We start from the raw sequence: 273,289 nt of genomic DNA on the forward strand, positions 1-273,289 counted from the left end.
ACTTTTTTACACTGAGAATTACACATTGTTTCTCAGTAGCCTCAATCTCATTACTGAAAGTTCACTCTTGTGTTCTACTGCTATATGTTGACACACATGATTTGGATCTCTCACATTACATTCACAGAAGCATACCTTGTTTTATTTTATTTTATGTATATTTTCATTATTATTTATTCATGCTTTGCTCTCGAACTGGTACACTCAGCGGCCTTTAAACTTAAAAGAACAGTTCACCAAAAATGAAAATTTGTTAATGATTTACTCACCCTCAGGCCATCCAAGATGTATCTGAGTTTCTTTCTTCATCAAAACAGAATTTAAGATTTTTAGGATTTCATTTCAGGCCTCCTCCTTTAAACAATGCAAGTGAATGTCCTCCATTTTTTGACGGTCCAAAATGCATATTTAGGGTGCATCAAAATAATCCACACGACTCCAGTCGACAAATAAAGTTCTTCTGAACCAAAACGATTGATTATTTTTAGAAACAAAACAATACTTATATACTTTTTAACTACAAATGTTCACTTCTGTACGTCTCTGTGATGTGCGCTCATGAGAGGGATGACGTAAGCTCGTTGGTAAGGACACGCGTCACGTGGAGGAGGAGTCAGGAAGCGCGTCATTGTTTACAAGAGAAACTTGCACAGACCAAGCGCAATTCACCAACCAAAACAGTCACAATAAAAAACATTACTGCAGTAAATAACCATCCTTTTATTTCGGAGCAATGCCGTTGCGTTATCTACTTGTGCTTTTTCTTTAGCAGAAATATATAGGCTATATGACTGTCAGGAATTCAAGCCACACAAGTTGTAGTTAGTGAAACCAAGTGTGAGAGCATTTACTGAGATTCACAGGATTTACAGGGTTTACACAGCGAGATCAATGGTACAGGTGATATCACAGAAGAGAAGCTTCACAAACTTATTTATACAGGCAGTGATGAGCGAGTGAATTGAGTGCAGGTGCAGTGAATTAGAAATCGGGTGATGACATACCTGAGTTCGCTGGAAAAACAGCACGGGTACAGCCGATGAATTCAGATATCGACCCTTTGTTTCTTTCGATGGTCTGAAATCCTTAGGGGTAAAATGTTCACTGCACACCCTCCAACATTTGAGAGAATGTAGGGGTGTACTGATATCCAGGTTCTGCGTGATAAGCCAGAGCTTCAATCGCTCATGATCATGTATAAGCAATCGATGAAAAGTTAATATTTTTTCTGCCGTGCATTTTCTTTGGGGTTTCTGAAGGTTGAAGCATCCAGGATACACACACCAAATGACCATTTTGAACAATACACTTATACAAACACAAATCTACAGCAAAGACAATTAAACTTTTGTACAGCACTGCCCCTCTTGTAAACAATGACACGCTTCCTACCTACTCCTCCACGCGTGTCCTTACCAACGAGTTTACATCATCCCTCTAATGAGCGTGCGTCTCAGAGATGTATGGAAGTGAACATTTGTAGTTAAAAAGTATATAAGTATTGTTTTTAAAAATAATCAATCATTTGTGTTCAGAAGAACTTTATTTGTCGACTGGAGTCGTGAGGATTATTTTAATGCACCCTAAATATGCATTTTGGACCGTTAAAAAATGGAGGACATTCACTTGCATTGTTTAAAGGAGGAGGCCTGAAATGAAATCCTAAAAATCTTACATTTTGTTTTCATGAAGAAAGAAACAGATACATCTTGGATGGCCTGAGGGTGAGTAAATTATCAGCCAATGTTCATTTTTGGGTGAACTATTCCTTTAAGAAGAAGAACGGGTATGCTAGCTGCACCCCAACCCAGTAGGCGGCGCTATGCAATCAACTCTCGAAAGCGAACCAGAGAAGAGAAGGAACTGGCATTGCCTTTCAAATAATCACAGTCGCCCGCCCACTGTCCGATGCTGTTTGCATCGAAAATATTGTCGAATGCATGAAAAAGAACATCTTTGCTGTTTCCCAAGCGCTTTACGAGCAAGGTGCGTTGTGTTTCGAATATTTGCCACTCTCGAATATCATAAGAACGGAAGCAGTGTGTTTTTCCATTGAAAAGTTAATCTTAGTCGGGTTAGCAGGCAGCTAATAAAAAAATTGCCAGTGCCTTACATTTTACCTGGAACTACAAAAGCTCGCGGTATTCACTGCACATGATGGCAGCCAGTCGTCAAGACTCGCTCTGTTATGCGGGTCATATTGCATGCAATAATGTGTGTTTTTAATGCATTTTACAAAATGGTGCTCCATAAAATCTTTTATGCTTAAATTTTGCAATAATGCAAATGCAACAAACGTTAATAGTCTAGGATTCATAAGATCTCGCGGTGGAAAATGGTGCATTTTTTTTATGCTGTTATAATTATGCCCAGTTGCATCCGTTAGGCATGCACAAACAAGCTAGCAACGTGTTTGAACTTCTGTAGCTGATGCTTCCACTGTTGTCTTTAATATATAAAGTTAATATACTTCGTCCTGCAGCTGAATAAAACATCTTCAAACAGCCCTTGAATTGAGCAGAATTCGACCTATCCTATTTTTTAAATAAACTACTTTGCAGATTTTAAGGAAACAGTAATGCCCCTCTGTTTTTGTGAAAAGAAGGGTTTGTTTTAAAAAAAATTTTTTTTGTTTTTTTTGGGTGGGGGTGATTAACTTTAATAAATATAATAATTCTATTGATAATTCGATATTATATTTGATATTTAAATGAATTAATTATAACAATTATCCACTTATACTTTGTGAATGGTTTCTATTAATTTTAAATTAATTAAATTATTAATTAAATTAATTTCTTTTACACTCACAACCAGTCCAGCAAAATGTTTTTGTTTGTGTCCATAATTATTATCAATGACCAAATAACTTTATTTTAAATTTTTATAATATAAATATAGATATGTTGTTGTTCCATATTAGGTTCGTCTTTGTTAATATGTTAGCATTTGGATGTGCTTGACAGTTAAGATGCACTCTTTTGTCTTTTGAACTGCAAAGCTAATAGTGCTTAAATATTATTTAATTGTATAGATCAGCGCCAATTCACCTTAACAGAAATTCATTTTTTCCCCCCCTTTCATCGTAGAATTTTTCAGTTTACTGCAGCATTTCCTTTGTAAACATATTTTTTGTTAATATTACATCAAATAGAAAATAAGATCAGTGCAGTAGTTTACGAACAGACTTCTCACAGGAAAGTTTTTCAAACAATTACCTATTTAAAGCAGTTTTATACATACAGTTGAGGTCAGAAGTTTACATGCACCTTAGCCAAATGTATTTCAGCTCAGTTTTTCACGATTCCTGACATTTAATCAAAGAAAACTTTCCCTGTCTTAGATCAGTCAGGATCACTATTTTATTTTAAGAATTATTTTTTTGGAACAGTGGCTTCTTCTTTGCTGAGCAGCCTTTCAGGTTATGTTGATATAGGACTCGTTTTACTGTGGATATAGATACTTGTCTACCTGTTTCCTCCAGAATCTTCACAAGGTCCTTTGCTGTTGTTCTGGGATTGATTTGCACTTTTCGCACCAAACTGTGTTCATCTCTAGGAGACAGAATGCATCTCCTTCCTGAGCGGTATGATCGCTGCGTGGTCTCATGGTGTTTATACTTGCATACTGTTATTTATACAGATAAATGTGGTACCTTCTGGCATTTGGAAACTGCTCCCAAGGATGAACCAAATTTGTGGAGGTCCACAATTTTTTTTCTGAGGTCTTGGCTGATTTCTTTTGATTTTCCCATGATGTCAGGCAAAGAGGCACTGAGCTTGAAAGTAGGCCTTAAAATACATCCTCAGGTACACCTCCAATTCAGTACACCACCTATCAGAAGCTAATTGTCTAAAGGCTTGACATAATTTTCTGGAATTTTCCAAGCTGCTTAAAGGCACAGTTAACTTAGTGTATGTAAACTTCTGACCCACTGGAATTGTGATATAGTTAATTAAAAGTGAAACAATCTGTCTGTAAACAATTGTTGGATAAATTACTTGTGCTATGCACAAAGTAGATGTCATAAACGACTTGCCAATCTATAGTTTGCTAATATTAAATCTGTGGAGTGGTTAAAAAATTAGTTTTAATGACTTCAGCCTAAGTGTATGTAAACTTCTGACTTCAACTGTAGCAAGCCTATATCAGATAGATGTATCAGTCTGGAATCAATCGAAAAAGCAACTCAGAAAAGCGTTTAAAATATATATATTCAAATAAATATTTAAAAATATCTCTGCTACATTTTGAAAATTGTATGTTGTCTCGATAATAACTCTTTTTCTTAATTTTCTCCTCCAAGACAATACAAGATATTCAAACGGCTTTGGTTTGAGTTAATAGAGGTAAAAATAGGCACAGAAATAGGCCTGATTTAAATATTTTGTTTTATCACCATCTTTTATGTTTCATAATTTTGTATCAAGAAATTTTTTGTGCTTGTCATAACGTGACCTAAATCTTTCATCTCTCTGTTTGCAGAATTTCAGCATCAAACAGACAAGCAAGAGTGGTATTGATAAGACTGAAGTTGTGAGCTTGAAGCAACAACGTGATGGAGGTTGAGAATACAGATGGATCTGAAAACACTGTGTCCAATGGCAGTACCCATCCACCCAAACGTGGCAGAGGCAGACCGCGAGGGTCACTCAATAAGAAATTCACTTATGAAAAAGTGGCAACACAAAATGCCAGGCCATCCAGAAAGGTGGAATTCTTTTCTCCCGAAATAATCATAAGGAAAGTGAAGAAACGTGGTCGCCCAAAGAAAATCAAAATGCGTGGCAGGCCAAGAAAGATCCCGCTTACACCTGAGGAAGTGTCCGAGAAACTTCATAGGTTGAGTACACAGCGGAAACGAAAGCTGTGGAAGCCCCTTGGAAGGCCACGCATTCATCCTATCAAAGAGGGTCCCAAGATCAAAAGGGCAAGAGGAAGACCTCGCAAAAATAAAACCATGACAGAATCGTCAAAAAACGATACACACCAACCTAGTGTTGAAATAAGCCTTGCTGCTGCTGATGGCCCCCCTCCAAAGAGAGGGAGGCCATTGGGCTCATTAAAGAAGAAGAGGGGTCGGCCTGCAGGTTCTACCAAGACTTCACCCACCAAGGTCTCAGATTGGACCCCAAGAAAGAGGGGCCGTCCTCCAGGCTCTGCAAACAAAGTAAAGATTGTAAAACAAGTTGACGGAACACCAAAAAAGAGGGGGCGACCCCCAGGCTCCCAGAACAAAGTGAAGATCATGAAACACGACGACGGAACTCCTAAAAAGAGGGGGCGACCCCCAGGTTCTGGAAAAAAGGTAACGGCAAATAGGGTCGGAGAAGGTGCTCGAAAGAGAGGCCGCCCGCCAGGCTCTGGTAAAACCAAAGTTCATGTATCAGATTCGGCAGATTGTGATCAGGGTAGCTACGCCGCCACCAACGCCAGTGGTCAGCATCGTAAGAGGGGCCGTCCAAGAAAAGCCATGCTAAATGTAGTGACTGAAAAACTCCCCTCTGCGATCACAGAGGAAGACGAGATGGAGAATGATGAACCCTCTCCCAAACAATCCCGTAACTCGGATTCCTCATCACAAATTCCAAATGAGACCGCAGGAGAGGAAAATGGGGCAAGTGAGAACAATGAAGACCCAGAGTATGAAGAAGATGAAGAGGATGACAACAGTGATTCTCCAAAAGTGAACAGCATAAGTGAGAAAGAGATGGGAGAGGCAGCCTCTTTTAGGGTGCAGTCAGGTAAATCAAAAAAAATTAAATAAGATAAGGGGCATCATTGAAATTTGGTGGGTATATTTTTGGATGGGTTTTAATAGGGTACGTCAATATGTGCACTATCTTTTATGCCAGACTGTGCCGAGTGCATTTTATTCTTCTCACTTTGAAATCTAGTGTTAAAGGAGTAGATTACCCAAAATAAAAATTCTGTCATTGAATCACGCTCATGTTGTTCCAAACTTGTATGACTTTCTTTCTTGCATGGAACACAAGAGGAGATGTTGGGAAGAATTAAAGTCGCACAGGTTTGGATCATCATGAGGGTAAGTAAATGACAAAATTTTCATTTTTGGGTGAACTATCCCTTTAACTGATAATTCTGAGTGAGCACAATGATTGGCTTGTAAGGTTGTTTTTTATTTTTTTTGCATGGGAAAAGTATTTTGTCTGCATAAACATTTGTAGCATGCAAAATAGAAGGTCAACTAGGTAGCCAGTTATCATCATGGGATCCAAAAAAACAAACAAACAAAAAATGGTTAGCATTTGTTAACAATGGCTTGTGCCAATCATTTCAAAGCAACTACCAAACAAGACTGTTTCAACTGGAGTAACTTCCTGTGCAGTAGTCCATTTGCACAGGATTTCAGTATGTTGGCTGATTTACATTTTTGTTTGCCCAAATTGGACTGGTAAAGGATTTTAATTGACACAGTAGTTGCTTGGGGTGGGGGGTGGTTGGGTTCAGTGCATCTTTGTAGTAGTTTTAACTATTTTTTTAAACAAACCTTTTATCATTGTCAGTTCATTCATTCTCTGTAAGATTACAAAATGAAGTCAGTCCTGTTGAGTTCAGTGTTTTATAGTGAAAAAGTCCTGTTTTATGCTTTGCATCATTAAATCTTTGTCTGATAAATTGGTCATTTATAGATGTTCATTTGGCTGAAATATTGTGATTGCTTCGTTTTTTTAGACATGCTGTTGTTTGTGAATACACTCAAATTCTGCTTCAACAATAGTCTTGTTGATCCATTTTTTTTTTTTTTTTAACAAATTTTTATTCAAAACAGTTATGGCTTTTTGTATACATTTCTTGTTGTTCTGTCTTTTGTACCTTTTTCATTTAACCAATTTTTTTCTTCATTTGCTTAGGTTGTGTTAAAAAACAGATAGACATGATATGAACGGTACATCTTGATTATTTTGTTCATGTGTTTAATTTTTAATCTGTATTTACCAATAGATGCTAATAACAGGCTGTTTTAGGTGAGATCTTACATTTAGAAATAAAAAAATAAAATAAAAAACACTCTTACGGTTTAGCCATAATGTATTAATTTACGTTAAGTACATGTACACATGCTTTCTAAATTAGGTTCCTCGTGCTGTAGTACAAAACATTTCTCTATCGCTTTGTATAATTCATTTCACTTTGTGATTTTGATAAACAGTGTTGCTGATTAATAACCAAGTAAATCATGACATACTTACCAAGCCTTAGTGTATCATTTTTGTACTTTTTTGTTTGATTGTAAATCGTTATAAACATCTTTAACAGAAGATTTTCTTTAGCAAAAAAAAAAAAAAAAAAAACTGCGTAAGTATTCAAGTAATTGTTATTTGTATAGCGCTTTTCACATTACACATTGTTTTAAAGTAGCTTTACAGAAAATGATGCAGTAATAGAAAATGATGCCGTAATGTCTTGAGTCATAATTGGGTGCTTTAAATGAACAATGTGATTGAAAATCGTGCCCTAAAAAGGATTGTCTTTAGGCCCCCAACGAGCAAGCCAAAGGCGACTGTGGCAAGGAACCCAGAACTCCATAAGTTAATTTATGGAGAAAAAGAACCTGAAAGAAACCAGGCTCAGCTGGGGGTGTATTAAAATTTTGCCTCCCTGAGTGTATTTTCTAATCTCAGTTAGGAAAAATAAATGACTTGATTTCAGAGCGTATACAGTATCTTGAATTATTTTTTTTATTTTTTTTATCTTACTGCCAAATAGTATATTTCAAGTATTAATCTAACAAAAAATAGTTTTGTTTATGCTTAAAATCAGCGGCGTGAGAAAAAATATTACATAAGTAAATGCTTTTTTTTTTTTTTTTCTCTCAAAGGAAGGCTTAGATAAATCTACTGGAAAACAAGAAAAGGTATTTAAAATCTTGATTCAAATGTATTGTTTTTTTTTCCAGCACAAATCTGCATCTGTTCCCCCACCCACTCCCAAATTAAAATACAGAGGGGGGAGTAACAGCATCAGCACTTTATTAGAATCAGCACATGGTGTGCAAGCAGACATGCTTTAAATGAACCACACAAGTTAGCAGCTTGGCTTCAAAATGCTTAGGGACAGGATCTGTTATTTTATGCATCTCTGAAGCACATATTTACACAAGTTGCATAAAATACGATGTATTAAGGAATCTATGTGGGGAAATTACATTCACTGCTCTGCATTAGATTTGCAATTTGAATTAATCCTTAATGTTTGATTCACACATGATGATCTTGCATTAAATTCCAAGTGAAATACATATCAACAGAGCAAATTTTCTCATAGATGCTGGACAATATGTCCTTAACACTCAAAAAAATGCTAACATTTGTCATCTGTCAAATTTATATTCACTATAATGATGATGGTTAAAGTGCCCATTTAATGTATATTAAACAAACACATGCAGAGGTGCATCCCTGAACATTGTCGTCTCCACTTCTGATTAGGAATCTGCTCCCATAGTAATCCCAAATACATTACTCGAACACATTTAAATTAATCACATTTCCATTTTTCTGTCAAATACATGTTCGGTCAATCCAAAGACATTTCATGGTGCCGGTGAAGTCGGTTGGTGCAAGTGTTTAATTCACTTAGGATAACTGAATTTTGAAATAATAATAATAATAAACATTTTGCCATTTATTTGACCCAATTCCCGCTTGTAGTTCATTATGTTTTGCATTATGTATATAGCAACTGCAAAGCAGTCATTTAAACATTAGTTCATTTATAGCCTAACTAATATAACAAAATTTTTCATTTACCATTAAATAAATCCACAACATATGGAATTGTAATTTGTGTGACCACAGTGTTACAATAAGCATCAGGGAAAAATAGTGAAGACATTGGAAAAAAACACATATGCACACACACACAAATAATACCATAAGTAGCTGTATTACCTCATATTTAATTGTGGTCACTGCTTGAATATTTAAATGTATCTTTATTTTAGACCATGCGTTGCGATCTTAATTTTATACCATGTTATGCAATTTATTTCAATCCTAGTTTTTCATCTATGATCTTTTGCACACTGATCTTTTGGCTGACATTAACAATGCATAAAAGCACGAGAGTGCCAATCTATGATCAGATATTCCCCTCTATGTGGACTGCTGACTCCAAGTACAAAGAACATCATCCAACCTTTCCCCTAAACATTTGGATTCTTTGAAATATTTTTTAGCCCTAAGAATTAAATTAGCGTTACTAGTCCCACATCCATGAAATGTTTTTCATTATGATATGGAAGGAAATGACCGATACTAAATTTGCACTGTCACTCTAAGACATTTAATACTCATGGTGACAGATCTCTACCTCTGTCTAAAATCATTCAGTGTTTTTGAGGTCGCTCCGGTATAAGGGGAAATTAAAGGAAAACTAAGCTCATCTTTGAACGCAATCAAATCAAAAAAAAATCTATGAAGTCAATTTCATTCAAATTACACTAATATCTCTTATTGCAGTTTCACTTTGTTAACCCATGAAATTGTAAAAATAAGACCACAATGGCCATTTCTAGGTAAAGTGGTGGCATTTGGCATCTGTGCATAAATGTGTTACTTGACCTATTCTTAAACTCAAACTTAATGATCTTTGTTTTTCTTTTTCCTCTCTAGTTAATCATTGATTCATTTGGACTACAAAAACATTACAAATCTATGTTATTGCATCACTAATTTTTGGCCCGAAAAAGACCAAAGACATTCTCAAATCTAAAACCATAGATATTCCTAACCGAAGGAGTTTTTGAGTAAGCTCGGGCACTGTTGCAAAAGCACTCAAGAGGTACAAAGAAATGCAGTGACAGACAAAGGGAGGGAGAGGCACTGCGTCAATGACTGCACACACACTGTGGATTCAATGAAAGGCATTGGTGGGGAGAAAAGGAGGGGTGGAGTTCACACAAAGCTCGGGCCCTGCTGCCAGAGTCTCCTGTCCTTGTGTGTCCCCAGAGAGGCTCAGTAGTAGAAGTACACTGTTGAAAAAGACGACATGTGATTAAATGACTGGTTGGTCTTGCGTGTTTCAGGAAATAATTGAGCTTTTATATTTAAAGAATGAATTGTCTATATCTCGGCTTATCTATACAATCAGTGATGGACCTCAGTCAGGGTAGATGCAATATTTAATTTAACACTCGTGAAAATAAAGCTGTGAGTTACAGGCGTACAGTACATTCAATAGGTTGGACTTAATGCACTTGTCTAACCTAATTTTTACAACCTACTTTTTCCAGATATTGTTTCTACTGGAAATTCTTTGGAAAGACATATTTGTAACGTTTTGTTGCTTGAATGATCGCTAACAAGTTACAAAGTGGTACAACACATAGAATGGACTATACTTTTATCCCTCACAGTCTTGTTTTCATTTGCATTTAATTAAATACGGCATTTACCCCAATAAAGGTCTATGGGCTTGAATTTTTAAGTATTTGATTGTGAATATGGCAACACAGTATATGTTTTTCAGTTTAGCATCATAATAAGCACACAATTTTTTATTTTTTTTTTACATTTTAGAATAATAGTAAAGTCATTAAAACTATGGAATAACATAAATGGAACTATGGGAATTATGTTGTGACTAAACAAAATCCAAGATAAATCAAAACTGTGTTATATTTTAGACATGTACTCTTGACATTTTCTCAACCAACTTCTTGAGGTATCACCCTGGGATGCTTTTTAAACAGTATTGAAGTAGTTCCCATCTATGTTGGGCACTTATTGGCTGATTTTCTTTATTATTTGGTCCAAGTAATCAATTTCAAAAACTTTTTTTTTATTTTTATAAAATTTTAGTTTTATAATGAAATAATTATAATATTTTGGCACAATTATATTTTTGTCTACAAAACTAATTTCAAACAGTTAAGCATACGCCTTCAGATCAAAAGATTTTTAAGATCATGAGAAACATTTCAGTCATGTGTTTCAAAACTATTGACCGGTAGTGTATCTATACACTGGCGGCCAAAAGTTTGGAATAATGTACAGATTTTGCTCTTATGGAAAGAAGTTAGTGCTTTTATTCACCAAAGTGGCATTCAACTGATCACAATGTATAGTCAGGACATTAATAACATGAAAAATTACTATTACAATTTGAAAAAAGTAATTTTTGATCAAATCTAGACTTGGTTTCCAGCATATATATATATATATATATATATATATAAACATTATAGATATATACAGTGTATGTATTTATAAATGACTTACTAACAATGAAATAGTGACAATCATTTGTGTTTGTGTAATAACATTACAGTGAGTGTCTACTTACTGAAAACAATACCCATTAAGATGACGCCAATAATGCCCATCATGATCATCATCTATAAAGGAAAAAGAAAAAAAATTTATCCAACACCCTGTACAGTAAAATAAAGCTTTACGAAATACATATTTCACATAAAAATGACAGGATGAACATTAATGTCTATACCTTTGTGTTCATGTAAAACAATCTGTTTAGATTTTTTATGAATTATTATTTTTTTCACAGTAATCTATTTCAATCAACGTTTCAGCTCCATTTCAAGCAAGTGTAGCACTATGTCACAAAGGCTTGGAAAGTATAAAAATAGAACGTCATAAATATGTGAAATGAACCATACATATTTAGTTACTATATGATTTATTCAAACCTATTGTAATTGGAATATTATGATTCCTATTATAAAATATTCTTAGATAAGAACATTTGAGTTGTAAGCAATTTTTTCATGGAAAGTATGCAAAATATTTTCCTACTCCCTTAAAGATATTAATGAAATAAGTGCCCTGAGATATCTCACTGGTCTCTGTGACAGATGTAAACTTTGCAAACAGCAAACAAAAATTTGTCCGCGGACACTGACACTTTTCACCTTTCAATAATTTTGCTCATTCTCATAGTGCTGTATTTGAGGCTGTGATTTATAATGTTTGTCAGTTGAGGGCGCTATTGTGCCACTGTTGAATTTGACAGCCACAGGAACAAACAATGCTGCTCTTTTGCTCGGTTTTGGTCTCAAAATTATCTTTGGCGGGCGTGGTTTTGGAAATGCCTGGCTAATTCAACGGCTCAGTCACGTGAAAGCTTCAAACGCTAAAATCGCTTACAGCACCTTTGATGATATACTGTAGGTGTTGCAATTAATTAGATTGTTCTAATCTTAAACATACTTTAACTTCTCTACCTGTTTATGTCTGCACTTCAATACGGCAATGGAGAACAGTATTTGAGACATAAAATGTATACACCTCCTTGATTGATGCCTTAATTAGTTTCATTTAAAAATAATTAAAAAAAAGACTCTTACATGTGCACTGCTTTAAAGCTGAATTATGTAACTTTTTCAGTGTTAAAATACTTCCTTCTATCCCAGCTTAATGTGCAGAGACAACAAAAAAGTCATTCAGAGGTTAATTTTCTCAAAAACTGTAAGTGCTTTGTCTCTGTGGCATTATAAAATTTGTGTGTTTGTTTAGAGCTACCCGCTTAGTCCCGCCCCAACAACGCTACTCAACCAATGGTGTCAGTTGGGGGGCGGAATTATCTGATGGTTCGAACAACAGCAGACGAGGGGCGTATCTGGAAAGCTGCAATTCCGTTTGGTGGCGCTAGTTTAGCAGAAATTACATACTTCAGCTTTAAGAACCATTGCTGATTTCCGTATATGCTTACTTCCTGTATACATTTCTTACTGACTCTATATCTTGTTGGGGAACAAAACATTTAGGTAACACTTTACAATAAGGTTCTATTCATTAACATTAGTAAATGCATTAGGTATCATGAACAAACAATTAACTATATATATATATATATATATATATATATATATATATATAAAATTGTTTTTACAGCATTTATAAATCTTTGCTAATGTTAGTTAATAAAAATTAAATTGTTCACTGTTAGTTCATGTTAGTTCATAGTGCATTATCTAATGTTAACAAATACAACTTTTGATTTAAAAAATGTATTAATATGTGTTTAACATTAAGATTAGTATATGCTGTAAACGTTTTGTTCATTGTTAGTTCATGATAAATAATATTCTTAACTAATGGAACCTTATTGTAATGTGTTACCAACAATCTTTTGTTCTCCGACAAAGATGCTTCACTTGAAATACAGACAAAAACTGCAGAAAAGAAAGGCTTTGAAGAACTGCAATAAGAGAGGCATAAAGAAGAGAAAATAAGATGTGGAGAGGCGGGACAAAATGAGTGAGATTAAAGGTGGGACGTTTCTATGAAAGAAGGGGGAGCTGTCAAAGGATACGGAATATGAAATGGATATGGAAAAAGTGTATGTCACCGAGCGCATGTGTCAGAGAGTGAGAGATGAAAGGGAATGAATAGAGAGGATTACATCAGAAGTCACATCTGGGTTTTAATCCAGCAATGCTGTAATCCAGATTGGGGCTAGAAGCCCCCTCACCCCACCTCCGCACTGAGATTCGATTGAACGGGCAGCTGTTCAGCTATCTGGGGCGGGCTGTGGGGGGTTGGTGGAAAGGAGTAATACATTTATGCTGTGCAGAGGGGAGGAGAATGAGGGGGGCTTACAAATGTATGCTGAGGGATAGATTGACAGATACTGTAGCTGGATGGAGGGATAAAAATGTAGTATTTAAAGTGAGGTTGTCAGGCGTGTACTAGATAAACACAACACATCTGAAATGTCTCTCACTTAGAACAAGGCAGAGATTTTATGAGTGAAAAAAGTAAGTTAAATTACAATAAAAATTCTCTATCAATAGTCTAAAAATATTTAATTTATAAATCATTAAAAATACAAAAATATCCAAATCCATGGTTCACGGATATAAACACGGAGACAGTGCACAACAGCGAAAGTCGCCGGGGCAGTGCGCGTTGATGGAAGAACTGTCAGACAGCTAACTGGAGGGGGGGGCCAGCTGAATCCGTTTAGTACTGGGCCCAAGAATTTCTAACTGCAGCCCTGATTAAGGCTTAAAAAAAAAAAATCATTGCGAGTTCTCAATAATTAATGCACAAACAAATGTTAATGAATAGAACCTTTTTGTAAAGTGTTACCATTTTATCGGTATGTATTGTTCCCTGGGATATTGAACCCATTCTCTACCAGTTGAGCTACAGGAACCAGTAACTTACTTTTTAACTCCTGCTAAATTTCTAATGTTGGAAAATAAACATGTAACCCAATAGATTTTATGAGCTATGGAAATTGGTACTTGAGGCCAAGGATTCCAGCTACGTATGAAGAATACACAACAATCACCTCAAACGACTGTTTTTGACAAGGAGAAGTCCCGGGATCAACATTGCAAGGAACCAGACAGGTATTATGGTTAGGTTTGGGATTTGGGCTAGGGTTAAAGGCATGAACAAAAATGTTCTCAAATTATAATTTTAGGAATAGTTATGGTTTTGAATGGTTATGTTCTTTGAATGTTTTCAATCTGGTTTCCGTCCTCTACACAGCACTGAGACTGCACTCATCAAAGTTGTTAACGATCTACTGATGGCTGCAGACTCTGGAGCCATCACTTTCCTGGTCTTTTTAGACATCAGTTCTGCTTTTGACACTATCTCTCATAGCATACTCATCGCTAGGCTCTCTGCAATTGGCATCTCAGGCACTGCTCTGTCCTGGTTCATCTCTTACCTCTCTTGCCACCAACACTACATTTCTATTTGTCCGTATAAATCAAATTCTGTTCCTGTTTCTCAAGGTGCAGGGTTCTGTACTTGGTCCTTTGCTCTTCATCACCTATATGCTTCCTCTAGGTCACATTATTTGCCATCATGGCCTCAACTTTCAATGCTATGCTGATAACACTCAACTTTATATCAGCTCTAAGCACACTGCCCCATTCCCCACAAGTTCCCTCTCTGAATGTATTAAAGACATCAACTCATGGATGATCAGTAACTTTCTAAAACTCAACACTGATAAAACTGACATACTGATAGTTGGGTCTCCAAGTGTTTTATCACGTCTCCCTGATCAGTTGGTCGGTATTAATGGTGTCCTGGTCAGACCCTCTGCTATTGTTCATAATCTTGCCATTATCATTGACCCCACACTCTTTCCACACTCACATCTCCTCTCTCACAAAAACTGCTTTCTATCATCTACGTAACATTGCGCGACTCCGCCCCATTGATGCAGAAACTCTTGTTCACGCATTTATTAATTCTAGACTTGACTATTGTAATGCCCTCTTTTCTGGCCTCCTGACTAAAACAATAAACAAACTTCAATACATCCAGAATTCAGCAGCTAGGGTTCTCACCTACTCAAAGAAATCCTCTCACATCACTCCCATACTTTGTAGGCTACACTGGTTACCTGTCTCCTATCGTATCCAATACAAAATTCTCCTTACAACATTCAAAGCTTTACATGTTCTTGCCCCCTCATACTTCACTGACCTCGTATGCTGCTATACCCCACTACGCTCACTCAGGTCATCTGATTTGGGCCTATTATTAATTCCACATTGCAAGCTGACCTTACTAGGTGGTAGGACTTTTTGCACACTTGCCCCTTCGCTTTGGAACTCTATCCCTCAGTCTCTCCGTGATCACACCTCCATACATGATTTCAAATATTTTTGTTTTTTTTAACTCTCATCCTGTAAAGCGACCTTGAGTTTGAAGAAAGGCGCTATATAAAATAAATGTATTATTATTATTATGGTTAGAGTTAGGAGTAAGAACAGCGTTTGGCCTTTGACGGGTTGATAGGAATGTTGTTCCAGGGCAGATAAAGGATGCTGATCAGGAACATATAATATTTTGAAAAACATCTATAACCAGATTGCATATTTCTCAGAGCGCACCTTAGCATTCTTCCACCAGTACTTGTTTTTCAGTTTGGCTGCACTGCTCTCAAACTGTGATGCTCCGGCCTGCAGCGCATCTGCCCGGTCATCGAGCTCTGACAGCTTCTGATCTCTCTCCAGAACCTTGTCCACATTCACACGCATGATATCCACCACCTGACCACATTGATAGAAGATACAGTACAGATTTAGCATAGTTTGAAAAATCAGCAATATGACATCATCACAATTCATCAAAGAGGGATGACTAATTGAAAGTCTAACATAAGGCTGAGATTATTTAGCAGAGACGGGCCACTTCTATTAAAATGAATGGGAGAAATTGGAACATTCAACCAAGGAGCTCTGAGTACCCAACGGTCAATGGATGTAGAAAGGAAGACACGCCTTACAGTTAAAAGAGGCAATCACCTTTTAGATACAGACATCACCTGTCAATCAACTCTAGAACGCGCATGCGCATTAGCAATACAAGCCGGAAAAATATAGTTTTTTAAAATAATATGAGGTAAAGAATCACAATTTATGATGTTAGTATTGTCAGATTTTATAGCTGAATTGAAATATGTTCTTTGATTGTAATCTTGTCAGTTTTTTGGGATTTTGGTCTTTCTCAATTCAAGTAGATGGGAGCTGCACTGTCATGACTGGAAATAGCCTCCCTAGAGCGTTCCGAAGATGGCCGGCAGTGGACTGACTTGCTAGAAAGACTTTGCTGAAGGTCACTTATACTGGAAATTTCTGAACGTCTCTATAGATGCTCAACAGGGATAGGACTGTCTGCAAATATCAGGCAAATACTGAATATTTTATGACACCCTAGTGGATATCTCAATATCTCAAAGATTGAAGTTAACCTCCTTGTGGTAATCTGTAAGTAGATGTTTCATTTTACATAACCCTTTATCACTGTTTATGTCATCTGACTGACTCCCCCATTGCAATGCATAATGGGTACCTATTACTACTACTACATAACTTTCATGTAAAACTTGAGCGGTATATACAATATACTGATTATTTTGAATATAACAAATATCAGATGTTAAAATAATTTAAACTTGAAACGTATTGATGTGCATTATTATGTAGCTTGGCCTTCTCTTCAACTTCTGTATTTGTCTTTTGTGCAAAATATCTTTGTGTTCTGTCTAATTTACTATGAACAATAACCATTTGTATTTTGTCATTTCTACATTTTACTTTTGTTGTTTTAAGTCTTGTTGGAACACAGAAAGCTCAAGATTCACTTAGTCCAAATGTTTTTTTTTTATTTTACTTATTTATTATTATTTTTATATCTCAAACACAGAATTAACACTATTAGTTACCTCATCCACTTGGGCCTGTGTCTGTTGCAGACGACGGTTGCTGGTGAGGTTGGGGGGTGCATTGGGTGCACCCCCCTCGCCCTCTGGGGCCCCTGGGGCTCCAGGGCTCGCAGCAGCATCCGAGGCAGACCTGAAGGAAGAGGGGACGTGCGTTGATTTGACCATGATGTGTCAAGGCCTCAGTTTTTAGGGCCTTTCGATTTTACTTTGCACCACAGAAACAGATTCGATCAAATTTGAGTCTTGTCAAATGCTCAGTACATCTAAAAATGTAACATTCTTATGCATAATGTTAGATTAGATTTCAGTGGCCTTTCATTTCTAAAAGTAGTATTCTGATCTATGTTGAGGGGGAGAGATTTTAATTAGTCAAGTCATTTTTATTTGTATAGCGCTTTTCACAACAGACGTCATTTCCAAGCAGCTGTACAGGAACTTATGCTATAACAAGAAAAAAAGGCAAAAGACAATAATGTGTCATTGTGCTGTTTGATAAAAATAATATTTGTTTTTAGGCCCCCCAGTGATTAGGTCTGCTCATCCTAATGCAGTAGGCCATGACGAAGTCAAAGCTCATTAAAAATCTTGGTGTAAGACATTATAAAAAATACAAATTACAATAGAAAAGTTAGTTTTCAAGAAAACAAATAATGGTATTAATAAACCTGCACTTGAACCGCTTTCAATGAAGTAACAGGTCTGCAGTATGAAGTTTTCTGGACGCTGGAGCTCGATGCAATTTCATCTAAATTCCGGTAGATGGAGCCCAACTCAAATCTACGCAATTTATTTATGTTGTATAAAAATAAATTATGTTTAACTTAAAAAAACAAACGCAGAAATTAACTTTACATTTGGTAAATATAGCGTTTTACAAACCCAGCTCGTCAAATAAAAATACAATTACAGGGTAAAAAAAAATTATTGAAAAACACCAACTTAAAAATACTGACTAAACAGAAAAAGCTTAAGTTTTTAAAGCTTTAAAGCAGGCAATTATTTTAAACAGTAGTTATACAATGTACTCACATCTCGTTGGCAGGTGCTTTATAAAACAGATCGTCGTCACCCGAGGAGGCAGAGAGAGATAGACAGAGAGAGAGAGAGATAGTGAGTGAGTGAGAGAGAGAGAGAGAGATAGTGAGTGAGTGAGAGAGAGAGATAGACAGAGAGAGAGATAGAGAGAGAGAGAGAGAGAGAGATAGATTAGTAGTCAAAAGCCAAATTTATATTGTACAAAAACGTACGCAGATAACAAAAAACACGCGTTCCTCGTAATAAAAACGACTTTAAATTAATGCAGTGTAATATTCCCTTGAGGATGCTGGCATGAACTGATGTCTGTACCGCGTCATCACAAAAAGTGCTGCATTACCGAAAGAGCCTCACGCGACAAAAGCCTCCTCGAGACACAAATCCAACCCGCTGCTTTCCGTAGGAAGAGCTTCTGTCCTTTTATCACGCTGGGTGCGTTTATTTTATACTCCTGTGAAAATGCGTTTAAATATATACGCTGTGAAGTGACGGCTTAATAAAAATGACACTCTTCAACTTTTGTTAGGCTGTTAGAAATAGCAGTAAACCGAAAGACAGGAGCATGACTGTACGCTTTATACGGAGCAGATTAAAACGACCAGAATTTAGCGGGACTGAAAAAAATAGTAGTCCGCATGAAAATGTGTATATGCCTGAGTGAGAGAGAGACAATGGGAGGGGAAGTGAGAGAGATCACGACCACTTTCAGTCAGTGACACTCTTCTCTCTCTCTCTCTCTCTCTCTCTCTCTCTCTCTCTCTCACACACACACACACACACACACACACACACCCACCTCCCGCCCCTCACAGTAACGTTAACGGGACAGCACTGCGGTGGTTGTGCACAATGTGGCTACACTTCCAAACCCCCTCACAGTTCTTGGATTTAACCAACTGATTTTGACGAAAGAAAAGTCGGTCCACTCGTTCCGATTTCACTGTGAGATAGGCTGATTTAACTAGGAAACAGAGGAGAAAAACAGTAAAAGCCCTATTGTACGTAGATCAGCATCATCTCAGAAGTGACGCATATAACAATTCCTCTGGTACACAATATATTCTGTCAACTAGAAAAAACTTTTAAAACATTGCAATGCCTAAAACAGCAAGAATTATTTCTAGCTGTGATTAATGCTGACACCACTGTCATCGGCCTCATCCGAGATGACGATGAGTCTGCATACAGAAGGGCGGTTGAACAGCTGACTGTCTGGTGCAGTCAAAACAACCTTGAGCTGAACACACTCAAAACAGTGGAGATGATTGTGGACTTTAGGAGAAACACCCCATCACTGACCCCCCTCACCATTTTAAACAGCACTGTGGCAGCAGTGGAGTCATTCAGGTTCCTGGGCACTACCATCTCACAGGACCTGAAGTGGGAGACCCACATTGACTCCATTGCGAAAAAGGCCCAGCAGAGGTTGTACTTCCTTCACCAGCTGAGGAAGTTCAACCTGCCACAGGCGCTGCTGATACAGTTCTACTCAGCAGTCACTGAGTCTGTCCTCTGCACTTCAATAACTGTCTGGTTTGGTTCAGCTACGAAATCAGACATCAGAAGACTACAAAGGACAGTTTGGACTGCTGAGAGGATTATTGGTTGCCCCCTGCCCCCCCTTCAAGAACTATACACTTCCAGAGTGAGGAAAAAGGCTGGAAAAATCACTCTGGACCCCACTCACCCTGCCCACTACCTTTTTGAACTGTTGCCTTCTGGCCGACACTTCAGAGCTCTGAGTACCAGAACCATCAGGCACAGGAACAGTTTTTTCCCCCAGGCTATCCATCTCATGAACAGTTAAAACTGCCCCATTGAGCAATAATTAATGTGCAATACACAGCTTAGTCTTTTTATATTATCCAACACATCCTACCTCTTCTGCCATTACATTCCCTTGCACTGTATATAACCAATTTGTATTTAGTTTGTATTTAGTATGTGTATGTATGTGTGTATTATATATGTACACTACCGTTCATAAGTTTAGGGTCACTTTAGAATAATAGTAAAGTCATCAAAACTATGGAATAATAGAAATGGAACTATGGGAATTATCTTGTGACTAAAAAAATCCCAAATATATCAAAACTGTGTTATATTTTAGCATCTTCAAAGTAGTCTCCCTTTACCTAGAATTTGCAGAAATGTACTCTTGACATTTTCTCAACCAACTTCTTGAAGTATCACCCTGGGATGCTTTTTAAACAGTATTGAAGGAGTTCCCATTTATGTTGGGCACTTAGTGGCTGCTTTTCTTAATTATTCGGTCCAAGTCATCAATTTAAAAATTATTCTTATTTTTTTTAAAATACAATGTCATTTAGTAATGAAATAAATTAATATTTTGGCACAATTATATTTTTGTCTAGAAAACTAATTTCAAACATTTAAGCATACGCCTTCAGATCAAAAGATTTTAAGATCATGAGAAATATTTCAGTCAAGTGACCCCAAACTTTTGAACAGTAGTGTATGTATGTATATGTATATATATATTGTCTTATTGTGTATTTTATGTATACTTTATTTTCTATTCAATTTTCATTAATTATTTTTTTATTCAATTTTTTAAAATTCTTTTTTATTATTGTCTATGTCTTGTTGCTGTTTTGTATTGTTGTGCACTGAAAGCTCCTGTCACCAAGACAAATTCTTTGTATGTGTAAGAATACATGGCAATAAAGCTCATTCTGATTCTGTTTTATCTTATCAGTGCAATGCAAAAACCTCCTAATGCGCACAGATTTTGCACAAGTCCTAAATACATTATAAATAATCCTGCAGCATTTTGTTAAATTGAAAGACCCTACCCTTTTCAGGCAGACATACAGGTTTGCATTAGTGTTATTTTTGGCTGCATATGCGCTGGCATAAGCAGCAAATGAAAGGCAATGCAGCCAAAAGCAAAGCTTAGCAAAGTGCTACAGACAGTTTGGTCGCTGTGGTAACTGCATCACCGTAATGACTGCTGGGCTCAGAGCACCAATCAATAAGAGAAATATTCAGCCCTGTGCCCAAATGATGGCCAGAGAGCTGACCACTAATGGCAAAATGGTGCCTCAGACAATCAACAAAATGAATGATATGGAAACATATTCTAGGACCATTATGAAAATACTGGGTTGTTTCCCTTGTGCGCATGAACAGTTCTGGCATAAAATGTAAACTTTCTCATAGGTTAAACACTTTTTAGTTTTAGTAGTTACTGATGTACTAATTTAAATCAGGATGCATAAGTAGTTATTAAGCGTGAGGAATGCAGAAATGTTGCAATTACAATGAAACATACTTGGCAAATGATAGTTTGCAAATTTTCCATTCATATTTTTACTGAATCACATTTCAACCCTTTAAAATGCTTAACTGAGAATAATTACAGTGAGATAAATTACTTGATGCAAATAAGACCAACGAATATGCATCGTTTTCAATAAAATAATTTATTTTCAGTTAGTCCTTCTTAGCATCTCTGTACACAAGTTTTTCATTTTCTAGTTTCTGACATCTTTACAATGTAATTTTTCAAATATCTGATAATGGCTCCAACAGTTTTATTTATGATTTGTTTAGTACTATTAGTAAATAGTGGTCTATTACACAATAACATTAATCCATCCGCACAGTCTAGAAGTCTTTACCAGTGGCATCAAACATTTGATCAACAAATTTGTTCCAGTGCAACAGGGTAATGCAATTTCATTCCCTTGTCATTTCATTGTAAAATGACTACTGTAAATTACACATTTTTTCTCTTTTGCATTTACCAGCTGTTAACTGCTCATTTTTGTAACACCAGATATTACAAAGGAAGACCATGACCTCAGATTGTTAGTTTTTGTACACTGCAGTTCATATAAAACATTCACGTAAACAAAAAGAACATTGCTGCATGAGTTAGCATGGATTAACTGTATGATGATTTTTATAGAAGAAGCTCTTTTGTTTCCATGGTTTACATCTGCAAGAACTATCACAACTATTAACTGTTGCTAGTGATATTAAAGAGTTTTAAGCAGACAGATAGTCATTATTAATGACTAAAGATGAGTGTTGTAAATGTGAAACTCAGACGTGAACCTTAGCAATAGTTTTCAAGTATCAATGCAACAGATTTTCCTGCAACTCTAAATCCAAATTTAGGCCTCTAAATTCTGTCAGGCACCTTGATATATACATTTGTTTATAACTGAGATTTTCATTGGTTTGTTTTTGCAGTAATTGTGAATAATACACAGATAATTTTCTTAATATAGAAACTAAATAGGGTATATACAGGTAAAGTGGGACACTTTCTGATAATTTGTCATTGGTTTGGTTTTATCATGCCAAATGGCTTAGACCCACACAATATCATTATTACCAGAGGAAAATTAAAAGAAATTTTAAATACTAAAAAATGTTCCACACTACCTCTTTAACTGTATAAAACTTTATGCACCTTACACAAGATAAAGCAAAACTAAAGACAATATAGGTTTGTGCCTTTGTTAAAACATTACTATCCTATCATAAATCAGGAAATTGACTCAATTTGCTTTTATTGAAATAAATTTCATCAGTGTTTATTTTTTCTTTGGGATTACCCTGGGATTAATGTCTGTTATTTATGGTTAATTTGAAACACATTTTGTTTTTGAAAGATTTCTTTTTTCGTTAATCCACGTCCACACTAATCAGTTTTCGTTTAATGTTTTCAGTTTTCTAACGTCATCTTTTTCCAAAGTATGTGATACTAGAGAGCATTTTCAAAAGTGTCCATTTTCGGTCGAGAGATGTCAGGTGTGGATGAGAGGCGTAAATGCAGCAAAATCAATGGATTTTTTTAAACAAAAATGTATTCGTGTGAAAGTGGCCTAAAACTGTTCAAAAGTGTAGAACTCTTTGGCTAAAATAGTGAAGATGCTATTGAGAATTCCTTTTTTTTAATCAATAAAAACAAATCTCCTAACAGTTTCCCCTCTGTATATTCCAAAACAATACACAATGAATGAATGGTCACTTTAGAGAGCTTAGCAGAACATCAGTGCAGAGGAGTGAAATAGTTTGGAATGCATTGCTCTCAGCAGCACTTAACATGATCGGTCATCACTTATGCATAAGTGCATAATGACTCACTGCATATTGACTTGTTTGACCTAACCAATCAATTTGATTTGGGTGTTTTTTTTATACTGACTTTTGAGCCAAATGCAAACTACCAATGACCATTGTTAACTGTTTTTGTAACCCTGGCCCTCACAGAGTTAATCTCCTGAACTTCATTTGAGCAACTTAATTTACTAATTTAAAAGAATTGCTAAAGGGATTCACTGCAGGAACAAGAAATACATTTTTCAATGTATAATGAAGCAATGCTAAATATTAAGACAATTCAAACTGACGCTGACTACCACCCCTGGAGTCACGAGTTCGAATCCAGAGCATGCTGAGTGACTCCATCCAGGTCTCCTAAGCAACCAAATTGGCCCGGTTGCTAGGGAGGGTAGAGTCACATGGGGTGAGTTGTGCGTGGATGCCGTGGAGAATAGTGTGAAGCCTCCACACGCGCTATGTCTCCACGGTAACGTGCTCAACAAGCCACGTGATAATATGCGCGGATTGACAGTCTCAGATGTGGAGGCAACTGAGATTCGTCCTACGCCACCTGGATTGAGGCGAGTCACTACGCCACCACGAGGACTTAGAGCAAATTGGGAATTGGGCATTCCAAATTGGGGAGAAAAAGGGAAGAAAAAACAAAATTCAAACTAGAAACACTAGTTAACAATCAATTAACAAGACCAATGTCAAGTAATCTGCAGCCAGTTGCAACAAACCCCTAAAGAAAACCTTGTAATCAGGTAAAAATACCCTTACAATTATTACTAAGGTATTCATAACTAAAGGAGGAACTTAAGTCAACTTGTTGCAACTTGGCACTGGCCTTTATCCGCAACACCAATTTCAACATAGATCAATAAAATAAGTAAATAAAAGCAAAAATGTCCTGTTAAAGTGCTTAGTCAAAGTATTATATACCTACTGGTCCCAAAATGAACCCCATTAAATTCTGGAATTGAGTAAACTTTTAATGAAATTATGTTTTGGACCCCATATTCACTTAGTATTAAGATGCGTTTCAGGTCATCCAACCACGAGTGGTCAGCGTTAAATACAGGCATAAACGGTGTGTAAAACATTTTGTGATCGTATCACAAAAAACATATGAGGGTAGTCAAAAACTCTCGTGACCACAATGAATTTTAGGTGTAAATGCTAATCCGTCCTGTATGCGTCCCAGACAGCAGTGAAGCACCACCCCCGACCTGTCAATCAACCACTGCTCTTAAACAAGATTTTAATCTTTAACAGTTGCAAGCAGCAGTAAAAAAAAAATTACCGTCCGAAAGGAAAATTTGAAATAGTGAATAGATACACAAGCACGAGAACTTCACGGATCTTCTTTAGTGTAACTGATATCAACATGCAGGGACACAAATGAGAATGATGAACATCTGAAGTGCTTTTAATACAGGTACTCCATTAAAATAACAGAGAATTCTGCTTGTAATGTTGCGTTTGTGCTTAGATTAAATTTAGCTGCATCTGGGAGAAACAGCACCGGTTTTATTCATGCTTTCTTTGTCTTTTATGACTGTTTGTGGTTTATTATCATGCAGTAACACACTGACATAGTGACTGATGTATGTCATCATGAAATCAGAGACCCTCCCCTCAAAATCCGGACACAATGGGTCACAGGTGATGCATTTAAGCGACCAGGTGTAAACAGTGATGTGTCTCGTATGACCATGCAGACACATCTTAATACCAGGTGTAAATGGGGTCTTGAAATTTTGATGCCACATCAGCCGTTATGTTTTTGGTCCAAATTTTATAATGTTCTATGTAGAGAAAGTGCAAAATTAGCTTTTGTTTAAAAGGAATATTTCACCCAAATCATCATTACTTACTCTCATGTCATTCTCATTAGTCGTAATGAATCATCATTACTCACTTTCATGTCGTTTACTAATGATGACTACTCAGAAGGGAACTATCCCTTTAAGGTACAGTACTGTGCAAAAGTTTTAGGCACTTCTGAAAAATGTAGCATAGTAAGGATGTCTTCAAAAATAATGCCATAAATAGTTTTCATTCATCAATTAACGTCATAAAAAGTCCAGTAAACATAAAAAAAGCTAAATCAATATTCGGTGACCAACTTTGCCTTCAAAACAGCACCAATTCTCCTAGGTACACCTGGACACCTTTTTCTTGGTTGTTGACAGACAGGATGTTCAAAGCTTCTTGGTGAATTCGACACAGTTCTTCTATCTGTTTAGGCTGTCTCAATTGCTTCTGTCTTTTCATGAAATCCCAGACTAACTCGATGTTCAGTGGTGGGCACTGTGGGGGTCATGCCATCTGTTGCAGGGCTCCCTGTTCTTCTATTCTATTCTATTTGCAAAATTAATGTTTGGGAGCCTAAAATTGATATTTCCTAATGACACACTAAAGCTGAAGATATAAATAACTATTTTAAGACAAATGGTTTTTTTTTTTTTAAACATCTTATGTGTCTAAGACTTTTGCACAGTACTGTATATTAATGATGTATTCCAAAAGAGGGCACTAGTGAAACCACACAAGATTACTTGCCTTTCACAGGCTAACTATAATCTCCATAATGTGGAGGCTTGTAGCAGTATCACATTCTCAATTATGAAATTATAACGGCCATATCTTTAAATTTTACAGCTATTACTGCAAGGCTAGAAGGATAAAAAGGCTCTCAAGACGTTTTCAATTTTTGGTCCGGGACAGCAGACTTTGATTGCATGTCATAATACGGTTCAGTGCTGTCAGAATTTGCCACAGAAGTTGCTTTCTTCTTCTCCCTCTCTGCATTCTCTCCCTCCTCCACAGCAACCGAAATGAGAAGAGGGGACTTTCTGTATAAGAAATTAGGAATATAGACGTAATGAGTGAAAACATTGTGACATTACACCATGCTTTGAGGACTGTGCTGTGTGTGTGTGTACCTGTCTCCACTGTGAGTAATTAACTGTCTGCAGGTCTCCATCTGAACATCCAGCCCTCTTTTCATGCTGCACATTTCCATATACTCACGTAAATGCCTGTTCATATCTGACTTAGCTGTCGCCAACTCCAGCTACAGAAACAGACAAATACCGAATGCCCAATGAAAGACAGAGGGAGTGTTTGGGAAACCTGAACATTTTAGTCTGCAGATGCTTTTATCTAAGCTCACTTTATAGCAAGCCATTTTATTCTTTAGCAGAGGCATCTTTTTAAAGATCATGCAGTATATCATATCAAACCTCTCAATGTTTTTGGCTCTTCTTGCTAAAATGCTATAACATCCTTGGCAGAGTTAAAACCAGCTTAAAGGAATATTCAGGGTTAAATACCAGTTAAATTCAATCAACAGCATTTGTGTGGCATAATGTTGATTACCACAAAAAATAATTTCACCTCCTTTTCTTTAAAAAGTGCTAAAATTTAGGTTACAGTGAGACCAATTGTTGGAGGGATTAAAGACAGAAATGTAAAGTTTACAAAACTTACATGAATTCTTCTTTATTATTTGAGCTGTACATTTGTATAAACTGTCGTTTTACGGTCATTTTAGGATTAACAGCGTTATGTTGTCATGACAAAGACATTTTAAAATTGGATATAGCTTTACACAGAAAAGGTTATGGCCCAGGTATACTTAGTTTTTGCATGTTCCAGAGAGGCTTGCACCTAGCTGACCACGTGTATGTGAGTCTAGAAAATCTGGCTGGCATGGAGTCAATCCACACGGACTAGATTATGACAACATTTACGTCATGCATACTGTGCGTGGAGTGATCAGCAATGCGGACGCAGCAAGTATACTTTGGCCTTTAGTAAGCAATTTTATCACACTAAAATCATGTTAAGATGCATATTGTTTATGTCTTGTGTCAATACTTTTGAAACAGCGAGTATTTTAACGTTTATGGATTGGCCCTAATTCACTTGTTTTCAATTCAATTGTTTTTGCAAGTGTCTTTTTTATAGAAAAGGAGGGATGAGTCAAAATTAATTTTGTGGTAATCAACATTATGCAACAAATGCTCTCGATTGAGCTTCATTTGTACTGAACTCAAAATATTCATTAAATGCAGAAGTGTATACACAACACACACTTTACCTCGATTTGGTCTATGGTGTCTTGATATTCCTTCTCACGGGACTTGAAAAGAGACTCCGTGTCCTTTATCACTTTCTCTATGGACTCCTCTTGCTGTGTGAGGGACTGTGAATTAACAAAAGCGAAAAAAAAAAAACTTATTTTTTATATGGATTCTTTCTCAAAATGATGAAAATATTTCACAGCAAAACATCTAGATGAAACATTAATTCAGTTCAAAATGGCAACACAGCATTTTTCATTTGCCTTTTTAACCAGAACTGATGAGCTCAAAAACCTCCAACCCATGTTAGTTTTAGTATCAGCACTTTATCACGCTTGTATGACCCCATTTAAAAACACCTCGGTATGGTCAGGTGTTTAAATGGGTATTTGTCTCTCTTTCAGCATTAATTGGATCCTCTAAATGTACAAATTTATCAAATAAATTTCATTTCCCATGGGAGCAAAAATGATTTAAATAGGGATGTACCTCCCCTTGAGTCTCAATGCTGAAGGTACATCCTGGAAAATCCTCCCAGAGTAACAGAGTTTCCTCAGTCTCTTCCCATGCAAGACTATCACAGTCATCTTCAAACTCACTCTCACGCCTGTGACACAAACATCAAAGAACAAACACATTATCATGACTGAATGAGTTCTGAATTTATTTGAAAGCCCAGAGTCTGCATTATAATCAAATTGTACGATTGCAATATTTATTTCGTTGTTTTGCATGTTATCAAACTCCTTAAGAATTCATTTATTATGTTTGAGTAAACAACAATCATATCTCAAGTTTATTATTTGGCAGAAGCTAGTGCAAATAGCAACATCAAAAAATATATTTTTTGCACCAATTCACTGCAGTGTGTTTCTTGCGTTTATTTAGAGTCCCACAGACATCCCGCACCAACCCCTACCCCTAAACAAAACCCTAACAGTACCTTAAAAATAACAATTAACCATGATTTTACTACCATAGTGTCACCATATTGATATTTTGAATTAAAATTATAGTAACCACAAAATTAAACATGGTAACTATATTAATACTACATTACTGTAGTAACACAATGGTTATTTGCAATTTATTAAAAGTAGTAAAGGAAATTTGAATAGTGGAGACAGGACACAGGATGGGAAAAAGTGGGACAAAAGGCAGTGTCGTCCGCACGAAAAAAGCACATCTACACCATTTTTACACCCCATGCTACTGCAGCAACATTAGAAATGCAGTTTTTTATTTTTTATTTCTGTGTTTCCACCAGACTATTGAAGTGCAAAAAGCCACGCTGTGTGGCAGGTGCTATTGACACCTAGTGCAAATACTCACTACTTTATTATCTTCTATGGCATTCTATTAAATTTCAAATGTTCAGTTTTGGCACTTACAACTGGTTGAGCATCCTCTGCATTTCCTCATTGATCTGACTGGCTGCCGAGCCACACAGCTCTGCCTCCTTATTTCTGCTCTCCTCGCTCTCGGAGATGCTTATTGGTTCATCACTCTCGTTCCCTCTGGTTGTCTGTGGTGCTGGTATTCGAGAACAGCGAGTCAAGGTTGAGGGAGGTGTGGCTACTTGCTATTAGAGAACACAAGGAAGATGATGTAGAGTTGGAAGTCAGAAGTTTACATACACCTTAGCCAAATACATTTAAACTCAGTTTTTCACAATTCCTGACATTTAATCGTAGAAAACATTCCTTGTCTTAGCTCAGTTTGGATCACTACTTAATTTTAAGAATGTGTAATGTCAGAATAATAGTAGAGAGAATGATTTATTTCAGCTTTTATTTATTTTATCACATTCCCAGTGGGTCAGAAGTTTACATACACTTTGTTAGTGTTTGGTAGCATTGCCTTTAAATTGTTTAACTTGGGTCAAACATTTTGGGTAGCATTCCACAAGCTTCTCACAATAAGTTGCTGGAATTTTGGCCCATTCCTCCAGACAGAACTGGTGTAACGGAGTCAGGTTTGTAGGCCTCCTTGCTCGCACACAGTTCTGCCCACAAATTTTCTATCGGATTGAGGTCAGGGCTTTGTGATGGCCACTCCAATACCTGAACTTTGTTGTCCTTAAGCAATTTTGCCACAACTTTGGAGGTTTGCTTGGGGTCGTTGTCTATATGGAAGACCCATTTGCGACCGATCTTTAACTTCTTGGCTGATGTCTTGAGAATTTGCTTCAATATATCCACATAATTTTCCTTCCTCATGATGCCATCTATTTTGTGAAGTGCACCAGTCCCTCCTGCAGCAAAGCACCCCCACAACATGACGCTGCCAACCCCATGCTTCATGGTTGGGATGGTGTTCTTCGGCTTGCAAGCCTCACCCTTTTTCCTCCAAACATAATGATGGTCATTATGGCCAAACAATTAAATATTTGTTTTTTCAGACCAGAGGACATTTCTCCAAAAAGTAAGATCTTTGTCCCCATGTGCACTTGCAAACTATAGTATGGCATGTTTATTGCAGTTTTGGAGCAGTGGCTTCTTCCTTGCTGAGCAGCCTTTCAGGTTATATCAATATAGGACACGTTTTACTGTGGATATAGATACTTGTCTACCTGTTTCCTCCAGCATCTTCACAAGGTCCTTTGATGTTGTTCTGTGATTGATTTGCACTTTTTGCACTACGTTCATCTCTAGGAGACAGAATGCGTCTCCTTCCTGAGCGGTATAATGGCTGCGTGGTCCCATGGTGTTTATACTTGCGTACAGTTGTTTATACAGATGAACGTGGTACCTTCCGGCATTTGGAAATTGCTCCCAAGGATGAACCATACCTGTGGAGGTCCACAATTTGTTTTTCTGAGGTCTTGGCTGATTTCTTTTGATTTTCCCATGATGACAAGCAAAGAGGCACTGAGTTTAAAATACATTCGCAGGTACACCTCCAACTGACTCCAATTAGCCTATCAGAAGCTAATTGGCTAATTACCTAAAGGCTTGACATCATTTTCTGGAATTTTCCAATCTGCTTAAAGCACAGTTAACTTAGTGTATATAAACTTCTGACCCACTGGAATTGATATATAGTCAATTACAAGTGAAACAATCTGTCTGTAAACAATTGTTGGAAAAATTACTTGTGTCATCCACAAAGTAGATGTCCTAAACGACTTGCCAAAACTATAGTTTGCTAATATGAAATCTGTGGAGTGGTTAAAAAATGAGTTTTCATGACTTCAACCTAAGTGTATGTAAACTTCTAACTTCAACTGTATGTCTATGTATTAAAAAAATGTGCTTGCTCCCCTACAAGGTTGAATTTCTATCTCTGCGTTACTATATAAATCAAACTTTCTGCTACTAATTCATTGAAATAAATGGTTGAGATGGATACATTTAAAGACTGCAATCTATTCTTTTATTCGTCTTTACCCAAAAAAAAAAAAAAAAAGAAAGTTCCGTCATCATTTACTCACCTTCATATTGTTCCAAACCTGTATGACTCTTTTTTCCATGGAACTCAAATGGAGATGTTAGGCAGAATGTTAGGGACTGACAGACTCAGCCCCCATTTACTTTCACTGTATGAAAAAGATGCAATGAATGTAAATGATGACTGAGGATGTCAGTCTTTAAAATTCTGCCTAATATCTGGATGAACTATCACTACTAGCTTCAGCTTGCAACTTCTGTGTAATCTGCTTAAACAGCAGAGCGAGAGCAGCTGTCTCTGAAACACCACTGATTTCTACAATGAGGGTGTTCAGAAAATTTTACATTTAAACCTTCTTAAAAGACTATGGTAAAGTGCTCTAAAGCTTGAGAGGAACATGCAAGAGCTAAAGGATTTTAAATAAATGCCCATAAAATTGAAGGGGAAAAAAAATAAATAAGAAGACTAACTGATGTAACTGCAGACAAATAACAACACTGCAAGACCTGGAAGATTTGAATCATATCCTCGCAGTTTCTCTGCTGAGCTACATCACACAGGCGGGCTGTGATGTCGATCCTGCGACAGATGTCCATGTCCACTTTCATGGCCTTCTCCTGGATCTTACTGTCCAAATCTGAGTGATTCTAGAGGAGAGAGGACATGCAAAACAGACAAGATATATTTAAACAAAGTGGATAAGCAAGAAGGATAAATTACTCGCATAGACATTTGTCAGTGTGGCAAAAGGGTGAATTCAGCATTAATTGTGCTCCGCAATGGTTCTAGTGCAATAACCATTCGCAGTGTGTTTAATATTGACTATCTATTAAAGTTCAAAAAAGGTCAAATGAACATTGTCATTAACTCACATTACTCATGAGACCTTTGAAAAGAACCAGCTCTGCTTTAAGCTGCTTAACCCTGAGAGACAGCTCATCCTGACACACCTCGCTCTCCTGCAGGTCCTGTAATACACACACAAATGTGTTATCAAATGTAGTACGTGAAAACAGTGGAAAAGGCAACAATAATGTGATAGCATAGTTATTTTTGTTTTACCTCTTCAAGCTCTGCAATCTTTTCCTGTAGATCCACCCTCATTGTGTATTCTTCTTCCCATCTACAAAATAAGGATTTGTTCATTAAGACCAGAGAGTTGTCTGAACCATGAAACGGAATCATATACACCCTGATTTAGCAAGTCTCCTTTGTCCAAAGCTGCAAACATCATCTGGTACCTTTTAAACTTAATGGATTGAAAATACACTTACAGTTAAATATAAAGCGTGTAATTTCTGTGGCATAACCAAATGTAATTGAATCAAATTATGACTGTTTCCAAACAAGTTTCCAAAACACTCTCACAAACTATGTTTCCATATAAGGATTTTTTGCTAAAAAAAGTTTTAGCGCATCAAAATAAAGCTGATGGAAATGCAAACTATCGCTAAAATTTCACAAGCGTCGACATAATATTTTTCCATTTAACTCTAGCGCATAAACTATGTCGATACTTCAAATGTCGCGAAAACCTGGTTTGGAAACACTTTTTGTCGAGAAAATTGACATTAACGCAAAAATATAATGTCACGTGACAGAATTTACCCCAATCGTTAGCCTGTGTTAATCATGATGACAAGGAATACATCCACAAAAGCCAATTCATTGTACGTGATTATGGATTGACCTTAACGGCATATAGATCCGATGCTGCAAGCATGACACTTCCAGAAGTGCCAACACAAATATCTCGTATCATGAACATCGACAAGTGCACTTAATTTAATTGTGGTAGCCATCCGTTTATTTATTAAACTTGCTTTTACACACCATTCAAAATAATAGACAGCAGTCTTGGAATTAGCCCACAATACAAAAAACATATTTCTATGCACAAAGATGTTTTAAATTAAAAAATAAATACACAATACTAAGAGAAAAACATCAGTGTGCTTTGTTGGAACACTAACATATAGGCCAACTATATTAAATTATTGTTTAGCTTTTGAACAAATGCCAGCAACATTCCCTGTATTAAATTAAATATATCACCAAACTAAAAAAGCATTAAATTAAAAAAAGTAATTACCAAACGAAAAAATATATATTTTTAGACCTATGTATGCCTTTTCTTACACAAACTTAAATTAGCTTTACCTTGTTCTGTAGACGAAAAAAGTCGGCTGAATGACATTCTCAGAATGTTCTGCACTTTTTTCAAGACTAGATAAAACTATTTGTCCAATGTGTTCACTTTCAGAAAACGAGCTTTTGAACATTTTAAAACTTTTAAATATTTTAAATCTAACCCTCTTTACCTTGGATCGCATTTGCTGAGCTTCTTCAGAAAATGTAAATTGCATTATGACACTAAAATTAATTTTAGATACAATCAAATTCAGTTGGTCGTTAAAAGTTGAGGGACATAATGCAGTTGTGATGGCAATGCTTTAGATTAGATGATTGTTCAAAATAGCCTATTCAATATCAGGAATGTATCAAATATAAACCCTGATATTACACCACATCATTTTTTCTTTAATAGCTGTGCACACAGCATATACGACAAAGTGTTTTTTTTAGGCATGACGTCATCATGCACACCATTTTTATCGATAAAAGGCCATTTGAATGGAAACAGGCAGAAGACGGCAAATTTCCCAAACTTTTTTTTTTTACGCATTTTCACTTTGTCGATAACAAAATAGTGCGCAAAGTGGATGGAAACTAGGCTACAGTCTGCCATTGGTCAGAAAACATTATCTAGCCCCAAATTCACACCATTGTTTGAGCCAAAGTTGTTTTGGACTTGTAGGGATGCTCAAAAAAAATGATCAATGTTTTGATTGCACCACGGAGCCAAGGTGTTACACTTTTGGGGGGAATCAACAAACAAATGGCTTAATTACAGTTATCTCTGCATATTAAAGGAACAGTTCACCCAAAAATGAAAATTCTCTCATCATTTACTCCTCCTTATGCCATCCCAGATGTGTATGACTTTGTCATCTGCTGAACTCAAGTTAAGATTTTTAAAAGAATTTCTCAGCTCTGATCCATATAATGCAAGTGAATGGGTGCCAAAAATGTTAAGCTCCAAAAATCACACAAATCAGCATAAAAGTAATCCATAAGACTCCAGTGGTTAAATCAATGTCTTCTGAAGTGATATGATAGTTGTGGGTAAGAAACAGATCAATATTTAAGTCCTTTTTTAACTATAATTCTCCTCCCTGTTCAGTCAATCTCCACTTTAACTTTCACATTCTTCTTCTTGTGTTTTTGGTGATTCACATTCCTCATGCATATCGCCCCCTACTGGACAGGGAGAAGAATTTCTAGCAAAAAAGGCCTTAAATATTGATCTGTTTCTCACCCACACCTGTCATATCACTTCGGAAGATATGGATTCATACTGATTACTTTTAAGCTGCCTTATGTGCTTTTTGGAGCGTCAAAATGTTGGCACCCATTCACTTGCATTGTGTGGACCTACAGAGCTGAAATATTCTTCTAAAAATTGTAATTTACGTTCTGCAGAATAAAGAAAGTCATGGCATGAGGGTGAGTAAATGATGAGAGAATAGTCATTTTTGGGTGAACTATCCCTTTAAGCTGGGATAGAAGAAAGTATTTTAACAATGAAAAAATTACACGCGTCACCTTCAAGAATGCAAGCATCGACTTTATGGTTCAATTCCAAAAATTGTTAATCGTTATTCTTTTTCTGAACAATCAAATCAACAATCACATAAAAAAAATGTCTTTGTGTCAATTAAAAAGACAAAAAGCAAGAATCTAATTCAGAAATCCCACTCATAACCTTACATTTTTATGAAAGCAAAGTTTAAACATGAAACTCAACACTTTCTTATGTGTTTCCCGACATAAGAATGCTACCCTTAGCCCAAAGTAAGTAAATCTCAGCTAAAGATATCAAATCTCATGTAAGATGACCCTAGAGTTTGGGTTGATAGCAGTCTGCTATTGTAGTATATCTGTTTTCTGTGCAGAAACCATTACATAACGTGTCCCACGCTGTACGCCCAGGGAATGCATGCTACTGCTTAAGACGGAGTGCAGGACAGTTCACCTACTTGCTCCTTTCATTGTAGTCCATTACTGCAGTACTACTGCAGCTGTAAGTTCAGGTGTTATTTTAATGTCCACATTTTCTGTAACACTCAAATAACATTCACACCACTTTCCTCCAAGCTCACCAATGTACTGTACTTCCAGACAGCTGATTCAGCACTTTCAGAGCACAATTCACTAATGCAATACATTTGACACTAAAACAGAGAGGAAAATATACAATAAAAGAACAAAAAATGTAAACATGGGGTTTGAATGTTGAGCTTAATTGTGGATTCGGCAGCTGGTTGCAGTCTGGAGGAGCAGAACAGGAGGGTAAGAGAGAGAATGTTGAATTATACTCTAGTGGCATCACTGGCAGTAGCAGTACTCAGTATATAGCACTGCATTGCAGATGCTGGGGCGCAGAGGGGAGGTGGCTGAAGTTGGAAAGAAAGTGATGGAGAATGAGAGAGGGAGTTGAGGGAAAGAGGGGTTACACAAGGTATTAACTGTAACACCTCCAGGTTATTTTACTCAGTAGTCTTGTATCATTTTAAAACTGTGCCTAAATTATAATTATATAGTAAACCAATAAGAATTATTCATATTGTATAGTATTAATACATTAATCCACATCTGTTCTTTAATATCCTAATATGTAATATGATATTGAGCCTTAGATACATTTTTCATATCTACATCACTGTGAAAGAGAAAGAGACAGTGTATCAGACTACAAACTTATTTAAAGTATTTAAAGCAATAGTTTGTCCCAAAATGAAAATTCTCTACTCATTTACTCACCCTCATGCCATCCCAGATGTGTATGACTTTCTTTCTTCTGCTGGACACAAATTAAGATTTTTAGAAGAATATCTCAGCTCTGTTGGTCCATAAAATGCAAGTGAATGGGCACCAAAATTTTGAAGCTTCAAAATCATATCAAATCAGCATAAAAGTATTGCATAAGACTCCTGTGGTTAAATCCATATATTCAGAAGCGATATGATAGGTGAGGGTGAGAAACAGATCAATATGTAAGTCCATTTTTACTTTAAATTGCTTCTTTCACTTTTCACATTCTTTTTCTTTTGTTTTTGGCGATTCGCACTCTTTGCGCATGTCACCACCTACTGGGCAGGGAGGAGAATTTAAAGTAAAAAAGGAATTAAATATCAATCTGTTTCTCATGCACATCTATCATATCACTTCTGAAGACAGATTTAACCACTGGAGTCGTATGGATTACTTTTATGCCACTTTATGTGCATTTTGGAGCTTCAAAAATGTTTGGTACCCATTCACTTGTATTGTATGGACCTACAGAGCTGAGAAATTCTTAAAATCTTTGTTTGTGTTCAGCAGAAAAAAGAAAGTCGTATACATCTGGGATGGAACGAGGGTGAGAAAATGATGAGAGAATTTTCTTTTTGGGATGAACTATTTCTTTAAGTAATTAAATTAATAATGAACTAGCTTCAAAAATTATAGAAAGGGGAGTAGAATCACTCAGACTCAAAACACTTAGTTTTAATAATTGAACAATTACAAAACACTACTCCCTCAAAGGATGATAAGCCTAATCCTACAGCACTTCCATGAACATTAGTGGACTGTGTATTTTCCACAATGTTTATGCACTTGAGTGAATAAAAAATCTGTTTTATTGGCTTGCAAACAGAAACAAATTTACACCTCAGACTTATCCAATGCAACCCCATCCATCATAAAAAATCTAAAAATGGCTCATTTATATGACATTTAACTCTTGTGCCAGCCTTTTATGAGGCCTGCAGGTTTCAAAATCTTGATTACAGTACTATATATTCCCTTACAGCTAACTCAGAGGTTATACACTGATGTTAATCTGCCTAATCTCACCTCTCAGATAAGAAGACACAATATAAATATGCAGTTTGGTCCAAGTCACTTTTTTTTATATAATTTATTTTCTCTTAAAAACGTAGTCTAAATGCAATTTTGAAAATGATTTGCCTTATAAAATTATATCTTAACGACCCATTACACAGACTTATACTGAGATAAATTGAAAGGAAGCCTTGTGTCTGGCTATGGGAGTATAGTGCGTGCGTAAAAGTCACTTTGCATAAAAATTGCTGTTTGAAATGTTTTAAACCTAATTTACAAAAATATGAGGTTGAAAATATACTAACCGTCGTTTGTATTCGTCTCTCTCCCTCTTCACTTTGGCAAGCACATTGTACAAGGCCCGGATCTCTGGAGTGATTGTGTCAATTTGGACACCCACCCCGTCTGGAGGAGGCACCCGTGATGACACACCTGTACCCGCGACGCGCGTCTCACGCCCGGTGCTGAACCTCTGGGTGTTCTTATAGTACCAGAGCGACCCAGGATGAAATCTAGATGGGGGATTGGTGGTACAGCCAATCCCAGTGTTGACAAATTTGCCGTTAATATTGCTGATTGTTTTTGGTGCTGGATCAATAGGTGACACCGGGCTGATGGGGAAGTTTGGGGTGAGATTGGAATTGCAGTCCGTCAGACTTGTTGGAGTTAGGTTTCTTAGGGTTGTTTTGCTATAGGACTCGGGAGGCAGGATGGTGCTATTTAATATAGGTGACAGCAAGCCTCCGGACAGACATGCGGTGTCATTTGCGTTCTGAACGGGTATCAGGTCTGGCCTTATAGGAATTAACCCAACAAAGTCGGTTTGAACTCCAACATCTCGAGTTAAAGGCTTCTTATTGTGCTCACACTCCCGACTGTCGTTGCTGTCATCCAAAGCTAGTTGCAGTTGCTTCTCCAACACTTTATTCCGGCGTTCCAGTTCATGCACTTTGGCTAAAAAGCAGCGGAAGCGCAAATTCAGAGTCTTGAGGACGCTTATATTGGAGCCCAGGTCGTTTCGCAGGGCCGTGGCGACTGGAGGTGACGGAGACCGCCGGTGCAAATAGTTACCCAAGTGCAGATACGATGTACCTGAAGGAGGCAAAGCACCCAGGTCCAACCCAGTGACGCCTTCTTGCCCGATACCACCCGTGTGTTCGCCGAAGAAAAGGCCCGTGTCAGGTGCGCCATACACCGAATCTGTCCAATAGCCCGAGGACGCAGAGTCCGATAAGCCCGTCACCTGGTTCTGCTGGAACGGGTACACATGCTCCCCCAATACAGGATTCATTCTGGAGTGAGAAAATCTGAAATGCTCAAAATCCGGCATGAACACTGATTTAACTGTGTGCCTTAAACGCCGTTACTTATTTCTGAAGTTGGTAAACTGAAGGAACACTTGTCCGATTCAATGGGACCGAATGAATGAATCCGATCAAGCTAAAGCGCTTGCCACAGAATGACTATGACGGTCTATATTTCAACACCAACGATGCGTTACGCGTATTTGCACACCACTGTTATGATGGTACCTTAACAGATGCGATTTATTTTCTTAGAAAGGATTAAACACGTCTTGAGATGTAACAGAACAGCCGAGCCCCAGAGCAGAAATAAACATGAAACGAGCAACTGCGGCTCCGTCATACCGACGGTTCTGTAGTATAAACCCTTGACTCGAGCGCCTCACGACAGTTATTTTCCAGTTTTGCCGATTTAAAACGTAATAAATGTAATATATATCGTAAATTAGGAAACCCAGAAGTAAAATAAGATTAGTTATATTTTACTGTGAAATATTTAAGCTTATATATTTGAATGTGCGTATATATTTCTATGACTTACGGTAGCGACTGTTAAACCTTACGTCACGGACTGTGATAAGCAGCAACAGCGCGCGAACTTGATACAGCGCGCGGATGAGAGCGCGCGACATGTGATCTCCAACCACGTCATAGCGAATGCGATGGTTTAACCCTTGTGCTACCTTCGGGACATTTTTGTCTGTTTCATTTTTGTTTTTTCGATCATTTTGGCCGTGTTAATGCCAACGGCATACATTTTGCCAAAGGTGTGTATTTTTGGGGGAATTCTGATATTTTAACCTCAGTTCCTATAATACATCTATAATACACCGTGTACACAAAATAGTTACACTTAGGAACTTAAGGACAAAAATGTCCCCATTGAAACCCATTAAATCTGCAATATTTGATCCCAGTATCATTAAAGCATAAAATCATGAATTCTATTATATTATGCTTTCATTCCAGAGCCCTGGCTTCAAAATTGAATGTTTTTTATATTTTCCACCAGATGGTGCCATTTTTCTCATGTTTCTATGGAGCAAATACATGCTTTTTTCCCTATTTTCTGTTTGCTGCATTATAGAGCACTGCAGGCCAACTGAATAAATGATGCAGCTAAAATTGTGTGGGTGTGTTGTTATGTATGTCAGAGTTTTGTATGTGTGTATTGAGAAATTAGTGTGTGTGTGTGTGTGTGTGTGTGTGTAAAAAAACAACAACAGTGGCAATATGTAAACAAACTGACATTTAAAGAGTTAAAATCCTGAAAATGAATGAATATTTGGTAGTTATGATCAGGACTGATGTTGGTTAAAAAATCTAAGTCACTGAAAGTGGAAAATAATATTAATATATAATATTTTTATGGCAGTTTGTTACACAGATAATTTTGTCCTCTAAGGTCCTGAATGCGATTTTTTTTTTTTTTTTAAATCTGACACTGCACAAAAAATAATAGTGCATCAAAATCAGTGTTGTTGCTAATCACTGACATATCCCAGACTGTGATAATCCCCCCCAAAAATTTCCCCCTCAGCATTTAGTATATGGAAAATAATAAATTTTTGTGTTTTTTTTCTTCATATAAAACAACAGTGGCATTATATAAACAAACTGGCATTTAAAGGGTTAAAATCCTGAAAATGAATGAATATTTGGTAGTTATGATCAGGACTGATGTTGGTTAAAAAAAGTAACTAATTGAAAGTGGAAAATAATATTAATATATAATATTATTTATGGCAGTTTTTTGACACAGACATTTTTGTCCTCTAAGGACATCTGAGTAACTTTTTTTTATTGATGCACAAAGGTTAATATTATTTGAGCGATATGTACAGTATAATTGAAAGCAAATTTATGTAATCATAATATCTTGGCTTTGTAGTGCCGTAAGACATTTTCCAAATGTAATTGTACATAAAGACGGAATATTAAGAATCATATCATATGTTACATATCACATCAGTTGTATGAGGAGCACATTGTCTATTTTTAAGATGAACACATTTTAATTGTATGATACATTTCCATTAAACTGAACTGAGTAATGTTTAAATAGTGTAAATACTGTGAAATAGTGTTTTATAGATTCATAATAAATGTTGTTTTAAAAGTGAAATATATATATATATATATATATGTGTGTGTGTGTGTGTGTGTGTGTGTGTGTGTGTATAAAAATAAAAGTATTTAAATAAAAGCATTTAAATAAACTTGAGCAGAATGAACTTAGAAAACAAAATTCTAAAGTTTTAAACGATATTTATAGTTTATAAAGGCCAAACAACTACATTTGCTTTAGCATTAATTGAACTTATTTTACACTTAGCAAAATTAAGCATATTTAAATTCATATAATTTAAGACATTTGATTTTGACAAAAAAACGTGTCACTGCATGCTCACCCTCATTATCACTCAAATCTTATATGCATAACATCACAATAAACAGCAAACAGAGTTTTATTTAAAGACATATTACCAATATAGGGACAGACTGGTATAAAAAACTACCCTGGACATTGACCCAGACTAGTCCTCCGGTGGATACTCCACTACATAATTCACTCAAAAAAAAAAAAAAAAGTGATTAAGTTGTACTCAGTAATGCTTCCCACCAGCATGTATTTAGCATGCTAACTTGTCCTGTCACTAGCTAGCATATAACTAAAATATTAAAATTTGAGATATTTTGACTTGATTTTGTTGGGTTTACTTGATTCAGTTAGTTATTACATGTTAATTTTAAGAAAACTATTTTCTAACATGTGGAACCACTGCCTGTGTTTGAATCAAGTTCAGCTAGTTTTTATTTTTATTTTAATTGCTGACCAAAACATCACAAATGGATGAATAGGTGAAATTCAGTCACACTCCTGTCCCTTCAACAAATCATTTGGCCAAAGTCAAATGGCTGGAGTGGGAATTAAATGTGTAAACACTTGGTTTTATTCATATATATTTATTCAATACATCGTTTTATTCATTGAGGTTGTAGTTTACAGGTGGATCGGTCTACTAGGAATTCTAATTCTTTTAGCACTCCAGATGGCCAGTCTGCTACTGACTTCATGGGGTGACAGCTGGTTTTCCCTACCTTCTCCTCACATTGAGGAGTGTAGAGAGATATAGAGTGCAGAGATCAGTAAATGAATGCATGTTACAACAAAACAATTCATACTGAAATACTGGCTTCACATGTTTTGAAATTATGGCCTGTAATGCTGTTAGATACACAGTAGATCTATTCAGACCCTAATACTCTTAGCATAAAAGGAAAGAAATGAAATTACATTCGGTGGGCTCCATGATAAAAATACTGTATGTAGTTCAGATACAGTTACTTATCAATGACTCAATAACACCGCAGCTAGTCTTTACACATAATGACATAGAAAGAAAGAAGTGTAAGTGAGCTTAAACTACTGTACCAGAGCACAGACAGAGGGGAGATGAAGGGCTGATTATAGGCTTCGACAGATGCATTGTGTACTGGGATGTGGATGGCCTTATAAGTGGGTTTGCTATTATGTGGAATACCGAGAGTCTTCATTGATAATGAATAGCTCTTATAATAATATTTACTGTATAATATAATTTTGCTAAACACATGCGAAACCTTTCGACATTTTCAAATAATGTCTTTTGGTTGACCAGAGTGACTTTGCAAATATATCCATATACATGAGTAAGAAATATAGGCTAGTTCTCAGTGGATGACTCAGTGGATGTATTACATCAATTGTAATATATCTTAATGCCTATGAGGTGTGTTAGCAGCAGTATACAGAGTCATTAACATCCCTCTAGTGTCTGTAGATGGTTCCTCCACAAAACTGTGCTGATTACATTATAAATTACTCAGCATTTGTGATAGCGGTGGCAGCATATATCCGCTCTGGGATGACTTTGCCAACAGCTTTGGCAGTCCCAGTAGAGTCGACTTGAATAATGTTCTGGCTGTCACCTCACCTTTTCGCACAGCTTAAGAAATTATAAATGCACAGTTTTGTCTGTCTGCTGCAATGACACTCATACCGCACTGAAAGTCTGCATATTTAGAATGAAGAGACCAACTGCATCTGTGACAGCCTAAAGTAAAGTCAGTTTATGACTTAATTACAAAGTTTCTAAATGCAATCAGGAACTCTCAGCATATAATCAACATTTATAAAGGGCTGACTAACAGCCATGATCTTTTTATTCTTCCCCCAGTTAAGGTGATTTGATGCATAGAAATGGTGCAGGTCAAATTTGCAACTCCCCTGAGAGCCACTAGACGACAGCAACTGCTAAGGATTTCACATAAATCATGCAGCCACGCCCCTGTACAGATACATTCATTAGCCCCACAGGTAATCAAGATCACTGTTTATATAAGGTATTTTCGGCTAGCTATTCATGTCGTCTTTTCTGCTCTTTTAAAAATTTCCAAATGCATAAAAATGTTTTAGTCAGCAGTGTAGCAGCATCAGGACCATAATGGGTTATGGGAGGGAATTGTCAGACTGCAGCACAACAAAAACAGAATCTCTTACGAGCGTATGATGCACCTAGTGGTTTGTCAGAGAACTGCAATGCCGTTTTAACATGATTACTTTTATAGAAATGTGGACTTACAATGCTTATAAAGCTACTGGACAGGCTATCCCACCCCATATATATTTGAAAGAAAGAAAAACTGTTGAAATACAATATAAACAGGTAGGTCTTCTTCTTTGGTAGATTCAATGATCACAAGTTCTTGGTGCTATACATTTCACTGCACTTGAAATATTTAGACTATACTTACAGCAACCTCCAAAAATATTTGTCTGTGTCTAGAAGATAAACTCCAGGCTGCCAGGTCATTTGTTGTTACTAAGGTTAGGGTTACATTTAGGGGTAGGATTAAAGGGATAGTTCATTCAAAAATGATCATGCCAACCCAGATGTGTTAGACTCTTTTTCTTCTGCTGAACACACACACAAAAAGATTTTTAGAAGAATATCTCAGCTCTGTTGTTCCATACAGTACAAGTGAAATGTTGCCAGAACTTTGAAGCTCCAAAAAGAACAAAGGCAGCATATAGGTAATCCATAAGACTCCAGTGGTTTTATCCATGTATTCTGAAGAAATATGATAGGTGTGCGTGAGAGCCATATCAATATTTAAGTCCTTTTTTTTACTATAAATTCTCCTCTGGGCCCAGTAGGTGGTGATATGCATGAACCATGCAAATTGCCAAAAACAAAAGAAGAATGTGGAAGTGAAAATGGAGATTTATAGTAAAAAAAAAGGTCTTAAATATCGACCAGTTTCTCACCCACTTATCATATCACTTCAGAAGTCATGGCTTAAACCACTGGAGTCTTATGAATCTGTGTATCATTTGTTCTTTTAATGTTCAATTTAGAATCCAAAATTGGAAAAACAACTTATTTCATTAAAGGTGCTGTAAGCAATTTTTTTTCATGGAAAAGTATGCAAAAAATGTTCCTACTCCCTTAAAGATATTAATAAAATAAGTGTCCTGAGATATCTCACCGGTCTCTGTGACAGCTGTAGACTTTGTAAAAAGAAAACAAAAAAGTGACCGTGGATCGCGGACATCGGCGCTTTTCATCTGTCAATCATTTTGCTCGTTCTCATTTGAAGCGAATCATGTTTGTCAGTCGAGGGCGCTATAGAGCGTAACAGTGCCCCGCCCACTTATTCAGCGTCTGGGTTCCCATTAATTTCTTCCATAGACTTTTCAAAAAACCCTCCATTAAATAGTTGTAAATCATGAACCAAACCAACCAGCTAAGGGGTAAATTGCAACATTACAGACTTTATTTTAAGGCAAAAAAGTATTTGAAAATCTGACAAAAAGTCAAAGGTGGAAGTCTGTGTACTTACCGTCTTTCACGTGGGCACGAACTACAATCCCATGAAGCACTGCGAATGATATGATCGAATATAAAATTATGGAAATATATAAAACTATTAATTTTGGTTGTTGATTATAATTATAGAAACAATATAGTTTGTTTATTGCTAAATATTCCGATATACACAAATATATACTGGAAGTGCAGGGAAACCGACTCGTTTGCATCATTCAGAGTTGGCGGTCACTTCCGGTCTTATTTCGCGGGCTTTCTTGGCCACGGTTCTCTGATTGGTGGAACTTTCAGTGCTGTACCGTAGGTACCAGGAATTCCGCTATTAAATGCGATTTTTAAACAATGAAGTTGAAATAACACGGATGGCTTCAACAGAAGCATATACCACAGACTAACAACCTCGGAGCTCACGGTAGGTCTGTCTTTAAAGGTTTACAAGTTATTGTTAAAAATCAATTCACCTATGGAAAAAATTAATGTGATTTTTACTTCCGTAACCTGACTGTTGCGCTCTATTGTGACTGTTGAATTTGACAGCCACAGGAACAAACAGTGCTGCTCTTTTGCTCTGTTTTTGTCTCAAAATTATCTTTGGAGGGCGGGGTTTTGGAATGAGGGGCGTGGCTAATTCAACAGCTCATTCATGTGAAAGCTTCAGAATGCCAAAATCTCTTACAGCACCTTTAATAATCAAAACCAACATATATATAAAAAAACAAATAACGAGTTGTTTTTCGTACTTTATTGATTTAGATTTTTGATTTTAAACACTGTGTTTTGATACTTTTACTATTAGAAATCAAAGATGGCACTAGCGTGAATAAGGTCTATGCCATGAGACACAATGAATAACAATTCACTGCTATTAAATTGTTCAGATGAATTCATCTAAATTAATATTCAATTTTTTTATCATTTATTCTCCAAAACACGCCATGTTTATTGTACTTGTACTCTCTCAAAAAGTACCCGGACAACACAATGCCTATGATTCATAACACTATATGCATTCACCGATGACATTGTGCTCAAGCATGCGATGTGAAGCGAGTGTTAGGAGCGAGAGAGTTGATTGTTAAATATTAGGTCTGCAAAGGTACACAAAATTCACGGTTCGGTACGTTCCTCGGTTTTGGGGTCACGGTTCGGTACAATTGTGGTACAGCAGGAAAAACAAAGAATCTTTCTTTAAATTTTTTTTTTTTTTTTAAAAAACACTGGCTGATGAGCAACAATTCTTATAGTGTAGGCTCATTTATAAATGACTGCACTATTTCTTCAACTAAATTACAATACAAAACTTAAAAGCCTCTTATATGTATACTGTATAAAAACAAAATAATAAAAGTAAAAAAAATGTGCAATTATAATACCTGTAACAAAATTAAGACATTAGCAGTGCAGATTTCTATGTCTTTTGCCTTTCAGCTCACCACTTGTTCTTTTCACTTAATTTTCAAGTTTTTTATATCCACACATTATCAGAGGAGAGGGTGGATCTGTTAGCATTGACAATATCCCCTGTAGGACAATTTACAGCATGTGCTTGTTTATATAGAGCAGACACTACAGAATTGCTGAAATGTGTTCTTGCAGGAACTTTATAACGGGGCACAAGCACGTTAAGCAGATGCTTAAATCATGTGTTCCCGTCTTCTTGATGACTGAGTATGGTCACCTATCTGATAGGCGACCATACTCAGTCATCGAGAAATCAAGAACATGATGACTAATTAGTGGCGAAAGGGTTAAAGCGATAACAAATGCCACAGGAGTCTCCTATGCCATTCGTTATCACTTTAGCTCTGTCTGAGCTTGCAGCGAGAGGCTGCTTGAATGCTGTGGCGAGACTAACTTGCACAGGCTGTTTATGATTTGCTCCCGTAAGCTCAAGAAACACATGTGGATGATTTTGCCGCTAATTAGTCATCATGTTAGATGTGTTTCCTAAGATATACCTGACTTGAAACAGAGCCGACACACAGCCTTTGTCATGTTCATTACTCGTTGCCCAATATTACTGTAGTTTACTGCAAAACCAATGCAACAGATTTTAGAGGCGGTGGTGGGTCCTCAATCTCTGGCTTAAGTCTGACATATTTATATTTTGTTTAGTTCCATCACAGTTGGGAAAAATAGTGAGCTAGCTATTATAAACTTCACATGCATTTATCTGACCAGCAGTTTCCAGAGTGCCATGTAGCGCTCTGTTCTGTTAAGATCCCATTTCACTCTGCAATCTTTTTCCATTTTAGTTCTACGCGGTTTGTATTGATTGTTATATGTTGTTTTAATTTCGGTTTCATGCATGCTAAGTAATAACTCGTGTGACTGTGTGTACTGTACAAAAGCCCTGTATCCGTTCAGTTTGCCGTGGATACATGTGCCATTGCAGCCTTATTAAATATAGATCTACACGTTATATAGCAATGCTGTTAACATTAACACTTTTGGGAGTAGCAAGTCAACCTCCCTTTAAATGGTGAATGTCCCTAAAGTACAGCTCTATGAACACTATGAACCTCGTAATATTAAATGAATGCTTGTCATTGGCAGGATCATACACAGCGCCTCCATTGTCTTCACTGATCCTGGAAACTTTCATCTCAACCCCAACAGAGGAATTTGTCAAAATGAAACTTTAAAAATGCACATCCGATGAATTAAGCAGTGATTGTAAAAAAAGAAATACTGTAGATCATTCTGCACAAAATTTTTCTCAATTCCTATTTTTAACTTCAGAATAAGTTATTATTTGTTTTTTAATATTGCTTTTGTAAATGATTAAATATGTCATTTTTCGTTTTTCCGATTTTGGATTCTTAATTGAATATGAAAAGAACCAACGATACATGGATTCTTATGGTTAACTTTTATGCTGCCTTTATGTGCTTTTTGGACCCTCAAATTTCTTGCCACAATTCACTTGCATTGTATCGACCTACAAAGCTGAGATATTCTTCTAAAAATCTTTGTTTGTGTTCTGCAGAAGAAAGAAAGTCATACACATCTGGGATGGCATGAGGGTGAGTAAATGATGAGAAAATTTTCATTTTTGGGTGACCTATCCCTAAGGTTAAGCTTAGGTTTAGAGATAGGGGGAAGGTGTAGGGTTACTGTGGGACTCCAAATAAATACAAAAACAGAGCCAGACAATTACTTTCTAGACACAAACACAAAACATCCCCAGAATGAGCAAAGTAAAAACCAAAAGACCCCAAAATGCTTTCAGACGTAAGGCTTTGTTCATTCAGCATGGAAGTCACCAAACCCAAAATCTGACATTAGTACAGTACTTTAGAATATCTGGACAAATCAAATCACAATGTTACATGACAATAGCAAAGAACACGTGACACAAAGCCTTCATCATAGACCAGACAATATTATCGTTTAAAACTAACCAGTAAGAAGCACTGCGTAGCACCAGGTTATGAAAAAAATGTTAACAGCATAGTCTGACCACCAAATCTTAAAGCCTTAAAATCTAAAACCTTTTTTTTCTGTCATCTTGGACTTACAGTGACACCTAGCGGCATGGATGCAGCATCATTCGAAATCAAGTTTTCAGTTACAGATGCCATTGCAGAAATTCACTATTCACAGTCAGCCATGATTATTTTAATCCAAGAGTGAAAGTGTCCAAAAACAGGGCAATTACTGAGATTAAGCGAGCAGTATTCGACTAGTCATGTAATTTTAACATGTCAGCCCCCATGAGGGGGCCCTCTCTATTTGAAAACAAAAAAACAGCTTTTATAAGATTACTGATATGACTGGAATCTTCTTATGTGAATGGTCATGATTTCATACATATGTTTCAGAATTACAATTAATTTCTTTAGGAGTAAAACATTTTTGTTTTTAAATTAGGAAACAAATTACTGTGTGCACCTTTAAAAACAGGTTGATATCACCATATTCGATTCTGAAATCTTTCAAAATGTCTCATACTGCTTTAACAATGTCAACACATGTAACCATGTCAAACACTTTACAGTTAATATATTCAAAAGCACCAAAACCCAGTCATAAAGAACAATTCTGTTCAGAGGTTACAATGAAAAGCGCTAAATGCATTAATGACTGGGCGTCAGTTTGATTAAAACAACTGAGGTAAATGCTGTCTTAATGCTTTTCGACAGTCTATCAGAGTAGAGTGGAATGCGACCTATTCAATGTGATCAAAGTAGTGTGTGATAAGCACCAAAACATGTTTGCATTGAAAACTACAGTTGTGGAATGAACCTGAAGTGAAGAGGTGGTCTTCAAGTGCATTGTTTCTATACAATATTTTTGAATGTGCATAAGTCAAAGGTAGCAGAACTAAAAGGGCTCTGTACTGTGTCAATGTCAAGCTTAAAGCTAGGGTGTGCAATCTTTTCCAGAAACATTTTTTGTTATACTGGTTGAAAGTCTCTTCACATCCTGATAGCAATCAATAATTTAAGTGGTCTAAATGTAAATAAATAGATATATATCTTCTGTGGAAGGAACAGGACTAAAAAAAATGATCGACCAAACATTGCATTTGGTCCGAATGTAATGATAGGATGTCCTTCCTGTCTGTCAATCTATATTTGTATACTGCCGCGCAACTTGTTCGCGCAGACAATCACATGTCATCAGCGCGGGTTCCTTGACGCTGTGCAGAGCGAGTGCGAGAATGGAAGGCGAACCGCAGCTACCTTATGTTCCTCCTTAACCACCAGTAAAAGGAAACAAGAAAAGAAAGACCATGTTAGAAACTTCTACAATGAAAAAACATCTGGATCAAGAGCGTGCTAAAAGCAGAATGAACTCTGCTCTGTGTGTTCATGTGTGATAGAGGAGGCGTGGCTTTGGAGACACCTCTGAAGCGAGGGCGGGCTCTATGCTTTCAAAGCTAGCTTGCTAACTGCTAGCCTCTCTGGATTACACACCCTAGCTTTAATGCAGTTTCAGATCAGCAGTTCCTAGTGAGCAGCTATGTCCTGTTAATGCTGGTTTATCAAAACAAAAGTCTGTTCAGGTACATTGATGTAGCTACTGCCCTTTTATGAATATTGAAATGAGAAAAGTAGTTAAGTAAGGGATCGGGTTAGGGGAGGCTTTATCAATCTGCTGAACTGAGACTTGTTTTTTTGTCTTGTAAATGCGAAAACTGAGATAAATTAGAAACTGTCGCAGATTATCCTCTGAGAGGGATATTGTTTGCAAATATCCAGTCTGAGACCACCTGGAATTACAACTGTAAATGAGAACTGTAAGTAAGTATTAAAAATCCTGATATGTTCCCTGATTGATTTGACTACTGAGTTTATGTGCTGACTTACAGAATAATAATAATGCATAATAAAGAACCAAATAAACAAACTGAAAATATAAGAATATAAAAACGCAGAACCAAAACAAAATAAAAATACTCAATAACAAAAGTAATCTTCATTACTGAACACATAAATAAAGCTACTGTTATAACTACACCTCCTTCATCTTCACCCATCATCCCTTCTTTTTTATCAGACTGAAAGAGGGATGTGAAGATGGAAGAAAGGAGGACAAGCACCAGATTAAGTGGAGAGTGGATCTATATTAGTGTCTATGGAGGGCCTTTAAAACACGTTTAACACACACTCCCGCTAACTCCCTCTCTGTGAATCATTGTTTTTAAATTGCATGTTCATTTTTTCTTTCGCTCCTGTGAACATCTTGGGCAATACCTGGTGTAAAAGGAAAGAAATAACATAAATGAGGCACATTTTGAAATATTCAATTGAACTCATTGTGTTTGAAAGCTCTTGACTGCCAACGCCTCGAATCTGAACAAGCAACCGTTTCAAGGGCAAAAATCACATGTTTACCATTTCCCCCTGGGCTTGGTGGTCAGTCCCACACAGGCAAAGTGGAACCACTCAATCGAGCACTAAAGAGAAAAAAACACACACATTTACCATGAATATACTCTGAATATAACAGGTAAAACAATCTTTAATGATGACATATTTTTTAATCATAAATTTGGGGCAAGTAAACTACTATAATCAAGGAATAACGTTTACTTGCACAGAGACAGTAGATATTATGTGTGCGCAACAGTAGATTTTTACACTCCATCTAATTTTTAATTCTAAATAAATGCCTCAACATGCTGTCCAATGCTATACTGTGAATATACATCCACAGGGCATTATTATAAACATCACACTGCAGAGTGCCTGCAAGCCCTTCAGTTATAATAAATTCACAATTCAGTATGAACTTGAGTGCCTTATTGCATTAATAAAACTGTTAAAACATACACAAATTTCTATTAATGAATTTTCATGAGGAATAGTTCACCCAAAAATGAATATTCTCTCAACATTTACTCACCTTCATGTCATCTCAGATGTGTATGAATGAACGATGACTTGTTCATATTCAGCAGAACACGAAAGGAATGGTTCTCACCCAAAACCAATTAGAACACTTCAGAAGACATGGATTAAACCACTAGAGTTGTATGGAGTACCTTTATGCTGCCTTTTATGTGCTTTTTGGAGCTTTGAAGTTTTGGTCACCATTCACTTGCATTGTATGGACTTACAGAGCTGAGATATTCTTCTAAAAACCTTTGTTTGTGTTCAGCTGGAGAAAAAAAAGTCATACACATCTGGGATGGCATGAGGGTGAGAAAATTACAAGAGAATTTTCATCTTTGGGTGAACTATTCCTTTAAGTTCAATAAGTATTATAATTTCGTTAGAAAATATAGTCTGTAACATGTAAACTAAGGTTCATAGTTGGCCTTAATGAGTGCTAAACATTGATATAAACTCTGGCTAGGTGAACAAGTGTTTCACATCACAGCAGTTACAAGGGATGTTCCGATACCATTTTTTGGAGAACGAGTACCGATACCTTTTTTTTAGTACTCGCCGATACGTGTTTGTAAATTGTGTTTAAATAGATAAATGAATTAAAACTTTTATCAAATGAAAGTATAACAATTAATTAATTTTCAACATAATATTGTATTATTTATTTTTTTATCAAATGAAGTGCTAATATACAGAACCTCACAGCACAATCCTAAATACAACATTGGAGTTATTTTTGTCAAATAAAGTGCTGCATTGCAGAGCATCACAGATGTGAGATATTGCTTAAATATAATACAGTTACTATTGATTTATTATTATTATTGGTAGTAGTATTAGTTAGTGTTGTCACGGTACCAAAATTTCAGTAGTCGGTACCGATACCAGTGAAATTTCACAGTTTTCGATACCACAAAAACCGTAAATATGCTAATATGAAAATGTGCTATTGAACACACCCGTTTAGTCTATTTAAAAAGTTACATTTCAATGTAAATAATAAATTTAAAAAATGCATTTTTGCATGTCAAGTGTTTCTCTATCAAGAATGCATTGCTTAAGTGTTTTTAAGTAGCGCCCTACTGAAATCTGTTTTATTCTTTACCAAATCATGTTTTCCTTTTTGTTATTATTATTACTATTTTCCAGAACTCCAGGTTTTAGAGTTTAATTTAATTTCATCATCAAAATGGTGTCTAATCAATTCATTCTTAAAACTTTTAACAAGTGAAAATAGAACTTTTCAACATGTCATTGCATTGTTTGCCAAACTTTTATTCAACAGCAGTCTTGCTTGTGATATATTGCTTAATTATTACTATTATTACTATAATTACTTATTATTATAATAACAGTGAATATAACATTTAACTATACAGTTGTAATATTTTTCTGTCACAATTTCTTCAATTTCAGGGCTCTAGCTTATATTTGAAATGTGCTTTTATTATCACATGTATATTTTCCTGGAATCTTCACTTTCCGGATAAACAGTTTGCGACATGGAGACTTTTAAGTCATGTCTGAAACCTCATCGCTTTACACTGACAATGAAATGTAGGACACAGTTTTGGAGTGTTTGTATGTTTGTGTATGTGGTACATTTTAAACGTTATGTTTTAAATGTTATTACTGTGAAGCACTTTGGTGAACTCTGTTGTTTTAAATGCTATATAAATAAAGTTGAGATTAAAGCGCAAATGCTGTGATTTAATTATATAAATATGTAGTTTACATGTGCTGTGTGGTTCACAGTAGATTAGTGCTCTGCTTCGTCATCAAATACAACATGTCGTGAATGATTCTCAATGTCTGTGGAGTTTCCAGTGGATGAGCGGTCGGATTTATACATTCATTCAAAGTACGCAGCTCTTCCACACTAAGATTGCAGCCTTTAGCGGTTTAATTAATCATGCTAGGACATGTCACGATTTTAATTTGATAAACTGCCCATTTCAGTGTATGGAGTAACAGAGCACGCACTCGAAATGAAATATCAAAATTCTGTCATACTTTTTTCATTTAAATTGGGCTTTTATTTTGGCGGAGCTTTTATTTTGAAGTTTTTCTGTGTTGTTAGACCAAGGAGCTCTGACGTAATGACGGCAGACTCCCAATCCGGAAAAGCAGGTCGCTACGTGAATCACAGTAATAATTAAAACACAAAAGGCTGCTATAAATAAATAAATATGTAGTCTCTTTATGACTCGTGCTAAAAAGTGAATTAGCGCTCTGCTTGCTGTCATCTGCTACAAACACAGCATGCGATGCTCATAATAGTGTTTTACGTGTATGATCCAAGGATCTCAAAAGGTATGAGCAGTTTGTGTCTCTATGCCTGCACAACACCGCTCCACACATTCAAAAGCACTCACATTTAAAACGCTGCACATGCAAACGATCTATTTATCTCATTAAATCGCAGCTTTTGCTGTTAAATAATCTCACTGTGCGCTGAATGTTTACGTAATGACAATCGTACGTCAGATGGTATCCGTTATTGGTATCGTAGCATTTTTACGAGTACAAGTACATGAGCGCGGTATCAGACCCGATTCCGATACCAGTATCGGTGCATCCCTATCAGTTACTTATTTATTTCAGGATTGCTGGAACACTGTAATGCCCAATCAGAATCCAGGACTGAAACAATATTTTACCATTTTAACTGGAGAAAAAATGCAGCTCTTAAATATGACATTCTGGGTTCTGTTAATCGTGTACTATACAGTATAAAGAAGAGCACTCACATCTGTATTGTCACAGCCAATCATCTCCCCATATGAGACCTGGTGGCAGAGGCAATAGGTGGGTTCGTTGGGATCGACTGGCATGTCCAGCACATCCGAGGGGTGCACGTTTCCAAAGTTCACAGCCGGCGAAGAAAACTCAGAACTGGAGGGTGAAAGGAATGGGAAGTAAATGGGAATTCAAATTTTTTGATAACTCTTCATTTTCACTTTATTTTGGGGATTTTTTTTTTTTTTTTTTTATTTGACTTATAATGACAGATTGTAGAAAGAGGACAGGAATTTAAGGAGAGAGAAGGGGAATTGGACACAATGCAAACTGGACTCTCTGACTAACCACTAAGCCCTTGGTATTTCTAAACATTAAAAATGTATTTCAGAACAACTTCTTAAATATTTATGTACATGCTGGGAGGCTTCACATACCCTCCCCTTTGAAATCCATTTGGCATAAAAAATAAAAAAAACAAACAAACAAAAAAATTCCATGACATATATGAAAAATTCTATATCTATTCACAGGGGTATATTCCAGTTTTAATGTCCAGTTTGCTTACATTTGATATGAAAGAAATTCTCTCTCAAATAATGCTGTTAATTATACAGGGGATCTTCTAACTTGGTACGTTACAAAAATATACATTTTACAAATGATATTATATCATTAGTTTTTCATCATATTGGTCATATTTGAGCTTTTTTTTTTTTTTTATGTATTCCATCAATTAATATGATGTCTTGAAATTGCATATATTGTAAGTAGGGGTGGGCAATATGACCAAAATTCTATATCACGGTATAAGCAATTTTATATCACGTTAACGGTATATATCACAATATAGTTTTTTTTTTCCTTTCGGAAAATCAAAATTTTTTTGTATTAAATATCCACGTGATGGGGTGGGTGATAAGCAAAAAATGATCAATATTCTTAAAAGTTTTGGTTGATAAAGATATGCATGAAAATAGGCCTATAGCCTACATTAACTTCTATTTTGATGGAAAGTGATTCAAAAACTCCTTTACAAATAATGAAAGTTTCTTTTTTATTTAAAACAATGTCCAAAGTAGCCTAATGGCACACCTGTCATGTACACTGCAATGAAAAAAAAACTCTCTCAATCAATAAAATATTAGAATAAAATTTGATCTGTTTTATTTTCTATGCATCGTTTTTAATCCAAGAAAAAAAAAAAAAAAAAAGGCTTTGCTGTAATTGAACATCAGCATTTTTTATTTTTATTCTGGAGCAAACCCCTCCATCAGGTATTTGTTTTGAATTAAGCCTTCCACTGGACACTGAAAAACTTTTTGGCAATTATATAGCCTACTACATATAAATATATGGTTGAATACAGTGTCATTTATTTAATCAATCCTGAGGGAATTTACTCAGTGCGATCACTCCTCTTTACATGTTTGTGGAGGTACAGATGCGGGTAGGAAAGCTTGACGACGTCAGCAACACTACAAAAAGCAGCGGGGCTTTTAGTGGAGGGCCCTTTTCAAAGATTTGGAGTCGTACCGCATTCTGTGTTCATCATTCTCCGTGTTTGTCTCTCGCTATCAGTCATGTGCAGCCAGGAGGAGCATCGCGCACACAGATATTTACATGCCGTGATATAGACGGTATAGAAAAATCTCTACCGCTCAGCCCTAATTGTATGCAATGTTTGTTGTTTATATACATAATCTGTACTATTTACAAATATTTACATTGATGTGTAGTGCACAATCGGTGCGATCTCTTTAAGAATGGCGGCAGCATCTCACAGGAGTGTTTGTTTTGGTTAAGTGAACATAACGAGAGCGCACAGCTTCTGTAGCGCATCTGGGCTATTTGTGATTAGAATTAAACTGATCTTTAATCTAATCTGATATAATGATTACAAAATATTACATTAATATTATTATGAATAATATATAGTAAAATAATAATTATTATAATATAATATATAAATATTATAAATATAAAAACATATATGATGGTCATAACAGGTCAATATGATGACCAATAACTATATATGAAGGCTAATTTATGTAAGTGATTCTATCACCTTTGCGTGAGTTTGACCTTCTTCTGTCCGCTCTTTGAGCTGCAGTCATCATCTGAGTTTTTGACCTTTGACCTTGTGCGAGCCACCTCCTTCTTCTTGGGCACTCGCTGGTCACCTTCAAATGAAAATAAACCAAATATTAAAGACTGTTGATGCACAGAGATCTGCATGTAAACAGTGCTGTTAGCCATTAAATGCATTTGAAGCTCAACTCACTCTTGTTGCCCTTGCTGGATGTAGAGTCATAATCGGTACTCTCTATCTGTTTCTCCTTGAGGTCGGCCTCGAAGCGAGCCAGGTCTGTATCCAACCTCCGAATATGCTTATCCACCTGAAATGCAAACAAACAATTATGGATTATCCATCAAAAGCAAAACTAACATAAATATATCTTTGGGGGCCAAAAAGAATTTCATAAAAATGGGGATTTTATAACAAAAACTGGAGGAAACAATGTTGCTGATCTCATAATAAAATTTAAGGAATATTCTCATCAATCACCCTCATGCCATCCCAGATGTGTATGACTTACTTTCTTCTGCAGAACACAAATGGAGATTTTTAGAAGAAGATTTCTCTTTTATAAGATTTAGATAATATAACTTCTTTTTCACTGTACATCTTGCCAATGCAGTCTCTAGGCACCATCATGATTTCAAGCTCGATTACACTTCCTAGTGCTTGACCCATGCGCAGAGTGCTAGATGGCGCTAAAAAGTGTAATCGAGCTTGAAATCATGATCGTCAAGGAGACTGCTGATGTCAAGATTTACAATGAAAAAGGAGTTATATTTTGGTCTGTTCTCACCCAAAACCGATTGGATCACTTCAGAAGACATGGATTAAACCACTGGAGTAGTTTGGATTACTTTTATGCTGCCTTTATTTGCTTTCTGAGCTTTTAAGTTTTAATGACCATTTACTTACATTGTATGGACCTACAGAGTTGAGATATTTCTTTCAAAAATATTTGTTTGTGTTCTGCAGAAGAAAACAAGTCATACACTGGGATGGCATTAGGCTGAGTAAATGATGAGAGAAGTTGTTGAAAAAAAAAATATATATTTTAATCATCTTTTTTTTCATATAATAAAAGTTTTAGTTTAGCAATTCTAAAGGCTTATATTCAGTGTTACCAAAAATACAATTTACACTAACCATTTCATAAGTTTGCATGGCGAGTTGGACCTTGTCATCTCCAAACTCTTTACACTTCCCATAAGACTGCTGGATTTGTCTTAACAGCGAGAGCTTCTGTTCAGAGGACAGTGTCCGAGCATTAGCCGTGTATTCACGAGCCAGAGAATCAATCTGCCCTTTCAGATCTAGAGAAAGAAATGTACACAAACAACCATTTAACTTCACTATTTCACACATAAGCAGTCCTCAAATGTAGCAGTAAACGTTTACAGTGTAATCTTAGCAAAACCACTGCATTCAAATGTAATTGATTTGATTTAGAGATGGATCTGCAGTTGGGACTCACCCTCTGTCCTCTGGTCCAGATCTCGCATCAGTTGGAAGTTCCTCTGCAGTTCAAAGGGAAGATTCTCTATGCCTATGAAGATGTGTCAAATTAATTTCCTTACACTCTTACATTCATTCCACCCGTAAAGGCATGTAATAAATAGGTATATAAAACCCACATTAGTGTACACGTAATACCCAAGCCATTGAGTAAACACTTCACATGCTAAGCTTGCCATGCCGCTTTAGTATTCCCACGTATTTCTTTACTTAGGATTTACAGACACGATTGGCACCAAACCCATCAAACAACGCGAGAAAACCATCACCCAGATCACAACAGTTAGCTCCAGAGCCCAATAACGTTACATACGTTTCTATTTGCGCTGCTTTTGTCATTCGTTGGCCGTTTGATTGTAAATTGTATGTATATGTAAAACTAGCAGACATAATGATTAATCTAAACTCCGAAGACGTATATTCAGGCGTGTGAATATCAAAATATAGACAAAAGTCTTACTGTCCAGATAGTGCTCTAGATACATTCCAGCCGCCATCTTGACAAACACAAACAAAGGTTTTTCCGGTCTCACCGGAAGTCAAGAGGGGGAGGGTTTTGTGGAAGGGGTATTTTGACCCCTTTTATGTCCTCGGTTGGTACTTTAAAAATATTTTGAAACAGAATGATGAAACTGTTCTTTGTATGGCATGGTTCATGTGCCTTGGTGCTGGGGACAAATAAATTTTTGAGTAGTTTTATGAAATCTGGGACAACAGATTCGATATAGACTATTTTAATATGAAAGATGCCAAAAATGTCAAAATTACACAGTGCCTGAGGCCTTTAAAATCATTTTGAAGAGTTCTGAGAGTATGATATATGTTTTTGTGTGAGGCAAAAATAAAATAAAATAAAATAACCCTTTTCACGGTAAAACCAAAGTAATTATGTTTTTCTTTCCAACATTTACCAAAATCAATGGATTATGGATTGTTTGGTGTTGTTTTGGAACTTAGTGCCATAGTATTACCATGTTTTTTTGGAAATGGCACCATGGTAATGCTTGGACATGTACAATAGATTCATCGGTTTAAGGAAGTGACATCTTTGTCCCTTGAACATTTCCTGCTTGTTATCAAACTCATTCAAAACAACGGTGGCAGGCGCTTCATTCATAGTGACTTTAACATGATTTATATTACTAACGTCAATACGATTGTCATAAAATATAATTATTAAAATGTGGACCATGTTGTTCGGTGACTGGATGCTCTTTGGATGCCTGGAACTAGCGGAAATTATTAGTGTTTAGATTACTGAAAAAGCAACCATAAATGGACTCATGAACCACTGCAGTGAAGCAAGACGGCTGGACACGTGCAGTACAAACAACTGTAGAACACACCTTATCTCTGGCAGGTGAATGATCATGCCAGCTAATTGTAAGTCTAAGAAGTAAAAGTCAAAAAGAGACTATAGATCGCAAATCATTTACTATTACATTTAGCAATTTAGCAGTCACTTTTATCCTAAACGACTTACAAATGAGGAACATAACAAGCTATTTGTCACACAAAAGTCAACAATATCTGCAGTATCGAACTGCTAAGTTCTCAGAGTAGCTGGAGTAGTATAGAAGCTAGCACAGGAGAAAGAGACAAGAAATGTATTTTAATAATTAAAAAATAAATCTTTACCGGGGGCCTGGGTAGCTCAGTGGTAAAATACGCTGGGTACCACCCCTGGAGTTCGCTAGTTCGTTAGTTCAAATCCAGGATGTGCTGAGTGACTCCAGCCAGGTCTCCTAAGCAACCAAATTGGCCCGGTTGTTAGGGAGGGTAGAGTCACATGGGGTAACCTCCTCGTGGTCGCTATAATGTGGTTCGTTCTCGGTGGGGCGCGTGGTGAGTTGAGCGTGGTTGCCGCAGTGGATGGCATGAAGCCTCCACACGCGCTATGTCTCCGTGGCAACGCGCTCAACAAGCCACATGATAAGATGCGCGGGTTGACTGTCTCAGACACAGAGGCAACTGGGATTCGTCCTCCGCCACCCGGACTGAGGCGAATCACTACGCGACCACAAGGACTTAGAGTGCATTGGGAATTGGGCATTCCAAATTGGGAGAAAAAGGGAAAAAAAATAATAAATAAATCCTTACCTGTCCGCAGGTCATTCAGAAAACTTCATTGAATGGCTTCATTGATTATAACAGGAGTGATTTCATATTTAAGATTTTTCAGCTGAGGAAATACAGTAATTGTGAGCATCTAAACTATGATACAGCTTTATCGCCTCTCTCAGGTAGACACGCTCAGTATCAACAACACGTCTGGATAAGTCACTTCAGGGAAACGTTTGATGTTCTTTGAGAAAATTTGTAAACTCAGAGCCTTATTTAAAGGATCCGGTAATGATACCGGAAATTCCTCAGGGTCAGTAGCATTCTAATTCCTTTGTTATTGTTCACATCCTTGAAATGGTTTAAAGTTGTACCATGATTTATTTTTTCAATTCCTTGGTATCCTTTTTCACACTCGAAGTAAACGATTGCAGGGTAAACTTCGACAGTGGTGAATGGGAGTGAATGGGAGATCACAGCAAATATTATTTTCACTTATCCATTTGCTCCAAGAGCAAAAGAAAAAATCCACTATTATGTTAGGATGACTTTCCAGAAGAGAGAGAGAAAAAAAAATAAAAAATAGAGAGCGGAGGATTAAAGGAATAGCTTACCCAAAAATGAAAATTTGCTGATAATTTACTCACCCTTAGGCCATCCAAGATGTATCTGTGTTTCTTTCTTCATCAAAACAGAATTTAAGATTTTTAGGATTTTATTTCAGGCCTCCTCCTTTAAACAATGCAAGTGAATGTCCTCCATTTTTTGACGGTCCAAAATGCATATTTAGGGTGCATCAAAATAATCCACACGACTCCAGTCGACAAATAAAGGTCTTCTGAACCCAAACGATTGATTCTTTTTAGAAACAAAGCAATACTTATATACTTTAAACTACAAATGTTCACTTCTGTACATCACTGTGACGCACTCATGAGAGGGATGACGTAAGCTCGTTGGTAAGGTCACGCGTCACGTGGAGGAGGAGGCAGGAGAGCGTCATTGTTCAAATTGTTTATTATTATTATTATTTGGGAATTATTTTGTATTTTATTTTATATTGTTTTGAAATTGTTTTGGACTGTTCTGGTTTGTGAACAGCAAATGTTTCTCTTATAAACAATGACGCGCTTCCTGACTCCTCCTCCACGTGACCTTACCAATGAGCTTATGTCATCCCTCTCATGAGCTCACATCACAGGGATGTACAGAAGCGAACATTTGTAGTTAAAAAGTATATAAGTATTGTTTTGTTTCTAAAAATAATCAATCGTTTGTGTTCAGAAGAACTTTATTTGTCGACTGGAGTCGTGTGGATTATTTTGATGCACCCTAAATATGCATTTTGGACCGTCAAAAAATGGAGGACATTCACTTGCATTGTTTAAAGGAGGAGGCCTGAAATGAAATCCTAAAAGTCTTAAATTCTGTTTTGATGAAGAAAGAAACTCAGATACATCTTGGATGGCCTGAGGGTGAGTAAATTATCAGCAAATTTTCATTTTTGGGTGAACTATTCCTTTAAGTACCAAGGTATATTTAAGAAAAAAAGTGCCACGGTATTACCAACAACACCACAATACTGCTATAGTGCCTTTTATTTGTAAATATAGAAAATATAGTCTCAATAAAACAAATGAGGGTTTCAAAGGTCTGTTCTCTATGAAGACTCCAAGAATGAATTCCAACTAGGTAGCCTACAGTATAGCAAAGCTAGCTAAAGGGGGCGGAGTTACTCAGGAAGGGGGTTTGCCCAGCTCCACACATGTTTAGGGTTAGGGAAAGGGTTAGGATTATGGCCCGGGTATACTTCATTTTTGCGTGTTCCGGATGGTCTCGCGCCTGGTTGGCCGTGTTGCCTTGTGAGTATACTTTTCTGAGCTTGAACGATTAGGAATGCGTCCGACGCATGTGCACTACAACTGCTTTGTGACTCTTTTAGGACAGCCAATGGCCGGCGCATGTGCAAACGACACGCACAGCTGAGGACCGCGCACGCGAGTCATGAAAATCTAAGCGGCGCAGCTTTTCTGATGATGCAATTTGCGTCACACATACTGTTCATGCAGCATTGTGCAATGTGCACACCCGAAGTATACTTTGACCTTTATGCGCAAGAAATCACGTAGGTATAGCTGCAGAACGGAGATCTCCAAATGGGGGGCGGGGGCGGGGTATGAGTTACCCCAGAGGGGGGTGGGGTTACTCCAATAGGGGGGTTACACCAACTCCAAAAGGGGGTGTCACTTCCAGGCATGATGAGGGTTAGGGGAAAGATTAGGGGCTCTCTATATCTTTGCTGGCTGTTTGGAGCTTCCGCCCCTTTTTGGTGCTTTTCCTATGGCTATATTCTTCACATTTTTGGTGATATGTTGAGACAGCTTTACTTGATGTGTACTCTGTATTTCTCACCAGCAGAGGGCAATAGTCAATAGTCTTTAGAATGTTTTGCAATAGACCTGTAGATTGAAATCCATTGAGTGCCAGTCTTCAGCCAGTCTCTCTCCCTCTACAATAAAAACTTTACTGAAGTAGATATGAAAGCCAGACAGATAATAATAGAGCAGTTAAAATGTGAGAGGCTGGTGCAGCGTGGAAAAGAAGCTCAATCTCATTTAGGCAAGAGCAGGCTCAATGTCACCCAGCAGGACTGCCAAAAGAATATAATTTCTGCTGCTTTCCCAACTGAGACGCATGTCTAAACAGGCTTTGTCCTCATTTTAAAATCGTCTGGCCCTGTGGTTTACTCGCATATGTATTCAGGGTTACATAGTCTGGTAAGCATGCAACTTTGAATCAGCCATACTGCTGAATCATATTTTCTAAAATGGCAGTAGATGAGCATAATTAAGATCTTGTGAGATGATTACTTGCAAAGTACACTATATTGCCAAAAGTATTCACTCATCTGCCTTTAGATGCATATGAACTTAAGTGACATCCCATTCTTAATCCATAGGGTTTAATATGACGTCGGCCCACCCTTTGCAGCTATAACAGCTTCAACTCTTCTGGGAAGGCTTTCCACAAGGTTTAGGAGTGTGTTTATGGGAATTTTTGACCATTCTTCCAGAAGCGCATTTGTGAGGTCAGACACTGATGTTGGACGAGAAGGCCTGGCTCGCAGTCTTCGCTCTAATTCATCCCAAAGGTGCTCTATCGGGTTGAGGTCAGGACTCTGTGCAGGCCAGTCAAGTTCTTCCACACCAAACTCGCTCACCCATGTCTTTATGGACCTTGCTTTGTGCACTGGTGCGCAGTCATGTTGGAACAGGAAGGGGCCAACCCCAAACTGTTCCCACAAAGTTGGGAGCATGGAATTGTCCAAAATCTCTTGGTATGCTGAAGCATTCAGAGTTCCTTTCACTGGAACTAAGGGGCCAAGCCCAGCTCCTGAAAAACAACCCCACACCATAATCCCCCCTCCACCAAACTTCACAGCTGGCACAATGCAGTCAGACAAGTACCGTTCTCCTGGCAACCGCCAAACCCAGACTCGTCCATTAGATTGCCAGATGGAGAAGCGTGATTCGTCACTCCAGAGAACGCGTCTCCACTGCTCTAGAGTCCAGTGGCAGCGTGCTTTACACCACTGTATCCGACGCTTTGTATTGCACTTGGTGATGTATGGCTTGGATGCAGCTGCTCGGCCATGGAAACCCATTCCATGAAGCTCTCTACGCACTGTTCTTGAGCTAATCTGAAGGCCACATGAACTTTGGAGGTCTGTAGCGATTGACTCTGCAGAAAGTTGGCGACCTCTGCGCACTATGCGCCTCAGCATCCGCTGGCCCCGCTCTGTCATTTTACGTGGCCTACCACTTCGTGGCTGAGTTGCTGTCATTCCCAATCGCTTCCACTTTGTTATAATACCACTGACAGTTGACTGTGGAATATTTAGTAGCGAGGAAATTTCACGACTGGACTTGTTGCACAGGTGGCATCCTATCACAGTACCACGCTGGAATTCACTGAGCTCCTGAGAGCGGCCCATTCTTTCACAAATGTTTGTAGAAGCAGTCTGCATGCCTAGGTGCTTCATTTTATACACCTGTGGCCATGGAAGTGATTGGAACACCTGAATTCAATTATTTGGATGGGTGAGCGAATACTTTTGGCAATATAGTGTACATTTTAAAGGGTTAGCTCGACCAAAAACAACTTCCTTTCTTCCATAGAGCACAAAAGGAGATGTTAGACTCAGTCATCATTCACTTGCATTGCACTTTGTTCCATAAGATGAAAGTGAATGGTGACTGAGATTAACATTCTGCCTAACATCTCCTTTTGTGCTCCATGGAAGAAAGAAAGCAAAAGATGTGTAGAACAACATGAAGGTGAGTAAAAGATGACAGAGTTCTCATTTTTGGGTGAATTATCCCTTTGAGACAGTTAAATTCATGCATTTTTCAAAAAGAAATGTTAGTAGAAGAAATTTTTTTTTTTTTTTTTTTTTTTCAAACCATTAGAACAAATGTCGGTTCAGTTAAAACAGCTCACAAACTTTCCTCTAACTGTTACTGGTATAATTTTGTCCTTGCTAACACCCACGTATCATATGAAGTATTAAGGGAGCGCTCCCTGTTTAGGGAATGTTGTCAGTGGTCTCCCTCAAAGAGAAATTACTGTGGCAATGCTAATAAGCATTTATGCTCCCTTGAGCAAATTAAGAAAGGAGAAGACAAGCACTCTTTCCTAGACAGAGCAGTAATCTGAATGCCCACGGCGCTCATTAAGGGTAGCATACCATCATATTATTTGAGTGACTTGGTTGACACTGTTATTATTGCTTGAGACTACCAACGGATGTCATTTATGAGAAATACATGTTATTTTCTTAAAATCTTCCTCTTGACAAATTAAGAATTCATGCTACCAGACAATCAGCAAACTGAATTGAGCTTAGCTATAAAGGGTCTTAAAGGCATAGTTCACCCATAAATCTGTCATCATTTACTCTCCCTGTTGTTTCAAACCCATATGACTTACTTTCTTCCATGGAAAACAAAAGGAGATGTTATGAAACATTTCAGTCAATTTTCACTTCTATTGAATCCCTTTTCCATATAATGAAAAAGAATGGCTGTCATTTTGCCTCGTTTTGTGTTCCACGGAAGAAAGAAAGTCATATTGGAACAATAGTTAAGCATGAGTAAATGATGACAGAATTTTCATTTTTAGGTGAGCAGTCTCTATAAGGAACTAAACGCTCCAATTAAAAACACCCCAAGAAGTCAAAAATTACATGAGCAGGCCATATTTGTTTTAAAAAAGCCTCAAGATTTAGCCATTTTGCTCACATACTGCTGAATTATTATATTATATTGTAAAAGTCCAATCGCTGTGTAACAGGATGAATGCATGAATTTTGGACCAATATACTAAACTAAATAGGTAAAGCTGTCATGAAAAATTTGATTTTGGCTTGACAAAGCCTGCCCTGAATGTTTAAAACAGTTTTAAAAGCTTAGGGTTTGAAGATTTTACAGACCTTAAAATGAGGCAAACAGCAAAACTGGATTTGGCTTTTTTTTCTTCGAGTTTTTATTGTCTGCTGTGCGAAACCCGTAAGTCTGATCAGTTAGAAAAGACAGCACACTAAGTCAGAACATTCTAAAGGTCTGCACCAAGTTTGGTGGATGTAGCTTGAAAGCTGTAGGAGAAGTTGTCACATTTTCCTTTTTACAGCAAAATTCTGCGAGCGGAGATAGCTTGGGCGGACGTTGAGTGCATGTGAAACCAGCAAAAATCGAATTGCCAAGCAGCCTCTTTTTAATGCTGCACTTTATACTCTCTGAAGTTGAAAAGAAACTCGCCACTAAAATTATATCCTTGTCCACTGGGAATATTCTGTGTAGTACGAAGCACTGCCCACTTATTGATTTCACTAAATCATTTAGCTTTTGTCTTTCTTTCATTTTAATTATTCTATTTATTCTTTTTATTTTATTTCTCAATGTATTACTTTTTATTCTTATCTCATGTTCATGGTTTTTATTTTTTTTTTTTATGTATCTTGTATTTTCTTTAAAAATGTATATGTAAAGCACTTTGAATAGCCATTGTGTATGAAATGTGCCATATAAATAAACTTGTCATGCCTTGCCTTGGCTTGCCTACACAGAGGTCACTACCACATAATTTTTTTCCCACCCGTATTCCGGTGTCATGAGAAATCGAAAAAGTCTCCCTCTGATGTCACAGCAATTCCATTGGCTGAGGGACCTATTGGGTACTATTTTCACTGCCTGAGTAGAAATCCTTTAAAATCGTTTTATGATGTATGACGATATAAATTTGTAAATATGACATTTACTGACTTTTAAACCATAAGTTACACTTAATAGTGTATAACTGATGTTATAGAGTGTGAAATTAAAGAAGTGTCATTGTTTGTGTTTTTCAGTTAGCCTAGACTTCAATTAAATGCTATCACGATAACATGATAGGTTTTTGCTCAGGCATTACAAATGGTTACCCCCATGGGGACTCGATTTACTGGGCGGATTCAGTTTACCATGACACCTGTCAACTCCCGCTATTGATATAATTAGACATCAAATGATTGGATGAAAGTTATCTATAGGTCACCAGCTTGACGACGCCTTCTGATTGGATGGTTATCTTATGTGGTTAAGAACGAAACAGTTGGAAGAAGATGCAGTGGAAAGACGGACAAAACAGGTAAATCTCTTTGTTGGTAATTTCATAATTGATAGCTCCATACAGAAAAAAGTAGCCACCTTCAAGATACAGCAAGTCATTAGGGTGATTCTAAAACTTCTGACACTTTGCTGTTGTGACAGTAGAAAAACTTTGTGTATTTCTTTTTATTAATAGTAAATGTCTGATAAAAGGTTAGAAAAAAAAATTAGTAATATGTGACATCACTTTGTCCTGAAGAATAATGAGTGAGACTACATGTATGGAAATTTGTATTTCTTTTTCATTGAAAAATAAAATAATGTGTATGTATATATATATATATATATATATATATATATATATACATACACTAGCGGCCAAAAGTTTGGAATAATGTACAGATTTTCTGTTTCGGAAGGAAATTGTTACTTTAAGTCACCAAAGTGGCATTCAACTGATCACAAAGTATAGTCAGGACATTACTGATGTACTGATGAAAAAACAGCACCATCATTATTTGAAAAAAGTCATTTCTGATCAAATCTAGACAGGCCCCATTTCCAGCAGCCATCACTCCAACTCCTTATCCTTGAGTAATCATGTTAAATTGCTCATTTGGTACTAGAAAATCACTTGCCATTATATTAAATAAGTTTAAAGCAATTTGGTTCATTAAATGAAGCATAAAATTGTCTTTGTTTTTGAGTTGCCACAGTATGCAATAGACTGGCATGTCTTAAGGTCAATATTAGGTCAAAAAAAGCTTTCTCTAGAAACTCATCAGTCAATCGTTGTTTTGAGGAATGAAGGCTATACAATGCTTGAAATTGCCAAAAAACTGAAGATTTCATACAAAGTTGTACACTACAGTCTTCAAAGACAATGTACAACTGGCTCTAACAAGGACAGAAAGAGATGTGGAAGGCCAGATGTACAACTAAACAAGAGGATAAGTACATCAGAGTCTCTAGTTTGAGAAATAGACGCCTCACATGTCCTCAGCTGACAGCTTCATTGAATTGTGCCTGCTCAACACCAGTTTCATGTACAACAGTAAAGAGAAGACTCAGGGGTGCAGGCCTTATGGGAAGAACTGCAAAGAAAAAGCCACTTTTGAAACAGAAAAACAAAAAGAAAAGGACAGAGTGGGCAAAGAAGCAGACATTGGACAACAGATAATTAGAAAAGAGTGTTATGGATCTTAACCCCACTGAGCATTTGTGGGATCAGCTAGACTGTAAGGTGCGTGAGAAGATCCTGACAAGACAGCCACATCTATGACAAGTGCTACAGGAAGTGTGGGGTCAAATGTCACCTGAGTATCTGGACAAATGGACAGCTAGAATGCCAAGGATCTGCAAAGCTGTCATTGCTGCACGTGGAGGATTTTTTGATGAGAAATCTTTGAAGTAGTTTAAGTAGTAATTTTTTTCAAATTGTAATAGTAATTTTTCATATTATTAATGTCCTGACTATACATTGTGATCAGTTGAATGCCACTTTGGTGAATAAAAGCACCAATTTCTTTCCATAAGAGCAAAATCTGTACATTATTCCAAACTTTTGGCCACCTGTGTATTATATATATATATATATATATATATATATATATATATATATATATATATATATATATATATATATATATATACAAATTTCCAAATATACAGTATATATGTATATATATACCGATCAACCACAACATTAAAACCACCTGCCTAATATTGTGTAGGTCCCCCTCGTGCCGCCAAAACAGCATCTACCCGCATCTCAGAATAGCATTCTGAGATGCTGTTCTTCTCACCACAATTGTACAGTGTGGTTATCTGAGTTACCGTAGACTTTGTCATTTTGAACCAGTCTGGCCATTCTCTGTTGACCTCTCTCATCAACAAGGCATTTCCATATGCAGAACTGCCACTCACTGGATGTTTTATGTTTTTGGCACCATTCTGAGTAAATTCTGGAGACTGTTGTGTGTGAAAATCCCAGGAGATCAGCAGTTACAGAAATACTCAAACCAGCCCATCTGGCACTAACAATCATCTGCCAATCATATGGCGGCAGTGCAGTGCATAAAATCATGCAGATACATGTCAAGAGCTTCAGTTAATGTTCACATGAATCATCAGAATGGGGGGAAAAAATGTGATCTCAGTGATTTGGACCATTGCATGATTGTTGGTGCCAGACGCCAACCCAAGTTGAATACAAAGTCCTTCCACATGGTATTAAGAGTTCTATTCTGTTGCTTTGGGTGATTCACGTTCTCAAAGGGTCAAATAAATGTTCAGAGTGAATAAAACTTTGGTGAATTACTTTGCTCTAACATGGAGTTATTGATCATGGCCAAGGGCAGCAGAGTTGGGCCAGAGCCGAGCTCTCTGTCTGAATTAGAGCTCTGTCGGTGCCGCACAGTGCTGATGTACTCACACTGTGCAAATGTAGAGAGAAGAAATCGGATTTGCAGCGGCCGGACTACAGTTTGCTATGGGGATTGTTCAGAGCATTTCCCCCCATCATCATGCCTTCTATAGCACATTAGGAGGTCAGTACATGTTCAGTGTTATTTATAGTTATGCAATTAACATAATAGTATTTGGTAAAGGCAAGTTATATCACCACTGAATGTAGCATTAAAAGTGTGTAACTATATTGTTTTATGAAATAACAGCATTTGACTTTATTTAATTTGATAAATAGATAGATAGTTAGATGATAGATGATAGATAGATTACTGTTTTATAAGTTTATACTATTTATATATACTGTATTAACAAAATTAGCAATTGAACACTTTAATTACATATACACACCATTCAGTTTGTCAACAATAAGTGTTACAAAGGACAAGTTTCATGAAAAATTGCTAGCTAAACACAGCAAAACCAATATTTTAAAATGAATAAAAAGTTTTGTTAGTTTGCGCAACCTTCAGTAACACAACCTGAGTGCACATGCAGACACAAATACTAAATGTCTACAGTAAATATGCAAGGGAGACATTGGAACTCCCATCCTCAAAGTGAATTTGATGTAGCTGCTTAGAAAAAGAGAAAGAGGGTGGAGAGAAGGAGGGTGATAGAGAAAGAGAGAGTGAGAAAAGGATGACTCACCCTTTGAGAGAGCATCCTGTAACTTCAGGCAAGCTGTTGGGTGCATAAATAAATGATGATATGGTGTCCAAATATTGGTTTTGTGATGTCAGGATAAGCCTTCACTCTCCCTCTTCCTCTCTATTTATCTCCATCAGGGTCAAGTATTTGCCTCCTGACTTATGCTAGGGAAAATCTAGTAATTTATTTGTGTACAGTAATTAAAATTTAATTAAAAAAATTACTGTTACCTTGAATGTACAATGGTATCAATATCACTTACAATAAAGTACCAAAAAAAGTACCATGGTACTACCATGGCTTTTTGGACATGGTACCTTGGTATAATCATGATTGTTTAGACATGTACTATGGTACAAGTTTAACCATGTTTTTTTTGGTATTACCATGGCATTCTTCAAAGTACTATGGAATATCATGTAAATCAGGGGTGAGGAACTTTTTTTCCATTAAAGGTCATTTGAGTATTTACTAAATTATTCACAGACCATACGATTGCTTGCAATTTCTGATTGTGGGTTGAAATTAAAATACGCATTCCGTTAAGTGCTCTTGTACCAAGAAAAAACACTAAAAGGTCTGTCTATTATACAATATTTTGCCTTGTTATCATTTAAAATTATTTTCAAACATTGAAAATTTTTTTTTTTTTTTTTTACAGTTAATTGAATCAAAGCCTTTTTTTGCTTTTCAAATTATTTCTCAAATGGCCTCACGGGCTGGGTAAAATGGACTTGTGGGCCTTACACGGCCCTGAGGCCTGACGTTCCACACACCTGATGTAAATAGTGCAAACCATCTGATGCCATCACAGTACCATGGTGCTGCCACAGTATTTTATATATTTATTTGTATTTTTTTTATTTATTTTTTTTTGTAGGGGATGGCACTACAATGGTTTATATACAGAAAAACATGTATGATACTTTTTAGGATTTTTGTTTTTAATACATTTTATGTTTCAAATTTATAAAGCTGTCAGTATTGTATGTGCAAATACCGATGTTTGAAATATTCAGTTGAGAAACTCAATCCTTGCCAGACTGATCACACTGTGAATTAGGCAACATTAGGTCAAAAGTTCTGCTGCTGAAATCATTTTGTGCTAACCGAAATTCGAATCACTGCCCCGAATGTTGTTGATCGTATGGGCACGTTTCAACTTGTGAACTGAAGTTGTGAACTGTGAAATGTCCAGAGAGTGGTGCCAAAAGCGAGTTTTTAGTTGTAAATTATGAAATTCAGTCAACAAGAATGCATATCTTATTAACTCTACCCCCTAACCCAAACCCCAACTCTAAACTTATCCGTCAGTGGAATAAAAATGTAACTTTAGAGTGAAACTGCTATCTCAGAATCATGCTTACAATTGTTTATGTAAAAAAATAAATAAATCTATACTGGTTCTCACAGGACAAGTACCCGTGTCTCAGTGGTTGCTCATGCAACGTGCTATCATTAGCATTAGAGGGAAAGTTAAGCACGGTGGAAATGATGCAAAAATTCTGATGGTAGGGGATGGCGCCAGTCAGAAATTCGGCAGCATGGGTTCGATTTCAGAGTACATGAACTTTCAGAAGCAAAATGTCGATTTCTCGTGATAATTTTGCCTTTTTTGCTGATGAACTTGCTTATTAAATAAACCTTACTGAGACAATTTTAGAAATTGTGTATGCATTTTAAGATTGAGTAGTGTTTATGAGGTTAAATAAAGGCATCCGACTAAAAATATTTATTATTAACACAGGTAGCCTTAAGCCTAGAATTTTTTGTAAACCATTATATTGTAGTTTTCATGTGAATCATGACAATACTAAGTGAGAAGCGTTAAATTAGATGCTTGGGGGATTGCAGTAGAAATATAAACATGCCTTCGAAGGGGAAAACAGTCAACCCTGGCATTGTTTGGACATCTTCGCTGTAATATTACCACACACACACTTCATACATTCTTTCCTCCCATCCCTGTCATCCCTTCTTTCCTTTCTTCATTGCTCCTGTTCTCTCCCTCCCTCTCTTTCTATTCCACCAGAATACTAATATTGAGCTGTTGAGCTTCACACTCCTTAATATGTTTCGACGCACTCCTCCTGGGTTAGCCCTCTGTATTTCTCTTCAAAAATACTTCTAGAATGCAGTGACAGAATGTATTTGAAAAAGAAAGAAAGAAACCTTTTCTGGCTTGCTTGAGGCAGGGAGAGTGCGCATGTATGATAAGAACAGTGTGTTGTTATTTTCAAGGTTATGGATCTCAACAGACTCCACTGGACATGAAAAGCAAACAAGATGAGCCAGTGCAGGTTTTTTCAGATCTCTGAACTCTTCGATTTTAGTATTAGGGGGTAAGAAAGGAAGGATAAAAAGAGGTAGAGAGATGGCAAGAAAGATTAGGAGGGATAAACAGATGTTTGTGCATGGTTTGAAGTGTGGAAGCGCAACAGGAAAAATTGGAGAGAGGGAGGGGCGACAGAGTTGGGTGGGGAGATAAATTTGCTGCACTGTCTAAAATAATGGAGAGAAAGAGAAAATGTCCCCACGCAATTAAAATACATTGATTCTAAGTGTCCTGGAACTCAGGGAATTGCATTTACATATATTACATTTAGCCTACAACCTGGTCTCATTGCAAGTCGTAATAATTGTCAGAAATGGCAAAACTGTAAGAAATCGTACGAGTTGGCCCGTACAAAACCATACAACTTTTACTCCCATAGTAAAAAATAAATAATTAAACAAACCAATGAACAATGGGCCTTATGCATGAAACATGAGCAGAACAAATTTGTCTGGTAATTGCTCATGAATTCATTGTAATGTTAATTGTCCCATTGAAAACAATGGGCAAGTTTACGCAAGAATGGTGCTACTAGCAATTTACGAACAAATTTGTTCTGCTCATATTTCATGAATAAGGCCCATTATTATTACAAGATTGTAAGTTTAACCCCTAACCCAAACCTAACCATGATTTTAATAGGAGAACCATTGTTGTTTACCATGGAAAAAAAGAGTGTTATATGCTGCAACCAAACCTCATAGAATGAATGTTACTATTACAAAATTTTTGCAAACTGACTTTTACGTGCCGGGTGCTACATTTTGTCGCAGTTTCCTGGTGAAATTAACCATAGAAGCTCAACAACAACTGTGCGTTTTATTCACTTTAACACAAATCACAACTACAACAGCTGATTATGACTATATAAACACTTATTTTTTTGCACTATTACTCAAACATGGTTAAGTCATGATATCTAAACACTTTTACTATAACGCATAATTTGAAAAACAATAAATTTTAACGCTTGAATGACAGACTCAACTACATTTACACACTAATTCCAACGTGATGAGCTTACACGGTAGCTCACCTCATAGAGTGGATTTTGGATTTGGAAGATCGTGGTTGAAGCCCAGCCAAACACGCAAGCAGACACGTGAGCCCAAAGTGTCATAGAAGCTACATGAAATGATGTGCTTGCTTCAGAAAATGTGCTTTTCATTTCGCTTTTTGTTTTGGAACACTATAGGTTTGGTTTAGGGTAAGTATGTCTGGTTTGTTTAACTATCATTTGCTTTTAAAACACTATTGGTTAGGTTTAGGTAAAAGTCTTAGGATAGGGAGGTACATTTTACTCATTAAAGCCTCCATCTGATATTTACTTTTTAAACCTTGTCTGATTACGACACCGTTTCAATCGCTTTTGGGGACCATTTCAATCATTTCATTACGTTTTGCAAAAATGTTGCCATGTTCACGTTATGTTCACGAGTTCGAGCTGAACGTAAGTGTTTTGAACTGACGTTCTTAAAAGTTTTCCTAAGTTTAAACCCTATCCCAAACCTAAACCTAACCATAAAGACTAAAGCCACCTTTCACTGCATCCGACAATGACAGACGGTAGACCGGAAGTCATTCATTTCCAAAGGTGAGTCACACTTTGAATATGAGGTTCCGACCATCTCCGGTTGCGACATTTTCGAATCCAATTTGAGACTCGGCTGTGTTAAAATATTTCAACTCATGCGACTAGACCGTATGCGACCGTCTGACCGGAAGTGATGTATTCATGCAAAACTATCAGCGCAAAGTGATAAATATCAGTAGATTTTGGCATAAACTTTTTTCTAAATGCCTGCTACTTCTGTCTTTTGGCCAATTAATTATGTAGAAGTCAGAAATGATTTTGGAATTACAGTAAACGTGTGATTAAATGTGTACAGGTGTAATTTATTTCTGCACACGCAAAACCTACATATTTAAAATCACAACTATGAATTTCTGATTCATACGGTATTTGCTGAATTAGGATTGTTATTGCTGTTAATTATCATAATATTAACTATAAAAACAGTAATAATTATAAATAATACTATCAATAATAAATAATGAGTGAATATTAATCCTGAATTTTATTTAATTCATTCATCTGCTCAACAAAATCACACACATTAATGTCATTCTGAAGTAAACCTCTGGTAGCTTCTCCTTCAATGAACAAAATCCATTGCGAGCAAAACGACAATTCATCACAACTGCCACCAGGGAGAGAAATATGACTGTTGGAGACAGTGAAAAGGCGGCTTAACCAAACCAAGTCTAAGATATTTTACGATTTCACCATCTTGTACAAATTATTTTGAATCATGAGACTATGACCAACATTTGCATTCGGCAGATGCTGATTTCCGATGCGACCTTCAGTGCAATCAAGGTTTAAATAGTATCAGTAAGTGATTTCCCTGGGAATCAAACCAATAACTTCAACCCATCTACCAGTTGAGCTACAGGATCATTAAATACTACAAATGCATCTAACTTCTTATCTCATGCAATATGAACGCCTCGCTTTACATGGTCCTTATTGTTGTCATTGATATTTTCAATGTCAGGATCAGCTATGTGATACCATTACCCATAGTTTTGATTCTAATGACTTGCATGATGGCAGAAGTGGCCAGTAAAGAAATTTCGCACACACAATCACGCCGTTTTACAGACACACTGACTTAGTGACTGACTAACTCTGATATCTCTCTGGTGAGAGTATGTGGAGTGGAGGGAGGGTTTGTGAGGCAAGGAGGAAGGGAGGGTGGATGACGGCGGCACACACACACTTGCACGCAGCCTTACGGAGACAGGAGGGGAGAGAATCAGAGAAGCGGAGAAGAGGAATAAGAGTGAGAAAGAGAGAGAGAGAAGGAGAGAATGTCTGCTGAGAGGGTGGCTCTTCCTTGTTCACAAACCGGCCCTCATTGAGACATCATGGGCTGTATCGGCTCCCGGACCATCAGTAAGACCCCCTTCATTTGATTTCCTTTCTTTTGCAGGTTGAAAGGAAAGGAGCCAGGGTTAGGGGAGCAATAGCCAATGCTCGCACACATCCCCCCTCTCGGGGAAAATGTGTGTTTCTATGGAAACCTTTTGGTTAAAGGCCGTTTGTCCTCCAGGCTTTGACAGTGATTTGGCATACTATTGCGGGAAGCCGGGAAAGAGGTGGCGGCTTTTGCATGCTGTGTGCATTTACAACATAGTGTTTCTGGAATGGATGTCCACATATGCATCCAAATGCATGCAGTAGGTGCAGACAGACAGGCTGTTGACACAAAAAAGAATGGAATCTTTAGACATAAAGTGGATTTTTATGATGAGTGCGCATGTGGTCTAGAATTTGGAGAGAGAACACAGTGCATATGAAAAATTGATGGCTTTGCATGCATTGTCTCAAAGTCCCGCCATATCTGACACCGTGCTAAGGTCATGGCAGGAGCTGTTTGTGTGAAAATAGCAGCAGTTCACAGGTCTGCGCACGCAGTGTGTGTGAGCCAGTGCGCACTTGCTGCCTTGCACGCATGCATGAATTACTTTAATTACTGGAGTAAACTAAAGTAGGTGTTTTTCAAAATAAGTAAAATATTACATGAAATATGGACCACACAAATGCTCAGATGTGTCATGAGGCTGGCGGATGCGCCTCATATGTAGGTCAAATTCTGCAAAGTCAACGGTGCCGGTGGGTACTCGAAGTGTTCGGTAACTCGCGTGGCTCTCATCTGTTCCCACCAAACGCGCTGGATATGCTTTAACACAATGAGCAGCAACCGCTGATGAAAAATTGCATGTGTTTTGGCACAATATATAGCAGGCTGCCTACTTTGGAGAGAGGATGCAAAATTGTTCCTCTTAAATGAGTTTTAGCATGATCTGTATAAACTAATAAGACAACCATTTCACCAGGGCGCAGAATCAAAACAAACAGAGACAGCTCGTGGAGCCTGTGATAAATAAATAAATGCTGCTGTGTTTGACCTTTGATTGTCATTGAGCTATAATGTCACATAAACTGTGATACCCTGTGCAGAAAACTGAGATTTATTTCCCTAAAAAGCTATTGAAACATGTCAGCAGAAAGACAAAGTGGTATATATTGATTAATTAGGGAAGCCCATATATCCTCCTGAAAGAACCAAATTCACCTCAGAAATGGATGGTATTGAATTATTTTAGAAAGAAAAGACAAATATCTTTAAGTTGTTAGGCTGAAACTGGTGGGATACCTGATATGTGCTTTGTAGGGGAGCGTGGATGACATATTTAGTGTGTTTGGCTATAAATAGAGTCTAATCTGACCGAAGAGGAGAAGAGAGAGGACAAGATGCATACTAATAATATGGGTCAAAAGCCTCGTTTGGGCCTGCAATAGTTCACCCCTTTATTAAGAGTGAAGGAAACACTTTTTAGGCAGGATGAAGACATTTATGCTATGTCGTTATGTTGCACTGATGCTCATAATGGCTTCATTCAATGCCCTGATATCGATTTTTGTTATTCTTGACTCCTTGGTCTCACAAAGAGAATTGTTGCTATTTCCAGAAATAGGAACATTCTTAGACCTACTACATTGATCATCGCAACAAAGCCTTTACAAATATCAAATGCTGATGGATAAATACATACAGTATATTGCATTTGATTATACTTGCATGGTCATGTATTTTGCATTGTCAAAGACTACTACAAGTGTCTGGGTATGTGGGCTCTTTAAGAGTGCTTCACGCCCTTTTGAAGTAATTATACAGCTATCATTCCTCTTACAGAATTGTATAATATCACTATTTAATGAATCAACCCCAGCCTTAAAGGGCACTTCTAAAATACCTGAATCTGGTGACAGCTTGTAAAGGGCGATTGCAATTAACTAATCCAAGTATTAAAACAGAAATACCCTCTTGCAGTTTGGTAACCGGGCATAAAATTACACTTCACTGGCTTTCTTCATTAAAGTTGGTAAATTTTGTAAGTCGCTCTGATTTGTGGGTCTCCTCTAGCTATGTTATTGGTGAGGATGTATCATTGTCATTGTGGCCTAATAATAAATGATGTGGCTGCAAGTACACTGGTTGCAGGTTTAATCCCAAGTAGGAGCATCTCAGGAGTGTGTATAAGTGTGTATAATGAAATAACTTGAGAGAGGTGTATGTGCGTGCATGCAAGCTTGAAAGTGCAGTCACTCACTTCTTTTTAATAAAAGGAAATTCTTAAAACAACAACAACTTCTTTTTTTACTGCAATTTCACTTTTACTCAAGTGGAGCACTATTCTTGTCTACAGTTGAAATTCAGTACTATCGCACTTCTAATATAGTTGGCTCCTTGAACATAAATTGCTGTTTTTTTTTTGTTGTTGTTTTTTTTGTTTTTTCAATTTGTCAGTTGTTCTGGAAGAAAGTGTGTGCTAAATTAATTAAGTTAAACGAATAGTTAATGCATAGCATGTCCATTTACTTTTTTATTTTTATTTATATGAATGTGTAAAGAAAAGAATATATAGGTCCTGTGACTGGTCACCATTTCTAAAAATAGTTTTCACTGTTTTTAATCACCTATTTGCCTTCTAGTTCATTTAAATGGTTGTGTGACCAATACATGTTTAAAAGTACAAATATTCCATGTAGTCTCTCGATAAAAATCGCAAGGCTATTTAAATGTAATTAAAAATAGTTTTATGATTACAAATCACTGCAGGACCTGTCTACTACCAAAAGTATTTAAAGTCAACTATCCAAATGCAAATGTAAATTTTTTAGCATGCATTTATTTGTCACAGGACTTTGTGTGAGTAATTTTGTGTGGGTGTGTTTGGAAGGGCATCAGTTGGATGGCTCAGCTCTTGGCATGAATACCAGTGTTTGCACTGGGTCGCTCTCTGTATGTGTTTGTTCTGTTCTGAGCTATTGTGTTACTCAGGGATGCCTCTTTGTATTGATTTAATTTCAAGCTCCGAAAGAGGGACAGATGAGCTGACATAAAGATGGTCTCGTTCTACCTTTCTCACACATACATACTGAACACATTCAATCAAATGCTTCCCTCTGAGCCCAGACCGACGGCGAGCACCTAGGGAGGGGAACCTCCAAAAGGTAGCCCCTTACCTTATAGAATGCTAGCAACACCCCTGGTAAGAGACAAGATGAATCACAGAAAAAGAAAGAGAGATAGAGAGAGAGGCACTGCAAAAGAATGAGTCAGACAAGAGAAGGGAAGGAGGGAGGGATGGAGAGAAAGTGGGTGATGGAGGCACAGGGAGTGACAGACTAAAAGTTCTCAAATGACTTCTGGTGAATTTTTACCTTTAATCCCCTTTCAACACGTGGTGTCCTTATGGAAAACCGATGCTTGGGCCAGTTTTATGTGTCATTTCAATCGCGACTGCTTGCAGAGGCGTCATGCCAATTCAGATTGAGGGAGCACGTCCCCACTTTTGAGCAAAGAGGATTTTGAATGGATTATTTGAACTTTAAAATACTTATTTGTACCTTTGATAAAATTAAATACAATTATTATTGCATGTAGATCCATTAGAGTCACATATACTGTATATTACAGGTGTGTTATGGTAATACAAACTTATTAATTGCATCAACGTCAGTGCAGTTAATGTTTGCCAGCTATGTTTGATCTCTGGTGAACAGTCAATACATTTTTGTTCATGCCTAATATAGATTATCTTTATGTTTTTGTTTGATCGGTTGCTGTTTATTTACTTTGGTGCTGAAATACATTTGACAGGTTTTGTGACATCTTAATACTCTTTTTGTCATGTTTAAAGAAAGCAGTGGCTTATTGTTTTATTTCAGTGTGAATAATCTCATTCCTAGTGATTATAAAAACAAAATGTAAAAAATAAACAATGAAATAAGTATCTATTATAAGCAACAAAATGCAGTTTTACATGGTTCCTAAGTAGCACAGTGGTGGCTCAGCCTGATCTCACATAAAATTCGGCAAGTCGGAATCTGTATACGTTGACCGAATTTGAAAACACTGCCTCCAGAGGCTAAAGCGGTAAGTGTTTCAGAGCATATAAACAAGTGTGACATCCATTTATATCCAGGAGAGGTTGCCAGAAGCCAGTTGTAAAAATAATTGTTTTCAGCTGAACAGGGTGCAAAACAGTGAAGATAAATTTTTATTTTATTTAATCTACCCCCCAACCAAAACCCATATCTAACCATAACCATTAGTAGAGACAAAATGCAACGTTAGGGATAAAAATGCAACCTCCTTATCACGCTTGTGATTGTTTATACAAATGTGATTACTTCCTTGTTTGAATGGGGATTGAACTGTGGTCTCCCATGCAACTGACACAACACGCTAACAGTCGTGTCATGAGGGAAAGTAATTGTTGTTGAGCCATTCCAAATATGTTCGAAGGGAGATAGGGCATATCAGTGAGTCGGCATACTGTTGCCGATTCTAGGGTACCGGAACTTTCGGAAACAGCATGCCGACTTCCCGTGTGATCATGTTGGGTGGCTTCAGAACTTTTTTAATTGGGTAGTCATGATGAGTCCTTATACATTTTCAGCATGGCACACAGTTTTTGAAGGTGTTGTAAATATGCACATTTAAAGTATAAAATTGTTATGTTATATGAATGTTTAATGACATAAATTCGAAAACATGAATTAAATAAAAAAACAACAAATACGGCTGGTATTAAATTCAAATGAAAATTGTATTTATTTATTTATAACTAAATCAGCTTTGGTTATTCTCAAATCAAGCTGAATAACATTCAGGTTATGTCAAGTACATACTTTGAATATTAATAAATCCTCAAATTCATATTAATTTTTCAATTCAACTTTTCACTCAAATTATACTGTTAATATAATTTCAGCCATGACAACACTTTGGAAAGATTTAGCATTTTAATGTGGGTATGACATATTTATAGGAAATTGGTCTTGGCGGACTAGATCTACTATGCTGCTGCTGCTGCTGCAGAGCAAGTACTGAGACTTGCTACTGTTAGGAAATACACAGACATACTGAGTTAAGCATGTGCACATGTTGCTGCAGCTGCACAATTATACAGAACACAAGACATGCTCCCTTCCTGGATCGGGGCTGTGTCGTGACAGAAGGGCTTGCATGATCTAGGGATCTCCAGAGCTATATCATCGGGAGCAGTATGCTCCTGGAAGGGTCTCCCATAGCGAACAAGTCTGGGGTGAAGATCCAGACTAACACAAAAAAAACCTCCCCCCCAAAAAAAAAAAAAAAAAAAACATCCAAAAACCCCCAGTGGAAGATGGCAAAAAGAGAACGTTTACCCTGCCTGGAAGAGGGTCACCGGGACCTACCCCTGGAGCCAGGCCTGGGGGGTAGTGTTCCCAGGCGAGCGCCTGGTGACCGGACAGCCCATGTAACCCGGCCGGGAAAACGTAACCATTGCCCGAAAAGGCAATCTGGGGGGGCCATGTGGTCCCACCACCCGCAAGGTCCAACATGGGGGTCAGGTGCAATGCCTTTTAGACAGCAGGAAGGAGTGGGGTGGCCCGTGGCATCACGGACCCTTGCGGCAGAAACTGGCTCTTGGCATGTGGAACGTAAATTCACTGGGGGGAAAGGAGCCGGAGCTGGTGCGTGAGGTTGGAAGATACCAACTAGATATAGTTGGGCTCACCTCCACTCACAGTGTTGGCTCTGGAACCCAACTCCTTGATAAGGGGTGGTCCCTCTCCTACTCAGGAGTTGCACAGGGTGAGAGGTGCCGGGCAGGTGTGGGGATACTCACAATTCCCTGGCTGGCTGCCTCACAGTTGGAGTTTGACCCTGTGGATGAGAGGATCGCCTCAGTGCGACTTAAAGTCACAGAGAGGAAAACTTTGACTGTTGTGTGTGCTTATGCACCAAACAGCAATTCAGAGTATTCAACATTCTTGGAGAGAGTGGGTGGGGTTCTGGATAGGGCCCCACCTACAGGTTCCATAGTCCTGCTGGGGGACTTCAACGCTCACTTTGGTAATGACTTGGAAATCTGTAGCGGGGTGATTTGGAAGAACGGCCTACCTGATCTAAACCCGAAATGTTATTGGGCTTCTGTGCTAGTCATGGCTTGTCCATAACAAACACCATGTTCGAGCACAAGGATGCTCATAAGTGTACTTGGTACCAGAGCTCCTTGGGTCAAAGGTCAGTGATTGACTTTGTAGTCGTTTCATCTGACTTGAGGCCACATGTTCTGGACACTTTGTAGTCGTTTCATCTGACTTGAGGCCACATGTTCTGGACACTCGGGTGAAGAGAGGTGCTGAGCTGTCAACCGATCACCATCTGGTGGTGAGCTGGATCAGATGGTGGGGAAAACTGACAGACAGACCTGGTAGACCCAAGCGCATAGTGAGGGTGTGCTGGAAAAGCATGGCAGAGGACCCTGTCCGGAATGATTTTAACTCCCACCTCCGTGAGAACTTCTCCCATGTCCCAGCGAAGGTGGGAATTTACCCTGTTCAAAATGTTGCAGCTGTGGCCAAAAGCTTGTTGGTGCCAGTCACGGCGGCAACCCAAGAACTTGCTGGTGGACACCGGTGGTGAGGGAAGCCGTCAAGCTAAAATAGGAGGCATTTAGAGCCTGGCTGGCTCTGGGGACTCCTGACTCAGGCAAAAAAGGCACAGCGGCTGCGGTTGCATAAGCAAATTCCGGAGCATGGGATGAGTTTGGGGAGGCCATGGAAAAAGACTTTTGGTTGGCCTTAAAGATGTTCTGGAGAACCATCTGGCAGCTCAGGAGGGGTCGGTGGAGCCTCGTTCAAGCTGTGTTCAGCAAAGGTGGAGAAGCTCTGACCTCAAATGAGGACATTGTCAAGAGGTAGAAGGAACACTTAGAGAAACTCCTAAACCCAAGAGATGTACCTCCCTTACAGGAGGCAGGGCCAGAGGCTTCCACGCTTCTCAGCCTCCCCATGAAAGTCTATGCCAGGGTGCTGGAAAGGAGATGCCAGCCAATAGTTGAACCTCAGATTGAGGAGGAACAATGTGGAATCCGTCCTGGTCGTGGAACAGTGGACCAGCTTTTCACCCTCTCACAGATAAGAGGGGGCATGGGAGTTTGCCAATCCAGTCTACATGTGTTTTGTGGACTTGGAGAAGACCTACGACCATGTTCCCTGAGAAATTCTGTGGGAGGCGCTTCGGGAGTGTGGGGTGCCGTGGCCACTACTGGGGGCCATTTGGCCATACACGTGGAGCGAAAGTTGTGTTCGCATACTCGGTATTAAGTCAAGCTCGTTCAATAATCATTGGGTGCTGGACTCTGCCAATGTTGTGCCTTGTCTCCACTCCTGTTTGTGATTTTCATGGACAGGATATTGAGGTGCAGCTGAGGTCAGGAGGGCATTCTATGTAGGGGTTGGAAGGTGATGTCTCTACTTTTTGTGGATGATGTTGTCCTTTTGGCACCGTCACATGGATGACTCCAGTATGCGCTGGAATGGTTTGCAGTCGAGTGCGAAGCAGTTGGTATGAGGATCAGCACCTCCAAGTCTGAGTCCATGGTTCTCTCACGGAAAAGGATGACATGCCCCCTTCAGGTAAGGGGAGAACATTTACTCCATGTGGAGGAGTCTAAGTATATTGGGCCTTATTCATGAGTGAGGGGAGAAGGGAGCATGAGATCGGCTGCAGGCTGGGAACAGTGGCAGCAATAATGCGGTCGCTGTACCGGACTGTAGTGGTGAAGGGGGAGCTGAGCCATAAGGCAAAGCTCTCTATTTACTGGTCGGTCTACATCCCTACCCTCACCAATGGTCATGAAATCTGGGTAATGACCGAAAGAATAAGATCACAGATACAAGTGGCTGAAATAAATTGTCTCCGTATGGGGGCTGGACTCATACTCCGTGACAGGTTGAGGAGTTCGGCCATCTAGGAAGAACTCAGAGTAGAGCCAGTTGAAGTGGTTCAGGCATCTGGTAAGGATGCCCCCTGGGTGCCTCCCGTTGGAGGTGCAAACTGGGACGAGACCCTGAGGTCGGCCCAGGACCCGCTGGAGAGATTATATCTCCCAGTTGGCCTGGGAGCGGCTGGGGAGGAAGGGGAAGTTGCAGGGGAAAGGGATGTCTGGGCCTCTCTGCTCTCCCTATTGCCACTGCGACCCCAATGGACTAAATTGTAAAGAAAATAGATGGACAAGACATGCTTCATTGAGCATTTAAGACATGATGCTGCACAAATAGAAAATCCTCATGTAGCAGATAGACCATTGGAGCTGTGGTGAGGGTGGGTTTCAGAGAAAAACTTGCAGCACACTGCAGTGAAACTGGCTTATCTGCAAAATTTAGCAAATTAAATGTTTGACAATTAGAGACACAAGTTAATTGGCTACTGGATTACATGTCAAGGACCAATTAACTTACACTATGTGAGCCGATTAGCTTAACATTGACTGTCCTGTTTAGATGAGATCAGATCTGACTGATCAGATCCGATTTGTGTGTCCCATGGCTCACTTTCTTGCATATCTGCATTGGTTGCTATAGCAATGACACTGTATCAGTACATAAAAAAAAACAATGTGGAGGGGAATGGAATAGAGATTTTAGCTTATATCATGGCAATGTGTAGCTGCGGCGCTGGACTACGCCTTATGAGGCAGCGGCAGACACAGAGGAGGCTGGCATGCTCCACTTTATTTCGTGCTGCCCTCTCCGCCGGTATCATAGTTCAAAGTGGTGTGTGGTCCAGACAGACTAACAGTGACTGGTGGGCTCGTGTGATAGCCACCTTTGATGAAACAATGTGGCTGTCGAACTTCAGAATGCGCACAGAAGTTTACATTAATAATATTCTCAGATAGACCTACACTCCGCCACCACACAGCTTATTTCTGCCACCACTGCCAGCATGTTTCCTGCAACAATGTGTGTCGTATAACGTCTTTACACAGCGTGAAATAGTGACATATGGCAAAAGCCACTTGAGAACTGATCAGACACATTTAAAAAAAAAAACACTGGGTGGAGTAAGTGATTGGGGTTGCGGTGTCTCACCTTGGTGCCCCCTCAAAAAAAAAAAAGTGTATTACTGCTGACCAAGGTGTATTACCACTGACCGGTCAGCGACCTTTACCATGAACATGACCCTGACTGCTGGTATCCATTTTCACCTGTTTATTCATTCAGAACTTGTTTGGGACAGTAGGAACAGTTTAAGGTGTGTCTTCCTTTACAGTTTTCCATTTATATTGGACTAAAGGTCATTTCATAAACTAATCATTTGCTGGAGAGTTTTAAAGCTAAGTGTTAAATGTTTTGATTCTAAAAACTCTTAAATTCTTTTAAAATCTTAGAAAAGTTATAGAAAAGTTTGAAAAGTAATGCATAAGAAACATGGCACAACTGGCATCACAATGTGTATATATAAATCCAACATGATCACATGGGAAGTAAACATGTTGCTACCAAATTTTCCAGTACCCTGACATCGACCCGATTCTGCCAAGTTACTATCTAAGCGGCATCTCCCATCAAACATTTTTGCATCAGTTCAAGTGTGTTTACATTCTCCTGTGGCACAAATAATAGTGTGTTGCATCAGCAGCCTGAGAGACCTGGGTTCTCGTCATGTTTTGAAACCAGGAAGTAATCGTGTTCACATAATCGATGATGAGCACGATTCGGGGGATCCATTTTTTCCCGACTGAGATTACAGTTTTACTCCACTAATGGTTAGGTTTAGGGTAAACGTACTGTGTGACTGTGCTTTCTCTCAAGTCAAGTCAATTACTTTTTATTTGTATAGCGCTCTTCACAGTACATATTGTTCCAAAGTAGCTTTAAATAATATCATGCTGTAACGTCTAATGTTTTAAATGTCTTGAAGTCTTTGTGACTCTGTTCCCTCTCTGAGCCTGTGCTCTCTTTCTGGATCTCTTTCTGTCTTTTCAGTCTATTAATGTCTTGCTTCTTTTGTCTTCCATTTTTATGTTATACCACTTTGCATAGATCTCTTTCCTTCATTCATGCATTCAGTCTTTCTCATCCTCTTTGTCAACATCTTCCTTTTCCCTTCCCCCTCCTTCCTGTATGTTTTTGGCTCAGTACTGGAGGTGAGTCAGCCTCTTAGACTTCTCTCCTAATCATCATTCTTTTTCACTTTCTTTTACTTACTCTTTCACTGTCCCTCTCTTTTGCTGCTGAATGAAATTTCAAAGATGGATGATGGTTGCTAAAGGTTCTAGGCCACAAGATCTGTCAAGCCTGATTGTGCCATGGTCCGGTGGTTGGTTTTTGGCAATGCAGATCCTTGTGATGTGATCAGACACCATCAGCCTAGGAATCTTCTTCCTATTCCTATTCCTTGACCTAACCTAAGCATTGTGCATTGACATTAGCTTTTATCCTCATCACATGCATATTGTTTATCCTTTATTGTCTCTCTCGCTCTCTTTCCTTTACCTCAGGCTCCAGGCCTCATAATGCTCAGTGTCACACTCAGATATAAATGTAGTTGGGCAGGATAAACAGTGCAGTGGCCATGGGGCGTTTAGTGACCTTGGATGTGATGGTTTATCTTTCACGTCTCTTGGGATTTTCTCAATGTGTTTTCCTGCATGAGTGAAAGCATTTTGTCTGTAACAACATCAGGGTTATGCAACAGTTATGGTTCCTGACAGCTGGATAAGATCTTTTTCATCTCTCTGTCTGTCTGTCCATCTATCTATCTACAGTTGAAGTCAGAAGTTTACATATACTTAGCCAAATACATTTAAACTCAGTTTTTCACAATTCCTGACATTTAATTGTAGAAAACCTTCCCTGTCTTAGGTCAGTTAGGATCAGTACTTTATTTTAAGAATGTGAAATGTCAGAATAATAGTAGAGAGAATGAATTATTTCATTCATCACATTCCCAGTGAGTCAGAAGTTTACATACACTTTACATACACTTTGTTAGTATTTGGTAGCATTGCCTTTAAATTGTTTATCTTGAGTCAAAAGTTTTGGTTAGCCTTCCACAAGCTTCTCACAATAAGTTGCTGGAATTTTGTCCCATTCCTCCAAACAGAACTGGTGTAACGGAGTCAGGTTTGTACGCCTCCTTACTCACACATGCTTTTTCAGTTCTGCCCGCAAATGTTCTATCGGACTGAGGTCAGGGCTTTATGATGGCCACTCCAATACCTTGACTTTGTTGTCCTTAAGCCATTTAGCCACAACTTTGGAGGTATGCTTGGGGTCATTGTCCATTTGGAAGACCCATTTGTGACAGAGCTTTAACTTCCTGGCTGATGTCTTGAGATGTTGCTTCAATATCTCCACATAATTTTCCTTCCTCATGATCCCATCTATTTTGTGAAGTGCACCAGTCTCTCCTGCAGTAAAGCACCCCCACAACATGATGCTGCCACCCCCATGCTTCACGGTTGGGATGGTGTTCTTCCGCTTGCAAACCTCACCCTTTTTCCTCCAAACATAACGATGGTCATTAAGGCCAAACAGTCAAATATTTGTTTCATCAGACCAGAGGACATTTCTCGAAAAAGTAAGATCTTTGTCCCCATGTTCACTTGCAAACTGTAGTCTGGCTTTTTATGGCAGTTGTGGAGCAGTGGCTTCTTCCTTACTGAGTAGCCTTTCAGGTTATGTCGATATAGGACTAGTTTTTACTGTGGATATAGATACTTGTCTACCTGTTTCCTCAAGCATCTTCACAAGGTCCTTTGATGTTGTTCTGGGATTGATTTGCACTTTTCGCACCAAACTATGTTCATCTCTAGGAGACAGAATGCGTCTCCTTCCTGAGTGGTATGATGGCTGCGTGGTCCCATGGTGTTTATACTTGCATACTATTGTTTGTACAGATGAACGTGGTACCTTCAGGCATTTGGAAATTGCTCCTAAGGATGAACCAGATTTGTGGAAGTCCACAATTTTTGTGGACTTCCTGATTTCTTTTGATTTTCCCATGATGTCAAGCAAAGAGGCACTGAGTTTGAAGGTAGGCCTTAAAATACTTCCACAGGTACACCTCCAGTTGACTCCAATTAGCCAATTAGCCTATCAGAAGCTAATTGGCTAATTGCGTAAAGGCTTGACATCATTTACTGGAATTTTCCAAGTTGCTTAAAGGCACAGTTAACTTAGTATATGTAAACTTCTATCTATCTATCTATCTGTCTGTCTGTCTGTCTGTCATTTATTAATGCAAAAAGCAAAAATTGCAGTGAGAGTAAAGCACTTATAATGGAAGTGAATGGGGCCAATCCATTAACGCTAAAATACACATTAAAAAGTATAGCCACAAGATGTAAACATTATACATGTAAACATGATTTTGGTGGGATAAAATGTAAACATGATTTTTCTGTGATAAAATCACTTACTAACCTGTGTAAAGTTCTATACAATATTAGAACTTTGTTGTCATGATAATGAAACCTTCTAATCCCAGAATTTAATAAAGTTTACACAGATAAGGTTAGTAAGCAATTTTATTACGCTAAAATCAAGCTAACAAATATAATGCTTTGTGGCAATATTTTTTCATCCATTCATCCATCCATCGGATGGTTTGGTTCTCATCCTCTGTCCTGTACTTCTGGCTGTCTCCGTAATTGATTATGAGTAGATCTGTTTTACCTTAACTCACTTTATCTGTCTTTCTCTGTTACTCCTCACTCTCCCTCATTGCTCTCCTATGAGCTCTGTATGGCTCTATCTGTCTCTCCAGAGTGGGTTAGGTTGATTGAGGAAATGGCCCTGAGGCCCAAAGGTTCTGCTGTACTTACAGAGAGATAGATAGAGAGAGAGAGAGACCAGCAATTAAAAGACACACACTCGCACACACACACACACACACACACATACCATATGCATTGGATGCAATTAATGCATCCTAAGATCCAAATGAGTTTTGAGTGAGAAAAAAAAAAACAAAACAAAAAAACAAGAGCTGCAGGTAGAACAAGGACTGGTACACTCTGTTTTGATGTGATTAGCCCGATTACAATATTGTTATTGTATTGCGTCAACATTTTATGATTGCTGTAAATGAGTTTAATGAATCAAGCCTTAGCTCGACTCAATTTCAATGATACTGAGCTGAATTAAATAAAGCTAAATTGAATCAAGAGAGACAAGGGAGTGAGAGAGCGCATGCACTTCAGCTAGACATCATCCGTGGTTGAATTTGGTAATGAACATTGAAGGAATAGTTCAACCAAAAAAAAAATTCAGTCACCATTTACTCACCCTCATGTTGTTCTAAAATCATTTCTTTCCTATTGCAGAAAACAAAAGAAGATGTTAGGCAGAATGACCGCCTCAGTCAGCATTCACTTTCATTGTATGAAAAAGAGATGCAATGAAAGTGAATGGTGACTGAGGCTGCTATTTTTGAGTTAGTTGTCCCAGTGTGATGAGATTGATGGGTCACAAGTCTTGTCATAGACAGCAGGAGAAAAACAATGCAAATGTTTAAATGCAACTGACCATAAAATGCATAGTTACTGTAAAGTAAATAAAAAATAAATAAATAAATAAAAGGAGAAAACGCTTTCCATATCTTTTGTTGTTGATGTTCAGTCAAATTCTGTGGCATTCTGTTCATCATAATATGAAGAATTAATGTTGAATTTTAAGCACATTTCTGTTTACTTTTGTATGATAATCAATACTGGCACTGTTTTGGCTCACCATTTGATGTCCAATGTAATATTTGGGTCCTGAAGCAAAACCAGTTGAGAATCAATGTGCTTGATGATTGTTTCTATTTGATATAGTTAATTGATTGCTTGGTGCTTGGTTTTGAGTAATGTTCGAGTCTTGTCATGAAACAGTAATGATTCATTTATTGCCGTGTCTTAAAAACACTGTCATTATGGCACAATATTATAACTTGTTCAGGTCTGTGTTTGTGCAGCCTCTAATGTTACAGGGCATTTTTTCCAGGCACATCATTCAAAATGTTATTGCGAACTGGGTTATGTGTCATTTCTAGTTTGTCATGTGGAATGAGTCATTGTAAACACAAACAACATCAACATTTATTTCATAATCAAAATGATGTCGAAGTCATGCAGATGATCACAAATATCGAGGAAGCACAAGCACACAAAATAGAACATGAGCTTAATAAATAAGATTTTAATATTTAAAGATTTCTCTTTGCTTCTTAATAGCCCAATTTCTTCAAAGCCCTTTATTCTTCTAGCATGTGCTTCTTTGAATGCTATTAAATTCAGAATCTCCTGGAAGCCTATTCTTGAAATACAAATGTACAATTATTAGCATAACTGCATCATACTGTGCAATCACTAAATGTTTTTATAAGTTTATTGGAGTGATGAGATCTAAAAGAGTGATGAAACAAATCTCTTTCTCCACAGAGTGCTGGCAGTTTTGAATGGATAATTAATCTAATTTTAGGTCTTTGTGTGAATGTCAGCAGAAAATATAGTGAAGAGCTGTCAGTTTGACTTATTCAGTAAAGCTTGCATAAGCCACATGCCTATTCCCGCATCTCTCTGTTTCTGTATCCCTGCAGCGGCGGATGCAGTTCCCGTACGAAAAGATGGGGAGCAGGTAAGTTAAACTACAGTGCTTTGCATATTTAAGATTTGCTTTGAAACCGTCCCATTTTGTTGGCTTAAGACCTGATGGCTTTAAGTATCACATTTAATTGACGTCCTTGTGCTGCATTTCTGTCTAAAACTGTTACATACACCATTTTATTGGCTTCAGTGCTGACTTTTGTGTTTAATGGCACTTTAAAGACCCCATGATATCAAAATTAGAGTTATGTGGCTTTTAGTGCATGTCTATTAGCTTTGAAGCTAACTCATATGCTAGTGTACTCCTAAAGTTGACAAAATGAACTTTTAACAGATATATGCATTTCAAATTTGTAGGCTTTTGGTGCGTTTAAGTCATGTCGGAGCATATTTATGAGATAAGGGAAACTCTGGATTTTCTTTGAACCCCATCTTTCCAAGTTTGGGGGTTTGTCAATTAAAGAATCATGGTGGGAGCAAATTGGTTTCGGACATAATTCTGATTTACTTGTGAATTTTGACTGTATAGTTTAATTTGTTTGCATTTTTGAACTGTTGCTTAAGAATTGCGATAAAGCTTGCTAAAAAATATGACTTATTTAGCTGGTTTATGAGGCGACATGCTCGTGCAACAAAACTACATATCCCATAATTATACGTCACCGCATAAGAATGATAAAATAGATAGATAAAGCATCAATTACTCACCAAATACACAGCTTTGCTCTTCATTTTGTTTTTAGCATTGTGCTAAAAATGCTTCCTGTCTTTGTCTTTTAGTGAGCAAGATAAAGAAATATGAAATTGCAAAACAGGTCTATGACAGGTTTTGACTAAAATAATTTTAATGCACAGCATATTGCATCGTAATTACGAATTCTGACATTGTAAGTACAAAATTCCCAGGAGGACTTGAACGCAGCATTTCTCTTCAGGAAGAATATAACCGAAATATTCATGACTCATCTTGCACTACACAGATTTTAGTCCAATCATATGCTCTCTAGAATGAGAATGTCCCTTCCCTTAATACCACCTGAAACAGACTAGCAAGCAGCAAATCATGTAGGCCTATAGCTGTAATGTAACTAAATCTATTGGCTGTTTTACAAATGTCCAATTCAATTGGTAATACATCAACAAAGGAAAGAAAACTGTGCTTGTCAAGCCATTTCATGGGGTCTTTAAGTATCTAAATGAAGTCCATCCAACAGTGTTACATCCACCATTTTATTTTGCTTAAGCGCTGACATTTGTGCCTCATGGCACTTTAATGAAGTCTTTAGCTTCCATGAAGACCTCCTACACTTGACGCATGTCATACCACCCCGTAGTGCTAAATGTGGGAGAATCCATTCAGTCCAGAGCCTTGATGATGAGTTTGAGAAGACTCTATATTAGATGTCTCACCAAGGCCACAAGAGCTGGAACCCAGAGCCCGGCTATTACCGAACAGTATTGCAGTATAACAGGTCTCTCTCCTGGGAAGACATTGCCTCATTCGTCTTCTCCATTTGCTACCCGTGTTCCTGTCCTACTCAAGGGCAGCAACTCCTGGCTTGCTGCTTTACTCATACACGGATGAATTTGGCTCATAATCTACCATTTTGGATTCTGGGATCCTTCCAAGCCAAATGGAGTGCTTTATATCTCAATGCTGCATAATAAAGCCAAGCCAAGGGGGTGATGTCATCCACGGCGTAGCAGTAATTTTAAAAGTGTGGGGGACACAGATGTAAGTAGGTGGCTCACACAAACCCAACACTTACAGTGCAGTATTAATATTTTATAGTATATATTAATATATAGCTATAAGTATTATATTAATATATAAGAGTTATATACTTGTATTTTAAAGATTCAAGTATTGCAAATTAATTGCAAAATTTTGTAAAATTAGCTGCAAAAATAAAGGGCATGAATAAATGAATTAATCAATAATGACAATTGTGTATGTGCACAATTTTATTTTCTACTCTGTGCTTGTACATTGTGGGATTTAAATTTAATACAAGTGGCTCGAGTGTTTTGACTACATTAACCAAATTCGTTCAGATCCATTTAATGATTCAGTGACCATTTCTGGTGATGCCAGAAGGTGATGGTAACAGATGAGTGTCTTGTGTGAAATGAGTTAGTCACAGAATCAACATTCATAAGAAAATTGTAATCCTTTAAAATTTGTATGTCTACAGACCTACAAAGAGACTTCAGTAGAGGTTTTAAGCATTATAAGAACAAAAAAAAATCTATACATTTTGTGAGCTGCTGAGCATGACTTTTATCAAAAGACAACAATAATAGTCTTATAATAATTATGAGTTTCAAAAACGTCAGTACGTTTTCATGTATAAAACACGTGTCTACAGTATATATTGACTTCAGTAAAATGCATGTGTTCTAAGAACACTGGAGATCGGTCTTTTTTCCTACAGTTTGTCGACTGCACACCATCACAGAGGTAAAAAACAGGAGCTAATATCAAAAATAGCTTTACATATTTAACACAGATCAGATCTGCTTAAATTGGCATAAAAGAACCAATCAAAATATTACCTCTCAAGCATAATGTGTCCCCCATGTCCCCCGTGGCTGCTACGCCCTTGATGTCATCTCACTGAAGCTGTTGTACTTGAAATAATATCTGTGCATGCATGCTTTTGTGTTAGTGTGCATGTGTAAAAGAGCTGCACTTGAGGGCAGTTGCCAGTTACCAAAATGACAATGGGACTAATAAATGAAACATTTTATGTTCCCTAGCAATGGAAAGCACTCAGATATGTGTTGGTAGTTGCTATGTAGCAGCTAAAGGGCTGGAACATCTTAACATCAGCCCTAAATGGTTTGAATCAGGTCTTGGCTGGTCTAAACTGGTCTCCCAGCCTGGCCAAGCCAATGTTCAGCTGGTTTAGCTGGTCAGAAGGCAGTACCTCAAAAACCCAGTTAACTAAATCCTCACCATGATTAGTAAAAGTTGTCATTATATGCAACCAGTTACTCAAAAATAGTAATCCACTGCAAATTACTAATCACATCTTAAAATTTTAATCAGAAAACTCTACTTATAAGTAACTTTCTGGATAATTTTCATAGAAAATTAATATCTACATTTCCCCCTTGTTAATTTTCACTGTTCCCAATTAGACACAATCAGACATACATATGAAAATAATTCAAGTTTTAAATGTATTCTACATAAATAATATCATTCTAGAAATATGCATAACCTACGTAATGTACTGAAAAGCAATTAACTTAAATGAAAGTCAGTAACTGTAATCTGATTACAATAATTTAAACGATACTTTTTACTAAAAGTAATCAGATTACAGAAACTAATTACTTTATAATCAGATTACACCCAATACTGATTGCAACAAGGAAAACACAATTGTTTTACACAATGTCCTCTTTAAAGTGTGTGTCAAAGGTTTTAATTACTTCATTGCTAGGTGTAGAATAAAATTAATTATATGTTGTTAATTTACACCTTTCAGCAGAAAAATCGTGGGTGGCTTTCATAATTATAAGTCAAATAATTTGAAAAAAGGGCCCAACGGAAAGGTTTATACAACAGAGGTCATAGAGACTAAGATGGTAAACAAATCTATCGACCCTGAAGAACCTCCCCAACTTTTCCAGTAGCCTGTAGAGCATTTCCTGGGTGCAGACTTTTGCCCCACACCAACCCCATTCTGACACTGACCTCCATTTGACCTTTAATATTGATCATCCTCTTAATGAACGGCTCTTGCTGTTCGCTCAGACACACACTGTGCGGGGTGCAATGTAAATGCGATCGATCGCTCGCTGTGAGTATGTTTGGGTTGGCTAGGATTACTTATTCTAGTGCTACTCATCAAAGTTGCCCTCGTCTCTTTTAGCTATTGTTGTTCTAGTCAAGTACAAAGACTCCTGATTCAGACATTAACACTAAGTAGTGCTTCATTTGTGAGTATTTGACACCATTGTCTTCATATTAGCAATTTGGCTGTTAAGAAGTAACAAAACCAACATATCATGACAAGGGGGCTTACAAAGAAATGGGTGGGTGTTTCTAGAACTTTGGGCACTTTTATGTCCCATGGGTTGATTTGTATTAAAACAAACATAATTTTGCAACCTGGTCTCCAAGAATGACATTACTACACCTAAATTTGTTCAAAATTATTTTTACGTTGCTCATTGTATGTAACGTGGCACTTTCCTTGTAAAATAAACTTGAAAGGCACTACAGCAGTGACTTTTATTCACTTTCACACAAATCACGGATAAAACAGCAGAATATCAGTTCATAAACACTTGCTTTTCACTCTATTCCTCACACGATACTATCTTATGACATCAAAACACTAACTATAGTGCATGACTTGTTAGGCGACACAGTTGGATTACATAACTACATTTACAAGTTTATTCGAATGTGATCAAGTTGTGGGGTAGCTCAAACTTGCAATGCAAAGGACCGGAGATGAATCCTGGAGAGCATGCAAGTCGACACGTGAGCCTAAAGTGTCATAGAAGCACCACAATGTCATGACATTTCACCTCGTAACTGCTGAGATATGAGTAAAGAACCATACAATGTCATTTTGCAAATACTGTATGTCGCCACTGTCACATAACTTTCATTAAATCAGGCGGTGACTTTTATTAAAACCTTCTTTTGTTCAATGAAGATCACATTAAAACTCTTGGAAACTTTTTCCACGCTTTCATTATTTATTTTAGTTTCTTTGTAAATGCTTTATATGTATAACTTTTATTGTTTTGTCCCAGACCAAAGCTTTTAATCAGAAAATATGAAAATCCATCATAAAAATATTATTACATTTTTGAAAACTATGACAATCTAAACAAAGAGTGAAATAATCATAACCATTTTCAATATTTAAAGCTGAAGTGTGTAATTTCTCTGCAACAACAAACAGATAGTCCCACCCCAAATCTCACACCATTGGTTTGTGTCAATATTGTTGTCGGGCTGGACCGGTCGATCAAAACAAATTACATTCCTACGTTTCGAATCAAGGTGCAATTTTGTCAAATTATGCAAAAAGTGTGAAACTATTATTTCATTGTGTGTATTTAGGATACATGAGATGCAAGCTATAAAATTAGCCTTAGTTAATTCCAAAAAAGTAATTTCCATCACAGAATGCTATTAAAAACAATACATAATAATTGACCCTTTGCTAAGCTCCACCCCCTTTAGTTACGGTTGCTCCTTCTGACAAGCTCTGTAGAACTCCCCATTGGAATGAATGGGAGAATGCCATGAACGACGTGGTTTCTGCCAAAATATGATCATATATGGAATGGATAATATTTTTATGTGGGCTGGTATGAAGAGTGACATTGTAAAGCATACTTATCTGAAGTTTTTTGTAAAAGAAATTGTTAAATTACATAGTAATTTGATTAAAAACTGTAGAGACTGTGAATCAGAATCAAGGCAAATGATTATTACAGTCACTTGAAAAGAGAAAAACTTCATTTAATATCAATTACACATCTAATAACATTAGCGTAAATGAACAGAGCTGTTTATAACATCTCATAACACACTCATTTTGATGCTGTTTATTTACTATCGCTTTTACTATGACTTGAATCAACACATAAATGAATTAATGTTCAGTTATTAGCTTTAATTTACCTTGGAGCAAATGTAGGTGTCGTTGCAGATGTTATATGTTCATTTTGGAATGAGGGTTTTCACAGTTAAATCCATAACATGCTCTTCTCCAGATTTTTTTAAAGATTCTTTTTAAAAAAGAAAGAAAAACACTGCGGCTATCCTCTCTGGGTAACTCGTGACACTATTACAAATGACCCGGCAACAACGTGTTGTACATTTTTTTAATATTTTGATAAAATCCTGCTTAAAAGTACTCATGCACACGTAGGCCCTCGTTGGAAAATAGCAAATGTGTGTCAGAGTAATGGAGGCAGGGCAACCGTTGCTAAGACAGGATTGGTCAGATGCGCTTTTAAGGCGGGGCTTAGCGAAGGGTCAGTTTGAGTTGAGGTGGAAATAATGTGATAGAAATGTTCATGACACTACATATTCACCTTTTTCCTGAATGCGGAAGTGTTCCACGATTCGACTGTTTTCAGTTTCCGGTCTCCAGTGTTTTCGCTCACAACGGCTTATATTCTTAGTGGGTAATGTAATGTTTAAGGTATTACATTTGTAAAATTTGTAAAAAAAAAAAAAAAAACATGCTGATACTACACAGAATCGAGATGACCATTTTTTTTTAGACAGTGCCTCACCTGAGTGTGTAGTTGACATGAAGCGATGGTCCGAGGTTAGTTACGTTGATATCATTAATTAATGCATGTAGTGGTATATACACTGTTAGAGTTTATATACGCTCAGGGGTTAAATTGGGATTTCGGAGAATGGGGGAACCCTAAAATCAGATTCCCCACACACACAAAACCCCACACACAATAAATAAATAAATACATTTTCATTTTTTAAAGAATAGTTTTAACAAAATACATGAGTGTCTAAATATGGATTTATTAAAAGGCCTGTATGGTATGTAATTCATAGAAGAAGCCTGCTCTTTCAGATTAATCCGTTTTACTAGGATTCTGTTTTACTGGGATAAGATTTGTCATGTCATTATTCAACTGAATTGTAAAAATAATTACATGGAATATTCGGTTTAGTATTTTTCACTAGATGACAGCTGGGACAAGTTACCTTCTTCTTGCCCTAGGTAGGGGGCCAACATGCTAAACTTAGGGTAAGATGGGGGACACCCATCTGGCACTAAATCTCATTTCATTACCTTTATTGAATAATCTAATTTGTTTTCAATGGAAAATAGTGATCTGTGACATTCTGAATTAAGATGGCCCCTTTTCATAATTCTTAATTTTGTGCTATGACAACAAAATTAGCAAATGTTTCTATTTATTACCCTTGATAATATGTTAGATGATATGTTGTTTAAATTGTATATATGTTACAATTTAAAAGTAAATGAACATTGTTCTTAAGGGGGGCATCTTACCCCATCTTACCCTATATCTAATTAGCCTATGATACAATTTAAATACTCATTGTTCTTAACGGGGAAAAACACTTTCTACACAACAACTTTTTACTCAACATATTGTAATATAATTTTTAATGAAAACATTTGCATTAAAATTATAAAAGAGTTTAAAATAGATACATTTCCACTTGCTACCACTTTGTATTTGCTAGAAAACATTTAGTTAAAGACAAAAACAAACAAAAATAAAAACTGAATCAATAAAAATGGAGGACACACATAAAGATACACATAACAGTGAAACCTTTTACAGTGTGTTGGTCGAGTGGTTTTTTTGATCTTGAGTTGTATGGTATTTTTATCTATGTTGATGTCGCTTTTGATGCGACTGAATCAGGTTTCAAATGGAACAGAATGTGTCAAATGGATCAAACAAAAAACGCATAGGAGAACACAAGAAATGGAATGGACTGACAAACAAGCATTTTTTGTATGGAATCGAAGGTGCCCAATTTAACCCCTGTAACACTTTATAACACTGTTGTGGACAAATTAACTAGTGAAAGTGTGAAAATGATATTCCAAATTAGTTCGAATTTCTAAATGTATACATGGTCAAAATTGCCCGTAGCTGAAGAAACAAAAATTAACGGTGTCTTGGTTTGTGAAAAAGTTCATAACAGATGTACAGTGTCTTGCCTTCTTCCTCTGTTCTCTGTTGGTTTCGCTTGTTGTTTTTTCAGATCTAGTGTTCTGTACTTGGCTTGATATTCGCCTTCTGTTGTTTACGGCTAACTCAAATCATTCTTTCACTCTTTTCTTCTCTGTTCTCTTCCCTTTCACTGTATCGCCACCACCTATTCCCCAATTGTTATCTGCTTTGCCTGTAGCATGGACGTGCCGAGTTTTCCTGGGAAGGAATCAATGTAAGTCTGGTATTGACCTTTCCCTGTCATACCTTCTCTCTCAGCTGTTCTCTTCTCATTTTTTTGTTTTTTTGTTTTTTGTTTATTTGTGGGATTATGAGATGTTTTTAATCGATATGAACATCTGTTCTCTCTATCATTTCACTAACTTTGTAACTCACTGGGCATATCTAGCAAATGTCTTAAATGGAAAAAACAAAAACAAAGCCAGCAGATTATGACAGGTACAAAACTGATATTATGAAGATAAATGTCACAACTCCATGATGGTTAAAAAGAAAATGAAACAGCCAGATGGTAAATATGGGAGGAAAAAAAATGGCTGAAAATAGACTTTAAGATAAGGAAAGGTTTACATTAATATTAACTGGAAATCACACAGGCCTACTTAAAGCTGACGTGTGTAATATTTTGATGCCAAAATACTTTCTTCTACCCCAGCTTAATATGCTGAGAAAACTAAGCAATTTGAAGGTTGATTTCCCATAAAAGTGTAACACTATGGCTGTGTGAATGATGCTATTTAAAACATTCCTTTGTTTGTATGGACATCCCAACCAGAAAACATTGCAACACTGGCTCAGCCAGTGGTGGGAGTTTGGGGCGGGACTATCTGTTTTAACTGACCAATGGAAAACAAAGGGAGTGTTTGAAACAATCATTATTTTGCTATTCCTTTTGGTGATGCTAGTGGCAAAGAAATGACACACTTAAAATCTCTGCAGTGACTCGACCATTTATCATCCTTTTCTCTTGGGGTTTGCGCTGTGCGTCAGCTGTCTTTGGTGGGACACGTCATGTTATCTGATATTTGGACAGTTTTAGTGACTTGTAGGTAAAGAAGTGATGATAACACAAAGTGGTTCACACGGTGTTAGTTACATCAGTTCACTTAAAAAAAAGAAGAAAATGACAGGTAACACCACCTTAAGAGCTGAATCAGGTGAAGTGGATTTTACAGATACAACTTTGTCACTGCTTTTGTCACTTCAAAAGTTGACATTCTCCAAATAAGTTCTGCCTGAATGAATCAATATTTATAAAATGTAATGTTTGTGCTCTAAATTCTGATTGGTGCACCATATTTTAAGTAACTGATATACTGTATGCACTCAATCGCAACAGTAAACTACCTACAGTCAGGCTAATGAATCGTACTTGGCAAAATAATTATTGAATGTCTACTGCAAGAAAATGTTTGTCATGTTTTCCTGTAAAAACGTCTGAACATCATTAAATCAAGATAAATTCACATGAAAAGCAAAACTGCAAAAGATATTAGGGCTTGTTTTCAGAGAATCTATCTTGAATATAAATGTATTGGTAACAATTTACAGTAAGGTTGTATTCATTAACATTAACTAACAGTTAACATGAACTAACACTGAACAATACTTTTTCAGCACTTATTAATCTTGGTTCATTTCAGTCATAAACCAATGCATTTTTAAAAGTTAAGTTGTAGGTTATATATAGTAACATTGCAACATTTCAGCTTCAATACAAGTTTAGCTCAATCAACATCATTTGTGGCAAAATTACAAATTTAGACTCGTCCCTCCTTCTTTGAAAATAAAATAAACAAATAGGCTTGGACATGGGGCAATCCGCAAACGCTAAAATTAAAAGAAAAAAGTATAGCCACTAGACACAAACAATATGCTTGTTAACATGATGTTAGAGTTAAAACATTGATTACTAACCTTTTCTGTGTAAAATTATATCCAGTTTTACAACTTTGTTGCCATGACAATGTATCGCTGTAAACCCTAAAACCTTACAATGATGATTTAAACAACTTTACAGCTCAAATTATACACAAGTTTTAACAGAAGAATTAATGTAAGGGCTTTTATAAAGTTATAAGCTTCACATTTCTGCCTTTAAACACTCCAGAGATTGGCCCCACTCACTTCCATTGTAAGTGCCTCAATGTAACTAGATTTTTGCTTGCTTTAAAGAAAAGGAGGGACGATTATAAATTAATTTTTGTTGAAATCACTAATAAGTAATTAAAAGTAATAAGCCTGTTAAAGGATTTTTGTTGTTTTTACAGTATTATTACTGTATTTCCAGCTGCAATTCACTGTAGATACCATTTACAGTATGTTGCCATCAATTTGGTTGTTTTTACAGTATTATTGCTGTATTTTCCACCGTGCCTTACTGTAGAAACTGTTTACAGTATGTTAATGTCAAACTGCGCTTTATTCTTTAGGAAAAAATGAGCGGGAAAATAATTACAGTAATTTACTTTTAAATTGCATGAGAACCTGTACATACACAATTTAGAGGAGAAATTTGTGTTATTATTCAGTGATCTGTTATCAAAAAGACGAAAACCCGGAGATGTCTTCTCTGCATTGGACTTATTCATACAATCGCATATAAAAGTAGAACTGTTACTGTATGGGAATACACCTGGCAACCTATGGATGTTAAGCCTGAACTCGACTCCTCGTCACTTCAGCCTTGAGAGGAGCAGAAGCAAAGTGATCCCTTTACGACAGAACCAGGTGAGCACCAAAAATCGCACAAAACATCTTTTAGCAGTGTATAATATATATATATATTATGTGCGCAATTCGTTGAATGCCCCATTTTTTACATTTGATGTGCTTCAGAGTTAATCCGGCCACTTTATTTGACCCTTCCATCTAAAATAAATGTATGTTATGTACAAATATAACATGTGTAAATGTTTTGCTCTGAATTTTATTCAATATGTATGTAAGTAACTTCTATCTCTGTCCTTTCTGAATGATGCACAACCTTGGTTGTTGAGAGTGTATTCTCTCCCTTGTAGCTTAAATGTCATGTTGATATAAAAACAAGAGTCAAGTCATTTTTATTTGTATAGCACCTTTCACAACACACATCGTTTCAAAGCAGCTTTACAGAAAATCATGCATTAACAGAAAATGAAACCGTAATATATATAAAGTCTTAGAGTCATCATTGTGTAGTTTGATTAAAAACAATTATGAAGTGTGTATAAAAATAAGTAATTAGATAATAATTGTATTTAGAAACCCAGTGAGCAAGCCAAAGGTGACTGTGGCAAGGAACACAAAACTCCATAAGATGTTGGTTAATGGAGAAAAATAACATTGGGAGAAACCAGGCTCACTGTGGGGGCCAGTTCCCCTCTGGCTAACAGCATGAATATAATGCCAATATTACTTATTTATGTGCAGTGCAAGTCATGGTTTAAAATGATTAAACTAAGTAAGTGTTAAGGACCAGTGTTTATACAAAGATTTGGTAAGAACTGTAAGATTAATGATTAATTTCTTTGAAGTTCATCCTGGAATAACTGCAGAAGTTCATATAGATGCATTATCCTTTGTAAGTTGGCTGATGAAGGCTTTTGTTTGCAATTTATTGATAGTCTATGTATTCCATTTCAAGAGTGTAGTCCATCATTAGACCAAGGTGATGCAGGCCGAGATCAGTGAGGTGCTTCCAGTGGCGGGCCATGCGTTTAAAGTCTAGGCCTTCAGTGCGATTCATGCCATTAAGAAGACACAGTTTCACAATGAATGACACCCTGTGCCTTTGGGCATCATACATTATGTCGCAGCTAACTAATAATACCAATTGACATTTTAAAAACACGTCCACGCACGAAAGCCAGAACTTGAAACGACATTTAATGCTCAAGCAAGCCTAATCTTAACTGCAGCATGACTGTTTTGTGAAATGAACGTCTTCTAAACAGACATTCAAAAATCATCATTTTTCATATGAATCTACCAAGGAAGTCTATAATACCTGGAAAAATCTATCTAATAATATTTGCGATTTAAATGTTCCTTGCAATAAATTTCGTTTTGTCAGGGTACACGGTTATGCTGCATTCCATTCAAGTTGGATGTGGGATATTCCTACTTGATATCTCTGACCATAAATGTATTCCATTCCCTGATATTCGGAACTGCAAAGCTCCTGTTAGCTTAGCAGGGGTTTGACTCTCAGTAGAGATAAACCCAACTGATAAACAATGCTGCAGCGCTAGCATTTGTGCTTCATGTGTACGATTATCAAAAGAGATTATAATGTTTTATACACCTGTTTCTGCAGGCGTTTGTTAAACAAGCTTTATTATCATGTAATGTGGAAACAAACTCATTTATCGATATTACTTAATAAAGTGAATGTTTATCACTTTGTATATCTCCCTGAGTATCGACGTTTGTGTGAAATCATGCCCTGCATCTCGGCGAAATCGGAGTTCAGAATTTCTGCATGAGCCTACAAGTTGTAATTCTGACTTCAAGATGCATTCCATTGCACTTTTCCTAGTAGGAAGTTGTCAAATCCGACTTTCCGAGTTGAATGGAACGCAGCACTACTTTTCAAAACTTGATCCGACACTGAATGCTCAAGCAGCCTAATTTACACTTTAATTTAAATTCCTGCTGTTGCTATAACAATGCAAAACGCACTTACCAATTCACTTGAAGTAAAAATCAGTCCTCCTTTCCTGTTTAATAAATTAAGTAATCACACGGTCATGCAGAACATCTCCTGTTTTTAAATCCATAAGGATCTCTTTCTCAATGGCAATAACAGCAGTGATGACAGCCGACTCATCAGACAGCTTGATCTTACTGTTTTCGCTCTTGAATTACGTCACTTAAAGTGTGATTGTGTCACTCAGGCCAGCTAGAAGGCCTCGACCGGGAATATCCTAAAGATCACACCCACCAAGAAAAAATAAATCAATCTGATTGGCTGATGAATCTGACAATCTGACTTTAGTTGCCCATTCATTTGCACTGTTGAGGGATTCTGAAGAAATTCTGAAGTCCTGACGCAGTGGAGCTCAAACTCACGTGCAGCTCTGGGCATGAGATTTGTGAAACAGTTGTCACACTTTGCTTGTAAGCATCAAGGAATAAATTCTGACTGGATAAACTTTTAAATTTTCTCTATTTGTTTGTAGATTAATTAAGAGTGGAAAGCAATTAAAAATACATAGGCAAAAAGGTGACTGAGAAAGGATGAAAAATATTTTATTTAATAATTTATGATTTTATAATAAAAAAAGTATTATAATAAAAAATGTTTTTTAATATAATAAAAATAAATATTATGTTTATATTTATAGGTTCACTGACCTCCACTAGCGTTCAGATGTGGGTGTCTAACTCATTAACCTTCTCCATCAGCCTGACTAATTCCTTAAACTTATCACATGTGAATCCCTCATTGCTGATGGAAGAAGCTATAGTAAACATGCGACATGCAATGTAGGAAGAAATAACATGAGCAGATACCATAACTTACCGCAATTGTTTGTTTGTTGTTGTTGTTCCTGAGCAGCGAGGGTTTGAGATCAATGTGAATCCCTCACACAATTGTTTGTTGTTATGGTTGTTCTTGATAAGTGGTGCTTTGAGATCGATGCAAGCTGAAGTTACATGATTTTAATTGATTTTTTGTATTTTTGTTCTCTAGGTCTGGACAAGCAAAGAATTAGAGAGTGTTCTTTCAGTCATTTGGACATCTGGTGAACTTAATATTGAAGTTTTTGAATGGACTTTTATGTGTGTTGTCATAATTTACATTTATGAGTAACATTTATGTGATATTTGAGTTATCACTGTGTAATAAATGTGTTTGCAAAAAGGCCTCAATTGTTTCATTCTTTTTTAACTTGTAATAGATAGAAGTTAGTTACTTTAACTCTGTAAGCTAAAACTGTGCTTTACTGTGGTTAGTTCTACGGTATGGACACTGCAATTTAATATACAACAATTACCGTAATTAATTTTAATGTACAGCTAATATACTGTATTTTAATATACATCATACAAACAACTACCGTAATTCATTTTACAGTACAGCACATATTGTAAATCATTATACAGCTTGCTGTAAACTACTGTAGATAGTTTTGCAGTAATTTTAATGTTGTATGGATAACAGCAGCTTGCTGACTATTTGTTGACAGTAAGTTACTGTTCATTTTATGTCAGATTTTTTAAAGTGTGTGTTACAATCATTTCCAAGGCTTTCATTGATTTTTATTCCCTTCATTTTGCTGCTTTTCTGATCTGTCTTTCTTTCACCTTTTCTCTTTCTTTTTGCTTTCTCTTTCTTTTTCTTTCTTTCTCTCTTTTCTTTCTTTCTATCATTTTTCTTTCTTTCTTTCAGCTGTCCATGGAGGACACCACCTCCATCTTGCCAGGTCTGAAGCGGAACTCCAACGCCTATGGGATTGGAGCTCTGGCTAAGTCCTCTCTGACAGGTGTGTCAGGTGTGTGTTTGTCCCGGTAGCTGGTAACCGACCCCCATGTTGGCTCCAGTGGAGGAGATGTTGATTGGAGCCAACATGGCTGCCCCTGTGGGTCCCCCTCCCTTTCCAGTTTCACCACCTGCCTCCATTAATTAGTGCTTGTCAATGGCCTCTTTGGCCATTGATGAAATCCCCCAGTCAGATCCAACAAGAGTTCCCAAAACAGCTGATGTAAGTGCACTATCCATCTTCACTAGCTTGCAGCTGGGAACTGTCTTTCGGTGCAAATCCAGTGAACTGTGTATTGTAGTGTGTTTTGAGGTTATGTTCAGTGTATTTACCGGTGTTCTTTTGTGCCGTTGTTGGTCGATACTGTGTTGTGCTGTTATTTTTGTGGACACTTATGGATGCTGCTCATTATCACAGCAGGTTGCCGGAGATGTAGGTATCTGAATATCTTTCAGCTTCATGCAGGGTCAGGCATTAAGGCGGGCTCAGGGCAATAATTCCACCAAAAGTGACAAAAATGCTCTTGAAATACTAAATAAAGGGAATAAAAAGTGGGCCAGTTATTAATTTCTCTGTTTTGCATTTATTACATCTGATAGTTAATGCTTGATGTTCTGTTCTATACTTACTTAATATTCTATTCTAGGCCTAGACATACATATTAGCATGTAAAATATGAGTTGATGTTGATTTATTTTTATTGGTAAGAGGAGTCACGGTCCTGTCATTCTGTCAGTCTGGGTTTTTGTTTGGCAGGACCGTGACATCATCGATCTATGCCTGTCTTGTATTTCGTTTTTTGTCTTTGTGTGAGCGCACGGCTTCAGTTGTTATTTCCCTGCCGTGCGCTTCTCGGTTGGTCTCATGTTTCATGTTCAGAGCATGGTGTCTGGATCCTGACTTCCCTGTCTGGTTTGGTTTTGGTTGGTATTGGGATCCGGACAGGCATGCTCCATGTTCTGTCTGTTATTGGCGTGAGTACATAGCACTTATGTAATTTTGGCAGCATGCACTCACGTCAATCGTTTATGTGTGTCTCTCACAACCACGGACGTGGTTCTTGATGCGTTTGCATTGCGCTGCACGCCCAGGTCTTGAGCTGTCTTCACGTTGTGCTGAGATTCAGTCACTTCAGTCTGAGATGTCGGGTTTGTGTGTGGCCGAAAACACACACACACACCGTACATGCTACCACAGCAAAATAACCATATAAACAAAGACATTGGTTAAAGTAAATCGGTTAAGAACGTCAAACGATGTCTATAATATTCTACATTTATTTAAATTTCAGTTGAAAAGCTCCCTCGTCTCCACTGCACTTACACATGCTCACACACATACATATGCATGCGTATACACACACACACACACACATACATACACAGACTCGTTTCGTGACCAACAAATACTGACCACCCCCTGCGACTTGATCAATACAACAGTTTCTATTATCCGAAATAACTTTTAATATGTGAAACTTTTTATGTTTCAATGTCTTTTGCCCTAATCAGCCTCACATAGCTATAATGGAAAGCACTGCGCTGCCCCTCCCTCTCTCTTTCGCTTGTGCACGCACACACACACATGCAGGCACACACACACACACACACGCATGCACTACCTTGTTACTCCTATGCCGAAAAGCAGCACATTCTCCGTTGCTAGTTCTAACGTGACGTTTACGAACTAGCAATGAAGGCTTGAGCTATATCAACGTTAGATACACTTGATCAATACAATAGTTTCTATATTATCTGCGGGAAACACCCTCGTGCTCTCCCTCCCCCTCTCTTAAGTGATCACACATGTGGACACACATACATAGTATATGCATTAAGCACACACTTACTCGAGATCAAGAAATAGAGCCATCATGTCAGTCACTAGCGTCTCAGTAGGGTTAAAAACAGTTGTTAAGGTTTACATCGCAAATATGGCAACACTTGCTGCTGAAAAATCCTCCGTTGCTAGTTCTGAATTGACGTTTTCGAACTAGCAACAAAGGCTTGAGCTGTATCAGAGCAAGACGCTGAATCCATGGCGGAAGAAAGTAGTTCCACTCACAAGAGTGTTTTAGGTACGAAAACCAGAAAATGTCTTGAGATAAAACCCTGAACGATGTATTAAGGTGTGATAACCATGGTATAAGCGGAATAATTGACTCTGGCCCGTTGAATTATTGAAAAATAATACACACCTGAGGTGGTAATGCGGTCACGATGCACAGTGGAGCTGAACCTTGGGTGTGCATTATTTTTCAATATTTCATCGGGCCGGAGTCAATTATTCCTTACTGATTTCCTTCCCTATTTTAGTCTCCTCATGTGTGCTGTCCAGTGCCAGTTCATCTTGTTTCTTGTCCATTTCGGTGTTGTTCGTGTCTCTGTTCCTAGTCTATTCTGGTTGGTTCTGTATCCAGCCCGTCTACCCCAGCCTTCCGCCCCAGCCAAGCTTCAGTGGGCTCCAAGCCTGGATTGTGTTTTTCCCCTATGGGGTAGTTTTTGTTTGGTTTTGTTTATTTTTGTAAAAATAATTCCTTTTGTTTTTTCACTGTGCATTTGGGTCCTGCCTCTGATTGTGACAAGAGGTACCAGTTTTCAATTTAACTACCCTGCTGAAAAAGGCCTCTTAGAGAAGTGTAAGCTGGTTTGCTGGTCTTAGCTGATTTAAGATGGTCTTAACTGGTTTAAGATAGTCTCCAGCCTTGTCAAATTGGTGCTCAGCAAGTTTGGCTTGGAAAAAGTGTCCAAAACCCTTCTTAAAACAGCATGATCTGGCTGGGAGACCAGCTAAGACCATCAAACCAGCTTAGGTTGGTTTAAGATTTTTTTTTTTCAGCAGGGCATTCAGATGAGAATTTGTTAATGAAATGCTTGAAGTTAAGTTTTTGACAAATGATGACAGTATATTTTTATATGGTGAGAATAAAATGCCCTCATAAAAGTGAAAAATGCCCCTGAAAATCCAGGGGGCAAATATAGGGATATTTCACTCCAAAATGAGAATTCTCTCATCATTTACTCACCCTCAGCCTTCCCAGATGTGCATGACTGTCTTTCTTCAGCAGAACACAAAGATTTTTAGAAGAATATCTCAGCTCTGTAGGTCCATACAATGCAAGTGAATGGGTGCCAAATTTTGAAGCTCCAAAAAGCACATAAAGCCATCATAAAAGTAATCCATAAAACTCTAGTGGATTAATTAATGTCTTCTGAAACAAAACGCTAGGTGTGTGTAAAGAACAGATCAATATTTAAAACATTATATATTAATTATTTATTATTATTATTTTTTTAACTAAAAATTCATGAGGGTAAAGTCACATAGCCTCTTGTAACTTAAGCATGTTGGCAAGTTCACGCGAGAACTGGCATGTGAATTACAAAAAATATGGAAGCGCAGTGTTATTTATAACAGAGGAACATAGATATTCATACATAGATGCCTCATTCGGCTGGTTTGGATATGTCAACTGCGGAGCCAACTTGGAACATTAAACAAGGAGAGCTGTTTGAATGCAAGTGAATGGAGGAGATGCCTCATACTGAGCTCCTTGCTCAGACCGCTGAATAAATTGCTTTTGTGTGGAAACAGTATAGCGGTTCATAGGAACAACTGCTAATAAGGGATCTGCGTATGAATATCTATGCAGAGGAGGCTTTCATGCTAATGTCATGCTAGAGGCAGTTTGAACTACACCCTTGTCAATGAGCTGGCTGGAAAGGAATATTAAAAGTAAAAAAAGTTAAAAATATTACTCTATTTCTTACACACACTGTGTCCACTGGAGTTGTATGGATTAATTTTATGATGGTTATATTTGCTTTTATAGCTTAAAAAATTTGGCACTCATTCACTTGCATTTTATTGACCTACATAGGGTCTTCTAATATTCTTCTAAAAATCTTCATTTGTGTTCTGCTGAAGACAGACAGTCATACACATCTGAGATGGCATGAGGTTGAGTAAATGATGAGAGAATTTTCCTTTTTGGGTGAACACTCATAAAAGCTAATGAATCTCCTGTAATTTATTACTTTTCTGAATAATGTGTTTGAATTCTAAAGATGGCCAGCCAATCAGTTCTCCCTCACTGCTTATATGGAAATCGATCAAATCAACAGGTCGTGACAGACTCTGGTAGCTTTCAAAGTCTCCCTCATTCATAAATCACTCATTCAGTCGCTATCATCCAAAGTGGCTGGCACTAGTTTTAGAATGTGACCTGTGTGCATATATAAGTCACAAGTTTAACTTTGTCCTGAAAGAGGCAAAACAAAAGACACACATCCCATAATGCACGGCCTGGCTGCATTCATTTCGCCCCTTTCTGCAGCTTCATAGAGGCCCTATAGAACTCCATATACAGACAGTAACTTGTATTTGTTTCACTTTAGGGGTTACAAGATCGATGAAGGACAAAGTGACCAAGCCCACTGCCATGGCTCAGGGCCGTGTGGCCCATATGATTGAGTGGCAGAGCTGGGGCAAACCATCAGCAGGGCCGGAGGGGGGAGCGGGTCGCTCCAATCTTAATCGCGAGAGGGAGAGACGGCTTGAAAATGATGCCTATAGTGACTTGAGTGATGGGGAAAAAGAGGCACGAATGGCAGCAGGTGGGATGATTGATTTAAAATGTTGAAATTAATAAAACTGTACATGGGTAAGCAAGTGTGGTCCATCAGATGCATTAAAATCACATACAATTTATTAGAATTGCCAATAAGAAGTATTCATTCCCTTTTGACTTTTGTAGAGCGCAACAGTCTGGTTCCAGAAGTAGAAATCACACTCTCTTTTTTTTTAATTGTTGAAATAATTATTAAAGCTAACTTACAAACCTTTAAAAAAGAGCTACCATGAGCTCCAAGGTTGTTAATCAGTAGTTTTTGCTTCTATTAAAGCCATCAGTATGCATTATTTTAGCTTACAAATCATGTTTAATAGCGGAATGGTGGAATGGGGTAGGTGTTTTCCATTGCCCGTTGGGCTCTCTGATGTATTTATATTTCCCTTTTGGTAGGTCATCACGGGTACTCTCTCACCTCGGCTCCAAGGGTGGCTGCCCACGCTGCCCTCCCTGTAGTTACGCCACTGTTTCATGGGATTTTAGTTTATTCCCTTGTTTAAGATGTTATGTACACAGTCTTTGTTGTTTTGACTGATTTTCAAATACATTTTTGCTTCAAATCAAAGTTTTTACTTTTATGAATTATGAAGCTGGTTATTTTGGTTTAAGGCTTAAAACTCCTTGATGAAACACTTTATGAAATCCCTATGGAAAAAAATAAATGTGAAAAATCCTTTCAGAAACAGGATGGTTTAAAAAAGTGTCAGTGTTGTGCTCTGTTGTGGTACACCATTGAATCAATGAATGTAATTAACTCATTATGGTTCCAAATTTTAAAACAACACAATGTAGGCCAAATTTAAAAAGGAGGCACATTTTATTAAATTGAATGAACTACAATGAATATCTTTGTTTTAACTTGTTGTAAGCATAAAACTAACTATTTAGTTAGATTTATTCTTAAAACCAGTAAAACCATTTTGCTAATGATGTGAGAAAAATACATTTATTTTCAGGAGACATTCTCTAAAGTCTTAATATCTTAAGCATATGTGCTTTTCAGGTAAATTTACTTTGTCAAGATAGTCGTTGTTATATAATAGAAGATAGAGGTTGTTATATAGTTTAAGTTTAAAAATATTCCAAATGTCATAAGTTTAAATATATCCAAATTGTAAACAATGCAAAGAGAAATGTTTTTTTATTTTTGCAGTAACTTAACTGCATTGAACTTTTTGATCAGTCCGAAGAGATTTTTTTTTCCTTTTCAGGCCATTTCAATCCTATTTCTTTGCAGGAATTATGCAGCAGCTTGTCATCTCTGAGGCTGCACTTTTAGGCTGGAACTTTATGGATGGAGAGAGCCTCTGTGCTGACTCCAACCAAGGCAGTGTAGCTCACCTCAGTGAGGTCAACCAGGAGAGCATCACCAGCAGAGGTGAAGACTACAAACATGGCTTTCATTCAAAACCACTTAACCAACAACAGGACTCAAGACATTGTTTGATGAGATTTTGAGAAGGCAATGTATATCGTAATTATGTTAAAAACGTTTTTCTATTTTCTATTATGGTTCACCTGTGCATTCAAGGGCTTAGAGCTTTGAGTCCAGTTTGGTTGACTTTAGATGACTAGAACAGTCTTTCATTAAGCCATAGCCCAACTGTTACAAGTACACAGTTCTTAATTCACCCAAAAATTCTATCATCATTTACTCACCGTCCTGTTGTTAGCAACGGTCGGTCAACAGTTTCACTAAATAATACATAATATTTCAGTTTGTTTCTCACCAAACCTCATTGTATGCTTTCATAACAATCATGAGTCTCATGGAATAATTTATTAGACTTCTGAATTATTATTTTGTGTCCTTTTGAAGCTTGAAGAGGTGGTCACTATAAACTGCCATTGTATGGCATCAGTTTTTTTTCTTCACAATTTCTCCCTTTGAGTTAAGAAAAAGAAAGAAGTTCAAATGGTGTTATAACAACACATCAGTCACAAACAATGACTGAATTTTTTAAAATTTTTCATTTAATTTAATTTTTTGTGGTGAACTATCCCTTTAAATGGTTAAAAAAGCCTTGAGACTGCTGTTTTTGTTCTTTGCGCTGTGTCTAGCTTTTTTGCAGTGCAAGGGTGTGTTTGGTGTGAACAGCCCCTTTCTCTGATCCTCTTTGATTCGATGATAAAGATGGGTGCATGAAGCATTCGGGAATTAAGCATTATGTATAATTAAGCATTATTTTATATAATTCTAATATATTGTACAGCAATAATGTAATATTTTAAATTAGATTAATGTGATTAATTTTGGCTTTTTAAAATGTTTATAAATATACTGTATACCTGTATATACTGCATAGTATATATATTATATAGTAGTATGCATATTATATATATATATATATATATATATATATATATATATATATATATATATATATATATATATATATATATTGAAAAGTCCCGACCCTGTGCATGAGTCTGTAGACTACCTTTGTAATATTTTTATGCTGCTTTTGTGTCCTTTTTGAAGCTTGAAAACTCCATTTCCCATTCTTTATATTCAAATGAGAAAAATGACCTGTCCATTCTTCAAAATGTCTTCTTTTGTGTTCCATGCAAGGAGTAAAGTCATACGGGTTTAAAACAACCTGAGGGTGATTTATTCACACAGAAATGATATTTTTGGTGAACTAATCATTTAAGCGGGTGCTTCCATGTGTGATTATTACAGTATGGTCTCAACACCTCCTGAATATTCAGCTGCTCCGGCAATAAGAACTGATTAGCCAACATATTGTGACAACAACCTCATAACCACATTTCTGTATTTCACTGATGTGTGCACTTGGATTTTCTGTGGTTTTGATTTATACTGTTTACCAAGCTTTGACAGATGTGCCGTCCAGTCCATATGACAGGTCTTAAACACATTGCCACCTCTTTATTTGGTGTGTGGAAATGTGTTGTAGATGCCACAATGACAGCTGCAGGCCCAAAGGCAATGGGGAAGAATTGTGGAGCAGTGGTTTTCCTGAGGTTGAGTCAGAGATTAAACAAACTGTGGGTTGATGCGAGGTTCTACTATTGTTATAGCATCACACCAAATGGATCTCAATGAAATTTGTGGCCTGATTATGTCAATATGATGAGAGTGCACTTGTGAGACAATGATTGTAAAGGTAAAGCAGGCATTCTTTCATTCTGTTTATAATTAAATTAGAGACCACCTTAAAGGGATTGTTCACCCAAAAGTTTTTTTAAACCTGTATAATTTTCCGTGGAACACAAAAAGAGGTCATACAGGTTTGGAACAATATGCGGGTGAGTAAATGATGACAGAATTTTTATTTTGTGTGAACTATCCCTAATTCTAGAGCATTTGACTTCCCCACTTACTCTTTTAACATTCTGTCTGTCTTACTGTCTGTCTATTCACCTTTTCTTTTCTTTTTTTCTCTCATTTCTCTGTCTCTGTCCTTCAGACCAGCCACTGCATCATTCCTCTGCGGATGTGTGGCCTCACACCTATGTCTCCCAAGGCCTTTACTGCCTCTCCTCCTCTGATGCATGGGAGCCAGTCAGCAACGAGCCCTCTGGCATGGCCTCTCCTGCTGCTAGCTCATATATCATGGCAGGCGGGGCATCGGGAGAGGGTTACGATGACTCCACCCACTATTTGACACAGCAGCAGATGACGTTGCAACAGCAGAACCAATTACAGCAGTTCCAGCAGTATCAACAGTACCAGCAGCAACAGCTCCTGCAGTACCAACAGGTAGCAAACAAAAACACACTATTTGACAAGCTGCCATGTTAACTTTCTCAGCAGCAACATTATGGAGTTGCATAAGCAGTCAACACAATGCAGCAGTTCTATCTACTGTGTTATATAAAGGCTAATCTATACTTCCTGGGCACACAGGCTTCTTTTAGTTTGCCTAAAAATTATGAAGAAATACACTGATGTCTTTGTTCTACCAAGGTGTTCGTATGGTGATATTTCTCCTGTTATGTACTCATCCCTGAAAATCTTAACCTAGGGGATCTCGACTAGTCGTAGATGTTCTTTATTATTTATTTTCCTCAACTAACTGATTTTAAAACAAAGTGTGCATAAACCCATTCATCGTTCCTGAGTGTGGCATCTTCCATTGTACAAATTAGGGTTAAGGCTACAGCTAGCGAATTTTAAATGACACAGTATAGTTTTTACTATACCAACTGTTGTATGTTGGATAACAGTAGTATTTGGTGCTCCTAGTACTTGGCCTCTTTTGACTGGGTGTTAACCATGAAATGTGCACTCTAGTTGGTCTTGCTGCATTTAGAACAGTATTGTCTGTGACTAAAAGGACTGATATAGAAGTGGCAGGGTCACTCTTTGATGTCTGTATAAGATGATTGTCACAGAAATCGGGGGCTTGTCCGGGATATACATATTATGTATATTGTTTTTGTAGACGATAGCATTTTGCTCTATTTGGCTGCATCTTTTGTTATTTAGTAAATCTCAGGTAGTGGCTCAATTTCTTCTTTATTGCACATTAATGTATTACATATTCTGTCTAATTTGATAATGCTTTCAGAAAACAATAAGAGTCTGGCACTCTCAGTTCTGTTTTACACATTTGAACATGTTTAATCTAGTCAGCAGAATCATGCAGATTTCAAAACAAAACTAAACAAAAACTAAACAAAAACAAAACAAAACAAAACAAAACAAAAGATGACTAGAACAGTCTTTCATTAAGCCATAGCCCAGCTGTTAAGTACACAGTCTTAAATGATTAATTCACCAAAAAAAGAAATTTCTGTCATCATTTACTCACTCTCATATTGTTCCAAACCCCTTTGACGTTCTTTTGTGGAACATAAAAAGAGATAATTAGTTGTTATTCACAGAAACCTAACTGTCCTTGGCACGTTCATGGGAGTTAAATAAAATGTTTGAATTGTTCTTTTGAGAACAATCTTTGCCTGCAGTGCAAATATTCACAATTCTTTTTCTTGTCTTTTGAAGTCTTTGGAACATCGACTGCACAGCGCCTCCCATTCCTTACAAGCCACACCCAACAGCACTATACATAGTTTGGGCCCGCCCACTCACCCGAGATTGGCTGATTTGTGGGCGGCGGCTCAGGTGGAGCCCCATCAGGTGGAGATGATGGGACAAATGGGCATCACCATGGCAGAAATGGGAATGGCGGAAGTGTATGGGGAGGAGTTCATCCCAGAGAATGAATGCATTCCTGAACAGCAAGAGGAGGAGGAAATCAAGGTATTTGATTTGTTATTATCAGGGTTGGGAGGGTTAATTTTTTTATGTAATCTGTTACAGATTATGGATTACTTAACAATAAATGTAATCAATAACAAAATCAAATTATATAGATATGGAAGAAATGTAATCAGATTACTTTTGGATTACCACAATGGCACATATGTAAATAAAGTCAAGATAAAATCAATATGATCTCTAAAACTTTGAATTATGCCTTGAATGCAAACAGAACATGTTTGAGTAATATTAAGAGTACTGTTGTAGCTGTTATAAGGAAAAGAAACATGGACACTGCACCCTACCGAGAAAACAGAAAGTGAGCTGTTAATGTAGAACAACTCCGTATTTTTAAAGAAATCAGGTGAGTTTACTGTCTGCTACAGAAAAAAAAAAAATTCTCATAAAGTAAATATAATCAGAACAGATGCACTGAATTATGTCTTGGTAAACATTAAACTAAATCTGACAGGATATACCTCAGATTCAAAAAACACTGCATAGTGTAATTCTACCATGTAGTGCAGTTAGTGTGTATAGGGAATTGTTATTTTCACTATTTATTAACTTCAGACTATATTCAATAGGTAGATCACACGTTATCATCATCATCATCATCATTATCATCATCATCATTGTTATTACTGTCATAATTAAATGCTGGAGAATGTCTTTCCTCTGCTTGCTCATGATCCAAAGTCAAACATCACCAGCTAACAGTTTATGGCTGATTTCTATGTTTCTGTTTCTGTTTAAGGAGGATTTAAAAGGGGAAAAAAGTTTTGATTCCAAAAAGAAAACTAAATCTAACTTTAAAGAATAGATCAAAACAGATGTAAACTTTTAGTGTGCCTTTTCAATTACTTCTACCTAATTACTATAAGTGTTGAACATGTTACATTTGCCAGAATGTCTCCCTCACCCACACATTTGAACTGTTCTCAACAATAATTTATCAAAATCAGATACATTCTTCATTGAACTTTCTTTCCTAAGAACTTAAAACACATTTTCAGTTAATTTGGTATTTAGGTGTACAATTTGGATTTGTTAATAAAGATCTGGGATGCAAAATCATGAGAAGTGAAAAAGTAGAGAAAGCCATAGCAGGTTTTCCAGGGGGTATTTATTCAGTTGATTTTTGTATTGTTGTTGTATTCAAAACTTTTTTTTCTTAAATGATGAAGGTTTAAGTACCATTCACCTAGGGGAGGGGTCATTTTTTCATCTTCAATATGGAACGGAACAACATACAGGTCATCCTGGCTAATAAAGTACAGTTCACATTTGCAACCATGCAAACCAGGGGTTTTCTGTGCCGTACCAGCAATGATGCGCAAATCGTATCAGTATAGGCAGCTGTTCCTGCTCCCGCCAAATGATGAGGGCCACAGATTTCTTTGAGCACTAAGGCTAACTCATTTTGACACATTTTAATATTAACTAATTTTAGCTAACCTAGCTAATGTGATTTCTGTGTGGCTCTTATTACCTTCAAATTCTCAGGCCATTGGATAATGAGAGCATCTTCACAGCTGGAAGGCATAAATTCCACTGAACTTTAATGTTGTTTCGCTTTTCTCTTTTAAAGAGCGAATAATGTCAAAATTTCCAAGAAAATAATGCATGTTCTTTCAGGGCCATCGCGATGAAGCAGCTGTTTGCCTCGAGAGCACAGTGCTGATCTGAGACAGGTGTTATTTGCGCATGCGACAGTAGGAGTCGCTCCTGACTCAAGTGAGTCATGAGAGAACCTGAAGAGAACGCGCATCTAAACCATCTTTCACTCTAAACAAACAGCTGTCTATATCACTTTATGTCAGGAAAATTCACTATTTCTTTTGTCAGAAATTAAAACTTGTAATCCTGACAGTAATCCCAATTTTTTTAAATGTAACTGTAATCTGAATATGATGGGTTTTTGTGTAACTGTAATGGATTACAGTTACCATTTTTGTATCCTGACTACCTAATGCTGCTACAAGTAATCCGTAACTCCCCAAGCCTGGTTATTGTATATTAAAGCTTTGAGTTATTTGTTAAATATTGCTAAAGGATCACATTGCCCAGTGTCATTTGTTGGGGTCATGACATTAGAGGTAGACCGATATATCAACTGAAACCCAGGTTGCTCCCAATGGCAGGCTAGCGCCTTGCATGGCAGCTCTGCTGTCATTGGTGTGTGAGTGTGTGAATGGGTGAATGAGACACAGTGTAAAGCACTTTGTTGAACCGCTAAGGTTAAAAAAGGCGCTATATAAGTGCAGACCATTTACCATTTACCATTTTGGAACTATTGGTTATCGGAAAAAAATATATGCCGATAGTTGCAGATATTTTGTTTTAATTTTTTTCCCTCATTTTATTTTATTCCTTATCAATAAACCTCATCTGGTGAAATACTGTAAATACATATGAAACTCTTAATCTGGTGAATCTATAGGCTATAAAAAGCCTAATTTGGGAAATACTTACATACAGAGCATTGTAACGGAGCCAAATCTCTGTAATTTCAAAATAAAAGTCCCCAGTGTATTTTGCGCTTGTTTAAAGTAAAAAGTCCCATGTTATGCACCAAATCTTCATTTCTCTGTTTATTACTGGGATTTTGGTTGCAAAATAAACTGCTTTTGGGATTTTATTCATTTTGCAGGCTCAATGTCTGTGCCCTTCATAGTAAGGAAAGAATAAGATTTGTTTTATTATTCTATAGATTGATCCACCACCTTAGTTATTGGTATCGGCAAAATCCACTGTCGGTCGACCTCTACATGACATGACTTTTTTTCTTGTTTTAAAATGTCCCTTGTGGTTCACTTATAATATTAGTAAAAATGCACAAAAAACAGTAATATATTTGTAAAACATGATCATTTTCCACCCTCATTCTAACCCTCTGTCAGAAACGCTCGTCAGTATCAGTAACAGTTAACAGTAAACGACGTATGCTTACACCAAACTCTACTGGGATCGATTATGAGTCAAAGCTTTTGTGCGCTTCACATGAGGAATACTATTTGTGTGGAGTTGTTTGTGCCTATGTAGTGTTTCAAATCAGTAGCTTATGAGGTTCCATTTCTTCAGTTTGTTGTCTTTGAAGGCAGTTGCCTATGTAGACAGTACACAGCAGGGCACCAGGGCACTAAGTTTTGGAACAGAGCTAACTTTATGTACATGCACACTTAACGCTACATTTATTTCCTCTCTTCTTCAAGGAGGATGATATAACATTAACTCTTGAACCTGAGCCGACATCCGTAACTCTTGCCCTGACTCCTCCACCTCAGAGAGAAGACTCCACCCCATCTGGGGACATAAGTCCGGGACAAGCATCAACAGAGCCTATGGCTGATCATATGACCTATGAGGTCACATCGTGCATCGTCAAATTGCTGGAGGAGAAGAAAGAGGAGGTGGAGGATGGGGCCATGTTTGTTGTGGCAACCAACTGACCGTACAAATCAAAGGACAATACGGCAAACAAAACGAATCTGTCTGTGAAATAATCAACCAGTTAAGCTATTGTAAACGCCCTTTTACCCCCGCTGTGTACTCCTATGGACTGTCTCACGTGGCGAAAGCCATGACAACAGATTTATTCTTTATTAACCAATAGTGATGGAGGACAAGGTGACAGAATAGACACTCGGAGTGCCGAGGCACACATAGAGACTAAATATGTGTCAAAGCCCGGATTGATGCTTTATGTGCTGCTGTGGACGCTAGAGTTTTATGGCGGAGGAGAGGTGGAGTCCAAGGACACTTGCAAATGAATTTGAAGAGTGCAATACTGAGAAATCAATACAACCAAAAGAAAGTGCATGCTTTTTTTGAGTATTTAAGTGACTCTGAACTAACAGTATACGCATAGTAATAATATATATATATTGATTTTTGTAAAAAAATTAAAAGCGAATGAAACAGTATGTATTTGTATGTATATATAATATGTATGTACTGTATGTATGGTAGTACGAATGTATGAATGTATGTGTCTTTAAAGGTATATTCTGAAAAACGAATTTGCCGTTTGGCAAAACTGTTGTGTGAAGTGTCCCCTATGTACTTTACCTCCAACACACACACAAACACACACACTTACACATACTGATGCACACATAAACACCCTTGAAAACATGTTTTTGCTCTTTATATAATCAAGCACAATACTGCCCGACTGGAAACAGTGCTGCCCTTTTCAACATCCTAACTGTATTGTTACTAAGACTTATGCACTACTATGGACATAAATGAATGTATTGTCCATCTTCTTCGGCGACGCCATAGTTCTGTCCTAAAAGAGATAGTTCACACAAAAATGAAAATTCTGTCATCATTTACTCACTCTAATGCAGTTCCAAACTGTTCAGTGGAACACAAAAGGAGATTTTAGGTAGAATTTTAGCCTCAGTCACCTTTCACTTTCATTGTATGGAAAATGGATGCATACAAAATGAAAATGAATTGTGAAAAAAATTTAAATTGTGACTGATATTAACACACTGCCTCCTTTTTGTGTTCCACAGAAGAAAGAAAATCATACAGGTTTAGAACAACATGAGGGTGAGAAGTGAGAAGTGTGAACAATCCCTTAAAATGTTTTGTTCTAATTTTTTTTTTTCTTTTTTTTTTAATGTCTGTGTTTATCTGTTTGTGTACTGTCTGGCTGAGCTGCTCAGTGTTGATTTGCACTGAACAACATAAAACAACAAAGGCAAACTGAAGAGTTATCATCATTCCAGGAAGTTCCATCAGTCTTCACGTGCTACAGCAGCATCAATGGAGTGATATTTTTAATGTTTTAATTTTAATTAGAAATTTGGATATTTTTAATCTGTTGAGTCTGAAACTACAGGACATTAAAGGGAAATCCCGAAGACGACTCTAATGGAGAGATACTGTGGATATTATCCATCCATTTCCAAGTACTTTTTTTTCTTCAGTCAAGTGGAAAATAAGGCTGTTGAACTAATGACAAACTAATCTGTATGTAGGAGCCATATCAAACCATTTGCTTCAGAAATACATTAGAAATATAATTCATAACATCCATAATCTTAAAGGGACAGTTTAGCCAAAAATGGAAATTCTTTCATTTAATCACCCTGATGTTTTTCCAAACCCATTTGACTTCCTCTCTTTCGTTGAACACAAAAGGAGATGTTAGGCACTGACAGTCTCAGTCACCATTCACTTTCATTGCATCTTTTTTCCATATGAAACGGGAGCCAGCTGGTATGTGATAGCTGTGCGGTATATGTAAACCTCACTCCCCTAGCCTCAAGAGATGCACTAGCGACTGATGCTAGAGGCTGCTGCCTTTAGCCTCCTTGTTAGCGCAGGCCTCCCATGCCGGCTAACGCCGGTTCGAATCCCGCTCGGAGCAGGACCGTTTACACATACAATGAAAGTGAATGGTGACTGAGGCTGTTATTCTGTCTAACATCTTTTGTGTTTCTCATAATAGGGTAAGTCATATGGGTTCGAAACAACATGAGGATTTTCATTTTTGGGTGATCTATCCCTTGAAGTAATTTCTTTCAAACTGGCATAAATACAAAGCGATAAACTCTTATTACCTCACTAAAATCATGTGGTAATGGGGTGTACATGACATGTACAGCATTAAGCATTGGTCACTGTATGTTTTTGTCATGACCGTATGACTGTGGACGCATAGACAGTTAATGAATAGAAAAGAAGGTGCTTTTCTGGTTAATGCTTACAGGCTTTCCACTAATTATGTCATATTTAATACACTGTAATTTAAATACCCGCTGCAGAAAGAAGTGCCCTCAACTACTAGCGTTAACATTCAAATCTTTGTTAGTATACTGTATGTACATTCTGAAAGAAAGAAAAAAAGCAGCAACAGACTGTAAAATTGTGTTATGGATGTGGCATGTAGAAGGCATTTGATTTAGCAAATAATATATATTCCTTGATGATTTTGAGAGTTTTGCTTTTGGTAATAATGCCATTATGCAATGGTGAGGCAACATTTAGTTTTCTATACTAAAAAGGTCTGCGAGTTGTCATTCTTTGTGATATTTCTAACATTGTATGTATACAGTAGTATCAGCAGGAGAGAATTTTTCACAGGTCTGATGGGTTGTATTTGAGAAACTTTGGTCAGAAAGGCAAATTAGCATCTATTTTATATAAGGAAAATATGCTGTTATCAGTTCGCAGATTGAAATGTCTAAAAGTAGAAGATCTTTCATGTTAATCAAACTACAGTCGAGAGGAAAAAATGACAATCTTTAGAAAATATTCTCTCAACATCTTCAATTACAGAGCGTCTTTGTAAATGTCCAAAGGATGGCAATGTAAACATCCGAGAGGAATGATTACATGGGGCTATAACTACTCTGTGATATATGATACATTTAGAACACACTCAGAATGGGGAAGTTATACATTGAAATAAGAAAGGATTCCTGATCATGGAAAAATAAAGCTAGGTAGCCAGCAATTTTGCATTTTCCTTCAGCTTCATTCAGTGTGTCATCCTGTATCATCATATTCGAATCATGTGCATTTTAATGGGCTGTAAATAAAATCATTATTGTGAATGACTCGTTTGTGAAAGGGACACACAACGCATGCTCATACATTCACTGGATATACACTCACTTATACAATTACAAAACAAACATGTTCACAACACAGACAAAAGAAATGTCCAAATGGCCAATGACAACAATTGAATACACATCAAATTTGTATTAAATTAGGGGAGTTAAAATCAAAATGTAATCCGTTTAGATTTGATCACTTTACAATGATTAAAAGGTAAACTCTATCTGAAAAACAAAGACTAAGATGAATACATTAAATCTTTAGAAACTACTTAAGGACTCATACATTTTCTACAGTTTCCATCTATATGTCATCAAGCTGAGAATTAATGAATTAATAAAATATAAGGGTGACAAAACAAACATAAATGGAGGCAATCAATGTATCTGGTCATGCTTCAATGATCAGGCACAGAATCACATGAAATTAACACAAACATTTAATAGAAGACAGCAGATCACATAACCCTACATATATCGTGTTCATAAACAACAGAGTCCTTGGTTTAAAGACAGAGAGACCTGAGAGAGACATTTTAAAGAAAAAGGAGAAATTAAGAGAGGACAGTGCTCACACCCTGAATTTTACAATCACATGAAATGATAAGTGAAAAAGGACACAAAGGCGAGACAGCTATGGGAATATGTTCCAGGTGAAAATGAGGTTATGCTGAAATTCTGAAAATGTCAAGTTCACAATGTGCCACCTGCTGGCCAACCTTTTGTCCAACAATTTTGAGATTTTTGTTTTGTTTTGTTTTTTTGACAGCCATTTAGCTGTCTCTTGAATGACTCTTGAATGAAATAGCAATCTCAGAACATGGCATAATAAAGTATTTATGACATATAAAACTAATGTCCAGTTGCATGAACTGGTGAGGTGAGGTCTGACATATTGTTACAGACTACAGTAAGTAAACTTGATTGAACATTCTCAGCAATCTACATGACACATTTATATGCCAGTTATATATATAGTGTTCTTGTTTTGCCTCTCAAAAAAGAAAAAAAAAAGGGGGATTACATTTTTTACCTCTATATTTTCAGTTTATATTTAAAGATTTATGTAACATATTCCAAAATGTCACTGAAAACTTTAAAGGAATTGTTCTCACAAAGAAGAAAATTCATTTACAATTGTGCATATTCAAACTTGCCGCATCGTGATCGGTCACGTGCTTGAGATTTGACGTTCATCTGTCAAATCTGGTGAGACACAAATATAGTATATGTTAATGTGATTTAAAAACTACAGAGAATAGCAGCTTCAGAAAACTAGAATATATATTTAGTATATACTGTACATTCATTATATGTATATATATATACTATATACTGTATATATATAACTTTTTTAAGTTAGACAGCACGTGGTCACTGTATGCTTTTATTATATGGAAAAGAGCAGCTTGGACATTCCGCTAAACTTTCATAGGGGTTTGGAACAAAATGAAGGTGAGTAAATAATGACAGAATTTTCAATTTTGTGTGAACTAATCCTTTAAAAATGACGGACAGGTCATAGGGTCTGTTGCAAAAAAACTTCTGAACATAACGGGAAAATGTAAAAAAAGAAAAAAATTATTTGAAGTGTTTTTATTAGAGAAACATTTCCATAGTAACAAATCTCATGGTAAAAATGGGTTTCCACTCTTCTTGACTTATGAATTTCTATGACTTTTCCATGACCTTTGCAGTCGTTTGTGATTACTGGAAATGGAATTTTCATCTTGATTCAGACTGAATGTTTAAGGAATAATTTAGTCTACTTTATGAACCGTTTCGACCACTAAAAAGTAGAATTTGCTTACAAATAGGGACATATGGCTTGAGAGCAAATTTTACTCTACACAAGATCAATATTAAGGTAAAAACTAAAGAATTAAATTAACTATATAAATTTCCATGACTTTTATGAAGCTACTAATTTCTATGACTTTTCCAGGCCTAGTAAAGCATAATTGTCCCTGATATTTTTAGTTTACTTTTCCTGTGGCACAATGTCCAACCATCAAATTAACATTATATAGCTTTACAAAATTTGATGGTAAGAGAAACAGAAAGAGAATAATACTGAGAAGCACAGACAATTTAAAACCTTTAAAACAAGCAAAGGAATAAAAAACATGAAATCATTATATAAAAAAGTTAACAAAAAAATACACAAATCACACATAAATACGTCCCAAACTCTTCTTTGTTTTAAATGGGCTCCTCGTCCTCGTTGTTTTCACCCTCTTTGTTCTCGGGGACCGGCTGCAGGGTGGAGAGAGGGATGGGAGGAAAAGAGGAAGGTGGCAGGGTGGGGCTGCTATCGGGACTTCCTCCCTCACTGTCACTACTTCCTGTCCCACAACTACTGCTACTTCCTGAGGTTATGCTACTGCTGTTCTTCAGGATCACCTCCCTTTTCAAACCCTCGATCCAAACCTCCATCTCCTTCTTCGTGTCCCCCACTGGGGTTGCTGGACTCGGGGAATGAGAATGGGGAACCACAGGGGAGGACAGAGGTGAAGATGGGGCTGTGACGGAGCCAGGGGAGGAGGGAGGGGAGGAAGCCTGTGGAGGCTTAGCAGACTTACGAATGGTGTCACGGAAACTGGCCAAAGGGGGGCGCAGGCGTACACCACTGCGTGTGGAGCCCTCAATGGCTTTTTGGAGCTGGCACAAAAACAAGAAAGAACCCAATGAGGTATCTGCGTTAGGGGGTTTTTAGTGCATGTGTGCCAGCTTTGAGGTTGTCTATACTGTATACATTATGCTAGTGTACTCCTAAACATTGAAAGAATTCACTTTTAGAAGACACTTAATATACATTTAAAATGTACAGTTTTTCTCTTCCAGGAAAATAGATACTCATTTGCACTACACAGATTTTTGTCCAATCAAATGCTCTCTAAAATTAGAATGTCCCTCCTCCTGCAACAAACAAGCAAGTAGCAAATGTTCATGGTTGTGACGTAAATAAAGTCTATTGGCTATTTAAAGGAAAAAAGGGACAAGCCCTTCAATACAGTATATTCCGCTCAAACTTCCTGTTTCAATAGAAAATACGTCAAAACTGTGCTTGTCAAGCAATTTCATAGGATCTTTAACGATTACTTTTATTTTTCAATTTGTTTATCCATTATCTTTTTCTATTTATCATAAATACATAGATAAAGTTGTATTACTGTCAATGATCTGAAAGTTTAGACCCTCTATTTATTTTTTTAAAGAAAATCTGATATTTTGACATTTTAAACTAAACTTTGTTGGTGCGGCTATCATTATGAGGACTCTCCATAGACATAATGATTTTTATACTGTACAAACTATAGATTCTATCCCCTACCCCTAAACCTAACCCTCATAATAAAGTTTTCAATAAAATTTTCAATAAAACATCGTTTTTTATTTCAGACAACCTTAGTTGTCAATGACTCATTAACATGGATGGATGGATATGGAAATGGATGGATGTATGGATAGATGGGGTACCTCTTTTAGTGCCACAACTCCCACCAGTTTGCCAGTATTGGTTACATAGGCATGACTCAGGCCCAGCAAAGAGAACAGGGTATGAGTCTGGGGAAAAAAAAAAGTGAACAGTCAAGTTTTAATGACCTTCAAATCCTGAATCATACGGTGAGTCTGAATCATTGCATCTCATCATGCTTCATTGAGACAATGTTTCATATTCTATGAATGGCTCACTTCACATTAAAGCAATAGTTCACCCAAAAATGAAAATTCTCTCATCATTTACTCACCCTCATGCCATCCCAGATGTGTATGATTTTCTTTCTTCTGCAGAACACAAACGAAGATTTTTAGAAGAATATTTCAGCTCTGTAAGTCAGTTCAATGCAAGTGAATGGTGATCAGAAATTTGTAGCTTCACAAATCACATAAAGGAAACATAAAAGTAATCCACACGACTCCAGTGTTTAAATCTACATCTTCAGAGGTGAGAAACAGAACAATATTTAAATCCTTTTTTTACCCTAAATCTCCACATTCACTTTCAGATGTGAAAGTTAAACTAAACAGTCATAATGTGTAACTGTGACTTTCAGATGTAAAAGTGAAAATGCAGATTTAGAGTGAAAAAGGACTTAAATATTGAACTGTTTCTCACCCACACCTGTCATTTCACTTCAGAAGATATGGATTTAACCACTGGAGTCATATGGAATACTTTCATGTTTCCTTCATGTGATTTTTGGAGCTTCAAAGGTCTGATCACCATTCACTTGCATTGTCTGGATCTATAGAGCTGAGATATTCTTCTAAAAAATCTTCATTTGTGTTCTGCAGAAGAAAGTAAGTCATACACATCTGGGATGACACGAGGGTGAGTAAATGATGAAATAATTGTCATTTTTGGGTGAACTATACCTTTAAAAACACTGTGCTTGTCTCCTCTCACCTTATGTAGTGATGTTCTCTCAACCAGTTGGAAGGGGGAGGGGTCTATTCTGATCTGATCAATTTCAACAAGCTTTTCCATCTCTGCCTTCTCCCATGCTTTGATCTATGTAAAACAATCACAAACAGGTAAGGCTTTGACTCGGCTATGTGATACTTTATATTAGTTGAACTTGTGTACATTTATAAACTACAAAACTACACAAGACATCAAACAATTTCCACATCCTAACAATGGATCAAAATTAATTTCATGATCAATTAAATATTGCTTCATTTGGTAGTTTGTGCATTGTGGTATTGCAAGTACCTCCTCTGGTGTCATTGTGTCTGTTAAAGATGGAGGATATGGCTCCTAAATGGAAAAATAAATAATTTGTTCATACATAGAATATTGTATTTGATCCGAATACATGAACTTACCAACATTTTAGAATGAGTAGGGCTTATTACTTTACATATCGAAAAATTCTATGGAAGACCATTCACTTCCCTTTAACCGTACTTGTCCTTGAAAAACACTGATGAATATTAATGCAGACCATTAGCAATACATTTCCTATTCTCATTTTATTGCTCTTTCATTAAATGTTCATAAATGCAGACAGCAGTTTAATTGGTGCACACAAATTCACTTGATGGAAAGCACACACACACACACACACACACACACACACACATCACACACACACACACACACACACACACAATCACAGGGGACCTTTGAACACAAACAATGTACCTGGGGCTGACCTTCTGCATGTCTTTCCGAAGAGGAGGAAAAGAAGTTACGTAAAATTCTCCCAAAAGATGGCGAAGGACCCTTATCTAGGAAAGAGAAAGAGAGATGAAAAGAGCGAAGGGGGAAGGCAGATTAAAAGATATGTATCATTTATACTGCCTCAAGATGCTTAATCAACTGAAGTGACTGCTTGAGGTTTATTAAGATTTCTAAAGAGGTTTGAACAGTTTATGTTCACTGGAGAATTTTCTCACCAGGTGACGTGTGATTGGTGGAGGGTTCTGGGGGTTTGGAAGAAGGTAGAGGGCCGTTTCTTTCCTCTTGAACTGGCATTGTCTAAAAGTCCACAAAGATAAAATGTTATATAAAAAAGTTGCACAAAATAAAGATTCATTAAGAAATGTTTCAGTTTCTCTCTAAGAGTAATTTTCATTCATATTATTTTTCAATGGATTAAGGGTAAATTTTCACTGTTTATACAAACTGAAATTGAGTGTTTTGACCAAACAAACAAAATCAGCCATACTTTTTTCTGTGATGTTTTTATGGATTGCAAGTTTGACTACATACAAACTGAACTCAAACAAACAAAATCAGCTATTTCCTGTGGTGTTTCAGTGCATACAGTTCACAATACATACAAATTGACATTGAGTGTTCGGGCCAAAACAAACAAACAAACAAACAAAAAAACGTATATATATATTTTTAAACCAACTAAAAAGGACGAGCTAAAACTTCAAGGAATGTTCCGGGTTCAGTACAAGTTAAGCTCAATCGACAGCATTTATGGCAAAATGTTAATTACCACAAAATTTATTTCGACTTGTCCTTCCTTTTCTTTAAAAACGCAAAGATCTGGGTTACAGTGAGGCACTTACAATGGAAGTCAATGGGGGGCCAATTGTATTATGTTAAAATACTCACTGTTTCAGAAGTTTATCCACAAGACATAAACAATATGTGTGTTAACATGACTTTAGTGTGATAAAATCACTTACTAACCTTTTCTGTGTAACGTTACAGCTATATAGATAAACATTTTACATCTTCGTTTCCATGACGATGTAATGTCAACAAAACCTAGAATCTTTTGATGATTTAAACAACTTTACAGCTAATTAAATACATGAGTTTTAACAGAAGAATTAATGAAAGTGTTTTTATAAAATTATAAATTTCTGCTTTTAAACCCTCCAAAAACAGGCCCCCACTTCCATTGTAAGTGCCTCACTGTAACCCAGATTTGTGTTTTTTTTTTAAAGAAAAGGAGGGACGAGTAGAAATTATTTTTTGTGCTAATCAACATTATGCCACAAATGCTGTCGATGGAGCTTAACTTGGGTTGACCCCAGAACACTCCTTTAATTGTTAGAAATAAAGAGCATTTTTTGAAGACACTAGATCCCCTCTGCATCCCTTTGACAGATACCTTCTCTTCATCATTCTCCTCTTCTTCCTCATCAACAAAGGCAAAGGATTCCCAGCTGGCTTTGGCGCAAGGCACCTGACCTTGTGGGCTCTGTCCTTGCATTAGGATCCGCCTCTCTGCTGACAGCCACCAATCACAGAGGGCGAGAAGCTCAGACCTCTCAATGCTGCCCAATAAAATCATAGATTCTGTTGAAGGTGAAGTGAGTTCAGAAGCCAGATACAAATGAGCATTAAAATCCTTTACACCAAAGCCTTGCTGCATAATGTCTACATAGGCAGCTACCTTCAAAAACTACAAGCAAGTTTAAAAGTAACTGATTTGAAACACTCTATAGGCAGCAACTCCATTGATGGTCACTTACTGTTTGTATATGTAAATACAGATCTCACCTAGGTATACTCCATGCACTGCATAAATTCTGTTCTCTGAGAGGTGCAACTAGCCTAAAACAATTGTCTAGACAACATGTACAAGAAGCCTGTGTGATATTACCTTTTGAGTCCACCAGCGGGATGGTTTTTAGCGAGGTTGAATCCAGTAAATGCAAAACTTCTCTGTACTTAGACTGGGAACATAAAAACTTCACTTTTCTCACCATGATGTCCTCCACAAATATATTATACTGGCTGCAAGAAAACAGATGCTCAACAGTAAGACACACTATATATTGTAGACACTATTAAAAGAGGTTAATAACTCTGGACCACAAAGGGTAGATTAAGGTGAAGGCCGTGTCCTTGATAAAGAGGTAATGAATAGCCCAAATCTAATGTGTGTGGAGTGTCTCACTGGTAGCTGGAAGGGTGCCAAGGCTTCATGTTGCCGCCACTAGTTGACAAGTGTATTTACTAATAGCTCCTGCTGCTAATGAATCACAAGGACTTTTTAGGTGATGTCAGCATGTGAGCGTGAGGGAACCTGCCTGCACTGTGAACCAAGCTGTTTTGTGACATAATGCACCATACAATAGTGGTGTTTTTCAGCAGAAAACACATTGATCTATCTACGTTTATGCCTCTTATCCACAGTGGAACGGTGTTTTCCTCCACCGAAAAAAGAACTTTACAAAATCTCTTAACATTACCACATACTTTGAAAAACAGTGTCGTTGGGAAACTGAAAACAGGGTTTTCAAATGAAAACCGATTAGTGTGGATGTGGCCTAAAATAAAATAAAAATGATCACAAATAAATTGTAATGTTAATTACATGGTATATTATAAAATTTTAAACCTTTACAACCTGCCTTCAATAAACACCCAGAGAAACTGAACAGCGTTAAACTATAAAAATTATAACAGTTAACACAACTTTGGCAGTCCTAAAATATATAAAAAAAAAAATCAAATATCTAAATTTACAAAAAAATAAAAATAATAATAACTAACATTCATTAAGTGAAAACTTGTGAAAATTAAAAGGACAAATAAAAATAAAAAAACTAAATAAAAAATAAATACATTGAATTGTATTTATTTATTAAATATACATTGTTTATTTTAACATATTTAATATACATTTAAAAATAAAACTAATTTAAAGTTTAAATAAAAATTTATTTTAAATAAATAACTTAATAAAAAAATAAAAATAAAATGGAAACTAAATTAAGAATTAAATCTATAATAAACCCAGCTGGGCCCACAGTGAAATCTCACATTTGTGGTGTTTGTTGTGCCTGCACACCTTATGTGACCGAAGCCCAGCTCAGGGAGATACGGCAGCTTCTTGACTTGGATGATGGAATCGTACAGTGAGGGTTGCAGACCCTGCGCGACCATATTGGCCAGGATGACGGCAACCATCATGGGCAGGATGTGAGAGATCTGACCGGTCAGTTCGAAACAGATCACTGCAGTGGAAACGGTGTGAGTGACCGCTCCAGTCAGTGCTGCTGCGCCTACAGAGTAAGAGCAAGAGAAAACGATTGACCAACAGAGTAACAGGACAGAAAGATGGAGTGGTCTACATGGCAAAGAATCATTTGTCTTGATTTCCAGTAAAAATTTCTAAACTCCAAACTAAAATTTCTAAAGTCCAAACAAGATACATTTACTTGAGAAGAAAAATGGCATAAGATATTAAGTCTATAGCTGTCAGAGAACTAATAAAATCTTAAGCTTAACACAAACAAACAAAAGAACAATTTACAAATGGGGTAAGAAAAATAAACTTGCTTTCGCTTGAATTAAGTTTACATTTCTTACTCCATTGGCAATTAGATTTTCCTTCTTGTTTAAAGTAATAACCTCACAAAATTGTATTTATTTGCGGTGTAAGACAAGGTAGACATGACCAGTGTGACAGATTGAGGAGTGACATAATGAAAGGAGAGTGTATGGACAGGAGTCATGCAGCGGAGGACTGGAGACAAGGAGAAGAAGGGAGACAAACATGATGTCGCATCATCAGTCAAGCATGAGAAAACATTAGATAATAGTAGTGGATTGGAAGAGGAGGAAAGGATGACTGACCAATGACAGCGTACCCTCCAGGGATGATGCGATACAGTATTCCATCAAACAGGATACCATGAGGAAAGAGAGTAGCCATGATCTCACCCACTAAACGACCAAATGCTGCACCTACAAGTGGAATACCAATGCTAATCCATTGTGACATGTTATTTTAAACAGCATCTTGCTAAATGATCAGTTACAAGACCTCAAATATACTGTACACTTTCCTTTTTACATTCTTATATATTTTAATTATATTTTAATAACTTGATTTGTCATGGACATGCTATGCATCAATCTATGCATCAAATACAGTATGCTACACACCTATGTATTAAATTACAGGTGCCTATATTAAATGTGTTGTCCTAAATTCTCCAAATAAGCCTTATGTATTTGCTTTTTTATGTTAAATTGTTCCTTAACTGAATTAGAATGCATCCATAAATAGAAGTAATTAAGACAGTAATATAATCAGTAATGTAAATGAAAAATGCTGGAGACATACCCAGTACAAAGACAGGCATGAAGGCTCCAGACGGGATGGGCATTGTGGTAGAAATTGCAGACATCCAGAACTGTGAGGTGAATAATAATGTGTTGACAGTTGCCATATAATAATAAAAAAAAAAATAAAAAAAAAAACCTTTGTCAGCAAAACATGTAAAAGCCTGACTTGAGAGCAAAATGATTGCATCAGCACCTGTAGAAAAAAGCTTTAAATGACAGATGATTTTTATCGCTGAACTGTCATGAATAAAAGCTGGTTTCATTGCAGCCACTAAGACAATGATAACATGTTAACTGAGGCCAAACGAGTCAGTGCATGCTACTTTGCTGTTTTTTGTCACTCTTTTTGCCAACAGGACACGTTGTGCTCTTTTTCAATTCCAATGAAATAAGAAAAAAATATGAATACATTTTATTTTTAAAACACAGGGCCCAACCTTCATGATGAAGAAGAGGATAAGAATGACAAAGACGCTGACATCAGGGTGAAACCAGACAGCTGAGCGACCAAGACCAGGTGGGTGGGGGGATCCCCATAATTTAGTCCAGGTAAAGTTATCAAATAGAGAGTTGATGCACTCTCTGGGCATCAGCTGCAGAATAATCCATTTAAAAATAACAATATATAAATAATCTAAATAATCTAACTAGAATATGACATTACTTGGAAATAGTTTGAATAAAAGACAGAACAAACTGTGGCACATAAACAGAAAATTGTCCTTAGGGTCCGTTCACACAAACACGTTCTTGTGCAAAAAAAAAAAAAAAAAAAAAAAAAGCACGAAAAGAATGCAGGTGTCTCGAAAAACGTTTTAACAGCTGAAGTTCTTTTTAACTACAGACAAAAAAATGTGTCTAAAAATATGGCTCTCCTGTACAAGTATTGCTCCAAATGGGGGCAGAATCTCCAAAAGAGTGCGTGGTTACCCAAAAGGGGGTTGTGCCAACTTCAAAATGGGTTAGGGAAAGGGTTAGGTTAGGGAATCTCTATATCTTTGCGGGTGGTTTGGAGCTCCCGCCCCTTTTTGGAGCTCTGCCTGCAGCTATCCTTCTCATCCTGCACGAGATGCTGAAAAAAAAAGACACGGCGCAACAGGCAAAGATGCGGTCTAGAGGAAAACACATGAAAAACAGTATGGATGGACGCAAAGACACATGTTCAGTATGAACGGACGTTTTGACAGACAAATTAATTTTTAGCTTTCAAAATGAAGAAAACTGATGGTCATGTCTGTTGATAAGAGATGTTTCTGACCTCTCCAGCCATGAATTGTCCGAAGCCTGGTGGGAATGTCAGCGTTGTAACCACTAGAGTCACAACAGCTGGGAAAATCAGTCGGCTGTGAAGAGAAAATGTAGCACTTAGACATTTTGTTGATATGTTTGTGTCTGTATTACTAATTAACTTCTACTAAAGGTTAAGTGTGTCATTTTTGAGATTTTTCTCAAAAATTCTTTGCTCTTAATGAGCAAAGACAACTGTAAATGATCCATTGGTAATGCTATCAAAACATTGCTGTGTTAGTTTGAGTATCCTGACCAACCGACAGCAACAATGCAACCTAGACAACCAAGAATGAACGTTACTATGACTACCTTTTTGCAAAATGACTTTTAAGTGCAATGTTCTATGTTTCGTTAATCATGACTTCAGTGGCTGATTATGACTATATAAACACTTATTTTTTTTACACTATTACTCATACACTGGTGTGTTATATTGAAACACTTTTACTGTAATGCATCATTTGAAAAATGACACATTTTAACGCTTGTATTACAGACTCAACTACATTTACACACTAATTCCAATGTGATTAGTTTCCACGGTAACTCACCTCATAGAGTGTTGGACTTTGGACCGTTGTTCGAGACCAGTCAAGCATGGAAGCTGACACGTGAGACGAAATTGTCATAGAAGTGACGAGATAATGTGGTAGCTTCAGAAAATTTGCTTTTCCTTTCTATAATTTTTTTTGGACACTATCGGTTAGGTTTCGGCATTGGTTAAAGGTAAGTATGTCTGTTTTGTTAACCTCTCATTTTAAATTAAAATTGGTTAGGTTTAGGATAAAGTTTTTGGTTTGGGAGGTACGTTTTATTCATTAAAACTTCTGTCTTATATTCACCTTAAAAACTTCATCTGATTACGACACAATTCACACGTTTTTGGTGCCCCCCGGTGGAAAACTGCAGCCAAAGTGTAATAAGGCATGAAATTTCATTTTGCAAAAATGTTGCCACAGTCACATAATATTCATGAGCAACAATGGCAGAGGGGAGTGTTTGGAAAACCTGTCTGAAAACACTTCACATTACACACTTCACCTTTTAACTACTAACTAAGAGCTACTTACTATGATCTGCTAAAGTTAAAGCTCATATTGTCTGCTCTCATTTGCTTTTTTGTTGTTTTCTCTTACTGTTTCGTTAGGAAGCGTGTGAGAATATTAGGTTTTCTCATGAACAGGATGACTTGGCGGTTGAGGTAAACAAAGAAAGCTCCCAGAAACCCACAAGAAATCCTGCAAACAAACATAAAAACTTCCAATCATTCCAGCAATAAAATACAAAAAGCACATTATAGTGCATTATATTGTAGTACACTCCAAATTTGTATTGTCTTTCTTTGAATTATATATAAACAAAAATAGAATAAGGAACTTTTTTTTTTTTTTTATAGAATACAATCAAAATGTGTTAGTGAAATGGCATTCCAGCAAATCAAATATAATACCAACATCTGCTCACTTTGGTCAGTTGACAAAAATGCAAAAGTTAAAGTGCAACCACATACACTACATGGCAAAAATATGTGGACAGCCGAACTTTACACCCATATGTGCTTGTTGAACTTTACATTTTTGCTTTTTCAGCATCTCATGTCAAAAGCACAGCACCTTTAATACGTTGTGTTTTAAAAAAGCATCACAAGACATTTTGTTCCGTATTCTATTTAATGGTTTTTGTAATGAATGTAACGCATTCTGTGTGGACTGCCCTTAAAGGGATAGTTCACCCAAAAATGAAATTCTCTCATCATTTACTCACCCTCATGCCATCCCAGATGTGTATGGCTTTCTTTCTTCAGCTGAACACAAACAAAGATTTTTAGAAGAATATCTCAGCTCCGTAGGTCCATACAATGCAAGTGATGGTTATCAGCACTTTAAAGCTCCAAAAAGCACAGAGAGTAACCGTAAAAGTAATCCTTACGACTCCAGTTATTAAATCAATGTCTTCTATAGTGATACAATCACTTTGGATGAGAATCAGATCAATATTTAAGTCCTTTTCACTATACTGTTTACTTCCAGTGGCTCACCGGTATGCATGAGGGCAGGGCTGCTGATAAGGGGGGACAACTGGACCTTTTGTCCCGGGCCCGGGCTTGAGGGGGGGTTGGGGCTCGGTCGGAGTTGAGGGAGGTTCAATATTGTAGAGCGCATCTATACGCGTTCTGCGGGAGACGCAGATATAAACACAGAGACAGCACGCTAAAGCAAAAGCAACCCCCCCACCCCCACCCCCACCCATCATCGGACAACAAAACTAAATGTCCCCACCCACTGTCGGACAATTAACTGAGGGGGGCCCAATTAATGCATTTTGTTCCAGGCCCAAGAATTTCTAACTGCAGCCTGCAAGAGGGGAATCAGTTTGTGCATTTATGTCACTAAATATTGATCTGTTTCTCACCCAAAGTAATCGTATCACTTTAGAAGACATTAATGTAACCTCCTGATTTATATGGATTATTTTTACTATGACTGTCTGTGCTTTTTGGACCTTCTGAGTTCTCGTCACCATTCACTTTGTACTGTATGGACCTACAGAGCTGAGATATTCTTCTAAAAAAATTTGTTTAGCAGAAGAAAGAAAGTCATACACATCTGGGATAGTATGAGGGTGAGTAAAAGATTTTAATTTTTAATTTTAATGAATTTCATTTGTGGGTGAACTATCCCTGTAAGAAGGCCTACTTGGTTTTATGCAGCTGCTGTAATGGATGCAGCTGAAACAGACAAACACTTTAATTAGATGGAGGTGTCCACATACTTGTAATCATGTAGTGTATATGCTGTGTGTGTCAGGTCCGTGAGTGTGTCAAGGGTTATAGAATGGCACACACATACACACACAGCTTCAGGACTGTGCCCTCACCACGAACAGCACGCTCTCGCCCCACGCTCTCACCCAATAATGGCGAATGCCGGGAGCTCCTGCAGGTCGAAGGGAAAATCCATACGGAAGTTGGTACGAAAGAGAGCAGTGATGGTGACTGAGAGGTCAAAGTCAAGAGAGGAAAAAGACAGATGCAGATTAGGAAGAATTTAGAAAGACTAGGCAGAAGATCATCTGACCACATCAATGCAACCAATGTTTGAAGTTTGCTTTTTGAAGAATACGGTTTAGCACATTATCTCACCTGCATCTTTATTGAACACCGACAGCACTCTAAATATGAAAGCACTGAATGTGGCAGCAAAGTAGCCCCTCCAGTAGTTTCTCACGGCAAAATAGGTTGATGTGACTTCAATGCTGAACAATACACCTTCAAACAGCATATAGAACAAATGCAGGGTTTCCTGTCATCTAAAGTAGTATAGCTGTACTAATCTGACACTTTGTATGGCGTTTTCTCTTGAAGAATGATAAAACAAAAATGTTACGCCATTTTTAAAATTAAATAAATATTTAAGATAAAGTGTATATCTTAGGTCCTGTAACCAGTCAACATTTAATATGTTTTTCAATATTTTTTTAATCAACTTTCTACCTTCACTAGTTTAAATACAATTTTTCCATGTACTGTAGTCTCCAAATTAATATGAGCTCATAAAATTGCATGTATAAGAATAATAATAGAATTAGGAAAATGCTGTTTAAATTAGATGAACTAATGCATGTCACACCGCAGGACAACTTCCAAGTTCCAAGTATTTAATGTCAACTCCCTTTTTGCAGATTATCTAAATGTATGAGGAAAAGAACTAGGAAACAATTACTGAAACATCATTTTTGGTTAATGCAGTTTACCTCCAAGAGGGGTTCCAAAGCAGCATCCAACCCCCACTGCACAGCCCACTGTGAGGATGTCTGTATAACAATATGGGCTCTACTGACACAGAGGCAGACAAAAAGATGAAAGTGGACTATAAATGGCCTAGATGATGTACAAGTACTGTCCTTACATATGGTGTGTAAAAAAAAAAGAAAAGAAAAAGAAAGTCTGTCCCTGGATGATAAATGAGTATTATGTGTTTTATTAATAGAAATACCAAAAATGCATTACAGAATGTCCATGCACTTACCTGATACACTCCAGAGAAGAAAGACATAAATTTGCTGAGCACAGCTGCACAGATACTGGCTATATGAACAAAGGGACCCTGAAGCATAAAAAAATATCAAGAAAACAGAATTTAGGGGCCAAGGTCTGAGATGGCCCAAGCTGACCCAGTTGGTGCTCATGCTCACCCAATCAAAGAGCAGAATTTTAGATAATTTGAAATACAGTATTTCTGAGCAGCCATTCTTAAATTTGCCTGTTATTGCGCTTATTCTTAGGAGATTTCATTTATATGTATTAAATATATATCATTAAGAATAAGAATCATCATCTCAGACTGTTTTTGGTCAGACTGGGTAGAGTTAAGTTTTATGAACACAGACACTGCAAAATCAATTTGTCTCACCTCTTTGCCAACTGGCATTCCACTGCCCAGGCCAGCAGTGAGTCCCACCACTTTGGCAATAAATGCCTTGAGTGTCAAATACTCCTTCAGGACAACTCCTCTGAGGATGGTTTTCAGTTCTGGAATACCAGAGCCTGTGGGGCAATTAGAGACAGAAGAAGAAATAAAAAAATGTGCAAAGGAATGAGAAAGCTTGCAGGTAAGGATCATTTGTTTTAAATAAAACATGAGTGTGTAATCAGAGTGTTAAATGTGAGGCTGGACATGGAATTTTGGACATAAAAAAAAAAAAAAAAAAAAAAAGAAAAGAAAAAGCAGAAACTGATTATGTGGAATGTGTTTGGAGATGTTGTCTAGGTCAGTGGTTCTCAACCAGAGGGTAGGACCCACTCGGGGGCCTCAGCACACTTCCAAGGGGGCCTCAAGTTGACTTAAAATAGATTTAAAATAAGAAATATTAAAATAACTCAATTAAAATGTTAAAAAATACTTTAAGATGTATGCCTACAAATTATAAACAGACACTTTCTGAAACTTCTAGAATAAAAATGATCCATGTTTAAATATTTTAATCAGACATGTCTAGTTTCGGGTGAGGGGGCCTTCAGATATGTTTTTGGACAGTAGGGCCTTGAAGTCAAAAAGGTTGAGAACCACTGGTCTGGGTGAATACAGAAGATGAACCACCAGGTGGCGTTGTTGAGAAGTAAATCTAACAGTGATCAGGTGGAGTACAGAAGAAACAGAAAAGGGTTAAATAGGTTACACTAGCATAGGCTACTGCTTATTGTATACTGTGCAGTAAACAAAAAATAGTGCCAACATTCTTTTAAAATTGTTTTTTAAACAATAAGCATTATGAAACATCAAATGGCTTAAACAGTGGAAAGTGTTGTCACATGACCTCAATTTATTGCATGTTTAATTTAACGAGTGGCATCCAATTATCATCTATTTTGTATTTTTAATGCAATTTTGTTTTAAAACGTCTTAACTCTTAGCAGTCCAATCAAACAACAGTATTGGAAACAATGTTAAAAATCATGGATCATATTACTTTTGGTTCATTTTTCAAACTGGAAATAGAAGGTCAGAAGGTCGAGCGCATTACATTGTGGGATATAGTGTTCCTTGCTGTGTGCTCTGTTGTATACTGCAAATTTTGGCAAATACATCTGGATATTCCGTGCATACATCCCGTACACTGTGGAAATAGTAAGCATAGTACTGTAGTATGCTATTCCGTACATAGCCATAGCTGGCATATTTGAGGGGCAAAGCATAGATCTAACACCTCATCTATACTGCAAATAAGTGATGTGAAAGGACGCGACAAAACTAGAACTATCAAAAATTACCAGACAACTATGTTGATTTGAACAGGAGGGTTCTACTTTTGTCACACTGTGTTGCATGTGGTGTAAAAACAGAGGGTATGCAGAGATGGCATACAAAAGAGGTTATAGGTTATTTAAGGGTACAGCTAGCTCAACAGCAGAGGATATACAAAAGCTAAAGTGAATAGAAAAGTAGAGGAGGTTAAGGGAACTGTTGAGGAAAGAGATGAGAGTACACACCAATGGCCTGAGGAGCGACCAGGTGGCAGAAGAGGGAGGCAAACAAGATGAGCACCATGGGATAGGAGACCCAGACCAGGTATTGCAGTGGGATGTTTCCACTCAACTCCTCATAAAACCACTTATAGGCTGAGACACAGGGACAGGGACAGCAGTGATGGAGGCAGAGAGAGAGGAAACAGGCTCAGGACAGAAGAGAAAAGCAAGATAAGTGTAACAAAGGAATGGAAGATGTTGTAAGATAGGTGGACAAAACATGGGGAAAAAATATGTGATATAAAAGGGATGGGTTGGGAAATAGAAAAAAAAATTTTATCTGACTTTGAAGGTAATGTGCACGTGTCAGTTTTATTTTGTTTATTAATTAGTAAAATACATTATTTTATCCCCAGCTTAATTTGCAGAAACAACTATAGGTAAGCCATTCGTGGGTTGACTTTCAAAAGAGTGTAAACAATACTATCAAAACATTGCTGTTTGTTTGAGCATCCGACGAGCCTAACATTAGCTCAACCAATGGCGTGAATGTGGGGCGGGGCTATCTGTTTTCCCAACCAATGACAGACAGGGGGGAGTTTTTGGGAAACCTTTGTTTTTGCAATTCAGTTTGGTACAAAAATTACACACTTTGCATTGAAATAAATTAAACACAACATCTAAGACAAACTTTCATCAACAGAGGAACAAAGAGAAGGACACCAGACATGGAAGATAATGGGTAAATGTGGAATTCTGAGTTGCAGTACCTTGTAGACTCTTGGCACTTGCATAGTCCATGGTCCAGCTTACTAATGCCATGGTAATACCCAACAGCACCAAAAAGATCCAGTCTTCACCCAATTTAGAGACAAGGAACTTCTGTACTCGAGCCACACAGTCTGGGAAAACATTACAATGACCTCCATATTAGATTTCCAAACCTCTCATACTCACCTTTGAAGGCTAAACACAATCTTCTATTGTAAGAATTTCACCCTGACCTCGGCACTTGGAGTAGGAGCGTCGTTTTTTGAATGATGATGTGTGGCTCTGCTCTTGCTCCTGCTTGTCTTCAGCACTGCCTATGTCCAGATCCAGATGGTGGCGACTGTGATGGCGGCTTCGGCTTTGACTCCGCGCATGGTGACTGTGATGGTGGTGCCTGTGGTGGTGATGTTTTTTCCGCTGTCTCTCTGTTAGCAGGCGGGTGGCCTCTCTCCGCTGAGACCCACCAGGGTGTTCCCTGTACTCTCCATATAGCTGATCACAGAAGAATATTTTTATTTGTATAGTGCTTTTCACAACACATCGTTTCAAAGCAGCTTTACAGAAAATGATGCTGTAACAGAAAATGTTGCTGTAATTTCTGTAATGGCTCATGTCCTAATTAAGCAGTTTAAATGAAAGACTTGATTGAAAATCATGCTTTAAAAATTATTTGTCCTTAGGCCCCCAGAGAGCAAGCCAAAAACAACAGCAGCAAGGAACCCAAAACTCCACAAGATGTTAGTAAAAAAAAAACATTGGGGAAAACCAGGTTCATCCGGGGGAGCCAGTTCCCCTCTGGCTATACAGAATAAATATAGTGTTAAAATTTGTTATTTATGTGTAATTAAAGTCATGTAGCCTATTATTTGAATAAATTGAGTAATGTTGGTGGGCAATGTTTAAAACTAAATAACAGGTTTTACTAGAGTAAAGTTACTACTTACGCAGAAGTGAAGTTCATAAGCAAGTTTCAAAATCAATAAATGTTGAGGTACACTGTATCGTATTGTCCCAATGAGCCAGGACAACATGAATAAATGCTATTTTTAGTATATGTTAGGATACTATATTTTACATTTTATTGTACCTATTCAGGAGCTCTCTATTTTCAATTGTCAGTAGTTCTTTTGTTGAACTATTTTAAATATACAACACCTTTATCATTAGTTTTGACGAATGCTCATAAACTACGGTGCACCTCAAGCTTTTTATTTTCTTCACTGAATTGGTTACATAATAAATGGTCAGGGGAACACCTATCAAAAATGTGTGTCTTTGAAAAAAAAAAAAAAAAAACGTGTAATATGTCACCCTATTTTTCATAAACAGCATGAAGCGCCAAGAGGTGAGAGAGGAGAGTCCAAAAATAGAGGAAAATCTCGCCATGCTTGAAAAAGTCCACCGGCGGAAGAGCAGTTGTCTACATTTAGATTTATAACCATCCGGATAAGACCCTGACATCTGGAAGATACATTCCCAGTGTCTTCGATTCCCATTGCACTCTCTTGCTCTTTCTTGCTTTCTCACACACATGCAAAAACAAACACCACTTGTCAACAGTGTTCATCAATAGGATTAGAAAAGATCAAAATATTTTGACTATGTTTTAGTTCATTTATTAATATTAATATCTGTACCATACATGCAATACTTATAAACAGTGATTATTTAATGCAAAAGAACAATTTCTTTGCTGATAGTTGAACTCTTTAAAATGTAATGTGCCTCAACTTTTCAAATGTTATACCTTATTCTGTTGATTAATTAATCTAATTTTAGAAAGCAATGAAGGAAAAAATAAAAAGTGTTCTCACTTTATCATTACAAGTTACAGGTGGATAAAAGTGCTACAAAATCCAATCGACTAGAGACTTGATCGACAATCAAGAAAAAAGGTTAAAGTAAGAGTGCATAAACCAGAAAAATGATACACATGCAGAATATATAATATACTTGACAAGCCTTCTGAGTCAAAACAGGATAAACAACTCAAAGAGTTCAATGCATACATTTTATAAGGGTGACACATGAGTCTAACCAATTTTCTGAATTAACTACTTTGTTGATGCCTTGGAGGTGAATGTAAGTGAACAACATATCAGAGTCAAACGCATTGGAAGTACATTGCTTTGGAATTCAATACAGCCCGACTGAGAGCCTTATTTTCTGAATTCATAGATATTGCTAGGACTCCGACAAAAGGCATGTTAATATTACTACACAGAATTGCTATTAAAACCATAGTGGTGTCTCATAATCACCTAAATAAATATTTACAATGTTATACAAAAATACACTGTGACAAATGAGGCATTTCCAGCACACAAGAATTTCATGGTATCAACCATATTATGGTCAGACATACTAATGATACATGGCTCCATGAAATGTAGAACAATTATACAACAACCTATAGGCCTATTTTATAGAAGACAAAAGCCAGAAATTACTCTAATCTCTAAACGATTAGCACAACCTTGATGCCGCTGTCTTTGCAAAACCTTGACTGCTTGGTTTCTCTATTTTAAAGCTCACTTTGCAAATTTTTCTCCAAAGCCACTAAATACTAATAGATTTGTCAATGAAGTGATTTGCCTGGCATAATCTGCTCTGTGGCTAGTGTCTGCAGAACAAATGTGAAATTTAAGGTGTGTATTTTCAGTGAAAAGTGCCTCCTCAAATTGAAGTTGGGCAGTTTCATAAGATCTTCTTTTAGTTCATGACAATTCTTCAAATGTTGGTTTTCTCTAAACTTTAAGTCAATGTCAACATTCTTGTACCCAAGACATTCCAAGGTTTTGTTACAAAGCACAGCCAACATCTGGGCTGTTCAACCACACTGGAGGTTTCAGACAGACTGTATCTAATGGCTTCAGGCAATAAAGTATTTTAATGGCATAGTTTCACATACAAAGACTGAAGTGAGTCTTGGTAAGGCTTGAAAAGTACATGTAGTGTTTGGAATCAGCAACTTTTTTGTGTCATCATAGATTTACAGTGACACCTAGGGGCGTGGATGCAGCATCATTTAAAATCAATAGTTTTCAGTAACAGATGCCAGAAATGTACAAATTAACTATTCACAGTCAGCCATGATTAATGTAATCCAAGAGTGAAAGTGTCCAATAACAGGGCGGTTACTGAGATTAAGTCATTAGTATTTGACTGATCATGTGATTCTAACATGAGGGGATCCTCTCCATAAAGAATAAGGTTACCGTTACTGATATGATTGGTGTCCTCATATCATGTGAGTGGTCATGATTTTGTTTAAAAATCACAATGAATTACTTTAGGAGTAAATATTTTTTTAATAATAATAAAAAATTAGGCCTACTGAATGAGCCTTTAAAACTCAGAACAGAACTAGTCTTGCCTAAAGAATTTCACATCTCCAAAACTGAGCACAGAATGATTCAAGGGGCAGAACTTATAGAGAAGCAATTTATCAACCTATTAAACACAGCTGTACATAATTAGAATCCTTAAAAGGCAACATGTAAAATAAATAAATCAAATCAAATAATAATAATAATAAAAACAGAAGAAGAAGCAAAAACAATCTGAGCAAAAACTGTATTTTTTTGTTCCGCAGCTTCCTTTCCAAATGGTAACCGGTTCGAACAAAATAAAAGAATGGTTAATAACATTCTTTTTAAAGTGACAGTACTCTGTGTCACAGTCTGTCTCCTTCACATTCTTCAAGGACTCTTATTTTGAAGTTTACTGGACTACATCTCCCATGTTTCACTGCCCTCATCACGTCCATCTGTTCCTTATTGTCCTCACCTGTCTTCCATTCCCTCATTTAGCTCCTTTTGTATAATTATCCTCTAGTTTTGCCCATTCCTTTGTCAGTCCGTGTTACGTTGTGTTTATGAAGTATTACGTTGTAAGTTTTGATGTTAAGATTTATTGTTTGTTCCACACTTCCACTCCAGCGTTTGTTCCACTCCAGCGATTGTCATTAAAGGATTTAAAAGTATTTACTCCTGCGTCTCCTCTCTTCCTCTCCAAGAACCCAGCGTTACAGAAGGACTGACCTACAAAGAATACTGATTCACTTACCTGCTCTTCCAAACGTCCTCCTCTACTCCAGCAATCCCACTAATCCTCCTCTCCCAGAAAACCAGACCCCGACGAGCACAACACATTGAGCATGGAGCTAACAGGGGTGTTCATGGAACTGTTCAAGCAGGATATTCCCCTCTTGGAATATTCCATCAAGTTCTTCCAACTCGCTGAAACAACCACCATATCGGATATGTACCTCAAGTCCATTTACGGTATGGGTTTAAACTATTACCGAATGACAGTGCTTCCGGAGGCGGAGAATCTTTCCCTAGCAGATTATATCCTAGCTACACTGAACATCCATTATCCCTCGCTATATTCCATTACCATGGTTACTCCTCTCCCAGATTTCTCCACGCCTTCCACAGCTCCTTGCTCTACGCCTTCCTCGACTCCTCCTTCCAAGCCATCCACGACTCCTTCCAAGCCGTCAACGAGCCAACGCCTAAGCCTGCCACGGTCAACGAGCCAGCGCCCATGCCTGCCACGGTCAACAAGCCAGCACCCATGCCTGTAGCCTCGACCGTCTCAGGGCCAGTGCCTGTAGCCTCGACCGTCCCAGAGCCAGTGCCTGTAGCCTTGACCGTCCCAGAGTCAGTGCCTGTAGCCTCGACCGTCCCAGTGCCAGTGCCTGTAGCCTCGACCACCCCTGAGCCAGCTCTCGCCAGGTTAATAGACTTGGACTTGGTACCTAGCTCCCACTTCACTACCCTTCACACCCCTGGTTCCAGCCAGCATAATGGACACCCTTGTTCTGTCCAGTGCCCTGTCCCTTCCTCCTCCGCTGGCTCCACTCAAGACATTTGCTCCTCCTCCTCCTCCTGGTCAGCCAGCTCCTCCCACATCACCGGCTCGACCTTGGCTCCCTGAGAAACTATGGTAAAGGGGAACTTCAAACCCTCTGAGCCCTGGACTCCGACTTGGCCCTTTGTTCCCTCTGTCCCACCTCGGCTCTATTTCCCTTTGGCTCCACTGTGGTCCTTCAGCCAATCGGCTTCTCCAGGGTCCCTCGACCCTCAACCCTCCGACACCGCCTTGGCCCTCTGAGCCTCCGATCCCTCATCAACACCTCGGCTCTACATCCCCTCATCTCCACCATGGGCCATCAGGCTATCGGTGTCACTGGGGTCCCTCATCCCTTCGGCTCAGCCTTGGTCCATTGGTCACCTGGCTCCGCCTTCGTCTCCACCAGGGACCTCCTCCCCTCCAGCTCTACCTTGGTCATCAGACCCACCGGCTCTGCCTCAGTCCTCCGATCCCCCAGCTCCGCCTCGGACCTCCGAGCCTTTGGCACTGCCTCGGTCCTCCGAGCTCCCGGCTCCACCATGGTCCTTCGAGCCTTCAGCTACGATCCGGGCACTAAGATCCCCAGTTCCACCCTTTGAACCTCTCACGGCTCCACCTTCCATGGCTCTGCCCCTCAAGCCTATCATGGCTCTGACTCCCTTGGCTCCACCTCCCATGGCCCCGCCCTTAGAGCCTTCCATGGCTCCACCTGCCTTGGTCGAGCCTCTCCTAGCTCCACCCTCAGAGTCTTCCATGGCTCTGCCCGCTTCCCCAGTGTCTCCTCCTCCAGCAATTCTGCCTCCTGACCCAGTCCCTGCCCTGTGGCTGCCTCCCAGGCCTGCTGACCCAGTCCCTGCCCTGTGGCCATCTCTCAGGCCTCCAGATCCATTCCCAAATGTTCGCTTCCGTACATCTCTGTGACGCACGCTCATGAGAGGGATGACGTAAGCTCGTTGGTAAGGTCACACGTCACGTGGAGGAGGAGTCAGGAAGCGCGTCATTGTTTACATTTTTTTTTTATTATTATTATTTGGAAATGATTTTTTTTTTATTTTATATTGTTTTGAAATTGTTTTGGACTGTTTTGGTTTGTGTACGGCGCCTGGTCTGTGCAAGTTTCTATTGTAAACAATGACGCGCTTCCTGCCTCCTCCTCCACGTGACCTTACCGAGTTAACATCATCCCTCTCATGAGCGCACATCACAGAGATGTATGGAAGCGAACATTTGTAGTTAAAAAGTATTGTTTTGTTTCTAAAAATAATCAATCGTTTGCGTTCAGAAGGACTTTATTTGTCGACTGGAGTCTTGTGTATTATTTTGATGCATCCTAAATATGCATTTTGGACCATCAAAAAAATGGAGTACATTCACTTGCATTGTTTAAAGGAGGAGACCTGAAATGAAATCCTAGAAATCATAAATTCTGTTCTGAAGAAGAAAGAAACTCAAATACATCTTGGATGGCCTGAGGGTGAGTAAATTATCTGCAAATTTTCATTTTTGGGTGAACTGTTCCTTAAATGCATCAAATGCATCACTGTATCTAACAATAATTCAGTGAAGACTTGGAAACATACTTTTTACCTCTAATACCATTTTCATTGTATCTGGATTAGAGTGCATGTACAGTATATGTAATAATTATTCATAGTTGTTAAAAAGATTTTCAGTCACAGAATGCGACATCCACAATGGGCAATTAGGCAAAGAAATGTGTGATGCAGCACCTTCAGGATCAAATTACGTGTGTGGCAGGGTGAGCAAGAGACAGACACAGTGGGCGTGGCGTCAAGCCTCAGAGAGGCATTTATTGAAAACAATAATAAACGTAAAAATGTCAAAAAGGGGTAATAAAGTGTCCAAGGGGGAATAGTGTTCATAATAAAGGGGGAATCTGGCATCCTCGCGGTGAACGGGGCTCTGTGAAAGGGGCGGGGTAGTGTTCAAAGGAAAGCCCAGGCACGGGTTGGGTCAGTCGGCCACTCATGCTCCCCTCCACAATCCATGGCGTGTGGGGTGGCGGCGTCACTGGCGGCCTGTCTTCCCAGGCTTGCGTGAGGGGAAGGCGGCCCGGCATTTAGCCCGTCAGTGGCAACGTGAGCAGTTCACCCTCGGCGACTCATTACGGCATCCGGGGTTCTGAAGAACGGGTCCGGCACCGCGTCCTCTCATCCGATCCCTTCCAGCTCTGTCCTGGGCGTGCAAGGATGCCAGTGTGTGCACACATGGAGATTTGAAGCCGGCTCCCCGAGAAGAGGTGCGCACTACATTTTAAAGACAGCGGTGATGAAGCATTATCCCCATCAGTTGTGCTTCATTCACCGCTGACCAAACAAGGCCTATTAATTATGCACCTCTTCTCGCTCTCCCACCCAACTCCCATCGTGAGCCTGGCTGAAGGGCGGCCCTAAGAGGCGGGTGACGATGACGAGCCAGAGGGGCGGATCATTCCACCACACATGTTTCATTTTTCGGGCAACATGAAGTGATGTAGTTCTAAAAATTACTGTGATAAAACTTTTGGACTTTGGTTTCATTAAAAAATGATTGGAATGAAAGTAACTGGTTATAATCGGTTACCAGCATTTAAAAATAACGTTTTCACTCCGGAACAATATTCCCATTTTCAGTTACGTTCTGCATAAAATTCAGTTCGTTATAATTTTTCATTTTTGTTCCTTGAACCGTTTTTAGTCCCTGGTTTAGCATACTTCATTCAATGGTGCAGGTATTCCCTTGATTTGTCTTGGCCAGATGATGTTCATTGTATTTAATTATGTACTATATTTAAAGCTTCGAAGTGCATGCTTTGCCTGTCTTAAATTATCACAATAATGAGACTTAGCTATTGTACGTGCATAGAGGTTATATGTCACACCAGATCTCACACCTTGCAGTCACAAACAATCTTTCATTAACATGTGAGTGACAATTATGCTTTCACAGTATAACTGATTCCAAGCTATGCTATTCATATATAGCCTAAAAATTAAATACTGTATGAGCTACAAGGCCAGAAAGCCTCTGTGAATGGTGGTGTGCATAAACTGGACTTTAGTTTTCAAAATTATTGTTTAAATTCAAATTGCTTTAGCTTTATATCTTGCCCAAAAAGCAAACAAACAAACAAACAAACAAACAAAAATCCTAGATTTAAAGTTCTGTGTTCTTGGTTTATTCGTTTTCTAAATGTTTCATTAATGTATCTACTTCACCTGTGACTATATTTGTTTTTATTGGTATTTGCACTTCCAACGTTTTATTGAATTAAAGTGCTCACTTTCAACTTTGGAATGGGTCCATGTAGATGATAGGTTTATCATCTATCTCTATTCCTCATAATACATCTCTCACTTTCATTCCATGTATCTATCCAGTTTCTTTCACAGGTTCCCACAGTACATGTAATCTCTTGCTTTCTCCATATTTCACCCCCACCATCCTCTCTGAATCTATACCTAAATGAGTTATCCCCCTTTCTACCCAGGCTTGTAACATTAGCCGGAGTACTAATAATAGCTTTGGTGTGACCCAATGTTCAGAGCCACACTTCTCCACACCTCTCTCGCACTCTCTCTCTTCCTGTACCTCTCTATATTCCAATATGCTCATCTGTATTTCAAGGACTCTAGAAATGTATAATCAGTTGATAGTGTCATGCTAACTAGCATTGGACAGCTAAGAATAAATGTAGCGCTATGGCAAAATGTGTAACTCACGCAGGTTGGTCACAGTCACAAATAACATATAAAGATATCAAAAGATGTCTAGAACACATTTACAAATATTAATTCCTTTTATAAGCCAATGTGCCCAAGCTAAAGTCCTTCCTGTTAAAAGCTAACATGCCCAGGTTATCCACATCCATATATACTTCGCAGTTAGTCACGCTGGAAGGGGTGTAAAGTGGCATACTGCCGTGCTTTAGGTCCATGATGATGGCTATGTGAAGGCTATTGAGGTGATTGTTATGGTGTTGTCATGTGATGTTATGTAAAGTCATATGTAATTCTGTTGAAGGTCTTCTAAAAAAGAAGTTCTTCCAAAGCTGGCACTACTGTAAGTGATGACCACACTTGCCATATCCCAACATGCCTGCCCATTGTGTTCAGACTCTTTCCATCTGTAAATTTGCCAAATCTACTTTTTGATGTTGGTTTACAACAATAAAACAAGGACGGTAAAAAATAAATAAAAAAAGGCAAAGATGGAGAGGAATGACCTCATGTGCACACGTAAACAATGCAACACATCCAAATGAGTTGCAGAGCGACAATGTAAACTGTAAGTTATGGCAAAATGCAACCAAAAACATCACAAAAACAAACATTATAAGGGCAGAAATTGTGACTTAGTTGGTCTATCATTGTAAATAAAAGTATTTATAGTATTTCACTACTAAGCACACTGTACTGTAGGTGAACTGAACATAATGGCTTTTTGCAACAGCCAAAATTATCCAAATTGCAGATACATTCTCTTTCACTTATTCAATCAATGTAACAAACTGCTCACAGTAAGTCACACTGTGACATCACAATATACGTATATGGCTGTCAGGAACACCACTCCGGAAAATCCTCTCGTCTGCCACTGGAGGTCTCTCTTACCTGAATACTGACAATTGGACTACAAATCCCACAACCCACACACCTGGTTTGATTACACACACACCTGTTCCCCATTTCAAGGACTATTTAAGCACTGAGCAAACTAGTATCCAAGTCTTGTTTTGCCATGGCTACATCACTGAGCATTTCTCCACTGTCTACTGCCTGCTCTCCGACCCTGGTTTGTTTATCTGGATATTGTTGTTACCTGTCTGCTGCCTGCCCTGACCATTTGCCTGTTACTGACGATGTTTACCATTGCTGTTATCTGTCTGCTGCCTGCCCTGACCATTTGCCTGTTACTGACCACGATTATTGCCCTGTCTTCATTGCTGTTACTGTTCCTGGTAATTCGACCCACGCCTGTTTGTACTCTGATTATTCTGTTGTCTAATAAACTGCACATGGATCTTCATCCCAGTTCTTCTGAGTCAATGTTACAGAAGACTTCGCCAACTGCAGATCCAGTGGTCGTCATGCAACTGTTCACCGAGGTATCAGCTCAAGCAAACGTATTAGCCATTCATCAACAACAACTAACACGGCTAACCGGGGAGTTGGTGAAGACGTTACAGATTCATCATCTGACCGCACCAGATCCTGCACCATCGACATTTCAACCGAGCCAGGTACCCAATTCAGTTTCTCCGAGCAATATCACTGCTAATCCATGTCTGGCTTTTCCCGAAAAATTTGACGGTACACCGGCAAGATGTAAAGGATTTCTAATGCAGTGTTCTATGTTTGTGGCGCAACAACCCATGTTATATTCCATGGATGGCAGTAAAATTTCCCTCGTGTGCTCTCTGCTTACCGGAAAAGCGTTGGATTGGGCGACAGCAATCTGGTCTAATCAGGGCCCTAGTCTCACCTCCTTCAATTACTTCATTCAGCAGCTACCTGAAGTTTTTGAACACCCAGAGGGAGGGAAAAGTGCCAGAGATCAGCTGCTGTCACTTCTGCAGGGGAGTAATACCGCAGCTGAGTTTGCCCTATCATTTCACACTCTCGCCGCTCAGACTGTGTGGGTTGATGACACATTAAAACTCTTGTTTCGTAAAGGATTAAATTTCGAGGTGCAATCTGAGCTGGCCTGTCGTGACGAGGGGAGAACACTGAATCAATTCATCGATCTGGCGATCCGTATCGACAACCTCATACACTCTCTGAGGCCAAACCGGTTCCCTAATCCACCTCACCAAGTAATCCCTCCCGCAAATGACACTGAACCCATGCAAATCGGACAAGCTCATCTATTCACAGAGGAGCGAGAATGCCGGATAAGAGTCTGTATTGCGGCCAAGCAGGACATCTGAGAGCGAACTGCCCAGCTCGACCACCTCAACTATATTCTCCTAGGGTGAGGACATCTGTTCTACCCAGCCAGTCCACCTCATGCATTGAAGTATCTGTAAAAATAATGTTCTCTATGAATACCATCATTACTAAGGCCCTGCTCGACTTGGGTGCACAGAGAAGACACGTCTCTATATCATCCGTTCCCCTCACAATCCAGTCGTCCTTGGTCTTCCTTGGCTCCAAAAACACAACCCTCAGATTTCATGACGACAGAAACAAATCATGCGTTGGGATACCACCTGTCTGTCCAGCCGTTTAAAGCCCGTCCATTGGAACCACAGATATCGAAGTCGATTCTAAACCAGTGCCAAATTTGCCTCCTGAATACTCGACTTCATTGAGGCCTCACATTTACCTCACCATGCCAATGACTGCGCCATTGAACTTTTGCCTGGCACTACACCGCCCCGAGGAAGAATCTTCCCACTATCTGAACCTGAAGCCAACACTATGAAGGCATCCATCGATGAGGAATTGGCCAAAGGTTTCAACCATCCACATCACCGGCTACGGCTGGATTCTTCTTTGTGTGTAAGAAGGACAGCGGTCTCTGCCCTTGTATAGATTACCATGGTCTCAATGATATAACTGTCAAGTTTTGATACCCATTACCTCTTGTCCCGGCCGCATTAGAACAATTGAGAACTGCTAAATACTTCACCAAACTCGATCTCCGCAGTGCTTACAATCTCATTCGCATCTGTGAGGGGGATGAGTGGAAGACAGCCTTTCCCACCAGCAGTGGTCACTATGAATACCTGGTTATGCCGTTCGGATTGGCTAACAGCCCATCACTGTTCCAGTCATTCATAAACGATGTGTTCAGGGACATGTTAAATCATTGGATGATCGTTTAAACTGACAACATCTTAATTTACTCGAATTCCTTGGAAGAACACATTAAACATGTCAGAGCAGTCCTGAAATGCCTAACTGGCACCAACTTTATGCCAAGACCGAGAAGTGTGAATTCCATCAGATATCCGTCTCCTTCTTAGGCTACATCATCAGTCCTGAGGGGGTAGCCATGGACGACAGCAAAGTTCGGGCGGTGTTGAAGTGGCCTCAACCTACTACTGTGAAGGAGCTACAATGATTCCTAGGGTTGCTAATTTCTACAGAAGATTCATCAGGAACTTCAGCACTATTGCAGCCCCACTCACCTCCATGCTAAGAGGAGGGAAAACCAAGATTTGCTGGTCAGCCGCAGCTATTCAGTCCTTCAACGACTTGAAAGGATGGTTCACTTCTGCACCCGTGTTGCACCATCCTGACGACTGGATCCGACGGAGCGAGACGGTATGGGACCAAGCTCACGTCCGCCTCCAACGTGCAGTAAACAGACAAAACAGACAAGCTGATTGTCGCCTGGAAGAGAGGTCCTGGGTCAATTCAGAGGATATCCTCAACCCCACAATCATCACAAAATTCCATAGGACCCATCCGGAGAGACCTGCCCCTCGACCTTGTGGAAGACTCGGCGTCGAGTGCTTCCTCGCGTCAGGAGCCGCTCGTGGGGGGGGGGGTCCTGGTATTTCGACCCACTACTTTTTATACTCTGATTTATCTGTTGTCTAATAAACCGCACATGGATCTTCATCCCAGTTCTTCTGAGTCAATGTTACAAAAGCTCACTAAGAATGACCTCAACTGATTACATCAGAAAGCAATACTACCTTGTTGATATTGCTCTCTCAGAGAGTAACATCATAGACAATTCTCATGAAATTGTCAAGAAAATGTCCTGGTCAAATTTAACCCCAAAACAATACAAACAAAATATTAAATTATATGAAAATTAAGCTATTTAGGACCATTAAGATTTTTTTGATTGTGACTATTTTCAGGCTACTTAAGCACATTATAACCGAACTGTCATTACTATAACACGTCCAGATGTTTTTCTTGTATTATTCCCATTATTTTCAGTGATGTTTCTCATAACCATAACACGTCATATTTATTTTTTACAATTAAAAGATGATGTTGTGCAATGATTTTTTAAATTAAAATCAGCAAAAATGAAAGGCAGTACCAAGGGAGCACTATTATAAGAAAACGTCAAATATTGTTTAAATACTTTACAATATAAGTAATATAAATGTTTTTCACAATGTGGTAAAGAAAATTAGGGGTAAATTGTGCCTAAAGGGATAGTTTACCCAAAAATTACAGTTCTCACATCATTTACTCCCATCATTCAGAATAATAAAGGACTTCAATTTTGTTCTGTTTCTCACCCACACCTATCATATTGCTTCTGAAGATATGGATTTAACCACTGGAGTCATATGGATTACTTTTATGTATGTTTTATGTAATTTGTGGAGCTACGAAGGTCTGATCACCATTCACTTGCATTGTAAGAACCTACAGAGCTGAGATATTCTTCTAAAAATCTTAATTTGTGTTCTGCTGAAGAAAGAAAGTCATTCACATCTGGTATGGAATGAGGGTGAGTAAATGATGAGAGAACTGTAATTTTTAGGTGAACTATCCCTTTAACCGTCATGACAATGTCACAATGTCCTGTACAAAATCTTAATGTGCCTAAAATTAGGCTTTATTTTCTTTATGCTAAATTATAATTTCTTATTTGTTTCTTTTGATTTTGGAGTTAAATATTTTCTTGAGAGGATTCATGAGAATCATCCAATATATCATGTCTCCCAACATTCAGCCTCAAATATTTCTACTCTCTATTCAAAGCAACACATTTTAGGTTAAGATTTATATGGATATATGAGGGAAAAATGCATATTAGGTTTTTCACCACTCTTGTGGCATGACAAATTAATTTGTAGTTCCATGTAGTCTCTCAATATGATATCTAATGAATGATATCTAATGATATCTAATATAAAAGCTGCATGCACAATAATTAAAATATATTATTTAGATAACTTGGTCTTGGAAGAATTTGTTAAAAAATGTTTGCGCTCATATTGAAATCTTTGAATTTTGATTGCAGACTTTGGCATCTTGGCATTCACTTTCTGAAACTCTACAGGAGACTTATGACATTACTGGGGTCTTTCTTCTCAAGGGAAAAATCTGACAGACAATAGGGATGTTAAACAGATCTCCTTTGTGATTTAAATAACTTCATCAACATTAAAGTATAAAGCTTTAAATTATATATATATAAAAAGTGTTGTTTACAATAGTTTTAGATGGAGTATAGCGTGTCACACAACAGGACATGTTAAGATCCCAAAAGTATTTCACATTAACTACCAATTTTTATATATCCTCCCATATGAAGTCACATTGTGTACAGACTGGGTTTTTTTGTCTAATAGAAAATGTTGCGATTCAAAACTCATGCAGAAGACAAAAAGATGGTACAGAGCTTCTAATCAGCTTACATAAAGAGGAGATAGAGTAAATTAGAAAGAAAAAGAGAGAATTTTGCAGACTAAACCCTGTCACACTTTCCCATGAGCGCTACAGTTATTGCTCAGTCAGAACTTACTCAGCAGTGATAGAAATACACGTCATGCAGATATTGTGCAACATCTTTGAGATCAAAAGATTTCAAGTGACAGAAAAACAGCAAATCATAACACACTAATGAGTGATCAGACAGAAGAAAAAGCAGAAGACACAATGAGATAGAGAGAGAGAGAGAGAGAGAGAAAGAGAGAGAGAGAGCAAAAGAGAGCAGGAGAGAGACCGTGACTGACCAGGGTCTGCTGGTATCTCAGAGCCGTCCTTTGCGACGCATCTGCGGCCATTGACACACTGTCACTGACCCAAAAATAAACTGACTGTCTGTCTTAGCATTCCCACCCTGGGGTGGCACGGACTGAGGGAGAGAGGGCACATACACACACACAAGTTCTCTCGATCTCTCTCTCTTATGCACTCGGTCATCTCTGTTTTTCTTGCACCTTCTCAAATGGTGCTACACAGCAGTCCGGTTGCCTAACTCTAAACTCTCTCTCTCTCTCTCTCTGTGTGTGTGCATGGGTTTATGTGGATGTGCATGTGCATGTACTTTGGGCATGTACATGTGTTTGTGCTTTTGTTTGTGTATGTGTGTTTGAAGTGGAGATTGGAACGAGTTTGTGAATTACAAAGAGCTGTAGATGCCAATCTAAACCCAGTTACCCCTTCATTGTGGAGCAAGCTTGTTTATTAGTGGCCCATCTGATCGCCCCTGGCAACAAACTAATACTTTGATCACCTGTTCATTTGGAAAGGGGGCACACAGTAAGGGTTTCAGCAGCCAAGGGAACTCCCCGTCCCTTGTGAAACGTGATGAGGGGGAGAGCAGGGAGGACCAAGCCTACTAAAGCCAGACTCCAATTCACCCTTTTAATCTGCGATGTTCAATAGTATGTTGAGAAACATAGCACTGATGACACACTGAGACCTTAAAGAATAAATAAACACAAGTATGAATATTTTGGAGAAAACAAAGTGTGGTCTGTAACCGAAGCAAATCATACTGTAATAAAACAAAACAATTTTTTTTTACATATCACATAAAATCAATTTATTTGTAATAATAAATAAATAAATATATTAATTATAAATCTGTTAGAAAAAGTACATCTATACTATACTATACTATACTATATATATATATATATATATATATATATATATATATATATATATATATATATATTGCCCAATATTGCCACAAACTTTAAATTATGGCCTTGACTACACAGCCTGTAAAAATTTCTTGAAGGATTTCAGATACTAAACTTAGAAAATAATAAGTTTTAAAAAAATTAATCATAGCCAAATTTTGGCAGAAGTCTCAGGTGAGGGCAGGGCTTAAACAGTTGTAGGATGTGGGTGTGGAAGGAATGTAAGCAGCGGACTGACAGAAAGAATATGTTTTGTAGTATCAGAAGAGATGGGACAGTGGAGATGGGACTTCACAATATGGTGAAAACACAAGTTTTTAAATAACTGGCTGTAATAGAACAATCACTGAAGAGGAAATTCTGGAATATGAGAAATCATTCCATCACTCTTATAACACAAAGAGGACATGTAAGTTACTGTTATCTTTAAAATGTTTCAAATTGTAAAGCTCTGTTATAAATCTTAAAACATTACTAAACACATAGATGCCAAAAAGTCCATATTCATTATTATTAAATGACAAAAAGCTACTATAGAAAATGTGACTAGTCCGTAAACTAAGTTTATCTAAATACTGATTGGTTTCATTCCAGTGCAGTTCTTCAAGGTTTTAAACACAAGAGGGTCAGGCTGATATTTGCATAACATTGAGCCTTATTAACTGGTGTGTGCGTGGATTGTAAGATGTTAAGACAGTAATGCGGAAAAACAGGTTGAGTGACAGTCTGGTAGTCTCATAAACAAACTCAAGGCAGCAAATTTAGACTGAAAGAATGTGCTGACAAAGGATGATCAATGACAGTGGCGGGAGTAGCCCATGTGTGTTAAATGTTTAACAAGCCATACGATTTTCTGTCATTTAAACACATAGATGTATGATCACTTAGATAGTTCTGTATGTGGAGGTAAAATCTTCATTATTGTCATGAGGCCATTATAACATATCAGTGTACCAACACTGACAAAAACATGTCTGGGTCACATTTCACCCAAAAATAAACAAACAAAAAAAGTAATATTTTTAAATTAGAATAAAAATTCTCTTTAATGTAATGCATCCAGACATTTTATTAGGTGTTTCTTATTATTATCAATTATGATTCTCATTAGTTATTGTCATGACAACAAAAACCCTGTAAATCTGGTACTTGAACATTTGAAATGTTGTGTAATTAGCGTTTATGGACTGGCCCCATTCCCTTCCATTGTAAATGCCTCACTGTACCTTGCTAGTTTTTATTTATATATTTATTTATTTTTATAAACGAAGGGTGAGTCGAAATTCATTTCTGTGGTAATCAGCATTATGCCACTAATGCTGTTGACTGATCTTAACGTCATGGTTACTTGTGTAACCTCTGTTCCCTGATGGAGGGAACGAGACGTTGTGTCAATGTAGTGACACTAGGGGTCACTCTTGGGAGCCCGAGACACCTCTGGTCTGTGATAAAAGGCCAATGAAAATTGGCGAGTGGTATTTGCATGCCACTACCTCGGACATACGGGTATAAAAGGAGCTGGTATGCAACCACTCATTCAGGTTTTAAGCTGAGGAGCCGATATAAGGTCCGGCCGTTTCAGCGGGTAGTTCAGCGTTGTGGCAAGAGGGACACAACGTCTCGTTCCCTCCGTCAGGGAACGGAGGTTACACAAGTAACCATGACGTTCCCTATCTGTCACTCACTCGACGTTGTGTCGATGTAGTGACACTAGGGGTCCCTATACAAAACGCCACAGTTGGCTGAACTGTGTTACGTGAACTGGCGGTGTGTGGTGGGCAGACCACTGTGTGCCTCATAGCCAGCACACCAGGTCAACACATAACCTCCCCCAACATAGTTATGAGCGTCGAACGGCCCTTTGGAGACAAGTCGACTACCCAAAAGTAGCCTCTTTTCCCCTTCTCTTTTTCCACTCCCTAAAAAAGAAGGGGGATTATCCGACTGGGCCGCCAGGTCTAGTCGGGGGGTGTCCCTCCCAAGGGGAAGACACAGCGGAGACCACACCTCGCCCAAAGAGAAGGGGGGATATTTAAGTGGAAGGAAACGTCATATGGTCTTTCCAACCATGTGGAGAATCTTCAAGGTAGATCCTGCCCAATGGGGGAGGAGTTACTGCAAACATGGAGACTGGGGCAGAGGGGCTCTGCCCAAGGAATATGCAGTTTGCCAACAGGGAAACAAATTAGCAGAAGATATATATCGCATGGGGTTAGCCTTACAGGGAACCGCCACATGCGGAGCACCTACCCCAGAACAGGACTCTTAGTTAGCGCATGTACTGGGCTGGCAGTGAATCTCTCCGAAAACTTGACTGCCACAGGGCTCGGAGGAAGTCAACCAGGGAACAAACTTGTGAACACTACTGGGAATTAATGGCGCATGTCTTAGCTCAAAAGGAGGTGGAAGGTGCTATGTGCAAACGATACACCCGGCCGGCTATCCCGGGCTTATCCGCTTGTGTTGCATGCCACTACCTGGGACAAAACCGGTTCCACCCTGAGGTTGTAGAACCTTGCAAAGGTGATGGGTGTTGCCCAGCCCGCTGCTCTGCAAATGTCTGTTAGAGAGGCACCCCTGGCTAGGGCCCAGGAAGCCGCTACACCCCTGGTAGAATGGGCTCATAGCCCTACCGGGGTCAGCATGTCCTGGGCAACATATGCCATAGTTATGGCGTCAATGAGCCAGTGGGTGATCCTCTGCTTGGAGACAGTGCTTCCTTTCCGCTGTGCACCAAAGCAGAAAAAAGGGCTGCTCAGAGGTACTAAAGCTCTGCGTTCGATCCAAATAGATGCGTAAAGCACGCACCGGACACAGCAACGACAGGGCTGGGTCTGCCACCTGCGCTTGCAGGTTCACCATCTGGTCCCTAAAAGGGGTGGTGGGAACCTTGGGCACATAGCCCGGTCGGGGTCTCAGGATCACGTGAAAGTAACCCGGACCGAACTCCAGGCATGTTTCTCTGACAGAGAATGCTTGCAGATCATTTGTGTAGGCCAGGGGGCCAGCTGTGTGCCAGCACGTCTATGCCGAGGGGAGCCTCGGTGAAGGCGTACAAGATCGGGCAGTGGGAGGATTCTTGGGAGGCGAACAGGTCCACCTGTGCCCGTCTGAATCGACTCCAAATCAGCTGGACCACCTGAGGGTGGAGTCTCCACTCTCCCCTGAGGGTAACCTGCCATGACAGCACATCCGCTGTAGTGTTGAGGTTGCCCGGGATGTGAGTGGCTCACAGCGACTTGAAGTGCTGCTGACTCCAGAGGAGGAGACGGCAGGCGAGTTGTGACATACAACGAGAGTGCAGACCGCCTTGGTGGTTGACATATGCTACTGTTGCCGTGTTGTCTGTCCGAACCAACACGTGCTTGCCCTGGATCAACGGCCGGAACCTCCGCAGGGCAAGCAGAATTGCCAAAAACTCAAGGCAGTTGATGTGCCAATGCAGTCACGGGCCCGTCCAGAGGCCGGCAGCTATGTGCCCATTGCAAACAGTGCCCCAGCCTGTTTTGGAGGCATCTGTCCTGACCACGACGTGCCTGGAGACCAGTTCTAAAGGAACACCTGCCCGTAGAAACAAGAGGTCAGTCCAAGGGCTGAAAAGATGGTGACAGGCTGGCATGATGGCCACGCGATGTGTCCCGTGGCGCCATGCCTATCTCGGGACTCGAGTCTGGAGCCAGTGCTGAAGCGCTCTCGTATGCATCAACCTGAGTGGAGTGACCACCGCCGAGGACGCCATATGCCCCAGGAGCCTCTGAAAAAGTTTCAGTGGAACCGCTGTTTCCTGTTTGAACACCTTCAAACAGGACAGCACAGACTGGGCGTGCTCATTTGTAAGGCACGCCATCAAGGAGACTGAGTCCAACTACAAACCGAGAAAAGAGATGATCTGAACCAGGAGGAGCTTGCTCTTTTCCCAGTTGACCCGAAGCCCTAGTTGGCTGAGGTGTGATAGCACCAGGTCTCTGTGTGCGCACAACATGTCTCAAGAGTGAGCTAGGATTAGCCAGTCGTCGAGATAGTTGAGAATGCGAATGCCCACCTCCCTTAACAGGGCAAGGGCAGCCTCTGCGATCTTCGTAAAGACACGAGGAGACAGGGACAGGCCAAAAGGGAGGACTTTGTACTGATACACCTGACCCTCGAATGCAAACCACAGGAAGGGTCTGTGTCGAGGAAGGATCGAGACGTGGAAGTATGCATCCTTCAGGTCTACCGCCGCAAACCAATCTTGATGCCAGACGATCGCTAGAATGTGTAATTTGCGTCAGCATCTTGAACGGGAGTCTGTGTAAAGCCTGATGCAGTACTCGCAGGTCCAAGATTGGCCGCAACCCACCGCCTTTTCTCGGTACAATGAAGTAGGGGCTGTAAAACCCTTTCTTCATCTCGGCTGGAGGGACAGGTTCTATCGCGTCCTTCCATAGTAGGGTAGCGATCTCCGCGTGCAAGGTGGCAGCGTTTACGCTCTTGACCAAGGTGAAATGAATACTGCTGAACCTGGGCGGGTGCCTGGCGAACTGAATCGCGTAGCCGAGTCTGGATCAGCCATCGCGACCGATTGGAGAGCGTGAGCCATGCGTCCAAGTTCTGCACAAGGGGGACCAAGGGGACAACGTTGTTGGACGTACCGGCAGGTGGGGCCTCGCAGCGGGGTGGAGCTCGAGGTGCCACACCACTTCGTGGCCGTGCTGAGTCTAGGGACATTGAAGCACTTACCTGGCTCCTTGTGACCACCCCCGGAACAGTCTGGGATGGCGGAGGAAGAGGCCTGTCCTCGTAACCAGTGGAGACTGCCACATCGGGGGTGGCTGTGTGCCACAGCCGGGCGTTCATGGGCGGAAAGGCCACCGCTGGAGCGCCAATCCTGCAAGAAAAAACCCGTGGAAGGTAGTCGTGGTGACGACCATACACACTGGGTATGTGACCCAGGGAGGAAGGAAGCCGCTCTTTTGCTGAACTGTTGGGTACCATAGCCACTTGGGCATGCGGCAAAATCAAACAAAAAGGCAACAAAAGGCCCTCCACCGGGGATGGAGTGGTCTTTCTACCAGATCCACATGAGTGGGTTCCCTCGTCCCTGGGTCGCCCATCTCTGGGCGCTTTAAGGACCTCCGTGGGTTCTTAGGCGCCAGCTGTGAGACGGGTGGTGTCTGATTCCTGTGGTGGGCTCCACGCCGGGGCCGGGCCGAAGGGGTGGGCTGCGGCGGAGCCAGTGCAGTCACCGCAGGGGGACCCCTTGGCGACGAGCAGATGGGGTGCGGGATCTTGAGCCGTGCTGGGGCAGGATGTGCCGGATTGTCTCCATCTGCTGCTGCACCGCCAAGAACTGCTGGGCAAAGTCCTCGACGGTGTCGCCGAATAGGCCCGCCTGGGAAATGGGAGCAGCAAAGAACCGTGTCTTGTCGGCCTCGCCCATCTCGATCAGGTTGAGCCAACGGTGGTGCTCCTGGACCACTAGTGTGGCCATCGTCTGCCCGAGAGCCTGCGCCATGACCTTCGTTGCTCTGAGAGTTCCTGCATCAAATCTGGGGCGGAACTACCCTCATGCAGTTCTTTCAACGCCTTGGCTTGGTGGACCTGCAGGAAAGCTATGGCGTGCAGGGTAGAGGTCGGCTTGTCCAGCAGCGCTGTAGGCTTTAGCCGTCAGGGACGACGTGAGCCTACAGGGCTTGGATGGGAGCTTAGGGCATCTGCGCCAGGTGGCGGCACTCTGCGGGCATAGGTGCACCACGAGCGCCTTATCCACCGGGGGAATCGCCATATAGCCCCTGGCCGCCCCGCCATCGAGGGTAGTGAGAGCGGGGGAACTGCAGAATCGGGGCCGGGGCCGGGCAGTAAACAGTGCCTCCCACGACTTCATCAGATCCTCGTGCACTCCCAGGAAGAATGGCACTGGAGCGGAGCGTGGCTACTTTGAGCGGCGCCGCAAGCCCAGGAACCAATCATCAAGCCACGAGGGTTCAGGGGAGAGCGGAAGGTTCCACTCTAACCTGACGCTCGTGGCCGCCCGGGAAAGCATGTCCGTCATTTCGGCATTGGCCTGTGACTGGGCAATCGTCCCCGAAGGGGGAAGCCCAGCTGAGGCTTCTGCATCTGACTGGACAAGCCCGCTCTCTGATGCTGCGCTCGAGAGCTCATTATCTTCGCGGGCTCCGAACAAGAAGCCAGACTCGCCGTGGGACGAGCCGGCAAACTCATCCGGAAGCCCGATTGGGGCAGACGAGCGTGCTGGGGAATGGGAGGTCCGCGGGGGGATACCCGGCAGAGACGATCCCATTGGGGTCCCCAAATCGCCCCCAGTGCTAGCCGAGCTGGCCTCATACTCTTACGAAAGCAAGCCGTGACCGCAACGTTGCCATGGTCATGTTCTCGCAGTGAGAAAATAAACCATCCACAAACGCTGCCTCCGTGTGGGTCGCGCCCAGACGCGAAAGACAGCGATCATGACCATCTGAAGTTGAGAGATAACGACCGCAACCAGGAATAACACACAATCGGAAAGGCATCTTTAAAAAGACGCGTCTTTAAAAAGACATTCCATGTATGCCGCTCTTTTAGAGAAATATATACTCTTTTAGAGGAGGAAAAGCTCTTTCAGAAAATATACTCTCTTGTTTTTCTGCCAAAGCGCCCAGGGGCGTTCTCTGCAGTGCACCAGTGCAGAGGAGGGAGAAGCCGCTGAAATGCGCCATCAGATCCAGCTCAATGAGCATGACCGTTCGGCTCCGAAGAGAAAATCTGAATGAGTGGTTGCATACCAGCTCCTTTTATACCCGTATGTCCGGGGGAGTGGCATGCAAATACCACTCGCCAATTTTCATTGGCCATTTATCAAAGACAAGAAGTGTCTCGGGCTCCCAAGAGTGACCCCTAGTGTCACTACATCGACACAACGTCGAGTGAGTGACAGATAGGGAACTTGTATTGATCCTGGAACATTATGGCCCGGACATGTTCTCATCAGTTTTTGTGAGATTTAACTACAAATGTATAGTAAAAAATTACTTAAATATTGCTCTGTTTCTCACCCACACCTATCATATTGTGTCTGAACACATGGATTTAACCACTGGAGTCATATGGGTTAGTTTAATGCTCCCTATATGTGGATTTTGGAGCTTCAAAATGTTGGCACCCATTCACTTGCATTGTATGGACCTACAGAGCTGAAATATTATTTTAAAAATCTTACTTTATGTTCTGCAGAAGAAAGAAAGTCATACATATCTGGGATGCCAGGAGGGTGAGTAAATCATGAGAGAACTTTAATTTTTGGGTGAATGATTCCTTTAAGAACATTGTTCAAACATGTACAATAATTTATTGACAATATATTCCCATCAACAGTCTATAACACATATTGTCCCAACATTCTCTGCAGAACATGTGCAGCAAGCCACATCAGTGTGAAATCAATGCCTGGCATTTAAAGTGATGTCTGATTTTATGTTTTACAGAGATCTGCCAAACTCCTGCCATATTGTGCACATGCACTGCATGATTATGCCACATATGTTATACCTACACTCCTAAACCCATAAGCTGATCCAGGTGAACAGCACTGCACTGGAATTATTGGATATCAAGTTACACATTTATATTAGAAGTTATGTCCTTTCATAGACCTTTATTACCATACATGGAATATTTACAAAATCTTTTTTTCTTTGACAGCATGTCTAATTCGTCTAACTCAACGTATCCATGCATCGCAGGAAATACTCTTTGTAGTAAGGGGTGCCCAATATTCAACTTGTTCTCATCCATGACCATTCATTAGTTATGCTTCTGTTTCCCCCAATCAATCAATCAATTAATCTATCTATCTATCTATCTATCTATCTATCTATCTATCTATCTATCTATCTATCTATCTATCTATCTGTCTGTCTATTTGAGATTTGCTGCACAGTATGTGTTTACCATAACAAACAGTAACTGGAATAAACCAAGAATGCCATTTTGAGAACTAGATATTCTGACATTTGCATGCCACTCCTTTATCTTTATTTCTATAGATGACTTAATCTTAGGAATTTGGGTGTAGCTAAACAAAATGAAAAGTTCCCATTTGATGAGCTCACTTAGAAATAACTCAAGCCCTTTGATATCATTTGAATGGTAAATTGCTGTTTCAATGACCCGTGAAAACCACATTCCTGACTTCTTTCTGTGTCTAAACTCATTGTTATGTTAAGGCACTGTTTGTATCCACGTCAATTTACAGTATTCCGGAAATAAGGTCACGATGGCAACGGGTTTCTCTGAAATGGTTTACATCACATTTAATAGACAGTAAATACCCAAATTGTACATGTGTCAGTCTACAGGCTATAAAGAAACCCCCCAAAATATTAGCGGAGATATAGGGTGTATGCCAAAACTTAGTAAGCTACCTTGCTGTCTCCTACCTACATAGGCAGCTGTCTTCTATGGCAGCATCCTTACTGAAATGATGCCTCATATGACAGCGATTTGGAACACTCTACATAGGCGGCAACTCCGCGTATAAATTCACTCCTCATGCGAGACTCGACTCGCATCTGATTTCAATACAGGCAAAGTCGTTCTAGCAAGTCAGTCCATTGTTGGCCAGCTTTGGTATGCTCTCGGGAGGCTATTTCTAGTCATGCAAATGCAGCTCCTATCTACTTGAATAGGGGAACACCTAAATCTCAGAAACGGCCGGTCAAGACTATGATCAAAGAACATATTTCAGCAATTACATTTTATAATATTGGAATCATAAATTGTGATTCTTTACCACATATTTCACTAAAACACGCAACTGTCCCGGCTTGTATAGCTAATGCACATGCTCGTTAGCGAGTTGATTGACAGGCGATGTCGGTATCTAAAAGATGATTGGCTCTTTTACCTGTAAGGCGGGACTTCTTTTCTACATCCGTTGATCGTTAAAGCATCTTTGTTGGGTGTTCCAAGTTCTTGCATTCATTTAAATAGAATTGGCCCATCTCTGCTAAATAATCTCTGATACAGGTGAGGCAAGAGAAACGATGCAACCCTCTAATGAGCACAAATACGCACAGCACACATTTTGGGTAAAATAGTTGGTTTTGTGTCATATTAAATTGTTTTTTATTATAAATAACATACTTTTCCATAGTGAATGGATTATAATCAGAATGTCTCTCGCTTCGTCCGCCATCTTGGATTTATTTTTCCGCTGAGCTCATCACGGTGCATTCTGGGATCGCCCACACAGGGAAGGATGCATATGATGCTACCTTAGAATTTGGCCAAAACGAGATATCTTAAGAGGCAGCATAATTAAGATGCCTCTCATTTGGAACAGACTTCGCATCGGGAGCATGCCTATGATGTCTTAAAATGTTGCCTCCGGAGGACGATGCTCACTAGGTTTTAAAACAGACCCATAGACTTTGTAATCTGAATTTCTGTCCATCTAAAAGTAGGCTATATACAATTCTGCTTGTGGCAGTCTGGTTTACTTTCTATTAAGTGGCTCAAACAATACTCTGAATATCTTTCAAAGATTCAGTGGCAATAACCTGGAAAACTTTTGCAAATCCAGTGATTAATTCATCCTTAGTACTAAATGTATCAACCTGGAACCTCCTAAGCACGACTTCGTTTCCAAGCGGATTTATGCATAGTCCCGACTCCCATAAAGTTGTGTAGAGACAGTCAATCAGTCTGATACTAAAATAATAATAATAATAAAAACCTTTAAAAACCAAAGGACAGGGTATCCTGATTCTGGAGTTATCAGTGATGGATTTGCTGTCAGTTCCACAGTCTAAATGGAAGTCAAAATTTATAGAAGTCTAAATTTGTGACACACATATTATCTTAAAGTTTATAACATTTGACTCCTTATATATGTCATTTCATATACCAGTGCATATCCCACCTTTCCAATGCTGTATCTCTCTCTCTTCTCTCTCTCTCTCTCTCTCTCTCTTCCTTGCAGGAGTGCTTTTTCATGAATTAGAATTGATCGTCGTTCCAGTTCTGTTTCTGGTGGCTTTTCTTGTCACATTCATAATTCTGCTTGTGCTGAAATGCTCTCATAAGCCGTCACATCATTATCGACACCCAACAAATGAAAAAGATGACACACAGCCCCATCAGAACACAAACAGGCACCGTAACAGCAACAGACGACACCTGCAAGGCATTGATGGTAGCTATATCATCTGTCTTTGCTACACACAACACTTGAGTAACTGTGTTATGTTTATTTAAAGGTCTACCGGTTCATGCATGATTCCTATGTTTATTTAAAGGTCTATTGATGTTCACGCATGGCCGCTATGTTTATTTACTGTAAAGGTCTTCGTGTTTATGAATTATCACAATGCTTATTAATAGATTATCCTCTCCATTAATTAAGTGTTTATTTGAAAGAGTTTGTCACAAATGTAAGTCATACTGACAATTGATAAAGAAGGAAGCTATCAGAGCTTAGATGGTTCCGTCAGTTTCAATGTAATATGTCTTTTAACAATTGTTACATAGTTTTTTCCTTCTATAATCTTTCAATTTTCTTTTTTACACAACAACAGCTCCACCAGAGCTCAATCCAATGGAGCATGAGGTTATTCCCATGACAGCCCATACTCAACATTCCAGCCCTGCAGTACCTCAGACCCCCACTGAGAGGCATCCAGGCAACTTCCAGCTAGTCACTCCACTACCACTCAACTTCTCTGTGAAGCAAAATGATACTTTCACGCTGCACAGAGCTGTCATGGACAGACAACCAGTCATTTTACGAATCCTTAAACGTAAGTCTTGAATACAGTATGGTGATCGGAATATGATGGCGAATAATAGTAAATAAAAGCAGACTGTGTCTTTTAGAAGATATACTGACCAAAGAGCATTTTGTTGTAGCTAAAATAATTTTCATGGCACAAATACTTAAAGGGATAGCTCACTCAAAAAAGCTATCACAGATGTCTATGACTTTCTTCTGCAGAACACAAACAAAGATTTTTAGAAAAATATATCAGCTCTGTTAGTCCATGCAATGCAAGTGAATGGTGACCAGACATTTGTAGCTCCAAAAATCACATAAAAGAAAACATGTAAATAATCCACATGACTCCAGTGTTTAAATCCTTCAGAAGCAATATAATAGGTGTGGGTGATTTAAGTCCTCTTTTAACTCTAAATCTCCACTTTCACTTTTACATCTGAAAGTCACATGTGGTGCCTGTTTGTTTTCACTTTCCACATCTGAAAGTGAAAGTTAAAGTGGAGATTTAGAGTATAAAGGACTTAAATATTCTTCTTTTTCTTACCCACACTTATTATATTGCTTCTGAAGATATGGATTTAAACACTGGAGTCATATGGATTACTTTTATGTTTCCTTTATGTGATTTTTGGAGCACAGAGGTCTGATCACCATTCACTTGGATTGTGTGGACCAATAGAGCTGAGATATTTTTCTAAAAATCTTCATTTGTGTTCTACTGAAGAAAGAAAGTCATACACATCTGGGATGGCATGAGGGTGAGTAAATGATAAGAGAATTTTCATTTTTGGTTGAACTATCCCTTTAAACAGTGAAAATATGAGGTTTATACCTCAAGTATTTCTGCCTGAAAAATCTTTCATAATATTTTTGACTTACCTTTTTATCTCAGGAAAGGCTACCTGACAAAACACACACACACACAAATATATATGACGGTTGAGCCTAATTTTTTTAAATCCATCAATCCGTGGTTCAATATCCGACACAGATAGTCATGAACGATCCTCCACCGTCAATGTTTTTCAACCCTGACTCTTTATGGTAAAAAAGTCAAACAGCTTAACTTTGAACATCAGGTTTTAAACTCTCATTTGCTAAGAACCAACATACAACACACTGTAGACCATATTTTTAGCTTGTGAATCCATTTTTATGTACTGTTCGTCATATTTCTGTTGATTTATCCAATATTTTTCACTCCACTTGAGTGTAAAGACTAGTGTTTGGTTCGTGAACAAATTGGTTTGTTTTTATGAATGTGAACGAATCTTCCTCGCTCACTTCCATTGTTTCGGTTGAATGTTCGGTTGTTGTTTCATTGTATTCAATGACTTACCAATTATAAATAATAGATGCTCATTTGTCGCCACCTACTGGGTAAAATGTAATCTTCAAACATGTTGACTGAACGTATCTCAGCGAACGAATCTGAACAAATCTCTTTGGTGAACAGATTTAAAAGAATCAAGTCAGTGGAATGAATCAAATCTCCAGTTTAAGCCCAGTAAGCCTAGCCATTAATTTGGGCCTGATGCCCCCCTTTAGACCAGCCATGCATGTCACGGGCAACATATGTTTTCTTTAGTAAGTTTGGCCAATTGGCGAGTAACTGCATTTTATTTACTTGCCAAGCTTTTACTCCAATTTAGCAGTTGGCAAGTGTTAATTTTGGACCGTGTTTGAAAAGCTACAGGATGATAGCATATTAAAGCTACATGAGTTACATGAAACTACATCAACTGAAAAATCTTACTTTCCATTTCTACTCCTAATTGTCCTCCACACAGAATCAGCCAAAGCCAGAGAGCGCCAGTCTTTTCTGGGGTTTGCCCACTTCTTTGCAGAGTTAGGACCACACCCATCGCTGCCCAAACTGCTTGGGGTGGTGACCGTACAGATGCCCTTGATGATTGTGGTAGAGGAGCTGGAGAACAGAGACCTGCTGAGCTTCCTGTGGAGGTGCAGACAGGTACAGAGTAATGATGATTATTATGAGGACTATTTCAGCCTTGCAGGGGGAAATAATTAAAAATATCAAACGGCTTCCCCTTTTTAGCCAATAGCCTTTAGTTTACATCACAGCTAGTCAGAGACAGGTGGTATTAGGGGGAGGGACATTTGTATTATACAAAGCATTATGAATGGACAAAAACCTGGATACACCCATGAGTGCACATTGAGTCACCAGTTATAAGTTGATCCATTTGACAGAAGAGAAAGAATTTTTAAATGCATATACAGTTTATCTTCTAGAAGTTAATTTGGTCAGTTTTTAAGATTCAGATGGCCTTAAAGCTAACAGACATGGGAGCCATGGACAAAACTACATTTTTGAATGAACTGGGTGTTTAATATAATTAAATCTCTTAAATATAAAGATAAATTAGACACAACTAACAGTCACTAAAATATTGACATTAAAGTCTTTCGATCTAAACTTTCAATCAGTCATTCGATTAGTCATTTGCACTGCTAAGGTCACCTGAGAAGGGGTTGACATAGGGGTTGTTCCATTTTTAATGATGTCATTTATAATGGATTGATTAAATATCAAACTACAAATCCAAACTTCAAATTTGTTTTGATTGGCTGTAAATCTCTTTCACAGGACCACACGGCTCAGGCAGCACCATGTGATATGACTGAAAGACGAATCTTTACCATGGGCGCTCAGATTGCATCTGCTCTGGTTAGATATCAGATCCAGATTACTGAATAATAGAATCATATTGACAGTTCCATGTGAGACTTCACTGCATTAAAAAAAAAAAAAAAAAAACCTGGCATTGTTTATACATAATATAAAAGAATGGAGTGGTTTTATGAGCCACTTGAGGCATGCTCATAACGGCTCACACTGACAACTTCATAAATCAAATAAGCATTTATCATGGTCAGCCATAAGCACTTAACCAGAGTCTTTATGATTTACAATGTGAACAGTGAATTTATTGTCAAAAGCAAGTTCATGTTTTTTTTTTGTCTTGATAACACAACTGTCCTGAAATCATAGGAGTATCTGCATAGTAAGAACAACATCCATGGAAATGTCAAAGCTCGAAGCGTCCTGGTTGGTCGGGACCTGACGGTCAAGCTGTGGGGGTTGGGTCCAGCGTTTAGAAGGAAAATGGATACGGGCTTTGCAAAGGATGTGGACGATATAGAAATGAGAAAGTGGCAAGCTCCAGAGGTGTTGGCACAGCAACCTCTCCAGCAGAGCAGCGACATGTGAGTGGAATTTGATGGCTCTGTGTCTACAACACGGTTTTTTAGATCTTTAACTTTACATTGCATATAATTGTTTTTGTCTTCTGCAGATGGTCATTTGGCATTTTGCTTTATGAAATGGTGACATTAGGTAAGCATATCTGCCGTTCATTATTGTAAAACTCAGTCTTATCAGAAGTAAAAGCTAAAATTGCTATTTTTTTTTTTTTTTTTTTTACAAAATAAAGTGTAGCGTCAGTTCAGGCAGGTCAGCTGCTCAGCTGATAATGATGTCTACCAACACAGTTCAGATGCTTATCAGAGCGGTTCTATTTAAGTCCTCCATTTATTCATTGCCTTAGTTGACTTTCCATTGCATGGATGCAAGCTGCACTTAATAGCCTCCTCCATCCGCAGCTCCACCTCTTAAATGGCAGCTTTGCTTTTTAGTTTTCTCTACATCTGAGTTATATTTTGTGCTCTAAGGTATCAATTGTTTGCCAGTTTGGAATTCCTATTTTCAATGTCTTATTGTGCTTTGTTCTTGATTTATCATCTTGATATAAAGTATTTTAAGTTCTTTTAAGTGTCCATTTAATCTATTATGCGATGAAGGATTGTACCACATTGCGCTGACAGAATTTTTAAAAAAATTAACAAGGTTGTAATAATTCAGCTGGATCTGTTCTATTAACCCTGGGGGGTTTTATTTGCTGCACTCCCTGCTCTGTATATTTACATGCATGGATGGGCAGAGAGTTTGCCCAGAATGGAACAATGCCGGCAACAACAACAGATTGCTTTAATTGTCTATAGTGAATAAAAGTATTTATTCAAGTATTTAAGTCAAGTATTGATTTGATGGAAGTGGTCCTGACTGAATTAGTTGTCTAAAGCACTTAATCTCATTGTTTCTAATTTCAGGTGCAGCCCCATTCCCCAACATCATGGTCCATGAACTTTTGCAGTATTTACAGAGAGGGAACGCACTAAAGAAACCACCCAACTGCTCTAATACACTGTAGGCCACTTTACCTACATACAGTACACACAAACACACAGATACTAATATCCCATATAAGAATGAAAAATAACAGATCAGATCTCTTTAATAAAAGTTTAAATGACTTTTGCTTAAGTCCCATGATTCTCAGATATTTCTCCTGAGCAATACCCTTGTAAACTCACATATGCCTCTTCTAGATGTCACAACCATGTCACAAACTCAAATTTCCCAAGATTCTAAAGTCTGCAATCAAAAGTCTGAGATTTCAATGTGAAAAACATTTCTCATAAAATTTTAAGACCAAATGACCTGATCTATGCTATCAACATTAAACATTCTATACTCTTACTGACAACAAAATACCTTTTTCACATTTCTGGCTTTTGGAACACAAAAGTAAACTATTGCAGGGTAAACTTCTATAGCTGTGAATGGGAGACCACACCAGTTATTTTTACTTACCCATCTGCTTCGACAGCAAAAGAAAAAGAATCACTTTTACATTTCCACGGCTCTCCACAAGAGGAAAATAATAGAGAATGGTGGATTATGATAACAGACAGAAAAGAGAAGATGGCAAATGTAATGTCATTCCCTCAGCAGCTGTATTAGAAACCCCACCACAGCTGTGGTAACTATTTGTTATTTTATTTATTTTTTACTAATTCCAGAATAAAACACAAATAAATAATTTTACCAATTTACACTATACACAATCATTTAAATTTTTTTTAAACCATAATAATTATGCTAGATTTATGTGGCTAAATAAGGCAGAAATGGGTCTGTTTATATCTCATAAAGGAATCTTAAGAGAAACATCTGGGACAAAGTTGCTATTTGAATAAAACATAACTGAGACCTTCATTTAGTCTTCATTTAGACCTTAAAAGAGCAACCTCTGAGCAATACAAATTTTACTGGGAAAGTGCATAAATTCAATAATATGTACAAAAAATACAAATGTAAGCAAAAATTAAACAGTACAATTATTTGTCATCAATTTAAATATATTATTCTGTTAGCTACTCTAATGCAGTAACAAACTAATGTTTATTTTTCTAGATATTCCATCATCAAGGCATGCTGTCAGTGGAGACCAAAAGATCGAGCTTCATTGGCTGAGCTAAATCGAAAGCTCCAATCAGGTGGGAGAAGCATGAATGATCAGACAGTGCTGCAAGTGTCTGAGCCACTGGACATAGAGAAATACATGCAGGAAGCGGGCTATGGAGAATCATTGAACTATGCTGTATGCTGATGTTCCCTTTGTGGGTCTGTCAAAAGTGCAGCACTCAAGCTATAAATGAAAGGTTTGAGGTTAGCCCATTCAAAAGCTCAGGGCGACAAATCTGGTGCATTAGAGGTCTGTAGATTGTGCTGGCTTTAAAGGTCTATGGGTAAGGTAACAGTTCACTATATGTTAAGCACTCTGTCAGGTTAAAAAAAAAGATGCCCATCATATCAGCAAATAATGGAAAATCACACTTCTAATATTATAGATTATATGATGATACACATGAAATATTCTTAGCTTCACTTTGGATAAAGGTACATAATAGAGAAAGAGGAGATCTTTTAAACATATTGCAAACCAGATTCTTATGTTTTTACATTTTGATAAAACAAACAAGTGCCCAAATGAATGCACAAAATGGAATTTACTTACCTTGATCCACCTTATGTAGCTACATCCAGTGGCATAGCTAAGGGTGCAAATTAGACCCAGGCCCACTTGAAATATTAGAGTTTATTCTTTGACTTAAAATATTTATTTATAAAACAGTTTAAAAAATGCATAAATTCGAATTTCTGAAAGTGTGAAAGAACAGTTTGAATGCACTGCTTCTCTGTTGTTAATGGAAATTTGTAAAAAAAATAAAATAAATAATAATAAATAATAAAAAAAAAAACATTTGGGTGAAAACTTTGTCTATCCAGTTTTATTGAGGCCCACCCAAAATTTGTTTCCTGGCTATGCCCTTGGCTACATCGTTTAATAATTTGCATAATCATATATTTGCATATCAAAATTCCCATGTAAAAGCGACTTAAATGTGTTTAATTCTGGTATTGGTTCTGTTTTGTCATTATTTTATGTATTTAAACAAGAGTATTTATTATTAGTGTAAATAATAGTTTGTTTTTTTCTCAGTAGTTTTCAAATCATCATCAGATTTAAATAATGGTGACCTGACTAGATCAGACTTGCTTAGTTTTGCACTTGAACAACTGTAGATTGTGCAAGAACTGTGTAAAGGATGAAATATGTATGATTAATTCAATATCTAATACCTTGATTAAAAATAATCTTGTGAACCTTACTGATTATGTGTTTTTCATTCTGGTTCCAAAATAAAACAATGCATTATGTCTTTTCCATAAAGAAAATGCCATCAAAACCCCCACAAATGTTTATAGTTAACTACAATAAGAAAACTGACAAGACATGAAATAAATTAGACTATTTATTCACAAAATAATAATACAACTGTACACAGTACCACTCAAGATTTAAATACACTTGCATGAAAACCCACCATGAAATATACATACGTCAATGCATCAACTCTTCAGTGTAGCAGACATTCTCTTTGTGACCTGCAACTGCAACAACACCATTCAACACAAACACTTCAACTTAGGTATTTACAGGGTAATGCTCTTCTAACTCTGTACAGTATGCATGAAACTATGTTTTGTGTACATTATGCACAGTTAAGGTATGTGAAAGGTATTAACAGATAATAAGATGGTTGTGTTTGCTAGTGTTAGAAGAGGGCTGGCTCAATTGTGAAGCTGCACTTGACCACTGGAATACAACCACAGCACACTACGGAGAGAGGAATGTTGTTTTTCTTGGTCTTTTTTTTTTTTTTTTTTTTTTGAGTTCCTCTCCGTGCAATACGTACATGATCACAACACATTGAAACAGACAAAGCAGTGTTCCTCATATTACCCCTAGCCTTCAAATGTTCTTAATACTTTCACAGTCAATATCTAGACAAAAATAGCAACACAAGCAATGGCAGCATAAAGCTCTTCACTCTCATCATAAAATAATTGTTACAGATGCTCTGTTATATGTAAAAAATAAATAAATAAATACATAAATAAATACTGTATGTCTTCTCTTTGAAAAGTATTCAAAGAAAGTGCCAAAAAGTGCAGACCTACAGCCTTAATAAAGCATTTCTTCAAATCTGTTGAGATTTCTCACTACTCTCTCAAACCTCAAAGTGAATCAGTGCAGCACAGACTATATTGTGCACATAATGCATGATTAATGGTTATAGGCAAATTTCCTCCATGATCACATCATTTGCTAGAAATCTTTATCTCTGCAATGTGAAACGTGGATGTCATTAGCAACTGATGCAGTGATGCAGACTTAAGTGATTTTAGATGAAAGAGTGACTTATCTATCTGTAAAATGTGTTTATTTAAACCTATTTACCGGTAATCTTTTTGGCAGTAAACTAATGATTTTATTCTTGGCGTAAGCTTTATTAGCTATTTAAGCACTCTATAAATATAAATATTATTTCTGATTAATCTTCTAATTAAATAGACTAAATAGAATAAGTCTTTTGATAAATGATAATAGTGATCTGAACTAATGGAAATGTACTGTATATATCTATGTACTAAATAAATACACACACATTATGTAATATTGTACAAAATTAACATTGTCAGCGCAAAAACCTTGAGACTGTGTGCAATCTGTAGGTACTTGGGATTTAGCCAACTATAATTGAACAGAAAGGAAAAACACATTGGTTTTTCTATAAAGAAAGTGAGGTTTGACAGTTGTGTCATTACGAATGATGTGTGAATTATGAAGGCCAAATGTAAAACTTCCCTTCTTCTGTCCTTTTTGATATAGGAAACTATGTCCTAATTGATATATCACATTAAAACAGTACTAAAAATGCACAAACAGGAATATATTATCAATAAAAAGAAAAACCCTTAAAACACGACTCAGTATTGCACCAAACCATCAATTATCAAATGACACAATAAAATAAAGCTCACACACTACGAGCTCTCATATCCTTTCTAAATATATCTTGGGATGATTTGTGGCTCTCCACTGACATTCCCTTCTTAATCAGTTTTTCATTAAATAATCTCTTGCCAGTAAATAATCTCTAGCATTATATTTCTATCTGCAGTGGTAAATGCCATGGCTTTCATCAAGTTAAGCTGTATAGTGCTACACCGATCCTTGGGCAATGGAATTAGATTTCTCCTCTATACTAGATTCTACCAATGGTTGGGTAACTGAGCTAAGTTTCTCCTCCCCCTTTGCAGCCTCTGCCACAGGCTGCTCGGATGAGCTGGGGCCCTGGTCAGAGGAAGATTTGGAAGGTTCCACCAATGGGACCTTTTCTTTAACTGGAGAGGCGGGCAGAGCAACTCTACTGGACTCCTCCGTGGAGGTGGCTGCTGGAGGCGGAGCTCCGCTGAAACCATGAGCGATCTCATCGAAGGTTCGCCCTTTCGTCTCAGGAACATGGAAGTACGTAAAGATGAAAAAGAAGATGAGCAAGATCATGAATATAATGAAGACATATGGCCCACACAGCTCCTATAAATCACAAACAATAGGAGAATAAGTTAATATAATGCAATGCAAATATGTCAACACAATCATGCTGATAACCCACCAGTCATTAGATCAATGTTGATTATAGTAGGAAAATAATTACAGAACTTTATTTTAATGGGTTAGATTAACAGATATCAAAGTTTCATAGAAAGTTGATACACTGCAAAACAATAGCATGTTCTTAATCAGTATTTTTGTCTTGCTTTCCAGAAAAAAATATTAGTGTAAGCATTTTTAAAGCAAAATAAATTTGAGAAGCAAATTAGTGTGAGAGAAATTTGTTTTAAGCATGAACTGATACATTTAGTTAGATTTACGCTTAAAACTAGAAAATACATTTTTTGCTTGTTTAACATTTATGTTGAAATCATATTTGAACTAGACAAATTTACTTGAGAAGCAAAATTGTTTTAGCATATACAAATATAATTAGTTAGACTTATGCTTATTTATGCTAGTTAGAAATTGCCAATGGGATTAGAAAAATAAACTTAATGAATTCAATATATAACTTAGCCTTAAAGGTGCTGTAAGCGATTTTAGCTATCTGAAGTTTTGTGACTGAGCTGTTGAATTAGCCACGCCCCTCATTCCAAACCCCTGCCCTACAAAGATAATTTTGAGACCAAAACCGAACTAAAGAGTAGCATTGTTTGTTCCTGTGGCTGTCAACAATTCAACAGTGGCACAATAGCGCCCTCAACTGACAAACATTATGAATCATAGCCTCAATGATCCACTACAAATAAGAATGAGCAAAATGATTGACAGGTGAAAAGCGTCAATGTTTACTCAAATCATTCAATGATTTTGTTTGCTGTTTACAAATCTACAGCTTTCACAGGTGAAATGTCTCAGGACACTTATTTCATTAATATCTTTAAGGGAGTAGGAATTTAATTTGTATACTTTTCCATGAAAAAATATCTTACAGCACCTTTAACTGTCTTATATCTTGATTTCTTATTTAATTTTGCTACAGGTTAATTTTTCTTGCTTACCTTTTTTGTTTAAATCATATTTGTAACTGGTCAATGGCAACTGATTTAAAGTTACTCTGAATCAAACTCGTACCACTAATTTGGGGAAGCTGATTCCCACAAGGAAGTTGGCGGTCCAGTTGGAGCATCCTGCAACAGCCATGGCAGCAGGGCGTGGCCCCTGGGAGAAGAGTTCAGCCACTATAAACCAGGGAATAGGCCCTGGGCCCATCTCGAACATGGCCACAAAGGCAAAAACGGCTGCAATACTGAGGTAGCGAAGAGCCTCAATGTCCTTCTACTCAAAGAAAAGGGTAAGAGAATATTTTGTTAACAATCCCATAAATCATGGTGATTATATATTGACAGGGCCTGTTTTACATCTTCAACATACTTGTATCTAAGAGACCAACAAACAGACAGCAGAACCCACCAATAACAAGGCAATGGTCATGAGCAAGGCACTGATGGCCATCCCACCTAGACCAATCAGGTGCAAAGTTCTCCGTCCCGCCCTCTCCACCAAAAAGAGCTTGTAGTAAAGGAAAAAAGGGAAATTTATAATAAACATCTTATACTTATAAGTATTTACTATTTACACAAAAACGAAACAGTTACACATACATTTCTCCTAAAGTTCAATGATTAAATACTTACAGATACAACAGTAAAGACAGTGTTGACTACACCAGCTCCTATGGTGGCGTAAATGGGCTGAGTCACCCCGGCCGACTCAAAAATACCAGTTGAGTAATAGAAAACCTTGGAGAAGCAGAGGAAGACAAGGCATATGTACAGTAAATTATGTGAACTAGAGACATATAGTGAATTAACAATACAGGCTTGATATCTGATACTTAACTGAAATACTTCAAGGAATAGTTCACCCTAAAATGATAATTCTCTCGTCATTTACTCATCCTAATGTTGTCTCAAACTAGCATGACTTTCTTTTTTCCTAGGAAGACAATCATAGTTTGATGTCTGTTATGATGTCGGTTTGTCCATACAGTGCAAATGAATGGTGACCAAATTAACAAGCTCCAAAAAGGACATAAAGGCAGCATAAAAGTTATATGTTTCGCTGTGCATCTTGCCATTGCAGTCTCTTGGCACAGTCATGATTTCAAGCTCTATTATGTTTCCTAGCACTTGACGAATTGTGGATTACCTTTATGCGGCCTTTATGTCCTTTTTTGGAGATTGTTAATTTGGTCACCATTCACTTGCATTGTATGGACAAACAGACATAGTATCTCCATTAAAAAATCTTCATTTGTGTTCCACAGAATAAAGAACGTAATATGAGTTTGAGACGACATATGGGTGAGTAAATAATAAGAGAATTATAATTTTTGGGTTAACTATAACTTTAATCTACAACACTGTTTGAACAAATGGCTATTTTAAAAATGAAATATCTGTTCAATGACAGACTGAGAGTAATCAGGATTATTATGTCATTCAGATTATTGCAGATGTAACAGGCCAAGCTACTACTCTATTGTAAAACTGGAATGTACTCAGCATGTGAATGACATGTGTGTGGAAGAGTCATTGGCTGAACATTGACTTATTGGACAATCCATCAATATGAACTCTCTGAACCTGCTAATGCTTTGAAAAAAGGAAGACCACCACTGTTAACCTGACAAAACATCTACAAAAACACTCCCCTCCTATGAGAGATCCTAAAAACAGCGAGACATGACGCAACGGTCAAAAACATCTGTCTCGTGCATGTTTACATGGAAAAAACGCATAGAAGGTGTCAAAAACACGTTCAGAACTTCCCCATATTATATAGATACAGATAATAGAGCACCTTATTTTTAGCTTTAAACTGGGAGTGTTTCATTTCAGCAGCCAAGTAGCAAAACTGGTAATGTGCCATGGTGCACAGTTGTGTGAGTACATGATAAGTAATTTATTTGACTCACAGCGTTGATGCCAGAGAGCTGCTGGGAGAGGTGCAGCATGACTGCGATGAGGAGAGGCTGGCGATACGCTGCAGTGCGGAAGAGCTCAGGGATGGTTACCTTCTTCTCCATGGCTGTCTTAATACTTTCCTCTTTCATCTCCTGCATGTCCTTCCCCACATCCTCATAGCCACGGAGACGCACCAGTGCTGGGGGACAAAATAATGGAGGTTTGGAGATTTGCCAAATAGATCTAGTAGAAAGCTAGATTTAGTTGCCTGAACTCTGCAAGAGAGGCAACAAACTGGCACATACTGTATTACTGATATATTGACATAAATTCCAGATAATACTGGCCGTACAAAATAGGATAAAGGGAGCAATGCATACAAATGGCATTACACAGTCAGTGCACAAACATGGTTTAAAACACAACAAAACAAAACATTTCAGAGGAGAAAAGAAAAACTAATCCGAACCTGTTGTTTATTTAATAAATGATTAAAAAATGATAGTGAATAATCAGTGCTCTGTGGAGTGGGCATATATGCATGTGTTTGTTTGTGTTTTAGATGTATTCCGGGATATGAAGGTATCCATTACATCATCATCGACTAAAACTTCAGACTAGATGCCAAAACCTTCTGTTGGTCTCTTGTCAAGTTCAAGGACTCTTAAAAGGTCAAGCTTTTTGCCTGAAAGGGATAGTTAACCACAAAATGAAAATTCTCTCATCAGTTACTCACCCTCATGCCATTTCAGATGTGCATGACTTTCTTTCTTCTGCAGAACACAAATGAAGATATTTAGAAGAGTATCTCCGCTCTGTAGGTCCATACAATGCAAGTGAATGGGTGTCAAAATGTGTATGCTCCAAAAAGCACATAAAGGCAGCATAAAAGTAATCCATACAATCAATATTTAAGTCCTTTTTTGCTACAAATTCTTCTCCCTGCCCAGTAAGGGGCGATATGCATAAAGAATGTGAATCACCAAAAACACTTTTCACAAGAATGTGAAAGTGAAAGTTAAATTGGAGACTGACTGAGCAGGGAGACGAATTTATAGTAAAAATGTACTTTACAAATATTGATTGTTTCTCACACAAACCTATCATATCGCCTCTGAAGACATTGATTTAACCACTGGAGTTGTATAAATTATTTTTATGCTGACTTATGTGATTTTTGGAGCTTCAAAATTTTGGCAACCATTCACTTACATTGTATGGACCAAAAGAGCTGAAATATTCTACAAAAAAATCTTCATTTGAGTGTAAAAGTGTATATACACAGTATATGAAAAGAGTACTGGTAATGTCAGCTGTTTAGATTTTCATGAATGTTAAATTCAGAACACTGAATAAGTTATTAAAAACATATAGAAACATTTCATATTTTGTCTGTTTCTTTTTTATAAAAGCATACTTCTTAAAAGTTATTATTAAATTAAATATAACAATGTTTATCAAATTTATTTATTTGTAATAGACCGATAGTGGATTTTGCCAATACTGATAACTAAGGTGGTGAAAAAGGCCAATAACCAATTCATCTGCCGATATTTTTTCAAATTCATTTATAGAATTATTATTTTTTTCTCCCCAATTTGGAATGCCCAATTCCCGGTACGCTCTAAGTCCTTGTGGTGGCATAGTGACTCTGGGTGGTGGAGGATGAATCTCAGTTGCCTCCACGTCTGAGACTGTCAATCCTTATCATGTGGCTTGTTGAGCACGTTACCACAGAGACATAACACATGTGGAGGCTTCATGCTATTCTCCATGGCATTCACGCACAACTCACCACACGCCCCACTGAGAGCAAGAACCACTTTATAGCGACCATGAGGAGGTTACCCCATGTGACTCTACCCTCCCTAGCAACCAGGCCAATTTGGTTGCTTAGGAGACCTGGCTGGAGTCGCTCAGCACACCCTGGATTCAAACTTGCGACTCCAGGGGTGGTAGTCAGCGTCTTTACTCACTGAGCCACCCAGGCCCCACGATTTATAGAATGTAAAAAAAATGCCTTAGTCTTTCCTTACTATGACAGGCACAGATCCAAGAGTCCAAAATGAATAAAATCCCAGATGCAGTTTATTATGTAGGCTATTTACCAAATTAAGCTTTTTATAGCCTTCATATTCACCACATGAAGGGTTTTGAATACCAGATGAAGTTTAATTAGGACTAATGTTTATTATTATTCACAAGAGGCATGTTTCTATATAATCTCATTTTTACTTGCATGCCCTCGCATTGAAGTGAGGATAAACATATGAATGAATACTGACAATGATAACAGATTTAGATATAGTAAATCCCTACGAGGTGTCAGTGTTTGTTTTAATTTCATCTCTAAAAGACTGCTGTTATACTGTAGATCAAAGCCATTCTAACTGTAGAATCCTCTAGCACCGGCCACAGAGGAACACAAAGGAATTGAAAAAAGTACCGCAATAGAATTTTGTCGATAACCGCCAGTTCCAAAAAGCAACCTTTGGCACCGATTAAAGAGTAAAACTGATATATCGGTCTTCCTCTAATTTGTAATGTTAAAAAAAAGGTCATATTAAAGGACACGGGTCAAAATGTTATTGCAACCTTTTCATGGCTTTAAAACTTAAACTTAATCAGGTAGTAAATGACTGCAAAGGGTTTTTTTTTCATTGCTGCTCCAGTCAATGATAAAATGCAATTGTTATTTAATAAAGGGCTTCAGTAATTCTCTGGACAAGAAACCTATTTAAGCAAATGTTTTGGCTCATTCTTTCATCAGTGCTCTCAAAGCCACAATAAAAGTTAAGTGGAAGCATAAGGTTTAGTAGATTGGTCACAATAATGCTGTCACAGAGATAAACGTTAACCAAATAAAAATTAGTTTAGGCTCTCCTGATCACTTCCACCTAGCAGTTTTTATATATACTGGAGTGGTGGTGGCATAGTGAGCTAAAGCACAGTATTTGCAAGCAGAAGGTTGCCGTTGCCGTGGGTTTGATCCCACAGCCACCACCATTGTGTCCTTAAGCAAGGCACTTAACTCCAGGTTGCTCCAGGGGGATTTTCCCTGTAATAAGTGCACTGCAACTCACTTTGGATAAAAGCATCTGCCAAATGCATAAATATATACTCAAGGTATAAGTTTTTTCAGCCAGTGTGTTCCCTGCAAATCAAACCCATGACCCTGGCGATGTCTAGCAGCATGTCCTACCAGCTGAGCTACAGAAACACCAGTCATAATGCTAATCTCTGCTCAGTTTTTTTTTTTTTTTTTACCTTTGCGGGCCTCCTCTTCCTGATTGAGGTTGATGAGCAAGTATCGAGGGCTCTCTGGGCAAAAGGGCAGCAGTAAAAACTGCAGGATGGCAGGCAGGATGGTGAGAGCCAGAAGCAAAGGCCAGAGCTTATCTGAACCCAGCAAAAACTCCAAACCAAAGATCTACATGGAAAAGGACACACACCAAGAATTTTGAACATTACTATGTATCAAATGAAAACAGATTAGGTTAGGATGGCAAAAATTTGTCTAGCAGACTAAAAACAGATTTTCAGATTCAATTAGATGTTCGATTTCAAAACTAATTAAAGGAGATATTTCCCAAAGGTTCTATATGTTTGTTGAGGTACAAATATATAATAAGTAATTCTTCCAATCTTTTAAAGACAACATAAAATGCGATTTGCAATGCATTTAACTTCTGTAATTTGACATTTCAGAGTAAAACAAATATTTACAGCATTATATCAGAGGGATATAATGTAGGGCGGGACATTAATGCAAAAAAGACCCCGGCACACAGTGAAAGGGTCTTGTATTACCCTAAAGGGGGTTATTTTGCAAAACACTATCTCCAACTGTACATTATACCTCTTATTACACACCAAATAAATCAATCAAATGGACATACATTATTGGTTTAAATTGAAATGATTTACTATATGAAAAGAAAGTGGCTGCATAGTGACATGAAAGGCAAAACTACAACAGCTATGTAGTAAATCAATACATTGTACAGTTTAGTTGTCATTATACAAATATAACAGTGACTAATTAATCAGATTGAAGTATTCAAGAGAACTATGTAATAATATTGGCTTATAATATCTTTTCCTGCTCATGTGGGCTTGGTTGTGTCTGCAAAATTGTAGACTAATTTATTGTGCAAAATGGGCCCACTGACATTTATTAAGCAATTAAATTGTGTAAATTATGATTTCATGTTTTCTTTAAAAACAGCCTGACATAATTGCTATGACATAAATGCTTTACCTGAGCGATTAAAATGCCCAGCACAACACCAAGTTGATGGAGGGTCCCAAAGGCTCCACGGAGTGGAGTAGGCGACAGTTCCCCAACATACATTGGAGTGAGACCAGTGAAGAGACCACAGAACAACCCAATAACCAGCCGGCCGGCAATGACCATCTCAAAAGAGGAGCAGAGAGTGCACAGCCCCATCAAACCTCCACCAATCAGAGCCAAGACATTCACGAGCATCATGGACTTACGCCTGGAAGCAGAGAGAGTGACCAAGAGGAACATTTTATTGCTCAGTGGTCGCTCTTTAACAGCTCAGGAGACTGAATTGAGCTCTCAGTTATGTTTCATTGAAGCATTAACTTTGTCTCAGATGTATATCTTAATATTATTTAGGTGAAATAATTATAGATACAAAAGAGACAATTGTTTACATACGGTACAGTAACAATGAAGAGCTATCGAATTATTGTAGGTATAGCTCCGAAAATTTGGTCTCGGGAGAAAGTGATGAGGAATATTTGAGTTCATTTTGAAATCTCTGACTTTTGATTGCAGACTTTGGTATCTTAGCACAGTTTGAGACATTACTGAGATCTCTTCTGAAACTGTTCAGGAGATGAAATCAGAGAAAGCCTATAGAAAGGAAAAGGCAGAGAACAATGACCAGTGAGTATACATGATGAATGCTTGCTTTGAATGTGGTTGTTATGACAGCGTGGACAGAGCACTCAAGCAGATAGGAAGACAGGGTCAACTCTTCTACTCTGAGTGCCCTCATAATCAACTGCTTTTATTATTTATGAAGCATACAGTATACAGTCCAGTTAAAGCATCATTGTGAATTACTCTGACATAACAAAGATGTATTATCAGGCATAAGACAAATGTACAATGCGTACAGATTGTGAAACTTCTCAAAACATATTTATTTGCCATTTTTGCAATGATACATATACTGTAGGTAGCGGACAAGAAAACCTTTTGGTAAATTGACGCCCTACTGTGCGACATGCTATAATAAATGTAAAACTATTTTAAATAACTGCATTTTACTAATTATTTTATAATTACAATGCATACAGCTCATAAAAATCTCAGTAGTCATTAGTCACTCGGTAGAACAATTTAAAATAAACCAGTGAAGGCAAAAGGTTGAACTTATTAAAACATTTAAATGGTAACCAATCACAGAACATGTACACTTTCATTTGATTCATAACATCGTAACCTTGAATCCTGATGTTGCTTAAAAATGTTCATTGACATGTTGTGCATCAACTATCCATATAGACATATAGAAATGCCATTCCGGCCCAATTAAACCCCTGTACATACAGCTCTGACCTCAATGTGTCTTTATTAATGCCAGTAACCTACAGTATTTGAGCAATGACATGGAAATAGTCACAAGATTTGGATTTCTCTCTTTTGATAAAAAAAACATAGAAGCCTCAGAGAAAAAGTCCTAGACGAGAAAATATGTCACATACTTGCTAAGTTTGTTATGATTTTTCATATCCGACATTACACACTAATTTCCACTCACCTTCCGAATTTGTTGGCTATGACACCGACACTGAACGAGCCCATCATTCCTCCCACACTAAAGATAGCCACCGCAAAACTCCACACAACGGTGCACACGCCTGGTTTGATTGGCTCCCCGTAACGCTCCATCCACGTGTTGTTGAAGAAGGCCCGCAGTTTCTGAGAGGTTAAAAAAAATTTTTTTTAAATTATTTTTATTGTACTTTTTTAATTATGCCAATGGATGTAATTACAATAGTAGCCTACCACCGAAATTGCATTTCCAAAGCTAACAGAGGCACCGTTTTGCTAACGGTGACAAAACTGCCACCGAAAGTGACAAAAGTGCCCCAGATATTTCAATTGTGGGGTACAAAAAATTTTTTTTTATAAAAAACAAAAAAACAAAACAAAAAACAACAAACTAATGTAACCTCTGAAAACACTGAATATGAAAAAAAAAAAAAAAACGAAACAACTTAAAAACTTGAAACAGTGATTTTATCAAAATCTACTGGGACAGTAGAGAGATGTATAATCCAACATGTGGACTGGTCAAATCATTTAAATATATTCTAGCAGAGCGTTTGTGTTAAGATGTATTAATCTTGTGCATAGTTTACAATGCACAAGATTAATGCTACATTAAAATTTTTTGTTGATTTGATTTTATTGGTAGCAGCTATAATTGTTCAGATTAAGAATGCATTTAACTTAATTCATTCATCTGAAGCATTTGACATAAATGGATGACATGCTGTGTTTTTATTTGGTTCACACTACACACATACATGCACCCACTCACCTGTTCAGGTGCATTGATGACTCCTGTGTTGTAGCCAAACTGTAGAGAACCGATTACAGCCGTTGATAAAGAAAAAAGCAGGTAGCATGTTACCTGTTTCTGTAAAAACAAAAGGAAAAGGACAAAAAGTTGGGTAGTAGTATATGATTTTAGTTCATTGAGCGTAAAAAAAAAAAAAAAAAAATGTACAGCGTCAGTGAAATTCACAATAGATCTAGCATCAATGGATAAATAGATTTTGTAATACTGGTCTGGTTATTATTTCAAAAACCAAAGCAAAAATATGTATTATAAAAAGTTCAAAGTCTGAGGAATTTAGACACTGATGTGTTTATGAAACATGTATAAAGACACATCCTTTTAATCTTGCATTTGCCTGGATTGCATGTTTCTTTAAAGTCATGGTTTATTTGCCCCTTCCCTGCATTCTTTTATTAACGCTTTATTGACCGATTTCCCTAAGGAAAGTAATTACAAAGATTCCAGTATGACACTACGCTCACTTTTTATTGATGCAGTAAATCCTGTGATGTAAACATGGCAGTAGCAAACACTATACTATTAAAGTGCACATCTTAATCACCTCAAAACATCAGTGTCCTGAAATGCCCTGCCTTCAACTGTAAGACAACACTGTTTCTACAGATAGGTTAACGAAAACAGCCAGTCATTTTGCATAGGACACAGCAGTGCTGACAGGGTGGATTCTAGGGGGATGTTGCTGAGCTGGCCTGCGGATTCGATCCGGGTGACCTAAGCCCACTGATATTGAAATGTTCCAAGGTGAGCATAAGCTGTTTACCATAAAGAGTGTAAATAGTAAGCATACACCTATGTATCCAGAGGTGATTGCAATGGATAGCCCCTTTACAAAGAATAGTACAGAAAATGGTATATGTGCAAAATTGCAGGTTTCAATGCAACGTCTTTGCAACCAACCATATAATCATGCATTGTTAGGATAGCAAAACTTTTAAAAGAGAGGTAGGAAGATATATTTTGCTCCTGACGTCAAAGGCTGAGCATCCAATCTAAATCAAACCTGACCTCATGAAAATTGTGTGCTTTATTACACATTTTGCCACAGTTTCCCAGTGAAATGTCCAGCAGGAGGTGCCAAAAGCCAGTGAAATGTTATAATCAGACCGGTTTTTAAGGTGAATATTAATTACGTTTTAATGAGAGAAACGTACTTCCCTAACCTATAACTTCTACCTAAACCTAACCGATAGTGTCCTCAAAGTAAATGTGATCTGAAAAGCAAATTTTTTAAAGAAAGCATTTCATTTTGTGCCACTTTGGTCTCACGTGTCAGCTTGCGGCTCAGTCTTCCGCGTTCAGAGTCCAACAATATCAAGAAAGCTAATCATGTTGGAATAAGTTTGTAAATGTAGGCAGGTCTGTAATTCAAGCATTAAAATGTGTCGTTTTTCAAATGATACATTAGCGTAAAAGTTTTTTGATGTCATAACATCGTTGTGTGAGTAACAAAGCAAAAAATAAGTGTTTATATAGCCATCATCAGCCATTGTACTTGTGATTTGTGTGTACTGTCGAAATATTGTAAAGTTGTAGTTGTAGCGTTGAAGTTGTTGTAGCGCCTCTAGTGTTAATTTCACCAGAAAACTGTGACGAAGCATAGAATTTGGCGCGTAAAAGTCTGTTTGGAAAAATGTAGTTATAGTAATGTTTATTCTATAAGAATAAACTCTATATAGTAAGAAACGGTTGTGCTAACCATAATGAAACCATGAAAATTTCCTGTAAGAAACATTTAGATTCAAAAATAGTCAGTTATCCAATTCAGCCTATGACATGTTAATCATGTTTGAACACTGCTGAGCCTATTCAAGTCATTGTAATATTAATACATATTGTTTTCATTTTAAGGATATTTCTGATTGATAAACAATGTTGGTACTGTGTTGAGTTTTTCAAATCTGGGTCCTGAAACAAAACCATTTGAGAACCACCGTTTGAGAGCTTATTTTTGCCATAATATTTGGCCTTATCTAAGCAAACCATCCAGAGGAAACTCTGTCCAGATGAAATGAGGATAGCAAATGTGGATCAATACCATAATTTCCTTTTCATCTCATCCTATTATATTTATTGCTCGCTCTCTTTCTCTCTCACTCACATACACACACAAATACTCTCAAGTCACAATGACTCTGTGAAATAAGACCAGGATGTTTCAAAACAAACGTCACCTGACAAATGCATGCTGAGTCAAATGGTCAATTTGGAGATAGATTAAAATGGATTGGACACAAAAAGCTTTAAACCTTCACACAGCTATGTAAGAAAACAAAAAACAAACAAACAAACATCCAATCTGCTCACAACATCTTATAACAGCATAATTGAATCTGCTGATATTGTAAACATTAAGAAGATATAAATAGACATCCAATAAAAACAACTCAGCCTCCCTCTCCCTGTTTCTCCCACACATTTACATCCACATACATCTTAATTCCCTATCCTCAGCATCCCTGCCTCTCCACAATAGATTGATCATATTGATTAACTTTCGGCATACATTCGGTGCTGAAGCATTGACCAGCATACGCATATGAATAACCATTTGCATAACCAAAATATTTCAAATTCGTGCCAGGCACAAGGCATCTATGATAGGCCTGTTTCATTCTCGTCATTGCAAGCGGGAATAAAATGCTTCCATGCAAAATGCAACATATAGACCTATTTGAATCCCCATATTATGCACTTTGCAAAGCCTTAGTGTAAATCTGTGAGCTCATACAGCCACACATACCCTTTATGCAAGTAAAATGTAACATCTCTATATACACTTTTAGTCTTGTAGGGACAAATCATTGTACTTAAAGCACAAAAGTAGCCAGTATAAATGGAAGAAAACAGTTTTAAAAGGTCTAACCTTCTCCCCCTCCATCGTGCCAGAGTGGAAACGTCCAAGATTAATGGATACCGGGTGAACGTGAGACTTCGCACACAATCTCCGTATTCTCAAGATGCGATGCTGCTTGAGAGTATTTTGTGTTTAAAAGCTGCAAAATCGTAAAAGATTTGGAAATTAACATCCTTAAACCAAGCAAAAACAATTAGCCTATATCTAATTACATCAGTCGAAGTACAACAGACATAGGCTTTTGCTGACTGCAGTTGTTGACAAGTGGGTTAATCATATAAAAAAATCTCTGCATTAGTCATACAGGCCTACTTTTATGATTAATAAGTGGAAAATAATTGTTTAAAAATGTTTTTTTTTTTAAATTGTTTTTTTATCAAAACGATTATTACAGCCAGCCACAGAGTTGCATAGCACCCATAACAACACCAAACACTCAGCGTTAATAATGTATTAATACTCTGTACATAGTATTAGCCCATTTAATAATTTACTACAATTATTAATTTACTAAAGTGCTATGCTAATTTTTCCCATAATAAGCTGTTGATTTCAAACAACCAACCAACGTTAGCGAATAAGATGAAAGATGTGGCTACTGAATCATTCGTTCATATCATATTCAATTAGGAATTCAATATCAGAAAAACAAAAACGACTTGTTGTTTAATTATTTGTTAAATCTCATTTCGATTTAATGCTCAAGTAAAAAATATGAAATTGGAAAAATAGCCACAGGACACTGTGCGTTTTGATTATTTAATTTCACTAATATATGCTTGAATATTTGATTCGCACATATGGGTGGACCTGAAATGCCCCTTTCTTCTGATTGGTCAACCTGCACTGTCATCTTCCTCAATGCTGTGAGACAGAATAAAGATTCCATGCTGTTTAATTGTTCAGATGAATTCATCTCAGTTAATATTAAATTCTTTACCATCTATTCTCCAAAACTCACCACTTTTATTGCAGCTGAGCTATCTCTCTCATCACATAGTCAGACACAGTGCCTACACATAACCGTAAAATGTTCACTGAATGCAGACAGGTTTTCGTCTTCAGGCAATTCAGTATTAGGACAATCACTGCAATGTGAAGCAATTGATAAGAGCACACACACACACACACACACACACACACACACACACACATACACACACACATGTTGGTGCGGCTATCCTTATGAGGACTCTCCATAGACATAATGATTTTTATACTGTACGAACTATAGATTCTATCCTCTACCCTTACCCCTAAACCTAACCCTCACAAAAAAAGTTCTGCATTTTTACATTTTCAATAAAACAAAGTTTAGTGTGTTTTTTAAGCGATTTGAATTATGGGGACACTAGAAATGTCCTAATAAACCACAGTTATAGCATAATACCTTTGTAATTACCAGTTTGTAACCTAAAAAAATTTCCTCGTAAACCACCCAGGCACAAGGCCTATGGTAAATTGGTAAAAAGACCTTTATAGGTAAATGCTGATTTTAAATTCATTGGTCGAGCTTTTGAGAGATGAGCATTCATGAACTTCCTTTAGCATAATTTCCATGATGAGCAAGTCCCTCACACCTAAGCTCCCAGAGCGGGGTAAAGTTTGTTTTAGGTTCGATATTTTTGGGATATTCAGTTTCTCATACCGCACTCTCTGCCGGCGGCAAGTTTGCAAAGATTTCCCACACTTGGCTTGATGTTATAGTATATAAATATAAATGGTATATATCTATAATATACAGACATAAAACACTGCACTCAGAACTGTCAGTTGGTGTGGCTGCAGAATTATGACTGAAAATGGAATGAAATGGAATTAAGTGCGCTTAGCAATAAATTGCATCAGCTCACTTAAGGGACCGTCTGAAAATTCCACTCACTATTAAACAGGCGGTATTCAATTAAAAATTCACCAAAATGTTATTTCACATTCCAAAGGTTGTAGTAAATTCCCAGTAGATAGACTGATTTACGACAGGTGAGATTATTACAGTAAATCCAATAATATGAGTACAGTATTAGATTATTCTAAGATAAACATCATAAAAATTCCTAAAAATGTTATTTTCACATTCCAAAGGTTATAGTAACTTCCCAGTGGATAGACTGACTAACTGTAAAAATCTCGCCTGTAATAAGTCAGCCTATCTATTGAAAACTTACTACAACATTGGGATTGTGAAAATGTTTTCATTATTTTATTTTATTTTCATAATATCAGTAAATACTGTACATTCATATGCACAGCCATCACTCTAGCCATCTACTACAACCTGTGAATTTTTTTTTTTTTTTTTAGATAGAACATGCAAGTCAATAGTCAAATAAATGACTGCTCTGACGCCAGTGACGTTTTAGTTGTGGGTGGAGTTTTCAGACGGTCCCTTAGCGAATATCTAACGAATATTGAACCTAAAACTAACTGTACCCCACAGTTTAAGCCTGTCTTTACAGTGTAGGCATATGCTTCAATAGTCTTATGAATGTATGGTTATTTCCGTCATCTTATTTAAAACCATGCCTTTTCAAACCGGAGCAAAGACAGCAGGTTTATGTGTAGGGCTGTCTGATAAATATGGATATTTTATGAGAGAGATAGCTCAGCTGCAATGAAAGTGGCGAGTTTTGGAGAATAAATAGTAAAGAATTTAATATTAACTGAGACGATTAAACAGAAGAAAACTTTTATTCTGTCTCACAACATTGAGGAAGACGACGGTGCAGATTGACCAATCAGACGAAAGGGGCGTTTCAGGTCCACCCATATGTGCGAATCAAATATCCAAGCCATATATATATATATATATATATATATATATATATATATATATATATATATATATATATATATATATATATATATAGTGAAATCAAATAAGTAAAACACACAGTGTCCCGTGGCTATTTTTCCAATTTTCTATTTTTAACTTGAGCATTAAATCGAAATGACGAATAACAAGTTATTATTTGTTATTTTAATATTGGTTTTGTAATTTAGAATTTCTAATTGAATATGAAATGAACGAATGATACACGGATATTCTAAAGCAACATCAATACGGCTACTTTGACAACAATACACTATATAAATAGCAGATAATATAGAAAGATATTATTCATTGCTTTTGTTACTATACGAGTAGGCGGTTTGCCAATAGGCAGCAATTACAGTACCTTACATTTCCTGCGTCCTAACCACCCGTTCGCGTGCACGTATCCCGCTGACCCTCTGCCACTGAATTCTAGTGAAACTGCGCTCTTTCAGTGAAGTATTCATTAATTTGTCACACGGAGCGCATACACGACAAGCCGCACGTTCCTCTTTGGCGAAATACCATCGGTTGAGCACGTAAAACCAGAGTCCACACCCCCTCCTCTTAATTTATCAACGATGCTTAGCCTATTCCGCATCACTTCTTGTGACAGTTGTTCCGTCATAAGCGCCTCGTGATGCGGGAATACCCTTTTCGGCTTGGTTAGGATGCAAATAGTGCTCTTGGGGAGGGACCAACCAGCGCATCGGATACCCACCACCCATGATGCTCTGCGCGGGTAACCTTGATAGAGCTTCAGCTGATGGATGCAAACAAATGGAAGCAGAGCCGGTCGGCCAAGTACCACAAACTCCAGAGACACGACTTGCCTGTCTGTCATTTGTAGAGTGGGGTGAAAAAGTTATTGCTATTAATTAATATAATAATATTATTATATTAATATATAGGTATTATACTTGTAGTATTTTAAAGATTCAAGTATTGCAAATTAAGCGCAAAATTAGCTGCAAAAATAAAGGGCATCTTGTGGAGCACTGGCTTCTGTTCCACAAAAGACTGAGCACAAGCTGGTCCCGAATAAACTGCTTAATCAAGTGCATTGTGGGATTACAATTTATCCAAGTGGCTTGTGTTTTTTGACTACATTCACCAAAATTCGTTCAGACCCATTTAATGATGTCTTGTGTGAAATGAGTTAGTCACTGAATCAACCATAAAAAATAAATTTAATCCTTAAAAGCTACACTATGTAACTACAAAGCTACACTAGCGGTTAAAAAATAAAACTGCATGCGTCTTTCAGAAGAACAACGTTTTGGTTGTGATTCGGCTCTGCTCCTCTGTGTAGATCAATGTGGTTCGAGGCACCGGTGTACACATGAAAACAGGACATCTTATCAGAGCGAATGGACAAATAAATAACGAAAGTAAGGAAAAGATGGATATCCAAAAACATGTCATCTGAGCAGATAAGTGCCATATCTTATGCTGTTGTTTTGACTTATTGGAAACATTGATGTTTTGAAATAAATAACGTTACAAAAGTTAGGCAACGTCCGTTAACATTAGACATAATGATTGCTAGTCTGATAAGATCAAACGTTGTAAAGTTTTTATAACTGCAGGATATTCTGACCAAATAGACCACAGTAGTAACTAATTTATAGATTGTCATTGTTACCAACCAGTAGTCAACATCATTTCAAGACTCACATGTCCTTGGCAAGCCTAGGACTAAAGGATTTATTTACATAAATTATTGCCGTTATAAAGAAAAATACACACGTGTGCTATCAAGTGAAACGTTCTGCACTGAATACAGTATAATTATTGTATTTCACTACACACACACACACACACACAGACGTGTGTGTGATTACACATTTATACATAAACCATTTCAATGAAATATCTTACCTGTTGAGTAAGAAAAAAGACATCTCTGGGTCGCTTTTAAATCCTTTCAGTTGTCACCACCTCTGAAAAGCCAAGCTGATGTTGATTCAGGTTTCACACGGCTCTGACGCTTTCCCTTTTTGCTTGTAGACTCTGCTCTGTTTGGGGTTTCTTTGTTTTTATATCCAGTGATTTGCAATTTTGAATGATCCATGGTCAAATTTTCTCTTTCGTTGTGACAACAAACTTTCAGCTTCAGCTACTCCCACACCATACACGCACTACAGAAGCCGGAGCTTATTTTCTCTGTGTACGGATATGACATCAACACGCATGGATGAATGACGTATGTATGCAATTTCCCGCAAAATCCGTCCCGACAGCTCTAAAATATAAATCATTATTATAGGTTTATCAAAGTGTATTTGGGTAAAATTAAGACATGGTTTGGAAGATGGATTTTTGTTGCACTCTCTCATTAATAACATTTAGTTATTTTTTTAACAAAAAAAAAGTTACATAGCGTAGCTATGTATGTCTACAGACCTACAAAGAGACTTTAGTGGAGGTTTTATGCATTATAAGAACAAAGCAAATCTATCATTTCCCTACAGTTTGTGAGCTGCTGAGCATGACTTTTATCAAAAGACAACAATAGTCTTATATTATTATGAGTTTCAATAACGTCAGTACGTTTTAATGTAAAAAAAAAGCGTGTCTACATACTGTATCTATTGACTTCAGTAAAATACACATGTAAGAACACAGCAGATTTATTTTTTCCTACATTTTGTAGACTGCACACCAACATAGAGTTAAAAAACAGGAGCTGATATTAAAAATAGCTTTACATATTTTACACCGATCTACTAATCTGCTTAAATTGGCAAAAATAACCAATCAAACTATTACCTCATAAACATAATATAAAAAGCATAACTTAATGAAGACTCAGGCACTGATATAAACTCCACTTACAATGTGTGCTTTTTTTCTGCAGTGCATTTCACATAATGCTGCCAATCAAGAACGATATGCCGATAAATAACTCTCGCTTTTGTGTTCCTCATCTCTAGATTATTAATTTAGATCAACATCAGTGCCGATAAAAAACATGGATAAATGAGCAATGTTGAAAGCAACTTTGTAGAAAAGTCAAGACAAGACTGTCTTGTAAGAGTTGTTTTGGCTCATGAAACTCACCTGTGATTGGCTGGATGGTTGCTCAAACAGCCCAAAGTAACAAAACATAAAGAATACTGTATACAAATCCACCATTTGGACTCTGTATGGGTTTAGCCTGGAAAAGTGTGGGGGTCCGAATCATCTTTTTTTAAAGAGTGTGGGGGGCGTGGCCCCCATGTACCCCCAAGGGCTGCTACGCCCTTGCATACAACTAGTGTTTATTCAGGCCTCAGAGCACGTGAAATATAGCAATATCAAATGCTGTAGTGTTTCAGCTCAGACTCCACTGCAGGATTATTGAATGACAAGAAGATACTACAGTGTTGCATCATTCAAATATTTCACTCAAGTGCTTTAGAAAGTGCTTAATAGACATAAGATGCACCAAAAAGTACTTGCACGGTGCTGCTGATTAAAAAAAAAGCTTTAGATTATGTAGGGAGACTGAGGCTATTTATAACAGTGAATATTTATCAGGGTACATTTTTAAATAGGCACATAAGAAAAAAAAAACATTTATTTTGCTATTGCCTAGGAAAACAAGATATAGTTCATTTAACACACTTTTACAGGGGTTGTTTATTGACACTGATTTGAAAAGTAGTCTTTTCCTTATTTGAAATATGAAATAAGTTAAAATATCTGTATTAAAAATGTTTAAAGGCTTTTTAATGGCTTTTAATAATAATAATAATAATAATAATAATAATAATAATAATAATAATTAAAAAAAAACATTTTAACAAAACAGCTGATCTACGTTCTTATTATCGCTGATCCTCCCTTTTATTTATCCCATGTGTTGGATATATTTAAAATATACACATAATATTTTTGCATCACACAACTCACACACAATTCAACTTATGGTCATTTTATGTTAGTACAATGAAAAAAAAAACCTTTGCTAGATATACACAAATGTATTAGTTCATTCAACTTTATGTATGTCAAGTTGTTTTAAATTAACATTTTTATCATTGTTTCTACTTAACCCTAAAAAAGGCAAGAGTGGAAAAGGATTAGCAAAAAATCCTTTCATGTCACATTTTATATAATTTGGACTTAAGTAACAGATATCCAAAGCAATTTTTGAAATATTTGATATATTTAGGATTTTATGAGTTGTATCTCACAGGATACATTGCTCTATTAAGGAACAAAAAAGTCAAGATCATCAATATTTCAGTTTTATTTGAGGCAAAAAATGTTTACACTGGGTGATGTGATGCATCTAGTGCAGTAGTGCAGTAACAGAGGGTTGATGCATGCTTGCTTGCTTCCCACCTGCTTGCTAATCTCTCGATTACAGCTCGCTGCAGCTGGCTAGCTCTTGGTGGTGAACAAAGAAGTAGCCTTGTGTGTCTCCCCTTGCCAGTACAAAGCCTCTCCATGCCAAGACTCCTGCCAGGCCTCCTCATTGCCAAACACGGTAACTGGGTGCCCTGGGTGTCAGGCTAACTTGGTGGGGGATCTCAGAGCTGCGGTGGTCTCAAGAGGTTGCCCACGACCAACCATCATCCTGCTGTATTGTGGGTAAGTCTGGTAAGACAAAGGCTAGGGGAGCACACCCTGAGAGAGAAACAGGTGCTGGCAGGCACACCTTAAGGCAGTCCTCCAACCTACCAGAGCTCCAGCAGCCTCCTGCAGCTGGGGGAGGTGCCGGTCATCCTGGATTTCCTCCTTACCATTGCGTCACATATCCTTACAGCGAAGAAGTGGTGTTGGAGCAGGCGTATCTCCCTCATCACTAAAAAAACCTCTGTGCGCAGGTATCTGCTACCATCCGTGGAGTTCCATCCAGATTACCTGCATCTTTGTGAGTTAACATCATTAACTCACAAATTACAGGACTCCTTCCCCCAACCCTGTGGTGGACCAACAACTGGCTGACGACCTGAATGTGTTCTACTGCAGATTTGAAAGGCCCAATCTCACACCCCACACCCACTCTGACCTTCACTTCACACAAACACCAACACCTCCTGCAACCCCCCTCCTGCTACTCAACCTGCACTTAAGATCTGTGTTGTCTTTCAGAAACAAAAGACGAGGAAATCTTCAGGCCCAGATGGCGTCTCACCAGCCTGTCTTCGATCCTGTGTTAACCAGCTGGTCCCCATCTTCACACAGATCTTCAATAGATCACTGGAGCAGTGTGAAGTCCCATGCTGCTTCAAATGCTCAATCATTATTCCTGTCCCAAAGAAACCAAAAATCACAGGACTTAATGACTACAGACCTGTCGCCCTGACGTCTGTGGTCATGAAATCATTTGAGAGACTGGTCACTGGACCCTTTCTAGATCCCCTTCAATTTGCTTATCGAGCAAATAGGTCTGTGGATGATGCAGTCAACATGGGATTGCATCATATCCTGCAACATCTGGACAGAGCAGGGACATATGCAAGGATCCTTTTTGTGGACTTCAGTTTGACTTTCAACACCATCATCCCAGCTATACACCAGAATAAATTACACCAACACTCTGTTCCCATGTCTATCTGTCAGTGGATTACCAGCTTTCTGACAGACAGGCAGCAGCTTGTGAGACAGGGGAAACTCACTTCCAGCACCTGTACAATCAGCACTGGTGCCCCCAGTATGTATGTATGTATGTGTGTGTCTGTGTGTGTATGTACGTATGTGTATAACTATTTTTTTTAATTATTATTATCTATGTCTTGCTGCTGTTTTTGTATTGTTTTTGTATTGCTGTACACTTGAAGCTCCTGTCACCAAGAAAAATTCCTTGTATGTGTAAGCATACTTGGCAATAAAGCTGATTCTGATTCTGAGTCTGATTCTGATCAAAGCCTACTGGCGATGGGGTGCTTGGCAACAGGGGCAGGATTAGCTCAGGCCCTGCAAAGTGGCAGCACAGGGTATATGGTCATCAGCAGCTGGGACGAGTGACCCCTGTGTGTCTGAGCAGTCCTATTAAGGAGCCACACTGCTCAACCCCAACTGGGCAAAGATCTAGAAAAGGTGATCTAAACATTGCCCACTCAAACCCAACCTGGATAGGATACCGCACATATCGGGTCATTCCGTCTCAGTGGTCGCAAAACAAGAAAGCATTACATTCCCCTACGAATAGCAACTTGGAACATCAGAACCCTTCTGGATTCAAGTCATGGCACCAACCAGCCCAGTTGAAGGACAGCATTGATTGCTGCTGAGCTCAAGCGATATAACATCAACATTACTGCACTAAGCGAGACCAATCTCTTGGTCAAAGGCTCACTCAAGGAGGAATGTGAGGGCTACACTTTCTTCTGGAGGGGATGCCATACAGGAGGTCAACATCTGTATGGCGTTGGACTGGCTATCAAAAAAGCATCCTCCCAAACCTCACTGAGATACCAAAATGGCATCAGTGAAAGGTTAATATCACTCCGCCTCTTCCTTGCTGGAAAGCAGCATGCCACTCTTCTCAGTGCTTAAGCACCTACACTTCCATCAGTAAAAGAGGTGAAGGACAGTTTCTATGAGACACTGGATGAGGCCCTCACAAAGTCCCCCAAAATGACAAAATCTTGATGCTGGGTGATTTGAATGCAAGAACGGGGAAAAGCAGTGATATCTGGGAAGGAGTAATTGGACATAATGGCATCAGGCATACCAATGCTAATGGGCTAAGACTCCTGAGTCTCTGTGCGGATCACAGTCTTACCATCACCAATACCATGTTTCAATTGAAAAATAAATACAAGACCTCCTGGCTACACCCACGATCCAAGCACTGGAACCTTCTGGACTATGTCATCATCAGATGCAAGGACTTGAGGGACATTCCCATAACTCGAGCTATGAGAGGAGCAGAGTGTTGGACAAATCATTGTATGATTGTGGCTAAACTCAGTCGCCGGCAGTACACCTCAGAAAGACCACCAGGAGAAGACTGTACTGCACAAGGCTTCAGGATGCAGAGGCACAGAACAACTATTGATGCTCTGTTGCTAAGCAGCTACAGAACATTGAATCTCTCCTGAGGAATGAAAGGACGATTGATAGTAATTGGTCCTCCATAAGTACATCAATTCATGAAGCAGCAGTTAAATCCATTGGTTACCTCAGGAAAAAACATTAGGACTGGTTCGATGAAAACTCCACACACATCTCTGCCCTCCTCAATAATATGCACAAAGCCCACAATGCCTACCTCAATAATCCATCTTTTGTATACCTTAAAAAGAACTGGCAAGAAATCCAACAGACTCTATGACAGCTGCAGAATCAATGGGGGATATCCAAGGCTCAAGAGATACAATCCTATGCAGACAGGCATGATATCCATAACTTTTACGACACAGTAAAGGCCACTTATGGCCCAAGATCCCACACTGTCTACCCTCTGAGAACCCCTGATGAACTGACCCTTATTAAGGACCAAAAAGCCATTGTCCAAAGATGGGGGGAGCATTTCCAAGCTCTATTAAATCAGCAGGTCCCAGTTGATCTCACAGTTCTGGTAGAACTACCAACTCTACCAAGCAGACAGAGTCTTGATCTCCCATCTTCCTTCTCTGAGGTGCATGCTGCCATCAAGGAACTGAAATATAACAAGTCCCCTGAGCCCGATTCCATCCCTGCTGTGCTTCTGAAGGAAGGGGGAAACCTCTGCACAAGAGCAATCCACCAGTTCATCACCCTTGTGTGGCAGCAGACAGTGTCCCTCAACAATGGAGGGATACAAGTATTGTCGCAATATAAAAAAATACAAAAACAAGGGTGACAGATCCATCTGCAAAAACAGCAGGGGTATCTCACTCCTCTCTGCTGCAAGCAAAATCCTGGTGAAGGTTGTGTTCCACCGGATTGTCAACACCATCTCTAAAAACCTATTACCTGAATCCCAATGCGGATTCAGAGCAGGTTGAAGCACAGTGGACATTATATTCACCTCATGCCAGCTGCAGGAGAAATGTTGTGAACAACACAAGAATCTGTTCATTGCCTTCATGGACCTTTCCAAGGCATTTAACACTGTACATCATGACCTCTTATGGAAAGTGCTCCTGCAGTTTAGATGCCCCGCAAAGTTCACTACCATCTTGTGGCAATTTCATGATGGGATGATGGCCAAAGTGACACTAGGTGGACTGGAGTCTGCCCCCTTCACAGTAGGCACAGGTGTGAGGCAGGGCTGTGTTCTCACACAAGTCCAATTTAACATCTTCCTACTTTGTGTTACAACACTACTGCACAAGTATGTGTAGGAGGAAAGTGGGGTGACCGTGGCCTACAGATTGCATGGGAACCTCTTTAATATCAGGAGGTTCTAGGCAGCGACCAAGCTCCAATTAGTCTGTGTGCTTGCTTGAACTTCAGTATGCGGATGACTGTGCCCTAGTATCCTACACCCCAGAAGCCCTACAGTCCACTCTCACAGCTGCTGTCAGAACATATAGCAGGATGGGACTATCTGTGAACATAATGAAAACAGAAGTCCTCTGTCAGCACAGTTGGACCCCCCACAAGAACCACCAGTATTCTTCATCGCATACTCCCCCCTCAGTGTTGTACCACACTTCAAATATCTCAGCAGTTACCTATCCAATGACTGTAGCATGGATAAAGACATTCAGCACAGGATCAAGCAGGCCTCATCATCCTTTGGAAAATTAATAGAAGGGTATTCAGCAACAGTAACCTCCATCTTCACACGAAGATTGCTGTCCACCAGGCAATCTGCATATTCACCCTCCTCTACAGCTGTGAAACCTGGACAATTTACACTCACCACATAAAGATGTTAGGATTTTTCCACATCAAGTGCCTGCAGCACAAGTGACCTGGCAAGACCACGTGCCACATACTGAAATCCTGCAAAAAACTAATTGCTGGAGCATAGAAGCGACCATAATGCTTCACCAACTAAGATGGCTTGGCCATGTCATCAGGATGCCAGCTATCGCCTCCCACGCAAAGCATTGTATGATCAACTACATCTTGGCCACCGTTCTGCTGGAGGTCAAAAAAAGAGGCTGGAGGACCAGCTAAAAGCCGGTCTCAATAAGTGTGAGATACAGCCTACACCTCTAGAGGATACTGCTGTGGACCGCACTGTCTGGCTGCAACTCTGTCACCAGAAGTGGGTAGTAACGTGCTAAATTTACTCCGTTACATTTACTTGAGTAACTTTTTGAAAAAACATTTACTTTTAGAGTAGGATTAAAAGTGGGTACTTTTTACTCTCACTCAAATAAATTTCTAATGAAGTTTTTTTACTTTTACTTCTTTACAATGGGTGGCATTCCTGTCGTTACATTACTGGGATTAATTTTAATTAATGTGTAATTTATTGAGAGATTATTGAATGGGACTTTTACGAGAATGGAAGATCATACAGCTGCGCACACTGAGCCGCTGTCACAGCTGTCACTCAATCATTGCTGCAGCATCAAACTCTTCAAAGTGAAACAATTTCTTCGCTCTGCACAGTGAAAAAAAGAATAGTTTCATAATGCATTGCCTTCATTTAACACCAAGACAAGCCGATATTTCAAGATTTAAATCACAGCTCCAATTTAAGGCAGCACGCTGAGGTAAGTTTTGGCTCTAATCCTAACGCGGGCTTTTCTGTGTAATGTGATGGTCATTTTCAGGGTGACTCTGTAACTGGGCTCTTATGACATCAGTTTTTAAGTGTACATTTTAAAAACAGTGCAGCAATATATCAGTGCACTTTGTCCCACATCCCACATGTCATGAGTAGTATTTACGCATTTCTGCATGTGCACAGCGAGGGGCGCGGGGCGCACATGTGAGAGATGTGCAGGTGCGAGGCGATCATATGGCGAAGAGAGACTGGCTGTGTCCAAAATCGTTCACTCATTCACGATTTCCTATATAGTGAATGGCAATTAGTGCACTATGTCTCAGCATTAAGTGAACGAAATGAGTGATTTGGATGCTGACGTATACACCGAGTGTCGGAGCTCTGGGGCTGTTGCAGAAACAATGTCACATATGAAATTTTAAAATACTTGGGCCTTACTTGTTATTCTTATTAAATAATATATTAATACAATAAATCTTAATTCTGTTTGTCATTTTTAATATATACTGTGTGTTAATATAAAGAGTAAACACATTTTATCAAATAAAGAGTACATTTTAAAATGTATCTGTATGTTTTGCCTATCTATATGTTATTATGTTAATCAAGTAATGATTTGTCAAAAAGTAATTTACTACATTCAGATGAAATAAAACATTGCAGGAATGAAGGAAGCAGTAAACTCCCAGCTGGTATGTCTTCCCCATGGTGGATTGTGGGCAATTAACTATCGTCGAGAGTACATCAAATGTACACTAGAAATTAGAGTGCATTGTGGGTAATAATGAGTTAACAAAAGTAGGGAACGAGTGGCTCACTCAGAATTCAGACACTCCTACAAAATGACAGACACCCAAAATAGTGCACTATATATAGTGGATAGGGGGCGGTTTCAGACACAGTGAGTGTTCCACGACCAGGGTTGGTGCCCTACGCACTAGGCTGTGTACTCTGCGTTTAGAGAGTGGCAGTACTGCTGTACAGAACTAATGATCTAAATTCTTTCGACACTGAAAACTGTAACAACACTGAAATAAGAATCCACACAGGACTTTAAAAGCTATGAAATAGCTAAAGTAGGCATTAATAAAACACGATCTTGCTTTGGTTTATATTTCAGCATTATATATAATGTCCTTGTGGGACATTTTCACATTTTCACTGTAATAAAACACAAAAAGAAGAATGTGAAAAGGATCTGTTCCTCATCCACACCTATCACATCGCTTCTGAAGATATAGATTTAACCACTGGAGTCTTATGGATTAATTTTATGCTGATTTATGTGATTTTGTTTAGCTTTAAAATGTTGCCACCCATTCAATTGCATTGTATGGACCAAAAGAGCTGAGAAATTCTTCTAAAAATCTTCATTTGAGTTCACCAGCTGAAAGAAAGACATACACATCTGGGGTGGCATGAGGGTGTGTAAATAATGAGAATTGTAATTTTTGAGTGAACTATCCCTTTAAGGGCTCTTGTCAGATCTAAATGAATTTGTCAATAAGAGAGGTCTGGAAACATTTCTGTGTTTTTGGTGATTCACATTCTTCTCTGCATATCGCCCCCTGCTGTCTAACAAAAAATGACAAATATTGATCTCTTTCTCACCCACACTTATCATATCACTTCTGAAGATATGGATTTAACTACTGGAGTCTTATGGATTACTTTTATGCTGCATTTATTTGCTTTTTGGAGCATAAACATTTTGGCCTACAGAGCTAAAATATTCTTCTAAAAATCTTAATTTGTGTTCTGCAGAAGAAAGGAAGTCATACACATCTGGGATGGCATGAGGGTGAGTAAATGATGAGAGAATTTTCATTTTTGTGTAAACTATCTCTTTAAAGTGATAGCTCAGCTATAATTTAATATTATGTCATAATTTCCCTACCCTCATGTTGTTCCAAACCAGTGTGACACTTTGTATTCTGTGGAACACAAAAGATGATAGACAGAATGTTAGGGACTGACAGTCTCTATCACCATTCACTTTCAAAATATGGAGAAAAAAAAAACATTCACTGAAAGTAAATAGTGACTCAGTCTTCAAAATTCAGTCTAATATCTCCTTATTGTGTTGCATGGAAGAAAGAAAGTCATACAGATTTGGAACAACATGATGGTGAATCATGACAGAATTTCCATTAATAATAATAATAATTCTGTAATACATGTTAAATGTGTATTATGTAATGGAATATAGGGAGTAAACATCTATTATGTCATTTGTGAAAGTAACGAGTTACTCACTACTTGAGTACTCTATTAATTGGATACTTTCTTACTCTTACTCAAGTAATTATTTATGTTAGTACTTTTACTTGTACTTGAGTAATTAATTTTTTGAAGTAATTGTACTTGAGTACAGTTTTTGTCTACTCTACCCACCTCTGTCTGTCACCAAGGAGTGCAAATGGCTGAGGACAGGAGAACTGAACATCGCCTGGCTAAAATGCAGAAGAGGAAGCTGACCATGTCTGCACCTGCTCCCTCAAGACACCCAGAACAGGTTTTCACACGCTCTGTCTGCAAAGACAGTGTGCATCCCGCATTGCACTACACAGTCATCAAAGAACCCAAAAACAGTAACAGAAGTCATCATCCGTCATGATAGACTACCTAAGAAGAAGAAGAAGTGTGTGTGTAGGTTTCGTTATACTTGTGAGTGCCAAATTTTTGAAAATGTCCTCACTAATATAGTGAAACTGGTAGAAAACCCACTAGTGAGGACATTTAATGTGGTCCTCACTAGTAAAAAAGGCTCATAAATCAGCCAAACCATGTTTAGCTTTAATCTACATATATATACAGTTTTCTGCGAGGGTTAGGTTTAGGGGTAGGGTCAGGATTAGGGAATAGAATATATCTTTAGCCTGCTATGAAATCAGTGGAAGTCTATGAGATTTCCTCACTAATATAGTGAAACAAACCTGTGTGTGTGTGTGTGTGTGTGTGTTTGTGTGGGTGTACAGGTTTGGCTGTACTTGTGAGTGCCACATTTTTGAAAATGTCCTCACAAATGTAGTGAAACTTGTTGAAAACCCACTAGTGAGGACATTTTAGGTGGTCCTCACTAGTAAAAAAAAAAGGCTCATAAATCAGCCAAATCATGTTTATCTTTAAATCTACTTATGTGCACAGGTTTCTGTGAGGGTTAGGTTTAGCGGTAGGGTTAGGGGAAAGAATATATCTTTAGCCTGCTATGAAATCAATGGAAGTCTATGAGATGTCCGCACTAATATAGTGAAATAAACCTGTGTGTGTTTGTGTGTGTATGTGTGTGTGTGTGTGGGCAGGTTTAAGTGGTTTACTAGGACTTTTTTTAAGGTAACAAACTGGTAGTTACAAGGGAATTATGCTATAAATGTGGTTTATGAGGACATTTCTAGTGTCCCCATAATTCAAATCGCTTAAAAAACATACTAAATTATGTTTTTTGGAAAATGTAAAAATGCAGAACGTTTTTTGTGAGGGTTAGTTTTAGGGGTAGGGTTCGGGTGAGGGGATAGAATCTATAGTTCGTACAGTATAAAAATCATTATTTCTATGGAGAGTCCTCATAATGATAGCTGCACCAACATGTGCGTGTGTGTGTGTGTGTGTGTGTGTGTGTGTGTGTGTAACAAAACTGAGGAATGTTTAGCTTTAAGGTTGCATGTATGACATGTGTACTTACACATGTCATACATGCAACCTTAAAGCTAAATTTTAATGTGTATGTGTAATATTGTGGATTAACCTTTTTTCTTCCCTCAGTCTGGCAACGTATCTCAGGGGATACGCACACTTCAAAATGTGTTAAATAACAACATGAACAACATATGACTTCCGCATCTTAAGACAAAGTTCACAATGAATATTAGCAGTTTTATTGTTCTGTTTTTTACTGAAGTAAGATTAATATATAATTAATTATCACAAAGTCAGCATGTCTTGCACCATGGGTGGCCATGTTGGTTTTAGGCCAGGCTTACTTAACGATCACAGAAAATTTTAACCAAGTCATGTGACCCACATACTCAAAACAGACCCCACAATGATAAATGATAACAAGATTTGGGTGAGAAACTCTTTCTCATACCCCCATAAGAAACTAAAGAGTATGTATCTTGTGGTGCATGTTGCCTGTTTTAGGGTTAATTTACTTGGCTGAAATGAAAATAACAACTGATTTCAGGAATTAAACTTGATTTCCCAAAGGAATGCACACTAAGCTGCACTTCAGCTATGCATATTCACATGCACAAAGACAAATTAGATGGATTGAACAGGATCCAGGTTGACCACTAATGGAACACTAATCACCCTAATAGTGACTTGACACAAAACAGCTATTTACAGTAAAACAACATCAATAATAATAAAAAATAATAATAATAATAATAAAAAAAGCTACAATTTCTATGAATTTTTAATAACAACTAATTAGATGTCCAAATAAGTTCCTTTGACCAAACAAACATGCTTAAATTATTCAAGAGCAAGGGCTTAAGGGTATTCCCCACAACCTCAGTTCTGTACTTTGTTTGAGTTCATTGTACTTAAATCTTAATTTTATGGATTTGTAAGCTAAAAAATTAAAGGAACTCACAATAGTCATTCACTTTATATAACTCTCTAAGTTGACCTTAAAATGTATATGTTGTGTTGTACACACTAATAAAAATGAAGTAAAGCTAAAAACATTATAAATATGTATATTTTTGAGTATTATTTAAAAATGTTATTGTAGTTGAGCCAGCAATTTTTTATTTTTTTTAATTTTTATTCAGTGCAAAAATTGTCCTAATTTACGACAGTTTTGAATGAGGTGAATGAAACCAACATACTTTGCATACAACATATTTATGCATTTTGACTTTGCGCTCAAAACCTCAAAGGTAATGATAAATATTCTTTGTGACAACTTCCCTGCTGTGACAACAAGTCCCAGCATAAAATCGCTATAGGGTCCATAGATTTTGTGTTTCATAGGTCTTTTTGCATTAAGTATTAAAATATGTAACAGAGTGACACCATTTTTTGCATTTTAAAAATAGGCCTATATTGTGAAAAATAAAAAAATAAACTTAAAATTCATGGTCATGTGTTACAAGACGTTTGTCTAGCCACACGATGGTGTGTTATTTCAATAAAAGTTACTTTTCTGCCTTCCTCAGGACACAGTGTGACACTGCACTTGGAAGAGGTTGTAACTGAACAGAAATAATATCACATACTACAGTATATTTTGAATTTTTATTACTTAAGTGTGCAGATTTGTGAAACACTTTCCAGTGGTACATTTATCTCACATTTCATTTGGCTTATCAAAAAAAAAAAAAAAAAAAAATCATACAGTAAACGATAGGCTGTGGTGCACTTCGAAGACTCTGCTGTCTGTTACCACTTACCACTAACATAGGACTTTGTGCATGTATACATATTGCATGATTCTATAGGGAATAAGGTGGTAAGTCAGAGAATAATACTGGTGTCAGAGGATTTTTTTCCCTGCACCATTTTTTTCCTCCCTTTATAAAATGTGTTTTCCTTCTTTAGAAGTCAACAAATCCCACTTCACACTATGCTTTTTATATATTACAGTCCTGGTTTATATATCAGGGCTTAAGGCATTCCAAAGTGATCCGGTTGTCTTATGTGCATTCAAAATAGCTGAAAAATATATTTGATCAATATTTTATGAATACATACACATACAAACACATATTTCACACACACGCCACATTCCAAATCTAGTAATTCGCCTAAGGCTTTTATCAATACATACATAAATATTTGCAATCATAAAATTATGTTTAAATAAATGTGACTTAAAAGGTCAAAAGCTTTTTGTGTCCAGTTTGTTCCAGTTTTTGTAAACCCTGAGACTGAGAGTCTAAACATGCTAAGTAGAAAAGAAAAGGTCAGGTAGACAAAGGCCATTTCCTGTGTAAAGGCTTCTTTTTTCCCCTTTGCCATCTGCCACCTGTTAACTCAATCATAATGAATCCTCTGCTGTGGATCCCAGATCAGCAGCAGTATTATGTCTCTTTTTCTTTATGAATTCCAAGATTCTGTGGGGAAATCTTCCAATTTATTCCCTAAAAGTGAAGCACTCGGTGAAAGCACCATGTTTTGCTCGGTAATATTGTGAAATATCTGTCACAAAAAGTGGCAATGTGAAAGTGCTTTGAATGTTGCTTTAACGGTGCACTCAGTAATATATATATACATATATACTAATATATATATATATATATATATATATATATATATATATATATATATATATATATACTAATGAACACTCATAAAAGATGAAGACTCTAGTCACATCAGTAACCTTATAAAAGCTGTTTTATTCTACATGGAGAGGGTCCCCTAATGGGGGCAGCCATGTTAGGATCACATGAACAGCCAAATACCACTTGCTTAATCTCAATAACCACACTGTTATTGGACACTTTCACTCTTGGATTAAATTAGTCATGGCTGACTGTGAACAGTGAAACTCTACAACTGCATCAATAACTAAAAACTATTGATTTTGAATGACACTGCATCCACACCACTAGGTGTCCCTGTAAGCCCAAGATAACACATATAAAAAAAGTTAGTGACTACACCTTTAAAAGTAAATGAGTAATAAAAAATATAATTTTTTCCTTACATTTTTATGCAGATATTTACTGTAATTTTTTAAAAATAAAAATACTATATATATATATATATATATATATATATATATATATATATATATATATATATATATATATATATCATGTTGCTTCCTTAGTTTCCACAGAACATAAAATAGATTTATTTACATGATTATAACACATTATTAATCTGAAAGGAATAGTGGAATGATTGTTATTAAACAAGGCAGAATTTTATTTTATTTTTTGTTTTTGTGCGGTTTTGCAAAAACACTGCTGTGAAGATGAAGGCAATTAATATTACACTTGACTACAAAATGGGCTCCATCTTTCAGCAAGTGCCATGACCTACTGTGCAAATACCACAGCACAACAGGCACGTGCCATTGGCTTTGAGACTGGGCAAGCATCAAAGATTTTTAATACACATTATTAAACGCTGTGCCCAAAACACATTACAGGCTACAGGTGAGTGTAATGTCGCGGAAATGTTACAGACGTAAATTGTTGCCTTGAACCCACCAGGAAACAATTCTGTCACAGTGGCAAACTTCATGACCAGATTGTTTTAAATTCAGGACAGTAATATTGCTTATATCACACAAATAAAAGATAGTCATATATTTAGCATGTTTTTATTGCCTGCAAAATTTAAATCGCAAATATTATTAGAGAGCTTTTTCTTGGTATTAGACCTCCTATGTTCTGGTATTGGTATTGTTAGTTGACTGACACGTAATGTATGATGTACGGTGTCTTATTCATTGTGAAACTGTGATCACAATGAAGGCCTAGACATAAAATGCACGGGCGCAGCTGTTCAGTTTGAATGAACGTATAATGTTGAATGAAAGGGCGGTAAACAATGCTTTGAATCTACAGTAAGTCAGAGAAAGCATAACATAAAGTGCTTATACCTGAGGGTAGCGCCAAAGCGAATAAATGAATAACTGTCTGTGCTGCTCAACTGAGATGAAAAATGACGGATTTGTACGAAAACAGTAGTTTATGATAAAAATATATTGAAATATTTCATAATGTCATTTTTCATTTCACTCTTCTGTTAGGCTAAGTACTGCTTACCTTGCTTATATGGACAGCACGTCCTTGCAGTACAATATGATCTTAGTTGTTTAAGTACTGCAGTGTTAGCAGTGTTAGCTATTATCGTTAATGAAAACGAAAACTAAATGAAAACATTTTGACATTTGGAACTGCAACTAAACTAAAATAAGTTTTACTATTTAACTCAAAACTACAAAACTATTTGAAAAAATAATTTTCTGTTGCTGACAAAAAATGCTTTTGTCACTTTTAATTATATCCAAATGCCACATAAGCTGACATTATACTTTTATAAAAAGCTTAGGATGTATATTAAAAAACTAAAATTAAGAAATTCTCAATAATGGGATGAAGAACCTTTGGATACCCTCTTTTTGACCAAATTCTATATTTTTTTTCAGGCAGTATTGGTAAAGTGGGACAGAGGAACTGAAAATATTTACAAATTATTTTAAATGTATATATATATATATATACACACACACACAGGGTTGGGAGGGTTACTTTTGAAATGTATTCCACTACAGATTACAGAATACATGCTGTAAAATGTCATTTGTAACGTATTTCATTAGATTACACAAGGTCAGTAACGTATTCTAAATATTTTGGATTACTTCTTCAGCACTGGTAGATTTTTTCACTTGTTTTGACTATAAAAACTCTGCCAGTACAGTAAGATAAAATACACACGTTAAAAATGCATTCTCTGAAAAACCTAAATATCTTATGCGGTGTTGTTTCTAAAACAAGATAAATCAAATTGATCTTGTTTCAAGGATTTTTAGATATTTTTACAGGAAAACAATACAAAAATTATTATCAAGAATAAGATTTATGCCCTAATATCAAAGGTCTTACTAGAAAAAAAGAAATTATGATCCAACGTGAATTTTCTTGATAAAAAATATGATCGTGCCTGGTAATGTGCGTGTAAAATGGCTAGAAATAGCATTTTAGCTTAGCGTAAAACTGACAATTTACACAAGGATTATTTCTATTTCTTCTACTCCAAACTTACTTCAAACTTACTTCTCTGTCTGCTCGTATGAATGTGACACATCATAAGAAAGTGTTTCACCACTGTTCAAATGCACTTTGGATCGCATCATTTATACAGATAAATGTTTTCTATCTGAAAGGACTAAATACTAAATGAAACAAATGACAATAAAATTCAAAGTAATCTCTTCAATAATCAAAATACTTTTTGAATGTAACTGTATTCTAAATATCAGTGATTTAAATTGTAACTGTAGTGGAATACAGTTACTTATATTTTGTATTTTAAATACGTAATCCCGTTACATGTATTCCGTTACTCCCCAACACTGTATGTATGTATGTGTGTATATATATATATATATATATATATATATATATATATATATATATATATATATATATATATATATATTCTTGCACACTTTCACATCATAAATAATCATATATACAAACATTAAGTCAAGTTTTACTATTTTATATACTTATAAAATATTTACCTCAAATTTATTTACAGTTTCATTTCTCACCGGTGGCCATGAAATGAGCTCTACCACATATACTGATGTAAAATCCATTTTAAACCTCAAGAAGTTAATGTTTAATTCCCAAAGATTAGTTTACTAATGATTTTTAACTCTTGAAGGAAATACATATGGATACAATGGGAATCAAGCTTAAGTATCCCACTTTACCCATCTTCACCCTATAGTATAAAATGTGAAAAATTATAATCTACCTTAATAAAACTAGTTAGAGATAACACAAGACTGTCCTGAGAAATTTAATGACGTTAGACATTTTAAATTACACCAGTAAATGCTAGCTTTGACAGCCGTAAAATATTAAAACTAAAATAAAGACTAACTAAACTGAAACTAGATAACACTGAGAAAACAAAACTAAACTAATTCTAACAGACAAAGTGTGAAAACTTACGAAAACTAAACTAAATTGAAATAAAAAAATTGAATATAAAATAGAAATACAAAACTATAATAACCCTGGTACTGATATGCTATACTGATATAGCAAAGATATGCCATCTTTGCTTAGCTATCATATATTTTATACCTTAGTAATATTCTTTATTAATTTATTACATTATGTATTACAAATGTATTTTACCCGATTCATTTTAAATGGTTAATGTCATTATAAACATTATACAATTTACATTACAGCAAGGTTTATTGTTATAGTAGGGCCTAAGCATATTTTCTTTCCAACCTGTCCAAGTATGAGCTTCTGCAGGGAACTTTCCATGCATTGTCCTCTAGAGGGCGATCGCTCGCAAAACCAGAGTGAATTTACTCGGCGCATGCCGGACAGCTTTCTGAGGTGAGGTGAAGATGGGAGTAGGCCAGCTGAATTTCATCAGTGAGCTTCCCTGGTAAATCACACACAACTACATTTAGTTCTTGTAAAATGCAAAATGAATATACTTATACTTTAAATGAAAGATTTTGATGAAGTTGTTACGTTTGACGAATTGATTCTCAAGGCAACCGCCTGAAGTTTTTGGCAGTGGCGGTTCTAGACCAATATAACTGGGGGACAGGCTGAGGTCTGGTGTGCTTGTAGGGAAGCAAATGCATTAAATATCCTCTGCAGAAATATAACAACATTTGCTATTTTACATTTGCTCATGTAATGCTTCTTTTTAAGACAACCAAAGATTTGCCAACCAAAAGGGAGTGAAATGATTATGAAAAATTCTGAACAAAAAAAGCTCATAACAAATGTCAATACAACCAAACATTTTGGGGTTGTCCACAAACTGTAAGCCATGATGCCAAGTTGTTCTTTAAAATAACACATTTGGGAAGATGTTCAGTAAAAATTAATGACTTAGCAAGATTTTGGTTAGAATTTATGCAATATAAGGAACAAGTATGGGTCTTGTAAATGGTAACATTTTTTTTTTTTTTTTTTTTTTTTAATTGTGGTTTTTAAACATATTTTAACTTCACTAGTTCCTTTAAAGGGATAGTTCACCCAAAAATGAAAGTTTTCTCATAATTTACTCACCCTCATGCAGAGGTGGAAAGCAACGAATTACAACTACTCTCGTTACAGTACTTGAGTAAATTATTCATATTTTGCTACTTTAAATATAAATAAATAATAGTACTTTTACTTGAGTTGATAAAAAATTATGTTTTCAACTTCACTACAATTATTTTTCACCACATAAAATACATAATATTTCTGAATTTTTGGGAAGAAGAAATTTATAAGCGCTAAATGTGTTTATAAACTAAAACGTGCTATGCGCGGCACAACAGAAGCCCGCAGGGCACAGCATCATGAGCACAGCAGCTCTCAAAAACTGCCGCCGGTGTTCTCTTCTCTAGCTTCACTAAGACTTTCTGCCCAAGACTTTCTGCATATTTCATTTTATTCTGGAAAGCAGCCGTTCATTCAGGTACAAGGGAACTGTCTGAACACGTTTAACCACTGATCAAACTTCACTTGTTTTTAAGGTAGGCAATGTTTTAACTGTATCAAACATTAACACAATGCAGTTTGACATATATGTGGGGATATCTTGTTTACTTGCTACTGTATGTCTAAAACATTTTAAATACCTTAGAAAGATACAATGCAAATAGCGTTGGAAATTAACAAAAATATCCCCGAAATTCAAAATATGGTGGCAAAAAATGCCCACGCAACGAGTTCCCGTGTTTTATTAATAATACCTGATATAGTTAGATATTGCATTATATTAGTTTTGTACAGTATGTTAACTTAATAGCCAAAATGGACATACGTGAATGAGAATAAACCTGAAATAGGATTGTGTTTCAGTCACAATGCACATTATGTAGTTTAGAGATGATTTAGAGACATTTAGAATGTTACAAATGGCTATTTATATTTAAATAAATGTTGTATTATTAAAATTATCTGTTTGTCCAAGAATCCTCTTGCAGCAATGCAGGTCTTTGGCATTTAGAAGCTGCTAGTTTAGGACCTGTGAGGAGTCTGCTTTTCAGACTAGAGACTGTGATTTACTTGTCTTTTTGTTGTGCATCTGGGCCGTCCACTTCCCTTTCTATCCTGGTTAGAGATTATTTTTTCAAAACAGTAATGCATGGAATAGCCTTCACCTCTCTAAAACAATAGAATTAGGAGAAAATAGAATTTCAAGAGAAATGTGTTTCTTTTTGCCTATTTTTAAAACCAAAATTTGACTTGAAAGTGTAAAGCAACTTATAAGAACTCAATACCTCAGCAAACGGGGAAAAACCCCACTGTATTGTGATTTCTGCATGGTAGCACAACCATTTTCAGTTGTTCTAAAAATAAGAAAATTTTCTTGAGTACCAAAAAAGCACAAAAAGCACAAGGAATAGGTGACACAGTATATATTTGTCATCATGGGTAAAGAAAAAATGGAATAAATATCACTTAAAACAATTATTTAAAACCATAATAATATTGGCAATTAATGATTTTAACAGTATTTTTGACCAATTTAATGCATCCTTGGTGAAAGGAAGCATAAGTTTCTTTCAAGAACAAAAATGTCTTTGTGTTCTAAAAATGGAAGCGTATAAACTATATATATAATATAATTTTTATAAAGTAATTGTAATGCAATTACTTGAGTAGTTTTTCGGCAAACTCAAGTTAATTATTTCTTCAGTAGCAGTACTTTTACTTAATCAGTACTCTTTCCACCACTGCCCTCATGCCATTCCAGATGTGTAGGACTTTTTTCTTCTGCTGAACAACACAAACTAAGATTTTTAGAAGAATATCTAAGCTCTGTTGGTCCATTCAATACAAGTGAATGGTGGCCAGAACTCTGAAGGTCCAAAAAGCACATAAAGGCAGCATAAAGTAATCCATATACTAGATGTCAATGGATAGTGGCTTTTGCAGATACCGATAACTAAGGTGGGAAAACAGACCTATAACCGATTAATCGGCCGATAGTTTTTAAAATGTATAATATGAAAAAACTTTCTAGTCAATATAAAATAGTGCTGAACTTTAGTAGGCCTAAATATTACTTTCCATGGCAATACTTTAATAAATTTCTCCCACACTGGTACCTTCTTCAATGCCTTTGCCATCTGAAATTAATGAAAATATTCATGAAAATATTACAGGTCAAATTTGTTTGTTGTTCAGCAGTAACATAAAGCACTGCCTCACAAAACCAAATAGCAACTGTATGCTTCATCGCTACTGACAATATTTATTTATTATTTTATTTAATTGTCATATTAAATCTATGAATGATGTACAAGAAAGGGAGAGAGAAAAAGGGACAGAAATAAAATCAATTCAAGTCTGGTCTTTTTTTAGAATAGCATTGTCTATAGCATATGAGCCCTCACGTGAAAACATTGTATTATAACAATGTGCCCTCTCATGAATATCAAATTTATATTTCAGACGGATATATTTTACCATGCTCTTACGTTGTTTTTTTTGTTTGTTTTTTTTTTGTACATAACTACATCATAAAATTAGGAAGCTTGGGCAGAAGTTACTTTAGAGTCAAAAAACTATCAAATGGAAAACTATAAAACTGTTCCTGTGCTCGTGCTTGATCTTCTGAAGCAAGCGATCGGCTGAGCAAAGGCAAAAACTCAGGCAGAATTTTCACATAAGGTTGGCATTAATGATTGATTTACTTCTGATAATTAGCTTCTAAATTCACTTAGAAATAAAACCTCTTTGTAGTGCTCATGTTTAAAAATTGGACACCTCTGGGGCCTGGGTAGCTCAGCGAGTAAAAACAGTGACTACCACCCCTGGAGTTCACGAGTTAGAATCCCAGGGCGTGCTGAGTGACTCCAGCCAGGTCTCCTAAGCAACCAAATTGGCCCAGTTGCTAGGGAGGGTAGAGTCACATGGGGTAACCTCTTCGTGGGCACATGGTGAGTTGTGCGTGGATGTCGTGGTGGGTGGGATGAAGCCTCCGCACGCGCTATGTCTCCGCGGTAATGCACTCAACAAGCCACTTGATAAGATGCACAGGTTGACGGTCTCAGACGCGGAGGCAACTGAGATTCATCCTCCACCTCCCGGATTGAGGCGAGTCACTATGCCACCACGAGGACTTGGAGCGCATTGGGAATTGGGCATTCCAAATTGGGGAGAAAAAGGGGATAAAATCCAAAAAAATAAATAATAAATTGGACTCCCCTCAACCCCGGAAAAAAGTCAACGCATCGAATCGTAAGTTACTTTTTTTATTCAAAACAGTGTTTTAAGAAAAGTAAAGGTAAGCAGTTTCCATCCTTGACTTTGTAACATTGTTCTAATCATTCGAACAGCTAATGTTAGCTCTGATGTTATCCTCTCCATCTCATCGGCTATGCAATTCTCCAGTGCCGTGATTAGTTATAAACAAATCAATTATCAAACCACCTTTGGTTGTCTTAAATTACTGATTTAGTGTACCATGACAATAATAATAACATGTATTTTATACATACCTTGGCTTTTCTCATCGATGTTTTAAATCTGCTTTTGAAGTGTCCGTCTCTATAAATAGCCTAGTCATGTTGCACAACAAACTCCAAGCAGAGTCAGCGATTGTTTTTATTTAAACATAAAGGCAAATTTTACTCACAAAGAATTTTTTTATTAAGTTGTATTTATTTTGTTATCCTTGTTTTTTTTTAAAGTTCAAGCCTAAATCCATGAAACCATCATTCATTTTTATTAAAATCTGTGTCAAAGGAAATCTTTTTAAAACAAACAAATCTGTGGTTAGTTCAAAACCATTACTTTATTTACAAATAATTGAATACATGCTTGTCTCACGTTAAGCTTGTTCATTTTGGCTTATAGGCATAAAGAATGTGCCCAAATATATTGTTAATAATGAATACAAATCTGATATATACATCTTTATACATCAATGATATTAGAAAGAGAGAAGGGGAAAAAAAAAAAAGAAAAGAAAAATACTAAATAGTGCATTTGGATACAGATATACACACCAAAGGCGAGGTTAAGCGGTTTTAAAGTTAATCATATTCAGTGTTTACACACTCACACATAAACAAAAACATACAAGAGCATGCATACATAAAACAAGTTGAACAATGACCTAACTGGTAAATATGTTAAGTATCCTTAATATATATATATAAAACATGACAGTTCAGGCTATTCCTTTGTGTACATTTGGCCATCAAGTTGAAAAGTTTGAAAGAATGGGTTTTTAGTAGTAAAATGCAGTAAAAATCTAGTACTTCCAACTTTTATTTAAAAGAAGCATTTTAACAAAATGCTGGAGGTTTGAATTTTAAAGAGGGCTCAGAGTTTCTAGCTAAACAACACATTGTTGCTTAGAATATCCTGGTAATTATGAATAAAACTGAATTGCAATAAATATGGAAAACTTCAGCTCCTAGTTTTCTGACATGTGCATATGTAATGTCATGACAGCAGTCTACCTGCCCATGGACATTTAAGAAAGCCCTTATCTTGCTTTTCATAATACAATCTTGAATGCATATAAAATATTGTTATATTTTCTCAGGATGATTTATTCTTGATTTGTAAGACTGAAAGAGCACCTTGGGTAACAAACTATACTCAGAACTAATTGGAGTCTAGGCAATATAAATTAAATGTAATACAAAGGCTTGAAGTAGACCTTTAAAACTCATTGTTGCCTCCATGCTGCCTAGAGCCAATTCAAATGAATCTAGCCAAAGAAATAAAAAAACAAATAAAATAAAAATCTATTTCTTACATTTCACTTGAATTGTACAGAGATAAAAAAATCTTGCACTTCATGATAAGATGCACAGATTGACTGTCTCAGAGGTGGAGGCAACTAAGACTTGTCCTCCGCCACCCGGATTGAGGTGAGTAACTGTGCCCCCATGAGGACCTACTAAGTAGTGGGGAATTGGGCATTCCAAATTGGGAGAAAAAAGGGGATAAAATAAATAAAAATAATAATAATAAAAAAATCTTCCACTCGGTCCCCCCACCAACTTGGAAGGGATTTTAGCCACTGTGTTAACAACCTGAGTGCTTATCAATATGCAGTATGTAAATCTTAGACACTTAAACTAATAAAGTGCTTAGGTAAATGCCCAAGGCGTATATGGAACTTTTTGAAAAATAGTGAATCCTATTAGCCTACCTTGAGAATCTCTGCAGTAGTAGCTGCTGTCAGAGTCCTTGTATTTGGCCTAGCATTCAACATCTTGCCATCTGGACTTACATTTGTCCACATTTCAAGCTGCAAGTAAAGTAGCGGTAGGGAGGAAATGCTTTGTGGCTTATAACCTCAACTGCAGCTGTGGAACATTCAGCTCTTTTTGGGATGGCTGGTCATTAGATCCTTAATGACAAGGGTCAAATGGATATTTTGTGACTCCTCCATGGAGTTCGACCATGGGCTCGCTCCAGGTAATGACGTCACCAGTGAGGTGCCTGGAGCAGGAAGCTTGGTTGTAGATCTCGGTAGAGGTCAGAACACGCGACCAGAATTGCAGATCCGACATCTCGCCCACAAAAGACTGTGTGGCATCAAAACGGCCACCCAAAGTGTCCTAGCATAATAAAAATAGGGTCACAAGTTAGTGTGAGGGTGTGTTTTATCGATTTGATACACTTATGTTTGATTGTGGTAGACTTACTTGCTCTTGTCCAAGGATAAAGACTCCTCCTGGTTTAACTGGATGCCAAGGGGACAGATTCTCCCCAGAGCCCCTTTTCACACCATCCTGATAAGCTTCCCACATGCCATCACGTGTGGACCAAGTCACACAGAGGTGGTGCCATTTACTATCCGTCAAAGAAAGAGGAAGGGTGATGGCCTGGAAGAGGGCATAGATGGACAGGATGAAATGAACTGTACATCTTTCAACAACACAGCTATTTTTTTTAATTAGCCATATTGGTATGCCCAAACGTTCCAATGTCCCTATTGACTTAATAGGAAATCCTCTCATTTCAGTGAGTAAACATTAGTCTTTCAATCACAGATTTTATATCTGAAATCTGCATGTACATCCCTACAAGGCAAACGTCCTACACGTTATTATTTATTTATTTAAAGTCTAGAATTTTTTTTATGTTTCTTGAAAGTCCGAGCGAGGATCAAACAGTATCCGCCTCTAACAAACTTCATCAGCGAACAGATCAACTGAATGTAAATAAGTTAACTGAAACTGAGGTAAGATACAAACAGACATTTTCAGACTTATTGTGAGCATCAAAGTGTTTGTTCAGAGTTACTTGTTTTACATTTCATAAAAAAGTGCCTTTTTCTTGCGGTCATTTGAATAAGAGCACGTGCTCTCTCTCCTTCTATCACATGCTCACAGCGGGCATGCAGAGAGTGAGGGAGATGCGCAAAGCAAAGGTGGTTAAAATTAAATTGACATGCTAGGTTTAAATGGCAAACGAATGTATTACTACAGAGAGCACTTTAATATGAAAACAAGCAAATCCCGGGCATTTAAGGCGACTTCGAAATCCCGATCTCACTTTTTTAAAGTCCAGTTTGGGGGTAAGGACGTATTGTTACCCCAAATAAGCAGATATTACAGCTTTTCCTACCTTTGGTGATTGTTGTGTTGCATTGATAGGCTGAACACCCGGGCAGGTGGATGCTCTGACATTGCAATCCGTGCACATCTTCTCCCTCATAATGAATATTATCCAGAACGAGCAAATTAAACATGATTGTCACTAGAGGGCGAAATGCGACTGTTGTATCCGGAGATCAGAGACGGTGAAATGGGGGCTTTTTGCCTGTCAGGCATTGATGCTCTATGACAGTTTGGGCATACCAAGATGGCCGCTCAAACCTGCTGGCAGTTTACCGTTGCATGAGCGATCCAGTTCTATACACTGTATATGTATATCTGAAACACTGCCTCTAGTGGCCAAAGTGATGTGTTGTTTGGTATATGGGCACGAATGAGCTCCATTTTTTGGGTTTATTGTCCACGGAGGGGCGCCAAAAGCAAGTTGTGAAGCGAGTTGTTTGCAACTGTACAGGATGTAATAAAGTGAAGAGGAAGGTATATTTTAACTCTATCCCCCAACCCAACCCCCAAACCTAAACCTAACCATCATTGGAGCAATAAAGCAATGTTATGTTTGCAACCTTTAAATCACACTTGTCACTGATTATGCAAACACTATTACTTCCTGGTTTCAATGCAGAATCCGAACCCAGGTCTCCCTGGGTTCACTTCTGGTTGTGCCACAAGGGAAGGTAAACATGCTGGAGCCGATGCAAAAATGTCTGATAGGAGATGGCGCTTGTCAGTGAGTCGACTTAATGTGTCTGTTCCTAGAGTAACGGAACTCTCGGAAACAACATGCTGACTTCCCTTCTGAGCTTGTTTGTTTGCTCGAGCATAATCCATAAATCCACGTGTCATACAAGTGATGTGCAAAAGACACATGACTAAAAAAATATGTGTAAACCATAATTTTTAAGTGCTTTTGGAGGAGGTAGAAAAACATCTAGAAAAGCAGGCCCACCTCACAAGGATAATTAAGTGTACTGTTCAGCTACAAATAACAAACATTTACAGTGAAGCATTTGTGTAAGTGCTTCAACAGAAATACAAACCAACCATTTTTTTCTTTTCAACCCTCTGGCCCGCTTCACTGATAAACCTCCATTATAACATGTAAAAAGTTGACTACATATAAACAGTAATTGAGATTAAAGATTTGTCCTTTTTCAGTAAAAAAAAAAAGAAAAGAAAAACAGTACAATATATTTACACATCAACCTCGGATAAGCCATTAACTAATTAGGCAGGATGATGCAAATAGCTGGGAAGCCAAGAGGAAGAGGGAGCTTTGCAAGATTGTTGCAAGGGCAGAACAAGGGTATCTTCAGGGAAAGTCTGGTGACCCGATTTCCTTATTACATGACAAGAGCCCTAATTGTGAACTTTCACCACAGAAATGCATTTGATCACTATTATTTCGTAGTTCTAACATGTTTGGTTGCAATAAATGCTGAGTGGTTATTTTTAGGGTTGCTTTTATTTAATGATCAAGGACATTAGTCTTTTGTGAGTTATGCAATAAAACATCCATGCCCCCTGTTTTATAATTAAGTGATTTCTTTACCTTGTCATTCACTAGTAGCTCCATGGGATTGTTGCCCCACTCAATCAGGACAAGTTCGTTGGCTTGGCCTGGGACAGAGTATGAGAATGGGGTTCCGATCCCAGGACCTGAGCCCCCTTTCAGCCAAAGACAAACTGTTAAGGCGAAGATCTCATTTAGAAGGGTGCGCTTGATCCGCCCATACATATAGTTGGTGCGCATTGGGAACCCAATCTGAAAAGCTTCAGGATTCTTGGACTTATTGTTTGGTCCTGTTAGAGGTGAAGACAAGGAATTGTGAAATGAGATCTCCTTTCATATTGAAGCTGGGTAGGGTTTGATTAGCGTATTAGTTAATAAGCAGCTTGAGGAATGAGTTCAAGTAGTGATGTAAATCTATCACAAATAATATTCAATTAACTTCTTATGCTTAAGGGCGCCTACACACCAGAGTTTACATAAAATCTATTGATTTCAGTGAGGATGGTGTGGTGGTGTAAACCTCACTCTCCTTGCCTCAAGAGGTGCGCTAGTGACTGACACTAGAGGCTGTAGCCTTTAGCCTCCTTGTTAGTGTGCCTGCCTCCCATGCTGGAGACGTCAGTTCGAATCCCATTCTGAGCAGGTCGAAACAAGACTGGTTACAGTGGTGCCGTGACCCGGATGGGAGTAAGGTTTAGAGGGGTGAGTGTAACGGGAGCCGGCTGGTATGTAATAGCTGTGCAGAGTGTGTAAACCTCACTCTCCTGGCATCAAGAGGCGTGCTAGCAAATTATGCTAGCAACTGAAGCTAGAAGCTGTTGCCTTTATCCTCCTTGTTAGCACGCCTGCCTCCCATGCCATAGACGCTGGTTCGAATCCCATTTGGAGCGGGTCGAGCAGGACCGGTTACAGTGGTTTGCAAAAGAATCCAGTTGTACTTTCGGAAATCAAAATCACTGTTTTCCCGCTTGATTTCCAACTGACAGCTCTACCAGCTCTTTCAACACCCTCAAATCAGACCTTATGCATTTGTTTCTACCACTTGCTCTGTCAGAGCTTTCTCTAGTGTGTAGATGCCCTTATGCTAAGAACCTACTGTTCTTTTTTTGTCACATTTTTACATTTTAGGACATGTCACCTGCTTCAGGAGTCTTGTGGTGAAGATTGCCGAGCAATGTGTCTAATGTTTTGTGGGCTCCACGGGCAGGAGCTCTTGACCCATTTGGCTTGTATGGGATTTGTGGATGGTGGCCATTATCATCACTGCCATGGTGTCCATCATCATGGTGACCACTGATTTGATGAACATCACCATGATGACCACTGTCATGATGGTCGTCATCATGATGATCATCATGGTGGTTGTTGTGGTGGGTTTCATGATGGTCATCATGGCCGTTATGATGATTGTCCTGGTGATTGTCATAGTGGTCTTTGTGACGGTCGTAGTGATAACTATATTGGTGGTTATAATGGTGGTTGGAGTGATGGTCATCGTGATGGTTTGCTTGGTGGTTGTCATGGTGATTGTCATGATTATCATGATGGTCATCATGGTGGTTATTGTGGTGATTATTATGGTGGTCATCATGGTCATGGTGGTTATTATGGTGGTCATCATGGTGATCATGATCATCATGATGGCCATATCCATGATGACTGTCATGGTGACCATAGTTGTGATGACTATCATAGTGATGATGAAGCTGTTCTTCCAGTGCGTTGATTTTACGTTGTAGGAGATCTCTCAATGAACTTGAATAGGAGCTGGAAGAATTTCTTGTCTGTGGGAATATGGATAAAGGAGAGGAAGATGAATGGAGAAGGATACAGGCAAAAAACAACAGTATTCAGTTTTGGAAACACTTATTTACAATGCAGTGGTAATCTTAACAATTACAATGTTTACAAGTTCTTGAAAATAGGACACTGCCCAGCACTGACTCATAATCCCATGCAAAGACATGCCTAAGCTTTATTATCATAATTGCATAACGATAAACTAAAGACAAAATTATGGCTAAAATTGCAACAAAAAACAAAGAAGATGTCTTTTTCATAAAAAAAAAAAAGACCAACCCAGCTGTAGAAAGTACAAACTTAACTTTTAAAAAGTTGTGATTTGTATGATCCTTTACTGTATCTCGACCTTTCAGTATATTAATATGCACATAAGCATTATGACATTTTAAACTTGCCCCTCCTTCACTGTCAGCCTCCTTCCTCTGATTAGTTGCAGCAAATCCAGCTTTACTCAGCGCCAAAACATTCTGCGCTTAATGGCTTATCAAGGCAGATCGGCCTAATTGATGGTGGCAGCAACTAGCACATTGTAGAGTGCTGTCACCAGCATGCTGTGTGTGCACTTCCTTTCAAAAACAACAATGATTCTAATAACGCTTGAGGCTGGTATCTCAATCGCTTTGGAAAACAGGACGAATGCCTGTTTGAGTTCTAAATAAGAGAGTTTTGGATTAAATGGATTGAACACAGTTGCTGGATAAAATTTTTCACTACAGCTATAAACTTCAAAACCTCAAACTATTTAGCAGCAGTTCATTCACTGTACTATAGCCTAATGAAAAAAGGGAGAGACTAATTGCATTTCATTACTTACACTGGATACTATATTCAATGAAGTTGTGACATGGTGACCTGTTTAAATATCTAACTGCAATGTGACCACTGTGAGCACTATTTTTCTTGTGATAAATTTCAGCTAGTTTGTTTGTCACCCTACATGCTGCCTCAAGGGTAGGCATCTAGCTAATTAATTAAGAAAATCCTGGCTGGACTGCCTGAACAGAAGGTATTCAATGATCTGTGGTTGGCACAGGAAACCACTTTTACGTCATGATGAATTGTGATCCTGAATAGAGACGTGCCTATAACATGTAGGACCTCTAAAAGACAATATTTAAACAGTTGTGTAAAATGTATTACTATCTGCATTTCCTGCTTCTTAAACCCAATAATCATGGGGTCTGTTTGCAAAATAAATTGACAGGAATTCACTATCCATTTAAAGACTGTAAACTCGCCCCAACCTGAATATTTTCCAGCCTCTCCTTCAAAGCTTGCAAGGTCTTTCCTGTTTGTTCTGGGGAGAAGCTCCCATGTTTGCCGAGATATGGAGATTTGCCTCTGTGATGGTCGTTGCGATGCCCATTTAAAGGAAAGTGTGGATCAGCATGATTGTTGTCATAGTGGTGTGAGGAATGATGAGAGTTGTGGTGTGAAGGGCCATGATGGTCATCGTGGTGCCCTCCTGCCCCTCTCCCAAAGCTTTCGCAGAGGGTCAATTTTGCTGTTAGTTCCCGAATGGTCTCTCGCTGATCCAGGATGGTTTCTTTCTGTCGCACAAGGCTCTCCCTCAGGTGAAGAATAGTGGCTTTTGCCTCATCAGAGATACCATGTCGGCTACTACTACTACTATGACCATTTGGCAACCCACTAACTGGCCCATGATGTCCATTCCCATGTCCATTTCCATGCCCATTGCCGTTAGGCCCATGTGCAGCCCCACCTGGTTTGAAACAACTAGGGTCTGCATCCGCAGGAATAGGGATGCAAACAAGTTTGGGTTGTGTTCCCCAGTCATATTCCAAACCTGGTACGCTACTAACTGCAACCGAGGGCAACAATGATAGAAGAAGAAGAGGAAAGAGTGATAGAGGGGGTGGATACAGTCCTTGAAGAATCCCTCCCCAGTACATGTGTTCTGGGAAAGGCAGCAACATAATGGCATGATTTGTGTTTTTTGCCATTATCAAGTTCCTCTTTAGAGTGGCGTGATGTGCACCATGAAAAGAGTTCATGGGAGAACAATAAGTGGATTTAGAAATCCATGACAAATGTCCAGAAAATTCATTGTAAATTCTGTGTATCACGCAAGTGAACGCAGGTGGTTATCTCAGACGGTTTCTTTGAATAGTTATAAATCCATCAGATACAGCATTGAGATCTTTCAGTGTCCAAATGCACATTTCAAAAGCACTACTCAACAGAGCAGAAGTAGGAGTGATTAACCATTCTCTACCCTCATGAGGTCTTTGGTACTCTAGATCTCCAGTGTTTGGCAGTTAAGAGTAATCCTTTAATTTCCAGATTCTGTGAGGCCACGGCACACACCTACAGATTAGACAAAGGGAGAGTTTAGTCATAATGAGGCTTTTCACCAAAATTCTTTGGGACTTTATTACAATGAATCTAAATATAGCAAATGAGTAACTTTTCTGTAAAGGGCAGAAGCTGGATTATTTAAATCTCTGTTCCAATTACTAGGTCGATCAGTCATCTACATAGAGTCTTGTTGAGCCAACTGTGATGCTGAGGTGAATGACATGAACAGCTGAAACTCCAAAATGGTTGGTCAAGATCATGATCAAGGAACATATTTAGAAGCAGTAAAATCTGACAACAATGCTATCGTAAATTGTGCTTCTTTAGCTCAGATCACGCTATTTTTCAGGCTGGTTCAGCTAATGCACATTCTCGAAGTGACTGACAGGTGACGTCTGCATTTAAAAGGTGATTGGCTCTTCTACCAGTAAGGCATGACTTCCTTTTCTATTTCTGTTTGGCATTCCAATTTCTCCCATTAATTTTAATACTAGTGGTCCATCTTGGACTAAATAGTCTCTGGTTCCCATTCAAAGTTCCAACATGATCATACAACTTATTTGGCCAATGTTTGGAGAGACTGGTGTGTAAAATACAGTAAATTTAGTCTGTTTTGATAATTGTACACCTGTAGAACATTGCATAGCATTGTTTATTATTCACTGCTGAGATGAGACATCTCTGACAATCAAAAACCTGCTAAACTAATCTGAGTGTTGTTATTTTGTTTCCTTAGATATTATCTTCTGAGCATTTAGCAGTGGAATGCCTCTGATCAAAGATATCAAGTTGGAATATCCTATATCTGACTTTGAATGGAATGTAGCATTAGTTAATGAGTTTGGGGTGGGACTATCTGTTTTTTCTACCAGTGGAAGACATGAGTGTTGAAAATGCTGTTGTGAAAAAAAAAATACAATTCTGTTAAATGCTAGTTGTGCAAAAATTACTTTACTTTGGCCAAAAAAAGACTGCTTGTATAGTTCATTAAAGTAGATTTCAACAAATGGTTAGTTTGGTAACTAATTATCCTACAGGTATTTATACAGCTGGGACTGTAATTACAGATGTTCTATTCTTGACAAACGGTAGAGTTAAACCATTTTGGCAACTTTTGACAACAAAGAGAGGTCCTAGTAATTTAGACATCTACCTGAGGATCTACCACGTCACAGTTTTCCGACTAAGGAAGGGGCTTTCTGCGTCCCCAAGGTTGACTGTCTAATAGGATCTAGAAAGGATTAAAGGCCATGGTGGATTGGCTTGGCATGCTTAAGGAAGTCTCTTCCTGCAGTTTTGTCATAATCACTTGTGTTGGTGGGGCTGAGTTGCAGGCTGGTGCTTAGGAGCCAATTCAGAAGCACTCGACCTGCATGTGGCCAGCAGTCTCCTAAGAGGCTTGCCCGTTCTGCCCCCGAATGTATTTCTCACGCTGTACAACACGCCACCCCAGACAAATTACTTGTCTTATCTCATGTCATCCTCGTGTGACTGAGACCGAATGAGTGAGAATGTAAAAGATCAAGGTGACTGCAAATGTTACCTTGCAAATGTGCAAATGTTGTACTGTCAGCCAATTGTGCTTTGCAAGGAATACAGTTTTGATCAGCGTACTTTAATTACAAAGAAACATTATACCAGTTCATAAATTGTTTTGTACTCTTACACATAAGTCTCTTAAAAATATTACAATTAATTTAAAGGTAAAGTGTGTAATTTCTGTGCTACTAACATCACCAAAGTGTATTGTAAAAAAAAAAAAAAAAACTCACCTTAAACTCACACAAATAGGTAGTCCCATCCCAAACTCCTGCCATTAATTGAGCTAATTTTGCCATGTTGTTTGGTTGGGATGCTCAAACAAAGATAATTTTTTTGATAGTGCCACACAGTCAGTGTAAACAAATGGCTTGGTTATAGTTGACTCTGCATATTAAGCTGGCATAGGAGAAAGTTTTTTTTAGCACTGAAAAAATTACACGTCACCTTATGGGGGTGGGGTGGTCCCATCCACCCACCCATTAAAAGTTTTGTCACGAGCCCCTTGGATTCAGGTGACAGCCCTGATCTAAACAAAATTCTAATTGTATTGATACTTAAATCAATCTGTTGGATCATTCAATGCTAATTCGGGGTCTAAGCAAAGGGAAGTAGACTGGTGCTAAACTCTTTAAATTTGGCTGTATCATGCCACAAACAAACAGTATGCCATGGACGGAGCAAACTCCAAAACATGATTAGCATTTTAACTCCAAAACCATGGATTTATTATTAAAATGCATTAAAAGCTCAATTTAGTTCAGAAAACATCAACGCATCACACTTATCTGCTTTCAACAAAGCACAAGCTCCCTCAACACTCTTTGCTGAGTCATAGGGGAACTTGGCTAAATGGTTTAAAGTTAAACATGTTAGGGTAAAATTTTTGAAAATGTGTTTTAAAAAATAGTTCAGTGTAGTTCTATCTGTTAAACATTCATTATCATTAAATTAGTTGTACATTTCTTCAACACAGTCTGAAGGTTTGTGTTCCCTCAGTAATACTGATTTCCGGACTGATTTCACTTTCTCAATCCTTCCCATTGGAGCCAGAGCACTGCAAAAAAATATTTTCTTAATTAGTATTTTTGTCTTGTTTTCCAGTAAAAATAGCTAAACACTTAAAAAATAAGATAAATTTACTTAGCAAGCAAAATGACATAATATATTTTGTCTTGCTTTCAGAGAAATCTAACTAAATTTAGTGAAGTTTATGCTTAAAACAAGAAAAAACTATTTGCTAATGAATTTTTTTTTTCTTGTTTTAAGCATAATGTTTACTACATTTTGTCAGATTTCTTTGAAAACAAGACTTAATATCTTATGCCATCTTGTTTTAAGAATATTTAGATGTTTTTACTGGAAAAAAAGAAGAAATATATATATATATATATTGCAGTGTTAATCTGCAGTTTTAACATTAATTCTTGTTTAAGCATATTTTGTCCAATTTTGTTTATTTTCCACAGAAAAACACAAAAATCTGACTTCTTTTTCCCCCAGTGACAACAGCAGTTCTGCAATTCAGCCAATCTTAGTGAGTGTAGTCTAATGGTTAAAAATGAACTGCTAACACAAAGACTGTAGGTTCATATTCCAAACAGTGGCAACCTTGGAAGTTTTACGATTGTATCCTTGTAATGCAGCTTGTACAGTACAATAGTAACGCCATTTCGCTCTGGAAACTGTTTCAGCAATTAGTGTACTGAAGGTTACAGATAAATGCATCAGCAAAATAGCAAGTACAACAACAAAATAACTTAATTCCATTCATCATAAGAAAAAGACTAATGTCAATCTAAAACTTAAAGCTGTGTGCTTACATAGAAAATCAGTTGAGAGACCCAACAAACCCGATAGAGATTTGCAAGTTATAGAGGATATACGTAGCTGTTTAAATGTATACCTTTTGGTATTTCAATTTTGGAGAAAGTCTCAAACCTTGAAAGTAGTCTCAACAAAGACCTGGCTGTCAAGACCAGAGATACAGTCAAGTAAACTTTTCTGAAATAAACTATAATATTCTGCTAAGCATTTGCCAGTTATTACACAATATTGTACCACATACGCCACTAGTTGAATGTAAATTCAGCAGTTAATTCTAACAAAATTATGATAATCTCCAATACTGTCAGTGAGAAAGGTTCAAGTTTGTCTAATTTCATTGTAATATGAACACTGTAGTGTAAAGTGTGACCAAAATCTACAACAAACATCTATGCAGGGCATGGCTAAGGGTTTGTGACAATAGCATGAATGAATGACCTCATAGCATACTGAGATTTGTTCACCTAATATGTCGGGTCACAATGAGAGTGGTCACATGGTTCTCGTGAGTAGTAGTTCATGAGGTACATTGTCCTTTACTGACCACAAATTAAATCCATTTACAACTTTTCTAGTTATTACAAGGGTTTGATAACAACTAAATATAGATATAAATGACTGATAAACACAGTGCTAAGAGTGAGTATATAGACTGAGCAATAGGCTATTGATAACCCAAAATGTATGTGCTTTTCAATTGAAACATTTTTGAAAGCACCTCTAATAAGCCTGTAGACTAATATTGTTTACCACTATAAAGGACAGTATACAGTGTCAGAAGTGGAAAAAATAATGCTTACTATGCCAGCAGTGTTGAATAATTCGGAAAAATTACTGGTCCCATTAAGATTAATGAAAAATAAAATAAAGATTTGCATTTTCATTCAACAAGAATGTAAAAAAAAAAAAAACACACACACACACAATTACATTTATGTAACATTCATTATGCAGCACATAAATAGCCATAAAATAGCCATTGTTTCACAATATATTCCTCTACAATTTCCGAGGGAGCACTAGGTCATCTAACAATTTACCCGCTATGTAGCCGTAGATTGTAAATGAGCAATATATTAAACATCTAAAAAGCTAATATCACCTGCTGTTTTAATATTTTTAAGAGCTTCACCATAAAAACAAACAAATAAAACAAACAAACCAACCAACCAACAACAAGAAATACTAAGAAAAAAAAAAAAGACTACATTGCATTTTTTTTGTGATTGCTGTATTCTACCCCAAAAGCATATCTTCACTTTTTTATTTATTCATATTGTTTTTCAGGCAAATGAACAAAAATATTGCTTGGAACATGTAGCATATCTGCAGTTATAGGCTAAACAAACATTGAAGCATTAAGGCATTATTTCCTCTCACTTGAAGGTATTCTCAATAAAGACCTGGCATTTGAGACCAGGTAAATTTATTAGGTCTTGAACTGAGTTAAGAGATACAGTCTAGTAGACTTTTTGAAATCAACCATAATATTTTCAATAAGCTCTATTAGCAAGTAGCCTATTTGTTTTATGGAGAATACAAATCACTCACCTGTATTCAAGCCATGGACTTGTGGCTAGGTAGTCCATTCCAAACACACTGATCAGATTGAGAGGGATTTGCTTTAGGGAGGATATTTTAAACTCAACCCCTCCTGCTTACTCACTCTTATCAGCCAGCCCTCTTTTCATGTGGCCTCCCTGCAATCTTTAATTTGTGTTAAAGATTTGTTTTTCACCACATTGAGACTTTAGACCTCAAATTGCCTCACCGTGACATTGACCTTGTCATGGACATTTGGTTAAAATGATTAGTGTATCATTATAATTTAAGGGTCAAAAATAAGAGTCAGAATAATGATTGCCCGCACTATGACACATGGTAAGATTATATGTTAAAACTAGAGAAGCTTAAGGGTTGAGGGCTGAAGAATGGTTCCAGAAGAGGAAGAGACTGTTTTGAGTATAGACACTAAGACCTTGCTGAAACACCAGCATGAATTTCCATTGGTTCAGGTTGGTTTATGCTGGATTAGTGCTGGTCTAGCTAATGGACTAAAGCCAAATGATACCATATCTACAATAATTAGATATTTATATAATATTTAATGTCTAGCATAAGGTTTACATTTTACTATACTTTTAGTTCCTTAATGCACATTGCACAAGCACTGTTACAATCTGACAGTAATACATATGCAGAGAGAAACCATAGCTTTCAGATTTCTTCTTGACTACAGTGTGACTACCAACTAAACTAGGCAAAAGTAAGCTAAAGGAATGCAAATAAATAAATAAATATCTGCATGATGCTATCAATAACTAATTGTACGTTTAGACCAGGACACATTCATAAACCAAGAAAGGAAGGGACAGACTCATGATGTCTCATAACTGTAGTGCTTGCCAACATTTAGCACTCTAGCTGGGTTTAAGTATGTTTCATAATCCAAATCTCCATTGCGCTTCACACTATTAGTGTTGGCCAAGGTGCTAAACTTGGACTACCAAGTCACTGCTGACCCCTCTCAGCCTGGTTATGACATTCTTATAATAGATTCTACTCAGAGGATCTATGTGACCAAGCTTGCATTCACCACACATTATATAATAAGCATCAGCCGTAATGCTATTGTAACACCCTGTGCTAGTTGGCCTGACAAGGGGGGAGTGAGGTGATCTGACAGATGGATACAAACAGATAGCAGGAACATAATGGCGATTTTTGAAAGACAAAGGGTAAACAAGAATGGCTAAACAGTCCCATGTAATAGCGTAGGGAATCCATTTTAGTACTGGTGTACTTTTGACAAATGTTTACAAAGATAACACTCACATGAGATATTCTGTATATACTCCAGTCATATCAGTGGACAAAAAAAGGCTATTTGATTTGTAAATTAAATTCACCCTGTGCTATAGAACATTTCAAGAATGTAAACAAAAACAAAGGAATTAGAATGGTCCAAACATATTTCCGGATCCTTTCAACAAAGTCTATTTTTCAAGGTAAGTCAGTCCACTCTGTGACCGTCTTTGGAATGCTCTTGGGCAGTTTGGGCAGCTATTTTTCTATGTAAACAAGAGTCATGAAAGTGCAGCTCCTATCTACTTGAATGGGGAAAGACCGAAATCTTCAAAACGGTTGGTCAAGATTACGATAAAAGAACATATTTCAAATAAGCAGTAAAATATGACAACACTGTGTGGCGGGGTGAGCAAGAGACGGATACAGTGGGCGTCAGGCCTTGGAGAGGCATTTATTTAAAATGTTCAAAACAAAGGGGAATCTGGGGCCTTTGTGGTGGAAAGTGCTATGTGATGGAAGAGTAGTGAAGACAGGGTAAGATCCAGGTGATAGTGGGCAGGGTCCCGGCAGCTGAGACATGCTCCCCTCTTGGTCCGAGGCGCGTGGGGCGGCGGCTTCACTTGAGTGGCCGGGCTTCCCTGGGCCTCGGCACTTGACGGAATTGCGGCCCGGCATCCTGGCCTATCAGCCGTGCCGCAAGCTCCAATCTCCGGCGTCACATCTAACTCGCACTGGGGTTCCAGGGTGCGGGTCCGACGACGCATCTAACTCGCACCGGACCCTCCCCACTCCATTCCTGGACCTTTGAAGATGCCAGAAGGCACAGACTGGTCTCCCGAGGAGAGGCATGCTGGTGTTTAAAGGCAGCGGTGATGAGGCTCTTTACTAGGTTCAGGTGAGCCCCATCACATGCCACCAAACAGGGATAAGACACTGCGGGCGACGATGATCCATGGTAGGAGCATGTCGTTCCATCACAACTGGTATAATAAATTGTGCTTCTTCAACTCAGATTAGGCTAAAAAACGTAATTTTACCGTCTTGTATAGCTAATGAGCATTCTCGAGTTGATTGACAGGCTATTTCTGTTTCTAAAAGGTGATTGGCTATTTTACCTGTAAGGTGGGACTTCCCTTCTGTTGACCATTGGCTGCTGTAGGGCGTTCCAATTTCTCCCATTAATTTTATCAGAAGTGGCCTGTCTCTGCTAAATACTCTCTGTTTTGACAAGCAGTAAATGTTCATGGAACAATGAAGTCACTTGACGTCACCAACGAACAGTCCTTGAAATGGTCTATACTGAAAGCACTACAACAACACATTATTTGATGTTTTACCTTTTGATTTTTATATACACTCATTTTTTACCTTTTTTTTTTTTTATATACACTCATTTCAATTTGAATGATTGCAACACGCTCCAAAAAAGTTGGGACCGGGGCAATTTGGGACTAATAACAACATGACAAGTTGAAATAACAAGGTGATGTGAAACTAGGGATTGGCATTTTTGTCATTTTGTTTACTCGAGGGGGGCACATAGACATGTACATATACAGTACAGTATGTACATAAAAAATAGTTTTGAAAACCCTGCGTTCTGTTTCATTCAGCTGTGCTCTATATAGATGTTTGAAAGAAAGAGCTCACCTTGTGTGTGTGCCTTGTGTCTCTTCCCCGGAGGGAAAGTCCTGCTGCGCTCTGTTGGAGTTTGTTGCTTTGATGATTCATGCGTCCTCCCATTTAACTCAGAATTTTAAACTTAATTCTGGGAAAACTTTAATGGCACGCCACTTTATATTGGACTTACAACTTGGACACTCGTGCAGAAATCTTAAGCTCAGATGCAGGTGTGTGACATCACGCAAACATGTCTGCACCCAGGGAGATTTAGAATCGATGATAAACATTAACTTTTATTAAATAATATACGTTAATGAGTCATAGTTTCTACATTACATGATAATAAAACTTGTTCAGTAAACGTTTGTAGAGACAGGTGTTCAAAACATGGTGAACTAAACTTTGTTTTGATTATCGTAACCTGTAGAACAAACGCTAGCATTGCAGCATTGTTTATCAGTTTGGTTGCTATGAGATGTCTCTGTGGAAAATCAAGGTACCGCTGAAAATCACAACATAATCCATATCAAAATAAAAAATAAGGCCCCTCTTTGCCACATTTGTGCATAGATGTCAGGTAGTTGTCACTGAATTTCAAATTCAGTGAAAAGTCACGCATTTTCATTATCGATCATCGTTTTCATGATCGATGATTGCCGTCACTACTCGAGTACTCGTGCCCATCCCTGTGTGAAACAGGAGATGTTAAACAGGTGAAGCAATTATGTTATAGTGTATAAGGAGCCTAAAAAAAAGCCTAGTCCTTCAAGAGAAAGGATAGGTCGACGCTCGCCAGTTTGCCAACAGATGCATCAGCGCTTTGAGAACAATGTTACCCAAAGACAAATTGGAATGTTTTTGAGCATTTCTCCCTCTCCAGTGCACAATATTGTTCAAATCTCAGTGCATAAAGGGCAAGGCCTAAAACCACTTCTGAATGCACATGATCTCCAAGGTGGACGTCACTGTCTTTAAAACCATTATGCATCTGTAATGGATATCATGACATGGGCTCGGGAATACTTTGATAAAGCTTTGTCAGTCAACACCATTTGCCGCTACATCCACAGATGAAAGTTAAGGCTTCATTATGCAAATCAGAAACCATACATCAATACTGTCCAGAAGCACCACTGACTTTTCTGGGCTCGGTCATTGTTCTTTAAATCAATTTAACCTTTGTCTGTGCTCACTCTGAAAATTTATATCCTGCGTTAATGGTGTAAAAAGATAATCACAGGCAATGGGGCTCAGGTGGGAGGAGCCTTTAAAGCCAAATGCTTTCAGATCCTCAACAATTGCTTTACGATGGGCAATGGCGGCACATGCATTTTAAGTCTAGCCTTCAGTGAATAGGACACCCTATGGACATCATACATTACAGTGCCTTATGTGTTACAGTGACAATTTATAGTACCAAAGCAGAACACTGGAATCGTGTTTTGTGGTCTGACGAGTCCACATTTCAAATAGTTTTTTGGAAAAATCAGCCGTCGTGTCCTGCAGGCCAAAGAGGAAAAGGACCATTCAAGCTGCTATCAGCATCAGATCCAAAAGCCAGTGTCTGTCATGGTATGGGGGTGTGTCAGTGCCCATGGCGTGGGCAACTTGCACATCTGTGAGGGCACCATTAATACAGAAAGATATGTACACATTTTGGAGCAACATACAGTGCATCCAGAAAGTATTCATTTATGTTACATCCTTATTCCAAAATGGATTAAATTCATTATTTTCCTCAAAATTCTACAAACAATACCCCATAATGACAACGTGAAAGAAGTTTGTTTGAAATCTTTGCAAATTTATTACAAATAAAAAACGAAAAAACCTCTAAAGCTCCATCAGGTTGGATGAGGAGCGTCACATTTGATGATGGGGAGAGTCACCCTTGATGAAAACCTGCTCCAGAATGCTCTGGACCTCAGACTGGGGCGAAGGTTCATCTTCCAACAGGACAACGACCCTAAGCCCAAGATAACAAAGGAGTGGCTACGGGACAACTCTGTGAATGTCCTTGAGTGGCCCAGACTTGAACCCGATTGAACATCTCTGGAGAGATCTGAAAATGGCTGTGCACCGACGCTCCCCATCCAACATGATGGAGCTTGAGAGGTCCTGCAAAGAAGAATGGAAGAAACTGCCCAAAAATAGGTGTGCCAAGCTTGTAGCATCATACTCAAAAAGACTTGAGGCTGTAATTTGTTCCAAAGGCGTTTCAACAAAGTATTGAGCAAAGGCTGTGAATACTTATGTACATGTGATTTTTTTTTTTTTTTTCGTTTTTTATTTTTAATAAATTTGCAAAGATTTCAAACAAACTTCTTTCACATTGTCATTATGGGGTATTGTTTGTAGAATTTTGAGGAAAATAATGAATTTAATCCATTTTGGAATAAGGCTGTAACTTAAATGTGGAAAAAGTGAAGCGCTGTGAATACTTTCCAGATGCACTGTATGCTGCCATCCAGACTCTTTCAGTCTTTTCCAGGGACAGCCCTGCATTTTCCAGCAGGACAATGCCAAACCACATACTACCCAGATTGCAAGTGCATGGCTGCGTAAGCAGAGAGTGTGGGTGCTAGATTGGCCTGCCTGCAGTCCTGACCTGTCTCCAATTGAGAATATGTGGTGCATTATGAAGCGCAAAATACGGCAACAAAGAGAATTGGTGTGTTGAGGTGGGGGAACAGTGAGAACAGCGCTGCTGCTCGGATCTTGATCAGCTCCGATTCCGATCAGGTAAATCACATGATTTGAAATGAGAAGTGATTTGAAATGAGCGTATATTAAAATAAATAAATAAATTCACAAGTATTTAAAACACCAAACGGTGTGTTGTTTTAGTGCTTTCAATATTGCACAGGGTTAATAGAATTTACAAATCACTTTTTGTTTTTGTTAGCATTTTCAATACTGTCCCAACATTTTCGGGATTGAGGTTTTATATTCTAACTTTGGACATGTAGAGTCCTACTTTAAATTGGATGAGCGAGTGCCTTGCACACATTGATGAAGAGTGAACTTGCTTAAGGACAGAGTCCCATGTGTCTTTTAAGAGTCGCCTGCCAAGATCCTCCTACCATGCACTGTTTCGAAGTGAAGGGGAGGACATAAACCCTGCTATTAGATTACAAACAACAGAGGTCGATCCTTTGGTAGATGCATCCTGAGAAGGGAATGTTTTTTAAAGGGTTATCGGATGATAGTGATGGAAAGTCTGACAACAAGAACTAAACATGATGCCTGGGATCTAAAGAATTTAACAGGAAACTAAAAAAGCCTGATTTGGGCAGACCAAATTTTGATTATTGGTCAAATGAAGCAAATGTAGCTCAACTGGTTCAATGGCAAGCTTATGGGTTTGATTCCTAGAGAACACTTGATAAAATGACAAAACAAATAGTGTTTGAATGCACTGTTAGTCCCTTTGGATAAAAGTGTGTACTAAATGCGTAAATGTATTGCCAGTAAGTTGTTCTTTAAATCAATTTAACCTTTGGCTGTGCTCGCTCTGAAAAGTTTCATCCTGTGTTAATGGTGTAAAAAGGTGATCACAGGCAATGGGTCTCAGGTGGGAGGAGTCTTTAAAGCCAAATGCTTTCATATCTTCAACAATTGCTTTATGATGGGCAATGGCGGCACATGCGTTTTAAGTCTAGTCTTAAATGAATAGGACATCATTCATTACAGTGTCTTATGTCACAGCCAGTTTATAGTACCAAAGAGGCTATTGCCAGACACAAAAGACACCAACAAAAACATGACATTACACTTAATGCTGCTTCTTCCCTTACAGACACTTGGAAACAGGCCAGCAAGATTGTCAGTTTTTGACTGAACTGATGCCTATTGTAAAGGGTGAATGGCTTCCGTTGCTGCCGTTGTGTAATCATCCACTTACAGATGTAATTGATCCTTAATTAACAGCTCCTTTCTGAAAACTCTACAGGTCATTGTCCTGCGTTTTCATTACATTCTCCCAACATTTGGTAAGAACTATGGTAAATTGAAACAATCTGATGCCCAATGTACTTTTGGCTCTTTAACCTTAAATACAAACAATTATCTGTACAGAGATGTTTATATGAAGCATCGATGTATCATCATTCTTTAAGAAGATAATAAGGAGAGAAATAACAGGGCAGGAGAACAGATAAGAGTTTTTTTTTTTTTTTTTTTTTTTTCTTTGTCAGGCCTAAACTGAAAGTTCTGCTGTTGGGGATAATGTCTTTATCTCTTTCTCTCCTTTGCATCAAAACAAAGCTTAATAATCTCACATGCATAGACTTGAATGATGGTCTGCATGCACAGAGGATGTAAGGCATTACATGTATTTGTAGAAAATGTCTGCTCTTTACATTAAGCATCAAGTACTGCATAAAAAATTTATAAAATGTGCTCCGTAAACAGGATGAATCTGAGCAATCATTTTGGGTTAAATGTGTTTATATGAGCCCTCATTGCTGGAAGTAGGTCTGATATTAGTCGATTATGGCAGGAATGCTCCAAATTCTCTGAGCAGCGCCATCCACATTAATTTTAATAGCTCTATACTCTTACTGTATGTCAACAATTGTCTTATTTGTTTCCATATTTACTGTATGTCGCCTAAGATATGCATACATTACATTTTCTTTTTGGGAGCACAAAAATGTTTCTGAAAGCACAAACAAAAAGACATAGACAGGCAACAAAAACAGGCAGATATTACATTATATACCTCATAAATAGGTTGATAATGGTGTTCTAAATATGGAATGAAAGCAAATTCTTTATGGTTTGAGAGACCTCTGCCTGGTGGTGCCACCTACTGGCCAGTGCTCCTAAAGCTGATGTGTAGAGGTGAGCGAGTGCAGAGACCACAGAGCCATCATCGCCATGCTGAGCACACGAGACTGCAGCACAGTGTCTGTCTCTCTCTGTCTCTTCTTGCTGGCTCTCCTTTTTTGTGTGTCTGATAAGGCTACATAATACAAATGAGCAGCCCCCATGTCAGTACATCACAGATCCATCGAATGGATTGAATACAAATTGTTTTGCAAGCATGTTGAGGCTGCAGTAATCTCAACAGGGAATGAACAAAGTATGTTAACATCAATGTATGTACTATCTACAGTACATTTAAGAAATCTCTTATCATACTGATAAAGACAACATTACTATGAAGTAAAATAAATCATAAAGGAAGATGGTATTTAGTATTACTTGGTTCTCTGTCTATGTTAAAATATGGACAATTACCTTACTTCTGTGCCACTGAAATCACCAAACAGAACTTGAAATATAATTACCACTGTAATATTAACACACTTACATTGGTCATCAAACAGATCAAAACAGTCACGCCCAAACCAAGGGGTCAGGAATTAGATGGTTAGCAGGTCATCATTAGCCCCTGTCGGTAGATGCTGGAACTACACCATTGTTCGAATTGGGGGTCCCAGACCCCCCATTAGAGTTAAACCCGGGGTCCTGAACCCACCATTAAGCTGCCTTTTCACTGCGCATGATAAACGACGTCCGATAGGCCAGAAGTAATTTATTTCCTATGGAGAGTCACTGTGTGGGGTGCCAACCATCTGCGGATGCAAAATTTTCAAATCCGATTTGAGCTTTGGATGTGTTAAATTTGAACTTAAGTGACTAGACCGTATGCGACACCCTGACCAGATGTGATGCATTCCAATCAAATCTATGTGCGTGAGTTGAGAATTATTAATACTTTATCGAACACTTGATATTTGTAAAAATGCATGGATATTGATAAAGAAGTAATCAATTATTAATTTAATATTTATATTTTATTATTTTTAATGTTGTCTCCATATGTTCCCTCAAAGTTTTGGCGGTCATTTGGCCGCCATAAATGCATAGCTATTTATTATTTGTATTCATCTCGGTGAGTATCACCATTTAGTGCAAGAGATGCGCCTCAACGGGGAAGATATATGTGATTATTTATGCTGTTAATATATGACAAAAAGCTTTTGTAATATCATTAAATGTGTGATTTAATGCAAAACATACATATTAAAAATCACATCTGTGAATTTCTGCTTCGTATTTGCTTATGGTTGTAGCTTTTAATTATTATAATAATGACAATAAAACAGTATCTAAATAAATAATTCTATTAATAATAACTACTGAAGTGAATATTAATAATGCATTTCATTGAATTCATCCATCTGCTCAACAAAATCACCCACAGTAGTTCATTCCTGCCAACAATCCCGATTTTACCAGGTTTCTCCTGTTTTTCCACCCCTCCTCCCGCTGTACTCCTGATTTACAATTTCTCCCAATAAAATCATGATTTTTCGCATCCACACTTTGCTTATGAGAGTGCATTAGACCTCCAGGCAGCGTTGCCACCTGTTTTGTAAAATACGGGATTGTCCCATTTTAAATATGAAATGATGCAAAATGAATCAATAGCCTACGGAACGTGATTTGTCCCTTAAGCTGGTCAGATGGCATCACGTCCAGATCGTTAATTTAACATTAGGCTCGTTTGAGATGAGCAAGTTCTGTGCAGAACTGATCAGTGGCAGTTGCATGCCGTTTAGAAATATGTCTGACTTCATGGTGACGTATGCCAAAAAAGTCTCGTGAGAGCAAGGTGCGTGCAGCTGTAAGAGCCAGGCTGTGCAGTTGGATTTTCCAGCTGCGGAAACTGAAAGCATGATGGGAAACGGCTTGCTGATGACACAGCTTATTGCTCATTGGCTTAAACAACCGTGATGAAAAACAATTGAGAAAAAAGCACTGAAAACATGTAAAGTTGTAAAAGAACTAAAATGTATGTCAAATATTTGGGGTGGGGGTTAATCTAGTTTTCATCAAAACTAGAATACTAGAAACATTTTGTTTTTCTTCAAGTGTTTGTAGTGACACAACACGACATTGTCCATTATCTGTCCCCGTTTTCATTAATAATCCAGATTTTTTCATTGGAAAATTCGAAATACGCCCCATGTGCCACGCGTTGTTTTCTGAAGGTGAGTGACACTGGCAGAGTGAATGCTCATTTTCACCTCACAATTATGGTAAGATATAATTCTTCTGTGATTTATGATTGTTGGTACTTCTAAATTAAAGCTGCACTAAGTAATTTTTCCCTCATTAAAAAAGCTGTAATCCTTAGGAAATGAATTGTAATTTTGAAACATATGTAGGAAATCATGACCACTCACATTAAAATGAAGACTCCAGTCATATCAGTAACCTTATAAAAGCTGTTTTATTCTACATGGAATGTAAACTGAGTGTTCATGAAGCTTTTACTCATTTGGAGAAAATGGTCGTGTTAAAACTGTTTTCCCCATAATATTCTCGACCACATCACTGGGAAGGATTCTAGAGAAATGCTATGCTCTTCTCTGCTCTTCAGACAAATCATTTGCCATACGGGTTGTGCTAGAAAACAATCTTTATCACTCTGATGGACAGAGTTTCAAATTTCTGTCATGGTCTATTTTTATTCATCATACTTGCATTCCTTTCAGTTCTAGGGCGACATTTAGGGGGATATAGCATCTGTTATAATTGTATACGCACACGATATAGGATATGTGATAGAAGATTTTTTTAATTCTCCAAGCGCGTCTTGTGAAACAAAGGACTTCTAGGTTGAAAGTTCTACCTGTCAATCAACCACTGCGCTAATAAGATTTTTGAGCTTTGCTACGTGTGGCTTTAAATCGCATTCACATGGACCAGACCTCACGAATATTCTTCAGAATGTCTGCTATCAACGTGCAAGCAGTGACACAGATGAGAAGGATGTAGCCTACATCTAAAGCTGAATAATACAGATTGCCTACTCCACTAAAATAACTCCGAATTCTGCACTAAACATCAGGTTTGCACTTAAATTAAATCCAAGTATAACCAACAGAAACCGTGAGCAAATGTTTAAATATAATTAGTTTGGTCCGTTTACTATGATGTGGGGTCACTGATCTCTCAGTGGGAAGGAAAATTAGAATACCACTTGTACCATTCTACCACTCCAATTTATGTGGGGCCAGGCCTTTTGACACGGGGGCACTGGCAAATAACTGCCATGAGCACTAGAAAATGTACTGTACATAAAGATTTCCTTAAAAATAAAATTGTTTATTGCCTGCTTTTTGTTGGCAGTAATATCACAACATTAATTGTGGAAAGCAAATAGAACTGAGATTTGAGAATAAGATGCAATCTATAAAAAGACTAGTTCACATAAAAAGGAGGTGTGTTTGCACTGAAAAGAATGAAAATGTTATTTTTTATATGGCAGCACAGTACTATTTCAGCATTTAATGGCTTGTTAATCTGGATTGTGGGTGGTTAGTGAATAAACACACTGCACACAAAGTGGTGCAACTTTTTTAGTGAATTCACTCTTTGGTTTAATGTTATTATGCTTTGTGGAAAGATCTTTTGCTGCTCAATATTTAACATAAACTACTGGGCTTGATATACTGACACTTGGGTGCCTCAGGATTCCAACCCTCATTTTCCCAGAATTACATGCACAAACACCCACACTCACATCGTCTAACCTCGACTCTAGAGTTGGCTCAGTGCCACGCTTTTTTCAATGCCATTAACAGGTGGCTTTCTAAAATAGAATCAAGAAATGCTCACATGCGTACTTACACGCATAGCGACGCATGGAGACCACACACTGAAATCTCAGACACAACATGGCGACCAGGAAATAACAGTTGATTGACAGAGACCTGGTGCCAACCACCCTGAAAATAAACAAATAAATAAATAATAATAATAATTATTATTATTTTATATATATATATATATATATATATATATATATATATATATATTATTCTTGTGCCCATGCCTCTGACTCTCATTAGGGGTGTGAACTTTTTCAGATGCCAACTCTCCACCTCAACAACAGTTTGTCAGATTGACATCACCCCTCTTACTTTGTCTGTCTGTCTCTCGGAAAAAAAACCTCTGCAAATCGATCTACACACATTTGACAGTCGACAGGTCAGCAATATTTGTGCTGTTGTGTTTAAGTAATTGCATTGACAGCATTGTTAAGTCACTATTAAAAGATTATATTAATTAATTTGTTACAGAAAAATTAGAATCTTGTTTTTAACAACAAATAATTCCTGTTTATGTTTTTGACTTTTAAGTACTGGTGGTGACTTGGGCCATTTAGCAGAATTAGCATTTTCTGCTAGCATGCATTGTTATTCCACAAACATGCTGTGGTCCACTAAACCACTAATTATTTCTACAAGCTAATTTAATGAAGCTTATGAATCAGTCAAGTATTTCATGGAATGATTTTATATAGAAGGCATGTTCTATTTACAAAGTCTTAACTGTTTGCTACCACAACAACAAATTATATAATACCAAAGACTTTTTAGCAAAACAGTTCACTTGGCAGCCATCTTTGTAACATTCCCAGGGTACTATTTTCTATGTAAACAAGCGGCATGTCAGTGCAGCTCCTACCTACTTGAATGGGGAAATACTGAAATCTTCAAAATGGTTTGTCAAGATTACAATCAAAGAACATATTTCAAATCAGCAGTAAAATCTGACAACACTGGTATCATGAAAAAAAAAAAAAAAAAAAAAAAAAAACAATTCCCTGCTTGTATAGCTAATGTACATTTGCATACTTGAGTTTATTGACAGGCCATGTCTGTATCTAAAAGGTGATTGGATCTTTTACCTGTAAGGCAGGACTTCCTTTCTACATCCGTTGGGCATTCCAATTTCTCCCTTTAAATTTAACAGAAGTGACCTGTCTGTGCTAAATAGTCTCTGATAAAATGTATGTATTAAGTTGATTTATTTGCTACACTGTTACAATTTTACTAGTCTCACATAGCCAGACTTTTGACTAAGGCCAGAAGCGTACTTTACACTAGTATGCATCCGCAGATGCGAGTGCTTGGCCGACGCATTGCAAAATTGCAGCGTGGTTGAACATGCTTAACATGCGTTCTTGCTTTACTGTGGCGGTAAAAAACCTCAGTACCTCAAGAGGGTGATAGAGTTACCATCAAATAACTGGATGCTTTATTATTCAGGTAAATTGCTATAAATATACTGACTTTACCTTATTTGCTCAGCAATATTCTCTTTAAACTCTTGCTCTGCCATGACAGTTGTTGAAAGAGAAAACTCACTGTAGAAATGGACAGTTCACAGTAATGTCTTTTATAGCTCCCCTTGTGGAGTTGAGAATGCAACATGTACCTCCGTTGTGTTAAGAACTGTGGTCTAATACATTTTGAAAGACTTTTTAATCAGAGTTTATACAGTTGTGCTCAAAAGTTTGCAGACCCTGGCAGAAATTGTGAAATTTTGGCATTGATTTTGAAAAAATTACTGATCATGCAAAAAAACTGTCTTTTATTTAAGGATAGTGATCATATGAAGCCATTTATTATCAAATAGCTGTTTGGATCCTTTTCAAATCATAATGATAACAGAAATCACCCAAATGGCCCTGATCAAAAGTTTACATACCCTTGAATGTTTGGCCTTGTTACAGACACACAAGGTGACACACACAGGTTTAAATGGCAATTAAAGGTTAATTTCCCACACCTGTGGCTTTTTAAATTGCAATTAGTGTCTGTGTATAAATAGTCAATGAGTTTGTTAGCTCTCACGTGGATGCACTGAGCAGACTAGATACTGAGCCATGGGGAGCATAAAAGAACTGTCAAAAGACCTGCTTAACAAGGTAATGGAACTTTATAAAGATGGAAAAGGATATAAAAAGATATCCAAAGCCTTGAATGTGCCAGTCAGTACTGTTCAATCACTTATTAAGAAGTGGAAAATTCAGGGATCTCTTGATACCTGGTCAGGTAGACCAAGGAAGATTTCAGCCACAACTGCCAGAAGAATTGTTCGGGATACAAAGAAAAACCCATAGGTAACGTCAGGAGAAATACAGGCTGCTCTGGAAAAAGACGGTGTGGTTGTTTCAAGGAGCACAATACGACGATACTTGAACGAATAAGCCTCACAGCTTCTGGCACACTGTAATTTGGGGGGGGGGGCTCTAAAGGCACAGGGAATCTTGTGACAATGTATGGCAAGATGAATGCAGCATGTTATCAGAAAATACTGGCAGACAATTTGAATTCTTCTGCACGAAAGCTGCGCATGGGACACTCTTGGACTTTCCAGCACGACAATGACCCTAAGTACAAGGACAAGTTGACCCTCCAGTGATTACAGCAGAAAAAGGTGAAGGTTCTGGAGTGGCCATCACAGTCTCCTGACCTTAATATCATCGAGCCACTTTGGGGAGATCTCAAACATGCGGTACATGCAAGACGGCCAAAGACTTTGCATGACCTGGAGGCATTTTGCCAAGACGAATGGGCAGCTATACCACCTGCAAGAATTTGGGGCCTCATAGACAACTATTACAAAAGACTGCACGCTGTCATTGATGCTAAAGGGGGCAATGCACAGTATTAAGAACTAAGGGTATGCAGACTTTTGAACAGGGGTCATTTCATTTTTTTTCCTTTGTTGCCATGTTTTGTTTTATGATTGTGCCATTCTGTTATAACCTACAGTTGAATTTGAATCCCATAAGAAATAAAAGAAATGTGTTTTGCCTGCTCACTCATGTTTTCTTTAAAAATGGTACATATATTACCAATTCTCCAAGGGTATGCAAAATTTTGAGCACAACTGTATCTGTCCAAAAATAAATACTAATTATTTCACAGATATAACCCCCAAAAAACTAAGCGGAACACAGTTACTTGTGGATATCTAAATTAATTGCTAGCAAGTGCCTCAAATACATTTTTGATGTTTTGTTTTTTTTTTTTTTTTTTTTTTTTTAGATTTGACTTCACAAACCTGGCAAACTTGGTAAATCAAACCAAGTATTTCCAACAAAGTAAATCCAATCTTGTAGCAGAGTGGTACCCTAAAACAAGACTTTGTTTCCAGGTGGACTCATCAAAACCTGTGCACCCTAACTAGCGAAAGCTGTTGCAGCTTCTGATTTTCAAAAGTGCTTTTAAGTTTTATGTGCAATATGCATCATAAGGTCAGTGAACACACTATGCCATTTGAGGCTAAGCCTAACTTTATACTAATAATTTCCCTAAATAAAAAAATAAAACTTTAGATGTGCTTTTATTCTGATCTTCCATTCATCATGTTCTTGATTTTTAGAGTGACCAACCTGACCAACCCCTGACTTAATTTGCTCCTCATCTTTCACATCTTCAAGCTCGCTCTCAATGTCAGCACTCTTTACCATTTTTGAATGGACAATGCCTTCCTGCAAAGTTTTATCCCCTTTCCTGCACCTCCCAGCTTCCATCAGCTGTTCATTCTGATCTTAACTACAACATAAGTAACATAATTTGCAAGATCCCTTTCTGATAGTGCATCCCTTATCATGCACAAATTGTAGAGTGTCACCTCTACATTAGAAAAGTAGTCTGGCATAGATTGATCTTGTTGGATCAGTCTAATGAAGCCTTTTTCCTCGATTAACTTCTTTTGTGGTTTTGATCTGATTATTTTGATCTTAATTATCTAAGAGGACTTAAATGTCCTTTCAAAATAAGCACCTGCCTCTCATTCATTTACCTGGATCTCTGAAGCTACAAATCAAATATGTGGTCCATGTTCATCGTGCAGGATGAAGAGGTAAGGACTGCACCTGCTGGGGTGCATCAACCTTCAGGTGGTCTGGAAGGGTTTATGGGATCCCGGAGCGATGGACGCAAACGCAGACTTATAACATTGTCCCGTTCTGGCAACAGCATTAGCGAAAGCCAAGAGGGAAAGATTAAGCTGACATTTTTCATGGCTTTGACTGGCCTCATGCTTTCTGTGCTTGGGGTGGGTACAGAATTTTGGGTGGAGCTGGCTCCATCAAAGAGCTTCTTCAACAATCAGACTTGCCTGGCAGCACATTACGGTTTGTGGAAATGTTGCACCAAGAAATTCTGGGTGTCAGATATTAACCCAAAGCAGGACAGCTGTGGGCCACTGGATTTACAGAAAGGTAAGACCTTTTGCGTATTGTAAATGGTCAGTAGGTTAGGCAAACTTCTAAGCTGGAGTTCTAGAATTAAAGCTGAAGTGTATAACTTTTTCCCAAAAATACTCTCCTATTTGCTAAAGCCATTTGTAGGTTGATTCCCCAAAAACTGTAAACATTGTATCTCTGTCATGATCCTGCTATTTTGGTCTGGTTTTATTCGTTATGTGGCAGGATTGTGACAGTTTCCTCCACCTATCTCTCAGGTTGTTCATGTGCATTTGTTTTCCTCCTTACCTCGTGTTTCCCAGGGTTGCTGCTCAGCAACGCTGATTTGCGCTGCTTGTGATTATTGGCAGCACATGTTTTCAGTCTTCCCTTCCTCCTTATATTCTCTCCTTTGTCTTGTCTTCCCTCTCAGATCCTTGTGTTATGTTCAGTCTCCAGTTCCGGTTGTGTTGTTTTTACAGTATCCTGTCCTTTTATCCAGTCAGTTTGTTCTCAGTTCCTTTTGTCTTGTTGTTTTGTTTTTTCTCCCTAGTGAGAGTTTTTGTTTCCTGTTTTATTTAGTTTTCCTTGTCGGTTTCTTTTCAGTTCTATTTTTGTCTTATCTTTTATTTCTCCCCCATGAGAGTTTTGTTTGTATTTTGTTTTTGTTTGTTTTTTGTTTCAATAAAACACCTTTCATTGCCATCCTGCATCTTGGGTCCTTCCTCAAATATATCGTGACAGAACGATCTGACCAACTTTGGACCAGCGGAGGCATGAGGGTTGTTTTATTAAACCCAGCTCCGGCCCTTGAGGAATTGGTCTCCAAATGCCTCGCCCAGTTGCCCATTCCCTTGGCCTGCTTTCAGGCCGGTCGTCCCATCAACATCTTTGTCAAGGAGTTAACCTAGGCAGCCTCTGGGCAGGGTACTCTGCCGGTTGGCAGAGATGGAACACCTGCTACGAGGGTGGAACACCAAATCCCAAAATCCCTCTCTGTCTGTGTCTTTGGAGAGGCCCGCCGAGCCCGTTATTGACCATCAGGAGGCAACCAAGTTAACTGCAGCTTCTTTGGGTGCCTCTTGGGCTTCTCAATGCCTTTGCCAGAGGAAGCATGCTGCTGACCACCAGGAGGCGGTGGCCATTCCCGCTGCAGTGATTCTTACCATCTGGAAGAGGAGAAGGAGTAGGGCCCCTTTTCTTCAGGTGCTTCTGACCTCAAGGAGGCAGAGGCCATTCCCAGGAGACGGCAGTTTTTCCTGCTGCCAACCACCAGGAGGTGGCGGTCGTTATCACTGCAGTGCTTCTTACTGCCCGGAAGAGGAGGAGAAGGAGAAGGGCCCTTACTCTTCATGCGCTGTCAGTGTCCATGGTCACGGAGGCCTTTCCCCAGTCTCTGCCGATGCCCACAGCCACGGAGTCCGTTCCCCTGTCTCAGCATGTGCTCATGGCCACAGAGGCCATTCCCCAGTCTCTGCCAGTGCTCACGGCCATGGAGGTCATTCCCCAGTCTCTGCCAATGCCCACGGCCATGGAGTTTGTTCCCCTGTCTCAGCCTGTGCTCATGGCCACGGAGGCCATTCCCCTGTCTCTGCCAGTGCTCACAGCCACATAGGCTGTTCCCCAGTCTCTGCCAGTGCTCACAGCCACAGAGGCTGTTCCCCAGTCTCTGCCAGTGCTCACGGCCACAGAGGCCATTCCCCAGTCTCTGACAGTGCTCATGGCCACAGAGGCCATTCCCAAGTCTCTGCAATTGCTCTCGGCCACAGAGGCCATTCCCCAGTCTCTGCCAGCGCTCACAGCTAAGGAGGCCATTCCCAAGTCTCTGCAATTGCTCTCGGCCAAGGAGGCCATTCCCCTGTCACTGCCAGTGCTCATGGCCATGGAAGTTGTTTCCCTGGTTGATTCCGCTCCCGTCCCGGAGCCGTCTGTCCTTGCTCCCGTCCAGGAGCCGCCTGTCCTCACTCCTAGAAACACCTGATACCGCTCATTCCATTAAGCTATCTCCTGGAGCCTGCTCACCAAATCAAGCTATCAGGCCTAGTTGTACTGACACTACATCAAGTCAAGCTGCTACACCTAGCCTAGCCACCACGTCAAGTCAAGCAGCCGAGTCAAGTCAAGCAGCCCAGTCAAGTCAAATCTTCATGCCTAATCAAGTCACCACATCAAGTCAAGCTTGCTGGCCCAGTCAAGTTACCAAGCCGAGCCAATTCAAGTCACTTAGTCAAGCCACTAAGCCTAGCCTAGGTGTTCCACTGTGTTGTCATGATCCTGCCATTTTGGTCTGGTTTTATTCATTATGTGGCAGGATTGTGACAGTTTCCTCCACCTCTCTCTCAGGTTGTCCATGTGCTTTTGTTTTCCTCCTTACCTCGTGTTTCCCAGGGATGCTGCTCAGCAGCGCAATCAGCATTGTCATGGCAGCGCTGATTCATGCTGCTTGTGATTATTGGCAGCACCTGTGTTCAATCTTCCCTTCCTCTTTATATTATCTCCTTTGTCTTGTCTTCCCCATCAGATCGTTGTTATGTTCAGTCTCCAGTTCCGGTTGTGGTGTTTGTATCATGTCCTTTTATCCAGTCGGTTTGTTCTCAGTTCCTTTTGTCTTGTTATTTTGTTTTTTCTCCCTGCTGAGTTTTTATTTCCTGTTTGATTTAGTTTTCCTTGGTTTGTTTTCAGTTCTATTTTTGTCTTATCTTTTATTTCTCCCTCGTGAGAGTTTTGTTTGTGTATTTTTATTTTTTCGGTTTCAATAAAACACCTTTCATTGCCATCCTGCATCTTGGGTCCTTTCTCAAATATATTGTGAAAATCTCTGTGGCACTATAAAAATATGGCTGTTTGTTTGAGCATCCCAATGCCCAACAGAGAAAGACTGACTCACCAATGGTGTGAGTTTGGGGCGGGACTATTTGTTTGGTTGACCAATGGTAGATAAGGGGAGTATTCAGGGAAGCATTTTTGTAATTCCATTTGGTGGTTTTTAGTGTCAAAGAAATTGCACACATCAGCTTTAAATATCTGTTTGGAGTAACATCACCTCTTTGGATCCCATTATAGAATCCAATTGCACCTTCTTCAAGTTCTACACCACTGGAGAAAACATTGTCCTATTTCAGAAAACACCAGAAAGGGGTGAGTCATCTCACATTCTCCTCTCTGTCTTTAGATCTTAGTACCATTAGTGTGCCTTTTTTTGTCTTGTCACTGAGTGCTGACCCCCACTTTTTTTATAATATGGTACTTGTATATTGGATGAACAACCAAAAATATACATGCATACAATATATTTGTATATAATACAGTATGTATACAATATTATGTTATATAATATGAACAATAAAATGAAAGACACTTTAAAATAAAATTGGCCAAACAAATTAACATTTTGGAGATTAATTCTTGCAGTTTTATAATAAAATTACCCTCAAACATATTTTTTGCAATACATATCCTGGGTGTTAAAGATGCAATGAGACATTTCTCTTTGAAACCGGATGTTTCGGAGGGCTAACCATTAGCCTTCAGTTACATCACAGCCATGAACCTAGCTGCTAAAATCAATTTTTTTGGAAGAGAGAAACTGTAAATTTTAAATGTACTGTATGTATCTGCTAAAAGTATATCTAAAAACATTTAGGACTACACTAGCATATAGCAGTGGTGTAACTTGGATCTTGCGGGCCCCAGTGCAAAGAAACTGTTGGGCCCCCTCCTTGGGGGACTTCGTCGTTTTTCATCACCCCTTGGGCCCGAGGTCATTTTTAGGTTGCTTTTGGACAACTGTTGTGACCCCTCTCACCCTGGGCCCTATGGCAGCTGCCCACCCTGCAACCCTGGCATATAGATTGCTCTAAAGCTAATAGGCATGGAAAAGCTACAAAAGTGTAACTTTGATGTCATGGAATCTTTAATCCATTTACTATTACTATAGAGTACTATTCTTTCTTGACTATGACCTCTCTTCCCCTTCAGATCTGACTATAGCAGCAGCCATGTTTGCTATCTTAAGTCTTTTCCTGATGGTGATGGGGGCTGTCTGCATCATCATGGCAGTAAACAAAGGTGTGCAGTTCTTCTTGAAGCCAGCCTCTGTTTGCTTCATACTCTCAGGTAATTAAAACACTATCATGCTATCGGCAAAATATGTCAAAATAATCAAACGCACCTAAAGGTTTAAGTGCATGGGTTTTGTTGACTAAATTTGTCTTCACACTCACAGCAAGGATGGTAGGCTGTAAGAAAAATCTTCAATGACATAATGCATCAAGGCAGTATTTATGTTTTAACCTGTTGATGTGCATGCCCCCCCCCCCCCCCCCCCAATTTAAGCAAAGTAAAGTCAAACCCATGGGTTGGGTCAATGAGCATCAACAGGTTTTAAAGTAAACTTTATGGCACACAAAAATTTATATTGACCAAATATTGATTAATTTAAAAAAAAATACAGGTGTGACCTTTGGAATAGTCATAGATACTGTTTCAGTATTAAAATGTAAATCTGTGTATATTAAAAAAATGTTTCAATATGCATTCTGTATACAACAGTTAGTTCCGGTCCTCGAATATGATTGGATGAGAGATGTTCCATGAGTACTGATGTCTCAGAACATCAGCACTCAGACGCGTCACTGTTTGTATCACTCCACTTGTGTAGGTTGTGTAAGAGCAGCACAGATGTGTAAAAAGCTAGATGTGTCTCTTTACATTTATTTCTGTGACATCACAGATTTTAGCCAGCAGGTGGCAGCAAAAGACCATTTTTGTGTGCAAATGAGTCAGCTGAAGAGACATGCATCGCCAGTCAGTCAGATTTTCATTAACAGGCACTCCGTGATTTCTTGGATTACTACTACACTACTAAAGCTGGGAAATAGTTTTAAACAGCTTTAAACTAACAACTTCAGCATTAAGGCTCATCATAGCTGAGAGACACAACAGACTGATTAATTACACAAATTCAAAGCACTTACCTCTCACAGGAGTTTTCAAATTGGAGAGGACATACTATAGTTTCTATAGTGAATGGCTACCGCAAAATAGGGAGGAATACCCTGCTTGGATGGCTATTTTTCCACAGAGAAAATAGGATGCATTTGGCAAAAATGACATTATCTTCAGAAAGCTGACTAACATGCTACAGTATCTCTGCTTGGGATTGGCAACAAACGCAGGTGATCGCACATTCAATCTCTCTCTCTCTCTCTCTCTCTCTCTCTCTCTCTCACACACACACACACACACACACACACACACACACACACACACACACACACACATACATACATACATCCTTGTTTCTCCAATAACTTGTTAGAAACAGCCCAAGCCATGATACAAGTTCTAAAGTGACATTTTTGAGAGGCTTGGACACATCATTTGGTTTGAACCAGCAATGGCAGATTCTGATCCGTCGCATAAGAAAGTAGTTCCATGCACAAATGCGTTTTTTTGTGACCGCATTCAGTTTTTCCTTATTTTTTTTATTTTATTTACTTGTTCATTGAACTGTTGTATATAAGCAGTATCACACTTGCAATCGTGCTATATGGCCCTAAATCAGCACTACTGTGATTACCTGTTGCACTCTGCCTGCGGCCGAATCACAGCAGTGCTGATGTAGGGCCATATTGCACTCTTGCTCGTGTGATATTGGTTAAAAAAATGGTTCAGTTGGTTTAATCCACCCTGGTGTTTCCAAATGTTTATTCTAAACAAAATGCACTAAATGTGAAAAATGTAGGCAGATGCTATTTGCACCCTGGTGCAAATAATGGTTTATGCTATTTACACCACAGAACAAATAGTAGCAGATATTATTTGCAACCCAACCCTAGTGCAAATAGTGTCAGATATAATTTGCACCCATATTTAAATACTAACATACAGTATATGGGTATCCAGGGCCGTTTCAGACCATTCTGGCACCCTAGGCAAGATCCCTGTTGGTGCCCCCATTTGGGGGGTGGGGGGTGAGGGGGTGTTTGGTGTGCGTGGCAGCCTCCTCTTTGCCCCACCCTACCCTAGGCGACCGCCTAGTTCACCTATGCCTAGAAATGGCCCTGTGGGTATCACTGCAGTGTGTTTATTGTGTTTATTTAGAGTCCCACAGACACACTACATTAACCCCTAAACCTAACCTTACCTTATAAAAAATAACCATGGTTTTACAACAGTTTACAACAATTTTACAACAGTAACCATAGTTTCACCATGGTATTTTGTTGTAAATTTACCACAAAATTAACCATGGTTACTATATTACCACCATATTGCTGTGGTAACACCATGATTAATTGAATTAAAACTATGGTTTTTGCCAAAAAACATGGTAACAACAATATTACTATGTACTGTATAGTAATACAGTGATGCAATCTACACACAAGCGATGCCGAGCCGCGGGAACGTGTGCGATCGGCAGACCCTGCCTCCAGATCAAACCCTTCTCTTCACTCCCCGACATTCACCTCGACCAAATCACTGTGATGAAATCAACATTAAAATTAATTTAATCTATTATTTTAAGTTGTATTAAAGGAAATATTAAGAGTGTAAACACGAAATTGGATGGGAAAAGAAGTGGGATAAAAGGAGGATTCAAACCAGGGTCGCTAGGACAACACTTCACATACACAATGTTTTTACACCCCATGCCACTGCAGCGACACCTGTTGTCTAGTTTGTCATATATTCCTGTGGCTTCACCAGACTTTTGGGGTGCAAATACCTCCCCTGTATGGCAGATGCTATTTACATCGGGGTGCAAATAGACACTCCAAAAAAGGTATACATCATCCAAATAGATACATTTCTCAGAGTTATTATTTGAGATATTTCTCTGTAGTGGACTCCATTGTGGACTTGGTGAAAACTACATTGTTCATAAGATAACTAGCCTACGGCAAAGTGCAGCATGGCACTGACATACAGTAGTGGATACAAATCTGGGCACAGTAATGTCAAAAGCAAGAAATATTGCCCAGTAACTGAATTTCAAAGCAGAACCAGCCAAGAATGGCTGTTAACACAGATATTGCTACAGGGTTACAGTATTACCATAGAGCACTTCAGCTGGAATTATTTAAATGTTCCTGTATTTGTGTAAATCACATTGGATTAAAAATTGTATGCTAAAAGGCCATTTATTAATTTGCATTAACGTAACTTCCTTTTTCCTCTCTGTCTCCTGTCAGGTCTCTTAACCTTCCTCTGTCTCATTGTCTTCCACCAATCAGTGCTTTCATTATTGGCAAGTGACCAATCCATACCTCTACACCATAAAATGTCATGGTCAGCGACATGTGTGGGCTGCTCTGGAGCTCTTGTTGTTGTTGCCGGGGCCTTGTTCTTGGTCCTTGCTCTTCCTTACAGTCCTTGGGAAAAATGCCTTCCTAAAAAGAACAGTGACATCTAGTGGTGTGGAGGCTAAAGAGCACTTTGCATCCAGGTTTGCATTGCATCCAGGTTTGCACTGCATCCTTTTAATACTGTGGAACAGAACCGTATTCCATTACATCTTGGAGAACCTATGGAACTGAAGAATTAATGGACTACTGTTCCATATATAGGATGTGTTAAGTTAAAACAATGCAATATATTGCTTTTGTTTGAGGGTTGGCAAAATGTAGTAAGAATAGCAAGGAGTTGGCACTGGAGAGTATGGTGTAAGAAATGTAACTGGAGGTGGGCATTTTAGAAGATTACACATGATATTAGGATGGAATGGTTCAGTGATTTGATCATGAAGCCTAAAGTTAATAACTTGTAGTGTAATGGTTCTTACTGCAGAATATGTAAGCCATTTATGTATTTTCCCCCCAAAATATTACAGTTAAACTTGATGTGGTATTACCCTCATATAGTTCCAAATCTGTAAAATTTTGTCTTCCATGATGGAACACAAAATGAGAGATTATGAATAATGACAGTCTCAGTCACCATTCACTTTAATTGTATTGAAAAATATATATGGGTTTGGAACAGCTGGAGGATGAGTAAATGACAGCATTTTCATTTTTGATTGAATTAGCACTTTATTTTACTTATTTATGCTTTGTGTTTTTATGCTTTTATATGCCCATGAAAAGCTTTGTTGATTCATCCCTGGTTTTAAACAGCCCTCTTCATCTGGAGATGGTTTAGTTGATGACAGCAATGAGATGAACTGAAATGAAAAGTTTTAATTAAAAGCCACATTGTCTGCGGCTTCTGCTTCCTATTGTGGACACTGATACTGTTGCTGATCTAGCATCAGTTATTGAAAGCATTAATGCAATTAGAGAAATGCCTCTTATTAGTAATGTGTCATTTTAAAAATCAAACTTTGTTTGAAGAGTATGCATTTTATTTAATATATGCGCTGCACAAATTTGAGATTTTTATAAAACAAAATATGTATGAATAAATATGTTTTAGTAATGAGGATACACAAATATTTTAGAATCAGGGCCACGAGAAATTATTTATGGGGGTTCATATGTGATGGGATAAATGTACTGTAAAAAAAAAAAATTAATTGTGGGGAATATTTTTGCAAACAGCTATTTGATTTTACTTTGATTTTTTTTTTTTTTTTTCAGTTTTATTCAAATATTCATTGACACTACAGGCTTACTAAAAACTATAAGAATCTAAAACAAACTTACACATTTAATTTATGCACAATAAACAAATAAGTTCAGTTTTTTGTAAAATCGGGCAAATAGTTGCCTTAATTCCTAAATAAGATAAGCTTTTTGCATCTTTCTGGTTAGAGTTCTATTATTATTAGCGGTCCTGGGTTTGGTTCACCGATTCCCATGAAAGTTTGCAGTCACCATTATTTTTGTTCTTGTCTCAGGTGTAGCTTGTTGGTTAACATTTGTTGTGACTTTCAAGGTCTTACTGTACATAAATACATATTTTTAATACATTTAAATGCATTGGATACTGAATGTGATAGTAATGCACATTAATAACAAATAAAGACTGGCGCAGATCTCTTTATGCATTGTTTGTTTGCTTGTTTATTTATTCATTGATTCCTATTCCTATAACTTTGTTGTCTGCCACCAACATCAACTGCATTTTGTACACATGCAGTGATCAACAGGTATACTTCCTACATGCAATTCAGTGTTGTCAGATATGTGAAATGACATCCATGCTGAAGCCGAGATTCTATTGCCTATTTCCAAATTCCATCCATCAGTTTCGAATGTTTGGCATGCTCTCTTGATATGCATTACTGCGTGTGCCAATCATTGTGTGATTGTGACCCTTTTCTGCACTTGAATGAATGCAAATTTGGCATAAACGAATAAAACCAATGCAACATCAAACCCCTTGACTTCATTCCTCATTTTTTCTCTCACTGTCACATACAAACACGCCATCATCTCTCTTGACCTTCTTCCAGATTTCCATCTCCTCGTTCATTCCACCCATCTCATTTCCTCCCTCCTGCTTCCTTTAAATTTAGAGCGTTGCCAATCGCACTCCAGAGGACATAAACAATTCAAACATGGATTAGAAATGCAGTTCCCTTCACTTACAGAGCCACCTAAACATCTCATGGCTGATCATCTCACCTCGTAGAAATAACATCCATCTCTTTGCCATATATCAGTTTGATTTCAAAGCTAAACCTTGAGTGACCCATATATGGCATGGGTAGTTCTACTTCAGTTTGGTTGCAGCTTCGGTTACGTATCAGGTATCTGTACCTTCATTATGACCTACATAATTATGCCAGCCACACAGAAACTGAATCTTCTGATGAGTTACAGACATAAGGTTGTTTATGTTTGGCCTGTCTTTAAACTCTGCCCTTGTAGCTTTGACCTCTGAAAACACTCACTTTCACCATTACACACACATGGCTTCAGTTAGTTCATAATGGCTAACTGAATTCCAATGCGAGTGTGGGACACCTTTTCTTAAACCCAACCAATTCATAATGGTTTTTTTTTTTTTTTTTAGACTTCTGCTGTTTTTGTGTGTGTACACTGGAAAATGTGTGGTCCAACCTTGATTTTTTTTTTAATTCCTTTTCTGGGTTTTAAAGAAGATATGCACACTTTGCCTATATTATAGGGGACCAAATGTCCCCTTAAGGTCAGTAAAACCTAAATCACCTACACAGCGGGGACAAGCCAACATTCTCCACAAGGAAAATGGCATAATAACCATTCTAATTGTCTTGATGAAAATCTAAAAATGTAAAAAGATTTATGTTAGGGTAGGGTTACAGTATAGAAAATATCAGTAGCTCAGCATTAAACAGAATGGAAAGTCCCCACCATAATAGGAAAACATGATTTCCATAAGGACAATCCATGTGGTTTGGACATGAGTGCTCGTGGTGCAAATTCAAATTGTAACTGAGTGATGACAGCTCGCATGAATAGGTGCACAGGTGAAATTTTACTGCCTGCCACGTCTCTGAAAGATATGCAAGGATGCCTAGGGCAAAATATCTGTTTGGATCTAGAGAAGTTGATTGACACACACAAATGAGGCCCCTCAGACAGCTTATTTGATAAAAGCAAGTGTGGCATTCTGGAGAACTGTCACTCTCTGTCATGTCTTTCCCTTAAGCTAGGCATAGGCATTAATGCATTGTTCTCTTTGTAATTACTCTGTTTGTGTGTGTATGTGTGTGTGTGAGAGAGAAGCCTCATTCTTGTAATTACTCTCACCCACTTGGGTGTGGTCTTGAGGCTTGGGTAGGGTGCATAATAGAAATTGTAGATGGTCAGGCCAGGTGGTAAAACATAAATTGGCAAGAGTTATTTATATTCATGAGGAAAGAGATACCTGATTGTATGATTCAGTAATGTTCACCAGGAAAGTGCGAACTCACAGACTGAGAAAAACTATAACCCAACACCAACCCTACCCCTAAAAATAACCCTAACAAATCAGGTAGCGCTTTACTCATAAATATGAATAACTATTCTTCTGCCATTCTAGGCTTTGGAAATCTGCAGCCAGTCGTGAGGCCTGATGAGCTGCCTACCTAGACAGCATTTTTTAAAGCATCATATGTGCACTTCCAACAAAGAGCCTGTTCTAAAAAGGTAAGCAGCAACAGTATGCTGCCTTGTAAGACACCTTGGCTGCATCAGAAAACTAAGGAAGCTGGCCTTGCTGCCTATTTAGTTTATGACTTAACCAACAGCATTTTTGTATGAATGGACTTCTTAAGGGAACTAGTCTCAAAGCAGTTTGAAAGGCATCTTATTTTCATCCTACCTCCATAGACAGCCAACGAGGGCAGCAATTTGCAGCTTTTGGATGCTGCCAGCAATTTCAGAATGCATTGCAATTAATTCGGTAAAGAAAAAAAAAAAAAAAATCCAAGACTGCAGACAGAGGTGAGATGTTAAAGGGATAGTTCACCTAAAAATGAAAATTCTCACATTATTTACTCACCCTCATGATATCCCAGGTGTGTATGACTTTCTTTCTTAGCTCAGTATGTCCTTAAAATGCAAGTGGATGGTGATTCGACATTTGAAGCTCCAAAAATCACAGACTAAAGTGATACGATCACTTTTGGTGCAAAAACGATCAATATTTCAGGACTTTTTAATTCTAAATCATTACTTCCGGTAAGCTTCATGAGAGGGTGTAGATCACGTGATCTCTCGTGCCATGTTATGGGAGTAATCTCACGTTCTTCTCTCAGTTGAGACATCCAGGATAAGCACACAGTGCACCACTGTGAGTAAAGAAACAGATAAATACAGATCTAAACCAAAAAAAACTAAGCTTCTGTACAGCATTCCTCCTACTCACTTGTAAACAGCGCTGCTCTTCTCTGTGTCGCACATGCGTCAGTTCTCGCGTTTCATGTGCCAACACGATTACATCACACGCACATTCCACTGCAGAACAGAAGCATGATTTAGAGTTAAAAAAGAACTTACATATTGATCTTTTTCACACCAAACGCAATCATGTTGCTTGAGAAGTCATTAATTTAACAGCAGGACTCGTATGGGTGACGTTTATGCTGACTATCTGTGATTTTTGGAGTTTTAAAAGTCGAATCACCATTAACTTGCATTTTAAGGACCTACTGAGCCAAGATATTTTTCAAATTTTCTTCAAATGTGTTCTGGTGAAGAAAGAAAGTCATACAGACCTGGGATAGCATGAGGGTGAGTAAATAATGAGAGAATTTTCATTTTTGTGTGCACTTTTCCTTTCATTTTAAATGTTCTTTTATTAAATACCGAAAAGTATTGATAAAAAATAATTCAGCCTCATTAAAAAATGTACTATTCTACCCAATATTTTTGTGTGCCATGCATTTTTTATGCTTACTCTCATCATTTGCTTAGCAGCATGCTAACATCAATCTCTAGAGATCATTTTCACAGACTTGAATGACATATTTCCACCTTAATTTAGTAGGTTAAATCTAGCAAATGTTTTATTTAATTATTTAATGTTTATTTATGACAATATACTTTGTGTTATTTAAACCCGGCAATTAATATAATAAATCTTGCTGCTATGGAGTTTCAAATATAGATGCTGAAGGAATGACAGTAAATTTGTAGTAATTCCCTCTAGGTATGTTAATGGATCTCACCAGGTGATCATGTATTCACTCCATCAGTGTGCACTCAGTCCCCTTGGATACATATTTTGTACTTCCCATAGATGTAGACTGGAGAAATTATGACTTTATAAAAGAGGTAGGAAAACATGTCATTGTGTAAAAACGTGTAGGTCAATGCATACCAAATCCCACTCTAGGTCCTGTTGACCCCCCTCTGTCATTCCAAATCCATCTGTATGACCACATACATGCAATGCACAAAAAGCCAAAGGGCAGGGCATTATGAATATATCATATATTAGATATGACTCATGCATACAAAGTTACAAATAAACATGAAAATAATATGCGGCAGTCAAAACTGCACATAGTATACACATAGATCCCAGTTTTACACATTCATAGAATATATCATATTTTATTTTACCAAAAAAGTTGTGTCACACACACACACACAATTATACATATATATATATATATATATATATATAATTTTTTTTTTTTCATAATATACTATATATTTAATAGATTCTTTTGTCTTTTCAAGTGAGGTTTTTAGGTATAGATATAGCTCCCCTTGAATGAATGCCTTTCATTTCTATAATATGTCTCTTTTTCTCTTTTACTTCCAGTCCCAAATCAGTCTCGAAAGCAGTTCATTATAATTGTTATCCCATCGTAATAATATTAGGACTGTTAATATGATAAATCAAATATATTTAAATGAAGACTTAACTATTTGTACACTTACAATTACAATGAAATAGTTCCACAGATCTAAATATTATCCATCTTTGTAAAAAAATAAAAATAAAAATAATAGTCACATTCTCGCAAATTAAGACATGCTTGACACTGAATGACATCATGAATTATAGTGTCAACATGTGCGAGAAAAATATATCACAGTTTGTGTTCAATCAAAATAAGATAAATGGATAATTGTGCAAACAAACAAACGAAAGAAAACAGAATTTCTCAGTAAAAATTTATAAGTTAACCCAGCAGTAACAACTACTATAATAAAAAACAACAACTATATTGGAATGCTAAATAAGTTACAGGCATAACCTGATGATAAAGCACTGGAATTGAAAGAAGTCGAAGAACCAAAAGATCACCATCACACACAGAGTATTTCAACATGAATCAATAAGAAGTGCGGATGGAATTCTGTTACTCAAGTCATCATGTTCAAAAATGGAAATGGAGAGAAAAACGAGGATATATTGCCTTCTTGTTCCCTTTTCAGTATTATGAGTGGACCTTGCTTTTTGTGCAGCCCTTTTGCTCTACCTTTCTTTACCCCCACCCCCATCCCCTGTGTAATCCCTCGTCTTCTCCTTCATTCTCTTCCCTCCCCCTTTGAACTGTTCATTACACAGGTGTGGTTCTCCTGTTAAGTGTGTTAGTGTTTGAACTGTCTCCTTTGCCTAGTCGATCCAAGGTACCCAGCCCTCGATCCCTCTCCATGGTTGCGGAGGACCCAGCTGACAATGGTGCCTGCTGGGGGCCAGAGGAAGAAGAGGTATTGAGGGTGGCATTGGCCGACGTTGCCATGTTAGACTTGGACAGAGAAGGCAGCGTCCCTGTCATAAGCGTGCCCCCACCTCCTTCTTTTGTTGGAAAGTAATTATGTAGCTGGTAGAGTGTAGCACGATCGACTGTGCCATACATAGGCGGCTTACCTTCCCTACCCAGTGTGTACATCGATATATCGCCCATCCCTCCTCCAGATTGCGTATGTGGATTAGGAAGTGTGGCTACTGAAAATGGCGGTGGGCCAGCAGCCAGCGGTGGGCCGAAGTTCTTTGGAGCATTGGCAGAGGTGGGGGACTGCTCACGGGAGCGCGTCGGCTCGACCGTTGAACGTGAACTGGAGCGGGAGGAGCGTCGGCGGAAGCGGTATCCCGGCAAGCGTAATACAGCGGAAGTGGTGCTACGGAAGAGGTCAGTGCGCGAACGACAGCGCAGTTCTTTGTTGCGTTCAATGTAAATGTTGACGGCCAGCACACCCACCACCTCTGCAAGGATGAATGACAAGCCGCCAAAGTAAAAGGACCAGCCGTAGGAGTAGTGCCACTTTTTATCTTCGTCCTTTTTGGGAGAGATGTCGCTCAATGCTGCTGAGATGTATACAATGACTCCAATGATGTTGCTCAGCCCTGATCAATGCAAGAAAAGCAGATTAGTTTTGGGGTTTTATATTGTGGGGCTCAGAAATAAGGATGGTTTGATGGCCGGGGGCCAGTAATATGTCAAAGATTGTTACAAATTTTGCTCATTAAAGCTACACTATGAATGATTTTTTTGTTAGAAATGAACAAAATTTAATTAATGAGCAAGTACACCAAAAATCCATCTTCCAAACCATGTTTTTGCCTTACCCCGATTCACTATGGTAAGCCTATAATAATTATTTATATTTTAAGAGCTGTCGGGACAGATTTGGCAAGAAATTGCATACTTCAGTCAGTCGTCTATGCATGTTACGTCATGTCCGTAAATAAAGAAAAGAAGGTTTGGAGCTACTACAGCATGTGTATACACCGATCAGCCACAACATTAAAACCACCAAAATACTCAAACCAGCCCATCCGGCACCAACAATCATGCCACAGTCACAATCACTGAGACCACATTTTTCCCCCATTCTGATGGTTGATGTGAACATTAACTGAAGCTCCTGACCCGTATCTGCATGATTATATGCACTGCACTGCTGCCACACGATTGGCTGATTAGATAATCGCATGGATGATTGTTGGTGCCAGACGGGCTGGTTTGAGTATTTCTGTAACTGCTGATCTCCTGGGATTTTCATGCATAACAGTCTCTATAATTTACTCAGAATGGTGCCAAAAACAAAAAACATCCAGTGGGGGTCAGTTCTGTGGATGGAAATGCCTTGTTGATGAGAGAGGTCAACAGAGAATGGCCAGACTGGTTCGAACTGACAAAAGTTTACAGTAACTCAGATAACCGCTCTGTACAATTTTGGTGAGAAGAATATAATCTCAGAATGCTATTCTGTGATGCAGGTTGGCGCTGTTTTGGTGGCACGAGAGGGACCTACACAATATTAGGCAGGTGGTTTTAATGTTGTGGCTAAGTTTGAAGCTGATAGCTTGTAGCCACAATAAATGAGCAACATTAACCATGGATCATTCCAAAAGGCAACCTTCTGGGGAATTACCCGTTTTCAAAATAAAGAGACCTCGAACCGAGTAAAGTCTGCAAGCAAAAAAGAAAAGTGACAGAACCCATAATAAAACACGAACCAACATCAGCTTGGGTTTTCAGAGGTGGCGACAACTCTGAGATCTGAAAGGATTTAAAACCAACCCAGAGGTGGCTTTTTCTTGTTCGACAGGTAAGATCAAGGGTGTAGCAGCCACATCCCCCGCACTATTCCAAGCTAAACACAGTGTCCAAATGGTGGATTTGTATACAGTATTCTTTGCGTTTTTTTACTTTGGCTGATTGAGCAACCATCCAGCCAATCACAGGTGAGTTTCATGAGCTGAAACAAGCCTTACGTAATAGGCCATCAGTCAGACAGTCTAATTAATGCTGCTCCGTTCATTTCTACAAAGTTGATTTCAACAATGCTCATTTATCCATGTTTTTTATTGGCATTGATGCTGATATAAATGAATAATCTAGATGAGGACCAAACGAGAGTTATTTATCAGCATATCATTCTTGATTGGCTGCATTACGTGAAATGCATGGCAGAAAAAAAACAAAGGACAATCCTTCTTTTAAGCACATATTTTAAGTGGAGTTTATTTCAGCACGTCTTCATTAAGTTATGCTTTTTACATTATGTTTGTGAGGTAATAGTCTGATCGGTTGTTTTTTATTTTATTTATTTATTTATTATCCCCTTTTCTTCCAATTTGGAATGCCCAGTTCCCACTACTTAGTAGGTCCACATGATGGTGCGGTTACTCACCTCAATCCAGGTGGCAGAGGATAAGTCTCAGTTTTCTCTGCTTCTGAGACCATCAGTCTGCACATCTTATCACGTGGCTTATCGTGCATGACACCGCAGAGACTCCGTATGTGGAGGCTCATGCTACTCTCTGCGATCCACGCACAACTTACCATGTGCCCCATTGAGAGCGAGAACCACTAATCGCGACCACAAGGAGGTTACCCCACGTGACTCTACCCTCCCTAGCAACCGGGTCAATTTGGTTGCTTAGGAGACCTGGCTGGAGTCACTCAGCACACCCTGGATTCAAACTCATGACTCCAGGGGTGGTAGTCAGCGTCAATACTCGCTGAGCTACCCAGGACCCTGATCAGTTGTTTTTGCCAATTTAAGCAGATCTGATCTGTGTTAAATATGTAAAGCTATTTTTAATATCAGCTCCTGTTTTTTACCTCTATGTTGGTGTGCAGTCGACAAACTGTAGGAAAAAAATATAGATCTGCTGTGTTCTTAAAACACTTTTACTGAAGTGAATAGAACGTACGGATGTTATTGAAACTCATAATTATTATAAGACTATTGTTGTTGTCTTTTGATAAAAGTCATGGTCAGCAGCTCAGAAACTGTAGGGAAATGATAGATTTGCTTTGTTTTTATAATGCCTAAAACCTCCACTAAAGTCTCTTTGTAGGTCTGTAGACATACACATTTTAAAGGATTCAATTTTTCTTTTGATCGTTGATTTAGTGACTAACTCATTTTACACAAGACATTTGTCACCACTTTCTGGCATCACTAGAAATGGTCACTGAATCATTAAATGGATCTGAACGAATTTTGGTGAAGGTGGTCAAAACTCTCGAGCCACTAGGATACATTTAAATCCCACAATGCACAAGCACAGAGTAAAAAAATTAAATTGTGCACATGCACAATTGTCATTATTGTAATTGATTAAATAATTTATTCAGGACCAGCTTGTGCTCAGTCTTTTATTGTCATGTGTGAAAAAGAAGCAAGTGCTCCACAAGATGCCCTTTATTTTTGCAGCTAAATTAGCAAAATTTTGCAATACTTCAATCTTTAAAATACTACAAAGATTAAAAGTAAATAATACATATAAATTAATATAATACTTATATCATACTTAATATATTAATATATACTTACCTCTGGTTAAGATATTTTATTGGACCGATAGTTAGTCAATAAGCTCTTTTTGGTAGCTCTTTTTGGTAGTGGTAGTTCGTTGGATAGTGTTAGCCACTCTAATGGGGCATTTTATCATGGATTTTGGTACTGCAGTGCATGATTTCATTTCTGGGAAGGACAATGGGAAAAAAACTTTATGCTGGTAACAATGCCAATTTCAAAACTAGTTACTACATTATTCTATTTGCCTGCTAGCTAATTTATAATAGTTTCCACCATTTGACTTTATTTGATATGACTAGTCTACTGTCATCGTTGCCTAATGTTTGTAATGTTATTTATTTTTAAACAATTGTTTTCAATAAGTCAAAACAACAGCGGACGAAATGCTACTTACCTGCTCATTTTCTTCATTTCGTTATTATTTATTTATTTATTTATTTTTTAGAGGGGAGGGGGCGAGTTTTGTTGTTGTTAGTGACATTCGCTCTGATAAGTTGATCACCTGCAACCATGGTTACACCGGTTCTCCTCAAACTATCAGATTAATCCGCGCAGAACAGCAGAGCCTAAGCCCAACTCATGTAAAAAACAAAACAATGCTCATCTGCAAGTAACTTGCAATACTATGCTTCAACAATTATAGGGCCAAAAGTTACATAGTGTAGCTTTAAATATGTTACAGAGATAAAATTATCCATTAACTGGCTAACATCAACGAGGTGTTGTCGAAATTACTTGGAAGCATGGATTAGAATGAGTTGAACATTTTTATAACATTATTGAAATTATATATATACAGTATATATACACTGGTGGCCAAAAGTTTGGAATAATGTACAGATTTTGCTCTTATGGAAAGAAATTGGTACTTTTATTCACCGAAGTGACATTCAGCTGATCACAATGTATAGTCAGGACATTAATAACGTGAAAAATTACTATTACAATTTAAAAAAAAAAAAAAAAAAAAAAATGCAGAACTTCTTAAACTACTTCAAAGAGTTCCAATAAAAAAAAAATCCTCCATGTGCAGCAATGACAGCTTTGCAGATCCTTGGCATTCTAGCTGTCAGTTTGTCCAGATACTCAGGTGACATTTCACCCCACACTTCCTGTAGCACTTGCCATAGATAGTCTTGTCGGGCACTTCTCACGCACCTTACACTCTAGCTGATCCCACAAAAGCTCAATGGGTTTAAGATCCATAACACTCTTTTCCAATTATTTGTTGTCCAATGTCTGTGTTTCTTTGCCCACTCTAACCTTTTCTTTTTGTTTTTCTGTTTCAAAAGTGGCTTTTTCTTTGCAATTCTTCCCATAAGGCCTGCACCCCTGAGTCTTCTCTTTACTGTTGTACATGTAACTGGTGTTGAGCGGGTAGAATTCAATGAAGCTGTCAGCTGAGGACATGTGAGGCGTCTATTTCTCAAACTAGACACTCTGATGTACTTATCCTCTTGTTTAGTTGTACATCTGGCCTTCCACATCTCTTTCTGTCCTTGTTAGAGTCAGTTGTCCTTTGTCTTTGAAGACTGTAGTGTACACCTTTGTATGAAATCTTTGGTTTTTTGGGGGAAATTTCAAGCATTGTATAGCCTTCATTCCTCAAAACAACGATTGACTGACGAGTTTCTATTTTTGATCTAATATTGACCTTAAGACATGCCAGTCTATTGTATACTGTGGCAACTCAAAAACAAAGATAATGTTAAGCTTCGTTTAATGAACCAAATAGCTTTCAACTGTGTTTGATATAATGGCAAGTGATTTTCTAGTACCAAATTAGCAATTTAACATGATTACTCAAGGATAAGGTGTTGGAGTGATGACTGCTGGAAATGGGGCCTGTCTAGATTTGATCAAAAATGACTTTTTTTCAAATAGTGATGGTGCTGTTTCTTACATCAGTAATGTCCTGACTATACTTTGTGATCAGTTGAATGTCACTTTGGTGAATTATAGTACCAATTTCCTTCCGAAACAGCAAAATCTGTACATTATTTCAAAATTTTGGCTGCCAATAAATATAATATATATATATATATATATACAGGTGCATCTCAATAAATTAGAATGTCGTGGAAAAGTTCATTTATTTCAGTAATTCAACTCAAATTGTGAAACTCGTGTATTAAATAAATTCAATGCACACAGACTGAAGTAGTTTAAGTCTTTGGTTCTTTTAATTGTGATGATTTTGGCTCACATTTAACAAAAACCCACCAATTCACTATCTCAAAAAATTAGAATATGGTGACATGCCAATCAGCTAATCAACTCAAAACACCTGCAAAGGTTTCCTGAGCCTTCAAAATTGTCTCTCAGTTTGGTTCACTAGGCTACACAATCATGGGGAAGACTGCTGATCTGACAGTTGTCCAGAAGACAATCATTGATACCCTTCACAAGGAGGGTAAGCCACAAACATTCATTGCCAAAGAAGCTGGCTGTTCACAGAGTGCTGTATCCAAGCATGTTAACAGAAAGTTGAGTGGAAGGAAAAAGTGTAGAAGAAAAAGATGCACAACCAACTGAGAGAACCGCAGCCTTATGATTGTCAAGCAAAATCGATTCAAGAATTTGGGTGAACTTCACAAGGAACGGACTGAGGCTGGGGTCAAGGCATCAACCACACACAGACATGTCAAGGAATTTGGCTACAGTTGTCGTATTCCTCTTGTTAAGCCACTCCTGAACCACAGACAATGTCAGAGGCGTCTTACCTGGGCTAAGGAGAAGAAGAACTGGACTGTTGCGCAGTGGTCCAAAGTCCTCTTTTCAGATGAGAGCAAGTTTTGTATTTCATTTGGAAACCAAGGTCCTAGAGTCTGGAGGAAGGGTGGAGAAGCTCATAGCCCAAGTTGCTTGAAGTCCAGTGTTAAGTTTCCACAGTCTGTGATGATTTGGGGTGCAGTGTCATCTGCTGGTGTTGGTCCATTGTGTTTTTTGAAAACCAAAGTCACTGCACCCGTTTACCAAGAAATTTTGGAGCACTTAAGGCTTCCTTCTGCTGACCAGCTTTTTAAAGATGCTGATTTCATTTTCCTGCAGGATTTGGCACCTGCCCACACTGCCAAAAGCACCAAAAGTTGGTTAAATGACCATGGTGTTGGTGTGCTTGACTGGCCAGCAAACTCACCAGACCTGAACCCCATAGAGAATCTATGGGGTATTGTCAAGAGGAAAATGAGAAACAAGAGACCAAAAAATGCAGATGAGCTGAAGGCCACTGTCAAAGAAACCTGGGCTTCCATACCACCTCAGCAGTGCCACAAACTGATCACCTCCATGCCACGCCGAATTGAGGCAGTAATTAAAGCAAAAGGAGCCCCTACCAAGTATTGAGTACATATACAGTAAATGAACATACTTTCCAGAAGGCCAACAATTCACTAAAAATGTTTTTTTTATTGGTCTTATGATGTATTCTAATTTTTTGAGATAGTGAATTGGTGGGTTTTTGTTAAATGTGAGCCAAAATCATCACAATTAAAAGAACAAAAGACTTAAACTACTTCAGTCTGTGTGCATTGAATTTATTTAATACACGAGTTTCACAATTTGAGTTGAATTACTGAAATAAATGAACTTTTCCACGACATTCTAATTTATTGAGATGCACCTGTATATACAGTGTTGGGTAGTAACGGAATACATGTAACAGGATTACGTATTTAAAATACAAAATATAAGTAACTGTATTCCACTACAGTTACAATTTAAATAATTGGTAATTAGAATACAGTTACATTCAAAAAGTATTTTGATTACTGAAGAGATTACTTTGCATTTTATTGTCATTTGTTTCATTTAATATTTAGTCCTTTCAGATGGAAAACATTTATACATATAAATGATGTGATCCAAAGTGCATTTGAACAGCGGTGAAACACTTTCTTATGATGTGTCACATTTATACGAGCAGACAGAGAAGTAAGTTTGAAGTAAGTTTGGAGTAGAAGAAATAGAAATAAACCTTGTGTAAATTATCAGCTTTACGCTAAGCTAAAATGCTATTTCTAGCCATTTTACATGCACATGTTACCAGGCATGATCATATTTTTTTTATCAATAAAATTAATTATTGGATCATAATTTCTTTTTTTCTAGTAAGAACTTTGATATTAGGGCAAAAATCATATTCTTGATAATAATTTTTGTATTCTTTTCCTGTAAAATTATCTAAAAATCCTTAAAACAAGATCAGTTTGATTTATCTTGTTTTAGAAACAACACTGCATAAGATATTTAGGTTTTTCAGAGAATGTATTTTTAACGTGTATTTTGTCTTACTGTACTGGCAGAGTTTTTATAGTTAAAACAAGTGAAAAAAATGTGCTGAAGAAGTAATCCAAAGTATTTAGAATACGTTACTGACTTTGAGTAATCTAACAGAATACATTACAAATTACATTTTACAGCATGTATTCTGTAATCTGTAGTGGAATACATTTCAAAAGTAACCCTCCCAACCCTGTGTGTGTGTATATATATATATATATATATATATATATATATATATATATATATATATGAATAATATACAATTATATAAGTATATTATATAAGTATATTGCTACTGGACTAACCAGGTAGGCAGAAAAAAAAAATCTGCAAAACTAAAATTAAACATATATAACAAAATATATTAAAACATTGTAAATGGCATAATAAGAAAATGTAGTTCCATACCTGCCACTACAAACAAAATGCCGGCTCCCAAAATGATGTGTCTTTTTGTCTTATAAAACCGACTAGAGGCCACACACACTCCACCTAGCAGCAATAATATGGCACTGAGGATAGGAAATATACTGGAGGCTCTGACTACACCTGGGAGAAGAAAAGAGAGGCAAACAAAGGCAAAAACATATATGTTTAAATGAATTGTTTTCCCATACCCCTTTATTTATAATGCATACAGCATCTTATAGACCAGAAACATGCACAAAAAGACCAGTGACTCACGTAAAAGATACTCTGCTGCATCCTGGTCATAATCAGCATCATCAGGAAAATGATTAATCTGGGAACACACTCCTCTCTTTAATCCTGTGAGAGAGAATGTGTGAGAGAGAGATTGAGAGATAATTTAAAGCATCACAATTGTTTCTGGTATCCAAACACACTATCAAAACATCCCAATGGATCATACAGGAGTGGTGGTGGCATAGTGGATTAAAGCGCTGAATTGGTAAGCAGAAGGTTGTTGGTTCAGTCCCCACAGCCATCACCATTGTGTCCTTGAGCAAGGCACTTAACTTCAGGTTGTTTCAGGGGGATTGTCCCTGTAATAAGGGCACTGTAAATTGCTTTGGATAAAAGCAAATGCATAAATGTAAATCATATCTGGCTCACAACTTTTCCTCATCTTGCTTCCACCTCTTCCTCAGTATACTGTATATAAAAGTTTCCATATGGATATGTGAATCTCAGCTTGCTAAAAGCTTAAACCAGCATGAATTTCATTTTTTTTTTCTATTCATGAATACTATTTTATGCTGGTCTGGTGCTGGTCTAACTATTGGATATATGGATTCAGAGAATTCTATGATGTCAATGGTTATGAGTCATTCTAGGTGTCATACACTGGTCTCTTGTATGATATAACCATCCACTTATCTAACCACTTTAGATGACATATTAGTCCACTGCCTGTGACCAGTGTCACCGCAACATAATCACACCAGAAGTCAGCATGTTGTTTCCGAGAGTTCCGATACCCTAGGATCGGCTACATTGTGCCAACTCACCGGCAAGTGGCATCTTCTTTTTGCATTGATTCCAGTGTGTTTACATTATCCTGTGGTGCGACCTGAAGCATGTTGCATCAGTGGCATGGGAGACCTGGGTTCAAATTGTTCAGTTGCCTCATTGAAACTAGGAAGTAATCGTATTTGCATAATCAGTGATGAGCGGAATTTGGAGGTTGCATGTTTTCACTCTAACATAAAATTTTTACTCCACTGATGGTTAGATTTAGGTTTGGGGTTAGGAGGTTGCAGTTTATAAAATATGCATTCCTCTTCAGTTTATTACAGCCTGTACAGCTGAAAAGAATTCACTTCATAACTTACTTTTGGTGCCCCGCTGTGGACATAAAACCCAGAAAATGGAGCTGACACATGCCCATACGCCCAACAACACTTACCACTTTGGCCACTGGGGGCAGTGTTACGCATTTCGGTAAGCACAGACTTTGGTAGATGATTTTAGCTAAAGAAAAGCCAATCTGCTGTTTCTGAATTCAGTGTAAAATCAGTCTGGTGTTCTAGTGCTCGCTAGCTTAGTTTCATGCTAGAGGATGGCAAACGTGATCCCTTGCGCATGTTATCGCATCTGTGTGCAGTTAAGCAGTTCTTTGTCATCAATAATTGTGGACTTAAGAGAATTTTATTTTGAGCAAATGCTTTGAGAAGGTTTGCAATATTTTGCAGTTGTTGTTTTTGTATTTTGCAGTATCCAAGGATGACTATGAAGTCATAAATTTCCCTTAAAAAGGCTATCCATTTGTGATATTTAAAGCAAAGGGCCAAAGTGAGCAATATTACAAGTCAGAATGACTTTGTTTTTGTCTAGTCTGATTATGCCGCAAATGCATCGAAAGCACCGCATATCACCTTTGACCTGCAATGACTCATCACATAATCACGGCTATTGACACACTCCTCTAGGTTTCTAATGCAAATGGAAAAAATACAGCTCATGTTTGTTTAAAACATGTCTCTTGAGACTTGGCTAGAGTAAGAGAGGTACCGTGTTGAATGCTGCTAGGTTAGAAAAAAAAACAAACAATGAAAATCTCACATTGCAAAGCCCAATGGCTAAAAAGATCTGGAGGCAGTTCTTCCCACAATGTTTTTTGATAACTTTATTTGTAACCCTTAAGGTAGCCAAATAAAGTCAGCTTGTGTTATGGTTCTGACTTCATGCCCTTTCATGCAGCTTACTGTTTTTGTTGTAGCATATGTGAGATGTCACCATGCTTGTAGAAAAGACTCAAATATTTGCACTCTTTCAAAACCTGCTTTTGAAAATATATTTCTATATGACCACAATAAGCTTAATGTGGTCATCTTATTTTGGTTCATGCAAAATTACCAGATCTTTGAAGGGACAGCTCACCAAGAAATGAAAATTCCACCATAACATGACATAGCATAGCATAACATAACACCATAACTCTCTTATGATGTTTGAACCCGGCTTCTATTTTGCGTACAACAAAATTGACATGACAAATGGCTCTCAAAATCCAAGAAGTTCAAAAAATACCATGAAAGTAGTCCATGTGACTCGTGTGCTATGTTTCGAGTCTTCTGAAGCCATGTGATAGCTTTGTGTGAGAAACAGACCTGAATTTGAATTAAAGAAAAACTCAAAAAACTAATCAAAGCATATTCGTTTGGAATATAACTTCCATGAATCACTTGCAAAAGCTGCACAGGTGGGGACCTCCTTCATGCATCATTGCCCCCCCCCCCATACAGTACATATCGTACATGTCCCATTCCTCCACCCCCACACTTAAACACTGCCGTTCACTTACCTTCCAGGCAACAAATCCTCCAGAGGCCAGAGTGGGTGAGGGCTCCAGGATCCTTCTTGTCCTTGTTGTGGGGGTCATCCTGAGAGGAGTTGGCTGTGCTGTTGCAGATAAAGGCCCGAGCGTACAGCCAGTAATCCGTGCCAATGGCCACAGTCATCAAGGCGAAGGCTGCGAAAGCTCCCACAGTAGTGAGAAGCACCTGAATTCCTCGCTCGCACCACACTATGGCTGAAGACATGAACAGAGAAACACAAATGTAGGGGAAAATCCCAGCAAAGGTTAAACAGGCTAATCTCGCATAGCCATATTAAACAGCAGCTTATTCTCGCAAAAAAAAAAAAAAAAAAACACTCACTTAGACATGGAGAGACCATTTGACTGACTAAAGCAACCAACTGCTATTTATATTGTTTGTATGCAATTAATATATTATATTATGATATTTTGATGAATTAATCAACACATCATGTAATTTATTTGATTAAAACATTTTATCGACTGTCAGGGACAGGTAATGGGCAAAAATCTAAGTGTGCCAGTCAGTTTTCACTTAAACCATTTAAGACCTTGCCCCGATAAAGAAAAGCTGTTTAAGGCATTTACATGACCTTACACATTGTCGCCTTAAGCAAAATCAGTGTAAGACTGTGTGGCGGACAGGAGCGCTTTAAGCTACCTCTGGGCCCATGGGCTTGCAGGTCCACGGAGGCCCCCTTCAAGTCATTGAGTGGTTGGGGGGATTGCAACTGCTGTGCGTTGAACATGTGCTACACAGACACCTTTAACGGTTGCACACCTTCTCCGTGTCAATAAATGCGTTTCCACCCGCGAACATGGATAGGGGAAAATGTGGTGAAGGATGCCACGTGCCGGAACCCATGGGAGTTTTTGTATCTAGCCGGTAACTTTTAAACACGACTTTGTTTCCAGACGGACTGATAAAAAAGAATGTCTTCCCTTGTTTTTAGAAGTTGCATGAAGTCCGTCAATAAGATTACAATGACCAGCAAATGGACTGTGGGCATGGCGTCTAAAGCTGAGAGTAAATAGGGGCTTACAGGGTGTTGAACAGGAAATGGACAGAAATAGGGCACTATGAGCAAAGAGGACAAAGTTAAATAGAGTGTTAATGTAAAAAGAAAAAATGGCAAAAAGACAGATTGTAATGGGAGCCTAAGGTTACACGAAGTGGCGAAAAGTGAGTGTTAGGCATATCAAAAATTGAGTGATCAGTTCACAACGCGTTTTGTGAGGATATGTTGAACTGTGATGCATAAAGTACGAATGTCATCAGCATGCTCAAATGTAGGTTGCTAAGACCATGAGCAGATCTCAGGGTACACTTTTTTGACACAAAATTGTACTAATGCAAACCCTTAAAGTAAGATGCTTTTTTTGGGAACCAACCAAGCCATTACAAGACCCAGGTACGGTACTATTTAAGTGCCGTCTATTGATTATATCTTTGTAAAATTGAATGAAAATGTTGCCTACAGGCACAACTACACCAATGCCATTATATCACCACCAACAGAAAATAAAACAGGCTTGAACTAAGAACAAGAGCTAAGCTGGGATGGGAAAAAGAAAAGAAATAAAAATCACATTAGGTGCGGAGTTCAAAAGGTCATATGTTTAGACCAAACATAGTCCAGTTGAAAACGTAGTTGCCAAGCAGTTATTACAAACAGTTATGAGACAGCTGTAATCGAGCGTTTCTTTGCATGGATATTGCTTTAATATGGAGTAATTCGAGCATGTTGATCTGGACAAAGATATTTTGGGCTATGGTCCATTGCTTTCTCTTAGAAGACTAGATTTGCTAGTAATTAATTATGCTAAATACAGTATGTCTACTGACTGCATGTCTAATGCAAAAAGACACAGCTGAACCAAAATCAGAGACTTCAATGAGTTTTAAACAGATACCAGACAATATAACATAAAAGAACATGAGTACATTTAAGCAATCAATATTTTATGATCAATACAATTGCTTGAGAAACCTAAAAGAACTGGTTTCAGATGCAAATACTGTGTGATCATACAGTTCTTTAATACAATTGCAGCTTTATCTTTTTGCTCAAAATTAAAAAAGAACCAAAACTGCCCATTGACAAAAAGGTATGGGTATTCACTGGACATGTTTTACAGATCTTACTGTAGATATTAAGAGACAGATCTGTCAAGACAATATAAGTCATAGACCTTTACAAAAAAAAAACTAACTGAACCATAAGAAAGCAAATAAAATTCCAGAATGCATTGGGTAACATTATAAGACTTGAATGAACTTGATAATGAAGGACACTTTTGGAACATATGAAGATGTTTGCAAGAAAGTTCACTGATCAGACAACAATAAGAGATGTAAAACATTGACTGGCAAAGCCGAAAATGATGTTGACATACAGTGGAATACGTACAGACTTTCACTCAAGAGCATTTCAGTAAACGTCTGATGACAAGCATAAGACTCGGTGGTCCCCGCACAACACCGGCAGCCATTAATGAGATCCGATTACCTGGGGGAATGTGTCTTCCCTTCCCGTCCATCCCTGCAGCTCTCCGGTCCTTGTCACAGAAGATTGTACCAACCAGAACGTCCAAGCAGCATCCATCGACTGTTACCCCTCTCTCTTTCTTTCAACCCTCGTCCACGCACCCCCTGCTCTCTCTCTCTCTTTCTTTCTCTCTCCCCCTGTCTCTCCTGCCTGTGGGTGGGTGTAGATTTTCTAGGTTTCACTTCTTTTCTCCTCTTAGAGAGATTTCATGGCAGAAATCCTAACGCTTCTTCTGCGGAGAAACAAACAATAATAAAAAAAAGACAGAAAGAGATATGTTTAAGGTTTGTGGTGGTAAAAAGCAGCTTGAATTGTGTATTATTGTCATTACATTATCATTGTCATTTAAGCAGTATGGTTTACATGTATCTCGCACATACATCCGTGAAGATTAGGGAAGAGCTAGGGATATATAAAGAAAAAGAGAATAGAAAGCAAGACTGCGCCGTTCCGTCACCATGGCAACAGCGCATTCTGAAGTCGAGAACAGAACATGATGGTGTGTGAATTGGGTGGGGGGGGGGGTTGATGGTGAGTGAGGTGGTGGTAGTGGGGGGGGGGGGGGGTATTCATCATAACTACTGATTTTGAAAAACCTTCGACTGTCATGAACGTTCAAAATGCACCTGGCGGGTGGCTTTGATCAGTGTTCCTTTCTGACTATATTGTGATGTGGCAATGACACGCACAGCGAGGACAGCTGATCAATCTGTTCACCCCCCCCCACCAACCCCCATGACAAGCTCAGACTCTAATAGGCGGTTACTTAGAGTTCTGTTCTATCTGTTCAGAGTCTTGTCACACTTGCTCATTCTCAGAAAAAGGAACACTAATGGTGAGGTCACAAACACAGGAAGTTATACTGTAGATTAGGACACCAAACCTGTATAAACACAAAAGCTGATGTTTGGTAGATTGTTAGGGACTGACAGCCTTAGTCACCATTCACTTTCCTTGCATCTTTTCTTCCATGCAATGAAAGTAAACGGTGGCTGAGGCCAACATTCTGCCTAACATCCCTTTTTTAAGGATCCTCCACAAAGATCCTAAGGAAAATCACACTGACATTGTACAAAAATGAAATAAAATACAAAATAAATATATAATTAAATAATAATAATAATCATTATAATTATTATTAACAATTAAAATAATAATATGTATTATTAGCATTATTATTAACACTACTATTTGTAAAAAAGAAATAATAATAATCATCATTACCACCATCATTATCATTATTAATATAAATTATATTTATTATTATCATTATCATTACTGCTACTAAAAATAGTATTATTAATATTAATAATTATTATTATCATCATCGTGATTATTTATTAATAATAAAAATAATAAAATGTATAATTAACTTTACTATTAACACTACTATTTAAAAAAATAAATAATAATAATCATCAACATCACCATCATTATCATTATTAATAGAAATTATATTTATTATTATCATTATCATTAATACTACTACTAAAAATAGTATTATTAACATTAATAATTATTATTATCATCATCGTGATTATTTTATTAATAATAAAAATAATAAAATGTATAATTAACTTTACTATTAACACTACTATTTAAAAAAATAAATAATAATAATCATCAACATCACCATCATTATCATTATTAATAGAAATTATATTTATTATTAGCATTATTATTAACACTACTACTAATAATAGTATTACTAAATATTATTAATATTATTATTATTATTATTATCATCATCAAGATTATTTTTATTAATAATAAAAATAATAAAATGTATTATTAACATTATTATTAACACTACTATTTGTAAAAAAAGAAATAATAATAATAATCATCAGCACCATCATTATCATTATTAATACAAACTATAATTATTATTAGCATTATTATTAATACTACTACTAATAATAGTATTATTAATAATAATAATTATTATTATAATCTTCATGATTAATTGTATTAATAATAAAATAATAAAATGTATTATTAACATTATTATTAGTTCTACCACTACCACTACTACTACTACTAATAATAATTATTAATAATAATATTTATTACTATCATTATTATGATTACTGTATTAATACCACTAATAACAGTATTTATTCTTATTATTATTGTTATAAAATATTGATAATGTAGTAAAAGTGCATGCTGTTTTTTTAATTAACACTTCAGGCACGAAACAGTAGGCCATACCCTGGTCATATATTTCCCATGATTATAAAGAATACAAGTAGGCAAGCTAGTGGTTTAATGACACATGAATGAACTTCTGTAAGGCACTAATGGCCTTACTGCACAATGCATGGCAACAATGTGATGTCTGGTAGAACCAGAGGATTCAAGCGCCTTGCAGGAATGGTTCAATCTTGCCTCATCTCATGCAACAGACACCATTCAATATACAACGCACAACCCATTCACAAACAGTAATTTAAGTCAAGTTCTTATGCAGATGACGTTGTCACGTATAAAAGTGAACGTATTTCTATTAAAAACAAATTGGCACTTAAGGTTGTAAAACATCAAAAGACATTCGCGTATCTGGTGTGAATGAATGAATGAATGAATGAATGAATGAAGAAGCATCCAATGAATTTGCATTTACAATAAGGTCATAACAGACGTACATAAACACATGCAACCAGTTGTAAAGTGTCAACTTTTACTGTGCATAATATGTCTTGGTTGTTGCACAGGTCAGTGCCACTATAGTGCAACACGTAGCGATATGCGGTGCCAAGGGACCTTCAGACGATCGATGATTTGTTGTTTTGGTCTTAAAGGGGATGACACAACATAAAATCCAATGACTGATTCCCCTCAGCCATCAAAATGATTGACAGACGTCCGCGCGCGCGTCTCCACTGAGCTCGCGCATCATGCCTTTAGAGACGCTTGAGATATTAATTACATTTCCCAATATTCGAACGAAAAACTTACATTTGTATATAAACAACAATAGAAACACGTTTTTTTTTTTTTTTTTTTTTTTTTTTTTTTTTCGGCTTACCTCTAGACATGTATTCCTGTTGCATTTTGCTCTTAATTCTTTGAGGCGGTTCTGGAGAGGCGGTGAATGAGGGGGCGACAATAGACAGTTGTGTTCATATGAATAAACGATGCTGATGCAGGAATTAGGCAACAGGACTTGCTTAATATTGACCAAAAGACAAATCACAGTTCTCCAAAAACAGCTCTACAGGATGACAAACTCTAACTTATCGAGCAAAGGATGTTGCCAGAGATTGAAGAATAGACTGATTGTACTGGCCCACTTTAGACTTAAGAGTTTAATATGACACATAAACATAGTCTTTCTGAATTATTGCATTGATTTATTAACTAATGTTTCTGTCCCACAACACAGTATATTCCAACCATTTTCATCTTTTTTCCTGCTATTTCCAACCTCTTTCTTTCATCTTTTTTTCTATATTCCGCCAATGGCAAAACTGTTACCCTACCCCAGATAACACATGTACATCTCAGAGATGTCTGTTTTAGATCTTTTCATCTGGAAGGCATCACAATCTAATTAATCTGCTAAACATCTTTAAAAGATCAGATTTACAAACAATCAAAATCATAAACATCTCAAAAACAGCTGAATGTCTTCTTGGCATCCGAGACATACTTATTGACATACGTCTTATAGACATATTGCAGATGAGCAAACAACATAAAAATAGGTCTTCCAGATGTAAACACACACATCAAATAGACGTCTAGGTGATGTACATGTGCGTTTCCTCTCGGATGCCAGTAAGACATTCAGAAGATGTATCTGAGACGTTTATGATTTATAATGTTTTTAAATCTGATATTTTTAAGATGTGTAAAATTAATGCAGATGTTAATCGATGCTTTCCAGATGAAACACTCTTAAGCAGACATCTCAGAGATGTGTGCAGTCTGGGATGAGGGCAATGACTATTTGACACCATAGGCTTAAGGTGAGCTTCGTTAGAGAAATTAATGTTTCCCTCATAGCAAGCATGCATCACCCAGACGTCAATTTGATGTAGGTAAGTGTTTATATCTTTAGGTTGTTTGCTCATCAGCAGATGTCTTTGGGACATTTATGATGTAGTATGTGTGTAAATCTGCTCTTTTTTAAAGATGTTTAGCAGATGTTAATTAGAATACAATGATGAAACACTCTTAAACAGACATCTCAGAGATGTACTGTACATGCTAATCTGGGTTTTGAATGGACACTTTTCACAACTGTGATTATGCAGCGTAAATCTAGCAAACATTTTTATATTTGCAATTTTTTTTAATGATTTAAAATGTATAACATTATACTTTGTATGATATTACCCTGGAATTAATTTTTAAAAATGAGTTACCAGAGATACGATGAGGTTTCTAACACAGTTGCTGAGAGAGTGAAAGTAAATTTGCCATCTTTTCTCTTCTGACCGTAGTAATCCATCACTCTCTATTTTTGTAATAATGGCATTTTTCTTTTGCTGTTGGAGCAAATGGGTCCATTACAGGGTTTTTTAAATGTAAACATGTGGGCTTTTCAATGACCGATGCAGATGCCAATATCTAGAGTGGTGGCCAATGGTCAATATAAATCTGATATATGATATATAATAGCATTTGAAATGTACACAATGGTGCTCAATTAAACACACAATTATTTTACACAATTATATACTGAAACTTCTACTAAAAACACTTGAAAACAAAAAGAATCTGCAAAATCTATTGACAGGGTGTCAGCAGATTTTATATCTGACACTTCAGCTGATACAAGATTCTCAAAATAGCCAAATATTGCCAGATTAATCAGTCTAACCAATTTAATTAGCATGTCACTACACACTAGACATGACATCTTTAATTATTGTTAACTTCAGTCAAACATTGGGCACAGGGTCAAGATTTCAAGCTTAAAATTATAGATCTAATTGTGTGTATGTTTATTAGTGTGAGTTTAATGATTTGTTAGATTGTAAGGACTTCAGCAGGTTAGTGTGTCTATGTATTCTTGTACACCACTGTGTAGTTTCATGTGTTCATGTGCTCACATGTGCTTTATGTTTTTTTTCCTTTGAGAGAGAGAGAGAGAGAGAGAGAGAGAGAGGAAAAGAGAGACGAATCAGCCACTGTCCGCCCACACATCTTCAGGTAGAGGAGAACTAGTGATTATCACCACTCAGCTATGTAGTGCTTCAAACATCACCATGGCCTGAACACAAACTGAGCGATGCATGTATTAGGGACTGTGGCTCCTTTTTCATGTAGGTGTTTATCCTGTCATCAGGGTATTTTTTTATTTTTTGCCATGAAAGCAACTCCTCCAGTTCAAATGATGCTGTCGCAGCAATGATGTGATTGTTTTATACAACAGAAGACATTCCCTTACAAGTCTGGTGCATTGGAGTGCTGCACTTAAATTATGCCAGGTGATTACTTCAAGGTCTTTCAAGGCCATTTTATGCAAGTTACAGTAGGAGCGAGATAGTAGGAATCGGATTTTCATGCACAGAGTCAA

At 37.9% G+C, this 273,289-nt stretch overlaps 11 protein-coding genes across 23 annotated transcripts; 4 read left to right on the forward strand and 7 right to left on the reverse strand.

Annotated features, from left to right (window-relative positions):
• Positions 1 to 1,872: 1,872 nt before the first annotated feature.
• LOC127421284 (chromosomal protein D1-like) lies at positions 1,873 to 17,114 on the forward strand. Of its 5 annotated transcripts, XM_051664188.1 has the most exons (5): positions 1,873 to 1,986; positions 4,307 to 4,349; positions 4,486 to 5,744; positions 7,844 to 7,879; positions 9,639 to 9,783. In XM_051664188.1, the coding sequence occupies exons 3-4, from the start codon at positions 4,559 to 4,561 to the stop codon at positions 7,855 to 7,857; spliced, it is 1,200 nt and encodes a 399-aa protein (XP_051520148.1). In that variant the 5' UTR covers positions 1,873 to 1,986; positions 4,307 to 4,349; positions 4,486 to 4,558; the 3' UTR covers positions 7,858 to 7,879; positions 9,639 to 9,783. The 5 variants fall into 5 exon arrangements, with proteins under 5 accessions (XP_051520148.1, XP_051520145.1, XP_051520146.1 ...); XM_051664185.1 differs by lacking the exons at positions 7,844 to 7,879; positions 9,639 to 9,783 and adding an exon at positions 16,477 to 17,114; XM_051664186.1 differs by lacking the exons at positions 7,844 to 7,879; positions 9,639 to 9,783 and adding an exon at positions 16,480 to 17,114.
• Positions 7,892 to 18,888, reverse strand: vamp1a (vesicle associated membrane protein 1a). 2 transcript variants are annotated; one of them, XM_051664190.1, is made up of 6 exons: positions 18,560 to 18,885; positions 18,214 to 18,229; positions 17,185 to 17,314; positions 15,851 to 16,009; positions 11,311 to 11,362; positions 7,892 to 9,997 (listed from the first exon to the last, which is right to left on the reverse strand). In XM_051664190.1, coding segments are annotated over exons 2-6 (360 nt in total). In that variant the 5' UTR covers positions 18,216 to 18,229; positions 18,560 to 18,885; the 3' UTR covers positions 7,892 to 9,980. The 2 variants fall into 2 exon arrangements, with proteins under 2 accessions (XP_051520150.1, XP_051520151.1); XM_051664191.1 differs by having other exon boundaries at positions 18,214 to 18,888.
• Positions 18,889 to 21,651: 2,763 nt separating this feature from the next.
• Positions 21,652 to 38,592, reverse strand: LOC127421558 (intermediate filament family orphan 2-like). Its single transcript, XM_051664685.1, has 9 exons — positions 37,037 to 38,592; positions 31,845 to 31,905; positions 31,655 to 31,750; positions 31,289 to 31,429; positions 28,784 to 28,974; positions 27,882 to 27,999; positions 27,410 to 27,514; positions 26,250 to 26,380; positions 21,652 to 26,159 (listed from the first exon to the last, which is right to left on the reverse strand). Exons 1-9 carry the CDS (start codon positions 38,059 to 38,061, stop codon positions 26,000 to 26,002), a joined length of 2,028 nt encoding a protein of 675 aa, XP_051520645.1. The 5' UTR covers positions 38,062 to 38,592; the 3' UTR covers positions 21,652 to 25,999.
• Positions 38,593 to 47,131: 8,539 nt separating this feature from the next.
• On the reverse strand, positions 47,132 to 57,090 carry ing4 (inhibitor of growth family, member 4). The gene is made up of 8 exons (XM_051664514.1): positions 57,044 to 57,090; positions 56,543 to 56,614; positions 56,215 to 56,381; positions 55,273 to 55,387; positions 55,057 to 55,171; positions 53,000 to 53,144; positions 49,752 to 49,813; positions 47,132 to 49,610 (listed from the first exon to the last, which is right to left on the reverse strand). Exons 1-8 carry the CDS (start codon positions 57,078 to 57,080, stop codon positions 49,571 to 49,573), a joined length of 753 nt encoding a protein of 250 aa, XP_051520474.1. The 5' UTR covers positions 57,081 to 57,090; the 3' UTR covers positions 47,132 to 49,570.
• Positions 57,091 to 67,747: 10,657 nt separating this feature from the next.
• Positions 67,748 to 118,881, forward strand: fam131ba (family with sequence similarity 131 member Ba). 4 transcript variants are annotated; one of them, XM_051664504.1, is made up of 9 exons: positions 67,748 to 67,837; positions 88,242 to 88,279; positions 96,155 to 96,190; positions 102,353 to 102,455; positions 106,841 to 107,059; positions 108,311 to 108,451; positions 110,508 to 110,800; positions 112,046 to 112,303; positions 115,519 to 118,881. In XM_051664504.1, exons 1-9 carry the CDS (start codon positions 67,780 to 67,782, stop codon positions 115,753 to 115,755), a joined length of 1,383 nt encoding a protein of 460 aa, XP_051520464.1. In that variant the 5' UTR covers positions 67,748 to 67,779; the 3' UTR covers positions 115,756 to 118,881. The 4 variants fall into 4 exon arrangements, with proteins under 4 accessions (XP_051520464.1, XP_051520466.1, XP_051520465.1 ...); XM_051664505.1 differs by lacking the exon at positions 67,748 to 67,837 and adding an exon at positions 73,551 to 73,699; XM_051664506.1 differs by lacking the exon at positions 96,155 to 96,190.
• A 132-nt stretch (positions 118,882 to 119,013) lies between these two features.
• On the reverse strand, positions 119,014 to 151,107 carry LOC127421448 (chloride channel protein 1-like). 2 transcript variants are annotated; one of them, XM_051664503.1, is made up of 23 exons: positions 150,985 to 151,107; positions 136,700 to 136,958; positions 136,466 to 136,597; positions 135,720 to 135,848; positions 134,143 to 134,276; positions 133,759 to 133,836; positions 133,484 to 133,562; positions 132,873 to 132,998; positions 132,641 to 132,725; positions 130,867 to 130,968; positions 129,699 to 129,783; positions 128,878 to 129,033; positions 128,439 to 128,508; positions 127,946 to 128,056; positions 127,158 to 127,371; positions 125,964 to 126,097; positions 125,469 to 125,656; positions 124,291 to 124,372; positions 124,037 to 124,122; positions 123,605 to 123,649; positions 123,296 to 123,400; positions 122,365 to 122,451; positions 119,014 to 121,545 (listed from the first exon to the last, which is right to left on the reverse strand). In XM_051664503.1, exons 1-23 carry the CDS (start codon positions 151,033 to 151,035, stop codon positions 121,087 to 121,089), a joined length of 2,997 nt encoding a protein of 998 aa, XP_051520463.1. In that variant the 5' UTR covers positions 151,036 to 151,107; the 3' UTR covers positions 119,014 to 121,086. The 2 variants fall into 2 exon arrangements, 1 of the variants encoding a protein (XP_051520463.1); XR_007893994.1 differs by lacking the exon at positions 119,014 to 121,545 and having other exon boundaries at positions 124,048 to 124,122.
• Positions 151,108 to 152,163: 1,056 nt separating this feature from the next.
• styk1a (serine/threonine/tyrosine kinase 1a) lies at positions 152,164 to 168,543 on the forward strand. The gene is made up of 12 exons (XM_051664509.1): positions 152,164 to 152,311; positions 159,112 to 159,148; positions 159,363 to 159,456; positions 159,580 to 159,635; positions 161,861 to 162,073; positions 162,456 to 162,677; positions 164,443 to 164,624; positions 165,264 to 165,344; positions 165,669 to 165,883; positions 165,973 to 166,013; positions 166,787 to 166,883; positions 167,934 to 168,543. The coding sequence occupies exons 4-12, from the start codon at positions 159,581 to 159,583 to the stop codon at positions 168,127 to 168,129; spliced, it is 1,302 nt and encodes a 433-aa protein (XP_051520469.1). The 5' UTR covers positions 152,164 to 152,311; positions 159,112 to 159,148; positions 159,363 to 159,456; position 159,580; the 3' UTR covers positions 168,130 to 168,543.
• A 796-nt stretch (positions 168,544 to 169,339) lies between these two features.
• slc2a3a (solute carrier family 2 member 3a) lies at positions 169,340 to 187,341 on the reverse strand. 2 transcript variants are annotated; one of them, XM_051664674.1, is made up of 11 exons: positions 187,052 to 187,341; positions 183,885 to 184,014; positions 180,980 to 181,078; positions 180,194 to 180,354; positions 178,657 to 178,897; positions 177,663 to 177,825; positions 174,407 to 174,594; positions 173,124 to 173,228; positions 172,900 to 172,998; positions 172,561 to 172,764; positions 169,340 to 171,465 (listed from the first exon to the last, which is right to left on the reverse strand). In XM_051664674.1, the coding sequence occupies exons 2-11, from the start codon at positions 183,897 to 183,899 to the stop codon at positions 171,091 to 171,093; spliced, it is 1,650 nt and encodes a 549-aa protein (XP_051520634.1). In that variant the 5' UTR covers positions 183,900 to 184,014; positions 187,052 to 187,341; the 3' UTR covers positions 169,340 to 171,090. The 2 variants fall into 2 exon arrangements, with proteins under 2 accessions (XP_051520634.1, XP_051520635.1); XM_051664675.1 differs by lacking the exons at positions 180,980 to 181,078; positions 183,885 to 184,014; positions 187,052 to 187,341 and having other exon boundaries at positions 178,657 to 179,280; positions 180,194 to 180,303.
• Positions 187,342 to 210,737: 23,396 nt separating this feature from the next.
• si:dkey-14o18.2 (neuronal pentraxin-1) lies at positions 210,738 to 224,153 on the reverse strand. Its single transcript, XM_051664625.1, has 6 exons — positions 224,107 to 224,153; positions 218,115 to 219,198; positions 216,206 to 216,851; positions 215,107 to 215,357; positions 212,643 to 212,822; positions 210,738 to 212,555 (listed from the first exon to the last, which is right to left on the reverse strand). The coding sequence occupies exons 2-6, from the start codon at positions 218,883 to 218,885 to the stop codon at positions 212,346 to 212,348; spliced, it is 2,058 nt and encodes a 685-aa protein (XP_051520585.1). The 5' UTR covers positions 218,886 to 219,198; positions 224,107 to 224,153; the 3' UTR covers positions 210,738 to 212,345.
• Positions 224,154 to 235,913: 11,760 nt separating this feature from the next.
• Positions 235,914 to 249,359, forward strand: LOC127421542 (voltage-dependent calcium channel gamma-6 subunit-like). Of its 2 annotated transcripts, none has more exons than XM_051664656.1 (6): positions 235,914 to 235,995; positions 238,957 to 239,056; positions 239,185 to 240,028; positions 243,056 to 243,130; positions 243,971 to 244,108; positions 247,192 to 249,359. In XM_051664656.1, exons 3-6 carry the CDS (start codon positions 239,635 to 239,637, stop codon positions 247,410 to 247,412), a joined length of 828 nt encoding a protein of 275 aa, XP_051520616.1. In that variant the 5' UTR covers positions 235,914 to 235,995; positions 238,957 to 239,056; positions 239,185 to 239,634; the 3' UTR covers positions 247,413 to 249,359. The 2 variants fall into 2 exon arrangements, with proteins under 2 accessions (XP_051520616.1, XP_051520615.1); XM_051664655.1 differs by having other exon boundaries at positions 235,949 to 235,995; positions 238,848 to 239,056.
• Positions 249,360 to 252,782: 3,423 nt separating this feature from the next.
• On the reverse strand, positions 252,783 to 270,807 carry LOC127421531 (voltage-dependent calcium channel gamma-4 subunit-like). Of its 2 annotated transcripts, none has more exons than XM_051664638.1 (6): positions 270,791 to 270,807; positions 267,721 to 267,991; positions 265,196 to 265,423; positions 262,615 to 262,698; positions 262,339 to 262,479; positions 252,783 to 254,716 (listed from the first exon to the last, which is right to left on the reverse strand). In XM_051664638.1, the coding sequence occupies exons 2-6, from the start codon at positions 267,749 to 267,751 to the stop codon at positions 253,929 to 253,931; spliced, it is 1,272 nt and encodes a 423-aa protein (XP_051520598.1). In that variant the 5' UTR covers positions 267,752 to 267,991; positions 270,791 to 270,807; the 3' UTR covers positions 252,783 to 253,928. The 2 variants fall into 2 exon arrangements, with proteins under 2 accessions (XP_051520598.1, XP_051520599.1); XM_051664639.1 differs by lacking the exon at positions 270,791 to 270,807 and adding an exon at positions 268,091 to 268,112.
• Between the last annotated feature and the right edge of the window lie 2,482 nt (positions 270,808 to 273,289).

The sequence above is a fragment of the Myxocyprinus asiaticus genome, chromosome 30 (assembly GCF_019703515.2).
Source record: "Myxocyprinus asiaticus isolate MX2 ecotype Aquarium Trade chromosome 30, UBuf_Myxa_2, whole genome shotgun sequence".
Lineage (NCBI taxonomy): Eukaryota > Metazoa > Chordata > Actinopteri > Cypriniformes > Catostomidae > Myxocyprinus > Myxocyprinus asiaticus.

Coding starts and splice junctions, on each gene's coding strand:
- si:dkey-14o18.2 (XM_051664625.1), bottom strand. CDS start 218,885: ATGAACTCTTTTCATGGTGCACATCACGCCACTCTAAAGAGGAACTTG. Junction 216,852..218,114: donor AGAGGCTGGAAAATATTCAG/GTTGGGGCGAGT, acceptor ATATTCCCACAG/ACAAGAAATTCTTCCAGCTC. Junction 215,358..216,205: donor CCACAAGACTCCTGAAGCAG/GTGACATGTCCT, acceptor CACCTCTAACAG/GACCAAACAATAAGTCCAAG.
- LOC127421448 (XM_051664503.1), bottom strand. CDS start 151,035: ATGGCCGCAGATGCGTCGCAAAGGACGGCTCTGAGATACCAGCAGACC. Junction 132,726..132,872: donor GGTGTTCAATAAAGATGCAG/GTGAGATAATGT, acceptor TTGACCTCTCAG/TCACCATCACTGCTCTCTTT. Junction 124,123..124,290: donor CACCAATCACACGTCACCTG/GTGAGAAAATTC, acceptor TCTCTTTCCTAG/ATAAGGGTCCTTCGCCATCT.
- LOC127421558 (XM_051664685.1), bottom strand. CDS start 38,061: ATGCCGGATTTTGAGCATTTCAGATTTTCTCACTCCAGAATGAATCCT. Junction 31,751..31,844: donor AGATTGCAGAGCTTGAAGAG/GTAAAACAAAAA, acceptor TGTGTATTACAG/GACCTGCAGGAGAGCGAGGT. Junction 26,160..26,249: donor ATTACTCACAGTGGAGACAG/GTACACACACAC, acceptor TTTCTTATACAG/AAAGTCCCCTCTTCTCATTT.
- LOC127421531 (XM_051664638.1), bottom strand. CDS start 267,751: ATGGACGGGAAGGGAAGACACATTCCCCCAG. Junction 265,424..267,720: donor GGGAAGACACATTCCCCCAG/GTAATCGGATCT, acceptor TCATGTCTTCAG/CCATAGTGTGGTGCGAGCGA. Junction 262,480..262,614: donor TGCAGCAGAGTATCTTTTAC/GTGAGTCACTGG, acceptor TTCTTCTCCCAG/GTGTAGTCAGAGCCTCCAGT.
- styk1a (XM_051664509.1), top strand. CDS start 159,581: ATGTCTAATTCGTCTAACTCAACGTATCCATGCATCGCAGGAAATACT. Junction 162,074..162,455: donor ACACCTGCAAGGCATTGATG/GTAGCTATATCA, acceptor ACACAACAACAG/CTCCACCAGAGCTCAATCCA. Junction 165,345..165,668: donor CTCAGATTGCATCTGCTCTG/GTTAGATATCAG, acceptor CTGAAATCATAG/GAGTATCTGCATAGTAAGAA.
- LOC127421284 (XM_051664185.1), top strand. CDS start 4,559: ATGGAGGTTGAGAATACAGATGGATCTGAAAACACTGTGTCCAATGGC. Junction 5,745..16,476: donor CTCTTTTAGGGTGCAGTCAG/GTAAATCAAAAA, acceptor TCTCAATTCAAG/TAGATGGGAGCTGCACTGTC.
- vamp1a (XM_051664191.1), bottom strand. Junction 16,010..17,184: donor CACAGGCCCAAGTGGATGAG/GTAACTAATAGT, acceptor CAATGTGGTCAG/GTGGTGGATATCATGCGTGT. Junction 11,363..15,850: donor ACTGGTGGAAGAATGCTAAG/GTGCGCTCTGAG, acceptor TTTCCTTTATAG/ATGATGATCATGATGGGCAT.
- fam131ba (XM_051664504.1), top strand. CDS start 67,780: ATGGGGATTGTTCAGAGCATTTCCCCCCATCATCATGCCTTCTATAGC. Junction 96,191..102,352: donor TTTCCTGGGAAGGAATCAAT/GTAAGTCTGGTA, acceptor TCTTTCTTTCAG/CTGTCCATGGAGGACACCAC. Junction 107,060..108,310: donor AGAGGCACGAATGGCAGCAG/GTGGGATGATTG, acceptor ATTTCTTTGCAG/GAATTATGCAGCAGCTTGTC.
- slc2a3a (XM_051664674.1), bottom strand. Junction 177,826..178,656: donor TGGGCATTTTAATCGCTCAG/GTAAAGCATTTA, acceptor TTTTCCATGTAG/ATCTTTGGTTTGGAGTTTTT. Junction 174,595..177,662: donor GGAAGAGGAGGCCCGCAAAG/GTAAAAAAAAAA, acceptor TTTGTCCCCCAG/CACTGGTGCGTCTCCGTGGC.
- ing4 (XM_051664514.1), bottom strand. CDS start 57,080: ATGGCGGCTGGAATGTATCTAGAGCACTATCTGGACA. Junction 56,615..57,043: donor TCTAGAGCACTATCTGGACA/GTAAGACTTTTG, acceptor ACATCTTCATAG/GCATAGAGAATCTTCCCTTT. Junction 56,382..56,542: donor TCTGGACCAGAGGACAGAGG/GTGAGTCCCAAC, acceptor TTCTTTCTCTAG/ATCTGAAAGGGCAGATTGAT.
- LOC127421542 (XM_051664656.1), top strand. CDS start 239,635: ATGTGGTCCATGTTCATCGTGCAGGATGAAGAGGTAAGGACTGCACCT. Junction 240,029..243,055: donor GCCACTGGATTTACAGAAAG/GTAAGACCTTTT, acceptor ATCCCATTATAG/AATCCAATTGCACCTTCTTC. Junction 243,131..243,970: donor TCAGAAAACACCAGAAAGGG/GTGAGTCATCTC, acceptor CTTCCCCTTCAG/ATCTGACTATAGCAGCAGCC.